Source organism: Canis lupus, chromosome 17 (assembly GCF_048164855.1).
Source record: "Canis lupus baileyi chromosome 17, mCanLup2.hap1, whole genome shotgun sequence".
Classification (NCBI taxonomy): Eukaryota; Metazoa; Chordata; class Mammalia; order Carnivora; family Canidae; genus Canis; species Canis lupus.
In genome coordinates this window covers 40476428-40764785 of record NC_132854.1, presented here as the reverse complement: position 1 = coordinate 40764785, position 288358 = coordinate 40476428, and the positions used below count along the sequence as shown (strand labels likewise).

The 288358-nt window shown below is 33.7% G+C and overlaps 3 long non-coding RNA genes and 1 other non-coding gene across 5 annotated transcripts; 1 reads left to right on the top strand and 3 right to left on the bottom strand.

Moving 5' to 3' along the window:
- Nucleotides 1–18694: 18694 nt before the first annotated feature.
- On the bottom strand, nt 18695–28058 carry LOC140608399 (uncharacterized). The gene is made up of 3 exons (XR_012010418.1): nt 27948–28058; nt 26449–26601; nt 18695–19073 (listed from the first exon to the last, which is right to left on the bottom strand). It is a non-coding gene; the product is annotated as an uncharacterized lncRNA (long non-coding RNA).
- A 92513-nt stretch (nt 28059–120571) lies between these two features.
- LOC140608398 (uncharacterized) lies at nt 120572–134327 on the bottom strand. Its single transcript, XR_012010416.1, has 3 exons — nt 134280–134327; nt 130095–130222; nt 120572–120720 (listed from the first exon to the last, which is right to left on the bottom strand). It is a non-coding gene; the product is annotated as an uncharacterized lncRNA (long non-coding RNA).
- Nucleotide 134328: 1 nt separating this feature from the next.
- Nucleotides 134329–274874, top strand: LOC140608397 (uncharacterized). Of its 2 annotated transcripts, XR_012010415.1 has the most exons (5): nt 134329–134414; nt 136011–136139; nt 136254–136473; nt 190190–190290; nt 274520–274874. It is a non-coding gene; the product is annotated as an uncharacterized lncRNA (long non-coding RNA). The 2 variants fall into 2 exon arrangements; XR_012010414.1 differs by having other exon boundaries at nt 136011–136473.
- LOC140608500 (U6 spliceosomal RNA) lies at nt 139643–139745 on the bottom strand. Its single transcript, XR_012010521.1, has one exon. It is a non-coding gene; the product is annotated as a U6 spliceosomal RNA (small nuclear RNA).
- Nucleotides 274875–288358: the final 13484 nt, after the last annotated feature.

Genomic DNA, 288358 nt, shown 5'->3' with positions numbered 1-288358 from the left:
CAATAGATTTGGGGGATCAAACAGCCCCCTTCTTTACCAGTACTCTTTCTTTCTTTTTAATTTCAAGCTGGCACTGTTTCTACTGCTAACGATTTCACAAAATGTTTCTTTTTTTTTTTTTTTTTTTTTTTTAAACTTCACCAAGTTTTAATCCATTGAGCAAAAGCCATACAGACAAATCTTTTGGGGATTTTTTTTCTTTATCTTGACCCCCTGCTGAAAGGGCTGAGGACAATGGCCTTATGCTTTGGAGGTCCTCTGGTTGGATGGAAAAGGTCTGTGAAGCACACACAGCCTTCATCTCTTGAGAGAGACTTTGTGTGACTGTACACTATGACATTTGGATCTTCCTGACTTTTTAGCAAAAGGTTATGCAGCCGACACCTTCGTTTACTTTTTCATGTCATTTAAAGCAGCCAACTTAATTTCAACACTTTGCAGTATGGATAGCCTGAGAATCTTCTAAATCATCGCATACTGATTTCCTTTTTGTTTAACAGTTCTTCCATTTATTTCTCTCTATTTTTCTTATGTTTTACTTTGAGCAACAAAAGAAACCAGGCCATTCTTGTAGCATTTTATTTGGAGATCTCCTTAGCTTAATATTCACATTCATCACTTACAAGTTCTGCTTCCCACATGAATATAGTAGACAATTTTACTGAGCTTTGCTACTGCATAACAGGATACCCTGTCCTCTGGTTTCCAGTGCTCACTATTTTATTTCCTTTTGAGCCTTTGTCAGCTGTGTCCTCCCAGGTTTCTACCATCAGTCTACACCCAGTGATTTAGACTTTCTCTAAGGTGATTTAGTGTTTCTTCTTCCTGTTCCTTTTGCTCTTCTGAAAACTCATTGGTAGCACATTTAAATACATATTGCACTAACAGTTTAAGATAATCTTTTTTTTTGAAGATTTTATTTACTTATTTTTTTAAAATATTATTTATTTATTAATTTATTCATTCATGATAGACATAGAGAGAGGCAGAGACACAGGCAGAGGGAGAAGCAGGTTTCATGCAGGGCGCCCGACGTGGGACTCGATCCCGAAACCCCGGGGATTACGCCCTGTGCCAAAGGTAGACACCCAGGCACCCCTATTTACTTATTTTGATAGTGAGTGAGGGAGAAAGAGAGAGAGAGAGAGGAAGAGCAAGTGCACAAGCAGGGGGGAGGGACAAAGGGAGAAGCAAACTGCTGAGCAGGGAGCTTGATGCAGGACTTGATCCCAGGATCCTAGGATCATGACCTGAGCTGAACCAAATAGAGAATCGGTGCTTACATTACTGAGCCATCCAGGCACCTTGTTCAAGACAATCTAATCTAAGGGTTTTCTTATATTCCTCAAAACTTTTTCAACCCCTACCCACTGGTGAATTCCAAAGCCTCAGTTACACATGCAAAGTTGCCTTTTCCGTATAATATAACAGAATCATGAGAGAGATGTTCCATCGTATTCAAGAGTTCTGCCCAAGAGATAATATAAGGGGGAGGGACATTTGGGCTCATCTTGGAATGCTGCCTCCTCCTACTCCCAATAATAAGGAAAACCCAGTTTTCTACAACACTATTTCCTTCAGCTCTGCACTCCAAAGCCTTACTTCTTTTTGTTAAATAAGTTTTTTTATTTTTATTTATTATTCATGAGAGACACTGAGAGAGAGAGAGAGAGAGAGAGAGAGGCAGAGACACAGGCAGAGGGAAAAGCAGGCTCCTTGCCGGGAGCCCAACGTGGGACTTGATCCCGGGTCTCCAGGATCAGGTTCTGGGCTGAAGGCAGCGCTAAACTTCTGAGCCACCCAGGATGCCTCAAAGCCTTACTTCTTATAAAGTGTTTATATTATTTTTTCTTGATTTATGGATGTTAAAAATTAAAGACTGGTTTCTCATTTTACTAGAGGCAGTTTGAACTCTCTTATCATTTCCTATATAACTTTATATATATACATTATATAAATTATATATAATCATATATAGAGACATATCTACTGTTTGTTGCAAATTTAAGTATTTAAAAAACTTTTAAAGATTTCATATTTATTGATTTAGAAAGAGAGAGAAAGAGAGACAGCTAGTGAGTTGGGGAGAGCGCGCGAGAGAGAATCTTAAGCAGACTCTGCACTGAGCACAGAGCCAGATGTGGGACTTGACCCTGTATCCTGAGATCATGACCTGAGCCAAAATCAAGAGTCAGACAATCAACTGCCTGAGCCACACAGGTACCCAGCAAATTTAAATATTTTTAAAAATATTTATTTATTTATTTATTTATTTATTTATTTATTTATTATAGACAGAGAGAGAGAGAGAGAGAGAGAGAGGCAGAGACACAGGCAGAGGGAGAAGCAGGCTCCATGCCGGGAACCGACGTGGCACTCGATCCCGGGACTCCAGGATCCCGTCCTGGGCCAAAGGCAGGCGCTAAACCGCTGGGCCACCCAGGGATCCCCTCAAATTTAAATATTTTAATATAATTATATCAACAACTTCCCTATACCAGACTTTTTGAGTACTTTGCTATTTTCTTTCCCCTAATTTCCATTAATATATTTTAATTTTTTTCCAAGTATTGTCATGCATAAGATAATCTGTTGCTTAGACATTTTTTCCAGATAGGTGCTGCTCCAATATGGCTGATCAGTCTTTAGGCTTTTCCTTTGATGCAAAGACCCCTTCCTTTCTATATTTTCTTGATACATTACTTTTCCTTCCCAGATTACATGTTTTTGCTACCTTGTTTTTCTGGAGCACATTCTACAAAGGTACAAATGGGCGATAAATATTCCTAATCTTCACATTTATGAAGATACCTTAATTATATCCTCAAAATTCACTTATTGTTTTTCTAGATATAGAAATGTAGGATAAAAATCATGACCCCTCAGAACTCTGGAAGTTTTATTTTATCATCTTCTAATATCTAGTGTTATTATTGCCCAATCTGATGCCATTTGATCCTTGTTTTATTGTAGGTGACCTATTTGTTTCTCTCTGGAAGATTTTGTGTCCATTCTTTATCTCTGGTGTGATATCTTCTGGTCTTTTTTGTTATTTTTTATTGTGCCCAGCACACTATGGAACTGTTAGTCATCTCTGCTGTAATACAGATGGAGAAAGTTTTGAGGTAGACTAGACTTTTAGTATCAAAGAGTTTACATTCAGAAAATCTTAATTGAAAACTTAGTACTGTATTCAAGTGCCAGATACTTAAATTGAAGCAAATGAGTAGATTCATGAAATGAAAACCTTGAAATTAAAAATGCCTAGAATATTCCATTTATAAGGGCATCATTTAAGGGTTCATTTATTCCTATAATGAACTGAACTGAAACAAAAAAGTCACATCTTAACCCACACTGCAAAGAAAATATATTGCATTTAATAAAGAAGAAATTAATAGGTCTCAACAAAATCTTTGAGTTCCTGAAAAAGTTAAACATGTGGAAAAATGGATGACATTTATAAATATTGGAGAAATATAATGAAGGAATAAGAGGGATTGATTTATTAGGAAAGATTAAGAAATCTAAAGATACATAGCATGACTAAGATATAGCTAAGGGGATACTAATAAATGTACTGAGTTGTAGTTGCACTGATTTAGGAATTGTAAGAAACAAGAGCAATTGCTTGGGTGTATTACAAAGAATTATAATTAGTTTTAATGAAATTGAATAAAATATTAATATAAGACTTAATTTGTGATACAGTACATTTCAGGATTTGTGACCATTAAAGAATTTTAAATGATGATTACTTCATTAATAAAGTGTTATTATCCATCTCAATTACTCAGGCTCTTTCAGGTAAACATGATAAAATTGATTATCACAACAGCATGATTTTTGTTCCTTCCAACTTTTATCCAGCCAGGAATTTACTTGGGGTGGGGGGTATGAAGAGGGTGGTCAAGGAGGGAAGCAGCAGGTTGAAGGTAGAAGATTTACTTTTATTTACTCTATAAAGTGCACTAGTCCTCTTTCTTTATTTCAAGCAAAACTCACATTCACATTTATAGGCTTTTTTAGTCAATTAGAATGCAGTTTCAGGAGAGGCACATCCTAGATGGTTAAGTTGCTTAAGCGATAGACTATTAATTTTGTCTCAGGTCACGGTCTCAGAGTCCTGAGATCCAGCCCTGCATTGGGCTCTGGGCTGAGCATGGAGCCTGCTTGAGATTTTCTGTTTCTCTCTCCCTCTGCCCCTCTCCCTGCTTACATGCTCTCTCTTTCTCTCAAAAATACATACATACATATATTAAAAAAGAAAGAATGCAGTTCCTGGAAATCATTGCAGTAGCATAAATACCTCAAAAAGTTAAATGTTGTGGTTCTTAGTAAGCCCATAAAGTCATGAAAATAGCTTAAGGAAACAACATAAAAATGATGAAATCCATGCAAAGTGTGTCAGGTCCCAAAAGAAAATAACTTTCATTTTCTCGTGTGAACCACTTACGGCACTAACAGTCCTTTATAATAATTTATTTTATATTTTTTCCATTTTGCACAAGAAATACAGATTAATTGAACAACTGGATACTTGTAAAGTACAGATGGTGTTTTGCTCAATTCACAAACTTGAGAATAAAATTGGATCTCCATTCAAAATATTTGTTTGTCAGCAAATATGTATTGAATGTCTACTCTATGCCATGAACTTGTCTGGGCCCTCTAGTGGGGGAGACAGAAAATGATTCTCTGGGCTAGTGAAAATAGAGGCTTGTAGATGGCAATATTCTGAAGGAAACAAAATAGGAAGATGTGACAACAGCTTGGGAGAGAAGGGGCTTTAGGCTCTACATTTCAGAGGGTTTAAGAAGGGGCTCTGAATTTACAAGAAAGAACTTGAATCTTGACCTATTATCAATCTTGTTATCCAATCTCTCAAGAAACATTCCAATGAACATTTTATAATTATACATGTCATAATATATTTTCTGATAGTGTTTTTTTTTTTTTTTAAGATTTTATTTATTTACTCATGAGAGACCAGGGAGAGAGAGGCAGAGACACAGGCAGAGGGAGAAGCAGGCTCTCTACAGGGAGACAATGTGGGATCCCAGACAATGGGATCCCAGGACTCCAGGATCATGCCCTGGGCTGAAGGCAGACACTCAAACACTGAGCCACCCAGGCAGCCCTCTGATAGTGTTTAAGTTAGTTTACAAGCAACTGATAATATTTCTATAGTTAATAAGGTGATACTGAATTGAAAGACCTGACTTAAATACTGACTATATAATGTCTATTTTATCAGACCTATCTTACAAGTGAGAAAACTGAGACTTCGTTTAAAAATCTGATTACAGGGACGATTGGGTGGCTCAGTGGTTGAGCTTCTGCCTTGGACTCAGGGCATGATCCTGGGGTGTTGGGATCGAGTCTCCCTCTGCCTATGTCTCTGCCGCTCTCTCTGTGTCTCTCATGAATAAATAATAAATAAATAAATTTAAAAATCTTTTTTAAAAAGAACTTGATTACGTTAGATTAACTAGCATGTGGTTTAGCTCCAGTGTGAATCCGCATCAGTATGTCTGTCTGTCTATAATGCTCATGTTCTATCTGTGGGAGTTCTATTTTACTTTTCAGCATGAAATACAGCATTGGATTTTAGTTCAAACTTGCTTGCCATTTCCACTGAATTCAGTGTTCATTGGGAAAAAACAAAATGTCTGAAGATATTATAGATAATATTTAGGAAGACAGATTTTGAATTCAAAAGTGGCATCTTTTAAGTGATATTGTAGCACTGTACCAGTGTTTAAATTACAGTCTGAAAATACATTAATACACAGGAAATTAAATTATAAAATTTATATGCTTTTAAAAAAATTTATTTATTTAATTATTCATGAGAGACACAAAGAGAGAAAGAGAGAGAGACAGAGACATAGGCAGAGGGTGAAGCAAGCTCCATGCAGGGAGCCTGATGCGGGACCCGATCGGGGGACTCCAGGATCACGCCCTGAGCCAAAGGCAGACATTCAACGGCTGAGCCACCTGGGCGTCCCAATTTATATACATTTTGAGTTTTAAAAATTACTCTGGAGACAAGAATGAGCTAGGATCAGCTTATAAAAGAGTTTAGAAAACATGGAAAGGGAGATTTACTGATGGAATTGAACAGCTTGGCAGTATTTGTAACTTGTGTTAAATCATGGGAAAACAAATCTTCATGAGTTCTGCACTGGACACCTGGAGTAGCAAGGGAGCCCTGTTGACGTGGAAGATATGAAATCATAAAAGCTAAGGCAATTATGTGCCCCCAAAGATGAGATCATCATTAGGACAAATTTTTATTATCTAAGTACACCTGGGCCAAAGTATTTTACTGGCTTTTTATGTAAGATTAAATCTACTGGAAATTAATCTTCTAATCATTCAATTTTGTTCTAAAACTAGAGATAGAAGATTGATGATAAATAGCTATAGCTGCATATATAGTAATTATACGTCATATATGTAATTTCTTTTCTGCTAATTAATTTTACTAATTACATATATGAAACAAGTGATTATTAAATACAAATGTTAATTTACTCTAAATGAGTAAACCATTATTAGCATTTGTGTTAATTGACATTGTGTTAATTGGCATTATGTTAATTGGTATTCAATGTAATGATGATGTCAAATTTAATAGCTTTATTAATTAGTATCTAAAAACACTTTTGATAATTTAAGATGCACTTGTCAAAAGCACTCATTCTTTGCTTTGAAGAAATGGGTTGGCAAGTTATTTCACAAGGAAAAACTGATTTTTTTCAGAAATGAAATGCTTGTATTTACATAAAAATATTTGCCCTTTGAGTTGCTCCTTGAAGTGCTCCAGATCAATTAAGAGAAAATGTATTTGACAGAAAATATTTATGGTGAGGCACTAACTTGATAGTACCAGTATGTTGGAGTCACACAACCCATACTTGGATATGGTTGGAATATGTGCCCTTCCAGAGCCCATTACACCTTTTATACTATGCTAGAGTTCTTCAAAATCGTTTAAACAGTGCTAAGTTTGTGATAACGATATAAGGAATTTGGGAAGGATAGAACATGATATTTTGAAAACTTGTAAAATATAAATAGGACTAATGAAAATGAAGACAAATACACAAAATTTGGGGAAATACATTTCAGTGATGTTTGTGTTAAAGTTCAAATTAATTTAAACAATCTTTTAAAAAATAATTCTTTTATCCTGGGAGGAGGGGCAAGATGTTGGAAGAGTAGGGTCCCCAGGTCACCTGTCCCCACCAAATTACCTAGAAAACCTTCAAATCATCCTGAAAATCTACGAATTCAGCCTGAGATTTAAAGAGAGACCAGCTGGAACGCTACAGTGAGAAGAGTTCGCGCTTCTATCAAGGTAGGAAGACGGGGAAAAAGAAATAAAGAATCAAAGGCCTCCAAGGGGGAGGGGCCCGCGAGGAGCCGGGCTGAGGCCGGGGCGAGTGTCCCCAGGACAGGAGAGCCCCGTCCCGGAGGAGCAGGAGCTGCACAGACCTTCCCGGGCGGAAAGGGGCTCGCGGGGAGGTGGAGCAGGACCCAGGGGGGCGGGGATGCCCTCGGGCTCCCGGGGACACTAACAGACACCTGCGCCCCGGGAGAGCCCCACACCCCGCGGCCGAGCTCCCTAAGGGCTGCAGCGCGCACGGCGGGACCCGGAGCAGCTCGGGGGGGCTCGGGGGCGGCTCCGCGGAGGGGGCTGCGGGGCGGGAGCAGCTCGGAGGACTCGGGGGCGGCTCCGCCGAGGGGGCTGCGGGGCGGGAGCGCGAATCCAACAGTGCAGGCTGCGGAGCACAGGGCGCGGGGACACAGCCCAGGATCCGGCCTCCCCCGGGACAGGCAGAGGCCGGGAGGGCCCAGGACAGCGAGGACGCTCCTGCCCCCAGCTAAGGGGATCAGCGGCCCCGCCCCGGAGCTTCCAGGCCCTGCAGACAGAGAGCTCTGGAGTTAACGCGGGAGCTGACTCCAGGGCTGCAGAGCTGGCCCCGCAACTGCGGTTGTTCCTCCCGGGGCCTCACGGGGTAAACAACCCCCACTGAGCCCTGCACCAGGCAGGGGGCAGAGCAGATCCCCCAAGTGCTAACACCTGAAAATCAGCACAACAGGCCCCTCCCCAGAAGACCAGCTAGACGGACAAGTTCTAGGGGAACTCAAGGGACTTAAAGTATACAGAATCAGAAGATCCTCCCCCGTGGGTATTTTGTTTTTTTTCTTTTTGATTTCTGATTGCTTCCCCCAACCTTTTTTTTCACCTTTCTTTCTTTTTCTTTCTCTGTTTTCCTTTTTTTCTTCCTTTTTTCCTTTTCCTTTTTCTCTTTTCTTTACTTCTCTCTCTTTTTTTCTCCTTTTCCCAATACAACTTTTTTTTCGGCCACTCTGCACTGAGCAAAATGACTAGAAGGAAAACCTCACCTCAAAAGAATCAGAAATAGTCGTCTCTCCCACAGAGTTACAAAATCTGGATTACAATTCAATGTCAGAAAGCCAATTCAGAAGCACTATTATACAGCTACTGGTGGCTCTAGAAAAAAGCATAAAGGACTCAAGAGACTTCATGACTGCAGAATTTAGATCCAATAAGGCAGAAATTAAAAATCAATTGAATGAGATGCAATCCAAACTAGAAGTTCTAACGATGAGGGTTAACGAGGTGGAAGAACAAGTGAGTGACATAGAAGACAAGTTGATGGCAAAGAGGGAAACTGAGGAAAAAAGAGACAAACAATTAAAAGATCATGAAGACATATTAAGGGAAATAAACGACAGCCTGAGGAAGAAAAACCTAGGTTTAATTGGGGTTCCCTAGGGTGCCGAAAGGGCCAAAGGGCCAGAATATGTATTTGAACAAATCCTAGCTGAAAACTTTCCTAATCTAGGAAGGGAAACAGGCCTTCAGATCCAGGATATAGAGAGATCCCCCCCTAAAATCAATAAAAACCGTTCAACACCTCGACATTTAATAGTGAAGCTTGCAAATTCCAAAGATAAAGAGAAGATCCTTAAAGCAGCAAGAGACAAGAAATCCCTGACTTTTATGGGGAGGAGTATTAGGGTAACAGCAGACCTCTCCACAGAGACCTGGCAGGCCAGAAAGGGCTGGCAGGATATATTCAGGGTCTTAAATGAGAAGAACATGCAACTAAGAATACTTTATCCAGAATAGAAGGAGAGATAAAGAGCTTCCAAGACAGGCAGCAACTGAAAGAATATGTGACCTCCAAACCAGCTCTGCAAGAAATTTTAAGGGGGACTCTTAAAATTCCCCTTTAAGAAGAAGGTCAGTGGAACAATCCACAAAAACAAGGACTGAATAGATATCATGATGACACTAAACTCATATCTGTCAATAGTAACTCTGAACGTGAACGGGCTTAATGACCCCGGCAAAAGGCGCAGGGTTTCAGACTGGATAAAAAAGCAGGACCCATCTATTTGCTGTCTACAAGAGACTCATTTTAGACAGAAGGACACCTCCAGCCTGAAAATAAAAGGTTGGAGAACCATTTACCATTCGAATGGTCCTCAAAGCAGGAGTAGCCATCCTTATATCAGATAAACTAAAATTTATCCCGAAGACTGTAGTGAGAGATGAAGAGGGACAGTATATCATACTTAAAGGATCTATCCAACAAGAGTACTTAACAATCCTGAATATATATGCCCCGAATGTGGGAGCTGCCAAATATTTAAACCAATTAATAACCAAAGTGAAGAAATACTTAGATAATAATACACTTATACTTGGTGACTTCAATCTAGCTCTTTCTATACTTGATAGGTCTTCCAAGCACAACATCTCCAAAGAAACAAGAGCTTTAAATGATACACTGGACCAGATGGATTTCACAGATATCTACAGAACTTTACATCCAAACTCAACTGAATACACATTCTTCTCAAGTGCACATGGAACTTTCTCCAGAATAGACCACATACTGGGTCACAAATCGGGTCTGAACTGATACCAAAAGATTGGGATCGTCCCCTGCATATTCTCAGACCATAATGCCTTGAAATTAGAACTAAATCACAACAAGAAGTTTGGAAGGACCTCAAACACGTGGAGGTTAAGGACCATCCTGCTAAAAGATGAAAGGGTCAACCAGGAAATTAAGGAAGAATTAAAAAGATTCATGGAAACTAATGAGAATGAAGATACAACTGTTCAAAATGTTTGGGATCAGCAAAAGCAACCTGAGGGGGAAATACATCGCAATACAAGCATCCATTCAAAAACTGGAAAGAACTCAAATAAAAAAGCTAAGCTTTCACATGAAGGAGCTAGAGAAAAAACAGCAGATGGACCCTATGCCCAGCAGAAGAAGAAGAAGGTCAGTGGAACAATCCAGCAGAAGAAGAAGAGTTAATTAAAATTCGAGCAGAACTCAATGAAATCGAGACCAGAAGAACTGTGGAACAGATCAACAGAACCAGGAGTTGGTTCTTTGAAAGAATTAATAAGATAGATAAACCATTAGCCAGCCTTATTAAAAAGAAAAGAGAGGAGACTCAAATTAATAAAATCATTAATGAGAAAGGAGAGATCACTACCAACACCAAGGAAATACAAAAGATTTTAAAAACATATTATGAACAGCTGTACGCCAATAAATTAGGCAATCTAGAAGAAATGAACGCATTCCTGGAAAGCCACAAACTACCAAAACTGGAACAGGAAGAAATAGAAAACCTGAACAGTCCAATAACCAGGGAGAAAATTGAAGCAGTCATCAAAAACCTCCCAAGACACAAGAGTCCAGGGCCAGATGGCTTCCCAGGGGAATTCTATCAAACGTTTAAAGAAGAAATCATACCTATTCTACTAAAGCTGTTTGGAAAGATAGAAAGAGATGGAGTACTTCCAAATTCGTTCTATGAGGCCAGCATCACCTTAATTCCAAAACCAGACAAAGACCCCACCAAAAAGGAGAATTATAGACCAATATCCCTGATGAACATGGATGCAAAAATTCTCAACAAGATACTAGCCAATGGATCCAACAATACATTAAGAAAATTATTCACCATGACCAAGTAGGATTTATCCCTGGGACACAAGGCTGGTTCAACACCCGTAAAACAATCAATGTGATTCATCATATCAGCAAGAGGAAAACCAAGAACCATATGATCCTCTCATTAGATGCAGAGAAAGCATTTGACAAAATACAGCATCCATTCCTGATCAAAACTCTTCAGAGTGTAGGGATAGAGGGAACTTTCCTCGACATCTTAAAAGCCATCTACGAAAAGCCCACAGCAAATATCATTCTCAGTGGGGAAGCACTGGGAGCCTTTCCCCTAAGATCAGGAACAAGACAGGGATGTCCACTCTCACCACTGCTGTTCAACATAGTACTGGAAGTCCTAGCCTCAGCAATCAGACATCAAAAAGACATTAAAGGCATTCAAATTGGCAAAGAAAAAGTCAAACTCTCCCTCTTCGCTGATGACATGATACTCTACATAGAAAACCCAAAAGTCTCCACCCCAAGATTGCTAGAACTCATACAGCAATTTGGTAGCGTGGTAGGATACAAAATCAATGCCCAGAAATCAATGGCATTTCTATACACTAACAATGAGACTGAAGAAAGAGAAATTAAGGAGTCAATTCCATTTACAATTGCACCCAAAAGCATAAGATACCTAGAAATAAACCTAACCAAAGAGGTAAAGGATCTATACTCTCAAAACTATAGAACACTTCTGAAAGAAATTGAGGAAGACACAAAGAGATGGAAAAATATTCCATGCTCATGGATTGGCAGAATTAATATTGTGAAAATGTCAATGTTACCCAGGGCAATTTACACGTTTAATGCAATCCCTATCAAAATACCATGGACTTTCTTCAGAGAGTTAGAACAAATTATTTTAAGATTTGTGTGGAATCAGAAAAGACCCCGAATAGCCAGAGGAATTTTAAAAAAGAAAACCGTATCTGGGGGCATCACAATGCCAGATTTCAGGTTGTACTACAAAGCTGTGGTCATCAAGACAGTGTGGTACTGGCACAAAAACAGACACATAGATCAATGGAACAGAATAGAGAACCCAGAAGTGGACCCTGAACTTTATGGGCAACTAATATTCGATAAAGGAGGAAAGACTATCCATTGGAAGAAAGACAGTCTCTTCAATAAATGGTGCTGGGAAAATTGGACATCCACATGCAGAAGAATGAAACTAGACCACTCTCTTTCACCATACACAAAGATAAACTCAAAATGGATGAAATATCTAAATGTGAGACAAGATTCCATCAAAATCCTAGAGGAGAAAAGAGGCAACGCCCTTTTTGAACTCAGCTACAGTAACTTCTTGCAAGATACATCCACGAAGGCAAAAGAAACAAAAGCAAAAATGAACTATTAGGACTTCATCAAGATAAGAAGCTTATGCACAGCAAAGGATACAGTCAGCAAAACTAAAAGACAACCTACAGAATGGGAGAAGATATTTGCAAATGACATATCAGGTAAAGGGCTAGTTTCCAAGATCTATAAAGAACTTCTTAAACTCAACACCAAAGAAACAAACAATCTAATCATGAAATGAGCAAAAGATATGAAGAGAAATCTCACAGAGGAAGACATAGACATGGCCAACATGCACATGAGAAAATGCTCCGCATCACTGGCCATCAGGGAAATACAAATCAAAACCACAATGAGATACCACCTCACACCAGTGAGAATGGGGAACATTAACAAGGCAGGAAACCACAAATGTTGGAGAGGATGCAGAGAAAAGGGAACCCTTTTACACTGTTGGTGGGAATGTGAACTGGTGCAGCCACTCTGAAAAACTGTGTGGAGGTTCCTCAAAGAGTTAAAAATAGACCTGCCCTATGACCCAGCAATTGCACTGTTGGGGTTTTACCCCAAAGATTCAGATGCATTGAAACGCCGGGACACCTGCACCCCGATGTTTCTAGCAGCAATGGCCACAATAGCCAAACTGTGGAAGGAGCCTCAGTGTCCATCGAAAGATGAGTGGATAAAGAAGATGTGGTTTATGTATACAATGGAATATTACTCAGCCATTAGAAACGACAAATACCCACCATTTGCTTCAACGTGGATGGAACTGGAGGGTATTATGCTGAGTGAAGTAAGTCAATTGGAGAAGGACAAACAGTGTATGTTCTCATTCACTTGGGGAATATAAATAATAGTGAAAGGGAATATAAGGGAAGGGTGAAGAAATGGGTAGGAAATATCAGAAAGGGAGACAGAACATGAGAGACTCCTAGCTCTGGGAAACAAACTAGGGGTGGTGGAAGGGGAGGAGGGCTGGGGGTGAGTGGGTGATGGGCACTGAGGGGGACACTTGACGGGATGAGCACTGGGTGTTATTCTGTATGTTGGTAAATTGAACACCAAGAAAAATAATTTATTAAAAAAAATGCAATGCAAAATAAATAAATAAATAAATAAATAAATAAATAAATAAATAAATAATGGCCAAGTTGCTGATAATAGCCAATTATACTACAGTCCCTTGCTTTAGGGCTAACTTAAGAACTAAGATCAAGTTACTTTATTTTTGGCTTAGTAAACTTTAGGATTAGTAATTCCTATCTTTATAATGTATAAGGCAATATTAAAAATAAAGTATGGTGAAAAAAATCTGTGTATGGGGAAATATAAAAAAATTTAAGAACACTCAAAAAAAAATTCTTTTATCCTCTCAATTAATTAATTCCTCCAAGAAGCCCTTTCTCCTTTGGGGGAGGTAGGTTTCTGAAATTTCTGTTTCTTCATAAATAACTTCAACTCATTCTCAGGACAGAAAAACTATTCCCAGTTGTTTTCTTAACTTTCAGTAGACAAAAATACTTATCCTGCCTGGAACCTCTTAAGGTGAGGATAGCTTTTACCCAACAATAGGGAAATGTGTCAGTTTCCTCTTGTTTTGCATCCTTCCTCACAGAACCCATTATCCTTCAGTTCAAATAAATATGTAATATTAAACAAATTATTATAAACAACAATACTAAAAAAAAAATCAGCTAGCATTAACTGAGTATGGAATGTGCCAGCTATGTTTATTGTCCCTTCCTCCCTTGACTTACTTTGGCCAATGGAATGTAATGCTACAAGGAATGCCATATCCTAGTCAAAGATTTTTTGAAATATGACAAATATCTACTTGGGCTCTAGACATTCTGCTTTTGAGAACATGTCTTAAATAGTGGTTGTTTCTTCACTCTGGGTTCTGGACAGAAAAACCATCTGGTAAAGACCTGAAGCTAAGCATACCCTAGAGTCAAGCCCAATGGAGCCTGGCCAAGACGAACAGATCCAAGTGGAGCGGAATCCTAGATATCCTGCAGGTCCATGACAACTGTTTATTGTTTTAAGCCTTTGAAATTTGGAGTGTGTTTGTTTGTTTGTTTGTTTTTTTACCAGAGCAAAGTTGATTATGATCACCAGATACTATGTAATCCACATTTCACAGATGAAGAAACTAACGATAAAAGAAGGTAAATAATTTATCAAGATTACAAAGCTATTACATGCTAAGATTTAAATCCAGAACCTGATTCCTTAGCTTCTTTGCTCTATTGTCCTCTGATATATACAATCAACTGCCTGGTGAAATCAGAAAGCTCCTGATACTCTCCCATATTCTTTGACTTTAACATAGGGATCTATATGTAGGCTGCCGAATATTTAAAGAGAAAATTATCAAACTCTTCAGATAAGTCATTTTCTGTATTCATAGTCTCTCATTTATTTTGTGCCTTTAATTTTGGTATTCTTTCTATGTTTCTGTGTTCCTCATTAACTATCATTCCCCGTAGAAGTTTTCCCTAATCTTTAACAGATTCCTTAGTTTTCTTATCTCACCAATATCTTGATATATACTTGCAGTATTTTATCTCACCTAATATCTCTTCATTATTTGGTACTACTGACCACTGCTCCCTTAGGATAATTCTGTTCTCCACTGGCTTTCATGAAAGCATTCTAGTTTGATTCCCATAGTTTTCTGAATGTTCAACTCTTCATCACGTTTTTTCTTTTCATATGAATGCTGCTTTTTATCAAGTCCAGGCTAAGCTGCACCATATATAGAGCTCAACGTTATTTTTTAAAAACGACTTTATAGAGGATTTTTAAGAAAACTGAATGTTATTAAAATTGTATTGCTGCTGGAGTGCTTGTGTGCCTATATAGAGCTGTCTCTTTGTCCTCTGTGGTCCCAGGAGACTTACAAATGTCAAGCCCCATCATCTCCCAGAGCTGGTGATTTATGAGTCAGTCCCTCACATGAGAGTCATAGAATTCAGGGGGTAGATGTGTGGACAAAGTCCTTTCTGGAAGGAGCCAGAGACTTAATTTTATCACTGGGATGAACTAGGAAAGAGAAGACTTAAGACATTTCACACATTGGTTCAAGCTCCTGGAGGACTACTAATCTTGTGACCTGTCAGCTCCCAGACACAGCCTGATCAGAAACCCGGTCCTTGGGCAGCAACTGGAATAGAAGGCAGACAAATCCCATCCAGGAAGAAACTGGGAACCTTGTGCTTTTGCCTGCTCCCTTTGCACTAAAACTAGGGGAACAGCCACAAGAAATGCTTGTACATCTGTTTAGGAACTGCTCCTTTGTTTAATGCAGTCCTAGGGACTCACAAATGCAAAGCCCCTGTTGGCTTTCAGAGCTAGGTGATTTGGAAGCCCATCCATCAGTGACAGTTGTGAAAGTTGGGTCTCTAGATGTAGGGACAAACAGCTAGCAAGAAGCCAGAGAGTTGGTTTTATGGTTGGCCCAACTGGGGGTGGGGAGAAGGGTCCACATGTTCTTTCAGGCTTGCAAGAGGTTCCCAGTTAGCTCCCAGTTGCAAGCTGATTAGAAGCCTAACCCTTGGGCGCCTGACAAAATATGCAGTCCAATCTCTTTTGGAGAAATTGGGAGCTGGGCATTTTTGTCTGCTTTGTGCTGAGGCTGAGAGATAGCCAATGGGAAGTGCTTGCTGCCTGGCTTAAAAACTGCCATTTGTTTAATGTGGTCCTAGGGATTGTCTGTCTGAGCCTGTGATTTGGGAGCCAGTTTCTCAGATGTCAGACATAAAGGTTGTGATGCTAGGGATATAGTCCTAAATCTTCACTCTTCAAGGAGAAAGTGAGAGTTGGGGGTTCCATTTCACTTGGAAGGAGCTGTGCTGGGAATGGTACTTGAGAGATGTGAGTGTCTCAACTTTTCCTACCCATTTCAAAGTGATTACTTTCTCAGTTGCCTGATGCCTTCCTTCAGAAGGATTTTTAGAAAATTGTAGTAGTTGGTGTAGTTTTTCTTAGCATTTATTCTGCCTGGTGTTATATGAATTTCCTGGATCTATGGTTTAGTGTCTGAAATTTGGGGAAATTCTCAGTCTTTTTTTTTTTTTTTTTTGAAAATAGAGAGAAGGAGAGTGTATGAGTAGGGCATGGGGACAGAGGGAGAGGGAGATAGAGAATCTTAAGCAGGCTCCATGCTGGGCAGGCTCCATGCCTGATACAGTGCTCAATCTCACAACCCTGAGATTATGACCTGAGCCAAAAATCAAGACTCAGACCCTTAGCCAACTGAGCCACCCAGAATTCCTCAATTTTTTTTTTTTTTTAATTCCTTCAGTTTCTTTATCTCTTTCCTCATCCTCTGGTATTCCCATATGAACCCGTAACATATTTTGTATTTGTTCACAGTCCCTGGATATTGTTTTGGCTTCTTTTATCCAGTCTTTGTTCTCTTTGCTTTTCAGTTTTGGTGTTTTTTTACTGAGATATCCTCAAGCTCAGATTTTTTTTTTTTTTTTTTTCTAGCCATGCCCAGTCTCTTAGTGAGGCAATCAAAGGCATTCTTCTGTCACTTCTGTGACAGTGGTCTTAATCCATGTCATTCTTTTTGGTTCTTTCTTAGGATATCCATCTCTCTGATTGTATTGCCCATCTGTTCTTGGATGCTGCCTACTTTATGCATTGTAGGCCTTACCATATTAACCAGATAGATTTTAAATTTCTAGTCTGATAATCCAACATCTCTGTCCTGTCTTGTTCTTTTTTTTTTTTTTTAATTTTTATTTATTTATGATAGTCACAGAGAGAGAGAGAGAGAGAGAGAGAGAGAGAGAGGCAGAGACATAGGCAGAGGGAGAAGCAGGCTCCATGCACCGGGAGCCCGATGTGGGATTCGATCCTGGGTCTCCAGGATCGCGCCCTGGGCCAAAGGCAGGCGCTAAACCGCTGCGCCACCCAGGGATCCCTGTCCTGTCTTGTTCTGATGCTTGCTCTGTCTCTTCTAATTGTTTTTTGCCCTTTTCATCCTCCTGGATGAAAATTGCATTTACCATGCAATTTCAGACATGTTCACCCTGAACCTCTAGCAATTCATCAGTTACTGTTCAGATTTTCCTATGCTAGTACAGGTTCCTGTAGTGGTTCCTGCTTGTGGTTAAGTCATGACTCCCTGTATACCTATTTGTCTCTCTAACCTTAGGAAAAGTAGTTTTCCCTGTGTCCTCATCTCTTCTGTGCATCCAAAAAGGGTTGTGCATTTTTTCAGTCAGTTTAACTTTTTACTTGTTGTTCTGACAGAGTGACAACTTCTAAGCCTCTTACATGTGGAATCAGGAAATGGAATCCACCTAAAAACTTGCAAAGTATTAATATGCTACATAGTTTACAATAAAAGTCTTGTTCTTCAGTTTTGTTATTTATCTCACCATTTTGTTTGATTGGGCATTAGGCAAAATTTTACACATATATAATTTCTCAATTAAAAATACATGTGAACATTATTAAAAATCCTAAAATAAAAAAATTGTTGACCATATTTTAGAAAATAATTATATGAAGAAGAAAGAAGAAGAAGAAGAAGAAGAAGAAGAAGAAGAAGAAGAAGAAGTAGTCATTAAAATTTTTCAACACTGTGCTGGTTAATATTGAGTAGCAATAAACAAATCAAGTGCCAAAATCTACTTGCTTTTGTGAAAAGAATTAAGGACATTATTGAATGATTAAATATTTGACCATTTAGACATGACTATTATTTACCATTTTTATTTTAAAAAGATATGTAGCATATTAATGCAAATATAGGACCTACATAGGTATGGTGGGAAATGTTTAATTTGTCATGCTTGAGTGTTTTTGCTTCTTATTTCTTCTTCCTTCCTTTAAATGCAGGAAAACATGGATTCAAGTAGAAGAGTTGTTGTTGTTGGTTTTTTTTTTTTTTTGAGATTTTATTTATTTATTCATGAGAGACATGGAGAAAGAGGCAGAGACATAGGCAGAGGGAGAAGCAGGCTCCCTGCAGGGATCCCCATTCAGCACTCAATCCCAGGACCCTAGGATCATGACCTGAACCAAAGGCAGACACTCAACCACTGAACCATACAGACGTCCCCAAGTAAGAGTTTCTTTTTTTTTTTTTTTTAGAGTTTCTTAAACTCATAAATCAAATTGGAAAATATTTAATTTTTATAATTTCATTCTTAATGAACTGCTAGAAATGTACATGTTGATACTTTTATGAATTGTTGGTACTCCAGCAAACTTATCAAAACAAACTTTGAGAGAGATAAATGAGAGCAGAAAAGAAATCATGTGGCTGTTTCTTTAAAACATTGTATTTTATCATTTTTACCTACCATACATATTGTGCCACAATATTGTATATATGATATGTGCATTAGTTTTTAGTCACCAGACATTTCAACTATCAATCCGTTTATCATAAGGTTGAAGTAAGTCAAAATTCTATGCTATACCTTTATTAGTTTCCCCATGGCTTTCAAAGATCAAGAAAAATTTTAAATTTCACCTAAGGATTCAGTATTAACCTTTTTGCCACATAAAACTGCAGGCATGTTGAGTATCTATGGCTGACAGTTACAGAGGCTAATGATTGGTGAGCTGATGCTTTGCAAGTACAGTTTCCTAGGAGTCATGGCATTCTCAGACTAACATTAAAAAGGTAAAATTGCATTTTGTTATGCCTAATGAAAAAAAAGGGTCTTTGTACATTTTGTGGTTGACCTTGCTTCCATGGGGATTCACAAGTGTTCCACTCTATATTGAGAGAAAAAAAAAGAAGATATAAGTACATTGATTTTTCACAAGCTCTATAGTGTAGTACAGTATAGTGTAGTGTAGTATAGTATAGGATTTTCTGGTTTGTGCCATCATATATATTGTATGAGTTTATAATATACTCATCATTAGATGAAAATTAATGACTTAATAAATGTCCCATGACTATTACATATGGATTCTATTCCACATCATAAAAGGGATTTGAGGAATTATTTTATAGGTTAAAAATTTACCAAAGTCTGTAAATATTTCTTTCTTAACATGATGGGATTTTGACCTTATCTGAAGTCCATTTTAGGGTCTCAACATGACTACCTATGGAAATTGAGGTAATGTTTTCCACTTTTTGATTTTCACAACCTTACTGTTAGCATCACTCTCATTGAAGCTATTTTTGATGGAGCAGCTAGAATTCTGTCTTTATTTAATTTTTCCATATTATATTATAGAAGGCTAAGTAATGGGGAAAAAATACCTAGAAGGAAAAGAGAAAAAGCTCTATTGCCATTTCCTGGAATACAATAAGATAAAGTGAAATAAAATGTTTAACTTTCCTCATGAAGCTAAAAATTGCCCCATTGAACCTATTCTCAACATTTGGCAAATAGTCTCTAATTTTACAAAGGAAAAAAACAGAACATGTATGGTACAGTTTGCCTATATGCTATTAGATATTTATCAATCATTTGGATATATCCATTCAAAATAGTTCTTCATATATATAAATCTAAAAAATTGTCAGTGATAGTAGATAAATGAACAACTAATGACAAAATACAGACTGCTTTCCTTCCCCTGCTGTTAAATATGTCTGGTGTGTACACATGAATAGGGCATCGAAGTCAGGGATCCTTGATTCCAAAGCTATCTCAGCCACTAGGTTATGTGGCCTTCAATAGAGTTCCTAAGATTTCTGAGGTTCAGTATTCTCATTGCTAAGATGGAGATATCTTCCTTTTCAGACTGTTGATTTAATAAGCTAGCATAGATAAAGCTCTTAGAAAAGTGGTAGACATTTGGTAAACTTTAAATTAGTGATAATAATAATCATAGATGATTTCAGCAAAATTCTGAGTTTTAATCAGATATTTCCTACAATGTTCCTAGAAATTATATATATATATATATATATATATATAAAGTGTGTGCTAAATATATATATAAAATTATATATAAAATGTGTGCTAAAAAGAAAAAAAGATATTTGAGAGTGTAAACCTTGAAGACATATCTGTTCATTAAAAAAAACAAACAAACTTGGCTTTATCTGGTTATTTTACCTTAAGACAGGTGATATAAATATAACAGCAAGTTCACAGCTATTGCCCTCAAGATTTCCTGATATGAATGAATTTCTATTCATTCCAGTTTTCACTAATTGATATTAGCTAGACAACCTTAAAAAATACTACTTATAGCTACCCTTTTGATTTTGTATACAGTTAGATGTTAGCCCATTTATTTTCTGTGTGTAATAACAATAAATGTAATTAATTCCATTTTACTAGGTTAGACTACTTTCTTTATATTCACTGCTTTTTAATACTCCTGACAGCTTTGAGGAAAGTGCTATTTTATTAGCAATTTTGCAGATGGTAATGGTAATGCACAGAGAGGTTAAGGAAGTTGCACAGAATCACACAGCCAGAAAGTGACCAGGCTCAGATTTGAACCAAGGGTTTTGTCTCTGAAGCTCTAGCTCTTAACCTCACACCATATCAATTGAAGGGCACAAGTGAAATGAGCCAGCTGTACAATATTATGTTTTATTTAATTTTTTAAACTTTATTTTAGGCTGAACAAAATGAAATGTTTCTAGAAAACACAATTGGTTATATTTTAACTATAATGCTTTTTTATGACACGGACTATAGCTTTTCAAAGTTCCTTTTAAAAGTTTAAAGGATATTTTTTTGAAAGATTGATTTTAAATAACAAGGTTTACATTATATCTACATAATTGACTTGTCTATTAATCACTATCCCTAAAACATAATATCTCTTATTATAATTTTGAAATATATTGTGTGGTGGCATAATTTTGTCTTTCCTTTTTTAAGATTTTACTTATTTATTTGAGAGAGAGAGAGAGAGCAGAAACAGAGAGGAGAGAGAGAGAGAAGCAGACTGCACACAATCAGGAAGCCCTTCACGGGGCTCCATCCCAGGATCCTGGGTTCATGACCTGAGCTGAAGGCAGACCCTTATTGGACCCAGGCACTCCCTAACTTTGTCTTTTTAATGTATTTTTTGTTCACTTGCCAAATTTTCTTTATGAAATTAAAGAGTGGCATGAACCCTGAATGACATTTGGCCAAGGTAACATCCAGCATTTTTTGCAAATTAGTTACATCAAACCTGCATTGCCTTTAAATAATTTAACTGCTGATTTGTCAATATTCCTATAATGTAATACTTATATATTTACATTGAAAATATGCGATGGGGCTTAATACATAAGGCTTGACAATTCTCACAGTACCTATCTTAAAATTAATTTATTTTTTGTTTACCTGACACTTTCTTATAAGAGTGGAGCAAGGTATATGCCATAGGAAAGGCACTTGGATACGGTAATACCAGTGACCTTATGCAAAGTAATTATCTGAAAGCCTGATCTATGCTTATGCCTCTACCAAATCCCTTTTTTATTGACCATAAAGTATCACCATTTTTTTCTCATTATAATGCTTGACAGTATTCATTCTAGGCGCCTATTTATTATAAGTCATTATAATAGTCACTCACCAGTCCTTATCTTATTTACACTATTGTCTAACACTAATCAAATATCTACAACCTATGTTTTTATCTTGTTAAGTATAAATTCTCAGACTATTTATTTGCCTACATAATAAATGTTTATAACTAGCTGTCATCAATTCATTCTTTAATAAAACTTTTTCAGGGCATAATATGTGTTAAGCATAGATAAGAGCTCTGGGAATATACAGAACAATATTAAACACTGGCTCTTCTTCCTCAATCAACATCCAGTCAAATATCTAGAAGCAGTGAAGACTAAGCTAAGATAAAAATATGAGAAAAGTTACAAATCAGCTTTCTCAGCTAATTAAAGATTTCCAATTGCCTGGAAATGGGCTAGGTAGGAGGAAAAGTTTCGCTGTGATGTATATGCTCACTATCTTTGATTTTGATGAAGCTTTCATGTGTGTATGCATATGACAAAACTTATTAAGTTGTACCCTTAAAAATGCTCATTATACACCTTCTCTGTAAATTGCCAGTATTTCAAATTAATGGAACTTGTTTAAGGCAACATAGAACTTATTGATAAAGTTACAAGTTGACTACAGTCAGGAAAGAGAGCAGTCTTGGCTGAGATTGTCAGAGACAATTCTTTGAGGAGACTGGAAATTGAAATCTCTCTTGAAGGATAGGTTAAGTGCAGAGAGATGAAGAAGCAAGGAAACAAGTGTATATAAATGTATGCAACTGTGGTTCTCAATCTTTAGTGAACATGAAAACCACTTGAGAAACTTGTTAATTCATACATCTGTGGTGCACATTCAGATAATCCTATTTAAATGTGAGACAGGCCCACGGTTTTGCACGAAAAACAAAACAAAACAAAAATATTTCAATCCCTGATTATACTGATAGAGTTGATCCTTGGACTACAGGCTGTCATCAGGGAGGGATTCCCAAGTCCTGCTTGGGTTGAACTAAATATGTAATGGTCAGAAATATAACTTCTAAGTACCTACATGTATAAAACTTCAAGGACTGGGCAGCCTGGATGGCTCAGTGGTTTAGCACCACCTTCAGCCCGGTGCTGAAGGTGAGGTCCCGGAGTCCTGGGATCGAGTCCCATGTCAGGCTCCCTGCATGGAGCCTGCTTCTCCCTCTGCCTGTGTCTCTGCCTCTCTCTGTCTCTCATAAATAAATAAAATCTTTAAAAAAAAAAAAAAAAACCACAACAAAAAACTTCAAGGACAACGCAGTGATTAAAGTGTGATTTTGAATCTTAAAATCCGTTTGGCACTCAACAATATCTATCCAATTTCAACATTTTCAACTATAATACTAATGAGGATGTCAAAAGTAATTATTTTTAATTATGAATTACCAGTTAATGTTTTTAAAATACTTTATTAAATACTTTGTTCTTTAAAAGTTTTTTTTCTAGGAAAGGAAAAAATCTTCCACCTTTCTTGTTCTCTAAACAAGATGCAAATGCTTTTAAAACATGTTTTCTAATCAGATTTTTTTTTTTGTTTTTTTGTTTTTTTTTGTTTGTTTGTTTTTTTGTTACTAATCAGATTTTTGTAAAGAGATATCCTCCACTGCTCAACTTTACCGGGCAGTTCAAAGTCAATTTGTATTGTAATCCCTTCTAAAGAAAAATAAAGTAGCAATCACATCTGGCTTAAGAAAGTAAACAAATGAATTTCATTTTATTTTGGGTTGGCTTTTTTTTCTCAAAAAATACTGATTTATGCGACTGTCAGGTTTGAATGCATATAACACAACTTTCTCAGATTGAATCCAATTGATTTTCTATAACAATGTCAAGCATTCAGTACATCACAGGAGCCGTAAAACTGTAATAAATAATCCTTTCAAAAAGAAAGTGATTCTTTTCTCCTTAAACACATAGGTAAATATTGTTTTTTGCTCTTTCTATCTATAGAAGCTAAAGTGTTCTGAGTCTTCAGTTTTAGAATGCCCTTAATCCCTAACCCATTTTTCCCATGAAACATTGTTTTCCTTATGACCTTCTTTTCAGCATTGCCTCAGACAATTGTTAAAACTGATGTAAGTCTGAATTAAGACCTGAGGATTTGCATTCAAGGAAAGGAAAACACAATATCACCACTCCACATGATCCTAACAGAGTTGATCCTGTAGGACTGGCTGTCATTGTGCTTTGCAAGAGTAGGAGATGTAGTTCACTGTGGAAGTCTGGGGATCCACTTTGATTGTACTTAGAAATAGGGCAGAAGAGTAACTTTGAGGAATACTGTTTCTCCTGAAAAAGAAAACTAATGAATTCTGTACCTATGCCCCCGAGTATACTTCTTAAGAGTTTTGCTATATTTCAAATGTTACAGTGAGTAGCAATCTTCTTTTTATTGTTCATACTGATCATTTACTATTACTTATTTGAGCAAAATAGGTAAAGCATCATGATTAGTTTATATGTTTGTTTTATAAGAGGTCTGTACTAAATATATTACTTTTTGTATTAATTTCTTATTAATTTTCCATGCTTTTTACTTACAACTTGCCAAACTAAATTTAAGCTGTGTAGACACCATTTGTATGGTTTTAAAAGCAGTTTTTCAAATTTTTGTGTAAAGATAACTTCATATTAATGTTTTAGAACATTAAAAAAATCACTAGATATTAAATGGAGAGGCATAACTAACAGAAGGGAAGCAGATTTGGGTAAGTGAAAGTGAAATGAAAGAGGATCTATTTATATCTGTATCTTAAGGATTAGTATGATGTGATAAACACATTATGTATTACTGCTATAAAGTTATAAGTACTGTTACCAATAATAATTACTAGCACTTTTGAGTGGTTACCATGAGATATGAACTTTCTTAATGCTTTAAAATAGTATTTTGTTTATCTCACAAAAAATTCTATCAAGAAATACTCCTGTTATACCCATTTTACAGAAAAGGAAATTGAGGAACAAAGATGCTAGGTCACTTGCCAAAAAAAATAGGGTGGCAATAGGACTTAATATTGGAGTCTGACTCTCAGATCACAGCCCTGACCATGAAAAGTGGCTGTGCTTCTCATGAACTCAATTAGATGAAAATGCATGTATAGTAAATTGGCAATTCCTGTTCTCTCACTTCTTTTTTTTTTAAAGATTTTATTTATTTATTCATGATAGACACACAGAGAGAGGCAGAGACACAGGCAGAGGGAGAAGCAGGCTCCATTGCAGGGAGCCTGATGCGGGACTCGATCCTGGGACTCCAGGATCACGCCCCGGGCCAAAGGCAGGAGCCAAACCACTGAGCCACCCAGGGATCTCTCACTTATTTAATATATCTAACACATTATCTTGTTTCTCTTTCTTTCTGTTATCATTATTTATTTTTTTAAAAGATTTATTTATTGATATTAGAGAGAAAGAGAGAACATGCAGGGGTAGAGGAGAGGGGCAGAGGGAGTGGGAGAGAAACCCAAGCAGAGGCCTTGCTGAGCACAGAGCACAAGGTGGGGGGGGGGCGGTGCGGTTCAATCTCACAATCCTGAGATCTAGTCAGACATGGGGCTGGAATCTCAGGATCCTGAGATCATGACTTGAGCTGAAATCAAGCCGGCACTTAATCGATGGGACTGAGCCACACCCAGGAGACCCGAGCTATTATTTCTAGACACTCATATGGCAAAGCTATCTCAAATCTCCTTCATTAGATTTCCTGTCTTTTAAATCCTTGTTATCACCCACTTAGTCCTCACATCATTATTACTGCCTGTCACAGCCTCACTGCTGCTCACCAACTTTCTGAGGGAACTTGTTGATCATAGGACACTATTTACATTTCTAAGCTCAGCCTGCAGAACCCTCCAAATTCTGACTGCCGCCTATACCTTACTGCATTGTCTCCCCATTCCATGCCTTTACCTCACAGTATCTCTGACACTAAAGGCAAGTCATTACTAATGGCACATATGGAGTTTAGAAGGCAATTTCTTTCATAAGGTGGTTTGTTAATTATTTTCTGATCTTGCCTCTATCCACACCCTTTAAACATTCCCACCCGCTTTAAACATTTCAAACCTTTCACTGAAATTTATCTTAACACCGTATTATTTGTCAATAACTTCATGAAGACTTAAAAATTTATAAAACTGACCAGAATTTATCCACTTATCTAGGTCTGTTTTTTTTTTTTTTTTTTTCTAAGCAAATGTCCATTCGGAATTCCAATTAACAGAGACTGTGTTAATGCATTGGGCACCTGTTTCACAGTGACTATATGTATTTCAAATCTTTGTTCTCCAATAAACCATATTCTTATTTGCCTTTCAAAAAATACTTTACATGTGATTCTAGAAAAATTGTTCATATTTGGTAAACATTTGCTATCAATCTATTTTCTTAGAATGGGTCAAGTATGAAATAGTAAAGTATTAAGAATAAGATAAAAAGAATTACAATTTCAAATAATTAAGCTAAGGTGATCTTTTTCTTAGAAAACAGCAAAAGATACTGCAAATCTAGTATGATACTTGTACATGATTTATTTCCAAGGACTAGAGAAAACAGTGATGTTAATATCCTTGCTAAAGTAAATGAACTGACTGAGGGGAGGGGAATACCCTTTGAACCTATTTTTATAAATGTGCTCATACTTACTTTTCTAGAGCACGCAATCACTCCTTCAAGACAAGAAATGAATTTTTTTTCATTCCACTGCTATTGTACTTGAAGAAATAAGTGTGATTTTCTGTATGTAAAGTGTACTTGGTAAAAGTCCTCCTTTCCTATATTGACTTCTTATACACGTCACTTAAATGTAATAAAAACAGATAGCATTACAGGGTTAAAAAGTGTGAAGAGGATTTTAGAAATTAAATACATTTATCATACTTTAATAAGAAAATGTTGACTGATAATTGCTGATTACAATTTACATATGATATAATTAGCAAGAAGCCCTGTTTTATTTTTTTCTTTTCATACATATAGGATGTTTAAGATACAAGATTTATGGAATGAGGGAATTAATGATCTGGGATTTCTTTTGTAAGTGTGTTTCAGATCTCCTATTGCCTAAGAAAATAACCATAAAAAGATTGATTATTACTTTTCTCTATTTTATTTGCATGTGTTCAAAGAGTCTATATGATATTGAGATTTTAAAATATTTTGAAGACTTTTCTATGGCTAAACGTGTTTCATGAATCCCTGAAGAATGTGTATTCTCTAATTGTTAGAACCAGAATTCTAAATACTTTCATTAGGATAAGAATGTTAATTATGTGACTCAAATATGCCATCATATTTTGGTTGTTGTAATTCTTTTTTGTACTATAGTTACTAAAAGGTATACACCCAAAGTGTTCACTATGCTGATAGGCATAGTTTTCTCATCCTCTCAATTTTCCTGGATTCTTATGAGTTTTTTGTTGTTGTTTTTGTTTTGTTTTTGTTTTTTTTAGAGTTTTCTAGTGGAATTCCATCCAATTTTGATTATGTTCTATTATCCAATGTTCCTTATTTAAAAACTTATCCAAAGTTTAGTCTATTGGTCTCTTGGCTTTAAGTTGCATATTTTGAATGCTAATGACTCACAAAATTTTCATTTTGGCTTATGCCTTTTTTCCTGTTTTTAGGCTCATATATCCAGTTGCCTTCATGACATTGCTAATGTTAGAAGTCTCATATGTATCTCAGAATGAACATGTTAGAAATAAACTTTTGATCTCCTCCACCTAAAATCTCAATCATTTTTAAGTATTATAAATGGCAGAATAAAAAAAAAAGTATTTCACTGCCTTCTTAGGGTGATTGGAGAGCAAATAATAAAAACTAAAGATACCTTAGGCTGAAAAGTGGATGACTCATGTCATAATGGGGCATTATAAGATGGTAAAATATTTGGTTAAACTGTTGGCTAGACTATTTGGTTACCAGTTGTGCTTTGGAGTGAAATGCAACCATTATCTGATACTGTAACACCAAGAAAAATTATAGGAAACATTCAGTTCATTGTAGTGTATTGGCAGCTGTTTTTCGAGTTTTGCAAGAAAGAGGTGGGTTCGTACTGAGCTAGCTACTGTGCATAGGAGAAGCAAGAAAAGATACCTTTAAAGGGATTGTACTCTCTGCCCATGTCCAACAATATAAGTTACCTGGAAGCCCAGTTAACTTGGAATTTCCAGAGTTGACAAAGTCATCTCCTTCTTCTTTTTTTCAAATGAAGCAACATCAACTGTAAATGGCGGTTTCAATGAGGCTGCTCTAGCAGGATATAAAAACTATATGTATAATTTTTTTAAAAACAAACCTTTATTGCTTTGATAGATGTGTGTCATCCCCCTACACACACCTAAAATAAACAGGTTAACCATAAAGTCTTTCCACCCATTAAGTTACAAGAGAAGTAAATGGTCAAAGGCACAGAAGTCTGGTAATAAAAGAAAATTGTTCAACTTTAAATTTCACATTTGGGTAAGACTGTTTTTGTAAGTACTTCTCGATAGAATTGGGAAGAAGCAAAAATATTATTAAACTTCTGATGTTTAAATCTTCCTTCAAAAAGTCTATTGCTCAAGAAATACTCACTCAAGGTCTATATTAGCCTGTTTCCATTAAATCAGTAAGGCAATCATTAGCTAACTCTCATCCATCTGCACTCCAATTTTACAGATAAGAAGCTGGATGAATTGCTATGGTACTAAGATACCATTCATATTATATATGACAAAATGACATATTTACAGGTTATTTTTAAATGATTATGGCACATGAAAGAAAGGGAAGAATGTATTCTTCTTTGTAAATAAAAACCGAAAAGCTCTCTTCTGTTTTTATCTTCATGAAGTTAAAAATGACTTCCTCAAAACCAATCTACACAAAAGTTGATGAGTAACTAAGGCTAAATATGTTGGAGCAGGGAATGGAGATTAACTGCTAATGGGCAAGGAGTTTTGGGAGGGACGAGGAAATGTATTAAAGTTAGTTGTTATGGTGTCCTACTTTGTAAACATACTAAAAACACTTTAAATTGTACACTTTAAATGGATGAACTATACGGTATGTGAATTATATCTCAATAAAGCTGTTAAAAAATAAAACTGTAAATTGAGGAGCCAACCTTTAGTCCGAGGGTAATATTTCAGGATGTCCATGCACCATCCACTTTATCAGGCTGCCTCTTCTACAGATGCACCAGCTGTCTACAGACAACAGTGAACTCTTGAGAGGTTGCTGAAGATTACCCAGTGCATAAAGGCTTCCACAGGGAAATGATCTGCTGTATACTCGGGACAGAAGGTAGATGTTATTCCAGGGGAAACTGAGAGCACAGCAAAAGCAAACTAAAGCTACTCAAAAATGCTTGTATATTTATAGCTAAGAAGTTCAGGGATGAAGTTCCTTTCTCAAAGGAAAGGAATGTGGAATGGAGTTTAGAATATGATATCTTGATAGGACTGAGTTTGTTTTATTCAAATTAAACATATTTTTTTCTCTGGGATTTAGTGTTGACTGTTTACCATGAGAGCCAATTTATCTGTAGCCCCAAGGATGTTTGCATTTTCAGGAGAAAAAAATAAAGTCATAAAAGTACTTGAGTTTATATTTAACTTCATGTCACAAAATATTTTTTTTTTAAACCAGCATGTATCTTTCCTGATTAATAGTAAGGCTAAATAAAGTGAAAATAAGAGAAATATAATTTATAGAAATGATGGAACTTTTTGATTTTTAAAAAACAGTTGCTAATAAAAATGGAAGTGCTTCAAGAAAGTAATAAAGGTTTGCTAGTGTACATTTTCCTACCATTTTCCATCCATATAAAGGGCTTTCAATTAAACTTTGGCATTTGAAAGTAATTATTGGGCATAAATTTTATTAACTATGTGTAAAAAATCATAATTTCTAAGAATCTCAAAATTAAAAAAAAATTGTTGTTCTTAGGTACAAGGTATTTAGGGTTTAATGTAATATCAGCTACTTTAAAGCAATGTAGAATAAAGCATGCCACAGACGACAATTAGGAATCAGCAGGACTCAAGAGCTTTTATGCCATTTTGCGTTTTATGTGTTTACAAAGCTGCAACCTATTGGCATTTAATTCCATATTTACTGTCTCTGGTGTCTCATTGCACAGCAGGACATGGAATGAGCAATAAACATGTTATCATAAGTATTGTACTGAATGAAAATTTAATTAAATCACAACTTTTTAAAAAATATCTTTTCTGTCACCCTTGGGTTTGGCATCTTCAACTTGTATATTCATTTTATCAGTTTATCCACACTGAATTACAAAAACATGCTGAAATAATTTGACATATATTAAAGTTTCAAGAGAAGAGATTCATTTTGAATATATTAGCATATAAGGGAGAGTTATTTAATCTTACTGACTTGAAAAATTATATAAATATATAATTTAAAATGCTAATTGACTGGCCTACTTATAAGCATAGTGAAGTTACATAATAAGAATTCAAAGAAATAGTACACATGTTTTAACTTCCTTCTATACAGGTATATTTTTAGTGCTTTGAAATTACATGATCAAATTATCTCATCTAGGCTCTTGAGAAGAAATTAATGTTTCCATTGGCAATTTATCACATAATTTATATATTTAGCAATGAATAGTTTATTTAAGTAACTTACTTTTTACAAGGGAATAAAATGAAGGGAGTTTTCACCTGAAATTGTGTGAATGAAATAATATTATAAAATTATAATTACGTTAAGTGCATTGGTTCTTTATGTATGGGTATAAGGGAATTGGGGAATGGATGAAGAGGCAATATGTAGAATTTGCTAACTTCGTATTGTTATAAAAAACTGATGACTATGCTGCACCTTCATATTAAAAATGATAAGAAAATTAGAGAAAAATAGATTAGCCATGGAGGAAAGCCAGATGTTACTTCGAATTTTGCTTGATGATAGTAATCATGAAAGGAATGATATGGCAAAGAGGTAGAGCTCAAATCTAAAGAATTTACATCAAAATGAGGTAAATATAAATTAGTGATTGATCTGGTCAAAAGAAAATTCGAATATTGAAAACAGCAATATAGGGACACCTGAGTGGCTCAGTCGATTAAGCATCCAGCTCATGATTTTAGCTCAGGTCATGATTTCACAGTTGTGAGATCCAGCTCCAGGTTGGGCTCCCCACTGGGTGCGGAGCCTGCTTTAGATTCTTACTCTCCCCTTTCCTCTGCCTTCCCTCCTTCTCTTCCTCTCTAAAAGAAACAGGAAAAGAAAAGAAGAAAAGAAAGAAAGAAAAGGAAAGAAAAGAAAAGAAAGAAAAAAGAAGAAAAGAAGAGAAGAGAAAAGAAAAGAAAGAAAAGAAAAGAAAGGAAGAAAGAAAAGAAAAGAAAAGAAAAGAAAAGAGAAAAAAGAAAAGAAAAGAAAAAAGAAAACAGCAATATAGATCAAGCCAAGAAATTCAACTACAGCAAGGAAAGGATATAATAAATAGATCAACTGAATCCAGATCAGAGATAATCAACTTAGATAAGGAACCCCATTGAATTTCATAGTCAGAAAAGGTTGGAATTTAGACAAAGATTTTGGATGAGAAACTGAAAGCATAAATAACAATAGCTTGAGAATGAGTTAAAGTTTTAAAGAGACGACATATACTGCTTTCTGAGGTTAGAATTGGTTTCAAATTCGGATAGCACTGAGTGTATAAGTGAATGTTTATAGTGAAATATGTAGGAAGAATGAAGACAATTTTTAAGAGAAGCAAGGAATTGCCATTTATATGTCAAGGCTTTAATACAGAATCTGTGATTAGGGACACCTGGGTGGCTTAGTGGTTGAGTGTCTGCCTTTGGCTCAGATCGTGATCTCAGGATCCGGGGATCGAGTCCTGCATCAGCTTCCCTGCAGAGTCTGCTTCTCCTTCTGCCTATGTCTCTGCCTCTCTGTGTGTCTCATGAATAAATAAATAAAATCTTTAAAAAAAAAAAAAGAATCTGTGATTTTTGTCATACAATTTATTTTATGTCAGCAATTGCATGGCTTCTCTCCATGCCCCTCTTTCTGTCTCCCTTCTCCCTCTTTTGGCAATATAAAAAAAAGATGATCCCTCTTGAAGTGTTGTATTGTCTCATCTTGTTACTTTTTAAGACCTCTTAGAATTTTTTGAAATCATCTGGATACCATATGAATAAGCATCATGTAGACAGAAGTACAAATCTGTCAGTTGGGAATGATGTTATGGACCTCTCAATAGAGCTGCTAAGTTTCTGAATATAGACAGAATGAAAGATGTCCTACTTACATTTCTGCCTCTTCAACTAAGTCATTTTACCATTCTGATTTTGTGGAGGCCGAGAAAATTTAAGGCCATCCCACCTAAAATTTAGCATTAGCACAAGTACAGCCATCTTAGGCCCCTGTGAATAAGAGCTGAACTTTATGGGAAAGACTGCAGAATGTCCTCGGCAGGTAATCCCATATCAGAAAGACAACAGAGCCCACGCCCATGGTAGAAAGTCTCAGAATGAGAACAGAGCTCAATGCCCTTGAAAGCCCCACATCAGAATGTAAACAGAACTTGAGAAATTCTTCCATCCCTTCTGAAAATCCCCTAGACCAGCCTATAAAAAACCCAGCTGTAACCCACTTCGAGGTCCAAGTCCCTATTCTGCTGTGTCGGGTATACTCGGACCCAAGCTCGAGCTTGTAAATAAACCCTCGTGTGTTTGCATCGGTGTCGGCTCGTTGGTGGTTTCTCGGATTCGCAATCTTGGGCACAACAATTATTAGTACAAATACAGGGATAAAAAATTAAGGGTTAACATGAAAGAATCATGACTAGAAAAATGTCAAATGCTTTCCCTCTTACTAAAGTGATAATTCCTTCTTTGGAATTAAATGAAGTCATATGCATTTGAACCCTCTTTCAAGCAGCTACTTTGTCATGTGTTTAAAGTTTTCTATACTAATTTGGCATATATAAATCTTATAGTTATGAAGAGCATTATTTCATTAGAGAAAAGACTAAATGTAATGTTATTGTTATATACAAGTTGATGTATGCAAAATCAAGACTTTTGACATTTCTCTCTACCATGGATACTCTGAAAGACATAAAAGAAATACATAAGCATATAAAAACATAGCCTACCCTAGAAAATCTAGTGAATATCCAGGTGATTTCAGTTTCTTTAAACTCTTACTATTTAAGTCTATCTAATTTACAATATGTGATATTTATCATGGAGAATAATAATCCAAATAAAAGTTAAAGTCATCAAAAAATCTGAAATAAGAAGATGTAACACTTAAAAAACAAGGGTGCAGATGTTTGACAGTGTGATTATTTCCTGACTATACTTCAATCCTAAGTGGATACTTAGAGTTCAAAAAACATAGACACATGCCATATTGTGTATCACATGTTCTGACTTCTAAAGGAAAGCTTTCAAACTACCAAGTAAGAATGAAAACCATGTGAATATTTAACTTCACTAGTTATCAAGCATCCTCACTCAGTAAGTTGGGATATGAGCATGACCCTGCTACCTAAATTAAAGTCAAGATGAACACACTGACTGAATAGGTTAGTTATGTCATTTAAGCAATTTAAAACTTATATGTTTTCCCAACTTTCAATATTGGAAGCACTTACATTTTAGAATGCCTACTGTCAGCTCTTTATTGATCTAAAAGAAAGTTACTATCTATTTATTCGTATTTATTAAAATATAACTGAAAATGAAATTGGGATATATTTTAAGTGTAAACACAATGATTTGTTATATGTACACACTGTAAAAGGATTCTCATCATTGAGTTAATGAAGAGGCCCATCACTTCATCACTGCACATATTTACCTTTCTTTGTTTGTTTGGTAGAAACACAAATTCTACTCTCCTAGTAAATTTCAGTTGTACAAGATAGTATTTCCAGCTTTAGTTACTGTATCATACATTATATCCTCAGAATTTGTTAATTTTATAACTGACTCTTACATCATCTTCTCCTTAGTTCTTCTTCCACTTTCCAGACCCTGGCAACCACCATTCTACCATTCTGCTTCTGTGAATTTGATTTTTTTTTTTTTTTTTTTAAGATTCCACAAATAAGTGATACCATGCAATATTTGCCTTTCTCTGTATGGCATATTTCACCTAGCATAATGCCCTCCAGTTTCACCCATGTTGTTGTTGTTGTTGTTGTTTTGTTTGCTTGTTTTACAAATAACAGGGCTTCCTTCCTTTTTTATAGTCAGTTTATCTACATACCTATCTCTCTATGCATCATATCTATGTGTCTATCTATCATCTATCTATCACATTTTAATTCCTTCAGCCACTAATAGATACTTAGGCTATTTATACCTTGACTATTATGAATAATACTGCAGTAAACATGGGAGTACAGATATCTCTCTAAGATAGTGATTTCATTCTCTTTGCATATGGGCCCAAAATAGGGATTGCTGGATCCTATGGCAGTTCTGTTTTTAATATCTTGAGGAAACTTCATATTATTTTCTGTGATGGATATACCAGTTTATCTTCCCAGCAACAGGGCTCAAGGATTCTCTTTTCTCCACATTTTCTCCAGCATCTGTTATCTCTTGTCTTTTGGATAATATATATCCTAACAGATATAAGGTGACATCTCATTGTGGTTTTGATTTGCATTTCTCTGATGATTAGTGATGTTGAGTACTTCTTCATGTACCCATTGCCCCGTTTTATGTGTCGTCTTTGGAAATATTTCTATTCAGGTGTTTTGCTCACTTTTTAAGTGGGTTGTTTGGGGATTTTGTTGTTATTTACTTGTATGGGTTCCTTTTATATTCTAAATATTAGTCCCTTGTCAGATATATAGTTTGCAAATATTTTCACCTATTTCATAGGTTATTACATTTTCCTTTTGGTAATGGTTTTACTTGCCAGGCATAAGTCTCACTTGGTTATTTTGCTTTTGTTGCCTTTGATTTTGGTGTTAAATCCAAAATAACCTATATCAAGACCAATGTGAAGAACCTTACCCACATGTTTTCTCCCACAAGTTTTATAGTCTCCAGTCTTATAAGCCACTCTTTATTTATTTATTCATTTATTAAATTTTTTATGCGACTCCTTAGACTGAGTTGGCTTTTGTGTATAGTGTAAGACAGGGGCCCAACTTTATACTTTTGCTTATGACTATCCACTTTTCCCAGAACCATTTTTTGAAGAGTTGATACTTTTCTCATTGCATATTTTTCGCTTGAAAGGAAAAATGTCGTGTGTGGGAGGTGAGGGTAGGTAAAATTTCCCCAAAGAGAGAAAGACTAGTTAAAAATAATTATAAATGTGGCTTCTTCATGTAGAGGAGATCCTGGGAAATACTTCTCTTCATGACTATAATAGCTGAAACCAAGTTTCATGCCTGAAAAAAAAATTATAATAACGTATGATGGAAAATATTTATATATAAGAGTAGTACCTCAATGTGTCTAATTATGTGAGTTTCAAGAAAAACAAGTGATTGATGTTACATGCTTGGGTTTATTTCTGGGATTTCTGCTGTTCCACTGATTTGTGTCTAGTTTTATGCCAATGTTATGCTGTTTTGATTACCATAGCTTTGCAATACAATTGAAATCAAGATGTGTGATGCCTCTTTTTTGTTCTTGCTCAAGATTGCTTTAGCTATTCAGGTTTTTTTGTAGTTCCCTAAGAATTTAGGATTGTTTTTCAATTTATGTGAAGAAAGCCATTTTAATTTTGGAGGAAGTTGCATTGACTGTAGATTTCTTTGAGCAGAATGGATATTTCAACAATATTAAGACCTCCAGTCTATGAGCATGGAATATCTTTCCATTTGTTTTTGTCTCAGTTTCTTTCATGAATGTTTTATAGTTTTCAATATAGACATCTTTCACTTCTTTGGTTACATTTATTCCTAGGTATTAACTATGATGTTGGCTGTGAGCTTGTCAGATTATGGTCTTTATTATGTTTATGTAGGTTCCTTCTGAACCCAATTTGTTGAGAGTAAAACTTTTATTTATTTATTTATTATTATGTTATTATTTAGCATTTAAAGTACCATATTCTAAAGTTTATTTTTGACTGATGTTTTACACAAAGCAGGTACATAGCATTCTGATAAACATCAATTTATTTATAAGTACTATTTTCTTGTACTACTTTTCTTATTTTTAAATGTTTAAAAAATATATCTTAATTAGTAAAACTCAGTGATATTTGGCTCACATTAGCACTTGAGAGACACATTGTCAAACATCGTGTAATGAGTATAGTAAATTCATCTCAGCTTTGTCCAAACTCAATTACTCGTTAACAGCATAGGCCATATTTCTAATCAAAATATGTATTTTTGAGAAAAATACGAAATATAAACAAGTGTAGGCATTAGTATTATGTAAAGTGGCTCACTTATCAACCTATTACTTGAAATAGTATATGTTTTATTGTGTTTATATTGTAGTCTCACTTGAAAAACACTAATAATAAGTAGACTAAGTAGGCCTAAATTAGGAATACTAAATTTAAAAATTTGTAATATGGAAAATGTGTTCATTGCTGTTTCCAATACATTACTAAAAAATAGTTTTCATGTTATGAAATTAACTTTGCAATTAAATCTATAAACCTCATAAAATTCAAATTTTGCATTTGTTAAAATATTGTCATAAAACTATAAGTATAGGAATCTTCAGCTTCTCAAAATAACAACCCCCAAAATAACAATTTTATATGAATGAGGTATTTGACATACCTTATCTTAGTAAATCTCCATAACAAAACTATGAAATACATTTTATTATGTTTAAAAATGAACAGCTGAAACTTGTAGAAAGTAGATATTTGTTTAAGCTTAGACATTTTGTAAGAAGCAAAAATTCAAATTTAGCATAGATCTGTGCAAACTTAAAGTGCGTTTTCTCAAACCCGTACATCAACTGATATAACATTGTATGTTGATAGTCAGCACATAAGTATCTATTGTCAATATACACATCAGCACATATAATGCTTTGCTAATAAGTGTCAGAATCTTCTGTTGTCCAGATGTTATACGGTATTTTTGAAACCCGGACCAGTTACCCTGAGATTGGTGTTCTATTTCTTGAAAACAAAAACATAAAAGAGGACATTGTCTAATATCATATTTAAAATGTAATTTGGTGTAATAATCTCCCTTTTAAAAAGTTTCAGATTGCTATTATGACATTTTTACTATACTGTCCATGGTTTTATTTTTACTTTCTATTTTTTATTCAGAGAAACCATAGTCATTCTCATGATATCTTAGCATGAGATTTAAACTAGGCTTTAGTACAACTACTTTCTAAGGACACAGAAATGTCAAAGACAAACTCAATTATGGTTATTCCTCTTTTTATGGTTATTCCTCCAGTACTTTTATATGTCTATAATACTTGTGATTTTATCCATCATTTATTGTACTTTATACTTTCCATCCTATGTTTTTGAGGAGTGTAATTACTGTTTAAAATCATCTATCACATTAAGTACAATGTATAATCTAAGTCATGTTGTTCAAATTGATAACCAACAGTTCACATGGTTGAAGACTAATATTTTCCCCAGAAATCTTATTTTTCCTGTACTATCCAAGCATGATTCTTTCAACAATTTTTCATATGATCATGACATCTTGGTCATTTTATCTCTGACTTACATTTAGGCAATAGCCCTGTACACATGTTGAATTCAGGGTTGAAAATAATATTTCAAATCAAGTCTACAGGGGCAGAATGCAGTGGTTCACCAATCAGTATGGCCATTTTAATTCTATCAATAATATCTCATATTAGTTTTTAGCAGCCATATCTCACTGCTAGTTATATTGACCTTGAAATCTATTAAAATCATTCGATAATTTTTATGTAAGCTCCTGGTAAGTCCTCACTCGCACTTGTGTTGTCAATTATTTCTGACACAGATTTTTCCAATACTGCTTAAATAAATTCCATTTGTTTCTTCAAGGTTCAGATGGTCGTTTTAGCAGGTCCATAGTTAATTAATTTATAATCAATGTCAGGCACTTTCCAATTACACAGGCAAACTCCAAAATATAAAACATATTTTTATATGTTTTACTCCAAAACATAAAACATATAAAACATATCTCTAGAACAGGCAAAACAACAAAGTATCATCGACTCTTTGATATAGGTTGAGAAGTTTTACATAAAATCTTTTCTCCCATGGTTAAGGCAACATATAGTTCTGCTTTGGGATTATTTTCTCCTTTTTCCCTGTGAATCATCATCATCATGACTAAGGTTAATGTCCTCCAATCAATAAGATCCTGAAACTGGCTTTTCCTTATTTCTGCCTAATTTAACATTATTGCGCCTGGTTCACTCTTTTGTACCTCGTACATTAATTATCTACAAATGTTTCTCTCTTTTCAAATTTTTATTTAAGCAAAATTTATTCTTTCAGCTAAAAATGAAATACTCAAAAAAAATTGGAATACCTCTTTGATCTGAAATCTCAATATTCTTGCTCTATCTGTAATTTTCTGGTATTACTAAGCCAAAAATAGAGGCATTTTCTCATTCTCACGTGCTAATTTCTCACTTTTCAAATACCTCATATAACAATTTGCCCTTATTCCAAATTTATACCATTTCTTATCATTTATAAACTTCTAAGAGACACCTCTCCCAACATTCTTCAAGAATGTCCATTTTCAATAAGAATTATTCATGATCTTGACTTCTCTCTACACAGTCCTCTGTCACTATTTCATAAAAATAGAACACCTGGTTGAAAGTTCGAAAACAACCTTGGACATAGTAACAGCTCCTCATAACTGAGGAAGAGTGCAGCTGGATCCCTGACCAACCTCTGTTCTTTAATCGGTTGCTACTCCCACATTTTGTTTGCCATGATTTTGTTCCTTAATCTGATGATTATTTTCTCTATCAGTTATCTTTTTTCTAAACATTCTTCCTAATATGTACTCCAGATATATTAAATAACCTTTCCATAGATTGAATTTACTAATTTCAGGATTTTAATAATCATTCTTTGCCAATTTCAAATTTCATATGAATTTAAAAATCTATTTTCTCTTCTACTTTTTTTTAGGTTATTAAGCATTGAAGGAAAAGGTCACCTTGCAATGATGGATTATATTAAAAGCAAACACACACACACACACAAAAATCCCTCTCATTCATTCTCAGTGCTTCTCCTAGGATTTGATTAATCACTTTATTCAAATCAAATTAATTTTATTCTTCTAATCAGAGAAAGAGTTCCAAACACATACTAACTTTCCAGAAAGGAGTGAGGTGAGATTTCCAGGTAAAATGAAGGACTTCCAATTAATTTTGAATTCAGATAATTTTTTTAGCCTAAGCACATCTCATATATTGCATAGGCATATTCATATTAAAAATTATATATATATATATATATATATATATATACATATGTGTGTATTTGATGTTCATGTGAATTCCAATTTAACTGCGAGTCTTGTATTTTTATTTCCTATATTGGCAACCCTAGGGTGGGAGAACTCCAGCTCTTGTCTTATTGACAAGAAAATGAGCTCATTTTCTACTCTATTTTGAAAATCAAACTAGCACATTTTGATGTATTTATTGTCTTTGGGTTTTTCTTCAGATATACTCTAGAAGGCATAGTTTTCTCCTTCTGTGGGAATAACTACCTTCTCTCATATTTACATATTTTTGGAACTTTGCATGGCATCTGCTACTTAGCCTATTTTAGATTTTGTTCACTCTCTGGATGTATACATATATACTGCCTATATATGTATATGTGTGCATGTATACATGTGTGTATATATATATATATTAGAGAGACTATAATAATATAATACAATATATGATATAAGATACAATATTATATATAATATCTTCAGTACCTCACACTGAAAGTATGTACTTCTATTATTCTTATTATCTCACCTTTTAAAAAGAACACTTTTTCTTGACTACTTTCACTACCTAACTGTACAGTCATCCCTTGTTATATTAGATTTTTCTTCTTCTTAATTACGTGTGAAGTTTTACTCTCAAATTTCATTTTCAGATACTGAAATGGAGTGATCTCCTTCAATATGTATTTAACTCCACTTTCCATGAAGTTTAATGTCAGTTGCTTTTTTCTTTCAAACGTTTCTCTTTGTTTTCTATTATTTTCCTCTTCATTTTTTCCTAACAGCCCATAATCCTCCCTTTTCAATATTTCTTGTTGATATGTTGCCACCTTTTAAAAAATATTTTTTAAATTCCTCAGTTTTCTGTCTTTGGGCTTCTCTTCTTTGCCCTCTCTAGTCTTTCCAATTGTAATCCATTCACTTCTGGGGTTCCATATTCCTTTTCTTTGTGAATCCCTTTCACAGTTCTGTCAATGGTTGCTTAAAGACCCTAAATATATGGAAACTATTACAAGATAGAATTGCTGGTGCTAGTAGTGTTGAATAAATTTTGTCTGATCCATTTCCCACTATGAGCTTCATAAAGTGGAACTGTATCACGGGTCCAAGCTATGCTTGATATGCAAACAGGACCTTGACACTGTTAATAGGATACAATGCTAATCCTCTAGAAAGTTCATATGCCTCAGTACTCTACAACCTTTCACAGGAATCACCACAAAGTCTCTTTCTACCCTCTCCTCACCTAGTAACTGCAGTTATGCACTTTTATTTTCCAGGAGCACAATTACACCCAGGAGAACCATGCCTGGGAAAACATGACATAGACTGGTGTTTGTAAAATTAATGAAGCATGGTTCCAATGCATTACTCTTGAAAAATACTATGATGATAGACCAACTAGCACCTGGCCAAAAGATATCACAGGAAAGCAGAGAAACTTCTGTTAACTTCTCAGCTTTAGAAACATTTTTATTAAAGATTTTATTTACTTATTTGAAAGAGAGAGAGAGAGAGAGAGCAAGAGCAGGGAGGAGGGATAGAGGGAGAATCAGACTCCTTTCAAAATAGATAGCCAGATATGGGACTTGATTCCAGCACCCTGAGATCATGACCTGACCTGAAACCAGATGCTTAACCAACTGAGCCACCCAGGCTCCCCACCTTTAAAAATCTTTTATAAGGACTAAGATAAATTTTTGATTCTGAGACTGTGGGTAAAATTTTAAACTTTAAAAATAAAGACTTACCAAAGGAGTTTAACAATTTTATTAAAAGAATAAATGATAGTTATTAGGTGTTACATTAAAATAATATAAAAATGGATCAGAATTGTGAAGACAAAAGGACATCAACACAATTGTTCAGGCATTGAACATAATTTTTTAAAATTTATATTTTGCCTGTAGAGTTTCAAGAATAAAAATATTTGTAAATTTAGTTAGATAAACACAGGGACCATAAAATTATGTTGACTTTCTTTTAAAACAGACCAAAAGGAGTTCAAGCATACATCATTTCATTTTTGTTGATAAAAAAATATTTGGTTGTGGCTCCTGGGTGGCACAATCCATGAAGTGTAGGACTCTTGGTTTCAGTTCAGGAGATCAAGCCCCTTGAAGCTCAGCACAGAGTCTGCTTAAGACTCTCCCTTTCCCTCTGCTCCTCCCCACATATGCTCTCTCTTTCTCTCTCAAGTAAATAAATAAATACATCTTAAAAATTAAAATATTTGGTCTATTAAAATTCAGCAACAGTTTTTACAAAATGTGAAAAGTTATGTATTAATAATATAAATAACAAAAGTAAAATAATACATTTGTAAAATATGTTTGAGAGGAATATAGATAACTAATTAAGTAAAAGCCTTGTATACCCAGATGTGCTAATAAATAATAAATAATAATAAATAAGATAAAATCTCATAATAAGATGAATTAGATAACATGAAATCTTTCAATATATATAATCAGAAGGAATAAGATTGCTCATTTGATAATGAGAATTTAATTTTCAGATGAAGTTAGACATTCCCTCCCAAAACAATGAATAAATACATCAAAAATTCTGCCATTCTACTTATTTAAAATGTTAGAAGAAATGTACATAAGCTTTCAAGATGATAAAATGAAAAATAATATGAATATTGTGACAGAACAAGTGACCATGACACATGTTTAAGTGTTTTATTTGTCAAAGTACAACATAGAGGTTGCTTGCAAAATTGGCCATGTTTATTAGATTACAGAAATGAATATGATTAATGATTGATTATGGTATAATGTTTATACCATTCATATACAGAAATGAATATGATTAATGGTATAACTAGGGGCTATGATTTCTTGAAATGATATCTAAACTTTTCCCCTTGGGGCAGCCTGGGTGGCTCAGTGGTTTAGCGCCGCCTTCAGCCCAGGGCGTGATATTGGAGACCCAGGATCGAGTCCCACATCGGGCTCCCTGCATGGAGCCTGCTTCTCCTTCTGCCTGTGTGTGTCTCTGCCTCGCTCTCTCTCTCTCTCTGTCTCTCATGAATAAATAAATAATATCTTTAAAAATAAATAAATAAATAAATAAATAAATAAATACCATTTGTTGCTTAGTCAACTAAAAATATGAGATTGTTACTTTTCAAAGTAAATTTATTATTTAGAATCAAATACATACAACATGTAAATCAAATCATTTTAGTAAAAATGTTTGTTATGAGCCTTAGGTCAATTCATCCAGAGCTTCAAAGTGGACACTCTATACATGCTTATAAATGATTTTATAAAAAAAAGAAAAAATAAATCTCAGGAGCTTATAAGAGAATGGGGAAGTTAAAAATAAATCTAGACTATATGATTAGTTTTATGTACAAAATATTTCTTGAAAAACATAACTAAGTAAAGACATTCAAATTCATTTGATTACTCTTTACTTCTTTCCTGGAGTATATCATCTGTTTCATGATAGAATACTGAGTTGGAATATTAGTGGATTTGGAGATATAAATGCTATGTAATGTATTGTTTTATTTTCTTTTCATGCCTTCTCAACACATTAGACCTTTTTAGCCTCATCCCTATACAGTTTGGTAACTTATAACTCGAGTTTTATTAGACTGTGGCCATAGTAAGAAATGCATCACATATCAAAATCCAGTAAATGTAAACACATAATGAGTAAGTGGGTACATGGCATGTTTATGGCAGTGTAAACTCTTCTGTATGATATTGTAATGGTGGATCCATGATGTTATACATTTTGTCAAAATTCCCAGAACAGCAGGACATGAAGAATGAAACTTTGCACTTTGGTTAATAATAATGTATCAGTATTGACTTATTAGTTTTAACAAGATAGTAGAGAAAGGCAGTCCTACTCAGGACCTTAGGCTGCAGACCTGAGATATGAGGAAAGGCCACAGGAAATGACAGAACTAGGAAGCGGTTCTCAAAGGGCAGTCATCTTTCAGATCTGTGTACCAGGAAGGCATTGCCTGGGAGAACAAGCCCCATCCGGTGTATGGGTAGGGACAGACAGACAGCAGAGAAGAAACCAGTTGGTGCCTGGGAGGGGCCTGGGAGCCTGAAAGGAGTGCCTGAATAGCCCAGAAAACATATGGCAAAAAGAGATGTTGATGAATAAAAACTCATTCCTCTGGAGTAGGGTTGCCATACTTAATAAATATGTATACAAAATGCCTAGTTCAATTTTCATTTCAGATAAACAGCTATACACACACACACATGCCATATGTGTGTATACTGTATATATATACTGTATGTGTGTAGAGGTATAAATGTATCATATGTAATATTTGGAACATACTTATATTAAAATTTATTTATTCATTATTTATCTGAAATTCAAATTTAACTGAGCATCTGAGATTTATCTGACATCCCTACCGAGGAGGGATACCCATCATCTTCACTACTCTCCTCATTTGTTTTCCAGGGAAATGTTTTCCCCAAGGAAGTTCAGAGAGTATAATCATATTTCCATGGGCTGGGTACTGGAGGATCTAGAAAAATCCAACTACAAGGCAAGACTACATAATACAAATTAATGTCTGGTAAGGATGTGAGGGCATCCAACTGGCTTCATTGCCTACCTCCTTCTGATTTGTGCTTAAGTCTTTTGCTTAAGTCTGGGTCAAGAAGAGAGCGTGGCTGACTTATTCTTACTTCCTCCCTTTTTAAAACAAGAACCACCAATATTTCTGTGTCGAGAGCAGGAGCCCCCTTAAAAATGTTTTCTCATGTTTGTACTGTAAAAGTGTTGCTTGCTCTGTTTGCTTTCAATTAGTCCTCCTCATGAGATCTGGGTGTGAGTATAGGATGTACGTTTCTAAAGCCTTGGCTTGGCAGTGTCCAGGCATGGGAGTCTGAGAACAAGAAACATTAAGACAACAGACATTTGGGAAGAATACGTGTAGGATAAAGTCACTCTCAGATGAATAGTTTTGATAAAATGAATCTGCAATAACACAAAAAGGAATTATTCTGAAAAACCATGCTGATCATTCATATTGAATGTTAAGAGTCACAGAGGTGAAAGTAAGATTAGAGGGTGTGGTACAATTCCTTCCCAAGTAAAAACAAATAAAATAAGTCAGCCCTGTGTGTTATATATTTTGTATGACGGAGAGAACATAGGGATAAGATTTCAGATGCATGCCAAGAAAATTGGCTATCTCAGACAAAGAATGATGACAGGGGAAGGAATTTAACTTTCTCTTTACATGTTTTTGCAGTTTTGTTTTTAATAATGTTCACATATCCTTTTTTATAAGAAAAAAATGCAATTCACTTTTGAAAATTCAAAGTATAAATTTGTACATGTATATCAGCGTGTGTACATGAGATACAAAAGAATGATTTATAACTTTGTTTTTTCATGCATTATTATAATATGAGAGAATTTTCAACTCCAATTGACTATCTCAGTTTTTAAAGCTGGGAATCTCAAATCACAGAGTATTGAGGCATAGTGTTGCCTCAGGCATAGTGCCCAGGCATAGTGTTACTACGAGAAAAGGAAGCTACACAACAATATATTCTGGTTTTAAATGGGGAACACTGAAAAATTCCATCAGAATGAATGCCAAGGTCCAGGAGGAGATTGCCTGGATGGCACAGCGGTTTAGCGCCTGCCTTTGGCCCGGGGCGTGATCCTGGAGACCCGGGATCGAATCCCACGTCGGGCTCCCGGTGCATGGGGCCTGCTTCGCCCTCTGCCTGTGTCTCTGCCTCTCTCTCTCTGTGTGTGACTATCATGAATAAATAAATAAAATCTTAAAAAAAAAAAAAAAAGAGGAGATTGAAATGTAGGGTTATAAGAAAACCAGAGAGTCTTGTAACTATCAGGTAAAATATCAGTAAATATAGTCTACAAGAAAAGATTACAGAGCAGAATTTTAAAAATGCTGTCATAGTGAAGCTATTTTTGAATTTTAGCTTTCATTTCATTTCACATCTATCATTCTATGATAATTCATTGAACTAATCTAATAATCATAATACCAGTTATACTGTATAGTTGTTTATGTACTGTGTGTACATCTGTGCTTCATAAATTAAAAAAAGTAAAATATTTTCATCCACCTTGGAAACTATATTGCTCCCATTGAAAATGCAAATTGCCTTTATGATGATTCTCAAGCTTTTGATCTTAGAAACACTTTGGACACTTAAAAATTATTAAGGACTCCGAAGAGCTTTTGTGTTTGTGGCTTCTATGTATCAATACTTACTATATTTATAATGAAAACTAAGAATTTAATAACCTATTTACAAATTTATTTTATATATTTAAAATTTATTTACATATTTACACTAATATGTAATACATACTTTATGTGAAAATGACATAATCCAAAACAAAAAAATGTTATAAAAGAGTGGCTTTGATTATATTTTTGCAATTTTTTTTACAAATTGTAAGTTACCTGGACTCTCATGTATCTCCTTTTGATTCCATGATTTAGGTTTCAATATTATTTTCCCTTTCAACTAAATACAAAAGTTACAGAACTTATAAAAATTTAGAGGTTATAGAATATATAAATATGATGGCTGAAATGATATGTAGTATGTTTTTAGATAGTACATATTTTATATTTTTTGAATAGTCATCTTTTAAGAGTTTAACAATAATTCTAATACAATTGCATATTTGGGGGCAGAATATTACATTAATTAACATTGTTATATAAAATTCAATTAGAATGATTATAGAAGAGTAAATATTTAATAATATAATATTTTTAGAAATTTAACAATAAACACATTAATAAATGTTTCAGTAGTCTACAACTTGTTTATTGGTTCTACTTCACTGGATTCTATAATATGATACTTCAAAAAGAACCAAGATTGTGAAGAAATTAATTTATTTTCAAGAAAAGTTTTGGAAGTCATGTTAGTTAAAAATTAAGTGTTTTAATACAACTAAAAATAAATTTAATTTCAAATAAAAGTAATTTTAAATCTCACAAAAATCTCAATATTAAATTTCACAAACACATACATTTAAAAAAAAATAGAAGTGTCTGTTAAATCAACTCATTTAGCTACCTATCTCCCTAAGGCTCATATGTGGACATCAAGATTTAACAATGGGATCGACATCAGTTGCTCCAGATGGACTCCTTGGGGACAAGCCCAAACTTCACATATGGTCTTAATTCAGACAGAGGAGGCTTAGTAGTTACAACATGTAAGAGGCTCATGAGTTAGAATAAGATAGAAATGTTCTTAAATGGTTCAAAGAATTGTAACCAGATGCATATTCAACATATTAATGATTTTGCTTCCAAGTTTAATTTTACCTGCAATTGTAATTGATTCTACAAGTTTTCCCAGTCTCCCACTGATGTACTTGCCATCTGGAGATGCCACATATAGTGACAGTGTTAGCTCTGTGCATAATAAGCAATTGGAAAATGTGCACAACTTAGTTTTCTCATTTACTGTATACATGTTATTTTCAAACCTAAAGAATGACCTTCAGTATTCAGGTCATATATTCAATTGGAGGGAAATATGTCCAAATATCTAGTGATACATAATGTTACTTAATAGCAATTTTTATAAACTACCGCTAACAATTATTTCTGGAGTTTAATTGCAAAAAATATTTTTCTTTAAAATTAGTATTTTATAATAAAGTTTGAGAATATGATACAAAGTATATATTTCTGAATATTTCTCCTTTTTTGGACAATATGATTTTTCTAGTATATGTGCTGCCAAAGTGAGCACAGACAATATGATTTTTCTACACACGTACTTGTATTTATGCATTCTTGATATAAACTACAACGTTAGTGTAGGCAAAACACTTTAATATTAAGGAGGATTTTGAAGGGAAAGAAATCACTGTTAGATAAAACTACTATATATTCACTAATAAACTGTTATTTATCAGTTTTATCTGTAAGTTTGACAAGTTACTACAAATATTAAATTTGAGTAGGGCAAGATACTTCTATTTTCCAAGGGCTCCCTTTTAAAAGATTTCTACATACTAAGATGTCACTGGAGGCTTGAGTTTGAATTCTTTGTGAATACTCAATGATCCATGAGGCTGAATTAAATTTAATTTCATTCACTATCCTTCAAAACAACTATTTACTGTACATAGATCTCAGTTTAGATCATTTCATATGAAAATTACTTCCAGGGAACACCTTTAAAGCATTTTAAAAATGCTTTGCATGAATTGTCACTATTATAATATTTGTGAATTGAAAGGCATGTGATATACATTAATGATAGAGTGAAAACTTCTTTGACCTTTCCAGTTTGTTTGTGGTGACTGAATTCATTTTAGTCCATTTTGTATCATTTCATAGAACAATTAAGGTCAGCTAGAAGATTCATTGCAGTCACTTGAACTCCAAGGGAGATGCTGAATCAAAATAGCTGCATCAATATAATGAATGGTATGTTTCTGGAGTTTCTAGTAACATTCATACCATAACAATACTATACTCTAATGTGGCAAATATATGGAGAAAAATTAAAACATTTTCCCAGTAATAATCCTGTCTATGATTTCTGGTAGCACTGGTTAAATGTGAAGGCAGTGTGGTAAGGAGTGAATTAATCATATATACTGGACTGGAATGAAAACAATTCTTTGTTTAGTTGTTTATTTGCATATTTTAGAGTTTTAATAGGATGAGAATAATTGCTTTTTGAAAAAACTCTCTGATACTACTTCATAAAAACAGTCAAGAGGGAGAGCTCTGAAGCCAGAGGACTAGATTTTGTGTCCTTCGATATTTTTAATAAGTGTGTGGTCTTAGGCAAAGATTTGATATTTCTGTGCCACATTATCTTTTTCTGTAACACGGAGATGTTGGTAATGCTTTTAGGATTTTTATAAAGATTAAAGGTGTTTAAAAGTACGTAAATACTTTAAGCTTTACCAGTATATAGTAAATAATCAATGAACATGTTATTTAACTTACTGATAAGGAAGCCTTCAAAACAAGTACATTTTATACCATGCGTAATCTTGAAATGTGTAATTTCTTGAAGTGCATTCAGTCATACAAATTGTGCATTTCTGGAAATTTTTGTATTTGTAGTTTTACCCTAACGTTGGTTTGATTTAAAGAAAATTGGGAGAAATATATAAAGTGAATATAACTTTATTTTCTATCAATCTGTCCATAGTAGTACTTTTCCTATAAAGATGATTAAAAGCGGTTACCATTGCACCATTTATTCTCATGTGACAAATTAATACACTGAACAGCCAATAATCAAAGAAAGTTTGCACAGTGGAAATAATAGCTGAATTAGATTACGCTGATTATTTATTTATTTATTTATTTATTTATTTATTTATTTATTTACTATGAGAACCACAGGAAAGCAAGTTACTATGCTCTTGAACTTGATTAGGGAAGAAGAGCATTAAATGTGAAAAAATCCTAATCTCTTTTACCATTGCTACTCTGCATGTAAATAAGAGATTAAAAACAAGTTTTATGAGTGGATATTTTATAATCTACAGGTCTAATTACAATAAATTTAGAGAGTCAAAAGTGTAATTTGCATGAAGTATTTTAATAATTGATAGGACATATAGAGCAGCTGGATTTCTTAAAATATCACGTGCAGTGGGTGATGTTATATGGATGGAGTTTTAGACAGCAAATGGCACTTTCTGACTGTGTTTAATATATAACAAAAATGGGAAGTGAATGGATTTTTTTTTTTTTTGATTTTAATTAGTTGCAAAATTATGAAAAAGGTACACAGAAAATAAAAGATTAAGTGATCTCTGGAAAGTTTAGAATAATGTATTATATTTGTATTTGTATTTTTATTGAACTACAATTCACATACCATAACATTTACCATCTTAAACCATTCAACTCAGTGATTTTTGATATACTTTCAAACTTGTGCAACCATCACTGGCATGTAATTTCAAAATATTTTCATCATTCCAAAATGAAACACTGAAACAGTAGTCAAGCTCCATTCTCTTCCTCCCCTGGCCCTGGCAACTTCATAATTCTGCTCTATGGATCTGGTTTTTCTGGACATTTCCTGTAAACACAGTCATACAATACAGGGCTTTTTGAGTCTGGTTTCTTTTACTTAGCATACTATTTTCAAGATTCATCCATGCTGTGGCATGCAGCAGAATTTAACTCCTTTTTATTGGTACATAATACTCTATTGCGTAGATAAACCACCTTGCTTATCCATTCATCAATTGATGAACATTTGGGTTGTTTCCACGTTTTTTGGCAATTACATATAATTCTTCTGTGTACATTTATGCACAAGATATTATGTGGACATCTATTTTCGTGTTCCTATTAATGGAATTGATGTATCATGTAATATCTCTGTTATTTTATAAATCTGCTTATTCTCCAAAGTGGTTGTATTAGGACTGCCATAGCAAAATACCACAAATGCAATGGCTTAGAATAACAGAAATTCATTACCTCACAGTTACTGTAAATGGAAATCCAAAATCTAGGTGTTAAGAGGTCCACATTCCCTCTGAAGTCTGTAGGGAAGTATCTATCCTTGCCACCATCAAGTTCAGGTGGCTCCTAGCAATCTTCTGGTGGCTGCAACAACAAAACTCTGTCTGCCTCCATCTTGCCAAGGCCTTCCCACCCCTCTGAGCCTTCTCTTCCCTCTCTGCTTTGTATAAGCACATCAGTTATAGGACTTAAAGGCCACTTTAAATCCAGTATGATTTCAGGGCACCTGGGTGGCTCAGCGGTTGAACATCTGCCTTTGGTTCAGGTCGTGATCCTGGGGTCCTGGAATCAAGTCCCACATCAAGCTCTCCGCAGGGAGCCTGCTTCTCCCTCTGCCTATGTCTCTGCCTCTCTGTGTGTGTCGGTCATGAATAATAATTTTTAAAAAATCCAGGATGATTTCATCCCAAGATCCATCATTAGTTATAATTGAAGACTGTTCCCCCCCTTTTTAATTTATGTATGTATGTATGTATGTATGTATGTATGTATTTATTTATTTATTTATTTATTTATTTATTTATTTATTTATGCTGGGTTCCAATAAAATTTTCTTTATTTTTTTTCAAGTCTCTATTTTAAACAAAGCCATATTATGATGCTCTGGATGGACATGAATTTCCGAGGGACACAATTCAACTCTCTGTGCTAGCTGGACCATTTTACATACCCACAAGCAGAGTATGAGGGTTCTTCTTGCCCCACATTGTCCTTAATACTTGTCACTCTATTAATTTTGTATTATAGCTATCCTTGTGAGTGGCTTGTGAGTGTGAAGTGAGTGTGAAGTGGAATCTCACTGCGGTTTTTATTTACATTTTCCTTATTTCTAATAATATTAGACATCTTTTTATGTTCTTATTGTGCATTCTGCTTTTGCTGTGGGGAGTGTCATAAATATCTGTTAGGTCTAGTTGGCATAAAGCTTTGTTCAAGGGTTTAATTCCCTTTTTCATTGTCTGTGTAGTTTTTCTCTCCATAAGGAAAGTGGAGTATTCAGTCTCTAAATATTTTTATTGAATCACCTAGTTCTTACTTCAATTCTGTTTTTCTTCATGTATTCCAGCTCTCTGTTGGTAGGTGGCTGTATGTTTAAAATTGCTGTATCGGGATCCCTGGGTGGCTCAGCGGTTTGGCGCCTGCCTTTGGCCCAGGGCGCGATCCTGGAGTCCCGGGATCGAGTCCCATGTCAGGTTCCCGGCATGGAGCCTGCTCTCCCTCCTCCTGTGTCTCTGCCTCTCTCTCTCTCTATGTCTATCACGAATAAATAAATAAATAAATCTTTAAAAATAAATAAATAAATAAATAAAATTGCTGTATCCTCCAAATAGATTGACATTTTATATTTATAAAATATTCTTCTTTGCCTTTAGTAACAATTTTTTGCCTCAATTGTCTGATATAAGCCTAGCCATCCAGCTCTTTTGGTTACTGCTTACATGATATATATTCTTCCATACTTTTACTTTAGACCAATTTTTAGCAATCTTCTTTGTATTAACAACAGTTTAATTTCAGTAGCCTATGAAAACTGGGCTTTACTGTGGCTCTCTTAACTTCTCACTCCTTTGTGTTATTATTGTCATAAAAATGACATCTTTATATATTGTAAGCCATCAAAAACAGTTTTATAATTTTAAAGCAGCTATATGAAGTTGTCTTTTACATCACATGGGGACTAAAAAGAGCTACACAAAATCATGTTTATACTGTCTTTATATTATTCTAAGTAGTTACATGTATTCTTTATTACATTTATTCTTTATTTCTTCCTGTGAATTAATTAACTGCCTGGTGTCCTTTCATTTATACCTGAAGAAGTTCCTTTAATTTTTGTGAATGTCTTTATCTGTCCTTCATTTTTGAAAGATAGTTATGCTGGATATACAATTCTTGGTTAAGAGTGTTTTCTTGTTTTTTGATTTTTACTTCCACTTCTACCCCTATCCAGAACTCCAGATATATCATCCCATATTGGCTTCTATAGTTTCTGATGAAAATTTGGTTGTTAAATTTCTTGAGGATTCCTTTTCACATGATGAGTCACTTCTTTCTTGCTATTTTCAAGATTCTCTGTTTGTATTTGTATTTCAACAGTTTGTTTGCAATGTGTCTATGTCTGGACGTTTTGAAATTATCCTACTTGAAATTCATTTGAGCTTCTTAGATATGTAGATCAATACTTATGGAATTTGAAAAATTTAGGGCATTTTTTCAAATATCCTTACTGCCTTTTCCTCCCACTCTTCTCTTCTGGGACTGCCATCTCACCCATGTTGGTATGCTTGATACTGTCACACAAGTCTGGGAGACTCTTCATTTTTTCATTCTTTTTCTTTTTGTCTCTCACACTAGATAATATAAATTGATCTATATTTAAGCTTGATAATTTTTTATTAAGTAAGCTCGAATATATTATTGAGACCTCCTCAAGTAATTTTTTTAAAAAAATTTCAGTCATACTTTTCAACTCTAGAATTTCTATTAGGCTTTTTTTTTTTTTTTCATAATGTTTGTGTCTTTCTTGTGATTCTCTATTTAGTGAGACATTATTCTCACACTTTCATTTAATTATTTAGGCATGGTTTCCTGATGTTATCTCATTTGAAATAGATATTTTAATGTTTTTGTCTAGAAAATTGAACATCTGAATTCCCTTTTGTTTTTTCTATTGATTCTTTTTTCTCTTGCAAATAAACATTCTAGATTATTAGCATTTATCATTATTTCTTGTTGAAACCCAGATATTTTAAATAATATAACATGCAAATTCTTTAGTCATTTTTTCCCTTCTTCAGGAATTAGTAAGCACCTTAATGTTCTTGTTCTGTAAAACATGTAGTTTTTGTCACGTATAATCTCTGAGTTTTTCCTCATTTAGCTTAATGATCAGCTAATGATTGAAAGGAGATTTTCTGCAATGCGGGAAGTGTCATATAAATATCTGTTAGGTCTAGTTGGCATAAAGCTTTGTTCAGTGGTTTAATTTCCTTTTAGCAATGCCTAAAATCAATAAGTCTTGGCTTTTGCTGAGGGGTTCTCTCTGTGTTGAGGCATGCTGTCATTTCTCAGATAGGAATTTAGTTACAACTCTGTCTTAGCATTCACTTCCAATTTGTGCAGACCCTCAGGGTAAGCCAGAGCTGTGAATTTAAGAGCTTCCTAGGTCTCTCCTGAAAATGTATACAGCCCTATACATGCACACTGATTTCTTGATTCCCAGAAATATGCCTTTTTAAGTCCCCCAGGGACATCAGATATCTTATTTGCCAGCTTTACCTTCAAAGTTTTTTGAATTTGTTGTTTGTCCCAACTGTTATTACCACCTTAGGTAGTGTCATGTTAAACAATTCTTACTGATTGTTTTTGACAAGCACCACTGAGAACAGACTGTTCATGCTAGAGGGGCTCTAAAGCTGATGAAATAAAGACAATCCATATGAGTGGGAGTTTCTAGGCAATTACAATTTCCTAGGTTAGGTAATGACAATTACCAGGGAGTGAGGATTTGGGGATGGGGTCCAATTAATTTCTTCCCCTTTCCATGGTTGCTAGGCTTCTGGTTGTCACCATGACTACAGGCCTGTATGTTTTCAAGGCCATACTGGAACTAAAGAAAGGGAAAGGTAACAGAGTTGGTTAAATGCCACAAAACTCACTTTACTCAAAGTGATTTTCTTCAATAAATGTTCCCTGGAGTTTTGCAAACCATGGGTTAGTTTTCAGAGTTCTATAAAAGTTAGTTTTGGCAATTTTTGTCATTGTTTTTATAGATTCTATGGAGGAGATTATCTTTAGAGTCCATATTCCATTATTCCCTCTGACACTACCCTATATGTAATTTTTACTTCCTCCGTGTTTTTCATGCCAATATTATCAAGTAATTTTCTTTAGCTTAATAGAACCTCTATAATTTAATTTAGTTTTATCAATAATAGATTAAGAGAAAGTTAGGTATTTTTCTAAAAAACTTGATATAACAAAATATAGATTGTGATAAAACAGTTATTTATCATCATTATATTCAAATGATTTGGGAGAGTTTAGAAAATTATCTTCTAGAATCACAATTTTGACCACTAGAAGTTTATAAAGTTTATATAGAAGCATTTAATTGTAAGGATTGAGATAATGATTGGTAAAGACTTACTCACAGTGTTACAAGTTAAAAACCAACCAAATAAGTCAAACCAAACTAAAATGGCAACATGCTGTATCAGAACCTCAGTAACAGCAGTGTGTTTATGTTCAAAGATGTAACATTACAGCAGAAAGGTTAAGAATCAGGATCCCTTTGGAAAGAGTAACAAACCAGGAAAAAGAGTGAGCAAAGTAGAAAAATCTATCACCTAGACCATTTTAGTGACTAAGGATAGGAGTTGAAGTAATTGGAAACAGTTTTGTCAACAAATAATTGTAGAAACATTTCACCTTAACTCTGCCATCCTATATATTTTTACCTAGGACCGATTTTAACTGAAGTTACCTATAGACAGATTCTTGAGGTATACTTGAGGTATACATCTTTTAAAAAGGATTTGTTGAGCAGCTGACATTAATAAATGTATGTTTTGTTTTGGTCATTTTTTTGTTTAGGCTACCATTGTGCACGTGAACGAAGACAGGTTAACTCACAGTGACCCATCAGTCTAGCACAGAGGAAACAGCATATACTTTAATCTAATGATATACTAACAGCAGATTATATTTATTAAACATTTACTATATGCTTGGCTATGCTTTAAGTGCTTATCTAACTCTTGGGAGCCTGGGTGACTCAGTCACTTAAATGTCCAACTCTCGATTTTGGCTCAGATCATGATCTCAGTGTTGTGAGATTGAGCCCCACATCAGGCTCCATGCTCAATGCACTCTGCTTGGGATTCTCTCTCCCTCTGCTCCCCCACACCACTCTCTCTACAATAAATAAGTAAAATCTTTATAAAAATTTTAAAAATAAATGCTTATCTAACTCAGTCACCATAGCAAAGTTCATGAGGTAATAAGCTGTATGATGTATTAATTATAAATATTATTATTATTTTACAGATATGGAAATTGGGGCTTACATAGAGAAAATGACTTCTAAAACTAGCATTCAAATCCATATCTGCCTATTCCAGACCCCAAGCTATTATTCTTTATTGTTTATGACCTTTCAAATCAAGTATTACAAAGGTATATGTTTAAACATATAAATCTGAATTCCTTTAATTCCTAAGGAGAAATTAATTCAACCCTAATTTTCACATCTGTCATGGTGTCATGGTAGACAAAACACTCCCTGTTTTGTTTTGAAGGATTAAATAAGATCATGCATGTGAATTTTTAGTCACTGTAAAGAGATTGCAAATATTTTTAATGTATTGGAAACACTTTGGGCATAAGAGAGGCAAAAGGGAAATAGAAAAATTTTAAAAATTTTCAGAAATAATTGATTGGAAATGAGTAAATAACTTCAATATTTTCCTCAAGAACTTCCCCAAAACATATTTATCTAAACAAGAGACTGCTCAGTTAAGGCTCTTCTCAGAAAAACAGATTGCTTAGGGAGTTTGCCCCTTTCTGATAAAAATATTTTGCCTAACTGTTCACTTATTACTTTTTTACTATTGGTTTATTATTAGGAACATGAAATTAAACAGATCTATTTTTTCTTACATAATTAATAAAAACATTAAAATCTGAATTTATAATTACTATTCACATATACCATAGAATGTCACATGTTTTGACTTACAATGATTTTTATATTTATTACTTCAGTACTGTGATTAAATAAACATCAGGAGGCTATATAACTTTAAAATCAGCTAGAGCTCGTAAAGAAAATTTAAATTTGTATGTGTGTTATATATATGTTTATATGCATATGTATGCATATATGTATCTATGCACATGAACGTAGATATATGTATGTGTGTAGATACATATATATACACACATGCATATTATGCATACATATGTGTGTTTATTTACAAAGTATTTTTCCTGCATAAATAGGGAGAAAATAGATTTGCTTATTTATTTTAAGAGACAGAGAGAGCCTGAGCAGGAGGGGCAGGGGGAGAGGGAGAGAGAATCTCAAGCAGATTCCATGATAAGCATGGAGTTTGAAGTGGGGCTAGATCCCACAACCTTGAGATCATGACCTAAGCCAAAAGGAAGAGTCGGATACTTAACTGACTGAGCCACCCAGGCTCTCCTAAGCAGGGAAAATTTAAAAGATTTTATAGAGCTTTTGACTTAGAATATGGATCTGCAATGGAATTTCCACTAGCATCTTCTAATGTATATCTCTTGAAGATACTGTTTAGTATCTTCACACTTACAAAGTTAAAGGTAAAATTCAAGGGGATGTTTTTTATTCCAAAATTTCCAGAATCTGCTGCTTTTTCCCCTTCTCTTTACTTGACATCAAAATGAGATCTTATTTCTCTATTAAAGGTAATAAATATTATTTGAATTAAATTAGATCAATGTCTAATCCTTCAACTTAGAGTAAAGACACCCTTAGTTTGTCTTTTGAAGAATGAATCTGTATATCAATATTAGGGACTTCTAGGAAAACTAAAAGAAGTTCCTAGTCTTAAATTTGGAATCCACACTAGACAGAGGTGAGAGAAGGAGAAAATACTTTTCTTGTAAACTCTTGCTTTGCTTTCTCATTCTATTTGGCTTTTTTGGAGGTCAGGTGTTGGAAAATACAGTCATTGTATACATATACACAGTATATATGTATATGACAAACATGTTTATATACCTTATTTGCATATGTATACAAATAATTCAAATGATACTTTGACTGTTTGTAAGGAATTATATGTATTCATTAGCTAAAATGGATATGAAAATATGGACAGACTCTAAAATGCACTATCTTTTTTAGTACATTCATGGATGGATGGATGGATGGATGTGCATATAAATTAATATAGCCATTGTAATAATATGTATAGGAAAATTGTGAGTAATGATAAAAATTGATTTCTTCCTGTCATTCTGGGAAACTGTTTATGCTGAGAAAAAATTAGGCATCTTGGTCATCTCCTGGGCCACTTAAATGAATATAGTTCTGTTATTCTTTGTATCACTTATATTCTTTATTTTTCATATTCTATGAATTATTAATATATTGAAAACATAATGAAAATTTCATGGATACAAAGAAAAAATGTTTCTAGACTAACCAATGTTTCTAGAAACATACTATTCAGAATAGTGAGTTACAAAATATACTTTTTCATTATAAGCACTTTTAACAATAGGCAGAAACTATGGTAAAAATTTCCCTAATTTTACATTATGTTTTTAGTGTCCAAGAGAGTTATATGGCTATTGCTTTTTAACATAGGATTATTATAGCTGTGACTAAGTCCCATCCAGTCTTTTACACATTATTATATTCTTTGACTGATTGGCTAGAGATATAGACAAGGTTAGTGAATTATATTAAACAATATTATTGGTTTTATTATTGTTTTGATACATTTAGGTCATATCCTCAAAATTATCAGATTAAAAACAATCAGAAACTTAGAAATGTAGTAACAGTGGTACCAAATTACATTGGTTAAAAACAGCATTACACTGATTATTATGCTATATAATCATATATATTTGTAAATACAACTATATTCATAGTCAGATCTATGCACATTTCTCATTCTAGACAAAACAAGGAGTAAAATCACTAAGCCAGAATACTCTGAATGAAACATAAGAAGTATTCACAAGAAAGAAAACATATAAGAATTGATGTGTAGTGCAAAAATTAAAAATTAATGGAGGATTATAGGCTAATGGGTGATTTAAGTATTTCTCCCATCCTATCTTTGTATTAATAAAAACTCAGTTTTTAAGGATGCCAATGAAATGTTAGCTGGCCTCCATATCTCCCCTCTTCCAAAAAAGTTTCTTGTAAGTCGAAAAAAATTGTAATGTTTTAGGTTTGATTTTATAAGAGAAATATCATTACACATGGATGACTATCGATGTTTGTTTTATATTATATTAAAAGTCTTTTTATAATATGAAAGTATTCCTTTAAAGTTGAGAGTGGAATCTATAGTGTAAGGGATGGAATGCTTGCAGAAAGAATTGCACAAAACAGAGTTTTTATTTGAAAATTTATGCCCAGTCAGAGACTATTTCCCACTTGTAAAATTGCATCTAGAAGGACGCATGCGACTACATCTTAGTGATTGGATTGCAGGCGGAAGCTACATATACTAATTCTATGCCTGGTTCATAAAAATCTTTGACACTATTCTCCATGCTCTATCTTTTCATTTTCTAGCTGACCGTACGCATCCAAAATGACTAAAAATCACATATGCTAATGACAAAGAGTTAATCAGCCTAAACTAAGTGACCAGAGTAGACCACTCCTTCTCTTCAACTGCCTGCTAGTTATGCAATGCTAACTGAATTAATTGCTGAATTTTAACTTCTTGTTTGTAAAATGGCAATAACAATACTAATATCACATATATCAAAGTGAAATTTGCACAGAAACTTGGTACTAGCAAAGGTAGGGTGGTGTTGTTCATTACCTCCCTTCTGAGATCCATACCCACATTTCAAATACCCTGCAGGACATATATTACTTGAAATATAATTTTGTCTGGTATGTCCACCTCTGGGTCCTTTTCTTTACCTGGTGAACTTTATTAAAAATCTAGCTCTATTTTACTCTTCTTTGTTACTCTTCTCTCCCATCATTAGAGATAAAAGGAGGAGCTCCTGGTCATAGGAAGCATAGAATTACTTAAGCTATCCCAGTAAATAGGTAAAATTGCAGAACAATTGTGTTTGTCTGTTTCCTCCTTCTCCAAGCATCCAGGAATAACAGAGAGTATTTCATTTATCTTTATTGCTCCCCTCAATGGAATATTATCTGGCATAAAACAAGTTCTCAATAAATGATCCATCAATCAGTTGATACATTATTTAAAGGCAAGTTTTCCTTATGGCACACTGCTGTCAGATGGTAAGGAGTTAATACCTCATGTAAAGCGATCTTCTCACTTCTCAAAACAAAACAACAATAAATGGGGAAACTCCATCTCTGGAATTGTTAATACTGGCACACATTTTTGCATTTGATAATATACAAATTTTATTGTATCATTTTTTATTTTTTTCTTTCCTTAAGTTTTGAGTTCTTAGATTTTTAATCTTAGAGGCAGGGAACATATTATGTAGTACTCTGTGCCTCAGAGTACTTTATTTTATGTGAATAAAGAATTTTTCTTCTTTTCTGGACTCTAGAACTATTTTTATAATATCAATTTAAAAAATACTAGATTTACTTAAAAAACAAAAGCTCATTTGAGCAAATCACTTATTATTATGCATGGCCTATAATTAGAACTCAATTAATGCAAATCGTTATTATGGTGGTTTTCATTTTCTAATGTTTTCATTATTGCAGTTATAGTGACCATTATTCCTTACATTTAGATTTAATATTCAATGATATAACAAACAAATTAAAAAATTTCAACACAAAGAATGGTTTGTTTTTCCTTTTGACACACTACCAACTAAACATTAAGAAACTTTCCCAGATTTCCTTTATAGAAGTAGATCATATATTTGACCCATTTGCATTTTAATTTTTTTCCAATCCCTTAATAATGAATAAGGTTAAACATTAAATATTAAACATATAGTTTTAAACTTTTATTTTCTTGATAAATAAGATTGTTTTAAATTTCAGTTTAAAGTTATTTTGTTGTTACTCAGATTTTGAAACTATTTTAAAAATGAAAAAGCATTGAAATCAATATGAATTGCTCATAATAAGTTTTGATTGAAGAGGCAGAAACATGAAAGATTTTTTAATATAAATTCTGCATTAAAGGTAGTAGGTGCTTTTATATGGTTTCACTGAAAAATAAAAATGAATGCTACTCCATCATTTTGGCAGACACTTTAATGCCAGCCATTTAACTATCTTCCTGAGATGGAATGCTTCCTGACCTCTACTCTTTCCACCAAAAAGAAATTGTAAAAGCCCAACAAAAATGTAATTTTCTGGCTTTACAATGGGTGAGGAGAGAGAAGAGTTAAGAGTAGAATCTGAAAATAAAGTAGAAAAAAGTAGTAGCAAGTAGAGGGTGTTTTTAGATGCATCTGAGAGAAGGAGACTATTTTTGATTGATAACATATCTTGTGGTCCAAACTCAAAGTTTCATATTTTTTATAGCAAGTCATGGTGCTTAAAAGAAAACTAAACACTGAAAATCCTCATTTTATTAAAGGAACCCATATGATAAGGGCAATTAACCAATTACCCCAGGTCATTTCAAGGTCATATCTTATTGATTAAATGGTTTTGCATGAGAAAATCTTTTGAGGTCAAATGTCAAGTTATAATAGATAATTTTAGATATTTAATTTATTGAGACAATGATTGAGTATTGCTGTTTCCGAATGCCACTAAGAATCTATATAGTTATCCATGATAGTTTTGAACTGTGGGGGAATCAAGATATATTATAGATGGTTTAAGTTATTATTAAAATAACAGCATCCTTATTTTCCTCACTGTGATTCACCTTATCCACCATACTCTGCTTTTTAAATGTAAACTGAGGCATTGGGGGAAACTCTCTTTGTGCTAGAGAAAAATATGCTGTCATTTAAGTCATTACATTTTTATTAGGTAAAAGTTATTTAACTGCCAATAAGTTAATGTTTCTTTAAAAGTAGATCAGTCACGCTTGTGGAATAGGAATAAAACTAAGGTTAGTGTGTTTATTTTCAAATAACCAAATGATGAAATCTGATAGTTTTTAAATCGAGCAAGCAATTCCCTTGTTTGTATTCTGGGCTTATTTTTGAAATTCATACAATGGTTGCAAAAGCTAAAAGTGGGCCTGAGTAATTCCTAATATATCTTCCAATTTGTATATATTTGACCATGGTATTTTAAGCATGTTTAACTGAACTTTTTCACATTCTTAGAGGAAAGTGTGCAATTATTCTAGAAAACTGAAGAGTTTGAGAGATGGAAAAAGAGTATCAATGAAGCTTTGATCCATGCACCAGATTTCTTCAAAATATCTTGAAGTGTAATTTGTTAAATTATCTAAGTTACCTCATTATAGTCCTAATTAAAAAAAAAATAGGGAGACATTAGCAAATTCTCACAAATGGGAAGTCAAATAGAATTCCGTCATGATTTGTTCAGTCTTAAAAAATAGACTGCCAGTAATGATATAATTGCTTTTATTGAACTAATGTTCCTACTGATAGCAATAGTAACCTCTGGAAAAATATGAAAAACAAATTTTGAAGGCACTTAAGAAGCAGGTCAAAAGCAGGCAGAAACTTCAGTAAATATAATAACCCTTCTGAGAAGAGAAGACATTGGATGAAGTCCACGTTTATATAACTGATTCCAGGAGAGTCCTGCTCAGTCCACAGCATAGAATAGTGCATAGAGATCAAGTGGAAAGCCAGTGTTCTTACTGGTCTAAGTCAAAGGATATAAAATTTGCAGTCATAAAGTGTAGTCAAATTCAAAACTATACACTTAAATTCTGTGCATTTTATTATATGAAAATCATTTCACAATTAAATGAATTATCAAAGGTAATACTAGATTCTAAAACTCCTTGATTCTTGGGCAGCCCAGGTGGCTCAGCAGTTTAGTGCCTGCCTTCAGCCCAGGGCGTGATCCTGGAGGCCAGAGATCGAGTCCCACGTTGGGCTCCCTGCATGGAGCCTGCTTCTCCCTCTGCCTGCCTCTCTCTTAGTCTGTGTCTCTCATGAATAAATAAATAAAATCTTCAAAAAAAAAACCCTCCTTGATTCTTAATATATTTCTGTTAAATAAACTGTTTTCTGGAAAATAATTTTGCTCAGAAGTAGTAGGCAATAATACTGAAGCACTAATATGGAAAATGGAGGAAATGCCTTCAGTTTCTATCACTAGTCTAGGTGAAACATATCACTTCTCTACTTCGGTTTTCTAATTTATAAAAGATTGGTGTCTTTTTTGTTGTAAACTCTGTGTGTATTCTATGTATTTTATGATTATCTGATGCATGGCATTTCTAATAAATTATCAGTAATTTTCACAATCTGACTGGCTAGCTGTCTATATAGGAAAAGCTGGAAAGATGAAATGTTGTTCCCCAAATTAATTCAGTGTACTTCATGCTATACTGGTGGATGATGTCAGAGTCAATGTCACTAAAATTTTATTAGGCAACCTAGGAAAGAGACAAGAGCATTCAGATAATATTCCAACTACCAAAGACTTCGTTATTCAGCAATAGTCTGATCCAAGGTACATATACGTTTAGTGTGCCTATTGGAAGTAAATCAAATATGTATGGAAGTTAGAATGAATAATATCCTATTTAGAAAATAATTATTCTATAAATATGGATAAAATTCCCCAGAGTGAGCTGCCTGGAAATCATAATGATGACAGAATCAAATTCACAAAATTGTACATTATACAGTCTATCCTCATTATTATTGGATTTTGTATTCAAAAATTTGCCTGCTTGCTAAAAACTATTTGATACCTCAAAAATCAATACTTGTGGGTATTTGTGGTCATTTGGGGGACATGTGCAAAGGAATGAAAAATTTGAGTTGACCTATAAGCATGTCCCAGCTCAAGTTCAACAAGGTGTCGCTAGGTCTTCAGCTCTCACACAGAGATGATCAGAGAATGGAGATGACAGGTAGAAGGAAGTGCAGGGTTGTGCAAGGAGCTCTCGGGGATGGGGTTCGAATCTTCACTCTGGCATCTGCTAGAAGAGTGGCCTCAGAGAAGTCACTTACCATTTCTCTATGTACTTTTCTTTTTTTGCAAAATGAAATAGAATCTACCAGGCTAAACTGATTTTGGATTTGAGATTATAATCTACGTGAAATTTATCTATATGCTATATAGATATTTACATTTACATTTATATAATATATTTATATACATTTCCCCTACTTCAAGGGCATTGATTTAGTATTTGCTAATTCACTGTTAGCAGTGACTTTATAGAACATAACTATCATGAATAGCAAGAATCCATTGTATTTTAAAAACTCAGTCCATTAAAGTCACTCTATTTTTTGAAGTGTAGATTTGCTTAATGCTCAATATGTGTAAATTTTCATAAGCATATCTACTTTAGATCCTCAATTTACTGAAAATGCAATCTTCATGCTATTTCATGTATTTTTGCATAAAATAAAACACAGCATGACACAGTGGATATTTAGTGAGTGTAATTTGCAGGTTGTAACAAATGTAAAGAGGAGTGAGAATTATCAAGAAAGCACTAAAAGAAGTATAAGCCTAAAACTATGAGAAAAAGAGACTTCACTTGGCATGGTGTATCAGGTGTACAAACCGGCCTTCACACGTTTGTGTAATTGTTCCCAGAGCTACCAGGTATTTGAGTGTGTACTTTTCCACTTCCTGTAAGACAGGCTTATTTTCAGCTAAAAGACTAATGTCTATAATCACACCACAAAAAATAAAATCACTCATTCTATTTAGGTCTCCCTAGGGGGCTCTTAATATTGCTTTTACAGGTAGCAGGGTTCATCCTCTACCAAAAATATAGACAGCCATACTTTATCCCAAGCAACTTATAAGAAGGTTTCCATGGATACAAAAATTTATTTTTCTGGATTTTTTTTCAATCACTCAAAACTACCACTGGAGTATTAGAAGGTTGGAGCTGGTAGGAAGCTTAGACAGTCATTCCAGATTTCAGTTGCATCTCTTTTCTTGGGTTCTTTCTGTGGATGAGTAATGTAAGATTTAATTTAGATGATCCTGGTGCTCACTGCTTCCTCTTGCATCTGAGCCTTTGCTATGGAGTATAGTCTTGAAACTTTCTTTCAGTACTGCCATCTGTTTAGTTAGTGTCCGATTTTCAGATATATACAACTCTAAATTGCATCATACACAGACTCTGAGAAAATGAGAGAATAAAAATACCTCTCTTCAGTGATTTTAAATGGTGATGTTTCATTGGGCAAAATATATAGTGTTATTAATTCATATCCTTTACTTATCAGTTCACGTAATGACGATAACTCTCAACTAACTACTCTATCTGGTCACTTCCATTTAGCTTTTCTACTTAAGCCTGTATTCACTCATCAACTGACCCATGTCTCCTTTTGTTCTGATACATTCGAAATCTTTATAGCATGGCTCTCTCTCTGCTAATATATGTTCAAAAAGATAAGCTATGCAAAGTTATTGCCTAGACTTGTGGTGTGATTCCTGTATCAGTAGATCTAGTGATAGTCATGAGACTTCTAATTGCCAAATCTATGTTAGTTGAAGATACGGTGATGAGGGAAACACACACACACACACACACACACACACACACACACACACACACAGAAAATGTTGTTCTTTAAGTTTAAAATTTAATGGAGACCTGCAGTAATCAATATGTGGTGAGAATATATTCTGTGAGAAGTTGACTTAGGAGGGGAGGTTAGAGGTACTCCCTGAGGAAGTGAAGGTGATGTGAGCTCTGAAAAAAGAGTAGGAACTGACTAGATGAGAAGAGGTTTCAAAAGCTTCCTTGTAGAATGAACAACATGTAGAAAAGCCCGAGGACTGAGGAGATAATTAAGGAGGTCTATTTAGACTGGAGAAGTAGACGTAGATCAGATTATTCAAAGAATTATTCTCCATGTTAAGAATTTACTGTGTTTCTCCTAAGTAAAATGGACCATTAATAGAGGGTTTTTAGCAGTTTTTTGACATCTAATTTATTAAACTACTTTAAAATATTTTTTTATATCTGAGAAAATAAGGCAGAACATGCTTTAAAAATTGGTTTATTCAAGGGATCCCTGGGTGGCTCAGTGGTTTAGTGCCACCTTCAGCCCAGGGCCTGATCCTGGAGTCCTGGAATCGAATCCCACGTCAGGCTCCCTGCATGGAGCCTGCTTCTCCCTTTGCCTGTGTCTCTACTTCTCTCTCTCTCACTGTCTCTTATGAATAAATAAATAAAATCTTTAAAAAATTGGTTTATCAATAATATGAGTATACATTTTTACTTCATATTTTAAAAGACTTGTTTATTTATCTGAGAGACAGAGAGAGCTCAGATTAGTTGGGGGAGGGGCAAAGGGAGAAAATCCTCAAGCAGACTACCCCCTGAGAGCAGAGCTCACTCGTGGTCCATCCCATGACCCGTGAGATCATGACTTGAATCCAAATCAAGGGTCAGACGCTTAACCAAAATGAACAACCCAGATGCCTCTATTTTTACTTCACTTTAAAAATCTACCATACCAAATATTTTCATATACCCTTTATCCTTTCTTTGGATAAGGGTTAGAGATGGTTAAGAGGAATTGGGCATTGCTAGAATTTTCCAGACCCTTTTTTAATGAAGAAAACCGCAGTATACTGCAACTGGAATTTCTGGTAGCTTTCTCCCTGAGGAGTTTGCTTAGCCTGATCTGAGGAAAGGAGTAAATTATTGGGTCTGAGTAGTAGTTTTAAATTCTTTATGAAGGTGAAAATAGTACTTCTTAAATTGAAAAGATCTTGTGATCTTGTGAGAAAAACAAAGAACACCTTAAGTTTTTGTTATCTGAAAAAAATCTAATAGATTGAGGGGAAATACATGTGTTTTATTTCATTTAAAATTTTTTTATTTCAGCTATTATTTATGCCTAAACAAATTCTCCTTCACAACTGAGATTGAATACCAGCAGTGAGACTGTTACCAATGAAATGACAATATTGACATAAGCATTCTAGGTAAAAGCAGGATATATACTAAATTGAGGTTGGAATGGGAGTTGTAGCATGAAACTAGAGGAGGTGGAGTTGGGCTAAATAAAATATTGAGAGAAAAACAAAGGTTATTTAAAACAGGCTTCACTGTAGATAATGAAAAGAATCTAAGATAAGAAGAATAAGAAAATTTTCAAAAGAAAAAAGTGTATCTATGCTTCTGGTAGAACTCTGGTCATTAAAAACTACAATTCAAAGATTTACCTACATACATATATATATATAGATATATGAATATACTTACATAAAATTAACTGAGTCAAGTATTTTAGCAGTAATGGAAGAAAAAAGACCAATGTTGCAATCAGAGGGAAAGTTTGGGTTGGACTTTATGAATTGATTAAATTAATTACTTAATTATTCATTTATTCATTATTATATTGCTTGTGATGTCTTGGGTTGTATCTTAAAGAAACAAATATAAGCCAAAATTACAGTTTCTTGTATCTGAAAATTAAACCATAATATATCTATGAACATCAAAGATTACAAACTTACTGGATGAAAAATTAAGAAACATTAAGTTACATTAATGAGAAATGCATGGCCTCCCCCATCATGAACATCCACCACCAGAATGATACATTTGTCACAATTGATAAACCTACACGGACACAACATTATTATCCAAAGTCCATGGTTTACATTGGTTTACATTAGGAATTACTCTTGGTATTATACATCAATAGTTAGGACAAATGTATAAAGACAAGTATTCACAATTATTTTTTTAAAATATTTTATGTATTTATTCATGGGAGACAGAGAGAGAGGCAGAGGCACAGGCAGAGGGAGAAGCAGGCTCCCCAAAAGAAGCCTGATGCAGGACTTGATCCCAGGACCGTGGGATCACAAACAGAGCAGAAGGCAGATGCTCAACCACTGAGCCACCCAGGTGCTCCAGTATTCATAATTGTTGTATCATTTATTTTCACTCCCCCCAAATTTCTGTATTCTGCTAAGTCATCCCTCCATAGCTCCTCTTCCCTAATCCCTAGCAGCCATTGTCCCCATGTTTTACTTTTTTTTAGACTATCATATAGTTGGAAACATGCAGTAGGTAGCCTTTTCAGATTGCCTTTTTTCACTTGGTAATAGGCAATCAAGATTCCATCATGTCTCATCATGGATTGGTAGCTCACTTGTTTTTACAGCTAAATAATATCCCATTATCTAATGGATCCCATTATCTGGATCTGAAGGGATGTACCACAGTTTAAATATCCATTCATTTACTGAAGGACATCTTGGTTGCTTCCAAGTTTGGCAATTATGAATAAGCCTGCTTCAAGTATCTACATGCACATTTTGGTGTGAATATGTTTTCAACTCCTTTGAGTAAATGCCAAAGAATATGACTGCTGGGTCACATGCTAAGAGTATAGCTAATAGTGTAAGACAACACCAGACTGTCTTCTAAAGTGGATGTATCATTTCTTCATTCCCACCCACCAATAAATGAGTTTTTGTTATTCCACACTCTTTTGAGGATTTTTAAGAACTTCGAAACACTATTAATTTTCTTGACCTTTTTCAGTAAAAGAAACCTCCCCAAAACAAAAACAAAAATGAAAAACCCCCGACTTTCTGGGGTGGGGGGCAAGATGGCAGAGGAATAGAGTCCCCAAGTCACCTGTTCCCACCAACTTACCTACATAACTTTCAAATCGTCCTGAAAACCTACGAATTTGACCTGAGATTTAAAGAGAAAACAGCTGAAACACTACAGAGAGAAGAGGTTTGCGCTTCTAACAAGGTAGGAAGGCAGGAAAAAAAAAAAAAAAAAAAAAAAGAATCAAGTGGGGGAGGGGCCCGGAAGGAGCTGGGCTAAGGGGCGGTGAGAGCCTTGGGGACAGGAAAGTCTAACCCCAGAGAAGTGGGAACTTTAACAATCAGGCACTTAGCAGGGAACTCGGGCAGAACCGCAGGAGGGGCAGTGTCTGGAGCCCATAGGCAGGGCCTCGGGAGCAGCTCAGGTGGGGCTCAGGGGATGGGGGCTGCATGGCCAGGAGCACGATTCCAGCAGCACAGGCCCCGGAGCCCAGGGCACGGAGCAGACACAGCCCAGTATCCTGCACTTCCCCGGGGACAGGCGGAGGCAGGAAGGGCCCAGGACAAAGGATGCTCCTGCCGCCAGGCACCCCCACACTGTGCAGATCAGCGCCCCCGCCCCCGGAGCATCCAGGCTGGGAGCTGCAGTAGTTACTGCGGAGCTGACTCCAAGGCTGGGGACCTGGCCGCTGCCAGTGGTGTTGTTCCTCCTGGTGTCACCCTGTGCCTGGGACTGAGCGGGCGCCAGGGAACCGGGGCCTCACGGGGTCAACAGCTCCTACTGAGCCGTGCACCTGGCAGGGGGCGGGGCAGCGCCTCCAGGTGCACACACCTGAGAATCAGCACAGCAGGCCCCTCCCCTAGAAGACTAGCTGGGAGGACAGGGAAAGAGCAAGTTCTTGACTGAGCAGCGCTGGAAAGCTCCAGGAAGAGTCTAGGGATTTACAGTTTATAGAACCAGAGGATACCCATCCTTGTTTTTGTTTTTGTTTTTTTGTTTTTTCTTTTTCTTTCTTTTAATTCGTTTTTCCAACACAACTCGTTTATAGTCACTCTGCACTGAGCAAAATGACTAGAAAGAAGAACTCACCACAAAAGAATGAATGAGAAACAGTACTCTCTGCCACAGAGTTACAGAATTTGGTTTACAATTCGATGTCAGAAAGCCAATTCAGAAGCACAATTATAAAGCTACTGGTGGCTCTGGAAAAAAGCATAAAGGATTCAAGAGACTTCATGACTGCAGACGTTAGACTTAATCAGGCTGAAATTAAAAATCAATTAAATGAGATACAATCCAACCTGGAGGTCCTAACAACGAGGGTTAATGAGGTAGAAGAAAGACTGAGTGACATAGAAGACAAGTTGATGGCAAGGAAGGAAGCTGAGGAAAAAAAGAGAAAAACAATTAAAAGATCACGAGGAAAGGTTAAGAGAAATAAATGACAGCCTCAGAAGGAAAAATCCATGTTTAATTGGGGTTCCGGAGGGCGCAGAAAGGGACAGAAGACCAGAAAGCATATTTGAACAAATCATAGCTGAGAACTTTCCTAATTTGGGGAGGGAAACAGACAGTCAGATCCAGAAGATTGACAGATTCCCTCCTAAAATCAATAAAAACCGTTCAACACCTCAACATTTAATAGTGAAACTTGCAAATTCCATAGATAAATAGAAAATCCTTAAAGCAGAAAGAGACAAGGGATCTCTAACTTATATGGGGAGAAATTTTAGATTAACAGCAGACGTCTCCACAGTGACATGGCAGGCCAGAAAGAGCTGGCAGGATATATTCAGGGTCCTAAATAGGAAGAACATGCAGCTAAGAATACTCTATCCAGCAAGGCTCTCATTCAGAATAGAAGGAGAGATAAAGAGCTTCCAAAATAGGCAGAAACTGAAAGAATATGTGACCACCAAACCAGCTCTGCAAGAAATGTTAAGGGGGACCCTGTAAAAGAAAGAGGAAGCCCAAGGAAATAATTCACAAAAAACAGGGATTCAACAGGTATTATGATGACACTAAATTCATATCTTTCAATCGTAACTCTGAACATGAATGGGCTTAATGATCGCATCAAAAGACACAGGGTTTCAGACTAGATAAAAAAGCAAGACCCATCTATTTGTTGTCTACAAGAGATGCATTTTAGACCTAAGGACACCTGCAGCCTGAAAATGAAAGGGTGGAGAATCATTTACCACTCAAATGGTCCTCAAAAGAGAGCATGGGTAGCAATCCTCATATCAGATAAATTAAAGTTTATCCCAAAACTGTAGTAAGAGTCACTAGTAAGTGAAGGGACACTCTATTATACTTAAAGCATCTATCCAGCAAGAGGACCTAACAATCATGAATATTTATGCCCCTAATGTGGGAGCTGCCAAGTATAACAATCAATTAATAACCAAAGTAAAGACATTAGTTAGATAATAATACACTAATACTGGGAGACTTCAACATGGCATTTTCTGCAAATGACAGATATTCTAAGCACAACATCTCCAAAGAGCAAGAGCTTTAAATAATACACTGGACCAGATGTATTTCACAGATATTTACAGAACTTTGCATCCAAATACAACAGAAGACACATTCTTCTCAAGTACACATGGAACTTTCTCCAGAATGGACCACATATGGGTCACAAATCAGGTCTTAACCGATACGAAAAGATTAGGATTGTCCCCTGCATATTTTCAGACCATAATGATTTGAAACTTGAACTCAATCACAGGAAGAAATTAGGAAGAAATTCAAACATGGAGATTGAAGAGCATCCTGCTGAAAGATGAATGGGTCAACCAGGAAATTAGAGAAGCATTAAAAAGATTCATGAAAATTCACAATAAATCTTTGGTATACAGCAAAAGCAGTCCTGAGAGGGAAACACATCGCAATACAAGATCCCTCAAAAGATTGGAAAAAACTCAAATACATAAGTTAACCTCACACCTAAAGGAATTGGAGAAATAACATCAAATAACACCTACACCCAGCAGAAGAAAAGAGTTAATAAAGATTCGAGAAGAACTCAATGAAATAGAGACCAGAAGAACTTTAGAACAGATCAACAAAACCAGGATTTGGTTCTTTGAAAGAATTAATAAAATAGATAAACCATTAGCCAGCCTTATTAAAAAGAAAATGAAAAGACCCTAATTAATAAAATCACAAATGAAAAAGGAGAGGTCACAACCAATACCAAAGAAATACAAATGAATTTAAAAACATATTATGAGCAGCTATACGTCAATAAATTAGGCAATCTAGAAGAAATGGATGCATTTCTGGAAAACCACAAACTACCATAACTGAAACAGGAAGAAATAGAAAACCTGATCAGGTCAATAATCAGGGAGGAATATGAAGCAGTCATCAAAAACCTCCCAAGACAAAAAAAGTCCAGGGCCAGATGGCTTCCCAGGGGAATTCTATCAAACATTTAAAAAAGAAACAATACCTATTCTACTAAAGCTGTTCCAAAAGGAAGAAAGGGATGGAATACTACCTAACTCGTTCTATGAGGCCAGCATCACCTTAATTCCAAAACCAGACAAAGACCCCACCAAATAAGGAGAATTATAGACCAATATCCCTGATATACACAGATGCAAAAATTCTCAACAAGATCCTAGCCAATAGGATCCAACAATACATTAAGAAGATTATTCACCATGAGCAAGTGGAATTTATCCCTGGGATGCAAGGCTGATTCAACACTCATAAAACAATCAACATGATAGATCATATCAACAAGAGAAAAACCAAGAACCATATGATCCTCTCAATAGATGCAGAGAAAGCATTTGACAAAATACAACATCCATTCCTGATCAAAACACTTCAGAATGTAGGGATAGAGAGAACTTTCCTCAGCATCTTAGAGCCATCTATGAAAAGCAGACAGCAAATATCATTCTCAATAGGGAAACATTGGGAGCCTTTCTCCTAAGATCAGGAACGCGACAGGGATGTCCACTCTCACCACTGCTATTCAACATAGTACTAGAAGTCCTAGCTTCAGCAATCAGGCAACAAAAAGAAATAAAAGCATTCAAATTGGCAAAGAAGAAGTCAAACTCTCCCTCTTTGCAGATGACATGATACTGTATATAGAAAACCCAAAAGACTCCACCCCAAGATTGCTAGAACTCATACAGCAATTTGGCAGTGTGGCAGGATACAAAATCAATGCCCAGAAATCAATGGCATTTCTATACACTAACAAAGAGACTGAAGAAAGTGAAATTAAGGAGTCAATCCCATTTACAATTGCACCCAAAAGCATAAGATACCTAGGAATAAACCTAACCAAAGAGGTAAAGGATCTATACCCTAAAAGCTACAGAACACTTCTGAAAGAAATTGAGGAGGATACAAAGAGATGGAAAAAATTCCATGCTCATGGATTAGAAGAAATTATATTATGAAAATGTCAATGCTACCCAGGGCAATTTACACATTCAATGCAATCCCTATCAAAATACCGTGGACTTTCTTCAGAGAATTGGAACAAATCATCTTAAGATTTGTGTGGAATCAGAGAAGACCCTGAATAGCCAGGGGAATATTAAGAAAGAAAACTAGAGCTGGGGGCATCACAATGCCAGATTCCAGATTGTACTACAAAGCTGTGATCTTCAAGACAGTGTGGTACTGGCACAAAAACAGTTCAGTGGAACAGAATAGAGAATCCAGAAATAGATCCTGAACTCTATCGTCAACTAATATTCGACAAAGCAGGAAAGACCATCCACTGGAAAAAGGACAGTCTCTTCAATAAATGGTGCTGGGAAAATTGGACAGCACGTGCAGAAGAATGAAAGTGGAGCATTCTCTGACACCATACACAAAGATAAACTCAAAATGGATGCAAGATCTAAATGCCAGACAAGAATCCATCAAAATCCTAGAGGAGAACACAGGCAACAGTCTTGAACTTGGCCACAGCAACTTCTTGCAAGATATATCTATGAAGGCAAGGGAAACAAAAGCAAAAATGAATTACTTAATCAAGATAAAAAGCTTCTGCACAGCAAAAGAAACAGTAAGCAAATCTAAAAGAGAATGTACAGAATGGGAGAAGATATTTGCAAATAACATATCAGAGAAAGGGCTACTATTCAAGATCTATAAAGAACTCATCAAACTCAACAGCAAAGAAACAAACAATCCAATCATGAAATGAGCAAAAGACATGAACAGAAATTTCACAGAGGAAGACATAGACAATGCCAACAAGCACATGAGAAAATACTCCACATCACTTGTCACCAGGGAAATACAAATCAAAACCACAGTGAGATACCACCTCACACCAGTGAGAATGGGGAAACAATTAATAAGACAGGAAACAACAAATGTTGGAGAGGATGTGGAGAAAGGGGAACCCTCTTGCTCTGTTGGTGGGAATGTGAACTGGTGCAGCCACTCTGGAAAACTGTGTGGAGGTTCCTCAAAGAGTTAAAAATAGACCTGCCCTACGACCCAGCAATTGTACTGCTGGGGATTTACCCCAAAGATATAGATGCAGTGAAACACTGGGACACCTGCACCCCGATGTTTATAGCAGCAATGGCCACAATAGCCAAACTGTGGAAGGAGCCTTGGTGTCCATCGAAAGATGAATGGATAAAGAAGATGTGGTTTATGTAGACAATGGAATATTACTCAGCCATTAGAAATGACAAATACCCACCATTTGCTTCGACGTGGATGGAACTGGAGGGTATTATGCTGAGTGAAGTAAGTCAATTGAAGAAGGGCAAACATTATATGGTCTCATTTATTTAGGGAATATAAAAATAGTGAGAGGGAATAAAGGGGAAAGGAGAGAAAATGAGTGGGAAATATCAGAGGGTGACAATATGAGAGACACCTAACTCTGGGAAAGGAACAAGGGGTAATGGAAAGGGAGGTGGGTGGGACGTTGGGGTGACTGGGTGATGGGCACTACGGGGGGCACTGGAATGGATGAGCACTGGTAGGTATGCTATATGTTGGCATATTGAACTCCAATAAAACATAGATAATAAATAAATAAATAAATAAATAAATAAATAAATAAATAAAAACAATAAAACCACTGAGATATAATTTATCTACAATGAAAGGCCTATTTTTAAGTGTAAAGTTTGATGAATTTTGAAAAATATATATACCTATGTACCATCACCAAAATCAAGTTAGAGAAAATTTATCGACTCAAAGTTATCCATGCCTTTCTGCAGTGAGCCTTCACCCTACCCAACACCCAGACTACATCTGATTTGCTTTCTGTTCTATGAATTAACTTCATATTGAGAATTTTGTATAATTGAATAATACAGTATAAACTCTTTTAAATCAGACTCTTTGCATTCTCCATGTTTCTGAGATTCATACATTTTGTGTGTGTATCAATAGTTCATAAATTTTTCTTTTATTGCTGAGTAGTATGCAAATACAACACAATGTGTCTATCAATTCACCTGCTGAGGGATCCCTGGGTGGCGCAGCGGTTTAGCGCCTGTCTTTGGCCCAGGGTGCGATCCTGGAGACCCGGGATCGAATCCCACATCGGGCTCCCGGTGCATGGAGCCTGCTTCTCCCTCTGCCTGTGTCTCTGCCTCTCTTCTCTCTCTCTCTCTCTGTATGACTATCATAAATAAATAAAAATTTTTTAAAAATTTTTTTAAAAAATCACCTGCTGATAAATGTTTGGGTTGTTTCTAGTCCAGAGCAATCATAAATAAAACTGCTATAAATACGTGTAGACAAGTGGTTTTACAGACATACATTTTCATTTTGGGAGGGGGCTAATGAGCCGAAGTGTAAATGGCTGAATTCTTTTACTTATTTTTGTAAAACTTTTGCCAGCTCACTCTTATAAAACTCTAATCTTGGATGCTTTACAAATAAAGTTAGATCTCATCATTCAAACTCTACAACTCATGAAATGGCTTCATTCTTCACTTAAAAGCCAGTCTCTTCATGTCCTCTGTAAAGCCTTGTACGTTTTGCCTCCATCCACAAATAAAGTTTTATTTTCATCCCTTTTTCCCTCTGTTCACTGTGTCTTAACACCATTGCCCCTCTTCATGTTCTTCTATCATAAATTATTTCTCATTTAGATCTTTTTTTTAAGATTTGTTTATTTGTTGGAGAGTGAGAGAGCGTGAGGGGGAGGGGCAGAGGGAGAGAGAGTCCCAAATAGATTCTGCATGAGAACAGAGCCCAACATGGGGCTCTATCTCATGACCCTGAGATCACAACTTGAGCTCAAACCAAGAGTCTGATGCTTAACTGAATGCACCGCCACCCAGGTATGCCCTTTATTTAGATCTTTGTGACAAATGGCCCACTTCCAGGAATTCTCTCCCATCCTCTGGTTGCATGACTGGCCTTTTTTTTTCTTTCACATCTTACCTTAAGTACCATCTTAGCAAAGGGAATTTCCTCCCTTGCAGTCACATCAGCTTATTTTTTTTTATTGTATTTTTCATCTTCTGATACATTTGTTTGTTTGATTGTGTATTAGTTTACTGTATGTTTGATCTACTAGAACTAAGGCCCTATGAAACAAAAGATTGTATGAATTTTTTGCTGTATTGTCTTTAGTGCTTATAACATCCCCTGGACCATAGTGATTCTTCAATAAATTATTTAGAGAGCAGCTGAAGAACAGAACATAAACTTACTCTTAATTTATGACCATAATCCTCATAAGGACCCACAATATGGCCATAAATTCTTAAGTTTTTTCCCCACACATTCCTTGTGGCATAAGTCACACTGTATGAATTCTTGTCATCATCCTTCTAGTATTAGAAGACCCCTCCCTAAATCTTTAACTGGAGACGTGGTTGCTTAGCCTCTGATTATATTTTTCAGGCCACCTTATGCTAGCAGTAGCCATACGAGCAATTCTCAGACAGTGAAGTGTGAACACATCCCCAAAGACAAGTCACTCTAGACTCACTCTACCCATTCTGGCAGAGTAGAAAACCATAATGACTGAGATAACAGTGCAAACTATGTGTTGAGGATGGAGTAGTGTTTTTAGCATATGTGTCTGAAAGGTGGGAAGTCTACCCACCTGTGCAGATTTATATATTTTATATATTTTATATTGGAACAAATATGGAGTGCCTGGGTGGCTCTAGCACCTGATTCGATTTCAGCTCAGGTTGTAATCTCAGGGTCGTGGGATTGAGCCCCTGGTGGGGCTCCACATTCAGCAGGGAGCCTGCTTGGGATTCTCTCTCTCCCTCTCCTTCTGCCCCTCCCCCTGCTCAATTGCACACACAGATGCATGCTATCCTTCCCTTTCTCTCTCTAAAATAAATAAATATTTTTTTTTTTAAAAATTTAAGAAATAAAATCTTTTTAAAAAGTACCCCACACAACATGTGCTGTTTGTCATACAATAGAAGATTTAATAGAGATTTTGGGGAAAAAACCCTACGTATTAAGAGTGAGCAGGGATTAGTGGACTGCAGAGAGACTGGTTCTTTAAAGGAAAGGAGATAACTAAAAATTAAAAACTAAAACTAAACTAAGAAAAAAAACTAGAAATTTGGAAGTAATCAAAGTGCCTTTTGAAGATACCCCTAGATGATTGATTGCATGGTTTATGGATAAGGACTGTGAGCCAGTTGTTAGATTCTTAAAAATGTGAGACCTAACCAAAAGTCAATTGATACCAATATGTAAATAAGGGGCTAAGGACCGTATAGTCAATTTAGACAGTGGTGGAAGCATGGAACAGGATTTCATAAAGGAAGGTAGATGCAGATATGAGAGGTATCTGGGAGGAACTTTTGAGGAGGTGGTATCACCAACAGTGAGCTAGATTTCAGTTAAAACCAAAAGGTAAGGAAAACTGGTTGAGAAGAGCATAAGAATATGAGAAACTTCATTAATTATGGGATGATATTCCCAGAGGACAAAGTTGACGGATTTGAGTTTGGGTGAGGAAGAGGTTTGGTCAAGGATAAGGAAGTACATATCAGTCAGCATTGCCTGATACAAACAGGTTTGAAAGGCATGAAGGATTTAGTGAGATTTAGTCTCAGCAGCCTTTCTTGACTGTGGGTCCTAAATATTGTGGCCAGAACATTGCCCAAGGTGGCTGGGCAATGTTTTGTCTTGCAACTGCTAAGTAAACTGATAACGGGCCCAGAAGCTGTAGATGCTGCTTGCTGTGTGGGCTAGATGATGGCTGAGAAACCTCTCCCTCATGGGATGTATTTAAGTGAGTGATGTATATTTGCTAGTAGTGACTTTATGTTTGAATATATGAATTATGAATGGATAGGTGCCTCTGTGTGTGATCTTAGTGTAAAGATGTCTGTAGATTATATTCATGAATTTGTCTGGAGCAGCTCAGCTAATTAAAGCAATGCACTAAGGAAGCCAGGTCTACACATTCATTTCCTGTGGGGGCTTTTTACATCTGCAGAGTACACAACACTTAATAGGGCCTTAATAAATGTTTGTTCATCAAATGAATAAGTGAATAAAGCATCCATGGGGTGAAGGAGAGTGTGTCTTTAAAGGTCCCACCACCGTCTAAGCCTTTATGCACAACCAACATGTTCAAAAGTCCATGCTTGATTCAGTAAGGGAAATTTTCTAAGAAAGTAGGACAGATCAGCAAAGATTATCTATACTCTCAGACAAGCAACCAAAGAACACATTCTTATAAGAGAGTGTGAGTAATAAAATCTAGTATAATGAAAAAAGGAAATGCATATGTCTAAGCTCTCCATCGTCATTGTCAAAAATATAAACGTTGTTATAAAAATATGAAATAAGATAAGGCTTAATATAAAAATAAAAGTAACCCACAAAAGTAGCCTTATCCTTTCAAATACTTGATAAAAGAATATTCTGTTTAAATTCGAATGAAATTTGAGTAACTATATTCAATTAACATAATAAATTAAGATAGCTATTTTGCTAGTTATTTTCTTTTTTCCTTGTTATTATGTACCTTGTGACAATATTTAATACATTAACATATTTTTCCATAGGACATAGATTTGTATAAGCTACCGAAAATAAAATTAAAGCATTTTCTTGGGAAGTTGCATAATATTTTTATGTAAATTCTAAAATATTTTTCCCCCAGTGGGTACCATGTATAAACTCTAAATATCTCCTGGATTGAAAAACACACATATGTAATTTAACATGTTCTTCATAGAAATGCAAAGGTCAAGAAATAACGTAGAAGAAAAGAAATTATTCTTAATTATCTTAAAGAGAAAATAGTTGTAACTTTTATGGGGTTTTGTTGTCGTTGTTGTTCTTACTTTTCTCTGGCACAGTATTTTTTACCAGGGAATATAATATACATATATTTTTATTTCCCACTTTGTATTACAACATAAACAGACTTTTTTAAAAAAAATTTATTTATTTATTCATGAGAGATACAGAGAGAGAGAGAGAGAGAGGCAGAGACACAGGCAGAGGGAGAAGCAGGCTCCACACAGGGAGCCTGATGTGGGACTCGATCCGGAATATATGTAACCATTTCAAATAGTGTTAATAAAAGTCTGTTTGGGGATCCCTGGATGGGGATCACACATCGATCAAGTCCCACATCGGGCTCCCTGCATGGAGCCTGCTTCTCTCTCTTCCTGGGTCTCTGCCTCTCCCTGTGTAACTCATGAATAAATACATAAAATCTTACATATATTCCTTTAAACAAAAGTTATCTGTTAAATGCTTAGAAACTAATCTAAGTGCAGAGACGTGCAGAGATTATATAGAGGTAAGTAAAACAGATCAAGTCTACATCATTCTCATTAACTCATCTCAACATCTTGGAAAATACCTTAAATGACAGTTAATCAAAAGGAACATAAATTTACCAAAGCAATATGTTGGTATTTGAAAGCTTAGAGAAAAAAAAAAAAACAACCATCATATCAAAGCTTTTACATTTTAAAGCTTTTCACATACTTCAATGTAAATATTAGTTTACTTTTACTTCATTTTATTTGAGAGGCAAAGTTTTACTTTTAAGGAGGCCTATTTCTTAAATCTAAAATTCAACAAATAAAACCCAAACACAAACAAAGACAAGCAGAGACTTAATTCTTAAGTATCACTTAAGAATTCTTAATTCTTAAGTATCCTAATTTGATTTTAGATTCCAACTTTTTTTTTAAATAAATAATGAGAAACCATAGTGCCCTGTGGCCTCCTGTCTAAAACATTTTTATGTTCATATATCAGCCAGACTGTCATTGTCTTACATCTGTTATGTTGCAGCAACATTATTCATTATAATTCTTTGTTTGTTCAACCAAAAGGCTCTTTGGGTTTGGTTTTACCCTATATTTTAACAGATGAACTGTGTTATCTATGCACAGAAGTTATTTTTACGCTTTACTTGTGAAACTTAACTGCTTGCATGTGCAAAAGCAAACAAACTGTTGCATTCTGCCTCGGTGCCATAAAAAACCTGGACCATCTGGAGCTCATCACTTTCTTGGTCAATTATAGATGAACAGAGTCCTGAAATACTGAATAGATAATCCATCAAATACAACCAAGGGCATGAGGCCTTCTTAGAGCCATTTCCCAATCAAGGTAGTAGCTTCTATTGTTTGACCACACTCCCTGTTTTATTTCCCTGGGCTTGAAAAGTCACTTGCAAAAGGCATTAGCCTCCTAAGGGACTCGGTATGGTCATTTTAGTTTCTTAATTAGAAGAAGCTGAGAGTTAACATTAAAAAAAAAAAGTGTCGTGTTACACAGCAAAGATTTTATGATTTCTCATGGAGAGTCCCTTCAGTAACTGTGATTTCACCTAAAAGAACCTCAACATTGGGAAATTAAATTTATTGACCACCATGAGACTAGGTAGAAAAAACTGGATTTTAAATACAATTGGTTTTATGTTGTTAATACTAGCTAGTTTCACTGTATTTTTACCATATTTTAATATTTACCATACCATAATAATTTACCATGTTATATGTTTATCATTATGGAAAATATTGCAGTTATGCAGTTTTGAAGTCATAAAATATATTTTGGTGTGAGAATAGGTGTTAGAGATTTCTTTAGAAAGGGATCTTTCATAAATCAAATGTGACAAAGAAGAAGATGGTTTTAACAGAATGAAAGGGATTTATGTGTTTCTAAATCTTGCTTTATGGAAAATAATTCCTGAATGGTGTGTGTGCCAGTTCTAATTCCCTCCACATTATGTTCACCAAACAGCCCAGTTTTCTAGTCTCCAAGCTCCTTTTATCTCTGCATCTTTGCATTTTGCACTTTTCTCTCTATCTGTAGTTCTTTGCCCTGGGTGCTGGCCACTTACTGACATTTAAGACCAAACTCGAAAGCAGATCATCCCATGACCCCAAATCAAAATCAAACTTTCAATCTCCTCTTGCCAACTGTTCTAAACCACATCAATCTGAGTGATTTTTCTCCCTCCTTCCTTCACTCTCTTCTTTCCATCCTTTATTTGCAGCATGTGACACTACTGAGCTATCTTGCTTATTTACTTCCATTTGCGGACCAGTTCCCCCACCCCCATGTATATGGTCTATATTTCCCAATATATAGAATGATACCTGGCATATAAATATTTGTTGAATAAATGAAATACAAAAAAGAACAAATAAATTCAAACACAGATTCGTACACATCTTAAAGAGACAATGAAAAAAGATTGCTTCTAAATTGCCTGTATTTGAACCATTCTATACACACATATATATGATATATATATATACATATATATATATGATATACATATATATATATGACATATATATATATGATATATGCAGTGTTGTCTTGTTTTTTAATTTACAGTTACTCATGTAATGTTATTATTATTTTCTAACTATCATGGGTTATCAGCTTTGATTTTTCTCTTTCGTCTTAAAGTTAAGAGAGAATTGATATCAACATTGTTTTAATTTTCAGATCATTTTCATGTTTATCTTTGTAACTGCTTTAATGATACTTTTATTTGAATTTTATGTTCAGAAAATGTTTATTATTTTGAATTACCTACTGAGATGTATGGAGATTTTGTTTTTGGTGTAATGTGGACATGTTTTATAAACATTCCTTGTGTCCCTAAAAAGGATCATTCCAATATAAAATTAAGTTTCAAATGTACCAATTGGCTCAATACTAATAATTATTTTATTCAGATCCTTTATATTTTATTAACTTTTCTACCAAAACAATGTTTGAGAGGGGTAAACAAAAATATACTAACACTGAATTTCTTTTGATTTCTTTGTATACTTTCTATAGATTTTTCATGTGTTTTCATGTTATGGTATTTGACTTTTAAACTTAAATTTTATGAAATCAAATCATCTTGATGGACTTTACTTTTTGTGCCTGCCTGTTTCATTTAACACTTGTTGACTTAAATTTAAACTTGCCTGATATTTGTATGAAATAAACCTAATTTTTAAAAATATTATCCTGCTCTTTTCATCTATCCTTGTAATTTCAAACCTTCAAATCACTGTTTTATATCAATATCTTGCATATAATGCAAAAATGCCATTTTTTATCCAATAGGTAAATTTATCCCATCTACATTTATACATAAATTTCATTTAAATTCTGCTTCTTTGTTTTTAAGTGAATTCTTGCTTTCAATTCTTTAGCTTTTGCAGTCTCATAATATGTAGTCTGGATTTTATTATGTCCTTTTTAGTTTTGTTTCATTTTCCAGTCCCTTATCTTTTAACCTTCTTTAGCAGTTACCCCTCTATACCCTTATAAAACATACTTATTGACTCGTTATTTTTAAGGATGTTAAAACCTTTTTATGAATTATGTAGGAATTGCATTTTTAATTTTTGACCTTTACCTTCTTCTTTATACTTTCAATATTATTATTTTTCTAATTCTTCTAAATTTAGGGGTATACTCTTTCATTTTGTTCTGCAATCATAATTCCCATAACTAAAAAAGCTTATATGCATCAAATTATTTATGCTATCAATATGTATCAATATTTACTGCCCATACATTTCCTATAACATTAAATGAACCCTTCTTGGACTCCTGGGTGGCTCAGTGGTTGAGCGTCTGCGTTCAGGTCAGGTCGTGATCCCGGGGTCCTGGGATCGAGTCCTGTCTGACTCCCTCTGCCTATGTCTCTTCCTCTATGTGTCTCTCATAAATAAATAAATAAAATCTTTAAAAAAATAAATGAAACCTTCAGGGAAAATCCTAAATTTAGCATCAGACTCCAGTAACCAGGGTATAATGATTTTTACTTATTAAATAAGTAGATAACCCTAATTGACTAGGGTCATGGTTCTTACGTATTGTTCCTAGGCAAGCTATGCTAAGGCCAATGAAGAAGCCATTGAGGAACCACTTAGGGAGTGACCATGCCATCCAATTTTCCTAAGACTTCCAGTTTTAGCACCAAGAGTCTCATATCTAAAGAACCTCTTCAGTCCTAGGAAAGCTGGCGTTTTGCCTCTGTGTAGTTATTGCACTTTGGTTGTGAGCCTGGAGCCACCGTTAATCAAGACCAACAGTGAAACTGATAAAAGACTAAGTAAGACCAAGGTCTCTATCTGTCCATCAACATATCTGATGGCAATGATCTCCTGAGAGTGAGGTCTACAGCTTCACATTTATATTCTAAATTCCACTTCTTCTCATGTCAATTCCAACCCAGAACTATACAGGAAGGGAGATTCTAGGAAATGTTCCCAGGTCAATCACATTGACACTGTACAATCTAGCATATCTATGAGGAAGGACATGAATAAACAGGAGTAAATAAGCATTAGGGATATAAGGAAAGGGATTTATAATATCAGAGTTTATTAATACAGAGTTTAATATTATAATGTTAGAGCCTATAACAATTACAATTCATTGTACAGAGGTACAATGATTTGGATAGCAAAAAATGTCAGCAAATGACAGGGAATTGGGAAGCTAAGGTGTAGTTGAGCTAAAGTGTTAAGGATTGATGAGGTCATGGAGATGGCAGGTAGAATTCATTCATATGATTGCTAGTTTCATCTTGAACAAACATATTGCAAACAAGGAATTAGGGCTAAATATACAGTGGATGGAAAACAGTGATTAGGAAGAGTAAAGAGTGACACGATGTGATGGAGGGACAGCGAGGATTCAGGAGAGCAAAGATTCCTCTCCTCCAAATCCATAGGAACCACAGCCCTTCCATGACAGGGTGGTGTCCACAGCATGAGCCTGCTTTTTGGCAAAAAAGTTGAGGGAAACTTTCAGTGAGGGTTTGCATCTGTAAGCACAATTTTTAGTCATGAAACAGGTGTTCTTGCATATAGAATAGAAAAACTTGGATGTAAGCCTGCCATTGAGATGCTGGGTTGGGGCAGAAGTGATTAAACACTAAGGACATTTGGGCATATGAGAATAGGTACAATTAAAAGATCTTTTTACTTGTGCAGTGATTAAGAATAACCAAAAAGTGAGACATACTTTCTTAACCTAAGCTTCAGTTTTAGAGATAATAATATTAAAATTAAATGGGAATAATATTTTTCCTTATAAATGAGGAGGCACTCAACATGATAAAAAACCTTTTGTGATCTCTCAAGACTCTACACTGTAGATAGATCTTGTGTCTACTGGTGGAATATTTTCATTCCTCTGAAATGAGTCAGCATCGATCCAGATTAATTATGTGGGCTCCAGGAAGGGGCATATAACTTATAAGAAATGTCTCCGCTCAAGTCAAGAGGCAGACACAGTGTCCTTCTGGCTGGCTAAGTTAGTGTTTATAGAGGTTTGCCCATAAGCCGTAGTCATAAGCCTGGCATCTGGATTTTATGGAAAGAAGAATATTCTCTATAATTTTATAAATACCAAATAGCCTGTTCAGGAAATATTTTCTAGATATGTAGGATGTTGTGAGGTTTGTCTAAGTTAAAGAAATTTTGATGGAAATAGAGTCTGAGGCTTAGTAGATTTGAATCTGAGAGGACAGAAAAGTTTTTGTCCTATGTAGAGTGGCTTTTGAGGTAGTAAGATATCCTGGTGAAAATAAAAAAGTTAACCCTGAAATGGATGACTTAGGTTGATATTTTCTAAAATATTTATTGCTATATAACATAAGAAAGTATACAGATCATAAGATACAATGCAAACATTGCAATATATCTACTACCAAGATCAAATATAAAACAGTATCAGCATCTCAAAAGACTTCTTTTGTGTTTTCTCCAGTCACTAATATTCAAAGGTAATCAGTTTGCTGTTATTGTTATAGAGTAGTCCAAATAATAAAAGAAGATGAAAAAATCATTTTATGAGGCCAATAGTACCATGATTTCAAAGTTAGACGAAGACATTACAAGTAAAGTAAACTGCAAGACAATATGTCTCATGAGCATATGGACACTTCATGAACCCCCTTGGTTTGAGGTTACTCAAGCACTATGATCAATGGACACATATTAGTGGCACTTGCTGGTGGCAAATTCATGGCTGGGGAGATAGCTAAATGCATTAGAAAACAAAAATCAAAGAGAAAATGAACTAAAAATGATGTACATTGTCTGCTTTTGTCTGTTTTGGTGAAATGGATAGGAAAAGAGAAACAGCTCCAGGCTTCTAGACTCACTTGTTATGGCTTGTAATTCAGTCTAAAAGGGGAAAGATATGTCCTGAAAGGGGCAGATGCTCTCATGATATGTATGTGATCCTATCTGATTGGTAATCAATAAAAAGATTGTATAGTTTACAAGTACAGCTAATTAAACAAAAAACTACTGAAATATAGGAATATCCAGGCAATAGTTATTTGTAGACCTCTAGAAGCAACTTCCTGCTGAAATATTTTTACTGAGCCTCTCTTGAACTGGATTTTATATATCAGTGATAAGGAACTTCTTTCCCTTACCATAGATATTGTCAAATAGAAGGGCTTGTTCTGTCTTTTTCAGGGTCCACAGTTAGGTGCAGTCTTTACAGAAATATAGATAGGTGGGAAAAAATCCCAATTGAGCTGGATAAAAGTAGAGTTGAAATGTGATATGTCTCCAATTGTAACTTTTGAAACTGGTAGATTTTTTTTTTTTTCCTAAGGCTGGTGAAATATTGAAAATGTGGTCAACTTTGGAGTTTCTATATGATGCAAGTAAAGTTTCTCCTAATTCTATGTCTTTGATCCAAGTGATTCTTGATGATGTGATAAAAGAGGTTTCAACTTAGCTCTTAAGAGGTTTTGGTTTTGGGGAGGATAATAAGAGTTTGGGGAGGATAATAAGTAGGGAGGATAATGTGAGAAGTTTGTTGCCAGTCTCTTTGTCCAGCTCCAACGAATGGGAATGAATGATGGGAGAGTGTTTAATATTATTAATTTATCTTCTCCTTTTTTCATTTATTGCTAACCAGCCATTTGAACACTTGTGAAGTGACTAAAATTTTAATGGATCTCCATAAGACATTAGGTAATCTCACTGTCCTCACAACCTCTCAAAGTGTTAAAGATTTTTAATATATTAGTTATCCTAACTTTGAAATATGAGGATGTCAAAAAAGGAGAAACTTCTTTTTTAGAACTCATGGTTATTAAAATGGGTACAAGGCAAAGGAGAGGATTACGATCCCAGTGACAGGATGCGAGAGCTGTGGGTGTAATTCTCAGTAGAGAACCTAAGACAATTTACATGGGTATGGATAAAACGGACTGAGGATCTGAAGATACTTCATAGGGATTGATGAATGCTGCTGCTGATTAATCTGACCAAAGTACATCTCCCAACAAAGTGGAAGATTCTTATGTAACTTTGATTGAAGTTAATAGAAACATTCTTTCAACAACAAAAAACATACTGTCCCTGACAGCTCCAAAGGTATTGATTAAGATGCTGGTTTCTGGAGAAATCACATAGCACATCTGGGAATTTTATTAGCTGCTGTTCACAAAGTTACCAGGGAAAGAACTGAATATAAGAAGGCTCTGAACAACAAAAGGCTTTGTTAATGTTTCAAAGAGATGTCGCACAATCAATCCCTTTGGTACCTTTGGCCGTCCATGCTCAAATGATATTGGAAGTGTCTGTTATGCTCAATCATGCTGATTTGAGCCTTTGACAGAAACCTGTTTGACTCCCAGTGGTGACCACTGGGATTTTAGACTAAAAAGTAACCTGATGTTTAAGTTACACTTGCATTTGAATGGCCTACTGTTGGGCTTTATTTGAATTTGATTATTTTATGGAGGAACATACAATTATTTTGACACTGAACTTACCATTAGTTCCTAGGCTATGTCAAAGCATTAGTCCAGCAGAAAAAAAGATTCACAGTAGTGTTTCCACATTATATGGAGATTTATGTTGAAGAACATGTGACGGGATAACCTTTGAATGTACTCCTTCTTATGACTGGTTATCAGAGGAAGTAAAACAAGCAGCATGGTTTAAAGATGCTAAATCCTGTGGGGTCTTATGAGTTGTTTCTCTCTTCAACTCAGTGTGATTAGTGCAGCATACAACTGAGCAATTCCACTTTATATATTTACGGAAGAGAAAGTCAAACATTTACCCATGTAGAAACCTGTCACAAAAACTTACAGCAACCTTACTAAAAATGGCCCCAAATTTCTTGTTATGGGGGATTAGTAGCTGCATTCCATATGGTTTGAAATGGCAGGCTTTCAATACAATTCAAATTCATTTCCAACTATTTCCTACGTGTCTGGTGATTTTTTTTTTTTTTTTTTTGCTCCAGAGATATGTAAAAGTATGTGCATATGAGTTGCTTAATTTCTAAATATTTGGGGTGAGAATCTAATTATCTTCTTGTTATTAATTTCCAACTTCATTCCCACTAAGGTCAGAGAATGTACTCTGTATGATCATGTAACTTTAAAAAGTGTTGGGACTTTCTCTTTGATCCAGCAACTGGTGATTTTGAAATTAATATATGATTAACAGATTTTGAGTGTCATGTTAGTTAGCTGTCAGTTACAAATTTGTTTGTTATGTTTGTCAGATTGGCTACATCTCTGCTGATTTTTTCCAGATTGTTTAATGTTAATGAGAAAGGTGTGTTAAAATCACCAACAGTAAATAAATATATATTTTCTAATTCTTGTTATCAGTTCTGTCAGATTTCCTTTGTAAAAGTCATATTCTTGAGAATATATAGATTAAGAATTATTTTATCTTACTCATGAAATGAGCCTTTGTCATGTGATATGTCCTCTTTACCGTGGTATGCTTCTTGTCATCAAGTCTTCTTCCTCTACTCTCTACTGTGAGCTGGGCACATCAGCTTTTTCCTGATGCATTTGCATGCTATGGGAGTTTCTGTAACTCTAACTATATCATCTGTTGTTAAGAAACATTGACTTAGATTAGATTTTCATTCTGATGATTACTTTTTTACAATCCTGGAACATAATATTTAGAATAACTCAGAATCTTTACATTTCATGAAATTAATGCTATGGTTAAAGTCTGTCAGCTTTCTTCTAGTTTCTATTTGCTGCAGCTATTCTTTGTTCTTTCTGGGGTTTTTCTTAGCTTTATTTTGGATTAATCAAGACTTTCTTTTGAAGAATTTCATTTTTCTCATTAACGTGTTATGTATTGATTTATGATACTCTATAATCGACAGTAGACATATTAGTGGCTACTTGAATGTTGTATTCTGAACATTTAATGAAAAATGGAAAGTCATTAAAATATTTCAGCTTATTTTTACTCTGAATTTTGTGCCATTATTAGTAGGTATTTTGATTTTACAAATAGTTACATATTAGACTATTGTTATTACTATTATGGTTTTCAACAGAATATGTTTTTATAATCATTCATATTTTTATCTCTTCAGCCATCATCATTCCTTTTAAAGTCTAGCTGGAATCATTTTTCCTTCACCTTGAAGAATTTTCCTTAGTATTTCTTTTAATGCAAGTCTACAGACAGTAAGTTCTTTCAACTTTTGTTGATTCTAAAATGTAATAGTTTGGGGCTTATTTTGAAAAACAGAATTCACGTTGGCAAAATTTTCTTTTCTTCTCTCATTTTAAACATTTTTAAAAATTTTCTTTCGGCTTCTGTAATTTCTTTGTAAAGCCAACACTCAGTCTTAATTTTGGCTCTTTTTTTTAATGATTTTATTTATTCATTTTGTTTTTCATGTATTACCTCCAGGTTTTTATTTTATGTATCTATTTATCTATCACCTATTTATTTTTAAGATTTTATTTATTTATTCATGAGCGACACACAGAGAGAGGCAGAGACTAGGCAGAGAGAGAAGCAGACTCCATGCAGGGAACCCAATGTGGGACTCGATCCTGGGTCTTCAGGATCATGCCCTGGGCTGAAGGCAGGCACCAAACCACTGAGACACCCAGGTGTCCCTACCTCCAGGTTTTTAAATTAAGATTTAATGTATTATAATGTTTAACTTTCAGAAGTATTCTCATTTCCTTGGAACACTAATTAATTGATTTACAGTGTTTTCTTCCACAGATGTTAGAAGTGTTTAGCCATAAGTAAAAATATACAAATATATGTTTATAATATATACATATGTAAATAACTTTCTATATATGTTAGTGTTTATAAATTTATATACAATTATATATAATATGCAATATTTATCAATTTATTAACATACTTATATGTATATGTATTTTTATACACATATGTAATTTTATCTACTTCTTACTAGTTTTGCAGGAGGAGCATTTATCTACTATCTCAACTACATTCTTCTGTAAGCAGAAGATGCCACAATTCTGGGCTAATATTTTGAAAACAACAATATCCACAAACTAGTCCCAGTGGCCCAAATTTTATGTATAAATACTCATACAGTGGAATTTCTCATATTTTGAGTGGCAAGTGATTATTTGTGAAAGTTTTATAAATATGAATTATTTTTTAATTGCTGGTATTTATGTACTAGTTCTGTTCCACCCCTCTTTATAACTTTAATTCCACACTTAGTTTTCTCTCTTTAATTTTTTTTTCCCATTCTACTAGAGTCAGATTGCTACTAGACAAACCAGTTACAGTGCTAGGATACCACAGTTCTCTTGAAAATAACATCTTTTGTTCAATACCATATATTTGAAATTAAAATATTTTAATATACTTAGGAAAATATTTTAAATATACTGAGGAATGTCTTTGATATCTTGAAAGATATATATGTATATTTATTTACCTGACTGTATTCTGATGTGGATTCAGGATTAAGAAGTTGGAAATTTATTATCCAAATTCACAGAAATAGTAGATAGTTAACAAGTATTAAACTCTGAAACCCAAGATCTAAGCTTGTAACTGGGAGATGTAAAATGCAAATATTTCATAGAATCAAGAGACATTTTAGCCAATCAATCTCAAAAGTGCAGAAAGAGTACAATTTGAGGCATACTTGTGATACCATGAAACTTACTAGTCATGTTTGGCTTTAGGTTAGCAAATAGAATCCTACGCTCATTAATAGTCTCTTTACATCAAACACTAGCATGCAATGTATCATATTATACAATGTATTATACATGGATACAATGTATCACACAATCACAAACTTGTTTGACAATACCCTTATTTAATTAGAAATATCAAGAAGTTCTTGAATAATACTCATTTTTTTCTCTGGAGGGGCAATCTGATAAAACAATAGAGTATAGCATAGTAAAATTGGCATTAGTCAGTATCAGAAATATGATTTAGGAGGAAAAGAATTGGGTTAAGTCTATGAGTTTTTAAAACCTGGAGATATTATGACAAGTCTTTATCATTGGCCTTAGAGAGAAAACTAATGAAAGCCCCATTATCCAGCTTTGGCTTTCCTTCCTTTAATAAGAGGTAAAATGCTAAAGAAATAGTTATGTCAAAAGCCGATGGCAAGTAAATTAATATAATCTCCTTCTAGTTATCAACTGTCAGATTTTCTGAAAACTTGTGATAATAAGATCAGTTCTAGCTATTCATTCTAATAAAGATAACGATGTGGCTTAAAAGATGTAAAAAGAGAAGGTATTGGATCAAAAAATAATTCTCAGGATTAAAATAGACTTCAGGAGGAAAAAAATCCTTAATCGATGTTATATAGGAGAAAATGTAAGTGATTGTCACACATACACATCCAAAGTTGTCTAATGAAAACATATTAATAGAAAAGTTTTATTAGATGTGGATAAAAATTCAAATCCCTGCAGAGGTTGCTATACATTTTAATTTTTAGGCTCCAAGAAGCCATGCATATACCTCAGTCATTTCAAAATTAGTCGTGGCTGAGAGTCATGTAGGATTGATATTCTCTGGTTATTCAAATTATTTTCCTCTATTGTATTGACAGATTTTTAATTTTACTATTTTCTATGTATTCACTATAAAGAGAATTCTTAGTTAAAAATTACTTAGTTACCATTTACTATCTCTCAGACACAGCCATATTCTTTACGTATACATTTATGTTGAACCCAACATAACATTACTGATTTTATTAATAGGTTTTTTTTACATTTGATATTTATTTATCTCAATATTTATTTATGTTTATGCTTGTATTTACCTTAAATTGCTCTTCTTGCATTTTCATACTTTGGTCTGAGATTATTTTGTTTCTTCCTAAAGGATTCTCCATAGGCTTTCTTTTTAGTGTGTATCTATTGGTGTGGAAAACTTCCAGGTTTGTTTGGCTGAACATGTCTTTATTTTGACTTCATTTTTGAAAGACATCTTTTGTGGGGGGTATACAGTTCTTTTATACAATATACTTTAAACATGTAAACCACCCCAGGGGGTGCCTGGGTGGTTTAGTCAATTAAGCATCTGCCTTCAGCTCAGGTCATGATCCCAGGGTCCTGGGATGGAGTCCCTCATAGGGCTTCTCCTTCTGCCCCTCCCCCCTGCTCACGGGTGTCTCTTTTTCTCAAATAGATAAAATCCTTTAAAAAAAATAAAGATGTTCATTAACCTATGATTAGTGACATTTCTGAAATTTAGTTTTCAATTTTATTTTTGTTCTTTAAAAGTAACATACAAGTTTCTCTTGCTTAGAAGATATTTCTCCTTGCCTCGGGTTTTCTTTGTATATATCCTAATTGATTATTGGTGAATTTTTGAAAACTTTCAGTGACTACCTTCTCAGTGACTACCTCAGTCTCATTCTCTCTCTTTTTTTTCCTCCTCTGAGACTTTATTTAATACTATGAAAGACTTTTCCCCTTTCCCTTATATCTATATTAAATGCTCCCTCCCCCCATTTGTATCCTTTCCATATCTGTGCTTCTATCCAGATATTTTTCTGATCTTTCAGTTTACTGATATTTTGTTCTGCAATCCATGGTTAAATCCATCAAGCACTGTTTTGGATTACTGTATTTTCTGGGTCTACAATGTGTATTTGGATTTTTTTGGCATATTTTGATTTTCTGATGCTATAAACCATCTTCATTTCCATTTTTTTTTCAAGGTTTTTTTTTTATGATAGTCACAGAGAGAGAGAGAGAGAGAGAGAGAGAGAGAGAGAGGCAGAGACACAGGCAGAGGGAGAAGCAGGCTCCATGCAGGGAGCCCGATGTGGGACTTGATCCTCGGTCTCCAGGATCAGGCCCTGGGCTGAAGGCAGTGCTAAACCGCTAAGCCATCTGGGTTGCCCTTCATTTCTATTTTTTACATATTTTCCCTATTTTTCTACACATTTTAACCATAACCACTTTAAAAATGTGTCTACAAATCCCTAAGTGTAGGACCACTAGGTAGTTTTGTTTGCTTATTTTCTTGGCTTTAGGTCACTTGGTGTTCTCTCATGCCATGGGTATGATGTTTTCAGTGAATGCCAGGCCATACTTTAAAATTCCATACAGTCTCTGGGTGATTTTTTTTTTTTTTTCTACACAGAGGATTTATCTTTACCTTTGCTAGAAAGAGTGACTAATCACCTTAGTTCAATCCAAATTCAAATGAGTAAAAGTTGTATTATAGTTTGGGTAGGGTTCCAGTCTCTGGTTCACCTCTAGTCCCAAAGCCTTCTAGTCTAGCTCCAGCTGAACCTGGGTGTTCTGCAGCTCTGATACATATATATCCAAACTGCACTGTGATTCAGGTCCCTCAAGTATCTATCTGTTGCCTTTTGGGCCTGAACAACTGTTACAAGATCTTTTTTTCTCTATTTATTAGTCTATTCCTCAGGCACTGTGCTGTAATCCTTACCTTTGACTCTGTTCTCAAAATTGGAAAATGCCCTGAGGGGAATAGGTGCTGCAGAGAGTCATCCCAGATTCCTGCACAACTCCTGGCTTCTCCCAATTGTATTTACTCTGCCATTAGAAACGATGAATACCCACCATTTGCTTCAACATGGATGGAACTGGAGGGTATTATGCTGAGTGAAGTAAGTCAATCGGAGAAGGACAAACATTATATGGTCTCATTCATTTGGGGAATATAAAAAATACTGAAAGGGATTTTAGGTGAAAGGAGAGAAAATGAGTGGGAAATATCAGAAAGGGAGACAGAACATGAGAGACTCCTAACTCTGGGAAACGAACAAGGGGTGGTGGAAAGGGAGCTGGGTTGGGGGATGGGGTGACTGGGTGACAGGCACTGAGGGGGCCACTTGATGGGATGAGCACTGGGTGTTATATGTTGGCAAATAGAACTCCAATAAAAAAAATATACAACCCCCCCCAAAAAAAGAAAAACAAATTCTAAATCTGTCACTTATTAGCTTACATCCTTAGTCAAGTTGTTTAACCTTTCTGCATTTTGGAGTTCTCATCTGTAAAATAGGATTTAAAAATAGTATTTACTCAAAAAAAAAAAAAAAGTCCTGCTGCCTTGAGGATCTCTGATGCCTTTGAGTATATTTAATTTAATTTTTTTAATCAATTTTTCTTATTAACTGGCTTCTGCTGCTCTTCACTTTAGGATAGTTGATCTGCTGCAAGATAATCCATCCTTTCCCAAAGCAAAATTATATTTTTGTGAGTTGTTTAAACCATTTAAACTATAATTTCAGTATTCTCTTACTAAAAAAAAAAAAAAGACTTTATTGTTAACTTTGAGGACAAGACTTTTAGCTGTCTGCCATCAGAAGTATATTTCAATTATTTTTATTTGCAAAGACCAGGTAAAAAGTTTCAACCAAATCTGAGAAAATAACATAATTATGCAAATTTCTCATGAAATGAGTGGCTATGTTGAAAGAAGAGCTTATCACATCCTCCTAAATAATGTGTTTTTTCTAAACTCTTTGTATTCTTTCTAAAGAATAAATGAACATATTTATTTGAATAATTTGGTAAACAGTATTTACCATCCAAAGATCTGCAATTTTTAAAGAGTTCTAAATCTATTTGTAACAATAATTTGTGTTAAATTTCTACTTCATAACATATATAAAAATAAACTGGAGTTACTTAATATCTGAAAGTAACAAAAGCTAAATGAAAATACAAGGGGTATGAAATAATGGTTTAAGACTTAGTGTGTAGAGGTCTTCTAAGTCAGACAGGAAATCCAGAAGACATCATATGCAAAAGTGAGAGATGTAACTATATCAATTACCCATATGCATATCTTTTTCAACCCTTGGTATTATAATTTCTTAGTCTCTGTGCTTCTAGGGTAGTTTTCTTTTCTGCCTCTTACTACTGACACTGGTCCCAAAGTCACATAATTAAATTGTTTGCAGTAAACAGTAAACTCCAAAATCTCGAATTCTCTAATAATCACCAGAAACATCACTAAAATACTGAAATAATTCCTCAAATCCATTGTAACTTCAAACTTATTGACTCAATCTTGTTTTCACTATTCTACTACTCTGACTTTCTTGATGTTTTAAGAATGAAATATCTGGTCTATCTTTTTTTTTTTTTTTTTTTTTTAATGAACCCAAGGTGGGGTCTCTGCCTTCCCAGAGAGTTACAGGTAACACATATCTGCTGAGTGACACAAGACAAGAAAGGTTTTGAGTCTGGGAACCTCCCAGATACATATTTTTCTGATCATCACCAAGAGACTGAAGATGATGTTCACCTCCCCACAACTTATGCAAAGCATAGATAGAGAGAGGGAGAGTAGAGTTATAGACCAACATCCACAGGGCAGGCCATTAAACTTGAAACTCAAGTGTGATTTTTATATTTCAGGCTTGAGACACAATTCGTTCTTTAGGCAACTTCATTCTTTGCTCCTAAGACCTTCAACTAATTGAATGAAGCCTACCTACTTTATGGAAGATAATGAAACTGACCACGATATTAATCATCTCTGTTTTCACAGTGACATTTAACCTAGTTTGACTCTAAATTGAGCACCAGCCACACTGACATATAAAATTAAGCATCACAATGTGTCTCTTATTAATTATTATTAATTACTCTTATTTACTCGCACACACTTATAATTATTGTATGCTTCCTCCTGTCATATATATGATATACATTGTACAGCTATAAAATCTGGAGGAACATATTAAATTGTAAATGGTGTGTTTTAACAAGAGACAGATGAAGAGATAGTGGAGAGAGAGAAGAGGAGAGAGACAAGAATATGCATGAAACCAAAGATTATCTGGTAGCTGTAACATATTCCTAAATTTCACACAATATATATTTAACATTTATATGTTATAAATACATGGCAAATGATATATAACATGTAATAATGCACAATATAATATATAACAACATAATATAAAATACATGTATTACATTCTTTCCCCAAACAGTAATTGATAGGATTTACATTTTCCATCAAAATCAAAGAAATATTTTTGAGAGCTAGATATAATGATCTATATCTATATAGATCTATCTATTATATATCTATTATATATCTATAATTTTATAGTGATGTAAAATTTACCATGTAGCAGCTAAAGGTAGTATATATAAACAAGGATTATCAATGATTATTTAAAAAAATATTTAAATGCATTCTGGAATAGCAATCATTAAAAGATGATGTTGATGTATTGTAATAAGGCATTTTGAGGAGAAAAAAATTACTAAGCCCAGTGCTGAAATTATAATTTAATTATGTTTGGAAAGCATAGAAATATGTTTGAAGAGCCTAGAAATTACTATGCTCCTAATATTTCTTTTTTAAAAATATTTCCCTTTTTATTAAATTCAAATTAAAAAAATAAAATAATTTAATTATAAAGTAAGTTAAATATAGAAGATATTGTTAAGGAGTACAGATTGAGGGTTGCTTGTTATGTAAATCTAGAGAGTCATATCTTAGAAACTTTAAATGACACATTCCAACCCAAATAACTTTTAACTATTTGATGGTAGGGGTGCCTGGCTCAGTCAGTTAAGCATCTGCCTTTGGCTCATGTCATGATCCCAGGGTCCTGGGATTGAGCATCACGTCCGGCTCCCTGCTTAGCAAGGAGCCTGCTTCTCCCTCTCCCTCTGCTTCTCCCCCTGCTGTGCTCACTTGCTCTCTCTCTGTCAAATAAATAAATAAATAAAATCTTTAAAAATAATTGTTTGACATATGTTCGTATTTAGAATTTCCTTGTGTATATTCCCATTAAAGATCTTAGACAAGTTAACTAAAACTATACTAGTTAAACCATATATACCTTGAAATATCATTGCAGAAATGAACCACTATTACTTTTAGTTGTGTGTTTGGTTAAAAGTCTTATGTGGCTCATTGTTCTATGAGCCTGGAGATGCTTATGAAATAGGAGTTCATGAGTAAAAGGAGGGAGTCTAAAATGGAACAGGCCTGGGACAGCAAGCAATGAACAGATACTTGTTCTTGAAATGCAAAAGAAGAAATAGACACATTTTACTTGATTTTGTATTTTTACATCACTATTGAATCATATTGAAGATAATATCTAATTTTACATTTTATTCTAATAGCACTATGCATTATTTCTATGTTTGTGCTGGGATGAGATTTTTGTTGTACAGTTACAAGGTGAGGATAATGTAACAACCTTTACAAAGTATGCTCAGTGCTCTTTCCCTAGATAAGAAAACCTTTCCATGACTGAAGAATAGAGATGCTGGTAGAATGAGGTTTTCACTCCCATTTTAAAGGAGATGATTATAGAAGCATAATATTGAGCTAGAAGGCGGGAAATCAGACAGATTAATCTCATTACTAAAAAGTCAACAGGAAGGAATAAATTACATAAACAAAACATCTGGATTATTGAAGAGAAACTAATTAACATAGTAAGAAAAAATGTGCCTGCCCTCTGAATTAGGAAGGCACATTATAAAGGGTATAATCAGAACACTGAAAATGATTGCCGGCATACTCTTGTAGCATACACATGTTCTCCCTAAGGAGACATATAATTACAACAAATTGTATTCTAAATATGTATCTGTAATTTGGCAGGCATGAGTTTTCTGGTGAATTCAAACATTTTTAAGTCACAGAAATGTGTCTTTTAAAAGCTTAACTTATTTGGAGAACTATAGCTTAATATTACAATCATTGATCAAATCACTAAGTAGTTACTAAAATAAACTATTTAACATTGTTCTTGATAAGAGATGTAGAGCACTATTTTATACTATAATAATATGTGTTTGAATTTGGAAGTATAAAAACTAGTCACATAATTAAATGACCCATTCATATAGTGACGTGAAGATGACCAAATACTTTGTCTCATTTTTCTTGTTGGTTGTTAAAGTCAAAAGTAAAGACTACAGGGAATATATCTATGTTTAAATAAAATTAGGTTTATTTAAACCTACTGTAGCAAGAAATATGAGGACGTCTCCAGAAAATTGGAGTGGGGAGACCTCTTCTAGGAGTTGGGATTGTAGTAGATTTTAAGGAGGGATTAAGTAAAAGAGAGATGGTTTTCAGTTAGGTATTGTCAAGAAATGAGAACAATACAGTAATTGGATTTCTTAATAAGGTTTACCTATTAAACAAGAGGCTAAAAGTGTGGCTGTTTAATTTGGTTAGTCAGAAAAGGGACCCATTTAGTTATTTTTGTGGTTGCTAACTGGCCTTCTCTCTGTCCTACTGTGACTATGATTCTGACATAGACTTTTCTGAGTTTCACAGTTTGGTTTCTAGCAATGCCATTGTTTGCTAAGAAAAATCCAAATCACCACAATTCTTCATATATCTTTGGCTAAATTATTTTTGCAAGATACATTAAATAATAAAATGGTGCTATTACTATATGTTTAAGCACACAGAAACTTCTTTTTTTTTTTTTTTTTTTTTTTTTTTTTTTTTTTTTTTTTGCACACAGAAACTTCTATATTGTATTTTAGAAGCTATTTTTCCTTTCAGTTTATATATAACATCTGCTTGAAAGTTATTTTTGTGTATGTATAAAGTAGGCATCAATTTTCCCACGTGGCTCTCCAGTTTCTATTGGGCCATTCACTGACAGCATTTCTTTGCATTGCCACTTTATCTTGCAGAAAAAATTCCCAGGTAAGTTTGGGTCTGTTTCTGGGATCTCTATTCCACTGATCACTTCATGTATCCTTATATCAACATGACACTGTCTCAATTAATTTAGCTTTTATTCTTGCTGACTACCTTGTATTTCTGTAAATGTGTCCTGGCTATTTTGATATTTACATTTACATAAATATTATGACCAGTTTATCAGTTCCTACTAAATTTAATTACAATATATTGGTTGTATGGATTAATGTGAACTGACATCTCTATATTATTAATTCCTGAAATTAATAAACATGATATATATCAATAATGGTTAAGAGTTTTCTGTTATTGGTATAACTTAATAATGGTTAATAATATGCTTTATACATCTTTTGCCAGATTTATTTCTAGATATTTGATATTTTGACATCATTGCTCAGTGATATAATCAATCAGGAAAGTGAGCAACATCAAGATAAAGAAGTGATATGGTACTAGGACATGGAACCACCAAAATATCATTTTGTTTGTTGATTTGATTCAAGGTTTTATTTAAATTCCAGTTAGTTAACATATAGTGTAATATTAGTTTCAGGAGTAGAATTTAGTGATCCATCACTTACATATCATTATCATTCATTATCTCATTTGTGTTCTTGGATTAAGTAATGTCCTTACTTTTATTCATACTTATTTGATGTTCTCTATACTTTTATCAAATAAGCACACACTGGTAAACACTACAATTTAGTTTGTTCTGTATTTTGCAATTTCTATAAATAGAATTATACAATCTATTTATCCTAATGGTCTTTCTGCCTATCCTGATACCAAAACTATACTATATTAATTGCTAACACTTTTTAAGAAGTTTTGATATTTAGTTAAATTAATAACTTCATCGTTTTCTGTATAATTGTCTTGGCTAAAAAAAATTGTCTTGGCTATTCTTTATACTTTGCATTGACACATAATTTGTCTTATCTATTGTACATTTTAACACACAAACACATAAAAAGACTTCCATGAAGCACCTGTGGGTGGTGCAGTTGTTTATGCATCTGACTCTTGGTTTCAGCTCAGGTCATGATCTCAGAGTCCTGGGATTGGCCAGTATAAGCCTCTGCACTGAGCAAGGAGTCTTGGGACTCTATTTCCCCTCTTTCCCTCTGCCCCTCCCTTCTACTTGCTATCTCTCCCTCTCTCAAATAAACCAATAAAATCTTTATTTAATCTTTCTTCAAAGATTTTATTGGTTTATTTGTGAGAGGGAGCACATGAAAATGGGGGTGAGTTGGGGAGGGGCAGAGGGAGAGGGAGAGACAGACTCCCCACTGAGCAGGGAGTTGGACCAAGATGGGTGGGGGAAGATGGAAGGGAGCTCAATCCCAGGATACTGAGGTCTCCACCTGAGCTGGAGGTAGACACTTAACCAACTGAACCACCTGGGCACCCCAATAAATAAGTCTTTAAAAAAGAACAAAAGAAGACTTCCATGAATATTATTGTACTTCCCTAGTTTTATAAATCTGTCTAGAACAAGTTAAAAATTTTGTGAGTTGAGTGCTCTGAGCTGTGGGCATGGTATATTCATCCATTATTTAGATCTTTTTAGAGATCTTTTAATAGTATTTTGCAAATTTTTATGAAAAGTCATATACATGTTAAGTTATATTTATTCTTATTATTTGACATGTTTTAATCCTACCTAAAGTGATGCATTTTAAATTTTAGTTTTCTAAATCTTCATTGCTATTGTTTAAAATAAAGTTTAGGACTTTGTTAAAGCTATTTTCCATATGTCTATCATATTCCTACAATCAGTCATCCTGGACATTTTTGTACACATATAGCAATGGAACACAGTAAAGTGAAAAATGCACCACTTGGCAAGTGCTTTACAGGCCTCTGATGATGCTACTATTAGCAAATCCCCATTGGGCAAAACAAATCACAGAGAAGGGCCCTCCCACTTTCTGAGCCAAGCAGTTTTTAAGTATCAATGCGTCAGTGAAATTATCTACCTGAATTCACCTTCTGGCCACAATTTCTTATGTCTTTCCCATATGTAGTGTATGTTAACACCTATCCAGGGACCATAAATCTCTCATCAAATCATAGCAATGAACTTGGAGTCTAAGACCTTGTGAGGTACATTTGGTCCAGTTGTAGCACTATGTGTACTGCTCCTCTTGATCTGGATACTTATGAATTTAAGAGACCAATTATCTGTGTTTCACACACCCAAAATGCAATGGGCAGTAAGGAAGAGAATAATTCATAAGCATTCCAGTTGAATAGGGGACAAATGGGAGATAGCTATTGTCACTGGCCCAAGAGCTGCTCTGTAGTCCAACAGGAACATTTGGCAAGGAACCCAGACTATGGGGGCAAGGAATGTTAATTTGGTTTAGTCTCTTGAAAGTGGATTCTCTAGTCTATTTTTCTTCATAGCCTTTGCTTCTGTCCTCTGGGAAGTCCTTTTTTACCCTTTTTGGCCACTTCTGAATAAGGCATTGGGTTCTATGCTCTTTAAGCAGAATTCTCAGCATGTTTCCAGCTTGGAAAAATTTGGAGGCCTAAGGTACATTTCCATCTTGAAACTATTAGTCCTTTTTCATCCAAAGTGGATGAACATTTGCTAATACAGTGTCTATGAAATGTGTTTCCTATAAATCTGAATTTATTCCACTCCAAGTGTTAACAGCCACATTCACAAAATTTTAAAGCCATGCCTCTCCCGATATAGCTATCTAACCATTGTTGCTCTTGTGATACTGCTGGAGACAATGCCTTTAAGTCTCTAGAAGCCTTTTTGGAAAAAAAAAAAATAGAAGCCTTTTTGCCTGGCAGGACACAGCACTTTAACTTTGCCAATGATATTGACAAAGAAACTTATAGCCATGCCTTCAATATGGGCTTTGCCCCCAGATTGTATTTTACTTCGAGAAGGCTTATTTTTGTTGTTATTTAAAGGGGCTAGAGATAAGAAAGTTTTATTTTCCAACCTAGAGAGCTTTGGGCTCTTTTTATTTCTTCTAAATTTTGCTTGCAATTTCTCTCATTCTGTCTTTAGTTGGTCTCTTTTCCTCTGACATTTTATATTCACCTAGTAAAATCCATATACTATGTCAATATTCTTCTCAGAAATATCACTGCTCAAATTTGAAAGTTCATTAGGTACATCTTTTACTATCCTTCAAGTTACCACAAATAGCAATCTTATCCTTTGTTTTACAGCCCTATCATAGGGGTTATGAGTTTTCCAGCATTCTGTAATGGTTCTCCCACCACTCTTTCAACTCCTGCAAGTAGTCTCTTCATTAATTCGCCAGATTCTCCTAGTAACCTGTTCTCAAAACCCAAAACTCAATTTTTCATTTTTATTTTTTCCAGCAGCACCACACTCCTACAATAAATTTCTGCCTGAGATAGCCTATAGCAACCCTCCTCAACACTCCTTCTCTTTATAATGTATGTGTTTGTTTCAATGTCAGCAGTTCTCAAAGTGTGCTCTAAGGTCTTTTGGAGTCCCTAAGTCCCTCTTGGGTCTGTAATGTCAAAATGACTTTCACCATAATTCTAAAATATAATTTCCCCTTTTCACTCAAAAATAGTCAGCAGAGTTTTTCAGAGGTCCCATGAAATGTGGTGATACACTTTTTCTAAATGTTAATGAAATGTTTAAGTGTGTATTCTTGTTTTCCCATAATTTTCTAAGTAAGTTTAAGGTATAAATATGGCATTTTCAGAGACTAATTCAGTTTGTCCTCAGTATTTTCTATGCTCAATATTTTTTTAAAAAATATTTTATCTATTTATTCATGAGAGACAAAGAGAGAGAGAGAGAGAGAGAGAGAGAGAGGCAGAGACATTGGCAGAGGGAGAAGCAGGATCCCCTCAAGGAGCCTGATGCAGGACTTGATCCCAGGACCCCAGGATCACAACTTGAGCTGAAAGCAGATGTTCAACCACTGAACCACCCCGGCATCCCTGTGCTCAATATGTTTATACTCTTATTTAATGTGTGCTGTTATACTTGCTATAAACTCTGAAAACTTATTATGGTCCAAAAATTTGGAATTTTGAAATTCCTCAATTTCCCATGAAATACAACAAGAAGTAAATATGCTTTCTTTCCCCTGCCTCTTTGGTCTTGATTTGTTATAGTATTTTAAAACCTTTACAAATATTTAAAATTTACCTAAAACTAATGTTACCTTAGAATTTAATAATCCAACATTCTAATTCTGATAATCTCAGTCTCTTTTGAAGCTTTAATCCACTCACTGTTTCTGTACTGTCCTTTGTCCAAGACAACAGTTTCTTGGAGAGATACATCATGTTTCTGAATTATGCCTCTTCTCAGGGAAAACAATCAAAACCATTCGAAAACAACTTAGTTTTAATATTCCTTTACCTTGGTCCACCTTTTAAATATGAGATTGAGAAATACTTCATATGGATAATGGATATATTGTCAGAAATGTTTTTTTATTTTTGTCTCATATTTTTTGGAAAAGGTAAAAGCACCTAAAAGCAATTTTTAGTTAATTGTTAAGGCTTTTATAGCTAAAACTTTAAAGTTTATTTTCCATTTTCTTTAAGTAGTACCTACTTTTGTATCTTTATGGAATATGTACAAAAGATAGAATGACAAGAAATAGAAATATAAAAGCTGAAATATATTACTCTCACATGTAAAATGTGTTTGGTTGATTCCATCTATTAAATTTTATTCTAGTATATTTGAAAATGGAAGAGACATTATTTGCTTTTAAAATATGCCCATCAAAGATTCTGAGAAGAATAAATCTTTGACTAATGGACACCAAATTAAATATTCTTATTATTTCACTATATACCACTATAATAAGGCTGCTAGGTTTTACTTTATGATTTCACCATAAAGATCTCAAAATACTCTGCAACTCTAAATACAGTATACAAATGACATTGAAGTTTATGTTATATAAGTTTAATGACATGGAAATCACATTAAATGTTTAATATCTTTAAAAAATTAATATGTATTTGGGTGTCAGAATTTGCTCATAAAGAACTAGCCAGAGGTCATTCATGTTAATTTTCTCTTCAGCTCATTCTTTAATCCATCCTATTCTTTCCCCTCTCCACTTGTATTTTTTGAGCCAAGTAAATGTGTTTTCCCACCTCACCCAGTGTAATGCTCTGATAACCAGTTTTCCTGAATCTATTCTTACTCTCTTCCAGTCCTTCTCTACATATAAAAGTGATATTTTAAAACTGCAGTTTTATTACTTTCATTACCTCCACTTCTCAAAATATTCTTTAAGTGATATATATCAATCGTAATTAGGTTTGACCAAATATAACCATAAGTATAGCAATGTCTAAAAAAGTTAAAATATCATATTTTTTCATAAAATACATTTTGAAGTAAAAATATCAGGGCTGATTCATTAACTTTATGGTGTCATCAAGAAACCAGCTTCTTGTTTTTTTACTCTATCATCTTCATTTACTGAGTGTTTTTCACAAAACCACCTCATAATACAAAATGGCTGATACAACACCAGCAATTGCATCCATATTTCAAGAAGTTGGTAGAGAAAATGTGTTCCTCAGAGCTGAGTCAGGTTCTTTTAAACAAGCATTCTATGTTTTGTACAAGTACTTTGTCTTAGTGTGGTTGGCGAGAATTTAGTCACATTATTACTTCATGCTACAAGAGAGGCTGAGTAAAGTCTTTAATCTGGTTTGTTACAATGTAAGAAGTGATCATTGGTAGGGAATTAATGATGGCCACCACAGTTTCCTTTTTTTTCTATAATAAAATTAAAATCTCTACCATGGCTTGTGAAGCTCTGGATGTTCTAGATCTTGCATTATTTTGCACACCATTTTTCTAGTAGCTCTCTGTTTTGAAACTATGTTGGCCTTCCCCCAGATCTCAAAGATGGCACATTCACTCCTAACATCTCATTTTCCATCTATTTCTTTAAAATACCCTCACTTAAAAAAAAAGAAAAAATCCTACATAGTCTAAGATCTCAGCTAAGCACATTGCTCAAGAGTGTTCCTTCCCCTTACATAACTAACTCTCCCTGCTGATTATTCCCATTATATTGCATGCATTTTCTTTTTAACACTTATTTTATTTTAATTACCCATATATAATTTTTATGATTGTTTGATCAAGGAGGTCTTGATTGTCATGAGAGCAAAAATTATAGTTTTTGGTCTTAATTGTTTATCTGATGTTAATTAGATTGCCCTGTACTTAAGAAATCTGATAATTAATTGATTGGATGAAAGGCTGAGAAAACAAATGAATAGAGCTTGATATAGTACTAACAGAGTGAGTTACTATTTTTTAACAGATTATGTCTTTTTAAGGTTAATAAACTCATTTTTCCAAATGATAGAGAAGACTATTGTTATTTTACTCTCCTCAAATCCTGTGATTTCACCAAAAACAGAAAAAAAAGAATAAACTTTTTATATAAAGGACACCTGACAAACACTTTAAAGTGTGAATCAAAATGAGAGAAAAAGTTGAAAGAAGTAGAAACAGCATCCTTCCTTGAATACTGAATGTGATATAGGTTTTGGAAAAATAAGTAGCCAGACATTTTAAAAGATAAGGAATAATCATAAAAAAGCTAACTTGCACTTTTTGAATATAGTAAATTTTAAAAAAGAATACCGATGAAAACCGATTTTAAAATATGAATTATAAAAAGTAAACACATGAGGATTTCAGACAAATACCTTATGGGTTAAAAATTATACAGATGATATCTGTATATTAAAATGAGAAAAATGTGCTGATGAAAGCTTAAAATCCACAACAGTAACGACTACAAAAGGAATATAAACAAATAGAAATCAGTAAAAGAAACAGAAGAAAAAAATTAAAATGTTGCAGAGATTAAAAATATGCAAGTCCTGCAATATAAATATAAATATAAATATTCATAAAATGTTTAGAAATGTTGGCAAATATTGTAAAATGAAATAGATTAAAGCAATTAAATTGTTTGGAAGAACATGCATGATATCGACTCAGACTTGGAAACCCTAACTACAAAAAATAAAAAAGAAAGAAAAGAAAAGGCTAAAAAGAAAAGAAGCTGGAAAAAAAGAAAAAATAACTAAGATGCAAAATTACTCTAAGATATATACAATATTATCAAACACATCTCAAAAACAGAAAGACCAGTCTTGTGATGTAAAAGGCTCAGCAACCGTGGATAAATTTTAGGTTGGATTCAAACAAATCCTACTATGTTCTAAAACCTCATGCATGCAGGTGACTTGATCATATTTCTATTGTTCTATTCTGCCAACTGCAAATCATCTAATGACAATCTCTCAGAGGATGAAGAGCTGCCTCTGAAGGAAGGCAGAGCCTAAATGTTCAGACCTGATTACTTCTACATCTACTTCTGCTGCCATACCACAAGTCGTAACATATTTATCCAAACAACAAATCCCCGGATGTTGGGGCAAATAGAATCTGGGGCATTAAGACTTATAGACTGGTTATCTCTATAGAGTAGACAGTTAAACGTGAGCTGGAGAAAAAATGGGGGCACGACATCTTGACCTTGTGGTTTCCAAGACCCTGGGGCTAACAGACCAAGAGCCACAGGTGCAGAACATGCACTCTCCTCTTCCATCTCTGTGCCAGGGTAACCCCAGACTCATTATAATGCGTGTGTATTGTGGTTTTATCCTCTTACCCTAATGGAGAAAAGGGGTCATGATGGTTCCTCACAAACTTTGAAGGATCAAAAACTCCCCCTCTCAACCTGTGGAAGGAGTCCCCCAAATGATTGGAAGCAGCTTCCATTAGAGACCACCTCATTATAGGTCACAGTTCCTCCCAGCCCTGAAAGACCTAATGAATATCCTATCCCCAAACAACCTATGGGCCACTTCCACCTCCCAGAACCTGCCTGCTCTCCTTTAGAGAGTGTACTGTTTTAATAAGCTTTTCTTCTGCTTTCAGTTTGCACCACTCTCTAATTCTTTATTGTGTTAGAGTTGAGACACAAAACTTTTTGTACTGACAGTCCTTTTTATCACATTGTGCCATTATTATCTTGCACTAAAGAGTGTGGAAGCACAGAATTAGACAGGATGTTTTGCTGCTCTTGGACACATGAGATGGGCTTGTAGAAAACAACTCTGCAGTAAAGGCAAGCCCACAAAGAATGTTGAAAGCTTGGCCACCTGATGCATGGAACTCCTAGAAACATGGAGTCAACATCCCATATGATGAAATTATGGGGTACCTGCTGGTCTATACCTAGGATTGTAGTTGCAAAGGGGAACTAAAAGTGTGCCATCACCTTTACCCAGGGGTCTAATATAAAGGATTGAAAAGACAGAAACACTTTTATTTTATGGCTAAAGAGAGAACTGATGCTTTGAAGAATGGTATACACCAGAGCCATAAACAAAAAGGAAGAAAGGACAAATGAGAGAAGAAAGGAAGGAAGAAAGAAAGAAAAAAGGCACAGGGAGGGAAAGAAAGAATGAGAGAGAGGAAAGAAGGAAGAATTTATGCAAGAATTTATAAATCAGCATGGGTAAACAGGGTTGAGTAAAAACTTCATCATGATGATAGAATAAGGAACTTGAATACAATTTGATCAAACTAGCAAAAAATAAAGAGAAACCATGAAGTAGAATTTACAGTAAACCAAATTATTTTGGAAACAGATATAATTTTTAACTAGAAGAAATGTGAGAGGAATGGATTTTTCTATTAAAAGACAGATATAGATGGTACTCACATGCAAAACTTGGTTATATTATTTTATTTAAAAACTAGAAAGATGGATAGGTAGAAAATAAGCAGAGTTACTAGAAAATGTAACTAAAAAGAACAGGAGACACATAACAAATAACTTATGTTTTTAAGATAAAATTTAATTACAAAAAATTAACATGAGGAAGACATATATAAAGATGGGTGTATCATATGAAGAAGATATATCCAATATCAAACTATATGCACCAACACACTTAGAAAATAATTGAATAAAATTTCTTAGAAATGAAAGAACATTTATAATTAAAAAATATAAAGTGATGTTTAATCAAATTCAGTATCACAAAGATATAATAAAATGAAAAAATATAGAAGAAAGTTAATGCTTTGGTTGATATGGAGATTTAGTAGGTATTCATAGCATATTATTTTATAAACACTATGCACTTTTCACATGTACATAGAACGCTTTAGCTAAAACTGAGCTTGTATACAGACACAGAGGAAACAATGTAAAGAAGGAGCTTATTTCACAACACCTACTAATCCAACCCAAGCATATGAAACTTCTATAGAGCAGATAATTTTCCAGCCATTAAAGGTATTAAATGCTAATATTTGCAAGATTTTCTGAGATATGTACTGTTATCTCCTTTTATGAATGAGAAAGCTGAGAGAAGTTCACTGGCTTACCCAACCACACTGAGCCTGCCAACTGTAAAACTATAGCTCAAATCCAGGTAGTCAGACTCCAAAGGCTTCACTCTTAACCACTATGCTAAACTGAATAGTAAGAGGCTAGGCTATGTCTGCATAGTATTTTCTTCTGGGATTACCATAACAAATCACATTTTGTGTGAGAGCATGTTACTCTTCAGTAAAACTCTTGTCCTCCTTTTCTTCCTGGGTGCATGGCTAGAATGCATATTTTCAGCCTCTTTTACATAAATTGTGCTGTTGCTTTTTTTTTTTTCCCCTTGAGTTGTGTCATTGTGATTGAATTCTGGCTAATGGATGTGAATGGAAGTAGTGCTGTCAATATCAGGCCAGTCATAAATACCTCCCACTTGGCCTCAACTGCTTTTGAACACATGCTGAGTTAAAGAATCCAGAGGATCTGTAAGAGATCACAGTCCCAGAATGAAGGATTCTGGTCCCAGAAGGAATGCATGGTACAAGCCCCCAGGACACTGTGACCTCTTCTAAGAAATACATTTTTAGGGCAGCCTGGGTGGCTCAGCGGTTTAGGGCCGCCTTCTGCCCAGGGCCTGATCCTGGAGACCTGGGATGGAGTCCTGCATTGGGCTCCCTGCGTGGAGCCTGCTTCTCCTTCTGCCTGTGTCTCTGCCTCTCTCTCTCTCTCTCCCTGTGTCTTCCATGAATAAATAAATAAAATCTTAAAAGAAAAATAAATACATTTTTATTGTGCTAAGCCACTGAAATTTGGGAGTATTGCTAATTGTGATAGCAGTTAGCTTTCCACAACAAATACACTCTCCCCGGGGTATTTTATTCTAGTGAAAGTCCTTCCATATGGAAGGACATTTCAGAAATGGAAAATAATATTCTCATCAAACATTCCACAGCTTTTTCTAATCCAAACCTATTGAAACAATCATTTTAGACATGATCAACCATCAATGTGGCCATCTTCTTCAGAGGAGTCCAGCAATCTATTAAACAATCCTCTAGATAAGTTCAAGAAGAGAATCTGTCAATATCACCCACTGCTCTTCTGTGTTTCCTCTGACGACCACCTATGACTAGTGCAAATGTTTCTGAAATGATGTCAGAATAATGTGTTAACATATCCTCCAAGTCATTGCATGTTCAAAGTCAAAATTTTATATCTGTCAATTTCCCATCCGAATTTTTTAAACCACTTTGTCCAGTATAGTCTAGCAAAGGATCTGCAAAACATCAGATTATAAAGTTAAAATATTTCAGTAATAAGATCTCAACCATAGGATACTTTATTTAAAAAAAAAAATCTATTCAAATTCCTGGAGAAAAGGAGTCTAAAAACTTAATTATCTTGCAGATGAAAATATAATAATGTCAAACGAAGGAATTAAAATCTGAAACCAATGTTTAACTATATTTGAGTAGAAAAAGATAAAGAAATTTGAGTCTATTATAATTTTACCTTTTGCTTGGCCTTATCCTAAAACGTTTTTGTTGACTGGGAGGAATCAAGTCTTTTAGAAGTTGCTTCTTGGGCTATTTTTTTTTCTAGGAATGCATATAGTTCCCTCATAATCTTAGCAGTTGACCTATTTTAGTTAAAAGTGTGTGATAAGATTTATGGTAATTTTCTAAAGATTTTATTTATTTATTTGACACAGAGAGGAAGAGGGCAGCAATGTTGCAGAACAGGAATCATGACCTGAGCTGAAGGTAGATACTTACCCGATTTTCCCTCACAAGTCATATATTTTAAAGAGCTAAGAGAGTTAAAAGACATACTTCATTTTTTTCAGCTCTGGCACCACCTCCTTCCAAATGTAGAAAATAAATCAGTTTTCAATCTTTAGTACAGTAATCCAAAGTAAAGTATTCCAGTCCAAAAAAAAAAAAAATGCTAACCCAGCATTCCAACCTAGTATTTACCCAATAGGTTCCAATGACCACAGAGAAGACTCAGATGCTGAAAGGAGAAGGCAGACCAAGAAAAAAAAATAATTTGCCAGTGTGAATTCAAACTCAACTAACAGAAATCTCTAAGAGAGAACTTAAACGTTTGATATTATAGAATTTTAAATAAAGGGATTTGTGTGCATGCTCTCTCTTCCCTCAAAGACTAGAGACATTGCTATCTTCTCCCAAGTTTTGGAAATGAATGATAATAGTTAGGCTTAATACATTTTTTTCTGAGTGGTTTTTATTTCCATTTAGTATATTCAAATCTTTTATTTCCTCTTCGTACTCCATGTTTTTGCAATCCCCATCATAAATTGTGGGCTTTATTTTTTTTTTAAGATTTTATTTATTTATTCATGAGAGACACACAGAGAGAGGCAGAGACATAGGCAGAGGGAGGAGCAGGCTCCCTGTGGGGAATCTGATGCGGGACTCGATCCCAGGATCCTGGGATCATGACCTGAGCCAAAGGCAGAGGCTCAACCAGTGAGCCACCCAGGTGTCCCAATTGTGGACTTTTAGTAATTACATTGCTTCCACACCTAACTGAAACATACATGTTTATTCCTGTGCTATGGTGGCTTACTCCTCTTTCTGGACAAGAGTTTTGTTTAGATTATGTTTATATTGTAGGTGCTAAGCAATAGAGAGAACATAGAATGTTACTGTGGAGCCTGTGAATTCAGATAGCTTCATCCAAATTTCCCTTCTTGGCCCAAACACAATGGAATTTGAACAACCATCGATGCCTACCTAGGCTTGCAAAAAAAAAATTCAATAGCTTCCTGTGTTCTTTAGTGTAAAAAATTTTAGCTGTTTTGAATTTTAAAGGCAACAATCATGTTCTGCCAACTGATACCTAAAATGATCTAAGTCAGGCTCACCCTCATCTCCAATATTAAACCGAAATTTTTCCATGTAGTTCAAGGTCAGCAGCCTGACAGCTAGAGAGTCTATGTCTGGTCAAAATCTATGCTTGTTAAAAATATTTGTCTTTTGCTTATGTCAATGTCATTGACTTTTGCATCTTAAGTTTTTGTAACCTCAAATTCTGTGGTTTGCTTACTGGATCCTGACCAGTCAGCATTTCTAAGGCCATTAGGTGTCCAACTCTTGATTAGTTCCACATGGTCTTTGCCTTGTGTCTTCCTCAGTTCTTTCATTGTTGTCTAGTAGCAAACATGTGTGAAGTTGGTGTGCCTCATCTGCCCTGCATGTTGTTCAAGGGTCAACTGTGTGCGTGTGTGTGTGTGTGTGTGTATGTATATACTCACATTCCTATTTTATATATGTATATAAAAATATATATATTCCTATTTTATAGATGAAAATGTAAAATTCCTGGGTGTTCACTGATGTCCTCAATATCCACAACTGGTAAGTGGAGAAGCTCACAGACTTAAATCTATGTCTCTTTTAATCCCAAAGTCATTATATTTCCGCTCTCCAACTTTTGATCAGAAAACTCGAGAATAGGCATGTCAATACTTATATACTAGAAAATTTTAGACCAGGTATATTTAAAATGAAAAATCAGAATTAGTAACATAAACCCACATTTAACCATCATCATCTTCTAAAATTAGAAACATATTATCAGATTTGTTTAACTTGCCATCTAACTCAGTCCTTCAATATAGATTTTAAAGAAAATCAAAGATGTCATATTATTTTTATCTGGCGTTCTTTTTTTAGGTATCCTAAAAGAATTAATGTTTTAATATAACCATGATAGTATTATAAAACAGAAAAGTAATTAGTAATATCTTAATATTTAGCCAGTGATAAAATTTCCTTGATTATATAACCATTTCTTAGAATTGATCTTAGCTAAAAGTCTGAGAAGTGGTACATAACCACTTCTTGCTGCATTATTTATCAATAATTCCTTTGTTGATTAGATTTAGGATGTCAGAGTTTCTCTATACTCTAGTCTACCTTCTCTCTTTGAATTTCCATTCTTATATTTGAATAGTCACATAAACTAGATTTATTTTACTATTTCCATATTAATGAAGAAAAATACAAATATCTTTGTAATATAAAGAATTAACAATCTGATTTTTCTTTTATCCAGTATTCCATTTCATAATGATCCATTATTCATGAAAGATTATTTTTAACATAGTATAGATAAAAATGCATCTTTATGCAGTCATTGATTCCCAATATGTTCTTACGGTTATATCTATTTTACATTAAATTGTTGAAATAGTAGCATGTCAAGAGATTCAACGTCTTAAAGATTGAGATAGAAGAACAACAAAAAGAGTCACTAAAATGGTAGTCTGAAAGAGTTTTTATCTTGGTACTGTTTAGTATTGCAACTAAAATGTAGATAGATGTTCATAGTCACATTTGAAATTGTCCTACTAGTGTAAAAAAGTATATTTTAAATGGCCATAATGTTGCCGGAAATGTTAGAGTAAAAAAAACATTAGTCAGCTTCCACGTAATATTTTAGGAATAAGAAAGAATGAAATAATATAGAAATATGGATTAAAATCACCAGTGTTAAAGATAACTGAATTTATCTATGTGACTAGATGAAAATACCAACTTGAGACATAGAACTAGATAAGAAAGATGAAAAAAATAATCCCAGCTGCACTGTAACCATCAAGATTGAGCAGTAGTCTACCTTATAATTGTGTCTCAGTGGCACAATTCTTACATAGTTCACTATGACTGTTCCAATAAGCCCCTGTTAAAGTTAACAGACTTGAACTGCACTGAAAATTCATCACCTAAAGGTGAGCATTGGCTTAGTAGAATGGAACAAAAGAAATTTTTCTATAGAAAGGGGATTCTCAATTCTAAAAATTACACTTAATCAAGATTTTAATGTCAGTATATGGCCTAGAATGTGTTATAAAGAAAATTAGTGTGTCAGGAAAACTATAATATAGTTCCAAGTATCCAGATAATTCAGAAGTTATTGTGTGCTCTCTATTGATAATACATAAATCACACAACATAGACCTATATAAAGGAGTATTTATATGTGTATGTGTGTACATATATACATTTAATTCATGATCCAGTAGATCATGTATTTGAGACATTTATATTAATGTAGATAAGTTTGCATTTCTATGAAAGTATTGTTTAACCTAATATTGTCTCAGCTAACAGTAGTACTTGAACAGAACTAAGCATTAGAATAAAATATCCTAGAATCTGAAAGTTTTAACCATTGTGGTTTTGATTTGCATTTCTCTGAGGATGAGTGACGGTGAGCATCTTTTTCATGTGTCAACTTCTGGCCATGTTGGCCATCTCAACTTCTCAGATTGCACTCACTTAACTCTATTTTCTGAATCTTCTTAACTGTCTTATCTTTAATCAAGTACAGTCAATAAATTTGTTTATTTTTTCTTTTTTGTTTTGTTTTAGTTGCAATACTAAACTACCAAGATAAAAACCTAGACTACCGTTTTAGTGACTCCTTTTGTTGTTCTTGTATCTTAGTCTATAAGATGCTGAAACTCTTGATATGCTTCGAACTTTGTATGGTGACAGATGGTAAACATATCTCATGGGGAGCATTTCATAATATATATAAATGTTGAATCACTATGTTTTACATCTGAAACTAATATAATATGTATGTCAAGTATACTTCAATTTAGTACAATGAAATGAAAAATAAAAGCAAAAAAAATCAAAAGAAAATGTGAAAGAAAGAAAAAAGATTAGATGAAACTTGACCCAGAATGTTTGTTTCTTCATAAGAATGACTGAAAATAATTTTAAAATCTTTAAGTACAACTAAAGTTCTCTCTTTTCATACTCTACAGCAGTATACATGCCATGCATTTGTTATTAGCTATGCAGTCATGGAATGCAGCTGGTAGTTATGGAACTAAGAAAAGATAACCCCAGGGTTGGAACATTGAATCTTGGGCTTAGCTCCTAAAGAAAGGAAAGTTACTGATACCATCTAGAAAATACACCTGGCTGCTGAATACCCCTTATTCTCATTTCTATAATTGAAAAAAGGATTATCAATTTTGAGGGCCGAAATCTCAGTTTTACCTCTCTATATAGAAATATTCAGTCTCTCAGAGGCCAAACAAACATGGAATAAACATATACATGAGAGAAAAACAATATATTGATATGCAGTGATAGAATGACAGTAAAAAATTATACCCATTTTTCAAAAATTTCCTACACCTCATATAATGTTTATAATATGCTCTCAAACTTTTATTGGAGAATTGAAATAAACCACAATTGTCAAGTACACCACCTTTATATCTATGACTATTGTTACATAAATGTCCCATCTACTGTAACATTTAAATGGAGCTAAAATTATTGTTAGAATTTTGACTGGTAAGGGGGATCCCTCAGTGGCTCAGCTGTTAAGCACCTGCCTTCAGCCCAGGGCATGATCCTGGAGACCCGGGATCGAGTCCCATGTCAGGCTCCCTGCATGGAGCCTGCTTCTCCCTCTGCCTGTGTCTCTTCCTCTCTCTCTCTCTCTGTGTCTCTCATGAATAAATCAATAAAATCTTTAAAAAAATTTTGACTGGTGGGAATAAACTCATAGCCCAGAGAATTAGATGAAGTTCAAAATAATTGATATAATAAGGCTAAAGGAATCAAGTATAAATGTAGAGTAATATGGCCTTGAGTTTTTTAACTGAAGTATAATTAATATACAATGTTATTTTAATTTCAAGTATATAATATAATGATTCAACAATTTTATACATTACTGAGTGCTCATCAAGATGAGTGAGCTCTTAATCTCTTTATCTATTTTGCACATCCCCCCACCTTCCTTCTGGCAACAAGTTTATTCTCTGTAAAAGTCCATTTTTTGTCTCTATTTCTTTGCCCATTTGTCCTATTAAATTCCACATATGAGTGAAATCATATGGCATTTGTCTTTCTCTGACCAACCTAGCATTATACCATCTTGGTCCCTCTACTATGTATTTATTTATTTTTTTTTAATTTGAATAGAGTTGATACATGATGTTACATTAGTTTCAGGTATACAACATGGTGATTCAACTTTTCTATATGTTATGCAGTGCCCACAATATCAGGGACCTTATTCCTTATACTGTTTTCTATGTTCCAAATTACCAAGTTGCATGCAAAACCTACATGATGGGACGCTAGGGTGGCTCAGCAGTTGAGCATTTGCCTTTGGCTCAGGGTGTGATCCCGGAGTCCTGGGATTGAGTCCCACATCGGGCTCCCTGCATGGAGCCTGCTTCTCCCTCTGTCTATGTGTCTCTCATGAATAAATAAATAGAATCTTTTTCATTCAGGGAATATAAGAAATAGTGAAATGAACTACAGAGGAAAGGAGAGAAAATGAGTGGGAAATATCAGTGAGGATGACAAAACATGAGAGACTCCTAACCTAGGAAATGAACAAGGGGTAGTGGAAGGGGAGGTGGTTAGGGGGATGGGGTGATGGTGATGGGCACTGAGAGGGGCACTTGATGGGATGAGCACTGGGTGTTATATGTTGGTAAATCAAACTCTAATTAAAAAATATACAAAAAAACCTACATGTTCATTTTGTTTACAGATTATTTCTTTAAATATATTTGTAATATTTTTTTTTTTTGGCATCTCTGACATCTCTTTATTTTCTCAGTTTATGAAAAGAAACTGAGTATTATGGTAAAATAGTTCTGTTTTCAGGCTAAAACATCTTTTATTGAGTGCAACAAACAGAGCAGCCATTTTTAGTAAAAGGATTAAAAACAAATTTCAAGTAAAACATCCCCAACCCACACCAAGAAAAAACCAACTTGTTGCATATCACATTGTTGCGTGGACATTTGTTCAAACAGTCTTGTTTTCTATGCAATCACTACCAGCTTTTTCTACTTTTATCATTTCATTTTTATCACCCTTGGTGAAAATGAGAGATTTACCCAGATGGAAACAAGCTTCTTTACACTTTCACATATTGTTTTTGATGTGGTTTAATAAAAGTACTTAAGGTACCCATTAAAAACTAACTCCCTTCACCCCACCTTCCAGCCCCTGATGCCTATTTACCTTGTGTCTCCTTGAATTTGCCTATAACAGCTTTCTAGAATAGAGATGGAGACACCTGGTATTTGTCCTTCTGTGTCTCACTTCTTTCACGGGGTTGATGTCTTCAGTGCTCACCCATGTTGCAGCATGAGTCAGAGTTCCTTCCTTTTTTAAGGCTAACTAATATTCTACTGTGCGAACTCTTCTTGCTGGATTAGATATCCTTTACCTATTGCAGCAAGGAAAAGTCAGTTGTCTGTGTTATTTGTAATATTTATTGGGCCAGAATCTCCCTTAACAGCGTATCTCAAGGTTTTTTATTTTATTGTTTTTAAATCTATGAGCAGGGTCCTAATGAGAGACAGAAACTAAAAGGTAATATAGGCATCTAACAAGAAGTTTATTATTATTCTTTTTAAAAGATTTTATTTCTTATTTGAGAGAGAGAGAGAATGAGCAGGGGAGGGGACAGAGGGACAATCAGACTCCCCACTGAGCAGGGAGCCCAATGTGGGGCTTGATCCCAGTGCCCTGAGATCATGACCTGAGCCTAAGTCAGATACTTAACAAACTGAGCCACCCAGGTGCCCAAAGGTTTATTATTAATATTAGGCTGGTAGGGCCTATGGATAGATTAGAAAGCTATCCATTAGGGGCCAATTATTTCACCAGAAACAAAGTCATGTCTTCTTTATTTGCCATAGAGAAGCGTAGCTGTGTTTCTGGTCAAGTAGAGTACTTACAGGGACAGGAACATTAATCCATTTGCTGATGTGGCACCTAGGGCAGGAGCAGCTCCATATTTGGCCTATAAGTTTATTTCAGCATTTGCCTATTGTACCTTTCCTTTGGTAACAGCAGCAGCAGCAACTTCCCGATATTCTGAACCACAGGTGCAGTAAAGGCCTTTCTTAAAATTTAATCCTCCAGCCCATAAGACAATTTTGTAAGTATCTAACTCCTTATGTTAAATCTATTTATTTTTAAGATAGGGTATTCCTGTTTCCTGTCTAAACCCCAGTTGAATCAAGAACCAAAAGGAGTGCAAGGTCTTTCTGGAAAATACAACTAACTATATGGAAAGATAGTAAATAATAGCTAAATGGAAATAAATACTCAATATTTTATCAACAATCAGTAAGATACATAAAAACATCCATTCAGTTGATAAAAAGTTAAAGTCTAAAAACACTAGGTAAAGCAACAGGCAAGTTTGTACTCTGGGTGAGAGTAAAACTTAGTACTATTTTAGAAAGTAAGTTAACATAACCTGGGCACCTGGCTCAGTCAGTTATGTGGCTCAGGTCATGACTCAGGATCATGAGATTGTACGCCCACTTGGGCTCTGGGCTCAGCTTGGAATCATCTTGAGGTTTTCCTCCGTCTGCATCTCCTCCTGCTCACTTTCTCTAAAATAAATAGTATCTTTTTTTTTTTTAAAAGAATCTAACACAACCTATTAAAATTGCACATACTCTTTTGTGTCTGAGACACATGTCTCTGCAGTTCTGATGTTGCATATTTATCATAGAGAAAAATTGTACATGTGTGCCCTGGTAGACAAGTAATAAATGTCCAAAATGACTTGCCTATAATAGCCAAATATGTAAATAATGTAAAATACTATCAACAGTAAATGGAGTGAATAAATTGTGGCAGATTCACATCTTTTGTTCACAGCTAGTGGTTGTTTTTTTCCTACAACAGTAATCATTCAATCAAAACTTCAATAAGTGGGCTGAAATAATGAAAAAAAAAAAAAGATTCACCATTAAGATACAACTTGTAGGGACACCTGGGTGGCTCAGTGGTTGAGCGTCTGCCTTTGGCTAAGGGCATGATCCTGGAGTCTCCGGATCAAGTCCCAATGGGGCTGCCTCGAGGAGCCTGTTTCTCCCTCTGCCTGTGTCTCTACCCCTCCCTCTGTGTCTCCCATGAATAAATAAATAAAATCTTCAAAAAAATTTCTTTGTTAATCATGAATAAATCACAATTCTAAGGAGTACAAAGTACACATACATGCCTGCTTCTGCCCTCAAACACAATCTGGCTGGAGACTAGACAAATATATAACTTATATAAAATAAACACATAAGTTTAATAAAACATATTACATAATTAACATAATTTACCATAATTGCTTTTGTTCCCTAAATATCTTGATGCAGTAACTGTAAAATAATGTTCTATCCTAACTTCCTTAAAAAGAGAAGTCTCCTCCCTGCTCCTTTAATCTTATCCATCCACTCCACTCCCATCCATCATACCCTTCAACTTACAAGTTGCATCTTTTTTTTTTTTTTAATCTTGTGAGGCTCCCTCCTTGGCAGAGAGTCTGCTTCTCCCTCTCCCTCTGCCTCTCCCCTTCACTTGTGCTGTCTCTCAAATAAATAAATAAAACCTTAAAAAATAAAAAGAGGATAACATTTAAACCAACCTTTAGTTATGAAGAGAAAAATTAAAGAAAGTTCAAGCTGATGTAAAGTTGGAGAAATGGAAGGGGGTAAATTGCTAAAATATATAATAAAGAACATTGAGACATTTGATACACCTTCAACTATGGTAGTCAAGACAGGTAAAGTATAACTTACATAATTATCTTACTTGGTAAAGTCGGTCTGATTTAATTCTAAATTTATGTTATCCTTGGTGTATTTATAGATAATACTTTCATAGTTAAATCATATTATTTCCACGATCAAGGTATATTAACCCTTTACCTTTGTTTTGTTGAGAGCTCAATGTTTACAGAACACATTGGCTACCAAGTCAATACATTAGGGCCTCCATTCTTCTGTAAAGACTATAACTACATAGGAGAAGAGATAAAGTTTGTAGCAGAATTTTGAATGAGGGAAAGGCATTTACTTTGGGTTGAATAAGACCTTTTCATTTAGCATAAATAACATTGTAAACTGGTGACAAAGTGCATGTAGGGAATCCTTTACGCAGACTATCCAACTAAACACAGAAATAGAGTAAATGTGAGGACTAGTTGAGAAATGTGCATTCTTGTAGTAATAAGAACATGCATATATCCATGACCTCTATTTTTCCAGCTGTATCTCCAGTGCAATTATAAAACAAATTTGTCTTTGGAATTCTAATGTTTCATTTCTCTTATTCCCTGAGGTAGCAAACTTTTCCATTTCCAAATATTCCAAATCCATTGTGAATTGTACATTGAATAATTTGATGTTACTCTGCAGTCTACATATTTGTCTCCCTTTTATATATTCGTCAGATCATTAAATAAACAGTTACCCTCTTAATCAGAGCCAAGTCTGGACTAGCCTATCTTGCTCGACTACAGCTAAGTCCTCAGTCTGTTATACAATGGGCTAGAATAATAATTTTGGTTTTATAGAAGACATTCTTAGAAATGAAGCATTGTAAATATTTTTGACATCTATGTAGGAAAATGAGCTGCTTTTCTGTATCAGTAACTTTGATGAAATTGAATTAGTGCAATATTGCATTAGTCCTCTTTCCCACTATTATAAGATGTGAGTTCTTAATAAGATAATTTTGTACTGTATTAGATAAATTTAATATTCATGCATTATGAAGAAACATTGCTAATATGATAGAAAACTGCTAGGAGGAGCAAATGATTTCATTAAAACTTAAATAAAGCTCACTTTGCATTTTTCCCCTCCTTGAATACCTGTCTATACTAATCAGATGGTAGGAAAGGCAGATTGGGCCCTAGAGAGTAAATTGTACATAATCTATATTCTCGTCACAATCAGATGTCACCTTTCAGGCACAAAATCTTTCCACTGGATTGTAGCCGGAAATTTTTAGTACAGAAATATTTAGGATGTTTTAATTTAAAATGATCATGACTTGCTCTACTTTGTCCTGGCCTTGCTAATTTATGTCTGTCATAACTGCAGAAAGAAGACATTTGTGAGCAATACAATAACTCGCTGAATCTTCATAAGCTCTGAGTCAATAAAAAGATGACACAAATTTCACATTCTTTTAATGCGACATCTGCTTCATCAGTTGAAAGAATTACACCCTTGCTTTGAAGGAGTCTTAATGACACAGACCAAATCTTAATGGATAAGTAACTAAGATGAACACACTCTTTTCTTCCATGCATAAAGAGAACACTGTTTTAATTGGAACTGAATCAGAGTGTATGCTGGATTTTGTAGATCTTCAAATATTTTATTTAATTTAGGTTTAATAAGATGTAAAAGTGAAAAAAATAAGGCAATTTTTTTTGAAAATTAAAATGAGTAAGTATATTAATTTGTTTCAGATTTTTTTTTTAGAAAATCAAAGATTAAATCACTTTTCTATCCACAATATCTCAAAGGTTATTTAGCTTGTGTGATTTAGCTACCCACAGTCAAAATGCAGAAAAAAAAAAAATCAAAATAAGCTTTAGTTACTGTGTTTCTTTTTTTTTAAGATTTTATTTATTTATTCATGAAAGACACACAGAGAGGCAGAGACATATGCAGAGGGAGAAGCAGGCTTCCTGCAGGGATCCCGATGTAGGACTGGAACTCAGGACCCCAGGATCACCACCTGAGCCCAAGGCAGAAGCTCATCCACTGAGCCACCCAGGTACTCCTAGTTACTGTGTTTCACACAGATAATAAAACAATAACACAACTGGGGGTACATCCAAATGACCAATTGGTTATTTGTCCTTTGGAATATAGAAAACTTTTAGTACAGAATAAATTAGAAAGTAGTAGACATGTGTTAATTCTGGGAACAGTGCCTAATAGACTTTGTGGAAAGTTATTTTTTTAAATTTGTGTGTATATTTTGTAAAACCATCAATGCATAGTGTTTTTCCAAAATTTAAAGCTATTCAAGTTTATTTCTTAACTATAATTTTGTATAAACATAACCATAGGGCTGAGGTTACCAATCAATAAACAACAGAGAAAATGATAGACTAACTATGTTGCATTCACAATAGTTCTTACAATTTTTAGGCCCTTGGAAACGCATTGAAGATATGTTTTACTATTCTTTAAGGCTTAGCCTCTCAAAATTATTTACCTAAAAAAAAAAAAAAAAAGGAAAACAAAACAAGCACATAAGCACAACATAAGGCTTAGAGGTGACAAATATATATATATTTATATTATATATATATTATATATATAATGCTTATTAAGTACTGGTGTCAAATATTTACCAATTATACATATATATGATATATACAATATATTCACACTTGTTTGTATGTTGATGGCCAAACATGCAAGTGAAAAAAAAATCTGCTGATAATGGAAATCAAAAACAGCAACGACCACCACAACAAAAATTTCTGTTGTCATTTTATTGCTACTCTAAGTCTTGGACATTTCTTCATGCATTCCAGCCAAGGGAAAGTTTATCTCATTACATTGAAAACCCTAATTATATTTTTAAGAACTTCTCAAGTGGTATTTGAGCTTTTTAGATCTCAAATGTTATTATTCTAAAAGATTCTAGATTTAAGCAAATTAGGTATTATCTCTAACCTAAATATTTTCAAACACCAAGTTTTTCTCACACACAAAAACTTAACTCATCATTGATACATGATATCTGAGCTGCTTACTATTTACTCTTATTGCCTTTATGCTTCTAAACAAACTGACAGGTTATGTGAGCAAAGAATGAAAAAAAAATATTTATTTTAAGCTCTAGAAGAACTTTCTAAACAAAATACAGGATCAATTTTATTTATCTGTTGTAATGTTTAGCTCAACAAAATAAAATTTGATTAGTTGTTAGGAGTACAAAATCAATACAAAAAAAGAAATGTATGTAGGTATAGAAGACAATACCATATCCAGGAATAAGTTTAACACATATATAAAATAGAAACATGGCAAACTATTAAATTGTTGTGAAGTCAAATTATAAATTTGATATGTGATAAATCAGACAGATGTGATAAGTTAGTCAGCTGACAGTCACATAAAAGAGGTTGCTACACTTCCAGATCTGTTGTAATTTCATTGTTGGGATAAATTTCGAAATAAATTATATAGTTTGAAAAATAATGAGATTCAGGTCAAAAATCCAGTCTATCTCCCTATTTCTTAAAGAATAAATTTGATAGGCATGGTATTTAGGTAATCATTTTGTAATTTTTTTCAATCCAGCCTTTAAAACTTGCATATATTTTATGCATATATTGTTATTTTGATTATTTATTTATAGTAAGCTGCTCCAATTAGAGCAAATTGTAGCATCTGTGGTTTCATTTATGGTGCCTAAGGAAAGTGATTACTGTATTATGAGGCAGCCATACTCTAGAGTATAACAAAACATGAAATACGACTAGGCTGAGCAAGTTCTTATTTTCCAGCGATGTGGTTTTCTCTGAGGAGCCACATCTTGTAGTTACCAGATGTTCCACAATAACAGTAACTCTGGAGTTTCTTCGTTGTTATAACAAGACGATTTTACTACATAGGAAAAGATTGGCATTTTCTCTGCTGGAAGAAAATGAAATTGGCAATTTGAAAGGCAGTTTTAACTGAGCTGTGTGGTTTACATTGATTAATCTATCTCATTAGAATATTAGCCAGCCAATCAGAACATACTTCTATCCATTTTCTAATCTATACCATATGTCTAGGTCATAAAAAAGCATTTTCTTTAATTCTGGCTACTATGGAATCTGCATTAGAAAAGAAGCTGACCTTTTCTCTCAGCCACCAAAAGTTTGGAAAATTAGCTTTATTATTTTAGGAAAGGTTTTTGTTCTGATTTGAGGTGCTTAGCAAGCACAGGAATAAAGACAATTGTGGAAAATCATTTGATTTCTCTATCTTGCTTCTACGAACATCTCTTCTTTTCCTTGGTGGCAGCTGAAATGACAGAAATTGTTTATCAACATGTATGGCCCGTTTTAACATACACTCATCATACAAATGTAAATGCCTACCCCCTCCAAAACCATGGGTAAAGGAGACTATGAATCAATTCATCTGGAGAAATAGCATGTTGTGTTATTTACAGAATAGACAAATGTCAGAGACACAAAAAGGAATTCTCACATTTCATTCTTGTAAATATGGATGGTTTCTTTTAATGCCATTGTAGTGTGACAACATTAGGTGTCTTATTAATCTGGGACAAAATAGACTAAAAAAGGCCAGTAAAGATTTTTCTTAAAGATGTTCAGGGATTGTTATCCTACTGGAGAACACATGTCATGTCCCAGCTCTTTCATAAGGGACATTGGCCAAATCTATTTAAATCACAAAGACATGTACACATTGATTCATCAAGAGCTTCTGCAATAGATCTCAAAATAAAAGCACTATTACATAAGCTTGATTATAAATATGTTTGATACAGCATTTTTTCTTATTCACAAAAACTGAAAGTTTGTGCTCATCAACAGGGTTTTTTTCACCCCACGGAATATTGCACATTCTTTAAAATGAATAGGTTAGAATTATGCCATTTAAGTTAGAGAGGTTTTTCCAAGTTATTTTTTAAACAAGATTTAGACAAGTGAAAATAATATGATAAATATTTTTTAAAAGCAGTGATAGAGAGGCGCCTGGGCAGTTCAGTTGGTTAAGTGTGTGACTCTTCGGCAGCCCCGGTGGCGCAGTGGTTTAGTGCTGCCTGCAGCTCAGGGCGTGATCCTGGAGACCCGGGATCGAGTCCCACATCAGGCTCCCTGCATGGAGCCTGCTCCTCCCTCTGCCTGTGTCTCTCTGCCTCTCTCTCTAGCTGTGTCTCTATGAATGAATAAATAAAATCTTAAAAAAAAATCTTGAAAAAAAAAGTGTGTGACTCTTGATTTTGGCTCAATCCTGATTTTAGGGTTGTGAGATCCAGCACCCCTTGGAATCTGCACTGGGCATGGAGCCTGCTTAAGATTCTCTCTCTCTCTGCCCCTTCCTCCATCTCCCCCCCAAAATAATAATAAATTAAATAAATAAAAGCAGTGATACATAAGTGTATATATTGTAAAGGCACAAACAGAAATGTGAAAGGATATACTAGGTCATAGATGAAGGAGAATAGCAGGAAGAAACTAATGAAAACTAAATGTTTTAAAAAGACTACATAAATTTGGGGCACCTGGGTGATTGAGTCAATTAAGCATCAAATTCGACCTTGCCTCAGGTCTTGATCTCAGGGCTGAGAGTTCGAGCCACATGTTAGGCTCCATTCTCTCTCCCCAGCCTTCTGCCCCTCCCCCCTCACGTGCACGCACGCACACACACACACACACACTCTCTCTCTTTCAAGTAAATAAATAAAATCTTAAAAAAGCTGACTACATAAGTATTAAAAAAATCCACATATGATCATGTAATGCATTGGTTATGTCACAACTATAAATGTCAGAGCATATGCATGTAGAAATGAATTAAGTAAAATATTGAGTTCAAAAATAACTTAAAATTGAGTTCATTATTGACTCCTACCTAAAATTGTCTCTTTCAATTCACACCTTTCACAGAATCCAGATCTTCTCCTTTACAGTAACCATTACAATTTTTATGTTATTGTTATTTGTCCTTCTTCCTTACAGTATCCTCAGACTGAAAGGAGCAGTGACAATTTTGTCTAGTTCAGCACCTGGTGCAGCTTATAAATACTTGTTTCATGAATACTGTATGTATGAATGAAAGGAAATGTAGCTGTTATATATATTATGAATGGCAGATAAATAGTTAATAATATTAATGTATGTCATGAGGGAACTCAAAGTTTGGAGATCAAGAAAAAGAGAAGCTACTGAAAGTCTCCGAGGAAACTCAGAAGGATGTGGTGTAATAGAGTTTGGAAGGCAGAGACCCTCCAGACAGAGGGGGAAGCCACTTGTGATACTATTGTAAGGGAAGGTTGAGGAGGGGGAACAAAATGACCTATAAATTTGGCATCATGGACACAGCTGGTGACATGGATATATGCAGAAATAATATTCAGTATAATTAGCAACCAGACTAGCCATATTACCAGTTGATCAGAATAGACATTGTTCTAGTCCCGAACAGGGTCAAGAAGACCACGTCTTATGCCAAGTATTAACCCTTTAAGTGCTAGATCTGGAAGGGATCTGGTATCTTGAGAGAGGAGGTAGGACAGCCACATGGTGAGAAGGAACTCAAAAGCTCAGGGTGGCAAAAATGCACCAGAATGGGAGTTGCTTTGTGGCTTAGCAAACGGTAAGGGTGTAGTGTGCACAGCAGCTGAATAACAATCTGAAATGAAGCAAACACAGCAGAATGAAGGAGGCAGAGGCCACACTGAAGTCAGTTATAGAGTGAACGTGGGACTCCCTGTTTGACATTGCAGCTGCCTAGATGACATAAAGATTGATAATGAAATGAACAACATGTAACTATCTGCAGATGAAGAAATAGAACATTACTGGTAGTTTCGAAACTATCTGCTTGGCTACAAATATCTCACATTCCTTCCCTTTTCCACTGCCCTTTATTGAATTTTGTTTCTTTTTCTTTTTTATTCGTTTATTTATTTTTTTAAAGATTTTATTTATTTATTCATGAGAGACAGAGAGAGAGAGTGAGAGAGAGAGGTAGAGACACAGGCTCCATGCAGGGAGCCCGATGTGAGACTCGATCCCGGGTCTCCAGGATCATGTCCTGGGCCAAAGGCCTGCACTAAACCTCTGAGCCACCCAGGCTACCCTTCCTTTTTATTTTTTTAAAGACTTTCTTATTTTGTTCAGATAGTTGAATAAAAGTTGTTTTTTTTTTTTTTTTTTTTAATCTTTTTCCTGGGGGTGGAAGGAGTAGGGATTTTTGAACTTAATACAAATAGAATCATAATATATCATTGTTTTTTTAATATATTAAACGTTAACTAATTCTTCCTTTCTCAGGAGGGTTCTGGATTTCTTGCTCTGTAACAAAGTAGACAATGCATTTTCAGTGAAACAATATCATTTTCAAGGGGGTGAAAATTAGTTCTTGGGGTAGGAAAAAATTTACCATTATGATTTAAACACACTGTATCTGTAGTATTAGAATTCTGTATTGGAGGGAGATTGAGGTAGAAGAGGTGTAAAAAAGGTTTTTTGGGTGGGCAATAATGAAAACAAGGTCTAAAAACTCAAGTAGATGTGTAAGAATGGGTAAATCAAGAAAGAAAACCAAACACTTTCTTTATATAAAAACGAAAGGAAGGGAGGGAGGGAGGGAAAGAGAGAGAAAGAAGGAAAGAAGAAAGAAAGAAAGAGAAGAAGAAAGAAAGAAAGAAAGAAAGAAAGAAAGAAAGAAAGAAAGAAAAAGAAAGAAGAAAGAAAAAAGAGAAAGAAAGAAAGAAAGAAAGAAAGAAAGAAAGAAAGAAAGAAAAAGAAAGAAAGAAAGAAAGAAAGAAAGAAAGAAAGAAAGAAAAAGAAAAGAAAGAAAGAAGAAAGAAAGAAAGAAAGAAAGAAAGAAAGAAAGAAAGAAAGAAAGGAAAAACAGGAATGACAGCCCTCCCACAGGCCCAGAACCCTGCCAATTTGGATCCAGTGAGGTGAGCAGCCTCAAGACATCCACTGCTGAGAAAAATGCCATCTGTTGCTGAGAAAAATAAACGCAAATGATTTCTTGATGGCAAAACGTATTGCAAGAAAGGAGGTGGGAAAAATTAATGTCTATGGGAAAATGTGCACGTGAACATATGATGACAAAGTAAGACAGGCTGAAGCATATGGGGAGTTGAGGAATGACAGCACCCAGAAAATTTCTTGGAAGAAAACACAACACAACACAACACAACACAACACAACACAACTCAGTGATGCTATCCAGACAAAAAGTCATAATCAAAATAAAGAATTGCTTAATATGCCAGCACTGGTAAAAAAAAAATTGTGATCTTTGTATTTATTTAAATATACAACTGATGGCTAAACGGGATTAATAAGGGGAAGCCCCAGAAAGTGTATGTTGTTAAGCTTAAAAAGATACACAGATACATTTTTTAACAAATATCCAATGTTGGAAAAAGTGAGACAGCAAGAGGCATATCTTTACTATTTCCTAAATTTTCAATTAAGAAGGGACCTGATATGATTTTGAAAAGAAAACAAATCACATATTTTCAGTAAAAAAGTCAAATTTCCCTTATCTCTCTCCATATGACAAGTTGTGGTGAAGGTTGGAAATCAAGATTCAGTATGATCTCTTGCCTTGACATCTGCAACCTGGAGAGCCTTGAATGGCAGAGCACATGCTCCCCTCTCCCACTGAACTCTCGTAGATAAGGACCTCCAGCCAAATAACCCTTCTCATGAAGGGCATCAGGCATGACACCTGCTGACTGCTGAATAGCAGGCTTTGGTTCCCAGCCAGACTGCTGAATTATTCAAAGGCACGGCATCTTCCTGTGGGAACCAGAAATCACCTCACTCTTGTTCCTGTGCTCCCACAGCTCCTGCTTGTTCACTCTGTTCCAGAGTTCATGGTAGACAGTGTCCTCCACCCTGGGCTGTGAGAATGGGTGGACTGCTGTCAATCTCCTCTGACCAGAGCTGGGTGTCATATGTTTGGCCATCCCCTAATTCTAGGACAGGAATCTCTCCTTCATCAACAGAGTGAAAGGGAAGTAATCAAAACATCAAGCTCCAGCCAGTCAGATTGTTCTGTTCATTTTATACAGTTGAGACAAAAAAACAAAAGCAACCCCCCCCAACACCTGTTTTCTTTATTTGCAAGACTTAAGGCATATGTCATAGAACTTTTTCCATAAAAATTTGGGATATTGATTAATTTCTCTATGAGAAAAAAATTTATTCTCTTTGCATTTAAGAATTGAATGTGAATAGGTGAGTAACTAAAAATATGATCTCATAATAACCATAAAGGACTTTTAAAACTTTGAGTTTTTAAGGTATCAAGAGGTTGTTTATTTTTGTTGTATATTCAAATCAGATTTAAATACAAGTAATCACCAGATAAATAACTGTAAACCATCATCTTGGCCGTTTACCCGTATAAATGGAATCTATGTACAAAATATTTATTGCCATAGCCTATATTTTTAAATTACCATAAAGTTCTATATTATCTCAAAATCTTGAATGTATAGTTTTGATTTGAAATAAAAAGAAAAGAAATGCTGTGTTAATAACCATAATCATATATTTTCCATTTTGTTTAAAAAGAATAACTATCTCATTTCACCCTTTAGAGAGAGTAAGGAGGACAAGAGAGGGGAGAGAAAGGGAGGGGACAGGAAACAAGATTCTGGGAGTTGGGGGAACAGAGCAAAGATTCCACCTATTGCAATTTTAGGCATATATTTCAAAATAAAAAATAATGGAAAAATCACTGTGATTTATTTCTAATAATAAGACTTTCTTTTAGTGAGAGTCGTTAGAAAATATGCTTTCAATCCTAAGTAAGGGCATTTTACAAAGACTACGGAATTGATTTACTATTTCCCATTGATCTTCCTGTCAGTCAATCCTTGCCCTAAACACAGAAGAAACAGGCCTTATGAGACAGGCCAGTGGCAACTAAATTGATAATTAAAGTGTGGTTGTACACGTATGACCTGAAAATGTAAGCAGAGTCACCAGGGGAACAATAGAGGCTGATTGATATGGTTTACATTAGCATGCAATTTGAAAGTAAGAGGTTTGAATTAGGGCATGCCCACAAGGATATGAGTAGACAGATGTTAAAAAGGAGACACAAATCTCACAGAGCCCAAGGATGCAAGAATTCAGATGAAGGACAAATTCATGATATTGATATAGAAACCACATTTTCCAAGAAGAAATAAAATGCTGTGGAAATCTAATCTGAACATAGCAGACAACTGGCATTATACTTAGCATCCAAAGCCACAGAACTCCCTTCACTACAATCAGCTAGTGAGTTGAGATTTGTCAGAGCATTTCATTCCTGGGATATTTCCATACATTCGCCATTGAATTTATGAGAAAACAGGCACTTGTTCTGCCTGTATGGTCAGAGTGATGTTCTAGTCATGTAATATATTAAGTTGGGACACCCCAACATGCATTACACCTAAGATAAAACTTGAAAACTGTTAGGAGAGAAGACACCTCTAATCATAAAAAACATTCCATTAATTTGTATTTAGGCAGTCACACAAAAAAAAAGATGTAATTTTATTTACTCATCTTTTACCACAGTTAAGGAAATGACATTTCTTTGATGTCCACTTTATAGTTAAATTTAACATTTTTGCCTGAAAAATCCCAAAAAACTTTGTAATTCAAGTGTATGTAAATTACTGAAAATCTCTTTCCATGCTAACAAAGAAAGGAAAACCAAAAATGCCAACATTAGGAATAAAACAAAAGGCATCGCATCACTACTGCTTCCCCGGATATTAGTAGTATAGAAATATGTTGTGAGCGACTTTTTATCCACGTAGAACAGAGGGACCAATTCCTTGAAAGTGACACACTAACAGAACGAACCCAAGAATAATTAAATAATCTGAATTGTTCATGTTCCTTACAGAAATTACATGTGTAGTTCAAAAGCTTTCTGAAAAAGAAAACTTGGAGCCAAGATTCTTTTACTAGTAGATTTTACCAAACAGTTAAGGAAGAAAAGATCGCACTTCTGTAGAAACACTTCCAGAAAATAGAAGAGGAAATATTTCCTAACTCATGCTATGAGGTCAGTGTATCCTAATACCAAACCTAAACACACACACACACACACACACGTTGATCCATTCACAAACCACTGGCAGAAGTGCTGATGCAATCTTGATAAATGGCCTAAGTGTCTGGTCTACTTGTCCATACTGCTGGCATGCAATACTTGCTGCTCATGCCTGATCCTGATATATCACTTCTATTTTCCTATTGAGTGCTGCTGGGCTAGTCCAATTTTATGACTCTACGGTCTAAGACAGCCCTGTTCATCATAGGCAGTTTGGGATGCATGAATATTTGATGTCCTCCAGTCAAGTTCACCCTCTCTACCAGAACCCAATATCAGGCCAACTAGTGTTTTTAAGAGGTGCTTAGCTCTACTCAAATAGCAATGCCTAGCTCTGTAAGCCTAAGGTTTTGCACCGTGATTTTTCTATTGGGGCTTGCCATACATTTTACAAGTTACCTTACCATTCATACTAGAAGGTTATATCCTAACCTTCTAGGTGCTTTATACTTTAAGTCACCTAACCTTAAACTGTGCCAGGTTATAGAGCTCAAGTAGACTGGTTGCTTGTATCACAACACAGTCTTCCTCCAGCACGCTTTGCTGGAATAGGTGGAACTCAGCTGGCAGTTTTGCTTGTCACTTTGTAGAGAGGTCAGAACAGTTTCCCTGTGTGTGGAGTACACTAGCTTTAGAAATCAAAGAGGATGCCCAGGTTTGTGCTCAATTCTTACTGATTGAAGGAAATTATTTTTATTCAAATAAAAATATTTTAAAAATGATAATTTGACTTTTTTGATGTATATTTCTATAAATTTTAATATTTGTGCAATAGACCTCAAAGTCAGGATACATAAAAGTTCCATTGATCAATCAAAATTCCTTCATGCTGTATTTCTTTACAACACACTTCCCTGATCCATAATCTCTAGCAACCACTGATCTATTTTCCATCGCCATAGTTTTATCTTTTTGAGGTGTCCTATAAATGGAATCATGCAGTATATAACTTTTTGAAATTGCTTTCCTTAACTCAGGAAAATGCCTTTGCGATTACCCAAGTTGTTGCATAGTTTATTTTATTAAATGCCAAGAAAATTTCTCTTGTGTGTTGTTTAAAGTTTCCTGGACCAATTCCAACACAGTAGTCAGGGAGTGGGGGATCCATCCATACACACACAAAACAATTCTTAAACACCAGCAGGGTGTCCAAGAATTCAACCCAATTTGGCCACTATCTACCCAGAGATAGTATCAGATTCCATAGGTCAAAATTTAAGTCCTACAAGACTGTCCCCCCATTCTCCACTTCAGACATTGATTACACACTCCCGACTCTTTCCAGTGCTTATGATTGACTGGCTACGGATTGGAGTTTCCACCAACCTCTTCCTTAGATTTAATTAATTTACTAGAGCAGCTCATAGAACTCAGGATAACATTTACATTTACCAGTGTATTAAAAGATATGATAAAGATGATGGCTCAACAGCCAATGAGGAGATACACAGGGCAAGGTATGGAGGAAAGCCTTGGAGCTACTTAGCCTTCTCCAAGTGTATCAATCTTCCTAATCTCCACATGTTTACCAACCTGGAAGCTCTCCGAACCCCGTCCTTTTGCATTTTTATGGGGAGTTTATTATGTAGGTATGATTCACTAAGTTGTTGGCCATTGGCTGATTGAATTGAACTTCCAGACCTACTCTTCTCCCTAGAGATCAGAAGGTAGAACTGAAAGTTCCAATCTTCTAAATACATGTTTGGTCTTGAAAATCAGCCTCTGCCTTTGTGGGGGGTGTTCAAAGCCACCTCCTTTAATAAACAAAAGACTCCTTTATGGCCCTTATCATAGGAAATTTCAAGGGTTTTAGAAACTGTGAGACAAGAACCATGGACAAAGACAAATACATATGAAAAAATACATTTTGGTCATCTGAATGACCAAATATAGATTTCTTATAAACCATAATATTGCCTGTGGATATATCAGTTTGCTTATCCATTCACCAATGAAGGACATTTGGGCAACTTCCAGTGTATTTTATTATAGTTATGAAAGAGTTGCTCTAAATATTTGTGTATAGGTCTTTATATAAATATGTATTTCCATTTCTCTAGAGTGAATACCTAGCAGTGAGAGTTCCATGTCACACAGTAAGCATATTTATCTTTATAAGAAACTTTAACCATTTTTCAAGGTGGTTGCACCAATTTTTCATTCTCACCAACAATGTGTAATATTCCTAATTCTATAACCTCACCAACAGTGAGTGCCTGGCATGGCCTAAACCACTAAACTCTAAATACTTCACTGATGTGACATTATCCTAAATCTTTTCGTTTTTATTTCTTATTCTATAGAGCACATGTTTTTTAACAAGGCTTCCAAGGCTACTTTTCACTTTCACTTATTGCCAATTAACATGGTGCCATCAGTACATCCAGATGGTTTACATCCCTTTGGATGATGATTTGCAGAGGATAGGGCAATAACATAGCCCTTGGGCATGACTATCAACAAATCCTATTGTCTGTCTTTTGTTAATGAAAACTGCTCTTATCCTTCTGCATGGAATATCAGAGAACAAGTTTGTTTGATTAATGGTCTCTTACCTGCACCTGCAGCCATGTTATTCTTTTGTAGAAAAGATAATATATTTATCACTGCAACTGCAATTAGAATTACTACTTGGTTGATTTTCCTGAAATCCACTGTTTTCTTCTAGTATCCATTTTGTTTTCTGGGGGGACAGACAATGATTAAATTAAATGAGGTCCTGATTGGGAACATGGACCCTGCATCCAATTGGTATTCAAAGATGGCAATAATTACTGTCATATATATATGTATATATATATATACACACACACACACACACACATCCTAGGATTCAAATATATATATATATATATATATATTTGAATATATATATTGAACTGAATATATATATATATTTGAATATTCTGACCAGAGTGAGAGAATTGTCATAGACTTCCACGTTGCCTTCCCTATTGCAAAAATCCTTACACCATTGACCAAGTGATCAATGTAGGAAGTCAGCCAACTCCCAACTATTTCCACTATGTTTATACATTTGGCAACCAGGGAAATGAATAATGGATAGGTCTGTGGACCCAGAGAATCTACTGTGAGCTGTACCTCAGCCAAGTTCTGCCTTTTCTATAACAAGTATATTTAATAATCTATATAAAATTAGAATAGTGAAGGCAACATAGTAGGTGCTTAATACATGTGTATTATTTCAGTGACATTGTTACAAGGTATTCTATGCACATCTTCGATTCTTATTGAAGAGTTAAAATGACAGCTTGAAAAAAAGGTTGACTTCAAATGTGTATAAAATCACTTGCCGTTGTGTGATTTAAATTAGCCAATAAATGCTTCCAATTGTAGTCTTCCATTTGGTTTTATTTTTTAATATTTATTTATTTATTTGAGAGACAGAGAGACAGCACGAGTGAGTGAAGGGAGGGGCAAAGGGAGAGAATCTTCAAACACTACCAGCTGAGCACAGAGCCATTGTGAGACTTTATCTCACTACACATGAGATCACAACCTGTGAACCTCAGAAACCAAGAGTCCGACGTTTAACTGAATGAGCCCCCAGCCACCCCCCATTTACTTGTAGTAATTGTTGCTATTTTATGCCCAAATTTTATGTCCATTTTTTTTTACTCTCTGTGTTTTCTGTCTAGTTTTGCTTTATACTCTTTACTTTCATTTTAAGCGTATTTCAAAACCATGAGTAATCAAAATTTAAAGGATGTCACTTGCTAGTGGTGTAATTATGAGAATACACAGATGGCTTGTTAAGAGAGGAGGAAAAAAAAAAAAAAAGCCTGAGCAAAGCTGCAAATGCTAACTTTCAACCTGGGAATCTTACTCTCTGTAGCATAAGTTCACTGCCAGCAAGTTACATGTATAGAAACCACACTGACAGCTCTAAATGAGAATCTGGATTTTAATAAGAGACCAATATCCAAAATGCATTGATTCTCAAGTACAATTATCTATCGCTTCTCTACTAATTTTGAAGTTTTCATTTTCCTTTGAAGTATGTTTAATAGAAATCAGTGTAGTAAACAGCAAACCCCAAACTAAGTAGTCCTGACTTTAGCAGATGTTCTTTAGAAATTTGGGGGGAAAATATGGCACAAAAATATTTTATCCTTAATTCTGAAATAAAGGTGACAGTGACTGTGGACCCATTGTCATAGTATTTAATATACATAATTCTTCAAAAGGCTTTAATCTTACTTCAGAAACTGCTCATTGTCTGAATAGGAAGGCATGAGACTAAAGTTCCATGTTTTGTTTTTTTTTTTTCACTTTCTATCAAATTTGATCAAGTATATACAAAGTCAGTCAATTTGGCTCTCATTTACCTCATTTTCCACTAACACAATCACACCCCCAAACAACAAATGACTGTCACAGGGGTAAATGTTATTTTAAAAAATAAATATTACTCTTGAAAATTTAAGGCACTGTCTTCTTCTTTTTGTCTCTGGAGTCTTTTAAAATTAAATAGAAAGAAGAAAGGAGATGCATTTTCAAGTGATATATAAGGCAAGAAGTTCTGATGTATTTGGGAGTAAGGAAATGAACATAAAGAATATGATTATAGAGCATTATATTTTATCGGTTTGTAAATGATAAAATACTTTCATAAAATGCTTTAATTATTTTTACTTATGTATCCTCTGAGTGGATATTTCATTTTGTGTGTTCATTTTCATGATAATCTGAATACATCCTAGTCATCTATGTGATCCTTCAGATGACTGCATCATAGCTGGGGACTGCCATGAAATTTCATCACCAAAGTTTACATTTCTATTTATCATGGCTTGGCTTATACTACATTAATTTTTTAGATTATTAGAAAGAAAATAAAATTGTTCTAAACAAGTTACCCAGAAATAACCTAAGAATACTTCATCCATGCCTTTGCTCAGGACATCTCAAGTGAGATGATCTGATCATGCAAATATATATCAATTAGAAAACTGAGGTTTCAAGGCAGATTCAAGAAAGTTTTTGTTTTGTTTTTCTTTCTGCTTACTTGGCCACAACTTCTGCTGGCTGCCATTAGGTGTTTGTGATACTTTATCAGAGTAAGATCAACCAAATCCTCAACAAATTTTCGACTTTCTCAGAAAAAAAAAAGCTCTTCTCAACACTCTTCTCTCTCTAGATATTTTTTGAACATTGAGAAAAATGTAAAGTATTTCAAACCCAGCAAAGTAAGGATTAAAGAAGAATGGTTATCTTCTGTGTTTTCACATGCTGTTGGAAATATCCATGAAGATTGAGAAAGAAAAAAAAAATACTTGTCTCAGGCTTCTTGAAAGGCCAACCAAATTTTCTTTGATAAGTCAAATGACTTTCAATTGAATGATTTCAATATAAAAAGCGTGTTCTGTTCTGTTTTGTTTTGTTTTGTTTTGTTTAGAGGTGAGGGAAGGGAATGAGCAAAGGAAGAGAGAGAGAATCATAAGCAGGTTCCTCATCCAATGCAGAGCCCGACTTAGGGCTTGTTCTCAAAAACCTGAGATTGTGACCTAAGCCAAAATCTAGATAGAGTTGGATGTTTAACCTACTGAATCACCCTGGTGCCCCAAAAGTCATTTTTTTTAAATAAAAAAATCCATTTAAAAACATATAAATCCTTTTGAAAGTAAATTTTTTGATCTTGATTAGCTGTGATCACTTAGAAAAACAACCATCTATCGATAATAGTACACAAAGAATTAAAATTTTTAAAAAAGAAAAAAAAAACAAAGAATTGAAATTTGCCAACTTCATGAGTAAATCCAATACATATATTTGAAGAGTTTTAATGATCTTTATAAATGATACTTTTAGAAACCCCATACACATTCTTTAATTGAAAATATATCAATTTTAATAAATGTAAATAATCCTTATTTTTATAAGTGCTATTTGCAATGTAGTTCTCCCTTATGTTTTAGTTCACATGGAACTTTTAAACACTTCATTTTTTATTAAATTATCACTGTAATTTTTCCCAGATCCTCTCTAGCATTTCTCACTTCTTTCTGTGCTTTCTAACTTTGTTTAGCCATGATGCTATGAATGTCTCAACATTTTCTCTAGCTTTGTTACTATTCTTCACCTTTCTTTATGCTAAAATCACACATCCTTTCCAATTGTTCTATTTCATATGATACTTTTCCACTTTCTTCCATTGTCCTCCAGCATACTTTTCTTTGCAATTATTCATTTGCTTTGCCAGCTACTATCTCCAAGAAAAGATTTAGGTTGTGGTGTCCTACATTTTTAGAAAGCTTTTTCCAATCATTGGTTCTTCTGATAATTAGTACAAAAAAACTTACTAGCAACTTTCTTTGCTTTTTAAAGTCCTGATAATGAATTATTTATGCAGCATATGTAGGATGATTTTTGGTATCCATCTCATTCTTTTATGAAGCACAGCTGCTATTCAGATACTATATTAAATACTTCATTCAAAATTACCACATAATTAAAAGGTGAAATGGAATCTAGAGGAGAAAAATATTTTTTTTCCCAATAATATAGCATGATCTAGTAGAAATAGAAAAGGGAAAAATCACAGGTGTAACAAAACTAGCTTCGTATTTTCCAAAGCACATTACTATTCCTCATTTAGGAAGAGTTGTTGCTTAAACTAATTCTGTCTCTGAATAAAAACTATTATACATTTATATCTGGCAGATATACTTTACATTATGTTACATATATATTTATTTCTGTTATATCTGATGTTATACCTATGTTTGTTTCCTCTGCAAGATGGAAAGTCAGGTTCTAAATTCCATAGGAACATTCCTGAAAAGAGCATCTGTTCAGAAGAATTACAATGACAACTAAGGACTGAAGAACATAAATAGAGGACAGAAAAAAGGGTACAAGTATTCTACCCCCACTACCACAGTCACCCTGTGCACACACATGCACTGCTACTACTGCTACTACTACTAACAAAAACTAATTAAATACACAAAATTTAAGAAACAGCCTAGCCATAATCATCTCAGTACTTAGCAAGTAGACACTAACATAACGATCAGCAATTGAATTTTAATCAAATATTTTGTAGGTATATATATGCTAGGATAGTCAGGATAAAATATCTAAAAGAACAGGAGATAAAAATAAAATAAGAGAGAGAGAAAGAGAGAGAATACAGATTAATTTCTTGCAAGGCTCATGTTTCATGCTTAGAAGTTTTATTTGACTTTATATCACTCAGTTCCTCATTCTAGAAATCGATTAAAGGTAGTATTATCATATTATACATCCTTAATTTTATATAACTATATATGACAGTGGCATACATTTTAAAAAATAGTCTTATACATACATTTAAAGGAACCATTAATATTAAAACAATAAACTGATAGTGTCTGACAGATTGAACACAAGGATATAGAAACAATTGAAAGCAGTTGTTTAGATAGAATATGAATTTTCTAATCAAAACAATGTTGTTTTTCAGCTATGAGTCACTTAGTGAATTTACATTGAGCATATGACATAAATTAATATTTACTATTTTCATCTTTATTTTATTTATTTATTTTTCCAAATGACAAAAATTTATTCTCTCACAGTTATGGATGTTGGAAAACATCTTTAAAATGGTGATTAAAAAGTAGCGCGTGACTCATACTGCCATTATGAACATGATGCTTTTGTCATAAAAAGTAAACGTATTTAGCCTTGGTGACTAGGACCTGATAAGAACTGAAAAAAGACAAAACTATTTTATTATTAATAATGGCTCTAGGACCTTCTCTAAACTGTCAGTCAAAAATCCAACCATGATACAAAATTGGAATAAAGCACTTTGAGTTCTTTCAAAGAAAAAAAGGTTTTAAAGATGAGGCACATTACATGGTAAGGTCTTTCACCTCAGGGCAGTACCTTTGTCTTTTCCATCAGCTGGTTGAAGCTAACACAATGCTTAACATGCAGTAAGTACTGTCATTTCTTGGAGGATGAATGAGCTCTTTCATATGAAAGGCAACCCAAGTTACAAAGAATTAGACTTAATAGGATATGCTTTGAATAGTAGCTTATCTGGAACAAAACAATACAATAAAACAATGCATATTTTAAAAGGTAGGACATTTTATTGAAAACTCTGAATTAACAGAGAAGTGAACTAATGTTAATGGAAAAATATGCAGTTCAACTCACATTTTGCCCTCTGTTAAAAAATATAAGACTGAAAACAATGTTTTCTCTAAGTTTTTCAATTGTGGATGGAAAATCTTGGCAAACTGACTAGCAAACTTGGTAAAATGAGCAAAGTATGCTTTTTTATTCAACTATAACTTAAAACCTGACACATATTGATAGATATTCATAGCTCTAAATATATTACAGAGTCATTAGAAATAAATAAGCTCTTCAAACAAGTGATTATTATCTATGTTTGCTTTATACAACTAGAGCAAAATTTCAATTTTTCTTATCCTGTTTTATTTAATTTTTAGTATTCCAGCTCTGGCGGAAGAGAAGATGGACATTCTAGCTCAGGTGGAAAGAGACAGAAGAAAGATTTTGTTCTTCCTCCCCTTCTGCCTTTTTTTTCAGCCTCCAGTGGACTGGAGATGCTTATATTGGTAAAGAAAGACCTTCTTCACTCAGTCTACTAGTACAAATGCTTATCTTTTTCACAAACGTTTTCACAGACACACCCAGAAGTAATGTTTTACTGGCTACTCTTTTTTTTTAAGACTTTATTTATTTACTCATGAAAGACACACAGAGAGTGGAAGAGACATAGGCAGAGGGAGAAGCAGGCTCCCTACAAGTAGCCCAATACGGGACTTGATCCTGGACTTCGAGATCACACCTCATGCCAAAAGCAGACACTCAACCGCTGAGCCACCCAGGAGTCCCAATTTGGACATCCCTTAATCCAGTCAAGTTAACACATAAAATTAAGCATACAAGGTAAGTATCATCATTTTCTTACTATTACCCCTTTGCAATCCAAACATTCATTCACAGATGAACTACTTTTGTGGACCAATCAATGTGAGGCCCAGGGGAAGAAAAAGAGTATTAGGCTGCAGAAAGTAGGTTCATTTTTGTCCAAATATCTGGATATTGTATTATGGTGACAAATACTAGACATGATTTTATGTCAGCCAACATGGAGACCTTTCACCATCACCTATCTATCCTTACAGATACATCCTTTTACTTGCTCTTGGCTAATATTTCTGAAAACTTTTAAAGGTTTATTTTTTAAATTAGAAAAGAGGATTAAAGTGAAAATTTCTATCATTAACATGTTGAAGTTACTTTTGTTTTTTAAAACGTAAATTATATCTGATTGAAAATTTTTACATAACAGCTTTATTGAAATATTCACAATCACACTACATACATTTCAAGTGAAGAGCCTATTATTTTATTAGGTCTGCTATCTTCAGGTTTTGTTTGCTCCTCTTTTTTTGTTGGTATAAGGTTAAGACACCGATTTGGTATTTGAGAGACAAAAACATCATCTGCTTGGATTGAGAGTCAGAGATTGTATAAAATTAAGAGAGAACTTTGGATCCCTGGAATCCTACTAGCAAGAAGGACTCTGAGAGATCTATCAGTTCTGTCCTTGGCTAATCCCATTCCCTGGCTTCAATTCTTGAGATCAACCAAGAAAGAATTCAGAACCAAACTCTTAAGCAAGCAAGCAAGGAAGCATGTATAGCTGGTAAAGCAAAAGTACACTCTGGAGGTTGGAGAGTGGGCAGGCCTAGAGGTGACGATGACATGGGGGCCTGGGTCATCTTTTCTTTTTATGTTTGAATAGGTTATGGGTTATAGTCGGGGTATAGTCTCTGACTAAGGTTGCCTCCAATCATTTTAGGGACTCTTCCTACTGGTTGGTAAAGGAAGTTTTCGGCCCTATACAGTGCTTTTTGGAATGGTCATGGCAGCCATCCTCCACCATGGGGGTCAGAACTTCGAAGTAAATGTATTACCATGAAACTATAGATTACTGTAGGGCCACAGTCATAAGAGAGAGTGCATGCATATTCCCCACATTGTCTCCCAGCTGTTTGAAACTTCTTAACAGTCACAAAAACCATGTTCCCTGCTCACATCTAGTTAACTGCCTAGTCTATCAGTTGCAGATGTGTGTTATGTTTCATGAAAATAAGAAAAGAAAAAAGGAAACATGACTAAGAGGATGTTACCCAGAACCTTGAGGGCTGAATTGAAATTCATAAAAAATTATTCCCTGGCCTGAAACCTACTCTAAGAGCTGCCTATATTTGTCTGATTGGATGTTACAATTTCTATGAACTAGTTTCTCCCTTTGTCTTCCCAATGTTTCTTTCTCTCTTTTTCTTTCTTTCTTTCTTTCTTTCTTTCTTTCTTTCTTTCTTTCTTTCTTTCTTTCTTTCTTCTTTCTTTCTTTCTTTCTTTCTTCTTTCTTTCTTTCTTTCTTTCTTCTTTCTTTCTTTCTTTCTTTCTTTCTTTCTTTCTTTCTTTCTTTTTCTTTCTTTCTTTTTTTCTTCTTTCTTTCTTTCTTTCTTTCTTTCTTTCTTTCTTTCTTTCTTTCTTTCTTTCTTTTCTTTCTTCTTTCTTCTTTCTTTTTTTTTTTACTAGAATACCTGTAGTGACCACCTTATGACTATCCCAGTATTATATATGTTGGGTGTTTTGGTGGGGGAAATGGAGGCAGGTTGCTTATCTCTTTTACTTTCTCAGATCTATAGATTTGGAGAAGTTGGACTTGAGGGGCTGTACTTAAGCAACTACATTTGGATTGCCTTATTTATACCTAGTCTTGATTTAGATGCTGTGCTTATGGACTTTGAATTAATGCTATAAGGATGAGACTCCAGGTAATTTGGAGGAGATAGAGTACATTTTACATAGTAGAAATACATGACTCATTGGAGACCTAATGGAAGACTCTGGTAGGCAGGCTCTAGGATGACCTCCAAAGAACTCTCTCTCTTCATTCATGCTCTGATGTAATTTCCTTCACTAAATGTGGGCTGTAAGTTTGTACTTGCTTCTAATAAACAAAATATGGCAGAAGTAATAGGATGTCATATCTGGCATCAGGTTTTTAAAAGAACCTTCCATCTTGGGAATCCTTTTTTGTTTCTCTCCTGCTCTCACTTTAGTTGTCTCTATCTCTTACTCTGCTTTGGAGAAAGAAAGGTTGTCACAGTGTCTGTATTCCCGTGGTACTGACCACATGGCAAGAACCTGTTGTCTTAAGCCAACAGCCATGTGAGTGTGCTTAGAAGCAGCTCCTCCTCCATATGAGCCTAAAATCAATGCAGTCTCGATAACATCTTGATTGCAGTTTTGTGAAATACCCTTAGTTAAATTCATTCAACTACATTGTTTCCAAATTGTTGCCCTACAGAAACAGTAAGATAATAGGTGGTCTGTGCTTGCAGCTGCTAAGTTTTGGGCTAATTTGTTACACAGCAATGAATTATGAATACATTGGGTTATGAAATGTCTTACTAAACCTCAGCTCTGGCTTCTGTAAATTATTTTAAATAACAAAAGAGAGAGAAAATGGCATGTTATGGCTCCCGGAAATTATGGTTCTCTTTAACTGTAATGCATTTCTTTTGCTAAAACATAGAAAGTGGGTATATTCATTCATTACCCATGACACATATACTAAAGCAATATTTTTATTTGTAAATACTGCAACAAGTTTTAAACATATTATCTAAGAATCTGTTCAGTGTTGATAAAGCTGGTCTTCAGTTGTCCCAGAGGGGATTTTAGAAAAGAATAAGATTCAAGCACAAATAAATTACTTAGTAATAATATATATTACTTAATTTTATGTGTATATATATATGTATACAATATATCAACATATATACTTTATGAGACCAAAATAATAAGATAATCAAATCCTCAGCCTAAATTCATTGGTCATTTGAGAGACTGAATTTCATTGTTCTGTCTCGAAATTTAGAATACTATTTTTCACTGTGAAGTTACACATAAAAAATGGATCAATTATACCAATGATATTTTAAAATCATTGTAGCCTTGGCTACAAAATAAAATGCACCCCCAAATCTGATTAAATTAATATAAAAGTTTAATTGACATTTCTTATGTTATTTTTTTTAATATGAAACACTTCTTGGATTTGTGTGTCATCCTTGTTCAAGGCCCTTACAAATCTTCTCTGTCTAGTTCCAGTGTTAGTGTATGTGCTGTTATAACAAGATGTTAATTTTTGTTCCAACAGAATCTTTATTCCTAAAGGAATTAATAAAGAATATAATAAAAATATACTATCACTAATTTGAAATTGAATTATTTGCTACTTTGGTTTTATAGCTACAGTGCTAAATGGGAATATTAGTAATGTATGTATTATTTGCCTATTTACTATTTTATAATTTGTTTTTCCACTCTTCTTATTTTTTTTGTGCCTGGAACTTAGAAGATAGATATGTGTATATCTTTTTTTTTTTTTTTTTTTTGGTCCCAGAATGTGTTCTTAAATTATTGTCTCTTATTATAATACTCTGCTTCTTATTGATTTAATATTTTTTACTGGGCAAGTTGGCTATATCAATAAATCTTTAGACTCAGTTATAACATTAATAGAAAGATATAAGTATAAATACAGTTAGTGCCTTCTTAGTGCTAAGTAAATAACCATCATATACATAGGCAATATCCTTGAGGCCAAGAATCATAGAGTCAAGGAAATTAAACAATTAAGCAAAGATTGTGATTAAGTGTCAGGGGAATAAGTTAAATAGAAAGGATTTAACACTATTGATGATGGATTATAAAATTTAAGTGAGTTATAGAAAGAAGTGAAGACAGGATGTGAGAAGACAGAACAATGGTGAGGTAAATGGATTAGAGAGATTGACAAAGTCAAAATATTGTGAGTAAGGATCTTGATTTTAGCACAAATTTGCTATGGTAACTGTGTAACTGGAAGAGGTACCCAAATAAGGAAAGGCTTCTTATTTATGAAAGAGGGCTTCTTCGTCATGCTAATACCTATAGGGAGATTTAGAATTGTTCTGTGAATCAGAGAAGGGGAGTGTGTGTTTGTTTCAACATTCTAGGAAAAATCAGAGCATATATCACTACATCATACCCCCACTAGCTTGCAGTAGTGAAAGATAGAATGTGTGGCCATGATACCATGTGATTTATGTATATGATACCATCTTTCTAGAACTAAATTCCCTTGGTTTAAAAAAGATTTTCTTTTTTTTTTTTTTTTTTTGCTTTTTGTCAATTAGCCTTCTATTTTCATTTCAGTATTCTGAATTGTATACTCTCATGTTCCATGGTCCTTCTCACAACTTCCATTATGCTCTCTAAAGCTCTTGATCAGTAACCACTTAGTTCTCATTAACTTAGAATAAAGTGGACAATAGGGCCAATTCTTGTCTGGCCTTCTTCTGCACCTCTAATGTTACTTCACTCTCTCCCCAGCTCATTATGTCCCCATCATTGGTTCTCTGACTGACTCTATATCATACTATCTTCTTTCCTATTTCAGGTACTTTTCATTTGATTTCCCTTATGCCTAAAAACGCATCTCCTGGCTCTTTGGTGATCAACTCCTTCCATTCCTTTGGGTCATGATTTAGGTTATCTCTACAGAAAGTCATTCCTTACCTCTTGTCACCTTAATTTGCAGCCTGTCATACTCAATATTATTATCTATTGAATTTTCTTACTAATTCCCATTTGACAGAGTTGGCTTTGTTGTGTAGTGTGTGCCTTGTTAATTGTTTGTATGTCTCATCGATAATGAGTATAAAACTTAAATGTTTAATGCAAAAATTGCTTTCAATATACCATTAGCAAACATTTCTGTATTGTCCATTCTGTGTGAAGTAGTAGCCATTGAATAGTATAAGATATTTAATTTCTTTTCCCACAGTTAGTCACCAAAAAAGAAAAACAAAGTAAAAACAATTTAATACATGAAAAGCAATATTGCATTAAACATTTCTTAACGGTTCTGAGACAGCTAATATATTCCTGAAACTTAGATTATTATAAATGAGTCATTTTCAGCAGGGGAACATTCTTATTTTTCTGCAAATTAAAGTCATTCATGATACCATTATTTTTAGGATTCTTAACATTGTGTATTTTGTTCTTCTCTTTCTACAAAGGCAAAGAAATGGGCACTATAAAAGGAACAATCGTATGTTCTGATCCCTTATAATCATTCAAACAAGCTAATCATTAACATGTGCCTTTTCAAGCCTTGAATCTCCAAACCCACAAACTTTGAGGTAGAAAAATGAAATAATTAGACTTGGTTTCTGTAAATGGAATACATATTATGGGCTACATTGCTCAGTGCTTTGTACTATCTCATTCTATGCCATTTAATTCTTGGTTTGAACTAACAATGTTGTAATTACTAATAATGATAAGAAGATAAAGAAAACATGAAGATAAAGTAAAAGATGAAGAAACAACTTTAACTGTAGTTTGAGAGATAGGATGTGCCTGGAAGGTTATACCCACCTGGGGTATTGTTAGCTGAGGACTAACTGGTGCAGTAGGGTGAAAATTCAGCTCATTTGCCTTCAGGACAATATATAAGGCCTAATTTATATTCTAGAACTTTCTTCTGGGATAAGGCCATGCTTAGCCAGAAATTACACCTTTCTTGGTTTCTTTACCTTCCCAACCTGCTTCCTCCATTTCTTTCTGGTTTCTCCTGGGAACACTTTCTAGATAAATCATTTGCTTAATAATCCTCATCCTAGTCTCCTTTGGGGAAAATTGAATAAAGACATTAAGTTTCTCATCTCTATAGTTGGAATGTAGTCTTTAATTCAAAGGCTGTGGTGAGGGTTAAGTGAATTAGTACATACAAAACACTTTTAACAATAACACATATAATGTGATAAAGATGTATTAGTATATATATCATAAAATACTGAAAAATACGTGTTCAATTAATACAACAAATAATGTGTTGAATGCTTACTACATAGTGTATACATCGTATGCATCAGAAAACAAGTAATCAATTATCCCATATTTACTTTCACATATGTTTAATCTATATATAGAGATAATTAAGCCAATATTAATAAATGAAATCTAGTCAATATGATGACATTAGCACATAGTATGTGCTAATGGTTTTCTAAAAAGTAATATAGAAGAGGCTTTTTGGACACAAATCTCAGTCAAGCTAATCAAAGAAGAGATTTGTCAAAAAAGACTAAGTAGGGAATATGTAATCCAAAAAGCGTGAAAAATGGGATGCTGAGTGGCTCATTGGGTTAAGTGTCAGTTTGGCTTAGGTCATAACCTCAGGGTCCTGGATGGAGCCCCACATTGGGCTTCAAGCTCTGATTGTTGTCTGCTTCTTCCTTCCCCTCTCCCTCTGCCCATCGCTTCCACAGCTTGTGCTGTCTCTCTGTCAAATAAATAAAATCTTTAAAAAAAAGCATGAAGGATAATGCGGAGTGAAATAGAGACAATATATACAACTTTTGAAAGATTTGGAGGAGTTTTACAAATTATTATCATTTTAATTAAGTACAGATGTGTGTCTGTGTGTTTGTCTATAAATGTACGTTAAAGTATGTGTGTGTCTACTGGGGAGTGTATTTGTGTGTGTGTGTGTGTGTGTGTGTGTGTGTGAGAGAGAGAGAGAGAGAGAGTGAGAGAGGGAGAAGGTATACACATATGTCTGTGTTGACATGTATTTTGGGGACTAGAATAGCATTGAGGCTGAAGAGATAGGCAGAAGCTGTGTTAGCATTCTCTGCTATATTCAAGAGCTCATACTTCATCTTAAAGGCAATGTCAAGTCAACGATGGATTTTAGTAGGGGAATGGAATGTTAGAAAGACAGGTTTGGCAACTGTGTTAAGAATGGAATTGAGGGCAAAGATGGTAAATAGGTTTTCAACTCATATGCCAACTCTGATCAATTGGTAGTGGCTGCCTGGAGTACTTCTTGAGGATTTTTGAGGTCTTGTCCATGCTAAGTAGGAAAGAACTCCATGATTGATTATCAATGTCTTTCATTTATTTCTCACGTCCTAACCCTTTCTTTATTGAACCGATCTTTACCGTGCATATCTGTTATAAATATCAGATGTAGATCAGCTGATATCATCACAAAAAAAAAAATGCTTCCAACCTCGGAAATACAATAACATTTTTACTTGTCTTAGAAAAAAGTATATGGGTTGGCACAGACATTAACACATAGATATATTAAAATTATTAACTTACTGATTTCAATTAATTTGTAAAAATATTTGGAAACAGAGCTCTAGGAATCTATATTTGTAGAATCAGAATAAAAAGAAAACCAAACACATAAATAAAAGGAAAGTTTTAAGACTGAAAACTATGAGATTATTGTGGTTTAAGTATAGAGACTTTGCCAAAACTTTCTCCCCTTCTACTTCAGCTAGACTAAATACTCCTCTCTCTCTCTCTCTCTCTTTTTTTTTTTTTTTTTTTTTTTTAGATTTTATTTATTCAATCATGAGAGACAGAGAGAGGCAGAGATACAGGCAGAGGGAGAAGCAGGCCCCATGTAGGGAGCCCGATGTGGGACTCCATCCCAGGACTCCAGGATCACGCCCTGGTCAGAAGGCAGACGCTAAACTGCTGAACCACCCAGGGATCCCTGACCCTTCTTGTTATGTGTTTTACATATTACCCTGCTGATTTAGACTAAATCGACTAAATGTTATAAAAGATTCCAGAGCCAGCTTTAAATAATAAATACTCTCTCATAGTGCAAGGAATAAAGCATTTGGAACCAGACAAGTCTGCTTTAGAATTCTGACTTTGTCATTTACCAACATTTGGATCTCAGGCAAGTTTTCTTTGGTGTGTCTCCTCTCTAAACATATAGTACTAACTTAATAAAGTTTTTATGAGGCTCAAATTCAATATTATGTATGCACAAAAAATGCAATTGATGGAATAGTGTAATAACACGTGACGAGCTTTTAAAATATAGTTCCTATATTACATTATATTAATTATTTTTAAAAAGCCTAAATTAATTTTTAAATCATTCACATGCTAAGAAATGTTTAAAAACAAAAAAATCCATAAAATGCTCATTTATTTTTAGTCCATCATATAGCAAAATGTTAGATATTGGGGTCACAAGTTTAAAAATTTATGGTTCACCTAATAATAAGCTAATAGTACAAACAGAAATATGTGTGCCTCACTCTCCATTAAACAAATTGCAACTGGAGTAAGATTTCATAAGAACTTCATAAGAGAAAATCACATAGTGAATATTAAATATAAATTTAACTGTAAATTGATTTTTATAGAACTATTCTGAATTGCTTTTATAGCACATGGTTATTGATACATGAATTCTGAGTTGAAACATGGCTTCAAATACTATTGCAATTTCCAAGATGCCCACACAGGAGCTCATATGTGGCAATAAATAGATCTTTTCACTTTTTAATGGCTAATAATCATCCTTCTAAATGACATCTTCATTGATGGTATCATTTTAATTATGAATCGTGTTTGATTCTTTTAAAAAGGATAATGTTGGGAATGGAACTAATGATCTCACATACATTAACGATTTTCATCGTGCTTCATGTAACTTAAGAGAACACTGAGTTGAAGTGTAGTCAATTTGAAGTATGTTGTTTCTTTCTACTCCATCAGGTACTGCATTCACATGACCCCAGGGTCTGGAGTTTTAAAACCTGGGAAATAGAGCAAAACTTGTCAAGAAAATGGCCCCTACAGCAGTCAAAGACTTGGAAAAATATTGCTCTAAAAACTGGTGTTCTTGGCCCAATAATAAATATACAGTGATTTTAATAGAAATAATCCAATATGAAATAATTCTTCTAATATGGACTCTCATGTTATAAAAAATTCAATTTTTCAGGAAGCATTTCTTTTCATTTTAAAGAATATCACACTTAATGGATCACCATTTAATACACCATTAGTGCATCATTGTTCAATTATGAAGACCAAACGACTAGAGAAATGATCCATTTTATAAATTCTTACTATATTTAGAATTAAAATCTGTTGTTTTGTGATCTCTCACAACTTTATGTCACACATTATCATCTTCTTTTCATTTAGTAGAAGCATGGGGAAAGAAAATGTACTATCCAGTCATGGTTGAGTTTCTTTATGTTTCACTTCAGTTTTCTGGGCATTACTAGTAGCTTTTATTTCACAGTTGTTTCTTGTTTAAGTCTCACGCAAGATGACAACAGCATGGGGCAAATCATTTTTGGCTTAATTTGAAATGCTGTTTTCAGGGTATTTTAACAGCGGCAATTCTCGTATGAGCAAGTAAAGATCATAAATGTTATCTGTATCTCCCCAGATAAACTACAAATAGAAAAACAAACACACAACAGAATTTGTAAAGTGATAAAAGAATTTAGTATGTCTTAGCCATGCCAGTAGAGTTTGAACATGGATAAAATCTGTATATATGAAATTTGACATACTCTTAAAAAGAACAAAGTAAAAACAAGGAAAATAAAAATGCTTACAAATCAGACAAACTCTACAACGGAAATCCGATCTAAACTTATGCTATTCAGGTGAAATACATGCTAACTGTCAAAAAGTTAACAATTTCAAACTCATTGCTCTATGCCTGTGTCCATGTGTGTGCATGTGTGTGTGCATGTGTATGCATTTGTGTATGTGTGTTGGAGAAGGAGTATTCTTAAAAAGAAACAATGAAAAACAAAGAAACAATGAAAGTTATCTGGTTAACTTACTGAAAAAAGTACTAAAATTATTTCAATAAAAATAGATTGATGTAAACTGGGGAACAGCAATTGTGCCTTATAGCTTCTTATATCTTTCACCTCAAGCAAATGACCATCCCTTTGGTGGCTAACAGTGAGAATGAACAGATAGGATGGCCAATCCACTCTCATTTAACCACAGTCTACCACAAAGATTGTCAATCTTAATTTTAATATTGTTTTAAATATTTGAAAAAGGTTATATTGAGCAGATATCATTTTTTCTAATATCATTTGAGATAATAATAAATCTCCCATTTGTCAAGTTTTAGGTGCAAATCCTTATTCATTTCATCACTATTTATAAATTGTTATAACTTTTTACATCTGGTATAATCTCTGAGACCTGTCTATATTTACTGATATCTGATTTAGAGTGAGTACTTGAAGGTCACAAGCAGTATTTTCATCTCTTCACCATCTCAAATTAACATTGTTAGTGAACTTTTTGCCTGTGGAATTATAATGAGACTGCATGCGGGCTTTTCTATATCATCTCTAGATAAATTCTAACCATCAAACTATAAATGAGGCTATCTTTTCACTAGATCTATATCCTATTCTTATATAACTTAAGTCTGAGATTACATCTACTTTTCTAAGAAGCCATCAAATTATACTGACAATTCATATTGTTTGTTTTAAATAAAAAAACAACCTTTTTCACATGAAGAAATCAGGTTACATTTTCTTTTTCTGTATATATGAAGTTGATGTTTCTGAAACTCATTGCAAAAAATTATGTTTAAGTCAAATGAAAATTAAAATTTTGTTTGAGAAGATAACCCAAGGCACATAAGTATTTAAAATTCATTTATTTATAAAAACAAGGGGCACTATTTTCTAACTTTATGTATTAATGAAATTATTCTGCTGAGACAGAGGTGAATGAATTTGTAAGAGTTACAATACTTTCAGAGATATTGTTTGAGAGTCAGGCACATATAAAAAAGTGATAAGGAACCACCAGCTGAAGTATATCAGCTCTTATTAATTCTTACTAAATTGTCTTTTATTTGTTTGGTTTTTTTTTTTTTTTTTTTTTTGGTGTTGAATTTGTAAATACTTCTCTTATCCATCATTTGCCTTAATGCATACTACTTCACTCCTATACATTCTATACATTTTCTTCCAACAAAAGTGGGACCGACTATTGTCCATATCAGTAAAAGTGGGACCGGCTATTGTCCATATCAGTATGGTAGTTACGTGAACAAATATAAGCTCAGATAAATTAGATTTGATTTCCATGAGTTTGCCATTATAATGATATAGTGAATATTTGCAGTCAAAACAGTTATTTCTAAAAATCAAATAGAGTATAAATTCTCTAATAAAAGTAAGTTTTAAAAACAGTAATCTTTTGTGGGGAAGTAAAGAAGAAACAGATCTAAATTAATCATGAAAAAAAAAAAAATCTAGTCCTAAAAGTTTGGTTGTGATTGGGTGGCATTAAGATTTAAAAGCTTAAAATGGAGTTTTGTTTTGTTGTGTTCGTTTTTTCCTTATGAAAATAGTTCTTAATTTGTATTTCTATATCTAAATATAACTTTTGAAACTTATTGTAACAAGTTATTTTGAAGAAGGATTTGTATCCTGTCCTCTCTTACTTTTTGTGGGTCCAGTAATGCATCTTACCTTAAGACAGATCTAATCAGCAATGTTATTGTATCTCCTCTGACTTCTCATTTGAACTTAACATTTTTTCCCCCAAGATTCACAGATATTAGTTTTTGTTTTTCTACATGTCTCATGTAGCTTTTTCAGTATTTATCTATTTTTATAGTGTTCTCAGCTTACTTTGCCAATCCCTTTAAATCTATTAATAGATTGTTTCTATATTAATTCTTTATCTAATAACCATGTTTCCAGAAACAATGCATGTTTCTGAAATATATCTTACTAATTAATAAATGATTTGTTGTGCTTAAATCAATATTAAAATAAAGATACATATGTCTAGGAGAATAAAAGAAGCCTGCTTAGGGCAGCATTCCAAAATCAAATTCTAAGTTCATTTTTTTTACTTATTAAGAGTAAAAAGAATAAACTCTCTAAAAGAGAGAATTAAATGATATAGCTAAATACAAATGCAAATTAAAGCTTTGCTTATACACCATATCTTATCTATATGATTGGCAAACATTCAAAAGTTTGCAAAAATACTTTGTTGCCAAGGCTACAGAAAAACAAGAACTCATACATTTTTGTTGGGAAAGCAAAATGGTACAACCTTATGGAAGGGATTTGGCAAATTACATATGCATTTCCCCTTTTACACTGAGATCTCATTTTGAGAAATCTATTCTAAAATACACTGGCAAAAATCCAAATATATACATATGCAAGTATATCTTAATGCAATATTGTCTGCTATTTTAAATAGTGCGTTGTGGATACAACTTACTGTCCATCAATGGATTGAATAAATGATGGTACCACACAACAGTGGGGTCCCACATGGGGACTTTATCATTGTAAAGAGTAATAATTTATATTTCTATATGCTTTTATGACATAATATCTGGGATTAGTCATTTTAGAAATAAAAATAGAGTAATCAAAGTGTGCGTAAGATGTGGCAAGGTTATCAATTTATTGTCTCTCAGCTCCTAATCAATACTTCTTTGTCTAGAGCAATATCCTCTTCCTAAAAATCTCTTCTCTACAGCTCTCCAAAATGTTCAGCTTTGTCAAGAGAAAGCACTAGAGTGACACTCTAAGGAGACAGAGGTAGGAGGCCATTTCTTTTCCCAGTTCTGGTCCTGCTTCCAGTTTTCCTTGTGTTAAGTATGGTTGCTGAGGTCCACTGATGCTCATCTTGTAAGAATAAATTCAGATTAAAAATGAGGCTTAATTATCCTTGCTAAAAATAAGGAAAGAGACTCCCATCCTCTTTCTCTTTTATAATATGTTTATTTTTGAAGACTTGTACATTTTTTCTTTGCCCCTTTAAATTGTATTCAAAGGGTGAGAGTATCCCAGGAAACTGGGAACCATCAGGTCAACGTCCGGGAGCCACCTTTGGAAATCCAAGATGTCAGCCATATCTCCCAGTTTCCTGGTTCTAAGTTGCAACCTTACCTTTCTCCTGTCATAAAGATACAAGAAATTACTTTTTTTCTTTTAAAAGCATTTAGCAAAACAAGTGGCTACTCCAATTACAACTGATTTAGAATAAGCTATAGTTAACAAATAGTGGGGTCGAGTCCTCTTAATCAAGGATTTTTTTCTGAAAAAAAAAATATTTACAATATAATGTATCAATGGGCTATATACAAGGGTAAGATTTTCTAGTGTTGTTGCAATCTCTTTAGGAAATGCTGTGATGCACATCACATTATGGCTTAATATTCTTTCAATAATAAAACTGGTTTTATTTCCCTTCTGCTTTTTCCCTTCTACTTTTCTTGGGTGGCAGGAGATTTTGTTTTCAGTTAGATTTCCCCAACAATATTAGTTGGCCTCACAGACTTTCCCGACACAAAGGTGCTTTTATGGGTAGATTTTATTCAAGTTCAAGGGACATTTTTCTACCTACCCCTAGGGCCCCATGTAAAAAACATTTCTGCCTACAACCTCAGGCCACAGTCTCTCAGTCGGTGGGCCCTTTCTTTGAGCAAGCTCCTACCACCACTGAGACAATGACTTCCCTACCTAACAACTGCTTCTTATTATCTGCATTAACTCTTTCCTTAGCGAGTAGCCCCATTCATGGCAGCCATGGCCGTACTCTCCATCAACTCTCCCAATCTAGTGACCACATCTTGAGACCTGGTATGTCCATCCTACACCTTGCGACAACTGGGGGTGACTCCAACAGCATAGCTCCAGCTTGCACTCTCAGGCAACTTGCTTTGAGACATCAGTAGGGCTATTGGCTTCTGAGTTGTTCTAATCCTCTTCAAAGAAATTTAAGTCGGTCTTTGGGTGGGTTTCTTTTCTCACCACTCTCCCTTACTCTACAGATAGTAGCTTTTTGTTTGTATTCACTAATTTTAAATCTCTTTGAGTATTGCCTTACCTCTTTATGTAGTCATCCACCTTTGTCTAATTGAACACTCTTTATATTAAAAATTCCTTTCTCAAAGTAAGAGCTTTCTCCAACCCGTGATTGGATCTGACTGATAGAGTTGACACTGGGAATGATTCTGGCAGACAGCCTCTCTATGATGGGTTGAATTGGGTTTTAATATAGTGTTGTGCTCCTTGTAAATTATTACTGGGAAGCTGGTAATGCATAGCATGCAATGGCTTCTCATTTGTCAAGTCATCACATGTGGTCAATCATGATAAAATTCTAACTGAAGCAGATACCTTGAGAGCTCAAGAGGCTGCTCCACTTGACTGTTATGGAGGTTATTATAGATCACTGTCTGACTGTGGTGTTACATCCATCCCTTTGAATTCACTGCTTACAGAAAGAAAATGACCAGCTCAAGTCTTATCTCTCAGTTTAAATCCAGTCTGAAAACTAAAGAACTTCTGTGATAGCCATAAAATGATGTTATTTCTTGTATCATCATAACCAATATTGCTAAAAAGAAATCCACTATTTAATTGTGTGCAGCAGAAATACAACATCAGCTGGATTCACAGCCTCAACAAGTTTCCCATGTGACAAAGTAGGGTGTAGGTTAGGAAAAATAAGGGGCCCTGAAACTTGGAATGGAAACTTTGGACTCAGATGAAACTGATGATTTTGGACCCTAGTTACACAGCCTTCCTTGCTAGTGGCAGTATCATCATGCCCTCTCATTTCTTCTCTGCAAGTTACCTTTCTATACTTGAAAACCTGCAACATGTGTCCCCACCTCCCCCCACCCCCCCCACCCTGGGGAGATGCCTTGCAACAGCATGTTCATTCTTCTCAAGCCTCTCACAGTCACATTCTATTACCATGAGACTCTTCCTCCTGCCCCTCCCTACCAGATAAACAGAAGCACTGCTGTGTCCTTGGTGAAACTGCAAGTGTTAATGTCATGATAAATGTATTTTAAAAATCATTGGTTGTAATATTTACTAAACTCAATGTATGTCATCTGTTTGGTCCACACGTAAGTCAGAGAATGAGTAAAACTGAATTATTTCAGACTTAATCTGGTTTTAACTCTTGTTGCAACTGCTGTTTTGATGTAGTATCTTTATTGGGCAATTCATCACTCCTGGCACTTGGTATGCAGCTATTGGTTTGGCTAATACTGGCCTCTCCATATCAGTATGTAAAAATTATGAGATGCAATTTTCCCTTACCTAATAGGGCCAACAGGGCTGCTTCACAACAGTCTCAGGGAAATGTCAATTCTGTTCTCTGCCATATTGTTGTCTGTAAATCATTTTATTTTTTTTCACATTCCACTGCTCATTACTGATTGCATAATTTTGATTGGATCTAATGAGAGTAGGAAGTACTTGAATATCTTAGTATGACATATTCCAACTATAGGAGAGATTGACAAACTCAATCTTTTATAAATAAAGTTTTATTGGAACAAAACTATAATCATTTGTTTACATAATGTCTTTGGTTATTTTTATACTAAAACAATGGAGTAGTTGTGACAGATGTCATATCTACCACATATTTTAAAATATTTATTAATATGTCCTTTACAGAAAAAGGTTCCCAGCCCTTGAAATAGAGGGTAGGAGATAAACACAACAAAATCTTAGGGGCTTGCTACCTAAATGAAGCCTTGTTACCTAAAAGAACCCTTTTGGGGGTTCAGTGGTCTGAAACATGCCAAGACATTCCCTCTAAGGTGAAGAAAAGTTGCTGTACCTTGCAGCATAATACATGGTAAGCTTTTTTGGATTGAAGGCAACCTCTGCCACATTTGAATGTGAGAAGAGATATGTGGGTGAATCTCTTAGAATAGTCACAGACTTTAAAGATATTTGAATGCCCACCAAAGAGCATCCACTGAATCAGAGAATTTTAGTAATCATAAAGACAAATAATATGCTCTGGGATGTGAGTCATACTTTTTCCCCAAATATCTTAAGTGCTTGTTGAATTGGCTCATAAACAAAGTGGCCATGTTGGTAGAAAGGAGTCTAGTAATGGTTTTCACAACATAGACTTACCTCTTACCACTACTGTTCAGCTACAGATCTACCAAGAGCAGAGTCCAACATTGAGCCCATTATATGGAACTATTACCCAGAAAACTAGCCAGCAACCTAGTGGCTGATTACATTGGATCTCTTCCATTATTAAGAGACAGAGATTTATCTTCACTAGAATAGATGCATATTCTAGATTTGGTTTTGCCTTCTTTGCCTGTAATGGTTCTGCTGGCACTGCCATCCATGCACATCCAAAGTGCTTATCTATCATTATGATACTATACAGAACATAGTTTCTGGTTAAGAAATTACTTTTATAGAAAAGGAAGAAAAGCAATGAGGTTACATCCATTAAATTAATTGATCTTAATACAAATCGCATTAATTAGAACTATCTGAGTGAATGTCTTAATTCAGACTCAGTTATGACACCTCTCAGGACACAACACTGAATCGATGGGGCTTTGACTCACAAATAAGGATATGCTTTCAACGAAGGACTGCAATATGGTGCAGTCTTCCTCACAGTCTGAATGTGTGGGTCTGAGAATTAAGGAATAGAAATATATGAAGATCTTCCATTATTCCTAATAACCCATTCAGAAAGGTTTTGCTTCCCATACCAATGACTTTTACCTCTGATAGTTTGGAAATCTTAGTTCTCACTTGGGCAATGTTTCCACTAATGAATACAAGGATGATACCATTGAACTGGAAGATGAGATCAGTACCTAGTCATTTTGAGGTCCTTACACCACTAAATAAACATGTCTAAAAAAGGATGTCTCTACTGGTCAGAATAATTAATTTTGATTATCCAGGAAAAATTGGATTACTGCTGTATGATGAACACAGGGAAGAATATGTCTGGAGACCAGAGGATTCTTTGAGGCACATCCTAGCACTTCCATTACCATAGGAAAAATCAGCAGGAAGCTACAGAATCCAAAGTAAGGCAGAAATTCTAAAGCCAGACCATTCAAAAATGAAGATTTATGTAACTTTACAAAGTAAAGAACTCAGACCATTTGAAGATTTTACCAATGTCAAGGGAAATATGGAATGCGTGGTAGAAGAAAGAAGTAATAGCTATAGACTATGGCCTCAAAATGATGATGACCTTAGGGGCTTTGTATATTTTCTCCTTGCTTGTAATGTGTATATGTATGTGCGTGCATATACAAAATTTTATTCCTTCTGCTTTTTTCCATTTTTACTTTACATATAATTTTTGTTAGCTTCCACAATTAAATCTTGTCAATTTCTCCTAAATTTCTGATGAAGTACTAATGAACATTTGGTTATCCATGTTCAATAATACTTTGACAGGGATGCCTGGGTGGCTCAGTGGTTGGGTGCCTGCTTTCGGCTCAGGTCGTGATCCCAGAACCTGGGATCGAGTCCCACATCAGGCTCCCTGCAAGGAGCCTACTTCTCCCTCTACCTACACCTCTGCCTCTCTCACTCAGTCTGTGTTTCCCATGAATAAATAAATAAATCTTTAAAAAATAATACTTTGACAGAAATTGAATAATGTAACTGGAGATGAATACAATTACTACTGAGACTTTTTTGTCTCCATATTTTGAGAAGAAAGTGAAATAATCTATACTTGAAAGAGAAATGGCTACATCTAGGTTTCAAGAATATATATGTGGAAGGTGAATGGCCAAAAGAGTGGACCATGTCAGTTTCTATTTGTTTCAAATCCATCATTTTCCCATGTTTTATGATACTGATGCTGGACCTACAAATAAATTTTCTTTGTTAGGCTTTGTTATTAGAGTGTTGTTTTGTTTATTGGGATGCTACTGTAACTCAAAAACCTTGATAAAGAGAGAATAGTAAGGAACTACTCTTCTCTGCAACCCTGACCTCTTCCTCTCTCTCGACCCTGATGTATATCTAACCTGCTTTAAGATGATTAGAGGTAAACCAAAGATACATTGCCCACAATCAGAACTGAAAACCATACATATTTCTCCATGTACTCTGAGTAAATTTGGAGAGGAGAAGAAATAAAACTTTCATGTCTGTTTTAGATGCAGGCAACAAAGTTACAATCCTGCCTTGTACCATGGGTGCCCAGATTCAGTGGCTGAAGTTTGGGTAAATTTCACAGTGGGGAAGGGTGACTAAGATGAACTGGTATGGGAGATCCTTTAGGATATACTATTGTTGCTTCTACATCTGAGTGCATAATAGAAATTAATGGGTTACATGTTTGAACTTCATTCTACCATGAGTACTGGAGAGTATTATTATTTTTTAAGACTTTTATTTATTTATTCATGACGGGGGGGCGGGGGGAAGCAGGCTCCATGCAAGGAGCCTGACATGGGACTCGATCCCCGGTCTCCAGGATCACACCCTGGCGCTAAACCGCTGAGCTACCGAGGCTGCCCATATTATCTTGATAATGAAGAGTTTCATAGAGAAGTGTTAGTGAAACAAATCTTTTTGGCATTTTCTCCCCAGTGGGCCAGTCAGAATTTAGCATGAGTGCCTCTATCTCTGATGTCATTAACATCTCACTCTATAGATGATGTCCTGTTAGTTGACAAGTCAAAAGCTTCAGCTGCATCAGTCCTGACTGCATTGTTATCAGATCTCTACCAGCAGAGATAAGTAACAATCCCTGACACAATTCAGAGGCCTGAGCACTAAATATAATTCCTTGGGATTATGCGGGCATATTTACAATACTTGACTTTTCTGGCAGTCCAAAAAAGCCTGTTACAATCTGAATGGTATTTTCTTTAACTTTTGAAGCATCTATCAGAAACAAAAGGATGGCCGTGGATCCTGTATGTCCTCCACAAAATACCTGTCAATGCCTCAGGATGTTTTTCTCACTCTCATCCTCTTGGCTGTTTCTCTGTCTTTTCATGGGAAAATGAATGCCATTTGGTTGGTGGTTTGGGTGAGTTAGGCAGCTTAGAATAACTATCCCTCCAAAAATAAGAACTAAACTCAATTATTCAATTGAGCTGGAAACCCTAGAATCTACCATTTGTGAGGTTGTGTTGGACGTACTCTTGACTTGTGCCTCTTAGCAGATGTAAGTACAGCTTTCAAGGCCCCAACAGTTGTAACCAACACTTTCTTTTTCTGGGCCTCTGGAACTGCTTCTTCTCTGGAGTCAATCCTAGGAATTAGTTTATTTCCTTCCTAAGATTGTGACATACACTTACAAGTGATTATGAAACATTTGCAAATATTTAAACATTACTAGTAGGTCATGTGGCCCTTACATGACTAGGATGATTTCTCTGAAATGAGCCTAAACACGGTTCCTGGTGAACTTTTCTTTGAGAAATTCTGGTGCTTGGAGTCCTGTGGAAGATAGCCTTAATTAATTAAGTTCTCTGTGAGATATATAGAACAGATTTGATCTCAACCACTGTTGATCATATTATTCAGAATGCCCAATAGCAGTTTACACATGAGAAAATTCAACTGAAGCCAAGAGTTGTAAAAGCAATAGGTGATTATTATGGGGAGACACTTGGGCCTCTTACATTTCTGCATGTCTTGTGAACAAAGACACAAACTTCTGTTTTGCTTGTTTTGTTTTACTATCTTTCTGTTATATTTGTATGATGAACAATCTTGGAAAATATAGTGTCTATTTCAGAACAAATAACACATATTCTTACTCGCCATTATAGAGGATTCAGAATCTTTATGCTCTGAGTTCATCTTCTGTAATGTAACAACCTGTGGGTACAACTATCTTTCTTGGCTGATCACTGTTGCCCCTGCAGGACTCAGGTTCAAGCAGAACTGAGGCAAATATGCTAATGTTCATGGTTTTTTGCTATGCCATCAGTAATAATGTCATTTACCTTTGACTCAGGCGTCATCTCTTTAATCAACATCCATAATATTGTGGCAAGCTAATGCATTGGTTTGCAAGCAGGATAAATATTTGGACCCATTACATTTCTTGAAATTCCTATTCTTTTTCCCTATCTTACTTATTTTTTTCTCTTAGATTTTATCATACAACGTATTTTGCTTCTTTATCTTGCTTTCCCCTCCCAAATTTCTTCCTGGAATATGCAATCCATTAAATTAGGGATTTTTATCTGTTTGATTCACTGATGCAGTCTTAGTTCTTAGAAAAGTATCTGATACATACTGGGTGATGTATAAATATTTATTCATTGAGTGAATAAACTCTATAACAGCACATATAATAATAAATAATCTTCTCAATAACAATTAAATTTTTTAAACTACCAGAACAAACTAATATGATCTACACACAAAGAGTAAAAAAAGAAATAGCCTTTTTTTGAACAGAAAAATAAAAAAAAATACATAGTCTACAATAGAAATCAAAATACTTTTGAAACAGAACTGAATTCAATGAAGTACTATCAGTTTTTGTTCCCACTTAAGGTTCCCATAATAAAACCTTCTAGATAAAGCAAGTGTAAATTACAAATAAATCAGTGACTTCCATTCTCATAAAGATATATTTATTTATTGAAATATGTAGCTACATAAATAAGTGTGACAATAATGGACATAGAAAGTCAAATCAGAAATCAAATGAAAATCACACCTGGGTGGTTCAGCCATTGAGCGTCTGCCTTGGTCTCAGGGCGTGATCCTGGGGTTGCGGGATTGAGTCCTGCCTGTATCGGGCCTCCCACAGGGAGCTTGCTTCTCCCTCTGCCTGTGTCTCTGCCTCTCTGTCTGTGTTTCTTATAAATAAATAAATAAAATCTTAAAAAAGAAAACAGGGGGAATCCAAAGATTACCTACCATGACAGAATCTTAATGGAAAGACCTGAAATTTTCTAACAGTGTATATGACCCCAAGAGGAAATCTGTCTAATTTTGAACAGGAGAATTAGCAAGTCTACATGAGTAAGAAAAATAAGCCAAGTATCCTAATACAGTCTTCTTTGGTAATATAAATAATAATTTGATTTCCTTTGATCTGCATTCTTAATTGATCAACCAAAATTATTTTTTCCATTTTTTTAGGTGAGAGAATTATTATTTATTAGTTTTCAAATAATCTACCCATATCACATTCAGCAGTCTTTTTCCGAAGAATCTAAGGATAGGTAAACATGAGAACATTTATTAATAAACTCTACCTCATAATTGGTTAAATATAAAACATAAAGGTAAAATCAATGCAAAAATAACTAAAGCTTGTATAAAAATGATTTTTAAATATGTATATCTTTATTTTTAATTTTTTAAAAAGACCTTATTTATTTGGGAGAGAGAGAAATAGAACACAGGAGCTGGATGGATGGAGAGGGAGAGAGAATCTGAAGCAGACTCTGCACTGAACATAGAGACCCACCAGGGGTTTGATCTTAGGACTGTGAGATCATGACCTGAGCTGAAACCAAGAGTCCAATGTTTAACTGACTGAGCCACTCAGACACCCCAAAAGACATACACAGTTAAAAATGAAGAATAGAAGGGAACTCCTTTAGCTTAGTAAAGGGGATCTTAAAAATGTAGAGCTAAGGTCATCCAGAGTGATCAAACTTTAAAAACATTTCCATTCAGCTTAGTGGGAACAAAAACTGATATACCTTAGTCATTTCACAATACAGTAGAAATCAGCTAATTCCATAAGACAAGAAAAGGGAAATTAGGATCATGATTATTGGCAAGACAGAAATGAAAACGTCATTTGCAGAAAATATAACTGCCTAAATTTATAGAATTGCAATTACTAAATAAAAAATATAATAGAATCCCTTTTTGATCCATCATCTGTGGTGGAACCTCTGCCAAGATGCAGATTTTCATGAAAAAATCTTATGGGGAAGACCATCATTCTTAAGGTTGAACCCCCAAATACAATAGAAAATGTAAAGACCAAGATCCAGGACAAGGAAGGAATTTCTCTTGATTAGCAGACACTGATTTTTGCAAGCAACTGGAAGATGGATGTATTTGACTGCAACATTCCATAGGAGTCCACTCTTTTTTCTTGTGTTGAGACTTCCTGGTGGTGCTAAGAAAAGGAAGAATAAGTCTTACTCCAATCCCAAGAAAAATGAGGCTAAGAAGAAGGTTAAGCTGGCTGTTCTGAAATACTTAAAGTGGACAAGAATGACAAAATCAGTTGCCTTTGTGGGGAGAGCCCTTCAAATGAATGTGGTGCTAGAGATTTTATGGCTCATGGCTTTGACAGACATTATTGTGGTGAATGTCTGACCTATTGTTTAAACAAACTGGAAGACAAGGAATTTATACAGGTTAATAAAAGATATTAACTAAACAAATATGCAATACAATAAATTTTCCATCAACAATAACACAAGCTTCTTAGAAAAAAATCAAATTAGGAGACATTGATGGAGAAATTGCAAATAACACTTTAAAAAGAATCTTAGAGGAGAGATTGTCCATATAAAGGATGACAATATTCAAAGTTATGAACAGATCAGTATATCCAAACTTTTAAAAACATTCCAATAAAAACTCCAATGCTACTTTTCCACAACACTTAGAGAAAAATGTATCTTAAAATAAGTAAAGGACATACAAACCTGAGAGAAACAAGATAATTTTTTTAAAAATTTAAAAATTTTAAAACATGTGGAAATTTTCCACATCTAATAGCAAGATATCATAATGCTATGATACTTTGACTTCAAAAATATAATAAACTACGTGTCTGAAAACCCTCCTGCTATTAAAACCTAGTAGTACTGGCATAAGAAATACTGGACAGAGCAAATAACCTTCAAAGTGCATATCTAAGCAAATTAGAAGGTAAGAGCTGATATAGATATAGGAACCTAAAATAAAGCTTTACTTAACCCAGAGGGTTAGGGAGCACTGGGGACATGATTTGTATTGTTGAAAGTGATGGAGGAGAAAGTGAAGCCTCTGGCCCACATCGGGTAAAACATGAAGACTTACAAAAAGTCTAGTGTGTTTGAAAGGTTACATTTTGAAAGAAAAGGTAAACTTGGAAGGGAAAAAAATATCACATTTTCAAAGGAAAATTTTGAAATAAGCTAGTATGTACCAGACTGTATGTATGTTTGTGTGTATATATATACACATACACATATATGTTAAATTATATATAATTATTATAGTATAATTTAATTATATATAACATATATGTTTAATATATAGTATGAAGATATTTATTTCATTTATTTAATTATATATTTAATTATGTACTTAATGTAGTATATATTTAATATATTTAATATACTAGATATACTATTTTCACAATCATTGTGACAATTCACAATCATAGTACTCCCTCCACGTTTTTATTTTTCCACTTGCATTTCTTTTGGGATCCTCAAAAATCTTAAAGTTGTTGTCAAGTTTGATAGGACACACTAGATACTTAGTAGAAGGAAATACATATTTTTTCTGTCAGGAGAGTTTTATGAATAGAGTCTATCTTATACTAGGACATGAGACTTCATGAGAAGCTGAGAAATTAGTGTAAGGACAAGATATAAAAGAATTTGTCAGTTATGGCTGAGTGTTCACTATATTCGAGGACAATATAAATTTCATTTTGCAAATAATTAAATCAAAATTACATACACATAAAATATTTGTTATTCAAAGTGGTATTTACACTAATTTTTAATTCCTCAGTACTAACTAGCCAAGTATGTTTAAGAGATGTTCAATTCTTTGTTGTTTGTAACTGATCTGTTTTGTTCAGTTTATGAGTGGATATTGTCATACTTTGTGAGTACCCAAACTGAAATGCACTTCTCCCTTTGGATAGAAACATAGGCATCCTGATAGGTAATTCTATTCAGTGTTACTCCTTTACCCATCAGCAATCTCTGCTAAAAAGTTTATGGATGTACTTAAAAAAAACATAAAAAAATCACCATAAAATGCATTATTTAAGGCAGTAGCATTATAGTTTATAATTTATTGTAGAAAATGAAAATAATAAATAGAAATAAATAAAATAAAATATATTTTGGAAAATAAAAACAAAAGCTCATTTTTCATTTTCTCAAAGTTTTCCTAATCAAACTAAAGCATCAATGTATTCTTAATTATTTTACACTGTTTATATAACTAATTTACTGTCTGAGGCAGAAGGCAAGACACATGCAAAGTCTTCACTATGTTAAGGTCAGGTAATCAATTTCCTATCCCCAAAGACAAAGCTGATAGTACAGAGGATTATCACTAAATACAAGCAGCTGCTTTTGTAAGACTGGAGCTTTTCTAGGGAATCCTGCAATAATGGAGTGGGTAGGAAATAGAATCCCATGTATGTCTATCTTTGAATTCTGTGAAAACTGCCAAGGTGTTTTTTAAATACAGATAAAACAAGGATTAATTTTGCTTTGATTCAAGTAATTGCTATTAAGCATCAATGCATTTGAAGTGAACATGGAATGTAATGGAGAAAAGAATATTTCTCTTTGTTCTGAATGTCATGAAGATTTTATTCTTAATAAATATAACTAATTCTTACACATTGAAGAATTTCAGCTTACCTGATATAAACCATTTAGTGTATGTATTAACTCTTGTACTTGCTATCTCTAAATATTATCACTTAAGTTAATAGAGTTTTTAATGCCATATTTGATAGAATTGATAACAATCCCAAGTAGTATTTTCTTTTTCTAAGTTCATAAAATGTTGTAACACTATGTAAAGACTGATTAAATATAAACAATTCCTAAATTTAATTAATGCTATAGATCAATTTCATTTCATAAGAAAACACATATGCGATTTTATTCTTCTCTAAGGGTTTTATCTAAAAATCTATTGATGCAATGTTACTCATTAATATTTCAAATCCCCCTTAGTTTTAATTCGAGGCATGATACATGGAGGCAAATCGTATAAGTCTTTGTCTAGAATATAAACAAAGTAATCAGTAATCTTAATATTGAAATTATTTCTTTGCATATTTAGCCAATTAGTTTGACATCTTAACAACATTCAACACAACTGAATGAACATTTCTTTTGAAATATTCTCTTTCCTTAATCTCCATCAGATTACATGTTTTTTTTTCCTCAGTTTTCTTTCATAACTCTTACCTGATGTGTCAATACTGGAATTCCTTAATATGTAGACTCTTATTTCTAGGTGAATTTATTTATTTATGCATTTTAAAAATCATAAATAAATATGATTTATTTATTTATTTATTTATTTATTTATTTATTTATTATTTATCATCTCTTAATTTATATTTTTCATCTATGAAATTCCAGACCCATATATTCAACTATATTCTTGATAATTTCAGTGGTACATATATTTCTTAGCCACTTTAAAGTTAATGTGTTCAGAGCTGAATGCCTGATTTACTTCTCACTCTACTACTTTCTCATCCCTACTCTGCACCTGGCCCCCCACCAATTTAGTCAAGCAATTCAGTCTACCTGTGTTCTCCATTTCAATAAGTTTTATTTTATCCAACAAGTTGATTCTTCTGAAAAGCTAGGGATTATCTTTGACATAATGTTATATGTTCACTTCCTTCCTATTTTGGTCTTTAAAATATCACCAGTCTGTGAATATCTAACATCTAAAATAGGTGTACCTTCTCTGTCCTCCATGGCTCTTGCCATCATTATAGTACAATCAGCATCATCCTGAATTACGTGAGGCTTTAACATGTTTCTTTCATTCTACTCTTAGAGTAGAAAGCCCACTTCCAATTCATTCTCCATAGAGTGGAGAGATTTTTCAATAAGCATAATGCTCCAACCTGTCTGTGATTCAGACAATTCAATATTTCTCAGAGTAATTAAGCTATTCACAAAGCCTACATGTTTGCTCCCTACTTCTGTGCCATTTTCTATTTATACCTGATTTACCAATCTTGTCTCTCTTGCCGTGGCTTTCCCCTTCATGTGTCAGTTCTACTTACTGTGGACTTTTTTTTTTTTCAATTTATTGAACAGAATGAAGTATGTATGGAAGCAAAGTAAACATTCTTTTCTTTTCATAAACTATTCATTGTTTAGCTACTTCCTATTAGTGTTTTATTTTCAAATAGTCCTAATTTGACTCTCAAATGCCAAGGAAGTATTCCTGTTATACTCAATTTTATCTTCAATGTGTATTCATATTGATTGATCTATCTAACTGCATATCTATGTCTGCCTATCAACCTATCTATCCATATATCAGTCTGTTCATCCAGGTAGCTATGATCTAGCTGTAATCATTTGTTCAGATTCTTGATTAACTTTTTAAAAAGATTTTATTTATTTATCTGAGAGAGTGAGAACACAGAGGAAGAGTGAGAGGGAGAAGCAAGTTCCCTGCTGAACAGGGAGCCTGTTTAGGGACTCAATGCCAGGACCCTGAGATCGTGACCTGAGCCAAAGGCGGAGGACTAACCGACTGAGCCACTCAGGTGCCCTAGGATTCTTTATTAATTTTAAGCATCATGAAAGGGTGTTTGTATTTGTTTTGTTTATCATTGTTTTTTAGTGTTTTCCATGCTGTTGGAAAGTTAATATATATTAAGTATTTGTTGAATGAGTGAAAAATTGACAAACTAATGAGCAAATTCATGATATATACATATATAAATTGCCAAATTTCCTAATATGAGCACATTTACACTTACTAATATTATGCTTAAGTTTTCAGAAATTGATTCAATGCAAAAAATTAATATACTTAACATCAGCTCCATATTTAATGCATATTTAATCATATTTAATTTAATATGATTGCAAAGGTTCAAAATAAAATAAAAATCACACATAAAAGAATAATATTATCTTGGGCAGCCCAGGTAGCTCAGCGGTATAGTGTGGCCTTCAGCCCAGGGCGTGATCCTGGAGACCCGGGACCGGTCCCACGTCAGGTTCCCTGCATGGAGCCTGTTTCTCCCTCTGCCTGTGTCTCTGCCTCTCTCTCTCTCTGTTTCTCTCATGAATAAATAAATAAATAAAATCTTTAAAAAATAATATTATCTTAAATCACAAGCTTTTGTTTTACTTAAATTTGTGAACATCATACTCTCATGTATTGTTAGTAAAAACTATATTATCTAGCCAATTTTGCATTTTTTCTCGATAAATTATTACCTAGTGAGAATAATAATTTTTCAAAATGTCTTTGGGACTGAAATTTTCAACATTCATCTTCACATAACTATGGATGAACATTTTGCAATATAAGAGAATAAGAGAAAATATACATAAGTGAATATTTTTGTGCAATCTCAATTTTAAGAATATTTTTAACACTTACCATGCTTTTGTAATTAGTAGAATCTGTTGTAGAACTAAATGATCACATTTACTTTAGTCACCAAAAGTAGCAACAATCCTACACACTTACAGTAAAATGCTTTTATCCTCTTAAAGTATTGGTTTATTCAATATTTTAATAAATGTTTACTAATTTAATCATCATTGATAACAAATAAGCCCTAAGTACCCACTAACCTGTTTGAAAGTCTTTTCAGTGTTCACTAAGTCAGCAGGAGACTTTGAAGATGTTTTGCCTCTCTGCTTGGAGCAGCCACTTCTGTAAAGGTGATAGCAGAGAAGCATCAAATATGCCTTACAAAACATCAGGAATGCAAATAGGACCAGTGATGCATTCTGTTTATGATACTGAATCCCGAAAAAAAAAAAAAAGAAAAAGAAAAACAAATTGTAATATTCAATAATAAAGTATGATTGATTTATTATCATTATGATTTTATCATATTCCTCTCAACATAAAACTGTGCATTAATTCAAATTCAATAAAGAAACGATGAAACCTATTAAGCTTGGTACCATGGTTCACAAAATTATGTAATGTAATCTCTAGCTTCAAGGGGCTTAAAATCAGAAATGAGCCAGAGTCACATAGAGTTACAATCAATGCATATTGACTGCTCTCAGATATTTCAACACACAAAAACAAGGCACAGAAGGAAAAAAATATACATATAGAGTGCCCTCAGGTTCTAGCAAATTTAGAAGAACTAGTTTTTGAGCAAAATTTTAATAATGAATGTTGTATGAGCAGAAATGGTGAATTAGGATCTTTTTAGAAATGCAGAACTATAGACAAAGGTCTGAAAGAGTAAAAAAAAGTAATAGCAAGTGGTCGAATGTAGTTTTAATTTGAGGATCCAGAAATTGTTAGTAGACAATGAAAACAAAAGGAAATATTAAAGCTTCATCTAAGCTTATATTTTATAATAAAGTTTTTGAGTTTTATTTTAGGGGAAATAAAAAGTTATTAAATGCTTTCAAACAAAAATGTTTTAATCAGTTCTTGTTTTATAAAGTGACTTTATCCAAACATGACTCTCCTGCAAAAGAAAATAGGCTCATTCCCACGGAATTTCACTGGCCTTATTATTCTACATCATCCAGGGGCAGCTGGCATTGGTGAAATGGCCAGACAATATTAATTTACAAAAACTATGCAAATGAGTTGCTGTCCCACATGATAGAGTGTATTTTTTATGTATTTTATTTTTTTAATTTTTTTACTTCAATTCCAGTTAGTTAACATGCAGTGTAATGTTATTTTCAGGTGTAGAGTTTAGTGATTCAACACTTACATATAATGCCCAGTGCTTATCACAGGTGCACTCCTTCATGCTCATCACTTCTCTCACCCATCTCTTCCCTCTTAACCCCCCTCTCTGCCCCCCGCCCCCGGCCTTGGTAACCATCAGTTTGTTTACCAGTTTGTTCTCTATCATTTAGAGTCTATTTCTTGATTTTCCTCCCCCGCTCCATTCATTTGTTTTATTAAACTCCACATGAGTGAAATCATGTGGCATTTTATTTTCTCTGACTTATTTTGCTTAGCAAAGTACTCTCTAGTTCTGTTCACGTCATTGGAAATGGCAAGATTTCATTCATTTTTTTTGTGACTAATTTTTTATTATGTATATATTATCTATACCTCTCTATCTATCTATATGTCTTACCTCTTTATCTATTCATCAGTTGATGGACATTTGGGTTCTTTCCATAATTTGGCTATTGTTGATAATGCTGCTATAAACATTGGGGAGTAGGTGTCCCTTCAGTTTAGCATTTTTTAATTATTTGGGTAAATAGCTAGTAGTTCAATTACTGGATCATAGAATAATTCTATTTTCAACTTTTTGAGGAACTTCCATAATGTTTTCCAGAGTGGCTGCATCAGTTTGCATTCCCACCAATAGTATAATTTTAAAATTACAAATATTTTTATGTTGATGTCTATCCCACAGACAGAATATATAAAGACCAAGGGAGATAAAAGGATTGGCTCATTACACTATTAAAATATCAACTGACTAAAGGAAATATATTTTTTTTGTCCCTACAATCTTGATGGGAGGAGGTTCTAGTGCCAGAATGATGAATTCTTCTCTGAGAGAAGTCACATTTCTGACAAAATAGAAGCTAAGGTTGTCATTGGGCACTTGGGAGTCCTTGTACCTGAGCCTACAGCATAGCAGAAGGCTGTGTATTAACTGTACTTAGATAAAGTTGAGGGCAGCCCGGGTGGCTCAGTGGTTTAGCATTGCCTTCAGCCCAGGGTGTGATCCTGGAGACCTGGGATCAAGTCCCACGTCAGGCTCCCTGCATTGAGCTTGCTTCTCCCTCTGCCTATGTCTCTGTCTCTGTGTGTGTGTGTATGTCTCTCATGAATAAATAAATAAAATCTTTAAAAAATCCCCACTAATCCTGTAACAGGGTTTTGTATAAAAAAAAAAAAAAAAGAGAAAGTTGACTGTTTCACAATAAGAACAGTGAAGATTTTTTTTCTAGCCAGTATGACTCACTATGATGCTTTTTAATTCTTCCTATTAGTTCTGATAAAATGCAACTCAATAAATATAGAGTTATCAAGGACTCAGATAATGGAGGAGTGGAGATTTGGTGGGTAGAAGACTTCATCCAGCTAAATAAAGGAAATATAGAGGAGTTAGATGGTGAATATGATCACAATATTAGGCCTATGACCAAATATAAAAGAGAGAACTATGGCAATATTCTTTATGTTTATAAATTATTTCATTTTATTAACCCCTCTCCTGCTAACTCATATGAAGAACCCTGGAGCTAATATTTTAGGTTTCTGGAATAAGTATGTTCAAATTAATATCACCTATGATTATACAATAGAGGTGAAGACTGAACTGGGAACACAGTATTTCACCTGAGGTAAAAAAGAAAAGAAAAAGAGAAAGAAAGAAAAAAAGAAGAAAGAAAGAAAGAAAGAAAGAAAGAAAGAAAGAAAGAAAGAAAGAAAGAAAGAAGAAAGAAAGAAAGAAAGAAAGAAAGAAAGAAAGAAAGAAAAAGAAAGAAAAGAAAAGAAAAGAAAGAAAAGAGAAGAAAAAAAAAGGAGATGCCTAAGGTATAAAGAATGAAGGCTATGGGATATCATTCACTTGCCAATCCGAATTCACTCTCCATCCTGCTATATCTTACTTGGTGCCTAAGGATGTTGACTGTTTATTGTATTTAATTTGGCTCCAATGCTTTCTTGCTTCCAATTGATTGAAACCAATGAGTGAGACCAGAAGTCAAGCAGGAGATCAGAGGGTGGGAGGAGTGGGAGGTGGGATTATTACTTTCATCTGTTTCCTGTCTTTGGGTTCACCTTATTTACGCAGAGCCCCTCCACCAGAGGCTATAATCACTGCATGAAGATCTTCCCAGCTTTCTCTTTCTAGATTTCATTAACCAAACCCTCTTCTTGACCTTTCAGACCTCATAATGGTAAGAGCTCTTCCCCCATTCAACATTTCTCCTCACTGCTACTGTCCCTGTGGCTTCCCTACATTTGTCTGTAAACCTTGTGTGCTCTGTTTGTCCAAGGCACTAATCTTGCTGGATTTTGGTTTGTCTCTTTGTAAAATGATAAAATTGATAATTGTGATAACTAAATTGACAGAGTCAGGGTCTTTAGGATTTATTTTGTCTTGGTAGCAGTTAATTAGAAGGCTGACAATCTGTTGGACCTCAATATACAACAAATGGATTTTTAAAAAAAATCATACAATCTACTGCATCCTTCATGTAAAATTGGAAGTGTGACAAATGGATCTGTGAGTTTTATCTTATAATATACTAATCAGTATTAGAAAACATGTTTATTTGCACAGACTAATTATTTTTGTATTTATTATGCTGATAGTTTATCATAAGGTGTATGGAGAAACTTTTTGTGATTTGTCAGTATTTCTTTTTTTTAAAGCTTTTTTTTTCCCTAAAGATTTTATTTATTTATTCATGAGAGACAGAGAGAGAGAGGCAGAGACATAGGCAGAGGAAGAAGCAGGCTCCCTGTGGGGAGCCCAACGTGGGACTTGATCCTAGGTCTCCGGGATCATGATCCGAGACAAAGGCAGACATTCAACTACTGAGCCACCCAGATGTCCCTCTTTTTTTTTTTTTTTTTTTTCTTTTTGAAGACTTATTTATTTATTAGTACAGAGAGAGGGAGAGTGCAAGAGAGTGCAGGGCTGGGAGGGGCAGAGGGAAAGAGAGAGAATCTCAAGCAGTCCCTGCTGAGCATAAGCCCAGATGAAGTAGTGGGACTTGATCTCATGATTCTAAGATCATAACCCTGAGACCATGACCCTGAGATTATGACCTGAGCTACAATGAAGAGTTGGATGCTTAACCGACTGAGCCACCCAGGAACCCTGATTTGTCAGTATTTTAAATGCAGACCACTGCTACTGTCTTGCTAAAGACCCACAAAGAATTAATCAGTGTGTTTGTGCTTTTATTTTTGCTTTCAACCTGACATTATATTAATATATCAGAACTTATTGCATGTGTCATTTTATCAAAAATTATTAAAAATAATCTTCAAAAGAAATAAAAATAAAATAAATAAAGTAGACGTAATAATTTGTAGGATCAATAAACATTATTATAAAATAAAGCCCATCCCTCCTGACAGCAATATTACACTATATGTTAACTAACTAGAATTTAAACAAAAAGCTGAAACAAAACAAAAAACTAAAATAAAACAAAATAAAGCCTACCCAATATCAGATTCTTAAAGTTCTAGATATGATCTACATTTGGGTTGTTTTAATTTAATTTCTAATTAATCATTGTATTGATTTAATTAAGTATATTTATAAGCACAAATGAAGATATAAAAAGATGCAGATACATAATGAAAGAATATTTTGGAGTATAGATTTGGTTTTGACCTTAGTTGAAGCACAGCCCTTTTTGTGGAAAAGTAAGGCCCCATCATAAATTATTTCTTTTAATTTTAAATTTTTTTCAATGTTATTCCTCACAAGTTCAATGTTTAATTAAAGCAGTTGATCATTAGTGTTTACTCATTATTGTAATTTGTATATATTTGTAAATATTTTGAATTTATATACATATATTCACTTTTAACATGGTATCTATAATTTCTCATATGCTAATGTTATTGTTTATATTCATATATACATACTCTGACAAGTTTTTAAAATGTGTGCAAAATTTCCTGGCATCCTTCAGTATCTATGACTGAATATATTTGTTAAACTAGGAATAAATACATAGTCCAAAAATCCACCTGATTCTTCTAAGTACATGGGAGAAACAATCTACTAGGGTCCTATTAGTTGGAACAATCACAAGCTTATAAATTCTTATTTTTCACTTTTCTCTATTATTTCCCCAATGTGTAGTATATGAAATGTACTGATCTCACATGAGAAATAGAAAAATCTGGGCTGATATAATAAAGACATCTGGTGAAATATAAATTATTTTATTATTAAGTGGGGATATAAAATATACATGAAAAAACATTTTATTATTTGATTTGAAAATAACTTTTTGATGGTGTATATTGTGTATTTCCTTATAATCTCAAAGGCATTTACTTAAAAATGAATTCCAGGAGTGCCGTTCTGGCATATGCAACTCAGAAAACTAATTTCCAGAACAACAGTCTAGCGAAATCCCCCTCAGAAATATCTCTGAATAAAAGCAAATTGATGGATGTATAGTTTCTATGCAATTCAAAATCAAATGAATCTGTCACCGAGAATTGGAGGAACTTGGCTGTAGTCATTTTTTTTTTCCTGTTTATATTATTCTACATTGATAAGTTCTTTCCTCTTTCTGGTATGTCAGTTTCTTAGCAAATTACAGAATCAGTTCTCTTGTTTCCCTTTTATCTGCATTATTTGAAAGTGAGAGTCGGTGGCTTTTGCTTTTTAAAATTTTTAGCTATTTCATGCAACTTTTACTTTGTGCCAAATGGGCCATATTTTTAACATTTTTCACCTGTATGCTTGTTAGCTTAACAATATACCCTTGCAATTTCAATAGTATCTGGCACACAGTAGACCATCAATACATTTAATGGGTGAGTAAATGACATAATTCTGCATAAAGCTAATTGTCAAATCACTTACATTATGAACTGATTTACATGCTGTCCAAAATCTTGATGTCCTAATATCAATACTCTGATATCCCAGAAACAAAACAAAAACAAGCTATCATAAACAATTCTATTATACACCAGAAGATCATTTGTAACATTTTTTAACTACACATATGTCCCTTTGTAATTATTTTTAATTCCTTAAAAATTTACATTCTGTTGGTTTTAATCCATTCTCTTCAGGATGAGGGAGATACTTAAAAAAAATCAAAATGATTATATCATGTTTTATACATCAAGTATCAATCTGCAACTACTCTGGGACCCAGCTTTATTTTAAAATAACATTAGCAAGATATGAGCAAATTAAGAAAAAAATGTCGTAAGTGTGATTGTTACTAATATATTTTTTTGCAAATATGGAATGAAACACTGAGTTATTCATTTCAACACCCCCCCCCCTTTATGTCCCATATGATGCATCGAGGCCTGGATTTAATTTTGAAATCAATAGAAAATATATAGATGGAGTTTAGTGGCATGAGCAAAAACATTGTAGATGCACAGTAACTGTGACCTTCGATCTTTAAGGCTAAAATATGAGAAAAAGGCAATAGATAGACAAACGATAATGGTTTTCTGCAAGAATTCAACTTCAAAGTGACCTAAATTCAGAAGCTTAGAAAGAGAAATCTCCTCAAAACAAAAGACTGCCTTATGAACCAAATATGCAAAGTTTTTAGCATTTCTGTCGTAAAAAGCATGTTGCACATTTATAGAAAAACAATGAAGACCTAAAATAGATCTCTAACACATGTACAAATGAGCAAAATAGCATCTCAGTTTTTATGCTAACTGCAAAGTGTGGCAGCATTACCACTGAGTCTGAAGAGCAGAGTGACAAAGCCTCCGTTTCCTAAATGCCTTTTTCAGTTGCTTGTTAAAAAAGTATTCCTTACTCTATCTCATTCATATGTACATCTTTACAACCACAACTCTGCCTCGAGCACTTTGTGGTGTCAGAGGCTACCATCTGGAAGATGGTTGCGTATAGTAAATGAGTTTTAACAGAACCAATTGTGTTGGTTTCCTCCAGAGGGAAGAACCCCTAACTGCAAAAATTCTGAGTACAGCATTGAATTTTGCAGAAGGAGAGTCTGTCCTACCTATTTGCTATATACACACTTGCCACCAGCTGTTTTATGCACTCTTGGCTCCCCAGCTGAGACAATTAAGGGAACAGGATTTGGCATTCTGTATAAATATGAGATAAGACTCTGGAGCAGTTTCCAAGTTGGCAGAGCATGGGGTAAAAAACAAGGCTTTGCTCCAGAATAAAGACTTTTTAATCTTATAGGCAATGATCGAGGAATGAAAAAGGCAGATGCTAAGAGGATAATGTGGGAAAATATGGAAGCCTGGCCATCAGCAAAATATTGTAAATTAAATTAAGTACAGAAGAGTAGCTGCATCCTACAAAACAGTATAGAAAGGAGAAAAAATGCTAAATATTTGGGTAGGAGGAACATATTGGGATATTTTGCTCTATGTGATGCTTTTCCTGAGCACTGCATCTAGCTAAACATTATCCATAGTAGCAACATGTCACTTCTGCTTCTATCATGTACTGGGCTGTTGAGTCTGAAGTCCTATAAAGAAAATAGCATGGGGGATAGGATTTTGGAAATGATGAGTGAGGTAAATATACACTCTTGAATAGAACTTGTATTGGAGTTACAGGAAAAATAACTTCCTAATTAAATTAAAGTTGTTTGGTGATATTTTAGTTGCAACAATGTTACTCAGGGAACATTCTCGCCTTTATAATTTGTTTTCTACATAGAAAATCTATAAATAAATACAACAAATTGCTAACTATTATGCTCATTCGTGGTGAGATTGTTGCTTTTTTCTTTGCTTTAAAATTTCCTATAACAATATACTATAATTAAATGGAAAAAATAAAAAAAATAGGATTTTTTTTTCCTCATCTCTTATAAAACCATGATTGAACCTATTTTAAGTAGGCTTATAGATTTGTTTCTTGGGAGAAAAAAGTACATGCATGTCAAGATGATTCCAAAAGATATTCCAAAAGATATATTTCCTACCCTTACTTCTAGTCCAAATGTTAGATACATATCAATAATTACTTGACACCTCAACAAGACAAACATCTCAAAACTGAAAAAGCCAAAACAGACATCTTGATTCTGCCATCACTTAAATCGCATGCTTACCAATCTCTAGATTTTTTTAAAAGGCAACATTAGCATCCAATTATTAAGGAAACACTAGTACCCAATTGTCAAGACTAAAATAGTTGTATTCCCCTTGACACGTTTTCTTTTCCCAGCTATACACTCTGAAATTTATTTCGTCAAAAAATCCCATTTATACTACTTGCAAACACATATGGACTCTGCCCTTGTTTTTATATTAGGAATATTTTTTTTCAATGAGAAACTTGTAAAATGTACTCATTTTAACAACTATTATGCAACTTCTAATACCGATGGATTATTTTAGACCCATTTTATTTCATTTATCTAACATAAGGTAACCTAATTATATGGTTATAAATATAATATATTAAAATATTTTTATATTTGCTTGAGTTATTACTAATTCTTTAAACCTTAGTATTGAAATTCCAGTTGCTTTAATGTTTTTCCTAACTAACATGCATCAAGTGTTTTTATACAATACATTACACTAGTGTAGATGTTGCATTTATCAGAATTCTGTGCTTTCTCCTAGATAGATTTGCTGGGATGGGAAGGCATAAATCAAATGGTAACTTGCAGCTATTGTAAAGGAAATTGAAGAGTGCCAACCTCAAGCAGAATAGATAAATTTAAAATGGTGGCACAGAAAAGCAAACTTCTAGGAAATATCAAATAACCTAATGTATCATAATCAGAAATTGATCAAAATATTCCCTTCTAGAGGTATTTGTTAAAAAATATATATTATTTTCCCATGATTAACTGTGTTTATCAGCTAAGTATAAGTCAACAGATTGACTTATTTAAACATCAAATTTTGTTTCTCTACTTTGTATGTGACTTTGCTCTTTTTCTCAAGGCAATGACAATAACTTGTATTTCATGACATAAAGTAAGTCTTAATAAATTATTTTTACAAAGTGCCTTCAATCTCCATTTATAAAAAATACATTAGTTCTAAAGATTATCAGCAACTGAAGAGCAATTAAGTGAAATGTTCCCACTTAAATGAAGCACTTCTGGCAATTAGCACAAAGAAAATGATTTCTTAAGACATAGTGACAGCACAAAAAGACAAATCCCTAATGCTATGAGAAAGCAACAGTGTGCATAAAGTAATTTTTTTAAATGACATTAATACTTGTAGTCATTTTGACCTATCTTCATAGACCTTCATAGCTATACTGTCTAAAATTGTCATTACCAGTTGTTATAAAAGATAAATTTCATCATGTGAATTGCTCAAAAAGTAAGCTAGATGGTGCTAAAGAACATCATTCTATTTATTATGTGATCATATTTACAACATAATTGTTGGTAAGACTGAATAAAAAGGTTGAGACCCATTACATTGATCTGCAATTCGATATTGTACTGAGTTAAACACAAAGGTCCACAAAGAAGACAGACCTAATAATGGAGTGAGAGTAAGAGGTAGTCCCTACCCATAAGCTTGCATTTAAGTAAACACCTTGCAACCCACGATCACAAAATAATAATCGTCATTGTGTAACAAGTCTATGCCAGATTTCTACTGCAGATATGTTAACTATTTTTCTGAAATCTGTGGTACATGAATATTTTCATTCTTTTGGATTTTTTTTTCTTGCACATAATTTAAAAATTGAGCAGTAAGGTTTAAGGTTACAACTGGGATATGCCAAATGTTTAGGTATTACCTGTAGCTTACCTTGGTATGGCTTTTAACTTCATTTATATTTATGTCTGAAGGAACACTGATGTTCCACTAAAAGTAACTCCTCATTTTCTCAAAGAGTCCCTTTTGGGTGAAATTGGCCTCCCTGAGGCTGCTTCACAAGTACCGCCTGCTAGTTTGAATAAATGCTATAGTGTGAGAAGGGTTTGAAAGAGTAGTTGGCTGCTTGGGCTTTGCCTTTAGCTTTCTGAGGTTCAGAGTCTTTAAACCCCCAAAACCTCAGTGTAATAGCACTTTTTAAAAAAATTTAGCCATTTTGATGGCTATATAGCAATATTTCATTGTAACTTTGATTTTCATTTCCATAATGGCCATTTATCCTGAACATATTTTTACTGAATGTTGTTTTTTAACAGCAGACACTGACATAGTGCTAAATACACTGTACATGTTGCACACATATCTGTTTAAGTGAATAATACATCCTCCATCCATGGACATAGTGTATTATCTTATGCTCACAAGGCCATCCATGGTGATGTTATACTCACATCTGAAGATGGTGTTGGTTCAGAAGAAACTGAAAATCTTTTTAAGGTTGTGAAAAAAGTAACAGCTCATCATCAGCATCAGGAGTTATAAAAATGTGTACTGTTTTTCAAGTTGGTGGGAGGTTATTATGTACTTTTGCAAGGATATAGGTTGCTAGTATATACCATATTCTCAAACGGACCAGCAACTGGCTTTGGGAGAAAGGGACAGGGAATTGAGGAAATAAAATATTTCCCTAAGAACAGCCCACGTTCTACTATTAGAAACATGGACTCTATTCTCTTGTGAGTTTTGCAGTAAAGAATATTAAAAACTAAATTAAAATTCTGGTTACTTAGAATTATTCTTGCTTAAAAATTGCATAGAATGTTTTGACAACAGGTACACAGTTCCTGTGCAGTACTTGTAAAAGAAGAGATAAAGAATAAATGCAAGGACAAGTAGATTTTTGAATTGTGTTGAAATTTTAACCTAATAAAACATATTCTTATATAGTATGGTCCTTAAATCCGCCTGCCCACACACCCTCTGTAAATACTACAGTTGACACTGTTTTTGTACTTATTCTGATTTTGTTTCATTCAATACAGTTGTAGGAAGTTTGCAGAAATAGAAAATTTTTTAAAGATTTTATTTATTTGTTCATGAGAGACACAGAGAGAGAGAGAGAGAGAGAGAGAGAGGCAAAGAAGACATAGGCAGAGGGAGAAGCAGTCTCCCCATGGGGAGCCTGATGCGGGACTCCATTCCAGGACCCTGGGATCACGACCTGAGTGAAAGGCAGACACTCAGCCACTGAGCCACCCAGGTGCCCCAGAAATAGAAATTTGTAATTACTTTCTCCAGTCACTTTCTCCATCTTCTACATGGAGGAACAGATGAATAAACTGACGGCATCTCTTACTGTGTTTGAAAGGTAACCAAAGCTTTTTTGCAGAAGCCAGAATGTGAATGAAACACACACATACACATATACAAGTGAATTGTAAAGTGCAAGAAATTGAGAGCAGATGGATCAGTTCTGCTAGTAAGACCATAACAGAATCATCTTCTCAGAGTCGAGGCTGTTGTTTTTTCATTCAAAGCATGCATCACAGACCATCCCAGAAGTTTAAAATCAAATATACAGATTAAGCTGGGTGAAATGTTAATCATGTAAAGCAAAACCGAAGGATTTAGGTTTCACACAGCAGTATGCACCATATGCATGTTAAGTATCGGAAGACAAAATTCCATCCAGCTAATTGAAAAATAGATATTGAATAAATTTAACATTAAGGAACATATAATTATAGTGATGCCCCCGAATGCTTGATTTACTTAATGAGAAGCTGTTTAGTAAGAAGAACTCTTACAATGGAGTGAATATTATTACAGATCATTTCTGTATCATAATTTTCCTTTTATGATTTGCACCTATCAAGACATCTTAAAAAGCAAACAAACAAACAAACAATGGTGGTAGAATTGAGCTGTATTAATCTCTCTAAAATTTTAAGAACATTTTTAATGTATCTTCAATCCTCATGTAAACAGTTTAAATAATAACAGTCCTTCTAAGACACTGAATTCTGTAAAAAAAGAAATATAACCATGTTCTAAAGTGCAACAGATCCAAGTACATGTAAGCGATGAAACTTAATTTGGTAATGGCAATGATAAATCAGAAAACTAGAGACCACATTAGTTATTTGCTATTTAGTTTTGACCAAGTAGTGAAAAACAAATGATAGAGCTCCCAATATATTGTTGAAATAGGGTGAGACTAGTAAGTGTACTTCATGTGACAGAAAAGTTAATTTAGGATTCTTCTTCTACCTTTAGGGCATTTCTTAGTAGACGATGGAAGAGAATTTGGTAACATTATAAATCACAGCTTACTAAATGCAGTTAATTCCAGCTGCATTCAATAAATACCTTCCTTCTCATGTAGAAGCTTTAAAAGTCCTTAGCAAATTGTTAACAGATTGAAACAGTATGAGAAAGCAGTGTTTTGACTTAATTTCGTTCCCCCTACCTAAACCTGCAATTTATTTTATCTGTTGGAGGAACTGCATGTCATTTCACATGAAAAATATTAAATTTTTAATTGACCACCATATTTTAGAAACAACAGTGTATCATATATAAAATAAACACTATGTTTGATTTGCACACTTTCTGGAAACAATAATCTTAATCATGTCATTTAAAAATTTTCTTTTAAACTTACATGGTAGGCAGAATTGTAAGATGACAGAAAAATTTCTGCCCCCTGAATACACATCCTGTGTAATTCCCTTCTGCTAAGTATAGGCTGGACCTGTAAATATGTCATAGCCCTCCTTTGCCTAAATTACATTATATGGTAAAGTTAAGTGGATTTTGCAGATGTAATTAAGATCTCTCATCAGTTGACTCTGAGTTAATCAACAGAGAGGTAATCTCTGATTGTGGTTTTGACACAATCAGGTGAACCCTGTAAAAGAAACTCTAGAGGTAAAAGACAGGAAGTAACTGTCATTAGTCTTGACCTTGAAAGAACAAATTGTCATGATATGGAGAGGGCCATGTGGCTGGAAAGAAGAGGTGATCTCCAGAAGCTGAGAGCTTCAGTTCTCCAACTTCTAGAAACTTAAAATAACCGGTGAACTTGGAAGAGGACCCTGAGACCCCAATGAGATTGCTGCCTTACTATTACCTTTCATTGAAGATTTGGGAAGACCCTGCCTGGATAGAGGACCCAGCAAAGTAATGTCCAACCTTCTGTCCCACAGAATGTAAATTTTGTTTTACGCCACAAAATTGGTGGTATTTTATTACATAACAAAGATAACTAATACCACTTTTCATTAAAAACAAAATATTAATAGACTAATATCATTCATATGTCAGGGACTTCAAAAGGACATTTCAGCAATGTTGAATTGTATTGATGAATATGTAAACACTCTGGGCCATTTTGAGAACTCTGAATGAAATAAAAATAGATATTTACAACTAATTTTTTCCTGGAATTTAAGCTGTACTCTCATTGATACTCAGATGAAATAAGAATCAGAAATCCAGAACATAAGTAAATATGATTTTTCAGTTTGGTGGTCTGTATAGTTTTACTCTAAATTTCTCTGGTATGTGAAAATCCCTAAATATAAACTGAAAACTTATCTTTTGAGTATATACGCAAAGCATGAAATACACAGAAGTAAATTCTACTCTCAGAAGCAGGAGAAGGGAGAGCACTCAGCCACTCATGCATTTGTTAATCACCTTTAACTAAATACATATTTGGCTGAATAAGGGTAATAAGGAATTTCAAAAATTAGTGGAAAGAAGCTTACAAAATAAAAACAATGTACTGCTGCTTGGCAAAGAAGTACTTTGCTAATCAGTTGAAGTTATTCTTATTTTAGTTTCACCTTCCATTTCCTGTTCTTTCAGTGTACTTCAGAAATTAATGTATTCCGTATCATTGAAGAAATGTTACCAGATTATTATTATTTTTTTATTTTTAGAGACAGAGTGTGGGGAAGAGGGGTAAAAGGAGAGGGAGAGAGAGAATCTTAAGTAGGCTCCATGCCCAGCATGAAGCCTGACTCAGGGCTTAGTCTCACAACCTTGAGATTATGACCTGTGCTGAAATGAAGAACCACACATTTATTTTTATTTTTATTTATTTATTTATTTATTTATTTATTTATTTATTTATTTATTTATTTATTTATTTTAGAACCACACATTTAAATGAACCCAGACACCCCTAATGTTTATCTTAAAAAATATTTAAGTAATCTCTCACCCTACATGGGGCTCAAAATCACAACCTTGAGTCCAGATATTTTATTTCAAATAGTCCAGATATTTTATTTCAGATGATTCAAATATCATGTGGACATTCTAATTTATATTTAAAAACAAAATTTTGTATGTTGGTAGTTACTGTGTATCCTCAGATCTGAAGTTGAGCTTGGTTATTTATAGGGTCTAGAAGAGAAAGCCTAAAAAACAGAGCCAAAAGGGAAAATTTTATGATGATAGATGATAGATAGGTAGGTAGGTAGATGGTAGATAGATAGATAGATAGATAGATAGATAGATAGATAGATAATTGATTGATCTGTTCCTTTTTGCACTTACTTTCCTGCCAGTAAAAAAAAAGAGAAAATCCAAGGGAAAAAATTTTAAAACAAACTGAAGGCACAAGAGTGTCAGCAAAAGCACATAGAAGTTGGAGGACATTCCACCTTTGAATGAAGAGAAGCATTATGGATGATATCCGAATGTAGCTGGCTTTGCCCAGGTTGGCACTGTGACTAGAGCATGCTGTGCTCAAGGGGGCAGCCTTATTGAGCTGAGGAGACAGAGGTTGACACAATTGCATCAGAACACAATATTAAGCACAGGTTTCCCTATTTTGAACAAGTGAAAAATTTCTTCTTTTATTACGTGTCCAAGAACAATTTAATGAACCAAAGCTATCTGGTCCTGGACTAACACCCTTCTTTTCTAGTTCTAGCTCCAATGACATTCTTACAGTGTTTCCTTATGGGTTCTTCTCCTCATACTACAGAGTCACTTTGCATAGTGACCCCTTCACTTAATTATTTTTCATTCTGAGATCTCAGCAAGCCCTTCATTTCTTTGGGAAATTTCCCCTGACAGCTCCAACAAGGACTGACTTATTTCATGGTATCAGGGTACCTCTTATTGAAAAACTTATCATAGTTTGTAATTTAAACTCATGTAAATGATAGTTTTGATGAATGCCTGTGTTCCCTGCTGTCCTATAACTCCTATGACATGATCTTGCACATGGTATAAGCGCTAAATCTAAGTGCTAAATTGCCATTTCTTATATGTTTCTGTGCCATTTTAATCCTTTCCAACAAAAATGTAATAATATGCACTCGTAAGAAAAATTAAGAATACTTACAAATCATCATTTGAGGTTAGATTGTATTTGCATTCTTTCTGGACCATAATAAGGAAGACTGAAATAGAGAGTTATAAATTTAGAATAGGACCCATTTGCTTTGTTATGGAGTTTTCTTTATTAGAGCTTAGCTGCTTTGGTGATAACATGGAGAAAAGCAGCCTGGTGAGTTTATGGGAAATAAAGTTTCTCCAACAGGGACACCAAAAAGTAGAAAGCCCTAGAGTTTATATTGCTGTCTCTCTCTTATTATTTTAAATAATACTGCAACATTATCTCATTTTTTATACTCTTATACAAAATCACAATCATAAACAACATATGCGGTTTTATAAGCAACTGCTCTGTAAAGTAACAAACAAAATGTTTGTCCTATAGGCATCATTAAAGAGATTTGTTTTGCCATGCATACGAACTTCATACTCATAGGTACAAATTTTGAATCATCGATTTTCCAAAAATATAATCTTGAGAAAACTATGCATCCAAAGTCTATGTATTTCTACACAACTAGCACTGAAGAATATCAGAATAGCTCACATAAGCAAAAAGTATGGTTCATCATAAATACTAATTATCCATAAAATGAGAAGACCTCTTCAACCATCACAATCCCTGTTCATTTACACTGAACCCCCTCCTCACTGTCCTAAGAAACCTCCACAGATGTCAGAGTATACTCTGCAAACTACCACTCAATGGAATATTTAAGTGTCTCAGGAGGTTTCCAACTGTCCTGAAGTTTTTTCATCAGCTGTAGGGAACTCAAAAGGATCCTCTTTATTCATTAGCTCCACAAATCAATGGAGAATTCTTTGGGTGTGCTTCACGGTAAATGTAAATTTACAACCACCAGAAGAGTGAAGATACTCCTTTAATTACACTGTCAGAAAGTGTACTCTAATGCCTAGCAGTTTGAATGACCTGTGTGAAATTTCAAAATACTGTAATGCTAAATCACAATTATAAATGTTATCTGAAATGATTTTATTCTGCTTTTTGAGGGTTCATAATGAAAATATGTATTTCAAACTTAAGCATTTTTTAGCATCCCTTAGAACAGGTTAGAAAATGTTAAGAAATCCAAAGTTTATGAGCTTTCTTAAGAGTTTTTGTTGTTGTTGTTGTTGTTGTTATGAGCTACAAATCACAAATTTCAGGAATCCCTAACCAAGATCTTCAAAGCAAAACAACAACACATTCCGTTTAGTTTTAATTTATTGCATGGCCTCCACCTACTTAAAAAAGCAGCAATTCAAAATATTTTCACTTATTGAAAAAATACTTAACCTGATCACCATAACTAACAGATGCTGAAGATGAGAACATATGGTTCATTCATAGTACCTAAAATTAAACTTTAAAACTCTACTGTCAAAAAAAAAAATAAAATAAAACTCTACTGTTTGTCTCAATTTTTTTCTATGGAGAATCTCTTTCTAGCTTTTATATCTCAACATTACATTGTTACGTTTCATTGTCTACTTTAGAGAAAGGATCTTTTCAACGACTTCATCAGTCATACTTTGAACAATCACAGAGAAAAATGATAGACTTGAAGTTAATAGGAAACAGTTAGAAATTATCCTTTTTATTCCTGGCTGCTTATTTAACTTTAATGCCATTACATTGAATTAATGTAATAAAAATCAATCATTCTATATTATGGCTGTGTTGTAGAAGATAATAGAAACTTAAGAATATCAATTTAGCTTTTGTGCCATTTGATATGATACATGTGGTTTGTGATAGCTAAGGAAGTAAAGAAAGGTTTTTGGTAACTACTAATAGTAACAGTGATAATTCAAATTCACATTATTCTAAGCAACCTGTGTTGTAATATGATCTTTTGTCAGTTGAAAAGAAAAATCCCTTTGTATTGTTTAAATCACTTAATTTCACATACTGCAGATGCCTTTTTAAAAACTATACTTTAATAATCATATTCAGGCATATTGCTTTAATTTGTATTTAAAACAATCAAAGATATTGGTTTTACTGGCAATTGCAGTGCCTAGGGACAGATAAAATAACTGAAGTTTCTGATAATGGCCTGACTTTTAATTTAGTTTATTGAGTGATATTTAATTAGAATCATAGGTTAGAAAGTGATTTATTCATTTTGTCTATTATCTTTTCTTTAGATAGGAAAATACTTAAATGTACTTCCAGCATAACTATGATTCTGAATTGTAGGCAATAAATAATGCTTAACAAATTACTTTATGTGTAATATTATCCATTTTAAATATGCAAGTAGCATAAATTTTATGGTTACATATACTTACAAATAGTATTTTATATTTATAGATAATGCTGTTGGTAAAGTTTATTATTCTCAATTTAAATTTTCTCTACTTGAGGTATATGGATAAACATTTGTGGTAGAGTATCCCAGGTACTTTCTTTGAGAGATTATGGTGCAGGAATTCAAGAGAGAGGAAGGAAGGAATGAAGAAAGGAAGGAGAGAGACAAGGGAGGGAGGAGGAGGGGAGGGAGAGAGAAAATGTTGCTTTTAATTAATAAATATATCAGTACTGTTAAGCAATAATTTATTATGTCGTATTTGCTTAATTAATTAATTTATTTTAAAGATTTTATTTATTTATTCATGAGAGACACAGATAGAGAGAGAGGCAGAGACACAGACAGAGGAGAAGCAGGCTCTATGAAGGGAGCCCAATCAGGACTTAATCCCCTGACCAGGATCATGCCCTGAGCCGAAGGCAGACACTCAACAACTGAGCCACACAGGCGTCCCTAATTTTATATGTTTACATTAATTTGCAGTACTTAACATAAGCTACTGCTCCTCTCCTAATGGTAGACTTGTATATGTTTTCTATCCATTCACAAACCTATTTATTTTTTTTCATTATTGAAAGAATGCCTTCTAATTTTCTAATGTAAGGCTTCATTTGTGAATATGTCCTATTAAATTCTATGCCTTGATCTACAGTAAACATTACTTAAAATTAGCAATAACATTTATTTAACACATTATCTGGTGGTACTATTATTTGCTGTTGCTAAAATGTCTAGATGTAACTGAGGCAATGATTCCACAGAAGACCTAAGACATTATCTTTTATGGCATAATGTATCATCCATATGTATCATTTTTTCCATCAAAAAACACTCATAAGGGGCACCTAGGTGGCTCAGTGGTTGAGTGTCTGCCTTTGGGTCAGGGTGTGATCCTGGGGTGCTGGGATCGAGTCCCACATCCGGCTCCCCTTAGGGAGTCTGCATCTCCCTTGCCTATATCTCTACCTCTCTCCCTGTCTCTCATGAATAAATAAATAAAATATATTTTTTAAAAATCTCATAAATCATCAAATCAGGAAATGAAATAAATATTTATTGAATATACTGTATGCAAATCAGTAGGTAAATATCATAGGTGTAGAGAGTTACAAAACATAGATAATAAAAGAAAAATACCATGAAATACTTTGGATAGCAGTTCCTTATCAGATATAATATTATGCTAATATTTTCTCTGAGTGTGGAGTGTATTTTTATTCTTTTAACAGTATTTTTCATGGAGCTCAAAGCTTTAATTTTAATGAAGTCAGGCTTATCCATGATCCATGGATCATGCTTTGTGTACTATATCTGAAAAAAAGGCATCAGAAAACTCAAGGTCATCTAGATTTTCTCTTATGTTTTCTTCAAGGAGTTTTAGGTTCTGGAGTTATGTGTTAAATTCTGTGATGCATTTTGAGTTCATTTTTATAAAAGTACAAAAATTCTGTCTAGATTTACTTTTTTTTCTAGCACCATTTGTTGAAAAGATTATCTTTCCTCCATTGTATTGCTATTCCTCCTTTATTAAAGATCAGTGGACTATATTTATGTGGACCCATTCCTTGGCTCTTTGCTCCATTATCTATTTGTTTATTCTTTCAGCAATATCACATTTTCTTCATTATTGTAGCTTTATAATTAGTCTTCAAGTTGGGTTGTGTCACTTCTCCTTTCATAGTGTGGGCTATTCTGAGTCTTGCCTCCCCATATAAACTTTAAAATCAGTTTGTCAATATTCACGAGATAACTTTTCTAGGATTTTGAATGGAATTGCATTGAATCTATAGATCAAGTTGGGAAAACTTTCATCTTGACAATGTTGAGTCTTCCTATCCATAACCATGAAATATCTATTTATTTAGTTCTTCTTTGAATCTCATCAGAATTTTAGAGTTCTCCTCATATAGATTGTGTAATTTTTTTTAGATATATACTTATATCTTTCAAACTTTTGGAGTGCCACCGTTAATAACATTATTGTGTTTTCAATTTCAAATTCCGCTTGTTCATTATTGGTATAAAGTTGTTTGACTTCTGTATATGAATCTTTTATCCTACAGCTATACTGTAATCATTTATTAGTATGAATAGTTTTTAAATTGATTCTCTTGGATTTTCTACATAGACAATTATTTATCTATAAACAAAGACAGTTTATTTCTTCCTTCCCATTCAGCATATATTTTATTTCTTTTTCTCTCCTTATTGCATTAGCCAAGACTTTTAGTATGATATTGAAAAGAAACGGTGAGATGCAATGTCCTTGCATTCCTGATGTTAGTGGGAAAATTTTGATTTTCTTACCATTAATTATATATTTATTGATTTCCACTCTAATTTCAATTCTTTTCTGAATACTTTGAACATAACTTATTCTTCGACTTACATAAGTGGAGGCTTAGCTTATTGATTTTACATCCTTCTTTTCTAGTATATGTATTTAATGCTATACATTTCCCTCTAAGTAGTGCTTTCTCTGAATCCCAAAAATTTTGACAAATTATGTTTTTATTTTCATTTAGTTCAAAACGTTTGTAATTTGTCTTGAGATTTATTCCTTTACACCTCTGTTATTTAGAGGAGTGTGGTTTAATCTTCAAGAAATTGAGAATGTTCCAATTATTTTTGGATTATCAATTTCTAGTGTAATTGTATTATGGTCTGAGAGAAGATTGTATTATTTCTATTCTTTCAAACTTGGTAAGGTGTGTTTTATGACCCAGAGTGTGGTGTTATTTTTATGAATCTTCCTTATGAACTTGAGAAGAATGTTCCATCTGCTGTTGTTGGATAAGTATTTTATAGATGTCCATTCTATCCAGTTGATTGGTCAATTAAAACATCAACAGTACTTTTTTCCCACAGATTAACCTAGATTTTAATCAATTAAACTTTACCAAAAAAATAACGTGTAAATTATATTTGATTAAAATCTAGGTTCATCTAAGAGAAACATCTATAATTTCTAACTACAATTTTACATCTTATTTTGAGTTTTATTAAAGTTGAGGTAAAAATATGGTTTGCTAAGTTAGCAGATATTTCAAATATTTGTATATTACATTCTGTAATGCATTAAACATTATCAAAAATCACATTTATTAATATCACTATCAGGAAAGTTAAGTATTGAGAAGCTTGAACACTCCCACATTATTGTTGGAAACAAACACTGTGGTTGTTTTTCATGAAGTGACAGTTTCACCTTGTTCATTTTTAAGGAAATGTCTGCGGAAGATCCACAAGTGAATGATCATAGTTTTTGTCAAATTGTTTTTTGAATAAAAACAGCTGGCCATGGGTCGGGGGAAGGGGAACGTGTTTGAGTTTGCAACTCAAACAATGTCTTATGTACTTTCCCTGGAGAGAACTACTATAACTTTGTATGCAACAGAAGCACATTTCCTTACAGAATATTTTAAAGTAAAAATATATTAAAAGTTTGATATTTAAAATAACAGAACAAAGCAGTTTGATATTTAAAGATATTAATAAAAAATGTGTATTCAGGGATGCTTGGGTGGCTCAGTTGGTTAAGCGTCTGCCTTTGGCTTGGTCATGATCCCAGGGTCCTGATATTGTGCCCTTTGGGGCTTCCTGCTTATCTGGGAGCCTGCTTCTCCCTATTCTCCCCTCTTATGTTCTCTCTATCTCTGTTGCTATCTCTTTCTATCTCAAATAAAAATAAAATCTTTTTAAAAATGTGTATTCCATACAGAGATTTTAAAGTAATATTTGTTTCTGTTTCAAAAGAATATTAAGTGAATGTATATTATATATGCTACATAAATAAAAATATAGAATATATATTATATACATACATATACATAAGAAGGTACCCATTACATTTTTGCATAGGCAGTAAAAATATCAACAAAATGAGAAAGGCAAGTAATTCTTCACATTACTATTTTAAAAGTTTGACTTTGTGACCATCTAGTAGAGACTCAGGGTCCCACAGTTATAAATTTTGAGATCCATAAAAAAAAAAAAAAAGCATTGCTTCGTGATTTCAAACACATATCTCTATGCAAAAGATAATCAGAGACTATTATACAGAACTTATGATTACATTTACAAACATAGATAAAATCAACAAATTCCTAAGAAAATATAAAGAATCAAGTAGAAGTAAAAAATGAGAAACTAAAATGTTGCTATAAACTTTTAAAAATTGAATCAATAATTTGAAATGCTTTTTCAAAGACAATACCACCACACTGTTTTAATGTTGTGTTCTTTTAAATATATAGGGAAGAATCAATCCTAATTTTATACAAACTCAGAAAGAAAATAGTTGGAAAATACATATAAAAAAGATTTAAGTAGGGGTGGCTCAGTTGGTTAAGGGTCTGCCTTCAGCTCAGGTCATGATCTCAGGGTCCTAGGATCAAGCCTGGCCATGGGCCCCCTTCTCAGGAGGGAGTTTGCTTTTCCCTCTCCTTCTGCCCCTTCCCCCTCGACTCATGCTCTCTTTCTCAAATAAACAGATTTTAAAAATTTAAGTAAAAAACAATCTTTAAATGTTAATGTTTAATAAGCAGAAAGTCATAAATATCAATTACTAAAACTTATTTCTCATCTTCCCAAGATGATTATATCTAAAATGATTTAATGAAGATTACTTTTGTAGAAAAATTTTGGCACACACTCACCACATACATTCACACACATCTATACCTATCAATAATACAGCAGAAGCAACCTGATGCCAATGTCAACTTTTCTGCTATGTGCTTTGCAACACTCTGTGTAGTGCAAATGTGTCACCTTGGTCCCCATTCAAAGAAAGACTTATCCTAATTGCTGAGAGTACTGTCAGCAGACATTTTATAGCTATCAGCACCTCAGAAATTGCCTTCACTGCAGATGCCACCATGCCTGATGTCACATCACATCTTTTTAAGGATTTCCCCTATCCAATGACTGAGGGGCCCTTTTACCTCCACAAGTTTAAGTGAAGTTAGCAGAAGCTGTTGCACCTGCACTGTGCTCATTTTCTCTCTGCCCCATCCTGTTTGCTCAAGTCCCTTCCACAGGTATTGATCTTAATAAATATTTGTATGTTCAACTTGACACAGAAGTGTTTCCCAAAGATCCAGATATCAGCACTTATGCCTGACTAAGCGTGCAAAAAGACATATAAATATACCTACATAAAAATAACAGTGAAATTGTGAATAGATTCTTTGTACTGCCCTTTCTTTCAGAATTAAAAAAAAATCCAAGAAAAAATATTTGAGACAGATATCAAATATATAGTACTTTATGTTATGAATAAAAGCTTTGATAGGGGAATGTTCTTATTAGAAATTATAGAGTTGATGATAGCATGGGAAAGAGACTTCTTAATTTCAAGATACATGATTTATAAGATTTCATCTAGAAAAAGAACTCATTTTCTTATAGAAGGAATAAAAAGTTAAGTAGTAAGGACGTCTTCAAAAACCCTCCTATTTGTTATATACAAGAAACCGCCAACTAATACTAGGTAGAAGTAAGCACTAGAGATAGATTCTTATTTTTTAAAAATTACACTGTTGGGATTATATGCACAGTTGTCACATGTTTTTATGACACACTATTATTTTCAATGAATGCTTAATTCTTAAAGTATATTGAACATACTACCTATATTTTGCTAATATATATATAACATATAATTTCATTTTAGTTTAAAATATTTTTTGAGATGTGTAATATGCCTCTTACAAAAGAAATATAGGTTTCAAGAGCACTTAATTAAAAATTAAATAAGCTGGTACCTTCTAAATTTGATTTTTTTAAATAAATACACTGAGAAAAAATGAGTAGCTCTCAGGACAGAAAAGCAATTTTTTAGTACACTGAGTTTGTGTAGTATAATACGATACCTATGCTTGTATACTACCTAAATTCCTAAGCCAAAAAATGAATCTAGTTTTATACAAAATTGTGGAGGCCAGATGATTTATGCAAAAATAAGTTTCTATTCCAATCTTTGAAATTAGATTTTCTTACTCCAAATATAGTACCTTTAACTTCATCCAGTGGTTGAATGAATAAAAAGTTTCTGGGGATAAGTATGGCAAAAGTTGAGAGAGCTGGAATTCTGCATCATATACTGACATATATAATTAAAACTAAAATAAAGATATAGCCTATGAAGATTAGCATTTTTATTAAAGATATTTCCCTTTTCTTTCCTTGTACAGAGTATCATTATCTTTTGCATTCTCAATAGATATTTTTGCCTATTTCCTATAGTTAGAATTATTTTTCCCTATTTACTATAATTAAAAATGTCCATTAGTCTATTTTAATAAATTATTCAGTCAACTTAAACATGTTCTTTAGATATTACAGAAGCCAACAATATGCAAATGTATGAAATGTCAGTTGCATAAATATCACCCACTTAATCCTTTAGGTTGCAGCACCTTTTTAAAATGTCTGCACTATTGTTTAGGGTTTGCTCCTTCAACTTTACTTTACTGATTTTTTATAGGTTGCCACACTGGCAATAAATCATGACTCTTTTTTATTCTTGGGGGTGTCAAGAAAATAATGCAGCTATTTATATCAATATAAAATATGCAGATATGTAATTAGAAAGTGATTCTAATTAGTATCTTTCTTGCTAATAACAATAAACATAGTCAGTTGATGACATAATGTATCCCAACACAATTCTTCTAATAATTACTAATAGTATACAGCTACAATTAATCATTACAAGTATGACTTTACAGGTAAATCCCACTTTTGATACACAAGATGATTTTTGTCACATGTCTTTTATAAGATAAAAATATGGAATAAATGCAACATTTAGGGTATAGAAGTAGAAAATTCACTTCTTGGTGATCATTTTAATTGGTAAAATACCATTTTTAGTTGTAATATTTACCATCAAGGGAAAAATAAGGGGCAGATGAAATTTAGCATACATAAAATTTCTTTACTTGCCAACAGATGTACTTTAACTCAAACATCTGTTTGCTCTATTTTTTTGTGTGTCTATTCACGAGCATGAGTATATAATTTATATTAATTTATAAAATTATGTTAAGATAACACTAAGTGTTTTAAAGAAATTGCAGCTTTGGAGAAGTTGTATAATACTTTGAATGAATGCTCTATAGTGGAGAAGCAGATCTCAGAAAAAATTTTAAGATGTTTTTATGTCTTTGAGATGCTAAGAATGTTTTAGATATGTGGACAGTCCATTCATGACTGGAAAGTATTAGTGGTATTTGTTTGGAGTTATGATTTCAGTTTGATAAGAACTTAAGAACTACTGTTTTTAGTAGTTCTTTTCTTTCTTTTTTTAAAAGGTTTTATTTATTTATTCCAGAGAGAAAAAGGGGGGAAAAGAGAGAGAGTTCTGTGAGAGTGCTCACACATGTGAGCAGGGAAAAGGGCAGATAGAGAGGAAGAGGAACAAGCACTCCACCCAGAGCCTGAAGCCCAACTAAGGATTTGACCCCATGACTCAGATCATGCCCTGAGCCGAAACCAAGAGCCACCAACTGAGCCACCCAGTGCCCCATTAGAAGTTATTTTCTGTAAAAATCTTCCTAAAGAAGGTGAATCACAATAAGCTTATACTTAATTAGAAGAGGTTTGTTTATTTATTTATTTATTTATTTATTTATTTATTTATTTATTTATTAAGTTTTTTTTTTAATTGTTACATTAAACTGGAGACAATTTATTTTTAAAACTTAGCTGTTTTTGGAAAGAAATTACTCCCATATTTTGTGGTTAATGAGCTTCTTCAAAATTTTCTGTAAATTCAACATCAATGAGACGGCAATCAGTGAAAGAGCGTACTTCAAGTGATACTTCTTTAAATTGTCCTAACATAAGTGTGAAGGGTCCAAAATAATTCTCAGACTCACAAAACACATGATTCCAATTCAACATTATTGGAGTTTTCTCACTTATTGTTGCAACCTGTCTTCTCCACCTACAATAGGTACCTTCAAAATATTTTCTCCTAGACAGTTCCAAGTTACGGGTGACAAAGAAGACAATTTTTATTCATTTGGAATTTATTTCAGGTCCAACAGTGTCTTGTTCATTCTGAAACTTCAAGCTTATTGCCCTGGCTATTTAGTGAATAATTTTCCTTCTAGATAGTGAAGGCCTGTAAACAGTTCTCTACTCCATCCTGGACACACAGGAAAATAATTCTTGCATTTATATAGAACACATGACTTAGCTTTGTGTTTTCCTCCAACTTAGGATCTCCTAAAGATATACTTTAATAGTGGCCATTTGTCCTGCAATATTCTTCTCTTCTTGTCTCTCTGCCACCACTCTTCACTAACTCCTCTCAGCCATTTTCATTCCATTTACAGATCTTGAAAGGAGAAAGAAGGCATAATAATGTGCAGGGGCCATGCACTGCTCATGTCCAGCTGGAGAGAGAACTTCAATGGAGTCCCTGGAGTATTTTCCCCCCCAGCCTTCATATTCCTCTGGCGTATTTTGGTTTATATATTTTCTCATTTAACTTCCGTTTTGCTAAATTCCAGTTTACTGAAGGAGATGATTAACTCTGGGTGATGATAATTTTGTTTCACTCTCCAGTTATCTTCCCAATGAGACACACACACACACACACCACTGAATAGCTTTTCATGCCTTGTGGAAAAATAAAAACTATGAGTAGCTTCTGTCATTAGGATAATTGGGATTTGTGTATCTATCTCCCCAATTTCTGCCTAACCTAACCATCTACTTCACTTCAAATTAGGAGTAAAAAAAATAAAGGATTCTCTCTGATTCATTTTTTTTTCTTTCTTGTCATTTTCACAGAACTTTTTCTGAGGCCTATGTGAGGGGAGAATGGGGAAGATTAAAAGTTAAGAAATTCATCTTTGCCTTTCCTTGCTTGCCAAATCAACTTGGGAAAAGAGGTAATGAGATGCATTTCCCTTTGTTTGCTGCTTGGATTATTTAAATATATTAATATGGATATAGATGTAAATATATAGATAAAGAGATACAGATATACAGATTTAAAATTTCATATTTCACTTTTCCCCATTTTTACCAGTATCGAATACAGTTTATTTTATGTGGCTTACTATGCCAACATAAATCATAATTTGGCAATAAATTTGGGTTTTCAGGACTTTTATTTAATTGGACTAAAATCTTGATTTTGTATTATATGATTATTCTTTTATTTATATGTATCAATGCAGTTTATACATGCCTTTAGGCATATATACCACTCAAACAACATGTCAGTGAAACAATCCTGTTCTTATTGCTACTTTGACAGAGTCCTAGTAAACCCCAAAGCAGGGGGGAGGAGAGTAAAGTCATAATAATGTTGAAGTTTTGAGACAAAACTTTTTCAAATTTGGTCTCTGAACACAGAGACTTGATTAAGTTTGGGTAACAATCACGATAAAACAGTTGGTTATTAGTAGGCAAATAAAGCAAAGATTTTGACTTGATTATCTCTAAAAGTCTTGGGGAATAAACAGTCACTTGATGCTATCTTTAAAAATGGAAAGCTTAAAGGAGCACCTGGGTGGCACAGTTGGTTAAACATCAGACTCTTGGTTTTGGCTCAGGTGGTGATCTCCAAGGGTCCTGAGATTAAGCCCTGGGTTGTGCTCTGTGCTCAGCAGAGTCTGCTTCAGACTTTCCTCCCTCTGCCCCTCTCTCCTTACCCCCCTCGCTCTCTTTCAAATAAATAAAAGATAAATCCTGAAAAAAAACAAAAAGCTTTAATTTTTGTACACATGGGTTTTTTAGAACAACGAAGTCATCTGCAATTCATATCTCCCTTATCAAGAGTTCCCTGAAGTGAAAGTATAATTTCATGTTGATGAAGATTGTATATAATAATAATAAATTCATGTTGGAAGTAACTGAGAGCTCTGTGTAGATGGTTTTGATTAAAATAATGCATCAATTAAAAACATAATATGTAGAATCCTCTCATTTTCAGTAACTAAGTTAATGTATTACCCTAGTATATCCTGTTTATAATTTAATCCTTAATGAAAGCAACTGAATCTATAAAATAAAATATACAACTAAAAGGGAATTTAGTAATCTTCTTTCCAGTGCAGAAATATGCTCTGCCAAATCCATGATATGCAACTATCCAGTGCTGACAAAATAAAACAATCGTGCCAACAAAGCTCCCTTAATATCAGTATAGAAGGAAGTTGGAAAACAATTTAACATTAAAATAAACATTATCAGATGTGCATATGCATGTTAAATTAATATGAAAGTGACTACAAGTCTGTATAGAATTTTACACAAATTTAAACAGTAAAATGGAAGAAAGAAAAATTAAAGTCTTCTTTCTCCTTGAGAAACGAATAGATGCACCTAGTGATTGTCTCCTGTATACATTATTAGAAGGTTAATTTCAGAGTAAGGTATATGTGGTCCCAAGGGTCAGAGAGAGCCTGCAACCTTGCATTGTAAAATCAAACTTTGGTCTTCTTATCCAGCCTATTTCACCTCCAGGGAGATCCTACAGAGGAATGAACAGGGAGGCAGATGCTGCCTCAGCCTTGAAAGAAAATGTTGCCACTTTACCCCTATATGATCCCTTTTCCAATACTTCCTTTTCTTCATGTATTCAGGTTTGACATTCTGTTATTTGCTATAAGATTCTGTATACATATCTACTCATAGTTTTTTTTTTTTTAATCTACTCATAGTTTTTAATCTTGTGTTGTGATTTATTCATTTTCGTCTGCCTCCTTTAACTAGACTCTGGGTTCATAAGAGAAGAACTATGTTTTCTTCTTGGTTTACTACCCTATCTCTAGTATGCCACATAGTCAGTACTTGAAAGAAAATGGAGTTATTTATTTGATAGAAGTATAATCTCATCAATATTTCCATTAAAATGCAATATCTAGAACAGAAAGTGGTGCTCTGGTGTAAAGTATGGACTATACTTCTTGAACTTCACACACTTTGCTAAAATTCCCAAGCCTTGGGAAACATTGATTTTTCTACTGCTAGGAGCATCATGAATGATTATGCTCTTGCAGCCGATCGTGCTTACCCTGATCTTTTTAACTTCTATTTGCTTGCATTAGCATGGACTAATACATTTTTCATTAGAAACTGCATCTAATGCTCATTTCATACTTATTTTTGCTCTATTAATGGTTTTTATGTTTCAAGACCCAGGCAATCTAAGGACTGGGTAATTGTATAAATGGAGGATTATCAGTGTGATGCACAAATCATTTTTGATCCAATGTTATAAATGTTTAATTTCTATGATTTCTGATGTGACCTCTCTACTAACACAGCTTAATTGCACTTCTAAAGGCAGCAACATATATCAGCTGAAATAGAGGTACTGCCTTCTAAATTAGAATCTGCCTCCACATAATAAGAAAGATTTAGAAGCTGCAAATGTCTTCAAACTGTTTTTAGTTTGGAACTATGGAGACTTTTTACTTAAGTTTTGATTGAAATTAGTATTTATAGAATGATGTGGACAGATATTCTGCTGGGTTTGTATAACAGAAAAAGACTAAACTGTATGGAGATGTGGCTCAACTGGAGCAACTGAACAGTGTGAGAACAATTGGAGAGAAAATGGGACATAGAGCCAGAACTTAAAATATTTCGATGCTTTAGAGAAAATACATATTTGAGAAAATTTTCACTTAAAATCAAGTTATAGAGGCACCTCGGTGGTTCAATTGGTTAAGCAGCCGACTCTTGGTTTTGGCTCTGGTCATAATATCATGGGTTGTGAGACTGAGCCTGTGTTGAATTCCTATCTCAGGGCTTGGAGAGATTGCTTGGACATTTTCTCACTATACCCCTTCCCTCACTCGTGTGCACTCTTTATCTCTAAAATAGATAAATAAATCTTAAAAAAAAAAAAAAAAAAAAAAAACCCAGAAAAAAACATAATGCCATTCCACTATCTTATATTCACATGTAAATATTGAAGTGCCACGGGAGTATGAACTATTAATGAGAGCTAAAATATTTTCTAACATCCTCAACTAAAATTTCAATAAATATATAGAAGGTAATTGCTGAAAAGTGGAATATTATTTAAAACAACATTATACAAAATACCAAATTAGAGAAGTTCAGACTCTATGTAAACAGATGCTAATGAATGGAAAAATATATTAGAATTAAAATCTTATCCCGATTTTTCTAGGGACTATCAAAAATTATTGCAATGTAAAATATGTAAGCTAGGTTAATTTTTATTAAAACATGTTCTAAAATAGAGTAAAGGTTTAATATGTTTTTAGAATGAGATTTTAGAGGGAATGTTTGATCTCTTTGTGTTATTAAAATTTCAGCAGTGCCTTTTACAGAGTGTAGATTACCATTAATCTATCTGACTAATTTTCAATTTTGAAATTTTTATCTTTAGCTGTTTAAAGAATATAAGATTAGAAGTGGCATTTAAGGAGAGATTTGGCAAGTAAAATGTCAAGAGCTAGGAATGCCTATGAGGAGTAGTTTTAGCAAAGTCAAAATGTCCCTCAGATTTGGCTGTTATGAGTTTAGAGTAAATTAAGACAGCCACATTGACATGTACGTAAGTAGCTAGAAAAATGGAATTAGACCTTTAGTGAATTATATGGTGAAAATATCCAAAACAATGAAATTGAGTCCTCTTTATTCAATTTGTTGACTAACCCTGAGTCAAACAAAATTGACAGGGTGTGAGAACTAGATGTTTCTGTGACTAGTTTAAAATAAAATTATGGTGGCCTCGTAATGCCAATTTGTATTAGAGCCTCATCTAATCATCTCCAGGTAGACAGAAAAAGATGGATTTCAAAGAAACTTTTGAGTCGGTATTAGATTTTATTTTATTTTTTGCCAATATTAACATCTCTTTCAGTCTCTTATACTTCTTTGATAAACCAGGCACATATACATAATCATAATTTTCTTCTACACTTTACAAAGCACTGGCTTATCATGGATGATGATTTATGCTTGAAAAAGCATCAAGCACAATGCCCAATGCTGTAGAACTTTATTAAAAGCCTATCTATCAGTTTAGAAAATTCAAAAATGTAAAATCAACTAAAGATTACATTATAATTCATGTGACTTAATGTTATTTCATGGATAAACACAAGATTTTTTTTTAAAGATTTTTATTTTTACTCATGAGAGACGGAGAGAGAGAGGCAGAGACATAGGCAGAGACATAGGCAGAGCAAGAAGCAGGCTCCCCATGAGGAGTCCGATGGGGGACTGAATCCCAGGACTGGGGATCATGACCTGAGCTGAAGGCAGCCACTCAACCACTGAGCCACGCAGGAGCCCACATACGAGTTTTTGATTCAGACTTTGTTTCAATGCTTGCTGTGTCATTTGCTAGTGTCCACTTACTAGATATGTATCTTGAACCATTATTAAAACTTTCATCCAATTTTCACATGTATTAAATAGTAATAACTAATGTTATTAGGTAGATAGCAAGAGTTATGATTTTTAATAAGATATCAATACTTTACATTTTTAAGTATCATTTAAATATTAACTCTTGCCAATGACATTTTAAAATGAATTGTATAAAGAATGAAGCCCAACTTGTTACGTAAACATATAAATGTGAAAGAAGTTAAATATTCATAAAGTAAACCTTTGTTCTGTTTCTTCAAAAGACATCAAGATGCATGTCATCTGTCATTAAACATCAGTCAGAAATGGGTGAAAAAGAAGCACTTAGATATATTGAAACCTTTTTTTTTTTAAACAGATGGACAGGCAGGGTCAAAACAAGATTGGAAAATCTACTCACGAAGAACATCCTAAGGTGAACAAAATTTCCATCTTTCAGTAGACTGAGTAGAACACGAGAAAACTATAGAAGAACTGGCTTTGTAAATAACACAAATAATTAAAATCATAAAATGGACTAAAATCAATACAAATAGAGAAGACAATAATTTGACTAATAAATTTCAGAGAATACTTTCCCACAAAGGAAATTCCAGGCCCAAATGGCTTCATAAGGGAACTCATTTAAGCATTTAAGAAAAAATACAATACTCATATTACATAAAACACTTCAAAGAATAGGAGAAGGAGCATTTCCCTGGCAATTTTATTAAACCTGTATAACCCTCATATTGATACCCTCATATCAAAACATCAATTACAAGAAAATAAAATAATAGGCAAATATTTTTAAATAAAAAAATCTGGAGAAGAAATACATGTTATTTCAGAAATGTAAGATTGGATTAATTTTTAAAAATTAATCATCATAATTTACCACAGATAATATAAGGTTTTTCACTTTATTTTGTTTTGAAATGTTGTTTCAACTCAGTTTTGAAGCCTTGTACAATCTAGTTACTTTCTCTTCTTAAGCAACTGATTAAGTTCACACCATTTCCCTTATCAAGATCTCACAAGTCTGTCATACACCCTCCCCAGTAACCTGTGGGGCCAAGTATCAGACAACTAGGGACAGTCCTCTGCTCTGGAACATGCAAATTAGTCAACTGACAGGGAACCTGCAAAACCTAGCTCACCCACCTCACCTGCCATATATGTAAACTGTCCCCTACAGTTCCAGCTCACTGTGACCTGTTCCCAGGTCCTTACAGCTCCCTGTGTGATCCTACCTGGTGGCTTTCTCCCATTTGGAGCTGTGAAAAAAAACAGTGCTGCCTTCTATCTACACAAATGTTAATGTATTCTTTCATGCTCTCAAAAAATCTTTACATTTTATAAAGCACCACCTTAACAATGTTTGGAATTTTTAAATGTGGACATACATGTCACATTTTAAAAAATATTATTTATTTATTCATGAAAGACACACAGAGAGAAAAGCAGAGACGTAGGCAGAAGGAGAAGCAGGCTTCAGGCAGGGAGCCTGATGTGGGACTCCATCCCAAGACCGCAGATCACGCCCTGAGCCAGGGGCAAGTGCTCATCCGCTGAGCCACCCAGACGTCCCTGTGTCACGTTTAAAAAAATTTCTTGGCAGTTTATTACTTTACATTTGTATGTATTACACCAAATTAGTATTACTTTTAGATTCAAATTTTGATGGTCTATTGCTAACATATAAAATTAATATTAATTTTTATGTTTTTATATATTTACCTTGTATGTAGCAATATACCTGGTTCATTTATTAATTTTATTCATCTCTTCATGGGTTCATGGTTTCTATTATATATATAATATAAAATTTTATATGTATATAAGATTATGAAATTTACAAATCATGATAGCTTTACTTCTTTTTCTCCAAATACCATACTCTTCTTTTTCCTTTTATTATGGTACTTCCTAGGATTCTCAGTTCAATGTTTACTAGGAAGTCTCATAGTACACATCTTTGATTTGATTCTAAACTTATGACAGAGACTTAATTTAACATTTAAATAATATATTCATTGAAGGTCTGTATAGATATCCTATCTGTGTATAAATGAGATCTCTTCTACTTACAATCACTGAAAGTGTTTATCATAAATGGATGTTGGATATTTTCCCAAATAGTCTTTTGCCGTGAATACAATGATCATATGTTTTTATCCTCCTTATTTTGTTATGTGGATAATTTACATGGAAATATAAAGGAATTGGAATACTAAAATACTGTATTACTAAAGAGGGAAAAATAGTTAAAAGAAAAAGGACCTGGGACACCTGGGTGGCTCAGCGGCTGAGCATCTGCTTTCGGCCCAGGGCGGGATCCCGGAGTCCTGGGATCGGGTCCCACATCGGGCTCCCTGCATGGAGCCCGCTTCTCCCTCTGCCTGTGTCTCTGCCTCTCTCTGTGTGTCTCTCATGAATAAATAAATAAAATCTTAAAAAAAATCTTTAAAAAAAAAAAAAAAAAGAAAAAGAAAAAGGACCAAAAATCATAAAGAGAAAACACCTGCTGTCCATAAGAAAATATATGAAAAGAATGTTATTAAAATTATAAAATTCTTGGGCAGCCCTGGTGGCTCAGCGGTTTAGCACCACCTTCGGTCTGGGGCATGATCCTGGAGACCTGGGATCGAGTCCGACGTCAGGCTCCCTGCATGGAGCCTGCTTCTCTCTCTGCCTCTCTCTTTCTCTGTGTGTCTCTCATGAATAAATAAATAAAATCTTAAAAAAAAATAAAATTATAAAATTCTGATCATCAGAAAACATCAAAATTTTCAGTCAGTAATTCACAAAATGGTAAAATATATTTACAGTACTGCATTGGAAAAATTGCTCATCTTCGAATATAGCACAAAAATTCTCAATAAGAGAAGAAAAGTATCCCAGTAGAAATGTCTGCAAAGGTTTGAATTGACATAATACAAAAGAAGGTATTTACATAGTCATTAGATATAAATGATAAGGTGATCATTTTTTTTAAATTAGGGAAATGAACATTATGGCCAGTATGAAATATCACTACTGTACTGATTGGTTCCTCTGGTACACAGATGTCAGGAAGAGGGTTGATATAGATGAGATGCACGGGGGATAGCACCTGTAAAAGATCAAGGGTAGAGGAAGCAAGTAAAATACTTAAGGTTGCAGTACAGGCTTGTGAAGGAAGAGGGAGGAACATGGAGTACTGGGAAGGAAGAACCTCAGCCTTCAGAGGCGGCCTGAGAATGTTTTAGCCAGCCTAAAGAGGAGAGTCAGTACAAATGTTGCCCACAGAGAAATTCTGCACTTTTGAGAAGTTGCAAGGCCTTCTAGCAATGCTGTACTCAGTCACTGGCTTGACAGTGCCAGAAAAGCACAGGGTCTCAGCTCAAAATCCAAGGCAGATAATATGAATAACTGCTGGTGACTATCAGCCAACTACATTCTTTGTGTTAGGTTCTCTTTTGAAGGTTATCTGAGAGACAGAATTCCAAGTCTTCTATAACCACAAACCCATGACAATGGCTAAATCTAAAATAATTTACAAAAATAATTCTTGAACTCTCACATATTGCTTGGTGGCAGTATAAATTGGCATAACTATTTGAAAACCTGTTCATATGCCTACACTTTATCCCTGAATATATGTTCCTAGGCATAAAGTCCCAAAATAATTGAAAGCATTTGTCACCAAAGAGATTTGCACAAAATATTTATAGCAGCTTCTTTCATTAAATGCCAAACATGACAAACAATCCAAATTTCTGTTAGTGATAGATAAATTTTGGCATATTCATTCATATAATGGAATACTGTGCAGCCAGAATAAATAAAATACTTAGATTTTACACTATAATATGCAGGAATCTTAACAGTCAGTAGGTTGAGTCAATATACCAGTTGCCAAATGCTACATAATACATGATTCTATTTAAATGGATTGCAAGAACAGGCAAGTAGTCCAGCTTTTAGAGCTAGTAACCCAGTTACTTTGTTGCTATGCTATATATACGTCCCCCCCAAGCCCCGCAAAATACTACAGGTTTTGCAGTAATAGCACCCTTTGCCTATGAACATTTCCTGAACACATGAATCCTCTATTTCAGGTGTACATTGAACTCTGTCTAGAAAAAAAATTCCCAGCTACATCATTCCTCCACTTTTTGAATGGTTAAATTGTTTTAATTCTGAAAAGTTTGATTTTAAAGTTGCCTCATTTGGCAAAATTTATAAACCCTGGAAATAATAATATGCTCCCACTATGTGCCCTCATGGAAAAGATTGTGAGGTTCTGTTCTAAGCACTTCACATATATCATCTCAGTTATCATACAAACACAACTATCAGATAGTTAATATTTCCATTGCCATTTTGCATTAGTAAAATTAAAACATAGAAAAATAAGTAACTTACAATGCAGCATACATTTACTTATTTTTTAAGTAGGCCGCATGCCTTAAGGTGGGGTTTGAACTCACGATCCTCAGTTTAAGGGTCGCATGCCCTTACTGACTGAGCCAGCCAGTTGTCTCGCATACATTTTATAAAAATGGTGAATCCTTTGTTTATTGTTTCCTTTAACATTTCCCAACAATTCTCTAATTCTAACTCACATTTCTCTTTCCCCCTAACTTTACAATTGTACTCTAGGATGTTGAGTACTACAGACTTTAATAATGTTTCGTTATACTGATACTGCCTATCCTCAAGTGCCTCATATATATCAGGTCTGCATTAGCTATTTAAATTTCACTGAATGTATTCAGTGAATAAAAGTCATTTCTTTATCCTAATGGATAATAATATGCAAAATTGTTTACCTACCTATAAGAATTCACACTAAATGCATGAATACTTGGTTTTATATGTCTTTCTTATGACCTTACTTGATGTTAATCAATTTAGTTTCTATAGAATTTTCTTTAGTAATAGATTACCAATATATTTCTGTCAGAAAGACTTGGTAAAAGAGGAGAGCACTTATGAAGCAATACCCAGGGACCAAAGATACAATGGTTAATGTGAAAGATCATTATAATTACATTCTATTATAGCATTGATTAGAGTGCTTCTGTGAATTAAATGTATCATCATTCATTGGGACTTACCATTATGGAAATAGATGACTCTCTAGCATGATGTCTTATTGTACTGATTTTTAAACAAAAGGTCAAATTTACTGGTAGCTAAAATTACATATATCTAAAGGGATTTTATATACATATCAACTTACACATTTATTCAATTATTTGCTTTGCATATCCATTTAAATACTGGATTCAAAATATTAGTTAAGACCTAATATATCATATGTTAACTAACTTATATTTTTTAAATGCTTTACTTTCCCTTATAGTATAGTATAGATATAGTATTGTATAATTTACTCAGGAACGTTCCTTTAGAGAGTTAATGTTATAATTCCAAATCAAGGTAAGCTCAAGGTCGTCCTGTTTATAGGTAACTCAACATTTGCCTGTATTTTGTTTACAAGTACTAGGATCATTTTCTTCCCAAGCTTTTTCTTTCTTCCATGAGAGGCTCACCTGCAATCCACATGAGAGGATAGAATGATTTTTATTCTGATGTTTGGTGAAAATTTTTAAGATAAATTTAAATTTGTAATTTTATAAAAAAATTCATCAATATGAAAATGCTAAAGATAGCAGATGTAAAAATCTCCTATTAAGCATTAAATTGACATCTCTGGGTGTGCATGAATGTATGTTTCATTAATAAATGACATGTTAAGCACTAGAGAAAACAACAACATCCTTAATTAAATGACTTTGCAGATGGATGCTGATAGCCCAAGCCATTGAAACATAAATGTTACTTCACATCTTCTAAGCATTCTACAAACTGACATGCAGTGCTGAAGCAATGTTAATTTTGTCAGATTCATCCTATATATTTGCAATTTTATCATGCTGTTGTGAATAACAAAACCCATCTTCGTGAAGAGTATCAGTTTAACACTTGAATAATCTATGCCTTTCTCTGGTTATTGTCTTTAAGTACTATGTCAGCATGTTGGGGAAATTATTTCTCCGATAGAAGTTAATTCCAAGTTTATTTGTTTCAATGAATATAAGTTATTTTTCTTTGGGAGGATTGAATGCACTTAATCATCAGTATATCTGATTCTCATTTTATGTGAGAAGTGGGGATATCATTGAATTAAAAAAAAATGTTAGGCACTGCAATTAATAAAATTAATTTTTAGCAGCTATAAAGAGGAACAGCCATGAAAACTAAGTTTATATTGTAAGATTCCCATTACTATAGTTTTGGGACCAATATTTAACTTAATCTTATTTTCTTTTTGAAAAGTAACTAATAGGTTGCTGACACCAAATTGTGCGTATAGAGTTGGTTCATTTTGAATATATCAAAAATGAATTAAGGTTGTTATGCTACTGCCTTATTTTTTTTATTACAACAGGTATATCCACCACATTTAATCAAATCAAATGATCAAATCAATATTATTGCCTTGCAACATATGCATCAGCTTGATTCTATATAATAGAACTACATTGATACTCATTAAGAACTTATGTGTAATTATTTATAAAGCATATAAAGATACACAAAAATAACTCGTGTTTTGTGTTTATTATTCAAATCTTATGTTGGTATCATTTTTAGTAATGAAAATTAATTAGGTGTCTTTGATGTAAGTATGTTCCAGGCTAAGTTATTAAATTTTAGTTGATCACTCTGAACACAAGCTCTCAGAATGTCTTTTGAACAAAAAACAATATATGAGATGGTTTCATTCTCAATTACAAAATAAAGATATAGGCATCTTGTGTCAGGTAACTTTCTAAGAAGAATAAAGACATCTTAAAGAGCCTGCACTTTTCTAACTAGAGCTTACTTATGCATAGTCAAAGGAAGAACTGGGAGATGTTGGGCTCTCTTGAATAAGAACGATACCTCAAAAGTAAATTAATGCAGGGTTTCTAATAAAGATTGACAAAGAAATTGACTAATATCTTTTATTCCCTAACAAAGTAGTTTGAACATGGCAAATATTTCTACATCCTTGATATAAAAAATCAAGTTCAGCAGCAAAAATTCTCCAAGTAGCATACATTGAAAGCCTTAGACTAATAATCTCTTAAATATAGAAGGGAGCATGGCTTGATTGGTTCTTGGTAATGGAACTGCTCAGAACCCAGCCTTCACAATCACATTTACTTTTTGTTGGTTTGTTGTTTGTTTTTAAACAAGAGATACTTAAGTCTTCTGAAGTTTAATTTATTAATATAAGTGCAATTTAGGACAATATGTTGAATTAACCAACATTTCCAGGTTCATTCTAGAAACAAACCAGAGAAAGGAGGAAGAAGAAAAAGAAGTAGAGTATTTTCTAAGAAACCACAATAACAGCAACAATGATAAATTGATGATAAACCTTTGGGAGATGCAAAGTGGATAATTCTTAATTGGACAAATTGGGGAATGGGGAAGCTCAGCTAAAAACAAGGGTAGCCAGGAGAACCAGAGATGTGGGGGGACATTTACAGAGAAAAAAATATTCTAAAGATAAATTGTTAGAGGGCTCATAATAAAGAACAGCAGTGAAACTGGCCAGTGGCTATGGTTAAAATTTCTGGAGCCAAAAACTCTAATGAAATAGAAGATAGTTTTATTAACCTGAAAAAAGTTATTTATCAAGGAAATACCACAGTACTGTACAAAATGAAGCAATTCTAAAAGTATTGCTCAATGTTTGCAACAAAGTAAGGATGTGAGCATCCTAGTACTAGTACTAGTTTCAGAAATGTATACTGTATACTGAGAAATATAATAATCATACTGATCTTGGCACTAAAATAATAAGACAATGTAAGTAGTATAATGTTTGGAAGTGAAAAGTCAAAAGGTTTGTTATTTGGAGACACTATAATGCTTTAAGTAAAAAATTCAAGAGAACCAATTGGACTAAATAGTAGACCAATAAGAGAGTTCAGCAGCTTTGATTGATAAGACATCAATATTAAAAAGACAAAAGTGTTTATGCCAAAAATAAGAGGAAATGGCAAAACACACCACTTACCTAGGGAGACATGTAAGCTATCATTTAGCATGGCTCAGGATCAGTTGAATAAATAAAATATAAAGTCAGTTATAAACATACATACCTGAGGGCTTCATTTGTAATCAATGTCACATTACAAAATCATGTTCATAGAAATTTGAATTCAATAACATGGAGTCACTGCTTTATGACACTTAGACTAGTAAAAAATTAGAATGTGGGATAAAATTAAGAATAGGTAAGAATGTATAGAAATTATTTCAGCAGTAGGGATAGGTAACATTATTTTTGAAGACTAATACAACCCGAGTTGAGAGTACAACATATGTAACACAATTTAACTTTTGCAAGTTAAAAAACACACACAAAAAAACAAACATAATTTTTAAGAATTACTTCCAACTAGCTACATATATTTTAATTATATACATACATGCATATCTTGCATATAGATTTTATATACATAAACACTTTATAAAATGCATGTATATAGATATCTAAGCTTTATTAGAATACAATTATTCATGTACTCTGTGTATACAGTAAAAAATGAAATCGATTACAATCTTTTTCACAGTGACATGTATCACTCCAACTCATGATGGAATAAACAGTTTTCCAAATTAAGCATCCCTTCTGCCCTTAAAATATAGTGACTTAGTATGTATTCATGACCTTCAACATGTAGAAAGAACAGTGTTCCCAAACATTTGCATGTCATTTGAGTCAGAAAAATTAGGATATTTAAATTTTAAAATTATTTATTTCAGGCTCCTATTTCAGACTTACTGAATTTGAATCTCTAAATAGGGCACTGAAAGCAGTATAATCTTAATATATCCTGAGTGACTCTGGTAAGCAACCATTTTTGGACAACAGGTGTTACCAATGCTTACACTAGGGACCCCTGGGTGGCTCAGACGTTGAGTGCCTGCCTTTGGCTCAGGGAGTGACCCTGGAGTTCTGGGATCCAGTACCACATCGGGCTCCCTGCAAGGATCCTGCTTCTCCCTCTGCCTATGTCTCTGTCTTCTCTTTGTGTCTCTCATGAAGAAATAAATAAATAATCTTAAAAAAAAAGCTTACACTAAAAACTTTAAACTATGGCAGTAAAGAAATATTCTTTCCCTTATGAAAATATTACATGTAATTTTTCAGTGTTGTTTTCTTAATTTGTATTATAATTAAATATATTTTGATTTTAAAATATTAGAAAAATTAAACATTAGTATATTAGCATGCTTTTAATTTCACTCTACCTAAGAATATTTGTTACATTCCAATTTGAATTGTATAGCTAATTTTTATTATCTAAACATGAAATATTCTTTTTTTTTTTTTTTGAAGAGACATATATTTAACAGAAAGATACATTGGCAATTTTACTAAGTGAAGTTGAAATAGCCTCAGGGGAAAAAAAAAAGATTCCTCATGAAGTCAGGTACTTTTCCTTTTTGTGTCAAATTTTAGGAATGAATAATTGTCAATTATTTACCTGCTAGTCTTCAGATCAACTTCATGTTTGAAACACATACAGGCACACACACATAAATATATTTCTGTTTTAAGAGGAGAAAAGCTCAAGGTCAAGTGATAATTTGGTCCATAGAAAATGTGTATTGTGTATGAAAACCTGATCAAAAGAGGTGGTTTGTGGAAAAATATTGGCCAGAAATGCAAAATCATACAATCAAAAGAATGGAATTTTAAGTCAAAATTTAAAAGCAATGTTGCTTGAATAAGTGCGTTAAATATATATTTTTTAAAATATGCCATTTTATGATTATTTTGATTTTTGGTAATAGGCAAATTTGGAGAGGCATACAACTGTATTGAAAATATAAAGATACATTAGTAAGAGAAGACTAAATATGACTTATATGTGTTTTATAAGTAAATAAATATCATAAGATATAGAGACTTCCAATCAATTCAGAAGTATATTTTCCTTGTCTAAATAAATCAAGGTATTAGTTTAACATCTTAATATTACTAAGCTGGTAAATGAACATATTTCAAGCAGGCCCTTACAAAAGCTTCCTTGGAAAAGAGGAAAAAACTGGAATATGATGTGATCATCCATGTTTTCTTTTTTCTTTTTTTTTAAATTTATTTTTTATTGGTGTTCAATTTACTAACATACAGAATAACCCCCAGTGCCGTCACCCATTCACTCCCACCCCCCCCCCCGCCCTCCTCCCCTTCTACCACCCCTAGTTCGTTTCCCAGAGTTAGCAGTCTTTACGTTCTGTCTCCCTTTCTGATATTTCCCACACATTTCTTCTCCCTTCCCTTATATTCCCTTTCACTATTATTTATATTCCCCAAATGAATGAGAACATATAGTGTTTGTCCTTCTCCGACTGACTTACTTCACTCAGCATAATACCCTCCAGTTCCATCCACGTTGAAGCAAATGGTGGGTATTTGTCATTTCTAATGGCTGAGGAATATTCCATTGTATACATAAACCACATCTTCTTTATCCATTCATCTTTCGTTGGACACCAAGGCTCCTTCCACAGTTTGGCTATTGTGGCCATTGCTGCTAGAAACATCGGGGTGCAGGTGTCCCGGCGTTTCACTGCATCTGTATCTTTGGGGTAAATCCCCAACAGTGCAATTGCTGGGTCGTAGGGCAGGTCTATTTTTAACTCTTTGAGGAACCTCCACACAGTTTTCCAGAGTGGCTGCACCAGTTCACATTCCCACCAACAGTGTAAGAGGGTTCCCTTTTCTCCACATCCTCTCCAACATTTGTGGTTTCCTGCCTTGTTAATGTTCCCCATTCTCACTGGTGTGAGGTGGTATCTCATTGTGGTTTTGATTTGTATTTCCCTGATGGCAAGTGATGCAGAGCATTTTCTCATGTGCATGTTGGCCATGTCTATGTCTTCCTCTGTGAGATTTCTCTTCATGTCTTTTGCCCATTTCATGATGGGATTGTTTGCTTCTTTGGTGTTGAGTTTAATAAGTTCTTTATAGATCTTGGAAACTAGCCCTTTATCTGATACGTCATTTGCAAATATCTTCCCCCATTCTGTAGGTTGTCTTTTAGTTTTGTTGACTGTATCCTTTGCTGTGCAAAAGCTTCTTATCTTGATGAAGTCCCAATGGTTCATTTTTGCTTATGTTTCTTTTGCCTTCGTGGATGTATCTTGCAAGAAGTTACTGTGGCCGAGTTCAAAAAGGGTGTTGCCTGTGTTCTTCTCTAGGATTTTGATGGAATCTTGTCTCACATTTAGATCTTTCATCCATTTTGAGTTTATCTTTGTGTATGGTGCAAGAGAGTGGTCTAGTTTCATTCTTCTGCATGTGGATGTCCAATTTTCCCAGCACCATTTATTGAAGAGACTGTCTTTCTTCCAATGGATAGTCTTTCCTCCTTTATCGAATATTAGTTGACCATAAAGTTCAGGGTCCACTTAGGGGTTCTCTATTCAGTTCCACTGATCTATGTGTCTGTTTTTGTGCCAGTACCACACTGTCTTGATGACCACAGCTTTGTAGTACAACCTGAAATCTGGCATTGTGATGCCCCCAGATAACGTTTTCTTTTTTAAAATTCCCCTGGCTCTTCGGGGTCTTTTCTAATTCCACACAAATCTTAAAATAATTTGTTCTAACTCTCTGAAGAAAGTCCATGGTATTTTGATAGGGATTGCATTAAACGTGTAAATTGCCCTGGGTAACATTGACATTTTCACAATATTAATTCTGCCAATCCATGAGCATGGAATATTTTTCCATCTCTTTGTGTCTTCCTCAATTTCTTTCAGAAGTGTTCTATAGTTTTGAGGGTATAGATCCTTTACATCTTTGGTTAGGTTTATTCCTAGGTATCTTATGCTTTTGGGTGCAATTGTAAATGGGATTGACTCCTTAATTTCTCTTTCTTCAGTCTCATTGTTAGTGTATAGAAATGCCACTGTCTTCTGGGCATTGATTTTGTATCCTGCCACGCTACCGAATTGCTGTATGAGTTCTAGCAATCTTGGGGTGGAGACTTTTGGGTTTTCTATGTAGAGTATCATGTCATCGGCGAAGAGGGAGAGTTTGACTTCTTCTTTGCCAATTTGAATGCCTTTAATGTCTTTTTGTTGTCTGATTGCTGAGGCTAGGACTTCCAGTACTATGTTGAATAGCAGTGGTGACAGTGGACATCCCTGTCTTGTTCCTGATCTGAGGGGAAAGGCTCCCAGTGCTTCCCCATTGAGAATGATATTTGCTGTGGGCTTTTCATAGATGGCTTTTAAGATGTCGAGGAATGTTCCCTCTATCCCTACACTCTGAAGAGTTTTGATCAGAAATGGATGCTGTATTTTGTCAAATGCTTTCTCTGCATCTAATGAGAGGATCATATGGTTCTTGGTTTTTCTCTTGCTGATATGATGAATCACACTGATTGTTTTACGGGTGTTGAACCAGCCTTGTGTCCCAGGGATAAATCCTACTTGGTCATGGTGAATAATTTTCTTAATGTACTGTTGGATCCTATTGGCCAGTATCTTGTTGAGAATTTTTGCATCCATGTTCATCAGGGATATTGGTCTGTAATTCTCCTTTTTGGTGGGGTCTTTGTCTGGTTTTGGAATTAAGGTGATGCTGGCCTCATAGAACGAATTTGGAAGTACTCCATCTCTTTCTATCTTTCCAAACAGCTTTAGGAGAATAGGTATGGTTTCTTCTTTAAACGTTTGATAAAATTCCCCTGGGAAGCCATCTGGCCCTGGACTCTTGTTTTCTACTAATATTTACTGAATATTTATTAGGTTCCAATCACCATATGAGCTTTAGGGACTACAAAGAGGATTAGATAGGAAGTATGCCATCCATAACTCCACAGACTCATGTGCAAGACCTACTAATAAAAAAATATATATAAACACCTGGGTGCTCAGTTGGTTAAGCAGCTGACTCTTGATTTCACACAGGTCATGATCTCAGAGTCCTCTGATGGAGCCTTGAATTGGACTCTGCAGGCAGCAGGAGTCTGCTTGAGGATTCTCTATTTCCCTCTCCCTCTACCTTTTCTCCAGCTCATGTTCTCTCTCTTTCAAATAACTAACGAAATAAATCTTTTAAAAATATATGATGATGACAATTAATTAATACTTGTAATGAAAACAAGTAATTTCACATTATATAGTGTGTGATTACAGAGACATAAACACAATGGGAAATATATATTTATTTATAATATAAATATACCTTCAAACTAGAGCTACATTCATATCAAGAGTGAGTATTTATATTCTTTTGCAGGAAGATAAAAGTGAAAAGATTTGGTGATAAGCAAACAGGCAAATACAAAGAAAGAAGAAGCATTTCATAAGGGGTATAGTTTTCATAGAGAAACTAGTACAAACAGTCAGAGATTATCACATTTTTTTATAAAAAGTACCTTTTATAAAAATTTTTGCAAAGAACAGGGTAGCTGGGAACATGCAATGACATTACTCATAAATACAATTTTATTTACTTTAAAGGAATCTTTAAAAGGAATCTAGTTTTTCCTTTTTCATTCCTTCCTATTATAATGAAGCAATTTCTAGAATTCAAACAAGCTTGGCAAAACTTCAGTTTTCGCACAGAACCATTAAAGTTGTCTATTGCACAATAAAGGGGAAACATGCTTAGTGTTTGTTCTGTTTTTTTCTACAACATGTTCTTTTGTGTAGTGGATCCTGGAACCTAATAGGAAAGGTGACTATGTTAAAATGCTGAAGAAAAACAGCTAAATGATTATTATAGGTCATTTAGGGTATAATTAGCTTAATGCCATTCACAAATTAGAGACCTCTGGCAGCTACCTATGCCCGATCAAAATCTATTTTGTCTCTTTGACACTGGAGCAATATAAAATCTGCTGAAAGTTTGGCCCACAGAGAGGAAACACATTTATCCTTGGTCAATACATATTACTGGACTCAGTGGGACTTGAGTAATGGCAGCGACACCCTCTGTAATCAGCTATTTGTGTACTTACCCAGACGCCTATTGTGCAACTGATGGCATGCCTTTTGGCTTTTCTGTTAGAAGAACTATTTATTCTGCTGTGTAAATCAGATAAGTCAAATATGACATGACACAAGGGCAAATTGTGGCTCATGTTCTCCCTCCATAGGAATTATTGAAAAGGAAAAGGCGAAAAGGCATTATTTCTCTTTTTTTTTGTTTTGGTAAAAAGTAAATTTGATTGCATTATAACCTCAAAAGCATGATGTGCATTAAATGATTATGTTGCAATACAAATTAAGTAATAGGGGGCAAGTGAAAGGACATTCATTGCTGTCCAGGGGGTTAAACACTAAAACTCACAGATGAAAACCTTAAATTTGTAAACATTTGTTAAAACAGTCATTATTTCGAATTATGATTAGGTCATCATCCAGGTGGAATGTGCTGAATTAATAAAGATGTAAATTCTATATCCAGTCTTCCATAACAGTATAAGAAATTAACAACATAAAGTAGTAATTATAAAACAATTAACATTAAGGAGGAAAATACTGCAAATTAAAAAATCTAAAAATGTTCTATGAAAAACAGCATGTTTTATTTAAAAATACTTTATTTGCAGGTCATTGGTTAAATCATTTAATATTCTGAGACTTTAAGGGCCCTTAACTGATTAATGTGAGGTATTGTCTGAACTCAGCATTGAAGACACTATTACATAAAATAGTGTGCCCAATAAAGAAATTAATGTATATTGTATTTGCATCTCTTTTTAAAATCTCAGTGGGTAGTAGTTTTCATCTAGCTTTCCAGTCTTTGCTGGGGATATTTTTCCATGTAGAAGTCATCTTTAAAATTTCTAATACACATCTTAATAAAAATGAACTCCTGTCAATTCTTTGGTGTAAATACTTCTACCTCTACCATATCACTACAGGTAAGGTAACGCTTTCTCCTAATTGTCTATTCTTTGCTTGAAATATAGGTAAATGCTTGATACCTTATAAGGAATAGCTACTCTCACACGGTTAAAATCTCATTAACACAATCAAAAACATTTGCTGATATTTTTTTCTAACTGTAAGACAGAATCTAAATTATAAAAGCCTCATTACTAGAATTTCGGAGGGGGCAAATCCATATATTGACTTGTAGACCTGAAAACTGGATAATTTTTTATGCTTGTATTTTTCATTCAGTTTCACATAATCCATTGTGGTTTCAGAGACAGCAAAGGAAAATGCCACCTCTCAGAGTGCTACAATGAAATAGACTCAAAGTCATGCAGATCTTTCAGTTTATTTAGTTACCTTATTTTTTAAATTAAAATATTTTAATTTATGTTTTCTTTTAGCAAACACTTTGAAGTCCTCACTATAAACCAAACAATGGATTTGGTTCTGGGCACACTAAGATGACCAGTAAGGACTGTCTTATAGCAATTGCAGTCTAAATCCATGGTCCCTAGACATAGGAAATGGACATTTGACCTACATGATTTCACTCATTATTTATTTGACCATGTGTTAGTCTTTATTAATTTATATGTAACTTACTACTGTGTCAAGTCCTGTGCTAAGCATTTCACAAATATGAAATATTTTAATTTTGCAACTGTATGAAGTAGAAAGAATTTTTGTCCTAACTATATGTGGGAAAAAATGAGCCTTAGAAAACTTATCTACCCAGGATTATATAGTTAATGCATAGTAAGGAATGTTGTACATGTTTTACTTAATAAACTTTATAAGCAGAATAGTGCAATAGAATTTTCCAGTCTAGTCACAAGAAATCTAAGGAGAATAGTACAATAGAATTTTCCAGTCTAGTCTCAAGAAATCTAGTTCCTGCTTCCTAGTCATGTTCCATGGAGGAAACAATATGTACATGGTCAAGTAACTTCTGGAAATATACATTTTTCCCTCTCCATACACAATTTATGTTAGGATTCATGAGATTGTGAGAATACTGCACTGAAAACACCTGCTTGACTTTTTTTTTCAAATCCACCATAAACCCATTTTTTTATGTCAAGCACAAATTAATATTCCCTGCCACTTGTAATACACAAACACTTAGATAAACACTGATCTGCAGAAACAGTTAAGATTGTAAATTCTCCTTATGGACAGTGAAAACAGAAGAACAAAGAAAACCAGCTGGATTCTCTAGCATTCATCCAAAAATCAGTAACCCATAAATTCACTGGGCAAACGATGAGCTGTGTATCCCAATCCCTCTAGTCTTGGGAAATTTCGTGACAGGAATAAAAACAAACTTTAATCATCACTATTTGCTGTGGTCCATTTAACTGTGGTCTGTTGCATAACCTTAGACTCTGCTCTGATATCAAGGATGTTTCTTTGTGAAAGTGAGCTTTTAATTACTAGAACTAATAGGGGAAAGTGTGCAGCTGGCTAATTAACAAGCTAGCACCACTACCCAAAACAAAGTTAAATTACTTGGTCCTCTACTAGAGACCAATAGATCTATCCTATCTATAAACAAGACTGAACCTTTTTGTTACTTTACTTTCATTATCGTACCCAAGATTATTGATATGGTAGATGGTGCTCCATCCATTTTCTATGGCCATCTGTCACTTTAACATTGTTCCAGGTGGTAAGCAAGGATCAAGCGTAGGGTGATGCTGAACAGTCTTCTGAAATAATGGCAAAGGGAGTGAACTTATTATCCCCATTTTAAAAGATAAGATTCAATCATTTATCAAGTCCAAAATGATAATGCCTCACTAAAAAAAAAAGCAGAGCCATCCTAAGTAACTTGCCATCTTTGGGCTCAATCACTCCCAGAGTTTAGTAGGATTGGTATCATTCTTTACTCCTTGAAGGGCGAGTTTACCAAGTTTATTTCCCATTACTCCTTTCTGAAAGGCCCTAATAGCAGCACTTTTCTTCCTAAATTTTTGTAGATTGCCCTGTGTTTTTCTCTCTCTCTCCCTCACTCTCTCTCTTTCTCTCATAGGCTAAAATGTATGGTTTTCCAATTTCCTGCTCCTGTGCAATCATTTGCCTCTCTTTAATCTACAGTAAAACAAATGGGAAGCAATGCCTAAGAAATTATTCTGCAGTGTCTTAAGCATCCTTGCTTTAAAATTTAAGAGAGGGTTATAATGAGGTTCCCACTGTCATGCAAGACAGGTGAATCTGTAATTTCATGACACATTCAAGACTTATTTTCCATTTCGGTGGACTAAAATAAGTGTTTCTCATTCCTGGAAACCAAGGGACTATTTGCTGGCTTCTTACAAAATGTGTTATGAGTAAATTTAGCTCAATGAGCTGAGGGAAAAATGTGGAAGTAAGTCATGCTGATAGACAAAATGGAATAGAGCCCTTTGTAGTGCATTAGGAGGTACTCTCTTTTTTTACTCATTACCTGTATTTTCTCTCACTGTATTCAGAAAAATCTAAGTAATGAATGTGTTGAAGGCTTTTAGTAAAGAACTGATTTCTGAAAGGTGAAAAGAATTTAAAAGGAAAAGCAGTGGAGTTTTGTATCAGTTTGGGAAGTGGAGGAAGTTGTATTAACCAGTGAATTAATCAGATTAATGAATACTTCCACATTATTGGTTATTGGGAACTTTGTCTAATAGTTTATGAAAATAATATTGCATATCTTCCTTTGTTTGAGCTGCTATAATGCTCTGCCACAAACTCAGGGGTTTATTTGTGAAAACGTCATTTTTCAGAAATCGGGAGGCTGAAAGTTCAAACTCAGTGTGCCAATGTGGTAGGTTTGTGATGAGAGCCCACTTCTTGCCCAGTCCTCACATGGTGGAAGGGCCAAAGGGGATGTCTGAGGTCTCTTTCTAAGGGCACTAATCCCACCTATGAGGTTCCACCCTCATGACCTAATTACCTACCAAAGGTCCCACCTCCAAATATTATGACATTGGGGATTAGATTTCAACCTATGAATTTTGGGAGGAGCCACAATATTCTATGGATAGCAATGATTTCCACAGATAATGTTCTCATGGGAAGAAATACCAATGTATCCAAAAAATGATTTATTACACTGATAATTAATATTGCTTTTTATTTATATTAAGGAAAACTTTTTCAGATCTAATGTCATTTGTGAGTTATATCAGCATATTATCAAGGTTTCATATACTAAGTGATAAAAAACATCTAGGTAGAGTTTCCTTGAGCCATTAACATGTAATACTTTCAAAAAATAAAACATTTTTAATTACAAATACACAAAGCTGAGACTTGGGAGAAACAGGTAACAGATAGTCATTACATAGAAATATTTTAATCTATAGGTAATTCATAATGTGAAAAAGTTCAGAATATTTTAGACTTTATAAATCTAATAGGTCTGAATGAAAGCAGTTTCCATGAAATATACAGAATAAAATATAAAAGTATATTTTCCATATTTCAAGACAATCTTTTCTTCTCTGGATATGATAATTCATATTCATGAAAAGCACCAAAATGTTTTCAACTTTTCTAAATTTTACTATCTACATCTTTCTTTTGCCAGTTATCCATAGTGAAGATTTCCTTTATAAACTGAGAGAATTTGGATGGAAGATTCATTATGTATCACAGAACAACCATATTTGATCTCTCATAGCATTCAGTGACAACTTTATTTTATTATTCTATTGTATTCTACAATTGTCTTTTCACTTCCCTCTCCTCTCTGAATTCTTAAAATTGCAAAACAAGATTTTACGTATCCACAAGATGGTTCTGGACTCAAAAGTGATGCCTTAAATTTCCAGCATTAAAAGGAATTAAAAAGGAAAAATCCCCCAAGGACTTAAAGCCAACACATATTTTGATCTAAGACTATTTTTTTTTTTTCAGTTTCATAGGGAGAAGTGTCTAAGAGATTAATGTTTTACTGGCTTAAAAGGGTATTTTTCTCCACTTCCATTGCCAACAAAGACTGGATAGCAAAAGGATTGTTTGTATTGTCTTTAAGATTGGAAGCTCCTATGGGAAAATATTTCCTCCACACACTATTTTTGGCATGAAGGAAATAATATTTGCACTTATGGCTTAGAAAGTGGACTAACTCTGGACTAACATCTTGATTACAGAAGGGAAGTGACTTAAGTTGAAGAGAATTTAATGGTTTTCTTTTTCTCTACAAAGTACCTGCTGATGTCTTAACTTTCTACTTTATTTCCTTATGTAGCATTCCAAAATTTATATATCAGAAAAGTACCTTATACTAATTCTACTCACATTCTCTGTGTGACCTTGAAAAAATAAATAGATCATCTCAGTCTTTGAGTTTCACTTAGAGAATGACTGGTTTTAACTTAAAAATTCTTTCCATTTCTTAAACATAAAGATTCTAGGGGGCTATATGCATACAAGTTTATGTAAATAAAAGTTAGAATAGATAGTGAATTGAGAGATAGATATGTTAAGACAGAATCAAACTTTTAGCTATTTATGTTCCCCTCAGAATTCCAAATTATGGTAATACATACTGCATTTTCTTCTTCTGCCAGCTGGAATTACTCTGATTAGGGAAGATGATCAGCAGCTAGAAACCCACAATTCAGGTATTGAAAATATAGACACTTTCATTCCTGTGCATTTTGGGAAACCCTTCATGGATATTTTTGAGGAATGTTGTTAAAGATATTTAAAAGTGGTCAAGAGGGGAGGTGGGTAGGGGGATGTGCAAAATGGGTGGAGGGAATGAGGCTTCAAGTCATGGAATGAATAATTATGAAGATAAAAGGTACAACATGGGAAATACAGTCAATGATATTGTAATCGTAATCTATGTGACAGATGGTGGCTACACTTGTGGTAAGACTAGCGTAACTATAGAGATAATGAATCGGTATGTTATACACCGGAAACTAATGTAACATCGTGTGTCAACTTTACTTCAATAAAAATGTAAAAATAATAAAAATTAAAATGGTCAACACTCTAAAGCCTCCAAGGTGAGTCCAATCAAATAAATCTAGGAATTGCTTAACTTTGGGCTTTTGCAGTTTGAATTAAATTTCAGGAAAGTATTCCTTATCATCTTTAAGATCACTGGAATAGAGTTACTTTTTTATCTCTTCCTAATTCATCTTCCTTTGCTCTCTTAAGATTATACATGAACAAACATGGAACATATGGATCTTGTTAACCAAATAAAGTTATTTAGCAGAGAACTTGTGGAGGAAAATGTTTACACATTCATATTCTGAAAACCTAATCCAAGCAAGAGACTGACTGAAGCTATTACTAGGTACCTAAGAAATTCCAAAAGATATCCCTGTCATCATAATATGATTTTAAAAAAAATAGGGAATACCTTTGGACAGAAATAAAAATAATTCTGTTTCTATCCAGGTGATCCTGAGGTTGTAAGCCATTTAGTGATTTTAAAAAGTAAATTTGGTACAAGGATGAGGAGTGCATAGGTGGCAGCACTGTAAGCTGTGATTTGTACATAAAACAATGACCTAAAAATTATGAGAGAGTTTAAGATTCTGGAATTCACAAAGGCAGAGCAAGAATACAAAGACTCCAAGGAGAAAGTTACATAACAGTTCTTATATAGTGGTTTATCTTTCTCCTGAAGTATTACTCTTTTGTCTCTTATTTTGGTTTTTTGAATTACCAGGATGCAGCCCATTTTTGAGGTTGTTTACCTTTTCAATTTCAGGTAAAAACAACCGGAAATAAGGGACAAAAGACTGAAGCAGGGAGAAAAAAAAATCCCTTCAGGCAAATCTTGAACTCACCTTGTTATGTTATTAATGCATTAACCTCAAAGGAATCAATACTCCTTTGAGGACAGCACATTAGCAAATCTAATTCCTTTTTGTATTTGAAGCTGTTATAGAAATACTAGTTATTTAACTATGGTTTTGGAATTTTAATTCTCTTGTATTTGCATAGGCAATTTAAAGTTGATAAAATACTTTTAATATGCATGACTTAATTTTTATTTTTATCTGGATAGATATCTGTGAGAGGAGGGCAGAGTATGCATTGTTACCAGATTTCATAGAATAGAAGGGTGAAACTGATAGATTGGATAGTTCTTGCTCAAGTTTGTGAAGGAAGTTAAGTGAACTCCGATTCCATGGGTCTGAGCCCCTCACCTCTCATGGATTCTTCTCATAGACTACTGATCAGAGGCACTTTTGAAACATGTCCCATGTACAAAGTCCACTTCCCATATATGCATTCAGTTTTTTTTTCCATGAAAACGTTTCATAGAAGAAAAGATGTATTTCAGTTTGAAAGATAATAAACAGATAATTGGTTGTCTTGCTAAAAAAATGTTTTCTTCTCATACCTGATAATAAATTTTAAAATTTTCTATAGATGTTTATATGCTGTTCCTTTTACATTTTATCACTTTAGCAGGAAATTCCTATGCCCTCCTAAAATCTACAGATGTCTGTTGTTGTTTAATGACAAACACAACATGTAAACTTGGGAAAGTAAAGTATTTTTCAGTAATTGTACTTAGTCATTTTGAGCTGCCTTTCCCTTGGCTTCATTAATATATTAATATACAGACTAAACAAGAAATAATTAAAATTCAGGAAGGTAATGTGCATGTTTTTAATATTAAATAAAATTAAATAGTAATCCACAACGCTGTTGCCTTTCTTTAATGATAGCTTAGAAATAGAAAAAATGAGAGGAAGAATTATGTTTTATTCAATCTCATTCCCAGTGTGTGCAGCTTCATGAATGTTAGTAAACCGACTCTGTGTAATTGTATTTCAATAGGTTAATAAATCTAATTCTCATCTTCCAATTTGGACTACATCTAAAAATGTCTCATATTTAATATAATTAATTGATATCAGGTCTGAAAGTGGTTTATATCGAATAATACTTACATGACAGGTTGAATAAAATTATAAAATTTATAAATTTAATGTTAATGCTGTGCCAGTACCTTCAATTTGATGTACATTTGTTATTTTAAGTTTATAATTTGGTTAGAGTGTCTTCCAGTTACAACACATACAGTAAAGGTTTCTAAGTTATCAAAACCTGGGACTGAGATTGAGTATGTCAAAAGTATTGAGATGATGTACACTAAGGATTTATGTGACAAAGAACAATCCAAAACCCACACATCCATATTGTAGGGACATCCTACATGGAGAGTCTCCAGCTTTGGAAGAAGTGAAGCCCTAAGCTAATGTATGCCTTGTTGTGCAGCCAAATAGCAGTAGTCTCCAACGTGTTTCTTTCCATATACTGAAACCCTATTGTCTTTTTAAAAAGTTTGCCAATGTGCAAGATGCAAAAGGAAACTTTGCATAAAACATCCTTATAAAACTTCAGTGGAATTCTGAATGAATAGAAGATAATTTCTCTCTCTGATCATATACGTGTACATATATGTGCTTATGTATAAATTTCTCAAAATAAAGACTGGCAAATGTCAGCAAAATTAATCCAAATTTAATATTGTCTCAGCAAAAAACATTTCCCTTGACCTGAAATAAACAAAATTTCATTGTTTCTTGTAGCATAATTTGTTAAAATGAGAAAGTTAAGTTTTAATGAAGACTTATCTACATTAATAGATAATTATATATATATATATATTTCCATGTTAATATATACACTCATCTACACATTTTAATTGGTGAATAATATCTGGATAAAATACAATTATAATATCTAAATTATTGCGTAAAATTACTAAAGGTAAAGGTGTGGCATATCATCTAGAAATTTGAACATTTATGTCACTAGGCTTAAAGGCTATTAGAGTTTTGTAGAATTCATAGCTAGAATTTTAATAATGTAGCTTCTTGTTATCTTTTTTATTCCTCTGATTTTTATACAAGTCAATTTTTAAATAATATACTTTTACCATCATTGAACTTATTATTCACTTCATGCTAACTGCACATGTGTATAGATGTATATTTGTCGTTTATAAAATATTGCAACAAAACAGCTCATAAAACCAAAATACAAATGTTCCTTTTAATTTTTTTTTCCTAGCAATGAAAACTTACCAAAGCAAGGAAGTTGGAACAAAGAGTAATTGGCTAGGTAGCTAATGCTTAGAAAATTAATATAAAAAACCCTTATTTATGTTATGGCTTCAAATTCACATTTTGCTTAATAGACAGGCATAACCAAGCATTAGCATAACCAATCAACCAAGAAATAATTATTAAACACCTACAACATGTCAGACAATATTTTAGAAGTTTAGTTCTGGGAATGAATAAAATGGACAAAAATCTCTACTATCATAGAGTTTATGTTCTAGGAGGAGAAGACCGACAATAAACATAATACATGTTTTCAAATGGTGATGAGTACCTTGGAGAAAATTAAGTGAAAGGACTAAAATATTCCAGGTGTGTGTGTGTGTGCTTATAGTGGTTCGGGGCTTGTCTGCTATATTAAAAAATGGGTACAGATGTAGGTAGGAGATGAATAGTAGAAATCACATCATACCGAGCATCCAGGACATTGTAAGTCATTGGCATTTTACTCGGAGCAACATCGAAGAAGTTGAACAGAGGGGTGTCTTGATCTAACTTAATTTTGTAAATAGACCAGAGTAGAGTTGTTGAAACATGGAATTCTGAACATGTTTTGATTTTGGATTTGATTAAACATATGCGAACAATAAATGTTCAACCCATGTAGCTACTGCCAAAGCCATCCTTGTGGTATGAAAACGTAGTAGGAATGTGTTATATTAAGCTTGTTTCACTGAGATGTATGCAAGAGACTATTAATTCTGTAAGTTTTGAATTCTTTGTAGGGTATTATATCACAGAAATATTTGTGCACAACCACACTTGAATAAATTAAACCTAGTTCAGTTAAGGATTTCTGACATTTAAATTTTGCTATTTGCATTTTTCTTTTATACTAATAATTGATAAAAGTTAACAGAACTTGTGAAAATATAGGCACTAGTCCTATTCAACATAAACACACATATTTCCTAATGAACTTACACATATCAAAATGGAAACTGTCCTATGAATTATTTATACAATATGTGAATAGTATATATTTTTCTAAAGATGTTAAAAGATACCATATAATGAAAAATGGGAAGAAAATGATTCAGAATCCCCTTTTCATATCACCACAGTTCTATACTGAATTGTCCTTAGGTATTCTAAAGTCTGTACATTGTGCCAAACAGCAAGCCTCATGAGAGTGTTTGTGAGCTTTGATTAGGAGCCAGTATATGGCCATTTTCATCTAATGCATCCCTATAGCGGAAAACCTAAAATGAGCACACACTGTTATCTGCTCTGAAAACAACACACTATAATAACCAGAGGTCATCTTCCAGACAAGTCTATCAGCAGGAATGTTGGGGTCCAATGAGAATCCAACAGAGAAGCAGTCATGGCATGCAAGCTGCAAGCTGAGCACTTCTTCAGTTAAGTGTACTACAGTAGATTTGACCTTGCCTCTGGGTACCAACAAATTCATACTTTACATGAGCTATTTTATGTTAACCACAGACTCGGTGATTCTCACTGTTTGGTTTTTTAGGTCTTAATGCTTTTCTGCAGCGTTATTTCCTTTACAAGACATGATTATACAGTAGTAGAAAGCATTTAGAATATACACAAGAATGGATACCTGAGATGCAGTTTGCTTTTTGCAGCGATAGTTCCCCTTAACTTTCAAATTTCATGTGAATTTAAGCTTCCTTCTTGCTCTACTGCTGTGTGATTGTAAAGAGATGATGAATTTTTCATCAGTTACTTTTTTTATTATAGCACAGGTAATGGGTCACTGGAGTAGAAATCAAAATAAATAATTACTTATTTTGGTCTTGTGAATTATTACCCAGGTGACCTTGAGGAATCTCTTTGACCTACAATTTCTTATGCTATAGAAAGGGGACAATATGTCTTGTTTATCTCACAGAGATGTGGTAAAATGTTTTTCAATTGTAAAATGTTAACATGTGTACGGTGTTTTAGGTACAGATATATTTGGTTTGCTTTTCACTATGAATGTCATGTGTAAAGCTAGTCCTTAATTAAGTAATAAAATGTGACATTTTTCAAACATAAAACGTATTTCACTTGTTTCAGGTATTACCCAGTGTAACCTTGATGAATGTCTTCCACAGACACAGGGCTTTGGATTTCTCCCTCAACCCCAAAATCAAATATCTGATATTTTTACTAGTTAACCTATTACTGAGTGTTTAAAAAGTTGCCTTCTTGAAGAGATTAATAAATGTGCAGGAAATTAATCAATCATTCATTTCTTCAATATTTATATTTTTACCTTTTCATACAAAACTGTGGATAAAATCTATTGAATTCATATATTGATAAATCAATTTAAAAATGCCTAAGTCTACATAAAAGTTTGAGGTTTTTTTTTTTTTTTTTAAGACTAAGATCTAATTTTGATTCTTTTTATTTCCTGCAAACTGCTAGGCAGGTTTTTTTATTCTATTAAACCCATATCTCACTCTCGGATATCCTGTCCCAAAAGAGTTTAGTGGTCACTTCATAGGTCTGTGCTTTCTCAAGTATACATGCGACTATATTAGTCCAAATAATTTATAGTCACTAAAAGAACCATTTGGGACAGCCTGGGTGGCTCAGTGATTTAGCACCGCCTTCAGCCCAGGGCCTGATCCTGGAGGTCCAGGATGGAGTCCCACACCAGGCTCCCTGCATGAAGCCTGCTTCTCCCTCTGCCTGTGTCTCTGCCTCTCTCCTTTTCTCTCTCTCTCTCTCTGTCTCTCATGAATAAATAAATAAATAAAATTTTAAAAATAAGAACCACTTAAATCATTTTTAAAATATTTGTATGGTTTCTGAAATAAATAAATTAAGAAATACAGAATGAGAGTTGTGATTTTCCATAGAAAGTTTAGTGATTCTTTAAAATGATAAGTGATTTTATTTGCTGTCTTTCTGGTTAATTGGTATAATGGTGCATAGCCATGGAACTATCCATCAATTGATGACTAATTGAAATTTGCAGATCAAAAAAACATCATCATGAATAAATACATCTCAGCAAGAAGTATGGGGAAAGTGTACCAATACCTATCCTGCAAGATTATGTGAGTGTGTATTAAAACAGAGCACAGACAAGATTTGTCGGAGATGACATTTCTGTTTGACACAGAGCAAAACCTGCTAAGTACAAAAAGGGGTCAATTTTAGTCTAGGACCACCTGTCCAGATTAAATGCACAATTTCATTTTTAATATGCAATATTTACATATAACTGTAAAATCCTTTTTTATTTTATAATGCTTTATAGTGTTTCTAAGTTTCCCCCCTTAGATGGGTAAATTCACCTCTACTTTTAACTAAATATAAGTCATAACCACTAACAAAGTCCAGAGAAAATAGGATTAAATATCTAATTGATACCAATAGATTTCTGGCAAAATATGTGCCATTTTCATGTTTGTATAGGTCTTAATGTGACCATTCAGAAACCCTCAAATTGAGAATTGTGTGACTGTATATATATGTATATATATATACATATACACACACCAATATGCACACATATATGTGACTTTTCTAGAAACATCTGTTTATTTCTTTAAGTGTAATTGTAACACATGCCACATGTCACCTTCAGAGATTGTATCCCAAAAGTATGGAAAATCAGAAGAACTGGAGGATTACCATATGTTAGTGGTAAGAGAGGAAGAGAGATTTGAGCAGTAATAAATAATTTGTCTAATCCTATTCAGTTATGAGGACAGCTGGTTTAGAAACTAAGCTGATCTCTGAATTAGTTTTGGTGTGCTTAGATAAATTAGCTTGTAAAGAGCAGAAATAGCTGCCAAATTGAAATCATTTAAGTCCCTTTATAACATATTTGATCCTTCTCTACTATTTGCTCCTCTCTGCAGTTATTGATACCAATATCTGAAATCTTCCTAATTTCATATCTTTTACTATTGATTATATACATATTTTAGAAATTCATACTATAATATAAACCTATCATAAAAATAATGAGAGTGGCTAGTTATTTGATAAACAAAACTATTTTTTCAAACTTCAAAATAAAAAAAATTCTATATCTAGGCTTCTAAAGAATTTGATTTTGTATATAATTGTTGACCTCTGCTACTGGAATATGTAAGTTCCAACAGATTTTCTCTAGCTATGTTTATAAAATAAAAAGAAAAAAAATGGTGGAAGAATAGGCACTTTCTTTTCATATGATATAGTTCCAAAAACTTCTAATATGATCTAAAACAGCAACTTCTTCTGGAGAAACTGTCTTAATGTTTAATTTACCTATTATGTTTACCAGGGAAATTAGTTTTTTATGGCTTTTGAAGAGAAAATTTTAAGTATACTTTTTAAGTATAATCAATGAAAACAATCTCAAAATATTGACATACTCTGTATTATTTTCAAAACAAAATACCATTGCTAATATTCATTATAAAATTTAACACTTATATGTAGAAAAATGTCTTCCAGTGAGTATATATATAAGTACAGAAAACAAATATTTTAAGTTTTCAGATTTATTCATTAATTTTTTTGTGATTAGAAGAGTTAGAAGTTTTGCTTATTTTGATAAGATGATGTAATTGATTTGATAATGACATGGGACTATCGTGCTAAATGTGGATAGAAGTCATTATGTAGAAAGGTTTTTTTTTTTTTTGATAAACAAAAATAATACCTCAATAGCACCATATGGATGATTTTAATTAAATTTAATTAAACATAACCTTCAACTAACCTATTCTCCTTAATATACACACATTTTTCTTCCAAATTGCTTTGCAATATTCTAAATTATGTTTGAATTTTGCCCATAAATATGATTAAAATATTAAATTTACCAAATAATTTGTATAAAGGAAATATGCCTTGGGACAAAAATGTAACTCTACCAGATTTGGAGGGTTGGGGTTTTTTTGCATAGTTTTTCCTCAAACACCTATGGCATTGGTGGCCATTTTTTAATCAGAGTTTGTAGTGTGAGAACTCAATACTTAGTTCACAGATCTTTTCCAGACATGCGGTGAGTTGTTAGTAATTTAAATAGACTTTTCAAGTCATAGGGCCCAAATTTTGCAAGGATTCATTCAAGAATGGATACTTTTTGTATAAAGATGAAAACTTGGTTAAAAATGACTGAATGTGATCATAATAAAAACTTTCCATACTCTTCAGTTAAATTTTTTTTGTCATTTCAACTATTTTTTGTTGTTGTAGTTTGATTTAATCCTTAATCCTTACTGATTTATTTTTTTGTAAGATTACAATAAAACCTCGCTTAATGTAAAACAAATTATGAGGATTGCTATATATCTTTGGAATTTCAGCTTCTTTTGGCTACTACATGTGGGCAATATACCTTAGGAGACATTTCTGGGGATGTCATTATTCATATTATACCACAGAAATAATTGTCAGAAATTGTGACTCAAAACATGAGCAATAGAGAAAATGGTTTCAAATGACACTAACTCTGACTCTAATTAGACATAATTTATTTTTTCTGAATTTCATAAATCTCAAGTATAAAATGAAAATGATAATTCCTACATTAAGAATAATTTTTCTAAAGCATATTATACACAATTGCACAAAGTTTTTCTTCACTTTCTTCCTCAGGTAAACCCAACTTTTGTTAATTTCTTTTTAACTACATATAGATTTTTTCCTTAATATATAAATTAAATTTAAGTAATATAATAGGATAAGCATCACATTAGTCCTTAAGAAGACCAGGCAGTCTTTCTGGTTTATAAAATTCGGGGGACATTAGCCTGATATCATCAGTGTAAAGATAAAAAAAAAGAGACAACTTTAGGCTGATAAAGCTGAGTTTACTAGGGAGATATGTACCTCAAGAATTTTGGGGGGTTAAAAAAGTGAAGATGACAATTGAAATACAGATATATAACAATTGATTATAAGCTATAAAAATTTTGCTAATAAAGAAGTGGCTAAGCCATTAAAAGTCTAAGGATTAAAATGAGTCAAATATATTAGATTAAGTGCCTTCACTAGGTAGACATTTTATATTGTTTAGTACTTGCCTCTATATGGTATTTCTTGTTGATTTAGTAATATTGCAGGGATTCTTATACAGTTGGCTATAAATTGCTTATTGGTGGGGGTAGGGGTGTGAAGCATGAGAGCACAGTCAACAGTCATAAATCCTGGAGAGAATATAAGGAATGGAGAGATGACTGCTATAACAAGACAATAGGGACAGCAACTTCCAGAATGGTGATGTGAGGAGTTCTGAAGACCCTTTCCCAGCAAAATAAACTTAACTGATGAAAATTATTGAAAACAGAAAACCATACAAACAACCATTTAAAGTCTTTGGGAATTGTTCTAAAGGCATGGAACAGATTAAGAAGTATTCACTTAAAAATCTACTAAATTTCACTAAGAATAGCAGTAGTCTGTAACATTTGATCTACAACCCACTCAACTCTCCCATCAATTCATTGTAATGCAGAAGCCGTAATAATAATACAGGTTGGAACGTTCAAGAGCCAGTGCTTGCTTTCCCCCTACATACCAGACAGGAGATCATTTATCTCCACAGAAGGGGAAAGCCACCAGCTTTTCCCACTCCCACACCTCATATTTTGGGAGTTCTATTACAAACAAGATCATCAGAGCCACCCAAGACTCCTCTCTCCATCCAGCCCCACTCCTAGGGCAGAAATTCCAAACCAAAAAAGCCACGGTCCCAATCACCCTGCTCATAATATAGAAGTTCCACTCAAGGAGAGTAAACCTGAGGACTACAGCCTAATGCCCTGGACCAGCAAAGAAATAGGCAAAAATCCACAACCCATCTCCAGAGCAGCAGCACTAAAGTTATGACTGGAGGGAGATGTAGGCCATAAGAACAGAGTTTGGAAGTTCCTCTTAATAAAAAATAACCGTATTTGAAGAAGAGTGTGGAGATGTCAAAACCAATAGAGACTTTGGTAGTAGTTAATTAGGAATAAGCACATCAGTCTATGAGAACCAAGAACTTTAAATCATCTAGAAGTTTAAGAAAGAGAACCAATTAAAGAGTCAGCTAAGAAGGATTGTTTTATAAGGATTGGTATGTCTTCTAGATGAATTGACACCTTTATTATTCTGTAGTGCCCCTCTTTATCCCTGATAACTTGTTGCTCTTAAGTCTGTCTGAAACTACTTACTCTCTCTTTCTTTTAGTAAGTATTAACGTTGTATATCTTTTTCTATACCTTTATTTTCAATCTACTTGTGTCTTTGTATTTAAAGTGGCTTCTTATTGACAAACCATAGTTGAATCTTTTTTTAATCACTCTGAAAAATTTCTTTTATTTAGTGCATGCCGATCATTGATGTTTAAAATTATTATTAATATAATTACATCGATATCTACCAAATTTATTATTCTTTTTCTGTTTTTATTTTTGTTTTCTACTGTTTTTCTTCCTTTTGTTGTTTTAATTAAGAATTTTATGTAACTCCACTTTCCTTTAGCCTGTCAATTATACTTCCTTTATTAAAAAAAAAAAATAGTGGCTATACCAGAGTTTGCAATATACATTAACAGTGAGTGAAAATCTACTTTTAAATAACATTATAATGTTTTTAAATAACACTATAATGTTTTATGGGTAGTGCAAGTACCTTATAACAGAATATTTCTAATTCTTCCCACCTGTCTCTTGTATGATTGCTGTCATTCATTTCACTATGTGAAAACAAACAAAAGCATATATATTTATTTTGAACAAACATTGATCTCTTTGATGAGTTAAGAGTAAGAAAAATAAGTTATTATTTTATGTTCACTTACTTACTTTTAGATGCTTTTTCTTTATGTGGACACGAGTTTCTGATTTTCTTTTTACTATAGAACTCTTTTACTTGTTTTTATTTTTTACCTTTTTTTTCTCCTTCTTCAAATTTCTCTTTAAATTCTAGTTCATTAATATATAGTGTAATATTGCTTTCAGGAGTAGAACTTAGTGATTCATCACTTAAATATAACACCCAGTGCTCATTACAACAGGTGACTTCCTTAATGACCAGCACTCATTTAGCCATCCTCTACCCACCACCCCTGCAGCAACCTTCAATTTGCTCTCCACAGTTAAGAGTCTCTTGTGATTTGCTTTCTTCTCTTTTTTTTCTCCCTATGTTCATTCATTTTGTTTCTTAAATTCCACATATAAGTGAAATCATATGGTATATTTCTTTCTCTGAATTTTTAAAACATATATTATAAGGCAATTCTACTGGCATTAAAATATTTCAATTTTTGCTCGAGAATATTTCATTTTTTTTACTTTTGAAACATAATTTTAGAGGGTACAAAATTTTAGGTTGGTGGGTTTTTCTCTTACAACACTTTATAATTTTATTCCACTCTCATCTTGATTACATGGTGAAGAGAAATTGAATGTAATTACTATTGTTACACCTTCTTAGGTAAGGTGCTTTTCCTCTCTACCTTCTTTCAAGACTTTTCCTTTGTCTTTGATTGATATTCTTAGTTGTAGTTTTGGAGAGCTTCTTGTTTTGTTTTGTTTTTTTTTTTTTTTTGGTATTTATTGAGTTTTGATGTTTTCTGAGTTTCCAGGATCTGTGGTTTGGTGTCTGATATTAATTTGGGGAATATTCTGTTATCGTTGTTGTTTTTGTTTTTTTTTTTGTTTTTTTTGTTTTTTTTTTTTTGTTTTTTTAGATTTTACTATTTATTTATTCATAGAGATGCAGAGAGAGAGAGAGAGAGAGAGAGAGAGAGGCAGAGACACAGGCAGAGGGAGAAGCAGGCTCCATGCAGAGAGCCTGACGTGGGACTTGATCCAGGGTCTCCAGATCACACCCTGGGCTGCAGGCAGTGCTAAGCCACTGCGCCACCAGGGCTGCCCTCTGTTATTGTTATTTAAAAATTCTTTCTTTCCCTTTCTTTCTTTCTTTCTTTCTTTCTTTCTTTCTTTCTTTCTTTCTTTCTTTTTCTTTCTTTTTCTTTCTTTCTTTCTTTCTTTCTTTCTTTCTTTCTTTCTTTCTTTCTTTCTTTTTCTTTCTTTCTTTCTTTCTTCTTTCTTCTTTCTTCTTTTTCTCCTTGCTTCCTTCCTTCCTTTTTTCCCTTCCCTCTCTTCTTTTTTCTCCTCTTAGCATTTCACTATACCTGTATTACTCCTTTTCAAATTGTCCTACAGTTCTTGGAAAATCTTATCTTGGGTATTTTTTCACTTTGCTTTTCAAGTTTGAAAGTTTCTATCATATATTCACTTTCAGAAATTCTTTTCTCAGCCATGTCCAGTCTACTAGTAATATCATCAAAGACATTTCTGTTATACTGTATGCTACAAAGCTATAGTAATAAATACAGTATTTATTGAGTATAAGAACAGGCAAATCAATGAAACAGAATAAGGAACTTAGATATAGTCCTATATAAATATAGTCAATTGATCTTTGACAAAAGATTAAAGGCAATACAGTAGAGCAAAAATAGTCTGTTCAACAAATGGTGCTGGAACAACTGAACATCCGCTTATAAAAAAAATAGACACAAATCTTACATCTTTCATGAATATTAACTCAAAATGGACATAGACCTAATTCTGAAATATAAGATTCTATAACTCTCAGGTATCTTTACAAGAAGATAACATAAGAAAAAAATCTAACTGACTTTGTATGTGGTGATGACTGTTTAGATACAGCACAGAAAGTATGATATATGAAAGAAGTAATTGACAAGCTTGACTTCATTAAAATAAGAACTCTATTCTGTGAAAGACAATGTTAAGAAAATTAAAAGACATACCAAAAACTGGGAGAAAATATTCACAAAGGCATATCTAATGAAGGATTGTTATCAAAATATACAAAGAACTCTTAAACTCAAATATGAGAAAAAAAAAAACCTAGTAGTAAAAAAAAAAAAAAAACCCTAGTAGTAAATTAATAAAACACCCTAATAGAAACTTCACCAAAGAATATACAAAGAAGACCAGTAAGCCAATGAAAAGATGTTCAATATTATGTCATTAGGATACTGCAAATTAATGAGATACCACTATATACCTACTAGAATGTTCAAAATTCAAAACACCAAATGCTGAGGAGGATGTATAGTAATAGAAAGCCTATTCATTGCTGACAGGACTGCAAAAGTAGAACAACTTTGGAAAGCAATTTGGTGATTTCTTACAAAACTAAAATACTCCTAACATATGATACAGCAATCATACTCTTCGGTATTTACACAAATTGAAACGTATGTCCATACAAAATCTGCATGGTGATGCCTACAGAAGCTTTACTCATAATTGCTAAAACTAGGAAGGAACCAAAATGTTCATCAGTAGGTGAATGAATAAATAAACCAAGGTACATTCAAACAATGGAATATAATCTAGTACTGCAAAGAAATAAACTCAAGCCATAAAAAGACCTGAAGGGAACTCAGATGTATATTACTAAATGAAAGAAGCCAATCCGAACAATATCCCTACTATATGACTCCCAACGATAGAACATTCTGGAAATGGCAAAGCTTTAGAGGCCAAACAAGCACCAGTGGTTGTCAGGGGTTGTTTGGTGAAAGAAGGGAGAAGTGATGAGTAGGGAGAGCATGAAGGATTTTTAGGGAAATAAAACTACTCTGTATAATACTATAATGGAAAACACGTGTCATTATACTTTTATTCAGATCAACAGAATGTACAATAACAAGAGTAAACTTTATTATCAACTTTGGACTTTGGGTAATATGATATGTCATGTAGGCTCATCTATTTTAACAAATGTGCTACCGTGTTGGGAGATGTTGATAAGGGAAGAGGTTGTATGTTTGTGAGGATACGGAATACATAGAAGCTCTATACTTTCTGCTCAGTTTTGTTGAGTACTTAAAACTGTTCTTAAAAATGTTTATTAATTTAAAAAAACCTCAATATTACTTATTCTAGTTCAATTGACTGAATCACCCTTAATTTAAACAAGTTATTGTAAAAAATAAATAAATAAATGGTTACTGCTATATAGTAAAAAGCAAATCTGAGATATGCATTTAGTCTTTAAGTGCGTTCTCATTGCATTATACCATTGTTTCTCAAAAGTGTGGGACCCAAGTAGCACCATAAAAGTCATCTGGCAACTTGTTAGAAATGCACATTTTGGACCTTTTCCCAGACATTCTGAATCAGCAACTCTGGGAGTGAGGCCCAGCAATCTGTTTATTAAAGATGTCTTCCAGGACTTTCATGCAGGCTAAAGTTTGAGAACTGATTCACTATACCATATTATAGAATGAGTTCAACTGTTATATCTCCTTAAAAGGTTGACATACTGCATACTGGTGAATGCTTCTTCTCTACCCTCCATTTATATAACCACACTAGAAGCAAGCTTGACTCAGCCCCAGGCCAGAGCTACATGGTGAATTAATATGACAATATTAGTCCATTAGAAAGGCACGTTAGTGGAGATTGACCAATAAAAGCCTTTTATTTGGAAATTTCGCTTTAGGATTCACTTGAATAAAGAACTTAAGTCAGCACTCCTGGATAATATCTATGTTCAAATGTAGTCTGGAAAGTAGAAGATAGTCTGCCAAGGAGGAAGGAAAATGAAGCCGAAATGCAGAGATATTTCAATGACTAGTTGAGACACATGCTTTCTTGCTTTTCCTACTGTGTGCTGTGTCAGTGGTTCTGGTCTATTCCTGAGGTAAAGCTAAAATCCCAGCTTTGAGTTCTTTGTGGAACTTATGCATTGTTTTAATTAGATAGCAATTTAACTTAAGCTAGCTTGATTGGTTTTCTGATTTAAAAAAGCTAACAACCATCACAGTAGGTAGAAGATTGTTTCCTCGTTATTTGGAAACATTGACTTCACCTACAATATTTTCTGAGATTTTTTTTTAACAAAAGATAAAATATCTTATTTCTAATTTAGAATGAAAAACTCAAAAACTTAAGGGGAAAGGATTATACATGATTATGTATTTGTTCCAGGGAAAGGGCATGTTGTAGAAGAAGCTGCATTTTCGTATTTGGTTTATCAAGGAGTATTGGCAGCTCTTAGCCTAGTCAGTGGCAGCATGGATACACTCATGGCTAAGCCTATCTTGACGACAATAGCATATGTAGACATGCACACACACACACACACAAATACGCTCACTCATCTTTCCGCTATTTCTTAAACGCCTGTGTATGTTACATATCAGACCTGTAAGTGCTGAAATATCTGCCTTTGTCCCTAGATGTCTACCTCTCTTTCCTTTTCTTAAAAAAAGATTTTTAATTTCTTTATTCATGAAAGACACAGAGAGAGAGAGAGAGAGGCAGAGACATAGGCAGAGGGAGGAGCAGGCTCCATGCAGGAAGTCCGACGTGGGACTTGATCCTAGAACCTCGGCATCAGGACCTGAGATGCTCAACCACTGGGCCACCAGGTGCCCCTGTCTACCTCTCTTTCAATCCAGAAGCAAATGCAGAATTCTAGAAAAGCTATATGACATGTGTATATATAATATAAACAGCTCACACACGTTTACTTACGTGTGTAATTTATAATGTGTATGTAATCTCGTACATATAATTTAGTGCAATGTGGGAAGGTTCAGGTGCTTATTGCAATATATTTTCCCATGTAATACCTAAAGTCCTGGAAATAAAGATGCCAAACTAAAAACGAAAGTGTAGTACTTCAAGGAGTTTCAAGAGGTATCTTGCCAAGTACAAGCAAGCCAAGCAGAGCCATTTGTTTATTTTGTCTCTCTTTAGATCTTTTTCAATAAGGCATTACCAATAAATCCCAAAAGAAGAAAAGCATTATGATCTGATATTTACTGCTGCTTATTGAAATACACAAAATTCCTTCATCTCTTTTATGGGACAGACTTTATGAATGCCTGTTGCCCATCGGCATGGAGCAGAATAAATATCTGAATGCTAAACTATAAGCAAATTGTGATGTTCTGATTGTATTTTTCTTAATTCATAGCCTAGCTACTAGTTTAAAAAAATGAAGAAGCTCTTAAATTTTCAAAATTATTTTTATTGTGGTAAAAAAAAACATAACATTAAGTTTATCATTTTAGATATTTTTAGGTATAAAGTTTAGTAATATTAAGTATATTCACATTTTTGTACAACAGACCTCAAAATATTTTCATCTTATAAAATTGAAAGTCTACCCATTAAATACTAACTCTTCCTCTCTTATTCTCCCAGCGTAGTGCAACCAGATTTTTACTTTTTATTTCTGTGATTTTTACTACTTTAGATACCTTATACTAGTGGACTCCTACAGTATTTGTCCTGCAGTGACTAGCTTATTTCACTTAGTATAATGCCCTAAAGGTTCATCCATGCTACAGCATATGACAGGATTTCCATTTTTTTAAAGGCTGCATGATATATCATTGCATTTATATGTCACATTTTTTATCAATTTCTATCAGTGGACATTTGGGTTATTTCTTCTTTTTGGCTACTGAAAATAATGCTGCAATGAACATGATTCTTCAAATAGCTTCTCAAGATATTGTTTTAATTTTTTTGAGTATATAATCAGAAGCAGGATTGCTGGATCATATGATAATGGTATTTTTAATATTTTGAGGAAATTCCATACTTTTTCTATAATGACTGCACTGTTTTGCGTTCCTACCAACAGTGCATAAAGGTTCTAATGTCTGCATTATTTTCTATTCTTTTGGTAGTGATCATCCTAATGGTACATGATATCTGAATGTGGTTTTGATTTACATTTTTCTTATGATTAGTGATGATGAGCATCTTTTCATATCATAGTTGGCCATTTGTCTATCTTCTTTGAGCAGTTGTGTATTCCAGTCCTTTGCACAATTTTTGTGTCATTTGAAATTTTTAATTGTTATGTTAGAAGTTCCTTATATATTCTGAATATTAACGCCTTGCCAGGTACATTATTTGCAAGCATTGCTCACTATTTTTTAGATTATCTTTTTCCTCTTTGTGGTATCTTTTCATGCACAGAGTTTTAAGGTTTGCTATAGTCCTATTTTTCTATTTTTGGCTTTGTTGTTTGTACTTTTGGTGTCATATTCAAGAAATCATTGCCAAATCCAATGTCCTGAAGATTTTCTGCCATGTTTTCTTCTAAGATTTTTATAATTTTAGGTCTTATATTTAGGTTGTTATACATTTTGAGTTAGTTTTTTTGTCTATGGAGTAAGGTAAGGATCCAGCCTCCTTCTTTTGTATGTGGATATCCAGTTTTCCCAACACCATCTTTTGAAAGACTGCACATTCCCCATTGGGTAGCTTTGGCAACCCTGTTGAAGATAACTTGACCATATATGGAAGGATTTACTTCTGTACTCTCTTTTCTGATCCACTGGTCTACATATCTGCCTTTATGCCAGTGCTACACCTTCATAATCACAGTTTCTTCGTAGGATATTTTGAAATCAGAAAGTACAAGGCTTCCAACTTTGTTCTTATTGCTGTTATTACTACCACTATTCATGAAAAGCACCAAATTGGATTTGATTACAAAATTATACAACAGGCCACTAGAAAAAGCATATATTGAAGGAAGCAATTGAGAATTCTAATTTTGGAGGACAAATACTACTAATTATAACCACAAAAAAAGTCTGTTCATTGTGTACTTAGGCATCGAAATTGGTTTTAAGTGAAATTTAAAGTGACCAAAATTTTTCCTTGTTGTCTATTTCTGCCCCTCCAATTTTTAAAAGAGGTACTTCCTTTCCATTACTGACATTCTTATTCCCCATTCTGAACCTTCCTCTGACAATCCCAAGTCCCTCATTTTAGAGTGTTTCCATGAATCTCTTTTTATTTCTTCATCCATACATAATCAACATTTGTCAGAACTTATTAGATTTTTCTCTCTTCCAGGTGCCCGTAAATAAACTGATGTTTTAAAGACTTCTACAACTAAAGTGGCATCTGGATGGCTCAATTGGTTGAGTGTATGCCTTTTGCTCAGGTCATGATCCCAGAGTCCTGAGATTGAGTCCCACATTGGGCTCCCTCTCAGCAGGAAGAGTGCTTCTCCCCACCTCCGCTCATGCTCATTCTCTTTCTCTAATAAATAAATAAAATCTTAAAGGACCTATACAACTATATATCACCCATTATCATTGAGATCCCCTTAATACACACATATACATTTATGCACACACATTTGTATGTATATATGTACATGTGTACATATGTATCTATCTACTATCTAGTAGATTAACCTTTCTACCTACTTAGTGAATGCCTTATAAAAAATATTAAACCATACACTTCTGGTGCTCCAGCTCTAAATAACATATGAAAATATGTTTTGGTATACTTGGGTTTTTAATGACCAAATTATGACCACAAGTTAATTTTCAAATTCTCTACTCACTTGTTGTGTATTGCTCACATCATCCTTGAGACCATCTCCATTCAAGGAAATTGAAAGGTTCAGATTATTAGCAAACACGCTCCATATTTTCCATGTTGTAAAATATGCTATCTTTATAGCTTTTTGAGAATACTAATAATTGATTTTTTTCTCAGATTTTGTTTAACCATTCAGTCTGGGGTGGGACCTGTACATTCTTTTTATAAAGAAAGAAAAGTGTTAAGTTAATTTTGTTGGATAAACAGGGTTAAGTGACTGATCTAGGAATTAAATATAGAGAATAATTCTTGTTCACGTTCAGAATTCCCCACATTAATATTGGAACTCCCATAAATGAGCTATCCTTTTTTTTTTAAGATTTTTTTTATGTATTTGAGAGAGAGAGAATGGAGTGGGGAAGTGAGAAGCAGAGAGAAAGGAAGAAGCAGACTCCCTGCTGAGCAGCAAGCCTGAGAGCTCAATCCTAAGACCCTGAGATCAGGACCTGAGCCAAAGGCAGATGCTTAACCGACTGAGCCACCCAGGTGCTCCAATTATAGTGACTTTGAGAGATCAAAGCATAAGCAAGAACACTGCCAAACTATGTCAGGGGAAAATATCAATTATAATCAGTCTTTATCTCTTAAATTTCTTTACGTTAGTGCTTCACAGATTTTAATATACCTAGGAATCACCTGGAAATCTTATAAAAATGCAGATTCTGATTCACTAGGTTTGGGGTGAAATGTGATTCTGTATTTCTTACCAGCTTTCATAGGAGCTGCTGCCAGACACTAGGCCACATCCTGAGCTCTTCAAGGAGAAATAATCTAAACTCAAGTAAATTTTATAACATCAAGTAAAAGTAGTTAGTGAAAATAAAGGGGAGCTCAAATCTCTGTTTTAAATAACACAGAATGTATTCTTATGTAAATCAAACACTTACCTGAGACAACTGAATATTCATTAATATAATGTGGTTTTAAGATGTCAAAAATATATCCTTCCTGGAGATATATGTGAAATCTGTTAGGTAAACATATTATAGAAAGAAATGTCTTTTATTTTTTGAGTTTATGTGTCTTTTGCATGATATATCATGGCATAAGTGCATTTTACATTATGCTACAATGTTAACAATGGTGAGTTGTTCATTTGCCAGAAATATTTTCAAATATTTTCAATGACTGTGCTATCGAAAGAAAAATCATACTGCTTTACGTCATGAAATTTATTTTGAACTATTTCAAACTAAAGTGATCATCATAATTTGCATTACATAACTAAGCACTATTTTATTTGTTTATATAAAAATTAAGTTAAATAAAATCTTTGGATTTAGAAGGTGATGATCTGTGTAAAAGTAAGGTATGGCAAATGCTTGAAATTAATTATTTTTTAAAAGTCATTCATTTCTTTAAAAGATACATGATGGAAAAAATGTAATGTCTTAGGTACATGAGAAACTTTACGCCTAATATTTTTTATACTTCTCTATTATCTACATTTTAAACCACTGACAAGCACAGTAAGATGATCTTTTAAATCACTCATTATACATGATATTCTATTATCTTACATCCATTATAACTTGTTAGAAACTTTTAATAATGCATGACTCCAGAAGGCAATTCCCCATAATAGATACAGATACTTAAATATTACTCCATCCATATTTTATTATTTTATGAAGCATACTGGCAATGGAGCCAGTAATTTTGTCAGATATGAAGGGTTACTAAGCAGTTTAAAAATTATCCAAAATATTAAATATGACAGCATAAAATAGCAAATCAATTTCATTTTCTTTTTTTTAGATTTTATTTTCCTAGTAGAGTTAACTTGAAGCACTTTTATAAATTGAAAACTCAATACAAAGGTAAGATAATAATTTAGATTTGATAAATATCCAATATATATTATATTCTCAACTAGGATACTACAATCTAATTATTTTTTTGTTTTGTTTTTTTATTTGAAGCATTCATTTTTGGCAGAATTTCTTTTTTTTTAATCTTCTCTGATCAGCATTAAGAGTGAAAATTAGATCCATGTTAAATTATAGCATATATTATATGAATAAAATTCAACTATTTAAATTTGTTTTCAAGTAAGAAAGAGGAAGAACCGTGATTTTATTTTAGTCTGCTGAAATAAAATCATTCCATTTTGGAAGTATTTGTAGAACCATCTTCCAAAAGGAAGTAATATAAACTATATAGGGGGCACCTGGGTGGCTCAGTCATTAATCATGGGCCTTCAACTCATGTCATGATCCTGGGGTCCTGGGATCAAGCTCCGTATTACATTGGGGGTGGGGAGAAATCCCTGATCAGCAGGGAGTCTGCTTCTTCCTCTCCCTGTGCCCCTTCATCTCACTTGTGATCCTTCTTGCTCTGTCTCAAGTCAATAAAATCTTTTTTAAGAAATTAACTGTATAGAGAAAAAACTGTTCCAGGTTATGACTAAACAGCCTTTGTAAGAAATATTAAAATCCACATTGCTAGTTCAGAATAATGTTGTAAAATTGTTTTTAGTGAAGCTAAACCAAGAGTTTACTTACTACTTATAAAACAGTATTTTTACATGATATGTTTAATAAAGAAGGGTTACATGGAGTGGAAAAATTGCCTGTAATAATTGTTAATGCTTATGAAACTGACAAAGAAATAAATAGATAAATCATTATTAGTGAGGGAATTCTTAATACCTTTTCCGGAAACACTAACAATATGAATCAACTCTAGATTAAGAATTTCTATGGTAGTATAGAAGATGCTACATCTTCTTTGATAATTCTTTCTTACATTTAATTTTCTACTCAATAAATTTACTGTGCATTTTAAATATGTTTAGATATTTTTAGTCCTAGATTACTAGATTAATTTTTTTTTAAGATTTTATTTACTTATTCATGAGAGACACAGAGGGAGAGAGAGGGACAGAGACATAGGCAGAGGGAGAAGCAGGCTCCATGCAGGAAGCCTGACATGGGACTCAGTCCTGAGAATCCAGGATTACACCCTGGGCCAAAGGCAAGCTCTAAACTGCTGAGCCACCCAGGGATCCCTGTAGTCCTAGATATAATTAATAAACGAATTCAAACCTCTATATAATTATCATTTACATCTTTGGACTAAGAAACACCACGGCAATTTCTACCAACCACATATCATACATCTTCAATTTATGGAAATAGGTATTTTTATATTTCAAGCTCAAACCTAAAACTATTATTATCAGAATTTTTGTATTGATGGCAAGTTAATGGCTTTATGCACTCATCCTGAAAACCCTACTTTCTAAAAGTACATTGTATATTCGTATATGTACGAAGTACCTTTGTGTTCAACGTGGCAGCTACATTCTCTAAAGCTAGAGTTATAAAGGGGATATCTAGAAATGGTACAATAGGTATTCTTATATGATGTTCTTCTAACCAATAAATTATTTTAAAGTATAATTTTGCCAGGGAAGCCATTTTTGTAACTCTTTGAAGACTTTGTCTAAATCATTTTAATCTATTTTAAAGTATTGCTACTCCCTTCAACACTCTATTTTGCCTGAACTTTTCAAATATTTTTCCCTCTTAAATATTAAGTTTTCATGGGTCATGCTATATAGACTTCTGGTTACTTTGAAACTGGTATTCCAGATGAAAAAAATTTTGAAGTTTTGTTCAGTAGAAATGTAAAGAACTTTCACACAGATGAAAATACATTCTTAACTGAAAATATAGATAGTAAAATCCATTTTGATACTGCTGGCTGGTTATAATGATACTTGTATTATACAAATTGTATACTTAGTGTAAAACAGATGCATGATGCGGACCCAGGGATTGTAACTTAATATGTAACATAAGTGAATATGATGCCTGGTGAGGCAATTTATCATAAGGTTTTACTCTGTGTTTACATGAAATTCAAATTATTGTAATCTAATGTCCATTTCTGGTACAGAATGTAATCATTGATCCTAGGTGGTGATTAGTTTAGTCCACAGACTTTAATTTGATTCTATACATGGAACTGAACACTTGTCATGTTCACTTTTCCATGAATTGGATTAAAATATTTTAAGAATTTCTCCTGTGAAAAATGTAGTACACAGCTTTATAGAACAATAAAACAGTCAATATAGCATTCTTCATATGTTTATATGGAATTCTTTGTATTTAAATTTAATTAAATAAATAAATTTTCAAGAAAACTATTAGGGGGAAAATATGCAATTTATTTAAATATTTACATCTCAAGCCCTTACAAAGTTTGCCTAGTCTTAGAAAGATATATTGTGGAAGACTTGGTTCAATGTAGGTTTTCAGAGCTGTTTCACTTTTTTATTAGAAAAAGAGAACTAATCCAACTTATAAATATTAATAAAGTCATACACTAAAAGTGGAGCTAAAAAAAGTCAGTGTTTTCTGCAATTCTTTAAAGCACATAGTCTAAATATATGAGAATAGAATTCTTGGCTCTCTTTCCTCTCTTTGCCCTACCCTGAGATTAAATTTGCAGATTTTCCACATCTAAGCATTACTAGAAAAATGTGTGTAATGTTCAATAAAATTGTACTACATTAGTGACTGTGAACAGCATTCAATAAATGGTTTTAATATTAAGCATGTTTAGCAAATATGCATAAAATTATATTAAAACTGAATTATTCACAGAGGAATAGTTTTCTAAATTTGAATAAGATACATTAGGACACCAATTTTGGCACATACCTTTATTTTCCCTTTCCCTTGCCCCACAATTGTGTAATTCAGCAGCAAGTAGCAAAATTGTGTGCATTGCTTTATTAATTCAGAAAGAGTAAACAATAAAAAAATCCATTAAGAACATAAATTGGAAAACAAACATATATGCATACATCTAACATATATATGCATATGTTAGATAGATGTATGTAAATATATCTCTATATGTATTAGTGGCAGCCTTGTGTAGTGTCATGACATAAATACTCTCTTAATTAGCAATGGGATACTACCTACTGATAATTGTTAAGAAATTCAAGCTATTCTTCAATATCATTAAATTTATTTACTCTATAGATTATTGAAATAATAAAAAATCAGTCAGAACTGAAAGTACTTGTTATATATCCAGCATGATGTTAAGCTATAGTTGGAACATATGGTTCCTTATTTATTTACTTTGAATTTATTCACCAAATTTAATAAAATCGTTTGCAAGAGTATCTGTATGCAAAAAATATGTTTGCATAATTTTCCTAGGGTTATCAGCTAAATAATATAAATAAAATACTGTGTTGTAGCATGAACAGATATACGTAGGCTTCAAAGGAATTATTAACTGGCTGTGTTCCAGTTCTCTCATCACATTGCACCTCATGCAAAAAGGTTGATTTTTATTTAATTATGCTTAGTTGATATTCTATCAACCAATATTTAGAAAAGTAGTTTAAAAGTCCTCTCAAAGATATATTATATTGAGGAGAATTTTATTACAATACTAGGTTTCTACTAGAATTGATTCCACTAGAAACTTCTTATTACTAGAATTTTCCTTTTTTTTTTTTTTCAGAAATAGTTACATTTCTGAAAAGTGTATTTGTTTTTGTCTTAAGGTCATGGTGAACTCAAAACTAATAATATTTAGTCTTTTATTGACTGCTGGGAAATAATGTTAAATTTTCATAAAAATTATTCTCTGATTTCCTCAAATGATTAAATAATTTAATTATGTTATTTCTTTGACTCAGAAGTTATTAAGTTGCCATATTAAAATTTAAAAATTAGATCAATGTAATATAAATCACAATAGGAAGGAAGAAAACAAAGGTAGTTAGTGGTATTAAAATAAAGTTGAATATGTAGTCATGATGGCAAACAGTTCTCCAGAGATGATATTAGCTTTCTAGGGCAGCCAATCCTCAATGTTACACAACTCACTATAGGCACAATTTAAATCCAGATAATTTCTTAGTCATAGCGTTATCATTCTTGGTCCATAATCAACTAAATATATGTTCTAAAATGTTTATAAAGAAAATAGTCCATACTGCAATTATTATTATCTTCATTGAAAATATATCAAGAGGGGTTCCTGGGTAGCTCAGCCAGTTAAGCATCTGACTTCTGCTCAGGTCATGATCTCAGGGTCCTGGGACTGACCTCCATGCTGGGCTCCCTCCTCATCCCTCTCCCTCTGCCTCTTCCCCTGCTCATCCTCTCTCTCTTGTAAGTAAATAAATAAAATCTTAAAAAATATATATATATATGTATATATATATATATATATAGAGAGAGAGAGAGAGAGAGAGAGAGAGAAGCATATTTCTTAAGATTAATTTTTTGAGAGTTTCTCAATGTGGGTTGATCTCTAATGAAAGCATGATTCAAGCAAATGATAAGAACAATATGATACACCAATCTGAACGGCTGAACGGCTGGTAAAACCTAGAGGTATATTTCAAGGAAACCAGAAGAATACATGGATTTTTACATCCTTCAGGCAATCCTCCACAAATATTGTTTCTTTGAACTAAGTTTTTGATAAACATTGAATGATTGTAAGCTTGAAATTATACCCCTGGCTAGTGCCTGGAGTGCAGCTCTTCTCTACTACTTGTGGATTGAAATCTGCCTTGTGTGCCTGACCAGATATCCTCATTCTAAAAAGGTGAGTACCCTTTTATGAAAACAGAGGAAGCTAGCAAAGGATTAGGACAAAAGAACATGTATACTATCTCAACACAATTTCCATTCTGAATTGAGTTAGGGCGTGCTTGATAAACACTGGACTTTATTAGTTTTTTTTTTTTTAAGATTTATTTATTTATTTGAGAGAGAAAGAGAGAGAGAAAGCATGAGTGAGGTCAGAAGAAGAGAGAGCAGACTGAGCATGGAGCCCCAAGACCATGACCTGAGCTGAAATCACGATCTCATGCTTTACCAACTGAGCCACTCTGGTGCCCCTATAGGATTTTATTTTATTTCTTTAAAGTTAATCCTTACCCATGGACACATTGATGAAGTTATTAAGGTTTCATATTGTTTCACCATATGTAATATGAATGTAATTATTTTGATAATTTTATTTTAGGCAGTAGTAATAAAAAAGTCCCAATTTTCTAGAAAGTCAAATCTCAATAAAATACTAACATAACTAGTTTGAAGGGAAGCATGATAATGGATAAGTAGGTGTAGAAATAGCCATCATAAAAAGCAGAAGCAGGAAAGAACTGTGGAGGGAGATGGATGATATCTTAGTGGTGAAAAGTATGGTTTTGGGGTCCACACTGACTGTGTTCAAATCCAAACTTATGTGTAGTCATGGGAAATTTACTTAATCTTCTTGAGCCTCATTTCCTTCAGCCAAATATCAAAATTACAATTAATTTCAGGCTTAATTAGAGATGATAGTATCTGAAAAGTATCTAACATCATCTCTCAAAGGGATGTGCATGAAGTCTGAGTTTAGGAGTCAGTTTAAATACTAAAGGTGGGCATGAGAAAACATACTATTATAAAACATCTAAGGTTAACATTCACTCTAAATCAAGGTAAAAATAATGACCACTAAATAAATCAAATGGATATCCTGAAGCAAGTAGAAATTTGGCTCCCTAGAGGTACCTGAGTGGCTCAGTTGGTTAAGCATTGGACTCTTGATTTCAGTTCAGGTCATGATACGAGGGTCATAGGATCGAGTCCCACATCAGTCTTCCCTCTCAGTGAGGAATCTACTGGAGATTCTCTCTCTCTTTCCCTCTACCCCTCCCTTGCTCTCTCTCTCAAAAAATAAAAATCTAGAAAAGAAAAAAAGAAAATAAAGAAAAAGAAAGAAAAAAGAAAAGAAAGAAAGAAAGAAAAAAGAAAGAAGAAAGAAAGAAAGAAAGAAAGAAAGAAAGAAAGAAAGAAAGAAAGAAAGAAAATTGCCTCCCTAAAGGAAAGCCTTCCTGATTCTAACATTTTGAAGGCCTTTCAGCTCACCTTATAGAAAAAGCCTCTTAATCACTTTCTTCTAATTTGAAGAAGCCCATTAGGTAATCAATATGCTCTAGGCATAGGTAAGTTTCAGTCATCTTTCTCAGTCTGTTAAATGATTACTGAAGAAAGGTTATTTACTTATACAACAAAGAAATCAAACCAAACTTCATCAGATATAAGAATGTGCCACTTAAGATTGATATATGCATGAAGAAAACCCATGGGGTAAAAAATAAACTTAAAAAGTTTAAATAAATACTAAAATGAATCCCAGGGGACAAAAATATAGGATAATTTAGAAAATCAAGAGCAGATCGCTAGCTATCAAATTGACAGGAACTAACAATAAGCAAAGGCTCTTGAGATTTAAAAGGAATGTTTAGAAATAACAAAAATCCAGTTGTGTTAAAGATTAAATTTGACAATATTTCATAGAGCACAGAACAAAAACACAGAGTTGGAAAATATGAGCTAAGATGAAAAATATAGATACTATCAGGATATACAACAGCCAATTAATGAGTATAATAAATAAATGCAGGGGGAAAACTATCAAGGCAGGAATAAAAAACCCAAAGATGAAGTTTCTGCATCTTATAAATAAAAGAATTCACTGAAAATAAAGCAGGGTAAATAAAAAAGGGAGCTCTAGAAGTAGTGTTGAGAAATGTAGGTGGGAGTGAGTGATTAACAATACAAAAATGTAAATACAAAATAAGTGACAAACAGGCTTCAAATCTCTAGATAATATATGTTTTAAAAAAAGCTACACATTCAAAGTTCTGAGGGAAAGTATTTTTGTATCTCTAAAGGTCAAATCATCAACTAAACATAAGGAAAAATAAATACATTTTAGATACTGCTTAAAATGCAATATATATATGCATTACATATTAAACCTGTGCATTACACAAGTTTATATTTATCACATGTAACATAAAATATATATTTAACATTTATAGCATATATAACATTCTGGTATGAGTCTGGATAAATCGTTACCATACCCGCTGGCTTTGCTCACACAAGGTCCTTACTACTGAGGATCCAAACTCTCCTCAGTGATTGTGTTCTTTGAAGGAAAACTGGCTCAGGTCCACAATTCAGCTTGAGCAGCTGCTCCTTGGCCTATCATTCCTTCACATATGCACTTCACTGATTTGCCGTAGCGATGCTGGATAGCCATCTATACTGCCCATGATGTCTCTGGAAGCATTTCCAAGCCCCTTGCTGGTTAGGCGTCTTTGCCTACAATCTTACTGCCATCGTTCATCACTGTCATTTCTCTCACCTTGCTTCTGACAGTTACACTTTGGTGCTCGGGCCTCTGTTATGTCACGATTCTCTACCTCTCCTGTTAGCAGTGAGCCTCATACTGTCATAGCATCATTTGCCATCCCTGGAGCCATCCACATAGAGAGCAGTCACCACTGCATGTCTCCACGCTGCTTTCACCCCTCTCCCTACTCCATGTATGTCTCATCCCTCTAGTTTCTCAGGAAGGGATTGGCTTCAAGGTCCTCCAGCAGATGCCATTACCTGGGCAGTTTCTCAGCTTTATGAATCTAGCACCCCTCCTTCCCTGAGCACTTAAATCTGCTCTGCTGCCCCTTACCCTGGATTTTCTGTCATTTCTACTTCCCCTGGCTGGTGGCTCTGCTTTCTTCCACCTTCCAAGAGCTCTTTCTACAGCCTGTTAGCATTGACCCTACAGGTTTTTGCCAAAGAATTAATCCCATATCATAAGAAACTTCTCTCATACTGATAAAAATTCACTCATCACCCTTATGTTTGGCCCATTTGGTTAGAGAACTTCAGACTCAGTACCACCTATTTCCCTAGTTTCTGCTGTTACATGCTGATTAGGCTCCTGCTGAGCCTCCTCCAGGACACAGTTTACTTTTCTCTTTCCCTTGATGTCGACTTAGATTCAGTTATGTGACCTGGCTTAGGTAGCTAAGTGAGTTTATAATAATTACTGGTGTGATGTCCAGGAAGACAAGTGTCTTTCGCATGTTGTCTTGCAGAGCAGCAACATTGGCATCATGTTTGAGCAAGGGTGGAATGCAAGTCTCTAGAAAGGGGAGCAAACCCCTTCCATAGACACCACATGAATTTGGAGGATTCCATGTTCTTATGTGCACAAACCCAACTGCCCACAATACTCAAACTCAGAGTCCCAGTCTTCCCTAATTAGACCTCAGGGTTTGGTGTATGGAACTTGTCAAGATTGAGAACTCAAACTCTTTTAAACTCTAAATTATATAAATCCTGAACTTGAACATCAGCTTTATTTTTCCTGTTGAAGCTATAGGAAATGGCAATCTCTTTATCCCACTAAGAAAACTTTCTCATTTTTACTCTTATCCTTTAACTGGTGATTAACCAACCTCAGTCTTTTATTGTTTTTCTTCAGTGAATCCACTTTTTTTCTGGTAGATACCATCTCATCCCATAATTTTTATAATTAGAGTTTGTGGCTATAAGTCCTTTTCTCATATGTGAGATTCCTTATATGCACAAGTGTATTCCTTCCTGCAAATATTCCATTCTGGTTCATTGCAGATGAAAATTTCAACAACTGGATAACTGCCACAAGCCAATGGTTCTTATTTCTCCACTTACTACCAGGACTTTGCCCTATTACCAGCTAGCCAATAGATGATCTGGCTCCAATTCCCATTGTATTTGCTTCATCAGCCCACTTTGAGTTTTGATGCTCTTTGATTTTGTTCCTTAGGAAATAAACACAGAGGCATTCTTGTATGAGAAGTTTTGCAGGGCATACTTTCAGGGTCAACATATATGAGTGAATGAATGTAGTAGGAATGGGCAGAGGAAGAAATTGAACTGAGACAGGGTTCAAATAAATAAAGGCCTCAACCAATCCCACAGGCATTTCAGGAAGGCCTTTCAGAGATATCCGGAATGAAACAAGGAGACCAAGTTTTTATACTGTTCCATCAAATAGGCATTATATGCCTCCAGGCAAGGCACATAACTTTGGGTGAGGTGACTCTTCAGCAGAAGGTGATTATGGGTGAGAGATTTAGCTAAGAGCTCTTAGCCAACCTAGGATATGAAGGCTTTCATCTTAAAAGGCAGATCTGGGTGGAACCCCATCACATGAACTATATATATATGTGAATATGTATACATCTGTAATGTATATAAATGCCTAGGAACAGAAAGGCCTTAATGATGCAAGTGTTTACTTCTAGGGAGAAAATCAGAAATTGCAGCAATTGTTTGCCCTATTTGTTTAGGTAAACTTTTTCACAGTGAGAATATATTGGCATATCCATCTATTATTTTTTTAAAAATCATTTTATTTGCCTTTGGTACAAATTTCAAAAGAAACAATCTCTAAATGAAGCAAGGCATGTATATGACTCAATAAAATAAGTGAATAGCAACCTAGAAGATCTTACATATATTGTTAAAGTATATCTTTTTCCCCCAAATCAAGTAAATCATAGAATAACAAATAAAGAAAAAACAAAATTGTAACAACCTCAGATTTTGTATAAGAAGCTGTCATGCAGTATGGCACAAATGCTTTTTAACAACTGATAATATTTAGAAAAATATACCTTCCTTTAATAAATTTTAAACTCTTTAATTAACACAGGAAATTTTTCATTGGATCCATAAAGGAATATAGGCATGATCTCTGCATCTTCATTTTCTCTTCCATAAACTGTATTCAACTAATGTACATGTTATACATTGGTTTTAATTAGACATTCATAGTGCACTAAAGACAAAGTCAGAAGACTTATATGAGGTTAATAAGAAGTGTTATGTTATTATAATACTACTGCATTATTGCTGTTATTATTATAACACTTAGTGCACTATTAATATTATTATTACTACTTTATTATAATTTATTATGCTAGTTTTACATATACTAACATCAATGTACTAATATTAAATATACATATATTTGGCTGTGTAAAAGTAAGCATAATGCTAATAAAGTGTTAAGGGAAGCAAAGTTGATTTGATTTCATCTCCTATTGTATGGAGACAAAATGTACTCTAGAAACCAGTCAGAACAAGAAGTAGTTTTAGGTATGTTAGTCAAATTCAAATCAGGGAGGAATTAAAATTATTTTTAAAAAACAATAAAAGTTGAAGGAGATTAGAATAGCATAATTGGGTTAAATACTCTTCTTACATGGTATGTGTACACACAGATTGATGAGTCAAAAGACAATCATGTTATTTTAAATGATAAGAAATCACAAGAAGATGCCCTCCCCACCAAAAAAAAAAAAAAAAAAAGAAAAGAAAAGGTAACATTGAGTATGGGTAATCTGACTGAGGGTAGAAAAAGTTGGGTGAATGACCCTTGATTCTTACAGGAAGTCCTTCTATCTGATATTATGTACATGATGTATTTATTACTTCTAGTAACACAAAACGTTGGCAAAGCGAGAGTTATATTACAAATAACTTGTTTTACCTCTGCGGTGGTGGTGAAATTCAGCTGCTCTCTTCCCCTATATCTGACTCTTCTGCAAGCATAGCGAGATTTTAGGGCATTCACTGAGTGTGGTAATTTCATTCCTGGCTTCATTTAAAATCTCCATTCATCCTTGATTCCCTGTGTTTTATTGTTTTAGTTCTTTTTCAAGTTATCTCTCCATAATTTATGAATATCTTCAAGAGGACTTAGCTACTTTCTGGATTAGGGCAGTGAACACTAAATATTTTAAATTTGTCTACCTGAATTTGTCCTTTGATATCACAGTGTAGGTTGCAGCATTGCTGCTCTATCCATGCAGTATGATGGGTAATTCTCTCTCTCTCTACATTAATAATCCTTAAAGCGGGTAGGAAAGATCCCAATTTTTTAAATAGGTTAGAAAACATACTCATTCCTAATATTCTGCAAACAGTAGAAAGAACTATTATTATTTATCATTTCATATTTATATAATATATTAAGAATATTCACTGCCACTTCACATTTTTTAAATTGACAATTTTCTTTGATAAAGGATTTAAACTTTGCATACAATTGAAAGCATGCCTTAAAACTTAACATTTTATGAATGAACAGTGTCAATAATTAGTATTCTTCCATTAAACCACCACAGTCGTCTCTGAGACTCAACCGTTTGTCAAAGGAAGAAAAGTAATTGAACTTTATGACGTTAACACTCTGTACTTCTTATTCTGATTTTTGCTAACATCCAAGCCATCCTAAGTGGCAGAGTGAAGGGAGCCCCAGAACAGAATCTGATAGAAGAAATTACTGGAAAGAATATAATGACATAATTTCAATAGGTTGCTTGTGGTAATATTTGTTCTGAAAATATTTCGATCATAAATTTATTGATTTTTAATCATTTTCCTTTATATGGAAACATACACAGTCTTTCCATCTTTTATGCAAATTGTTTCACTAGCATTTTTATACAAAGGCTTGGTTTAATTCACTAATCCACTAAGGTAAGTAGCCAATCTAATTCCTCTTCACTGAACAGAATTCTTATAAAGCCGGTATTGTTTCTTTAATATTGTTTTGCTAATCACATAAATCAACCCATCTAAACGAAAGGCTGTTGGAACATTCAGACAGTGATTTCACCAAACTTGATTCTCCCCTAATTGTGCTTTAATGATAGTTTTCCATTTTGTGGATAACTGTGTTTAAATATTCAGAGAACAGATTATTAAAATTTTTGCTGAATGACTTATACAGGAACACTAATTAGAACAAGAAAAACAGAGTTGCAATTTTCCAAAATAGTAACTGTGCCAGGTGAACTCAAGAAATGCTTCTGCTAACTAAAACTTTTATATAGAAACTGGCAAATAATACATGTAATAATGATTAATGGTTTCTTCTGGATATTTAAAATGAACTGCTTACTACAAGTCAGAACTGCTGGTTCTTATTCTAAGTGTTGTCACTCACAATTTTACTGATTGACCTTTAGCTGGTATTTTGACTGATTTTTGCCTCAATTCTTTTCTCAAAGTATAATCTGGGGATTATAATGAAAAATAAACAAATAAATACACTTGGTAAAGTGACAAAGTGAAAAATATTTTCTGGTTAGGAGGTTCTGACTTCAATTTTGTTTGTTTTTCACATTTAATATTAATTAGATCCAATAACACCAACCACTGCAAATAGAATGTCATACATACCATCAAGGTACTTACACTAAACAGGAAATAACCTCAGGTTATTCATTCTTTAGCTATTTCCCTCTTCTAAGAGAATAACTAATTGAAATACACCATGAGTTCTAAAATTCCAAAGTAAAGTCTGAGTTTTTAATAATATAAACCTAAAGGCTTCTAACTCCTTACTAAAGTATAAAATAGGGAAACTATATGTTCTCAGACACTGGAGCAGAAAATAAAGTCACTAGTACATTTCTCTGATTATTTCAAATTAAACATTTTAAAATTAATACCTGAAATAACTAGAGCCCCTATTTATAAAGGGTTTATTTTCATGTTATCTTTCACAACACCAAGAGCCAGTATGTTTTTCTGTTATGACACATGGTGTCATAACAGACATCATTTTGGTTCAAATTACCTAATATCCCCTAACATGAGCTCATCAGATTTCTCTAAACAGTTAAGCAGCCTTCTTGTCACCTTGTCCTCTCCATATGCTCAGTTTTTTTTTTTCGATGCCTTTTCCAACATGCAGTACCACCAAGCTCAGTTAACTGTCTGTGCTCATGATATTTCCAAGCAAACACTTCAAAGATCATTTCTCCCAACACAAACATTTTTAGAGAGATGGGAGGTTTACTTAAGATCACACTGTCCCTTGTTCAATCTTTGCTAATGCTGCAGCATTTGGAAGTCTTCCTGAAAATAAATTGTCTGATGTTTTTCTATAGTATGCAGAAAGTACCGTACCTGAAAGATTGTACTAGTCAACTCAGCACATAAAATTCCTTTTCTGGCACCAAACTAAGCTCCAAGGAAATAAAATGATCTGCCCTCTTTACAGTGCCTTGCACATATGGATGCTCATTAACTATTTGGAGCTGGAGAAACTTTTAGTTCCTATCCACATTGCAGTATCAATGCCCCTGCCACTGACTATTTGGTTCATCTAATTTTTCACTATATATCTCAGGGTCATTAAAAATACCACCAGCCAAGTTATAATTTAGCTGTAGATTTACAAAAAATTCAGTATCCTGACTTCATTTCTTAGCAGATGCTGAACTATACTGGAAGGAACTGCTTCTATGTAGTATCTTATAGCAATTAAATTTGTGGTTTTTTAAAGTATTGAAAGATCTAATTTTTCACTTACATAACGTTTTGCTCTAGTTAGAGAGTTGTTCAAAATCAGAATATTAAACAAATAAATGTAAGGTAATAAAAAAACATTAGGTAAGTCAGCAACTCTGTAGTTGAAGGAAACCTATATTTATAGGGGTTTTTGTATATATCTTTATAGGGCCTCAACTTTTATTAAATTTGCACAAATTTAAACAAGAATTGTCTGAGTTTAAACTTATTAACAGCTTAGATTTTCACATATCATTTATTTTAAGTGAAGAAAAACAAGGACGAGTGAAAAAAAGCTGCATGTTTGAATTACAGAAATGATTCACAGAGATAGAAAAATCACAGAAACAAAATGCTCTTTTAAAATATGAAAACAAATTGCTCTCTTCTGGCTTCTGACTTTTTTTTCTTTTGTTAGTACCCCAGTCCTTGCCTCTTTCTTTTTTTTTTTTAGGATTACAGCATGACACTGCAGTTCTGAGATTTTGCATCATCATAAGCAGGAACACTACTTATCCAAACCAGTAGCCTGATGATTTTCTCATCCTCATGAGAGGGTGATGTATCAAAAACTCACCCTAATTTTTTACCAAATATAGTTTCTTAACTTGGATATATCCATTTAATGCCTTAACATGGGCATAACCATTTAATGCTGTAGCATAGACATATACGCTTAACTTCTATAGATTTATAGACTTCATTCCTTAGTGTGGTCATGCCAAACAATGCCTTAGCATGGACATAATCACTGAATTCCTTAGTATTGACATACACAATGCTGTAAAATAGACATATACACTCAATGTCTTTGTATGGATACATAACCTCCTTTCTTCAGTGCGGTCATACACAGTTTTAAGGCATGGACATACCCAAACAATTCCTTAGCATGGATGTACAAACTCCATTCCTCAGCATGAGTATACCCACTCAATGCCTTAAAACACACACTATTTCAAGGAGAATATGTACATTTCTGGTAATGTTATTTGAGAAGTTACAGAACATCTTCATTCTCACCAAATATCTCCCCTGCTTCTATTAATACTGTTGCCTAAAATTTCTAAAATTCATTTACTCAAGGTAATTTTTTCTTCTGGGTTTAAATAAAAATATATAGCAGTTATATCATAATCTTCTGGGTCAAGATTATCATATTCAGTTGACATTAGTTCAGAATTTTCTCAACCTGTCACTTAACTAAAATCAGAGTAATTAACAATAAAAGTATTGAGAATTTGGTCTGTAGGATAACAAAACTGCTCAGGTAAGTTTGCTGGGATAAGAAGAATAAAGAAAAAAATTGAACAAGTTATAATTGAATAGGTGGGGGACAGGTGAGAGAAGAGCAAAATATAGCACCAAAAACTGTCAGCTTTGTTATTTTACCATGTCAACCCCAACATAATCCTACACAATTCTAATAAAAAATGCTTCTTGATACATTCATATAACTAAGTTAGTGGCACCCCTGTGGTGTGCATCTCTAAATTAATTTTTTAAATTTTATTGGGGAAAAATTGAAATATATACAAAATAAAATAGTACAATATAGCACGTATATGTAGGTCACCTAACTCCAACAGTTGACAATTCTTGGCCCATCTTGCTTCATCAGTACCCAGAGCTACTTCTCATACTCATTTCTCCTATCTCAGATTATTTTGAATAAAATAAGACATCAGGTTATTTAATCTAAAATGATTTAATCTATGCCATCAAAATATAAGAAATCATATTTAAATATATATATTTATCTTAGCTATAATGCCATTATCACGCTTAAAAATAATTATCAAATTTTTTGTTTGCTTTATAATATTTTTAGTTTCTTTATTGAGATTTATAGTCAAATAAAAGTCTTTACATTTAAATTAGCTCCTTGTCTCTCTATAGTTTTCTTTTTTGCAATATGTTTTGGGAAAAAAAAGTTTGTCCTGTAGTATCTACTAGAATCTGGATTTTGCCAATTTTCTCTTTATTACATTTTTAACATCTTTTTTTCTGTCCCTTGCATTTTCTGAAGTTGCTAGCTAAAGAATAGAAGGTGGTAAACTATCACCTGTGTCCAAATTCAGTCAGCAGCTTATATTTTTGCAAAAAAAAGATTTATTGAAACAAAGACACAGTCATTCATTTATGTATTGTCTGTGGTTGTGTTCACCTGAAAAGGTAGAGTTGAGTGTAGTCATGATCGAAACAACATGGCCCACAAAACTCAAAATTTGCTTGTGGGCTCTTTACAGAGAACATTAGCTATATTCTAATTTTGAGGATTGAGGGGTTTTTATTGGTTATTTGTTTTTGAATACTTTATATTTGGATTTGTGTACTTCCTAGGAAGTAAATAATGTCTACTTGTCTCTTAATATAATGACCTAAAACTATTCCCTTGAGATCTGATTTTTAAAGAACTCTGCAAATATTGTACTAAAGTAACTCATTGCATTATTTTATGAGGAGAGAATTCACAAAACTTTTTGAAAAAGTTTTAATCAAAGAATGTCACATTGAATTTATATTAAATCCTAGCTTCAGAAGTACAAGTTCTCAATGTTACTTATCATTGATTTCCTAATATGTGAAACAGAAATATCAGAAACTAGTAGACAGGAGCATGGTAACTATTATAGATTATATTCATAATTATTTTGTTATATTAATAGTATATTAAAATTACATTTAAAATTACATATAATTATATATGATACATAGTAGACATTCATTAAATGTTAGCCCATTCGTAGTACCATGTTTCATGAAAATGCCCTTTTTTCATATTTTAACATCTCTGAAATTGGACTTCAATGTATAATTGACGGATCTTAGATTTGATAAAATAAGACAGTAACAGTGTTAATATGATAGCTATTTCTTGTGTAAGTGTATTAACTCTGGGCCAATGATATTGCTGCTAGGAGATCAAATAATTGTCATTTGGGATAGAATTTTCTAGGAGGACCAAATTCTGCTAAGAACTTCTATTGGTTATTGGATTTTCTAAAATTTTATGGAAGCTCTGTAGTGTGGTATTTCAGGTGTCAGTTCCATGTATCTGGTTCATATCTATAAGGGAGAATTTTCAGAAACATTTGAAATTCTAATATCATCATTAGGCATCTAAGAAACAAAAAAAAAATTAGAATTTAAAAATAAGTCTCTACTTTCCAATTTTATATTTTGGTTTTTAAAATATTTTATATATGTGTATATATTTATGAAATGTTACATGGGGGAATAACTGGAATTCTAGTGCTTCATCTAAATCATGACTAGCATAAACATTTTACCACCATCTATGCATACTGTAAAATGAACATCAGAGATTCTTGAGTTTTCCTGAGGATTCTCTGTTAGGCTAATTCAATCATATTATTTTTCATTTCTCACTTCTCTGTACTCTATATTCTAATAAAAAAAATATTAGCATCTCACATATTTTCTATTATAAATTTTGTAGGCATTTAAAATTTGTAAAAAAAATAAATAAATTCTTCACAGTGTCATAAGCCAACCTAAATATTATTGTCTTATTACATTTTCTTTCAACTTATTTTTCTTATGTAGGAATAATCTTAATAAATAATTTGTTCACACCAGCATTTTAATATATTCTTACACCACAGTATCTTTCTATTTTCCATGTTATTTTAATTATTAAATGTTAAAGTTAATATTAAAATAGTATTCCCTTGGACATAGTTCAGCTTATTACTATTATATGCTGAATACTTTTCCCACATTTTTTGCTCAAACACCTTGCATTGACCATAGTTAAGCTCTAAGCTTTCTCCTCTTTAGGGCCAACACTCTTGTCTTCAGCTCCAACACTGGATCATTATGGCATCTCTTTCCTTTAACTGATTTTTAAAAATTTTGTGTTTATCTCATCATTACACATCTTGTCAAGTTTTATTCTTGTGTGTAAAGAACAACAGAGATGAAGAAGTGTGTGTGTGTGTGTGTGCACGCACGTGTGTATTTGTGTCTCAGTATGTATCCTCCCCACCGTGGCTCCTAGAGAATGCTCTTCTATAAGAGTGATAATGGTTGATCATTTTGACACAATCAGGAGTGAACTGCATAGGATGTGGCTGTAGTTTTGATCCTTTTAAGATGTTCTTGAAATTCAAATTGAAGTTCTGAGGGGACTTTTCTTTGCTGTCTATATACCTTCATCTTATTCTCCATGGTCATACAATCCACTTTTCTAATCACCCTGAGAAAAAATTGTAAAATACTCCTACTAGTACTAATAACACAAAGCATTTATAGAAGCTTTCTCTTATTTGAGCACTAATACAAACATTTTACATATATTAACTTATTGAATCCTTACAAAAAAATTTTAAGGTAAGAGATATTATTATCCTCATGTTACAAAAGAGTTATGCTGAAAATCACATGGATATAAGTAGTAGAGGGAAATATTATATATGTTAAATATTTGTTGTAGGTAATAGATAGCAGGGTGGGTTTTTAATTGTTGTTTTGATTTTTTTATTAAAAATAAAACAGATTTGTGTTTAAGTCTCAAAGTCCTGTCTAGTCACAGGAAATAACTCTTGGTATCTATATTCCCCAGACCTGTAAGTGTGCAGGGAAAATAGGTTTTCAACCTGCAGACTCAGTGAGAAAACTAAATTAAAAGAAAACCAAATTAACCTTAGCTGAGTCCTGGTAGATTTGTGCCGGTTCACCTCTCCTTCTGAGCACATAGGAAAATTGAACTACTTTGCTCCCCAAGTTTAATCATGGTCATATGATTTACATTGGCCAAAAAAAGTAAACAAAATGACATGTGTTCCTTCCAGTTGAACTATTCATGATCCAGATAAATTCTCTAGTTACTCACTCTTGCCACAGCATCTTGTGTAGATCCCTCTGTCAGGCTCACAAATGATGCAAGAAACAGACATGGCTGCTGATCTGCAATGGATGTATTTAATGCATAAGAGTAAATCTTTAATTCTGAGATCCCTGTGATTTGAAAGTTGTTACCATGGACTGAGTTTATTCCATTAATACAGTTGGAGTTACTTTTTGTCAACACACATTAAACTTGAATAGTCTTTACGATTTGGCCTAGGTCACATAGCTACAAGTGAATCCAACACTAAAGACTCCAAAGAACTTTCTACTTCTAAGCCATTTCTTTTAATTAAGCTTATTATAAAATGTATAGAAACTTCAGACATTTTTTCAAGAATGAAGAAAAATGGAAATAAGACAATTCCCATTATACATAATCACCCAAAATCTGTTACATGTTGATGTGTTTGCTTACTTTGTATCCCAGTAGTGCAAATATGGAATCTGAATGTATGTTAATATGAAAATATTTAAAAATCAGCCATTTCTACAAAATTTCTTTAAAAACATTTCTGCTCCAACTTCCATTACACCAAAACAGCCACTTTCACATAACTTAGGAATTATTTTAGGAGCAGTTTAACTGTCTAAATAAGATAGTATTGCTAAATTTATTGTTTTTAAGATATCTATTGTCTACACTCAGTAAAGAATTAGAATTTAATTTGCTTTTGTTTTTCTGTAACTTCAATACACACTCATCACTTTGTACCCACCATTCCATCCTTTCATTATCATTCATCATAATTTGGGTTAGGTCAATATTTGTATGTATTCCAATGCTATTTGCATACTATTAAAATCTAAGTAATCAACTGTAATTTTTTTTAATCCTTGCATATCTATAAAGACATCTATCTTACATTGACAATTGAGTGATTAGTTTCATTGATTATGGATCTAGATTTCACTTCTCTTCAGAATTTTCAAGGCATTTCTGATTTTTTAAACTTCTACTGTTTTTCATAAAAGCCTGAAACTATACTAATGACTGAGGCTCAATAGGTAAACTTTTGTTTTGTTTTGTTTTGTTTTAATCCAGAATAATGTAGGGCCTTTTTACTAAATCCAAGTATTCTAAATTTCAAAATACTGTGACTTGGCTTGGTCTGATTTCCTTTACTCTTATAGACACTTAATGGATCCTTGAAATACGAAAACTCCGGTTCTTAATATGTATGAAAACTTCTCAAAAATTGTATTTAATAATTTAAAAAAATATCTCATGTAGTTTCTTCCTCAAACTCCTATTGTTTGGATATTTGAGTTAATAGAGTGTGTTACTTCTTCCCTTACACTTTTCTGTCTTCTTCTCCACGTGTGTCTTTCATTGTTTTTCTCTTCTTTCTGTGAGATTTTCTCAACCCTATCTTTCAACTATACCATTGAGCTTTTAATTTCTAATTGCAAATCAATGTCCTTTTATTCATTTGTAATTACACACAACCATATATATAGTCATCATAGTATATGTGCTGCTGAAGCGAGCACATATGTATAGTCATCTTATTTGCTTCATGAATGCAATATCTTTCCTTATTTCTCAAAATTTATCTTTTTCTTTCTATAGTTTTATTCTATTACTCCTTTTTTAATAGACTTTATTTTTAAGGTTAAGAATTTGTTTATAAATATTTTCTCTGTAGCTTAAGAAATTGCTTACTAATCATGAACTTTGCTCAGAGTTAGGAATCACCTAGTGATATAAAGAGAGGTAACATTTCTGAAGAAAAAAAAATCTCTATTTAGTATTGTGGAGACCAAAAAAAAAAAAAAAAAAAGAAGAGAAGAGAAGAGAAGAGAAGAGAAGAGAAGAGAAGAGAAGAGAAAAGGAGGGTGGTGTGGGGGGAAAAGAAGCATTCTTGATGGAAACAAAGAAATCAGGAACTTTAAAAAGAAATGCAAAACGTGACACCTTTTTTGCTCCTTCAAAGAATAATTCTTAGTTTTTTTTCTCAGAGTAAAAGATGGCAGATATCCATTTTCCTAGAATATTGTAGGACATCGGGGAATGTCAGATATTCTTTACAAACCGTTGATAAATTCCTCTTATTTAGCCCAGTCCTTGCTCTTCTCCTAATTTCCAGTGGTATGGATAATACCACTTCTGAGCATTGGTGGGGTGGGGGTGGGGATTTATTTATTTATTTCTGTTTTATGTTTCATTTTAATTCTAGTATACTTAATATACAGTGTTATATTAGTACAATATAGTGATTCAGCAATTTTACATTACTCAGTGCTCATCCTGTTAAGTGTCCTTTTAATCTCCTTCACATATTTCACCCATCCCCCCACCCAGCACTCCTCAACCAAAAATCAGTTTGTTCTTTGTAGTTAAGAGTCTGTTTTTTTTTTTTTTTTGGTTCCTCTCTCTCTCTCTCTCTCTCTCTCTCTTTTTGTTTCATTTCCTAAATTCCACATATGAATGAAATCATGTGGTATTTGTCTTTCTCTGACTTATTTCACTTAGCATTATATTCTCTAGATCGATCCACATTATTGCAAGTAGCAAAGCTTCATTCTTTTATCAATGGACACCTGGACTCCTACATAGTTTGACTATTATAAATAGTGCTGCACTAAATATAGGGCTGCATATATCTTTTCAAATTAGTCTTTTCATATTCTTTGGGCAAATACCAAGTAGTAGAATTACTGGATCATATGGTAGTTCTATTTTTAATTTTTTTTTTAGAGAGGGAGAGTGTGCCAGTGGGGTAGGGGAGGTGAGGGCAGAGGGTAGAGGGTAAGAGACAGAAAATATTAGGGCTTAAACTCACCACCCTGAGATCATGATCTGACCTGAAATCAAGAGTCAGATATTTAGCTGACTGAGCCACCCAGGTGTACCTCTATTTTTAATTTTTTGAAAAAATATTATACTATTTTCTCACAGTGGCTATACCAATTTATATTCCTACCAATAGTGCGCTGGGTTTCCTTTTTCTCTACGTCCTTGAAAACACTCGTTTCTTGTGTTTTGATTTTAGGCATTCTGACAGGTGTGAGGTGGTATCTCATTGTAGTTTTGATTAGCATTTCCCTGATGATTAATGATGTTGAGCAACTTTTCATGTGTCTGTTGGCCATCTGGATGTCTTCTCTGGAGAAACGTCTGTTCATATCTTCTGCCTATTTTGATTGAATTATGTGTATTTTTTGTGTTGAGTTTTATAAGTCCTTTGTATACTTTGGATACTAACCCTTTATCAGGTATGTCATTTGCAAATATCTTTTCTCATGCAGCAGGTTGTTTTTTAGTTTTGTTGATTGTTTCCTTTGCTGTTCAGAAGCTTTTTATTTCGATGTAGTCCCAATAGTTTATTTTTGCTTTTGTTTCCCTTGCCTCAGGAGACATATCTAGAAAAATGTTGCTACGGCTGTCAGAGAAATTACTGCTTGTGCTCTCTTCAAAGATTTTTATGGTTTCAGGTCTCACATTTAGGTTCTTAATCCATTTTGAGTTTATTTTTGTGTGTGGTGTAAGAAAGTGGTCCAGTTTTATTCTTTTACATGTAGCTGTCCAGTTTTCCCAGCACCACTTGTTGAAGAGACTGTTTTCTTCCCATTGCATATTCGTGCCTACTTTATTGAAGAATAATTGAACTTAAAATTGAGGATTTATGTCTGGGCTCTCTATTCTGTTCTATTGATCTATGTGTCTATTTTTGGCATTTGGGAAGGATTTTGAGGTATAAACTCAGTCATTTCTTAGTTTTTCTCACTGCTAGCCAAGGATGCATTTTGTACAGTTTTCTAAGTGGCTTTACAGCAGAATCATTTGATTTCCAACATCAGTAGTTTTCTGATGATGTATCATTTAGCATTTTCCTTCATTGTGTGTGTTTACTACAAAAACAGGAAGATAGGGGTCCCTGGGTAGCTCAGCTGGTTAAGCATCTGACTCTAGATTTGGGCTCAGGTCATGATTTCAGGGTCTTGAGATTAAGCCCTGTGTTGAGCTCTGTGCTCCACAGGGGTCTGTTTGGGATTCTTTCTCTCCCTCTGCCCCACCCCCATTCATGCACTCTCTCTCAAATAAATAAATAAAATCTTAAAAAAATAAGCTTATAAATAAAATTTGTTTATTTTTGCTATAACTATATAAATGTATTACCATATAGTTGGTTTTCAAGATACAGCAAAAATAGATGCAGTCAAATTTCTTTTTAATTTGGTTTCTGATTTCTTTTTTACATTGCATTGTAAAAGTTTGTCCAAAATTTTAATTCTTTTAGGAAAACTTAATGTCAATGCTGTCCTGGTATTCCATCATACCAAAATGGTTTATAATTTTTTAACCATCTCTACTTGTTAAATAAATAGTTTGTTTTCCAGCTCTCATTAGAGGTATTTCAAAGCATATTAATGTGTTTTGAAAAATATGAATCCTTTAACATTTATCCAGTGTCAAATTTGTCCATTCATAATTATCCACCTTGCTTTTGAAGTTTTCTCCCTTATATCCTAACCTTCATTTTAAAGATGGTCAAATCTATTTTAGGAGCTTAAAAATAAATAATAATTTATTTCTAGTAAAATACCAAGTTGAGGATATCAGCAAAGTGTCAATGTAGGCAGCTCCAGACTCTTGTCCTTCCACAGAAAAATTAAAAAGTAAGCAGACACTACCAGAGCCAACTTTGTCAGAATTCTGAAAAAGGTCAAAGATATACAACAGCCATGTGAATGCTGAGTCAATAAAAAGGCAACTTGATAATAGTAGGAAAGTTTTGTGGTGTTTTTATTTGTCCCTGCTCTACCACCTTCTGAGTGAAGGAGTTGTAGAGGGTTGTAGAGGGAGCAGAGCAGAACATAGTTTGCAATTGCTATGCATGTCTGTTCTAATCTGTCTGGGGACTACCTGAAGAAACTGGTGCTTGTCTCTGTTAAGTCTAACATGAAACTCAGGCTGGAAAGAAGGAATTGCTCAAAAACACTGCAAGTGGAAAGGATGACTTGTAGTAACCTGCAGTGAGAAGAAATTACAATGGTAACATGATAGACCACCTAACACCAGAAAGAAAAAAAAGATCAGTGAAAATTTCTTTGTGAAATTAGGGCATTCAAATGTATCCATTTACATGGGAGAATTTAGAATATCATATACGTGCCCAAGAAAGATCAAAGAAAAACCTAAACTTTCCCCTCAGGCTGATACCTAGGCTCAGAAGAAGCCTAAGAATTGAATGAGTGCTTCAGCACAGAGCTTACCTGAAAACATTGGGAGAAATGTTTGATTTTTCCCCCCCCAAAGAATACAAAAGAAAGTTGCTAGATCTAGTAAACAAATATATCAGAATCGTAAGGTACAAGATCAATACACTAAAATCAGTTGTATTTTTAAATACCAGCAATAAATAATCTGAGAGGGAAAGTAAGAAAAGAATATTACCTATAATAGTTCTTAAAATAATAAAATAGCTAGTAATAAATGTATTAAAAGAAATGAAAGACTTGCAAATAAATGTGATGATATGTACTGATTCTGTGTTCATGAATAGGAATAATTGGTATTATTATACTCAAAGCAATCCACAGATTCAATCTAATCCATATTAAAATTTCAACAGGTTTTTGGTGAAATCAAAAAGCCAATCATCAAATTTACATGCAGTTGCAAGGGGCTCAGAAAACCAAAATAATCAGAACAATGTCAAAACATTCACATTTCCAGATATCAAACCATTCTTTTTCAAGATTCTATTTATTTGGGAAAGAAAGAGAGAAAGAGAGCATATGCATGAGTAGGGAAGAATCCAAGGACGAGGGGAGAGAAAGAATCCAAGCAGACTCCTCATTGAGCATGGAGCCCAATGAGGGGCTTGATCTGATAAACCATGAGATCACAACCTGAGCCAATATCAAGAGCTGGAGGCTCAACCAATTGACCCACCCCCATGTTACCCAGATTTCAAAACCTGATACAGGGCTACAATAATAAAAACAATGCTTCACTGCTATAAGAATAGACATATACATCATGGGATATAATTGAGATTCCAGAAATAAATCTACATTGTATACCTTAAACTTACATAATGTTATATGCCAATTATACCTCAATAAATAGATACATCAATGACCTAGAGATAATATAAAACTCTTAGAAGAAAACACAGGGGTAAATCCTCATGACCTTCATTTTTGCAGTGGATTCAATATATTACAAAAGAAACAGGAAAAAATATGCAAACTGTACTTCAACAAATTAAAAAAGTTGTGTATATCTAAGGACCTCATCAAAAATGTGAAAAGGCACACAACAGAATGGTAGAAAATATTTGCCAATAATTTCTGTTAAGAGTTTAATATCCAGATTACATATAAAAAACTTCTACAATTCAACAACAAAAAGGCAAACTATTCAAATGCCATTAAACTGCAACTTCAAATTGGTTGAAATGGAAGATATTATGGTATATATATTTTACCACAGTAAAAATCTTTTTTTCTAAAATTGTTTAAATTCCTTTAGAGGGATATTAGAGAACCAGATTTTAAATTGCTATGAAATACAAGTTTGCATGGGCTCATGTGATATTTTCTACAAGGTACAATAGAGGACAAAGAATCTATTTTCATTTAAATTTGTAAGCTCAAGAATCAGAGTGCTATTGCCATGTTAAAATCTTGGGCCTACCCATTACCAAGTGGACATACTTTAGTTACTTATATTATTTGTCTTTTTTTTTTCAGTTTCTTTATCTATGAAATATAGCTTAAAATGTCCATAAAAGATTGCTTTGAGAATATAATATCAAAACATATAAATAACAGGAGAGTATATAGCAAGATAAAAAAATGTGAGCAATTTTTGTATTTCCTGTATTTACATTAGAGGGTATTCTTAAGGTCTTGACAAAGTAAGATAAAAAACATACACTGAGTTTCAAGTAAAGAAATTTCTATTACCATACCTATACATAACAAGTTAACAAAATAGAAAATTTAGTTAATTATCAGATAGATTCCAGCCCCCTTATTTAACTAATAATATAAAATCTTACTAGGGCAAAAAAACTATCTCCCTTCCTCACATTTAACTATCTCAAAATCCTCATAAACCGTCAGTCAATTTCACATGTATAAATAATTTTTCAACTATATGAAAAATACAGAGTAAAACAAATAATGTATAAACATAAATATAAAATAGTTTCATAAACCAATGAATTTGTAATATACTTTGAGTCACACCCAGCAAATTTTAATGTTGACTTTATATTTTGAAATACATATCTATTAAAAATTATTACACCTTAAAAACTAGCAGAAGTTTGAAAAACTGATATTGATAGGCCCTTTTTTTAACATAATTCATATAGTTTATAGAAAGTTACCTCATCTTAACAAATGGCAGATGCGATATCTGATAACTGAGCAATTTAACAACCTGCTGTGTCACAGATGCACAAATCCTAATACATGCCGAATATAATCTTGCCAAACACAGAGATTCACTGTTAATTACTTTTTTCCTCTGTAAGTTATGTTTACATTTTTTTTTTTTTGCAGATTCTTAAATGGCTGAAGGTTTACCCCCTGGATATTATGTCAATTTACTTTTCATCTAAACCAACTTTAGAATTCATTTTTTCAGGAAGTATATTATTCCAGTCTTTAAAAAGATAATATTTTCATAGAAAATCAAGATTTGCTATGTAATGTATAATATGGGTAATGTATTGATTGCAATTGCTTTTACAGTTTCCAAAAAAAGGAGACACATTCTGTGTAGTTATGACCATCATTTTGTAATTCTGATGTACTGCTGAAGATTTTTTAAATTAATAATATGTCAGTTTAGTATTTACCAATCACTTTTCATACTCACAAATTATAACATTCATTATCAGAAGCACAAAAATTCATCTTGTAAGACTTGCTAAAGAAAATATGAAATCATACTTTCTGATTTCAAATTATACTACAAAGCGATAATAATCAAAACAGTGTGCTATTGTCATAAAAACAGACATATAGATCAATGGAACAGAATAGACGGCTCAGAAATAAACCCACACATATGTGGTCAATTGGAGCCAAGAATATACACGGGGAGAGTACAGTCACTTCAATAAATGGTATTGAGAAAACTGGATAGCTGCATGCAAAGAATGAATCTGGATCAATATCTTATACCACATATAAAAATTAACTCAAAATGTATTAAAGACTTCAACAGAAGACCTGAAACCATAGAACCTTTAGAAGAAAACAAAGGCAACAAGCTCCTTGACATTGGTCTTGGCACTGAGTTTTTGAATGTGACCCCAAAAGCAAATACAACAAAAGCAAAAAGAACAAGCGGGCAATATCAGCTAAAAATCTGTACAGCAGAGGAAACCATCAACAAAATGACAAGGCAAATTACTAAATGGAAAAAAAATACTTACAAATCATATATATTGAGTAAGGGGTTAATATCCAAAATATATGAAGAATTCATACAACTCAATAGCAAACACAAATAAATAAAATAATGAAGTTTAAAAATGAGCATAGGATCTAATAGTCTTTTCCCAAAAAACAGACACATGAGTGATCAACAGGCACAAGAAGAGATGCTCAGCATCATTAAATCGTCAGAGAAATGCAAGTCAAAACCACAATGAGATATCACCTCACATCTGTCAGAAAGACCAAAATTAAAAACATTGGAAACAACAGGTTTTGGGGGGGGGGATGTGGAGAGAAGGACCCCCTTGTATACTGTTGATGAAAATGTAAATTAGTGCAACCATTATGGCAAATCGTCTGGATGTACCCGAAAAAATTTAAAAATACAGCTATCGATAATCCAGCAATTCTACTGAGTATTTATCTGAAGAAAACAAAAATGCTAATCTGAAAATATATGTGAACTCCTACGTTTATTGCAGCATTATTTAGAATAGCCAAGATAGGGAAACAACCTCAGAGTCCATCAGTGGAAGAATGGATACAGATATGATATATATACAATGGAACAGTATATGGAACAGTAGTCTCAACCATAAAAAGGAATACAGTCTTGCCATTTGCAATGACATGAATGGGTCTTGAGGCTATTATTCTGAGTGAAATAAGTCAGGTAGAGAAAGACAAATACAATATGATTTTACTTAAATGTAAAATCTAAGAAACAAAATAAATAAACAAACCAAACAGGATCAAAATCCTAGATACAGCGAACAGATTGATGGCTATCAGAGGAGAAAAGAGGTTGCAGGTGAGTGAAAAAGATGAAGAGGGTGAACTCTATGGTGATGAATGGTAACTGTACTTATTGTGGTAATCACTTTGTAGTGTATATGAATATCAAATTATTATGTTGTATACCTGAAACTAAAGAAATGTTATATACCAATTTTACCTGAATAATAAAAAAATAACATGTGGAAATTCATCATTAAGTGAATATAATTAGTTCTGAAAAAAAGCCACTGAAAAGGAGTTAAAATGTTCACTTTAATTCCATAGTAGAATGGTTAAAAATATGCTTATAATTGTATTTAGAAAATGCATCTAAAATCATATAAATATTTAAAATTGTTTCATTTACCCTACTTAAAACAGAAATAGGTTATTTTAATTATGAATTAATTCTTTGAATACTTCAAGGATGTGTTAAGCTAACTTTTGTCTGTGTATCTGTATGAGTTTGTAATTTTTGCCAAAATTTAATAGCACATTACATTGTAATTGTTTCAGAGAACAATCACAAGGAGGCCATTTTTGCCAAAATATTTTGGGGTTTCATCAATTTTCCCAAGAACTTCTCTCTCAGTTCTTTGATATTCAAATCATTCTTTTTTTGAAGCACATATTCTATCATCATCCTTGCCAATATTTTTCTTCAATTTTTAACCAGTCTAACTCTGCTATAACCTCATTTGTCAAAGGCTTTCTTTGCTTTGAGTCAAATAATTCTAACTTTACTTCATTGGCTTTATGAAATCATGCAGTTTTTGCAAGATTGCAATTTCACTTTGCATTATACTGTATGGCTTTGTCAGATATATACCACATCCTAAACCAAAAGGAAAATGACTGAAATAGATGTTGCTCAGGGTATCGGGATAAATATTATTGGGAAGCAGAAGGGAACGTGAAGTGGAAATCAGTTAAATCAGTGATATTAGTAAATAATGTCATGTTATGAGAACTTGTTTTCTAACAAAATTATAGATAATGACAATGACTGTATAAGTACTAAAGAATTCCTGTATACCTGGAAATTTAAGTAGAATTTTCACATCAAAATTTGATTTATCATATATTTTTGGATGATAAAATCACCACTTACATTTAAAAGACCTTCAACTGTGTCTTAGAATGGCTGTGTGTAAGGCACCTCTGTTTGACATGGAAATTTTGAAGACATTTGTGAAGTCTAATAGTTGAAACACTAACCTAAAACATTCATGCATTTTTACATTTATGTATAATATTTCTGGAGAATGATCAACCATCCTTTATTTGAATACCAAAATCCTCAAGTGCTATTTATTACCCCAAAGTATTAGCCCATTTTATCTTTAATTTTTCACTGTCAGAAAATACACCCTCACATTTTTGCCCGATTTGAAAGCAGATGCCCTAAACACATTCCTTTGTTTAGTTAAGAATTCTACACCTATGCAGACTAAGTCAAATTTCCATTTTATAAGGCAATATTTTATATTGTTATATATTGCATAAAAAGCCTACAATCTGATATATTTTAGGTGTTGTCTCTTCCTGGCTGAAGTTTTCCAGGTCCTGGTATCATTCCTCATGACATCTTTATGCCCTATTGTTACAAGGTCTGGATTCAATTTGGTTGTAGATGTCCATCTTAAAATGAGGTATCCAGAACTAATCAAGTCCGTTAAGAGACATCCCTCAAGGGTATAAAAGGCTTGGACTATTTTGTGATGGCTCTCTCAAAGAATAAAACATTCTTATTTTCTAAAGTTCCTGCTTGTGCTGCAACTGACAAGGAGTGATCTATTACAACCCTCTCTTAAGGTGACTTATGCCTCATGTCATTTCTCTTACCTCAAATCCTACTTGAGAAAAAGGAGAGTGTCTTTTCTGAAATGACTACATCTTATCTCTACTGCCACGCTGTGTCTCTTTTTAATCGGTTTGTGTCTGTAAAACACTGAGGTATATTACACATATGTATTATGCAAGTACACTTACAAAAAATTTTCCTAACAACATCTAGTCACAGAGTAATGCTTATGTTCACTCTAATTTTATTATATGAATATAAATTTTTAAAATTTTATATGATTTATATACCCTAAAATATTCCCCATTCCTAAGAATGGATCATATTTTATCACATTTCCTAATTAAAATCTGACTTAAACATGTTTTCTGGAAAAAAAACAAGAATGATAACATATAAATTCTCTTAATTTACAATTATTTGATTTGCTGAGCTTATTCTTGAAAAGTTACATAGACCACATGCTCCCAAGGAATAAGAAGAGTAGAGAAGTGAAACAGTTATAATTACAAAAAAATTCTGATTGCTGCTGTCAGCCCAGAAAACCCAATATCAGTAAGCAAACAGTACCTGAACTCACAGAGTTTACACTATAGAGGGGGAGTGAGAAAAAAATGAACAAAAATTGTTTTAAGTTGTGATAAATATTATTAAAAATATAATATGTAAACAGAAATGGAAAATAATCAAGTAGCAACCATTTTTATTAGGATACTCAAACATTTTTCACTAGGCAACAAATCTACTGAAATCTAAATAATGACAGCTAGTCCAAGAAAGAGGCAGAATGCATATTCTAGAAATAAAAGATAACATTTGTTAAACTATCTAATCTTAGCCTATGAGAAATGTGCCATTTGAAGACATTGAGATATTATCAAATTTCTGTGGAGAAGAAATCTACCAAGACAGAAATCTAGACTGAGAAAAAATGTTATTCAAGCCTGAGAGCAAACTACAAATATATTTATGTGAACTATTATGTGAACTAAATGGGAAAATTTACAGCTCCAGGATATTAAAAAAATAATTGCACCTGTTCTTTGGGACCAGGGGAAATACTGAATATACACCTGAATATAGACCGTGGGCAAACCATAGATGAGAATGGAACTCTGATCCACAAACTCTGCAGCAACTATTTTAAGAAACCAAATGACTACTTGTGGAGTGATTTGCCCAGCTACTAGTTCTCACATAGTTTGTTTGTTTATTTCCTTGTATTTATTTATTTATTTATTTATTTATTTATTTATTTATTTTTGAGAGACGCAGAAGAGAGAGGCATAGACATAGGCAGAGGGAGAAACAGGGTCCCCTCAGGTAGCACAGTGTGGGACTCAATCCCAGGACCCTGGAATCATGACCTGAGCCAAAGGCAGATGCTCAACCACTGAGCCACCCAGGTGCCCCTCAGGTAGATCTTAATGCACTATCTAGTATTCTTTTCAGCATTATCGTTGCCTCCAGATTAACTATCAATGAATCATATGCATTACTCTTGAAACAAATAGACCAAGAGCATGAATTCTTCAGTATACTAGAAACTTAAAGAACAGTCTCTGTATTGAACTGAAAGTGGCATTTTAACATCATGATTCAATTAGAAAAACTTCATATTAGCATTATGAAAGTCAGTAGAGACAGTGTTACCAGTGACATCCACCAGCATGTTAATCAGACATGATCTGATTGTCCCAAGCACTTCCTGCCCCTGTTGAACTTGATCCTTTGCTCGATGGAATTTAAAGAAAAGAATGCTGGCATAAGCACTATAAACCTTGCAAACTGCAAAGTGGATAATTCAATCTTGAGACAACCTTTCAAAGTAATATTCTTTTTTAGACAGGTAATAAGAATATTTCCAGAGTTTAAGCATATTTTAAAATGTAATTTCATTTTCTGGACTTATAAATGTTCTTCTTACCATAAATATGTATTTTGCTTTGTTTTTAAGAACAGAAAATATGTAATTTATTGTGTATAATCAGTTTTTATCTGTACATTCTTTATTGAGAGGTTTATGATACTTAACATATTGTATTTGAAATAAGTTAATTCCAAGTTAATTTTTAAAAATTATTTACTTCTTTGCCTTCAAAATTATTGTTAAGTTTAAACTTTCAAATTCAGTAGTCCAGGCTACCAATTTTATTATTTTTTTTCCTGAGGTTATTATTGACATACAACATTATGCAGTGTCAGGTGTGTAACTAGAGGTTTGACATTTGTATACATCATGAAATAGTCACCACAGTAAGCATAGTAAAGCATTTAATGAGCAGTTATTACATATCATATATGAATGTAATATTTTTCTAAAGTGAATAAGTATAAAACACATATTTTCTTTTGGAAATTTAATACTATATCAGATTCATATACAAGTATTCAAATACACAGTTAATTTCTCTCTATAAAGTTACACATATATATAAATTTCCATTTTTTTTTTGTAAAACAAAGTATGAGAAAAGATTTGCAATTTTATTAGACAGAAAATATTCTTCAATCACTCTATTGCAAAATAATTTTATCCTTGGGTTTCCAAAGTTTATCAGTCACAGTTAAGTGATCAGAAAAAAATATATGAGTAGCTACCTTAATATTTTTATAGACAATATGCCATATAATACTAAATAATACTAACAATGAAAAATGTATATGAAGGTTTTATACATACTAGTTTTCCATTGGTTATTAATCTTTCACAATTCTTCAGTTTTATTATATGTATTACAAAAAATACTTTTAAAGCACAGAAATTTATAATTAAAAATCTCTATAAAAATTACAAATTATTTTCATTCTAAGCTTTCCACTAAATGGAAGTTGGTTAAAAGAAGCAAAAGGCAAAGAAATTATCTCTATTGTAGTATAGGTATGGTAAATATGTAGCTTACAAATTATTTTAAAATTACATTTGTCCCATATATACTTCTAAGCCTCATATGAAGTTCCAGGCTCTACAGAGATACATCTCTGGGCTTGGTTTTAACAGAGACAACTATTTAGATGCAGATTCACTGTTACCACCCATATTGCAAGTAAATAGAGCAAGGAACCTTTCACTATACACTTTATATTTTAAGAAGAAATAAAACAGCTGTAGTCACAATGACAAACATATTCGACTTCATAATAGGCAGAACTTTCGGAGTATCTCATGAGCTGATAGATTATGTTCTGCCCTTTGTACAACTTGACATTTAGGATATTAATGTATTGACAAGGGTAATGTAAATGACTTCATTTCTTCCAGAGATTTAAAGCAATCACTTGCTTTTTGTTAAAATACCTGTTTAGATAGGACAGTGGTCATTTTTTTGGTTTTGTTTTGTTCTGCTTTTCTAAAGTCTTGTTTTTGGGCAGCCCCGGTGGCGCAGTGGTTTAGCGCAGCCTGCAGCCTGGGGTGATCCTGGAGACCGTGGATCGAGTCCCACGTCGGGCTCCCTGCATGGAGCCTGCTTCTCCCTCTGCCTGTGTCTCTGCCTTTCTCTCTCTAACTGTGTCTCTATGAATAAATAAATAAATTATTAAAAAATAAAAATAAATAAATAAAGATAAATAAATAAAATCTTGTTTTTAAGTAATCTCTACACTTGAACTTACAACCTCGAGACCGAGAGTCACATGTTCTACGGACTGAGCCATCTAAGCAAACCTAGAGTCATTTTTCCTTAATAAAAGAAACTTGGAAGCTAGGGGTTCATCATTTGTTGATAAAGCTTTCCCTTTCCCCTTTGAATTTTTTAAGATTTTATTTATTTATTCACGAGAGACACACACAGAGAGAGCAGAGACACAGGCAGAGAGAGAAGCAGATTCCACGCAAGGAGCCTGATGTGGGACTCGAACCCAGGAATCCGGGATCATGCGCTGAGCCAAAGGCAGGTGCTCAACCGCTGAGCCACCCAGGTGTCCCCCCTTTGAAATTTTTAATTGGTCACAACAGTACCTTCTAAATTTATTAGCCAATGTCTTTAACTTTTTAAAATAATATCTTTCCACTTTGCCTAATGTTTTTCTAATTATCTGCTTTCGATTTCTTCCACAATTAAGAAAAATACACTTACCCATTTAAAAAAGGGGAAGGGAACCTTCCTAGCAGAACATAACAAAGAAACCTTAGCTCTTTTGATTTAATGCCTATTGCTTCCAAATAGATAAACCCACATAGCAGTTTGTACTAAAGAACAAAAATCTATATTCCTATATCAATCTGAGTTCTTTAATGTTTACTAGATATGGACAGATGTGACATTATTTCCTTGCATGCAGGTCTTTACCTCTTCCTAGGTTCATCTTCAGCGTTCTTTGGCTTATTAACTACACAACCCCACCTTCTGGCTTCCTTGTCACAAGGTACTCCCTTTGTCTGTCTGTCTTCACATAGTCTTCTTGTAATGAGATACCAGTCATATTGTATTAAGGGTTCACCCTACTCAAATATAGCATTACCTTAAGGAATTACATCTATCTTTTTCCAAATAAGGTCACATTCTGATTTATTGCAGGTTAGGACTTCAATATACATTTTTTTGAGATAAAATTCAACCTATCAAAGACAGAGCACACTTAATGCCAGTGAAGAATGGATGATGTCAGGTAGAAAAAAAATGTTAGTAATAAGTAAAAGAATGATAATAATAGCTTACTAATCAGGCCAGGTTATAATATTTGGATGAGCAAGGCAGCAAAATTGCCTTTATGTGGAGCCTTAATACTGGATTTGCCTTAAAGAGAAACAATCTGTGCAGAAGCCTGAGAGTTTTAACTGTGGTGCCTGAGTCTTCAAAGGTAGGAGGCAGGCAAGGTAAACAATAAAGAAAGGGAAAACGTAGATCCTGTTCCACACGATTTATGGTGGTAAAGGTTGAAAAGGGTACAGGAAAAAATGCAGCTAACTGATGATAATAATCACAAAATATGATAAGTGTCACCAGGAATGACTATAAAGATTAAAAAGGCAGGATAGCAAGGATAGTATACTCTATCACTTTGTCTCATTATTTGAAAAATTGAGCATGCGCTGTGGAGCCTGGCTTTTCAAACTACTCAGAAGCTACATTGGTTATTTCCTGGGAACTTGCTTGAACTCTGCTCAGCATTGTACGAAGATCTTCCTGGAGTCCATATGTAACGTTCAACTTTGAGAAGCACTACTTCACTGCTTTGGGGTAGATAATAAGAATTCCAACTTCTACACTGCTACAAATTTGTTTTAACTGAAATGTATGTTTCTGCATCTGTGAAATGGTCATATGAACTGGTTATCTTTGGAATATTCAAATTTGGTAACTCCAGATATAACAAGTTTTCCTCCAAGTTTTCAATTTCATGCCAAAAAAATATTGTCCTGCCCAAAGCATATAATAAGATGTACTTCTCTGCAAACAAGGTGTTTTCCACGGGGGAAAAAAAAAGTTGTGCTTCTTAATTTGGTTTATTGTATTGGGGAAATACAAAAGTTTAGACAGCATTTTCACTGAACGGAATAGGTGAGCCTCTGAAAAGGTATCTCTTACTTGAATTATTGATGATTTATACTTATTATTACCAATAGTTATCCCATCATCTGTTGTTCCCAAAACAAGAGAATTTCTAGATATATATGTATCAAGTTTAATCAGAATCCTGTCATATAGGTAAGAAGATTTCATTTAGAGTGATTATATAAATATTCTAGAAGTCAGTAAAAAAAGGCAAGATTCGGACCTGAATTTAGGCCACACTGGCAGTTATTAAATAAATAATAAGTAAATAAATAAATAAATAAATAAATAAATAAATAAATAAATGGATCAGTAGGCCAGAATCCAAAAGTTTATTGCTGATACAATATAATAGACAAGAACAAACACAGGATAGTTTCTATCTTTCTTTCTTTCTCTCTGTCTATATTTTAGTCTGATTTTTTATTGATCTAATTGCAAATAAAATAGCTCTTCCTTAGAACTATCTGAAGGATTTCACGTGCCCGTAATCTTGATTCTACTAGGAAAGTAAGCCCCCTCGTCAATTACATGAGCAGACACAACGTGTTCTATGTCCACAGTCTAGTGGCACATTTCCTATCACATCTTTGTGAGAAGCCTGATCAGTTATAATTTTGTAAGGTTTACCAATGATTGGATCTACAAAATCTGGACTTCAATTAGAGACTAGGAGTAACACTAAGGACAATAAAGTTCCTGGTACTTACCTTCAGCAACAATGGAAAATTATTGGTTGGTGTATTTATAAGCACTACAAGAGGGCTACCTCAAAATGACTATACATCAATTATGAAATAATTCCATTTGGTTTAACACATTAAGAAATGTTGAAATTGGGATGCCTGGGTGGCTCAGCGATTGAGCATCTGCCTTTGGCTCAGGTCATGATCCCGGAGTTCACAGGATGGAGTCCCACATCGGGCTCCCTGCATGGAGCCTGCTTCTCCCTCTGCCTGTGTCTCTGCCTCTCTCTCTCTCTGTTTCTCATGAATAAATAAACAAAATCTTTAAAAAGAAAAAAAAAAAGAAATGTTGAAATTATACATAGAATTGGTCATTTCCTTGTATAAGAGCCAAGAAATAGACTAAGGAGAATGTTTAATTCCATTATATATTTGCTGAAATTATAATCTTAAAATTACTGAAGCAATCTGAATTACACTGATTTCACAGAGTATCTTTAAATTTTTATTTCCTAGTCTCTTTCTCACAATTCAGAAAATCTTTAGACACAGAGTTTCCCACATCACTCATGTATTTGGCTGATATCTACAACAAAAATACTGCTAAAAAAGAGTGGGTGGAAGAAGTATTATAAATATTATAGAACTTCAGCATTGCCACATGAGGGGGAAATCATATATATCCTTTCACTTCAGTACTACCTGAAAGATTTTTCCTATCTTACTCAAAAGATCTTTTTTCCATAGCTCATTTTGTTTCCCTCAAAAACAGCATTTCCCAAACTTTAAGCTTTTTATGTATCACGTGGGGTCTTGCTAAAATGGAGAACTGGATTTGGTGGATCTGAGGGGAACCCTGTGTTCTGCATTTCTAACAAGCTCCTAGGTGAGGACAATGCTGCTGATCTATGGGGTCATACATTGATCAAAGGTCTAAGGGAGCCTCTCCCAAAGTTGCAGTTAAAACAACTGACTCAAAGCTTTCTTCTGGAAATCTCGCTAGGGAATAGAATAAAAAATCTGTTATGTGTACGGTGCCTGGATGTCTCAGTTGGTTAAGCATCTGCCTTTAGCTCAGGTCATGATCCCAGGGCCCTGGGATTGAGCCTCACACCGGGCTCCCTGCTCAGTGGGGAGCCTGCTTCTCCCTCTCCCTCTGCCTGCAGCTTCCCCTGCTTGTGCTCTCTCTCCTTGTCAAGTATATTAATTAATTAATTAATTAATTAATTAATTAATGGTCATGCCACATGGGATAAACAGAGATGTGAAGGATGAAATGTAATATAGTGAGAAAAGAATTGTTTTTAACTAGACAACTCAAATAGAGTTGTAGTTTCCAACACTGAAATCATGTGACATTGAAATATATATATGCATATATATATAAATATATTATAATGAAATGTTATTTATCCATGAAAAAGAAGGAAATCCTGCCATTTATGACGACATGGATGGACTTTGGGGGCATCTTTTGACGTGAGGTAAGTCAGACAGTCCAAGACAGACACTGTATGATTTCACTTACCTGTGGAACCCAAAAAAGCCAAACCCAGAGAAACAGCAGAAGGGTGATTACCAGGCGCTGGAGAGTGAAAGAATGGAGGAGATGTTGGTCAAAGAGAGCAAACTTGGAGTTAGAAGATGTATAAGTCCTGTGGATCTAATGTGATTATAATTAAACAGTATTTTATTGTTAAGACAGTAGATCTTAAATGTTCTCACCACAGAGAAGAAATGATAATTTTGCGATGTGAAGGTGGTGTCAGCAGATATGGCAGAGCAATCCTATCCCAGCAGATAGTGTATCAAATCAACAGGTTGTGCACCTTAAGTTCATACAATGTTAATATGTCAATTATATCTCAATAAAAAATAGAGTTCTCTGCAGCCCTGGTAGCTCAGCAGTTTAGTGCCACCTTCTGCCCAGGGCCTGATCCTGGAGACCTGGGATCGAGTCCCACGTCCGGCTCCCTGCATGGAGCCTGCTTCTTCCTCTGCCTGTGTCTCTGCCTCTCTCTCTCTCTCTCTCTCTCTGTGTGTCTCTCATGAATAAATAAATAAAATCTTTAAAAAAAAAAAACAAAACGTTCTAAGATTTAAATGGGAAGATCTACATGAAAGTGCTTCTAATACAGTAAAGCACTATATGAGCAGATTATAGTACCATCAGCACCTAAGCTCCCTAGCCCTCCCCCGTCCCACATCAGTGCCACAGTCCGAGTCCTTCCTTTTTTGAGCTGTGAAAACTGCTTAGGAAACTGTCACTCAGCGGCAGCAAAGACTGCCAGCACTAAACCAATTTGATAGAAGGATCCAAGAGGGGAGAGGACAGAAGATTTTCTTTCCTCTGCAGTTCTAGTTATAAAGCCAAGATATAAAAGGAGAGAATCATTGTGGTATGGCATATGAATTTTAAGATGCTTTCATTGGGTTCATTCATATTCTAGAGTGGTGTCCTCAAGAGTTTTTACCACCTTAGAAACTAAAAAATATATATATTGTCTTGCTTTTAAAAAAAATATTACAAGGAATATGTCATCTTTACAAAGATGGGTTATTATAGTCATTGATCATGTAACTACATAGATAAGATTCTGGACCTATTCACAGCTAGCTACAAACCAACCAGCAACTTCATGTTTGATATATAGATGAAGTGAAATTGCTTTAAAACTAATGCAGAATTTATTTGTAGGGCACAATTTATTAGTATGCATGAAGATGAATTAGAACCTGCAAGCTATATTAAATTTAATGCATGAGAAAGGGAAGTAATGAATTACTTGAAAATCATTTTAAAGCATCATTGCTAATGCAGCTGCTAAACCGCAATCGTCCTAACTGCAGAGACAAATATTATTAAACCTGCCAGAGTCCCCAAACTGTGTTTTAAGCAATTCCTTAAAGAATATAAGCAAAGGCATTTGACTCTCAGCTTCATGTATAAATACACCATGAAAATATATATGCCATATATGCAAAAAAAAAAAAAAAAGCTCTTAGTAATTCAAGATTCCCATAACAGAATTCTTATGCTAATGGTCAAAACAAAAGTTGCTTTTAATTTTCAGAGGGATGGAACATGGAATTTATTAACTTCATATTTCTGATGGATGAAAGAAAATGTAATAAATGAAGAGATGAGCCTGAAACTGCACTCACCCGGCTTTATTTAGCGTTGGTGTTCAGTTAGCTGACTTCACTTCTAATATTGCACTGGCTAAGCCTTTTAGTGTGCACTAAATCCTAGCCGCATAAAAGTGAAGCTAAATAGTATTTACAGGTCTTTTTCATACAAAGTGCAAACCAGCATTCCATTTATAATCCTATAATAACACTCTGTAATCTGCATACCAATGCAGTGCAAATAACACATTTACTTTAGAAATGAGCATAATTAGATTATATAGATCATAGTTGAATTAGACTGAGTGACCTTTTGTTAGCATTCTCTGATAACTCAAGAAAATTTTACTACTTGGCTGCCTTTTCTCTTTTGATCTAAATGATCAGTTTTTGGCATGAGCCTCTAAAATCTTCAGAATCATTCACAATTTGGTTTCTAGGAAGATTTTTTTCCCCAGCAGGAGGGGGTTGTAGTGCTGAACGTTGAGAGTTGGAGTAGATGTTCACTGACATACATTTGAGGTAAGGAGGAGAAACATAAAATACAAAATGAAGGCTGACGTAAAAATGATTTATAATTGTGTTTAGTATGGTCTTTGTAATTACATTTTTAATTAATACTTTTGAGGATGTGCTTTACTTTTTATGCATAATTTAAATCAAATTGACATTCTATGAGAGTTCAAGCCTAGTTTTCCCCTTAATGATACATCAGAAATTTTGCATCAGATGATTAAACGTCTTCCAGTCATTTATTCACTAAAATAGGTTTGTGTACCTACTATGGGTCTCAGACGTGAGGATAAGCGGTGATGACTGCATGTTTGTTTCAAAGAATTTTCCTCCTGGAATGTGAATGGCAATCAAAGATAAGGGACACACGGCGATAACAACAGCCACATAAACCAATTATTCACAAAGTAAATCTCAACTCCTTCTGATTAAGGAAATACAAGCGTATTAAGAGCCATTTATAACCTTAACACATCTCTGCCCTCACTTCTAGGTCCTCCGGATAAGCACAAATCCACACAAAGGAGGCATGCGTTTCTGCGTGTGTGTCACTGACAAGGACTCTTGCCCCCTCAAGATAATGGAGTGTTAAACTGACAGCATTCATCTATCCCTCCCTGCATTCTTCCGCCTAGGAAATTCAAAGACTTAGGTAAAACAACACCAAGACAGATTAGGAGACTATCCTCTAGAATATGAGGTTTTTTTGTTTTTTTTTTTTTTTTTTTTTAGCTCTACTTCCACAAAGGGAAATTGCTCAAAAATCAATCTCACAGGAACCTCATTTGGTTAGACCATTTTACAGGATGGTAAGAAAGATCACAAGTCTCTAATAAATATGAATGTTTACTTAATAAAACAAATCAGCTGGAATATGGGCTTCTTTGGAGTCCTAAATCACAAAATATATAAAAGATGTGTATGAATGTATGTGTATCTAAATGCCGATAGATACATAATAAACAACACTTATTCTCATAGCTAGTTTTCTGTCGTTTCCCACCTCCCATTTGATCTCTGGTGTCCATTCAACCTTAAGGATACATCGTGAATGTCCCCTGATACCATCGTAGCCTGAGCAACCCTAAAAGCTCTCATAAGCCACTGTTAAGGGATCTTTTGCTTCCATGCCTGTAATGTTCGATTAATGCTCTGCACTTCAGTCAGAGCAATGTTTTTTAAAGAATAATGTCCTCTTTTTTAAAAATTTTAACTATCCAATGTATTTCCACTGCCGGGATATGAAAATGCAATGTTTAATCACAGTCATACTGTCACATATAGTACAACTGTTTCCCATCTCTGCAAACAATTTCATCTCCTACACACTAAGCTTGTCTATGCTTGTCTAGACATAATGGTCTCTTTTCTGTTCTCCTAGTGCAAACTTTTCTCTTCCTCTAGGTATTCGCATTATTTATACCCACTAACTGAAAAGTCACTTCTTCTAAGACTGGCTTTTTGGGTTCTTCAAATCTCAGCAGAACTGTCACCTCATGGAGGCTGTTTTGTACCTCCTAATTAAAAGTGGGTTTTCCTAGTTCAGTTCTTATACTATCATTTAGATTTTTGTGATTCCATTACAGTTGTCCCAGTCTCTAATAATCATATCTATCGTCTTGCTTATTGTCTGTATCTTGCAATAGTATAAGCAGTTGAGGAGGGTCCTTGATTTCCCAAGTTCACCTTTTTAGGTTTGTACCTGCAGAGTACTTGATATCTAGTAGCCACACTGTTAGGTGCTGAGTAAATGTGTTGCATGTGCCGGTGTCAAAGGCGGGGTGGATTGGGGGGCTGGACATAGGATTCAGTCTGGGATACTTCTAGATCCATTTGGCTTCTGCTTAAGATTATAATTAGATATACAAAGAAGACATATTCTACAGTATCTCCTGGCTATAATAAAATTGCAGAAAAGATTTGTATAACTCATGAGTCTTTTTAATATTTAAAATTTTAAAAGAGTGCATGAATTATTTTGTTCCTAGCATCTGCATCCCTTCACCATTCTAATTCTTTGAGTCCTACTCTGGAACGAACTTTCTTTTTCTTTCCTTCCTTCCTTCCTTCCTTCCTTCCTTCCTTCCCTCTTTTTTTTTTCAATTGGATCCATCGATTGTTAACTTATCTCTAGTTCTATATTCTTCATCCTTATCTTTCTACATTGCTAACCTCAATGAATTTACCCGTGTTTATGACTCCATCTATTACATTTATATTGAAAGCCACTTGTCCAATTTTAATCTTTTATGTGCACAACCAAAACCTAACAGTTGAAATGTGGCATGATTTAGATAATGGACTTTTATCTCAGTCTTGCAAGATTAAAACAAAACAACTTTTCTTCTTTAAATTTCTTTCTCTTTACAGATTTCCTGTTTCTTTTATTGATATGTCTGAGACTAGAAATCTTGGAATCATCTTTAAATCAATATTCTTTATTTTTATCTCTTTTTGCTTTGTTTGCTTTTTGTATTTCCTTCACAATCTTTCTTGGACCTATCCTATATATTTCTTTTCCCATGGCCCTCCCTTTAATTCCTTAAATAACTATAAATATTTTCTATCCCGCTCACTTGTTCCAGATTCCTTTCATTATCTTTCATTCATTTCATTATTTCATTCCTGCCACTTCCACATTATAGTTTTAAAAGACATTTTTCATCATGCTTACTTCCACATAAGAACCCAGAGTGGTTTACAGTAATCTATGTTAAAATACACACACACACACACACACACACATACACATCTCTCCCAAACCAAACTTCTAAAACCTTTGATAAAATTGGATTTTCTCTTTAACTTACTATTTTATTTTCTTAGCAACCGTGAAACATATTCTCCTTCATATCATTCAGTGTGTTGGTACCCCAACTTCAAATTCTAGAGCTAAACTCTGATTATCTCCACTCGTTCTCCTACTACATGGTTAGCTTTTTCTCTTTAAATTTCCGACTCCCTTATGTCTTATATCATGAATATTAGGACTTAAATATGTATATTTTGTGTATGTATTTACTTTTTATATTCTTGATCATGCTTATCAAGGAAAATATTTTAAATATCTTAAGAGATTAAAGTTGAAAAATGGATTATACTTCTAAGAGCAGGTAGTAAAATAAAACTTAGTTAATTTTAATAAGAAGTACCAATATGCAAATAAGTATGTGTACATACTACATTTAAATTCTTACATATCTACACTGACTTAAGCATCACTCCAAGTCAAAGGTGATAGAGATATTTTAAAAGCACTTTGAAAAAAAAATAAATAAAAGCACTTTGATACACCATTAATCCATCTTTTTAAATAAGAAGATGTTTAAATTTTTCCCATTCATTGAAAACAGGATAAAATGAATATATTTTAAAATATCTTTACATTATAGTATTCATCACATTTATATATATTTAAAGCCCCAAATAAAGGTTTTATAATTTTTCTTAGGAATATAATATGTCAATTTTAATAAATTTATGTTGGTGGGAAAATGAAGAATATCAATAAATCCTATAATTCTATGCTAAATTCATTTTATACATAAGACTATTAAAATGTCTTTGATTCTGCAATACAATTTTGAAATATTTCATTTTCATAAAGCTACTCAAGACAGCAGAGACAAATAGTTTATAAAATGTTCATAGTTAGGAATGCTGCTTTCTCTTCATTTTGACACATCTAGGGCATGCAATTATTCACAAAGGTCACTTTCTAAAGAAGAAAAAGAACAATGACCAAAGGCAGCATTTAGGTTTCAAATAGACTATGACAATTTAATCAATGACAAACTCCCAATGTCAAGAACCATCTTATTTCTAGGTAGACAGAGAATGACATTTCATCAGAACTATGTACAATTGCCTGCATTAAAAACTAGCCAAAAAATTTACTATGAACATGAGAACAAGATTTAGAGGGGGAGAAAAAGGAGGAGGGAGGTTCCAAGTTATTTTAAGTTTAAATGTGAACACAACTTTCCTTACTGGCATTTTCAAAAATGTCTTATTATGAATTAAATTATACTTCTAATCTTAAAGACACATACAATTCAAAGCTTGAGAAAATAAAACTTACCATCTTGCCCCCTGCAGAACTCACACTTTCCAAATTTGTAGTGCAATTGACAGAGAAATTTAATATGGTATGAATGCCTTTTCACCTGATTTTTTTCTCCAAAATCAGAGATATCCTAAACCATGTATAAAATACATTTAAAATGTTTTGTGATTTAGTTTAGGAATACCTTTCTAGAAATACTCCAGGATGCCAATTTTTATATTTGTTTTTAAAATAATATTATTCAACATTATCAGTCAATAGCCATAACCACTTCAACCTATGAATTTCTACTATAATTGGTATTAATATTCACCTATAAGACTGCCATATTTTAAAAGATTTCAACTCTCTATACTTGATTTATTTTCCTTAAAATAAATATAGCAATACTTTAATACACATGGGGCCTTGAGATGACCCAATAACACTAAGTATATAAGGCCTAGCAGTGTGTTAGACATATATTTTGCAATAAATATTTTTAATGAGTTACTTATTATTCTGTGCCTATTTCTTATTCTGCAAAATGTGTACCCTTATTTCTGTGAGATACCCATTGCTCTTTCAGTGAAATACTAAAACAGGAAGGCATTGTGATAAGATATTCACATAACTTTTGTTCACACTTACAAAAACAATATTTTAGTAGAGAAAGAGAATAATACAATGAACTTGCATTCCAATGGAAATAGTTAATCCAACCATCATGTGATAGTAGATGCATACTGATGACAGAGATTGTATTTCAAAAACAAATAGTATAGTATTAGAAACTGGAAAGTTATAGAATAAAAAAACATATTTTAAATGTTTCTGTGAGTTGAAATGCCTGGATCAATTTGGCTAAATCATTAAATTTTCATTTCATATTTGAATAGAAAAGAGTGTGTCATAGGTAATCGTGATTGAGAGAACAGCATACTCACTCTCCCCAGACTACTATTACTAAATATGCATACATATCAAAGACTACATAATTAGGAGGGGGAGGTTAAATTAACTGTGAAACTTATGGTTTATGTAGCTGAGCTAGTTTCAACTGCAAATAGCTGCAAGAATATCTGAGGAAAAAAATAGCCATTGAGAAGGGAAGTTCTGTATTTTTTACAAAAAGAAAGATTACTTTTTGTTCACTGGAGATAAAGAGAAAGAGAGAGAGAGAGAGAGAGAATGAAAACAGTTAAAAAAATAGGTAAAGCACCATAATAATCAAACTCCAAATAACAGACTCTTCTAAAAGAGTCTGCAATTTTACTAATCTTCATCACATTCTTCCACATTTAAATATCCAAGATCTTTTTGTTTCACCGGCTCACCTGACCCCGTAAGTCTCTTCCTGTTGATCTCCTTTTCCTGCTCTCTACCAATCTTTTACTTGAACGTATCCAGAGATTGCTAAGTATGAAATAGGATGACTTCACATTTTGCAAAAGGGTCTCAATAAGTTAATTTCCCTCAAATAAGCTTCAACCTCCACATACCTACAAATGTTTCTTTTGTGTGCATATGTACAGTAAGGAAAATACCTGTCTAATACGGTCAGCATAGAAAGTAAATATAAATAATTAAGGAAGTAGAGCAAATAGGCATTTATTTCTGTAACTTGTAGGATATATACATAAGTGGCACATGTTTTAGAAATAATTCTAAATTCTACTTATACTCACTAATATACTTTAACAAATAATTACTAGAATTCACCTCATTTTGTGTTCTGTGTAGAGAGCTGTGGCTTTGTGTGTGGGAACTAGGTGGTAAATCATGAATTCTGTCTAAAGTCCCCTACACATGTGGAGGTAGCTTTACTTCTAAACTCTTGATTAAAAAGTGACTAGGACTAAATAATTCTTCCATTTCTCTTTTTTTTTCAATTCTGTAACAATACTTGTAATATACTGCATAACATTTTAAAATCTAAGTCATTCAAATCTTAAATAGAACATTGTAGATTGCCTTGTAGATTTCACACACTGTAACCAACAAAAACAGCATGTTTTTTTACCTGCTTAATTCATCAAAAGTACACATACCATCAGGATATATTTAGATAGTATAAAAAGGATTGAAAAAGTCTATTTGCACATGTATTGGTTGCAGAATCCCCACAAAAAAATCTGGAGTTTCTCAATGAAGCAAACATAGGCACAAAACCTTCCACTATATACAACAACTTCATACCATTCAAATATTAGATTGCTGCAGTTTTTCTTTTCTTAATAGCAATACAACAGACTAAAGAATATCATTAAAGTGCACTATCCTAAGTTAGTTTTATGCACATGCGGAATAGATAAACACTTAGTGTTAATTTAGAAAAGTCCAAAGGAGATTTTATTTTTGAGGTTAATCCTTTTATCTCTAGGCTTTGATCTCTATTAAAATTCAGAGACCCCTGGGAGAAGGGACACTTTATCAACTATAAGTCATTAAGTGTGAATAAAAGGTCTGAAATCTAAAAGGCAATGGAGACATGGGAATAAGGTATGAGTAGAAAGAATTTAAAAAATAGAAAATCATGAGAAAAAAAAGCATATTTTTTCCCCTCAGGTCTTTAGAAGAAGTAAAAAAAAAAGAGCATACTGACCTTTGAAACACAGATAAATATGCTGGCCTTCAGAATTTTTGCCTTTGTGCTGAACTATGTACAACTGACCCATTTCAGTATTTCCCTGTATATAAGTATTTCCCTGTATATAGGGAGTGAACACTAATGTTACCTGATGCTTCTTTGATGATATCCCAAGGTTCCTCTTTTCACCTTTGCCAATATTAGACCAGAAACAGAAGATAATGATAATGGAGAAGAAAGAACTGAGATTCCTATATATGCATGAGTAGATTACATAATATGGCTTAGAAGATCTATCCAAGAATATTAATTTGAGCACTGATTATAGGATAAATTTACTGCTAGATTCTGGGGAAATAAAATTGATTAATTCTTGGTGACTGGATTCTGATTACAGTTCTGAGGATTTTTTTTTTCAGATTTTATTTATTTATTTGAGAGAGAAAGAGAGCCTGAGGATGGGGGCACAGAGGGAGAGGAGAAACAGACTCCCACTGAGCAGGGAGCCTGACAAAGGGCTCAATCTCGGGACCCTGAGATCATGATCCAAGTGGAAGGCAGACATTTAACCAGACACCCCAGTTCTTAGGACTATAATGTTAATATAAACACTGGACTCTAGCCTATTCATTTTGGTCTGTAAGGAGTCCTTCATTTGCCTTGTAAATCATGTTATTCCATTCATAGATAAAAATGTGTATTGTTATTGTACAATTATTAAGCTATGTACTTCAAACCATATGTGTTAAATTTCAATTGTGTGATAAAATATTGATTGCCATGTGAGGTAAATAATTCACTAAAGATAAAGAAAAATGCAGTCATTTCAGAATGTCTAATAAGTAAATTTTTGACTTGTCTTTTATTTCCCTCCATTTGTTTATTTTGCTTCTTAAATTCCACATATGTGTGAAATCATATGGTATTTATCTTTCTTTTTTAAAAAAAATTAAAGATTTCATTTATTTATTCATGAGACACACACACACACACACACACACACAGAGGCAGAGACATGGGCAGAGGAAGAAGCAGGCTCCATGCAGGCAGCCTGATGTGGGACTCAATCCCGGGACTCCGGGATCATGCCCTGAGCCGAAACCAAACGCTCAACCACTGAGCCACCCAGGCATCCCAAAGGTATTTATCTTTCTCAAACAACGAACTTTTTTAACAAAAGTAAAAACAATTATTTTCTTTTTAAAATTCTATTTATTTACAATCATTTTAAGTATTTCCTTATTCCACTTAGTTTTGTATTAATATTCTATTCTTTGAGCTTCTTAAAGGGATATACTTGATCATTTACTTTTATATATTCTTTACTTATATAGGCATTTGAAGCAATAAAATTTCTCTTAAGTACTGTCTTATTTACATCTTACAAATTTTGTTCATTGCATCATTTAGTTTAAACATTTAAAAAATTTCTTAATTATTTGAATCATGAATTGTTTGCAAATAATATATTTAACATTTTAAATTAAAATTTAAAATATTTTGGATTTTTAGATGTATAATTTTAAAAATATTTTATTTACTTATGGTATTTGAGAGAGAGACAGAGAGAGAGCACAGAGAGAGGGGGGCAGAGGGAGAGGGACAAGTAGACACCCTGTTGAGCATAGAGCCTGAATGGGGTTGAACCTCATGACCCCAGAATCATGATCTGAGCTGAAGACAGATGTTTAACCCACTGAAGCACCCAGGTGCCCTAGATATATAATTGTTATTGATATCCAGTTTAATATTATTTTAACCAAAAAGCATATTCTGTATATAATTCAATCCTTTGAAAATTATTGATACTTATTTTATGGCTCGGATTTTTGTGAATGTTTCTAGGCATGTGAAAAGAAATATACATTCAATAGTTGTCACAATGTCTATAATTGTCATTTGGGACAATCTGATTAATAGTATTGTTCTAATTTTTTATCTTCATGCCTTTTTTATTGGCCTACTTCTATCAATCACCGAGGAAAGGCAAAATTGCAAAATATTCTTGTGAATTTTTCCTATGGTTCTGTCTGTTGTGTTATTCTAAAGTAGTTCTGTTACTAAGTGTGTACACATTTAATATTATAATTTGGTGTAATGAGTCTTCTATTATGAAGTATTTCTCTTTTATTTGGCCAGGATGTGTATTGATGTCTACTTTAAGTGATATTATTATAGCTACATCAGCCTTCTAATGCTAATGGGCTTGCATGACATATTTTCTGTCTTTTTATTTCTAGCCATTTTATTCTCAACATTTAAAATGCGGTTTTAAATTGCATACGATGACGGGGATCCCTGGGTGGCGCAGTGGTTTGGCGCCTGCCTTTGGCCCAGGGCGCGATCCTGGAGACCCGGGATCGCATCCCACATCGGGCTCCTGGTGCATGGAGCCTGCTTCTCCCTCTGCCTGTGTCTCTGCCTCTCTCTCTCTCTCTCTCTGTGACTATCATAAATAAATAGAAATTTAAAAAAAAATCTTAAAAATAAATAAATAAATTGCATACGATGCAGTATTTTATTCATTATCAATCTCTGCCTTTTAATTTGTGTGTTTTGTACATTTACATTTAATGTGGTTATTGAGATAGTAGGATTAAAATCTAACTTCCTATTATGTGCTCCTAGTGATTTGATTGTCTGTTTCTCATTCTCATCCTTCTTTTGAGTGAATCAAATTTTCTAATATCTTGCTTTACCTAGCCTATTGACTTAGATTTATTTCTGTTATATTTTAGCTATCATTCTATATAATGGTCAAATACCTTTAAGTCATTAAGTTAATCTATATCCTGAGCAATGTAAGAATCTTACTTCAGTTTAAGTTCACTTACTCTCATCCTACTTTGTACTCTCATTCCCATATCTTATTTCTACAAAGCAATCATCCCATGACAACCATTTTTAATAATGTAGAATATATCTATTTATAAATAACAATCTTATGAAAACTCTTATTTATTTAACCACATATTCATGTCTTAATTGTCTTTTTTTAAACTTTTCATTGTGTGTACAACTTTTCATATGAACAATCCCAAGGTAATCACACAACAGAACTCTATGGGAACAAATTCTCATTGTAATTTTTATGAATGACAACCTTTAGGAATGTGCCTTGCAAATATTATATGATGTTATATGGTATGACTATAATTTCTAAACATTATTTAACATGCTTTATGAATTCTTCTTTGACTATTTCCAAACTTATTACCTTAACTTATTTTTGCTTCAGTATTTCTCTCATTTTATATTAGCCATTGCCAATATACCTTCTGACTTTAGATTACTTTAGATAGTATTTACACAAAAATTAAGTTAGTATCTGAAAACATTATTTTTCCAAATCACATTTTTACCTATAAGTAATTGTGCAAAATTACAGACAAATGATAAAAGACTTACCAGGTCAGGAGTTTTACATCATAAAAGAATAGTTTCCTATATATAAATATAAAAATGTGAATAAATCAGCAATGTTATAATTTACCAGGGTGCAATTTATTCAAGTCAAAAGAATTTCTGTAGAGAAAGTAAAGCTGAAGATGCTTCAAAATTATAGTTATAAAAGGAGCATATCTGGAAGTTAACTTATTCTAAGAAATAAGGTGGTGGATAGAAGACATAAAATAGTCTTTTACAGTAAAGAATATATTTTGAAAAAATTAATATACATAGTTTTTACCTTTGGGGCTTTGTAAATTAAAATTTGTTACTGTGTATTGTTCATATGTGTATGTTACCTTGTAGGCAATTCATTAGTTAGTATGGGTTTTATCTATTTTTTAAGAATAAAATGATATTCTATAGTATGCACACATAATACTGGAGTCATAGGATCTGAAGGCCAACCTAAACCTATGTTGAAAAGAAGCCACTAAGTAGCTATAGCAACAGCTGTAATCACATAAGAATGGAGAAATTTTGCTATTCACTTCTCTGCCAGCTTTGTAGCTATTTTCATCCTTTTTTTTTTTCCAGAAAATGTAAATATAATGTCAAATTAATTGAGTATATCAAAGTTTACCTAAAAGTTAAGTGAATACTTTCTTTCAGAGACACAAGTAAATGTATTCAACTGCGTTACAGATGAAACAGAGTTTAAAAGGAAGTGAAAATTTCTTTTTTCAAAAATGCCTTTAACTTCTGCTCTATTTCTTCTTAGGTTTAAAAAAAAATTAATCTCAGAAAACACATAGAGTATTTCATGAATGAAGAAAAAAGTATTATATATTTCAAAATATTAACCCTAGAAACCATTATTAAAAACACAATTTTGGGCAGCCGGGGTAGCTCAGTGATTTAGTACCACCTTCAGCACAGGGGCATGATCCTAGAGACCCAGGATCGAGTCCCAAGTCGGTCTCCTTGCAAGGAGCCTGTTTCTCCCTCTGCCTGTGTCTCTGCCTCTCTCTCTCTCTCTCTCTCTGTCTCTCATGAATAAATAAATAAAATCTTAAAAAAAAAAAAAAAAAATTAAAAAAATTTTATTTCCAAAAAGTTTACTTTAAAAATAACTATAATCTTTTATACCCACATTTAATATAAGAACTAAATCATCCTTCCTTTGGATCATTCCATTTCAATCCATACAAATAGCTTGAAAATATGTACAAGTTCTTTGGAAATCCCAAATGTAATTATTAAGATCATTTCTAAACATGAAAACATGTCCTGTTGAAAAGAAATAACATAATGATATTTAATGTATGTATAACAAATATGGAAATATTAATGAATTTTAATTATTAATATTCATCTTCCTTTTATCTGAATTTTGACAAATTAAGCTACCTATTGGTACAAAAACCTCCTTTCCAACTATTATTATTACTTATTTGGAGAAAAAAATATCAGATTTTCATGCCCAAGTAATGTTTTATATATTAGTTATTTAAGCCATATGTGCAAATAATCAATATGTCATTGATTCTTCCTTTGAATTCCTTTTATAATATTTGCATTGTGTATTTTGTGGATAAGACATGCGACTACTATTTGTAACAGGAAAATCATTAGCCAGTATTTCAATCACCGTAGTACACAGATGGGTCCTATCATTACAGTGAAATTTTAGACAGTATCTCTTCTTCAAATTTTCATTAAACTCCGGTATTTTTCTTTATATAGAATTTAAACTCTCGGTTTTATTTCTCCTTGCTTCTGTGTGTGTGTGTGTGTGTGTGTGTGTGTGTGTAGGGGTAGGTGTGTATATGTGTATGTGTGTGTGCACACATGTGTGTAATCTTAAGGATTTTACTACTGATATTATGTGCTAATGTAACCTGAAACTAGGTGTCAAATGCCACTCTCCCAATATTTTCCTGTAGGAAAAAGCTAAGTTGTTTTTCCAAAAAGTACGTATCATATACTAAATCACACATAACATTTCATCTTCAAGGCAGATTTTGAAATGCTGGCTGTAGTTAACACCCACACTGACATGCAAAAGACATGGTAAAATAAGGTCTAACGCCAAAAAGATCTACCAATTACATATGAAAATATACGATTTACCAATATGAATATATTTGCTTAGGTTATTAAGAGATTTTGAAATTCATGTTGCCCCAAGTAAACAATAGTTCTCTGTATCAACAGGTTAAGAACTTCAACAGAGTTACTTTGGCTATTGTTGCAAGAAAGCACTTACTAAGGATTCATGAAATCACTTTTTTTTCTTTCTAGAGTGAAGCCTTTTTTGAAAGAAAAAGTCTGAATAACTATATATACTCCAGCTATTTTTCTCCATCTGCTTCCTTGATCTGTAAATACTTATATCAGGAATTAAATGTTAAATACTACTTTTTCTTGCTGAAAATAAAATGACTAGGGTAAATTTATTCCTTGTCATTTATAAGAAGAAATCATCTCAAATTGGCATAGAGACACTCTGGACAACACTAAAATCTAAAATATGAACTAAACAAGGTATTATAATCACTCCCTAATCTAGTGTATTTTGTTCTGATGATCATAAATAACTTTGACATTTTTTTGTTCTTTGGTAACTAGCTGCCTTGAAATAGTTGAAGAAAATTTCTTTCTTTTGGAAAACTTGCAAAATTCACACACAATTTTTAAAAATTTTAGTACCTTAAATATAGTGCCCAGTAGTCTCAGGAGCCAAAATGACAATATACATAATCCATAGGCTGTAACTTTTAAGAATAGCTTCCTTAAAGTCACAAATATATTAAAATTTGTAACAGATATATTTATGATATACTTGTGGCATGCATATTGCATGGTATATCCTCAAAGCACTTTATAATCTGTACAATAACATAGAGAAGGCATTAATATTTTTCCCTTGATCTTGATGTGGCCACTGAAAAATATGGATTTTGAGCTTCATACAGACTTCTCTTAGAAATCAGTAAAACGCGGTAACAATACATACCTCTTTTCCTGTAGGTCTCTAAATCATTCCTCGAAGGCATAGATTCTTTATCATTCTAAGTTGAATAAATATAAATATTATAACATTCTATTTGTTAATAATAATCAAATTTCTTTTTATCTTACCTTTCATGAAAAATATGACTTACTCTGAAGAGTAGGCTATAGGAGCAAAAATCAGAGTTGAGTTTTTGTTTCTATTTTTTAATGAACAATAAAAAAGGAACTCAGAACAGGATCTCATCCTCAACTGTATTTAACAACTTCAGTTGGAGATGTGGATATGGTTTCAGTGTTCGTTTGATATAAAACGCGCACAGGAAGGATTCTCAACATGACCATTTTCTTACCATTTGAGTTAGGACCATAATAAATTCCTAAAGGGGGCAGTCCCTCCCCCTAAGTGGGGGAGAAGAGCAGGACAATAAATTCTTCCAACTCTATGCATGTTATTCACACACTCTCTAGAGTATTAAAAAAGTAGAAACTCTCCTAGGAATGAAATAATTAGTAATCTCCCGATATTGCATACAATTTGTTCAAAATTCAATCCACACTTATGCCATTATTATAATGAGCTACTACAGCACTTCTCTTTTGGTGAATACTATTCATAAAAATTTTTGATAATGAGGAAATACCTCATTGAACAGACTTCTTAAAAAGTTGTTATATCAATAAATAGTTAACTACTAAATGCTTCTTACTGTTATATATATATATATATATATATATAATTTTTTTTAGAAATTATTTATTTGTTAGAGAGAGAGAGAGAGAATGAGCAGAGGGAGTGGCAGATACAGGGAGAAGCAGGCTCCCTGCTAAGCAAGCAACCCATAGAGGACTTGATCCCAGGACCCTGGCAAGGGACCTGGGCCTCTAAGGAAGATGCTTAACCAACTGAGCCGCTCAGGTATCGCTAGATCAGTGTTGAAAGAAACTAAAGTTAATATTTTTAAAACTTCTATTTATTCCCTGCATAAAAACAAATGCTGGAGTATCAGGACTCACATTAAAAAAAAAATCAACATTTTACAATATTTTTATAAACATCTAGTAAAGAAGTATTTCATAAACAAGACAAATGCCAGACTACACTTGATGAGAGTAACAACATCAACGCACTACAATTAAAATTATATTAACTAAAATACCACAGAAAAGTCAAAATATAAGCCTCAAACTAGAAGTAAATGTTTTCAACGTGTACAGCACAACAGGATTCCTATGAAGAATATAAATGACACCTAAAAACCAATAATGTCAACAACCCAAGAGACCAATGTCTA